Consider the following 274,242-nt stretch of genomic DNA (forward strand, 5'->3'; position numbering starts at 1 on the left):
GCTTCACCTTCTGCAAGCTCCACACTGACAAATGGCATGCAGCAATAAATAGCACAATGGGATAGTGTGACCTCTTGCCCCTTGATCTGGCTGCTTGGCAAGCAAACCTTGGTCAATGGGCACTGGTGACACTGTTCCCAGCTATGCCAGGATGAGCTGAGCTGCAAAGAAATACCTGGCAAGTGTTATCCCAGACAAAATGCTTGAGAAATATCCTCCCTACACCCTTCTCTTCCTACACAAACCTGCATCCTGCAAAATCCATTATGAGAGTCCAGATCAACATATCCAACCATCCATGTGACACTGAAGCTTTTAATAAATTCAATGTTTAAATAAACAACAATACACCACAGACATACCAAGAGCCTTCCCAAGACATGACCACTCTCACACACTTCCATGACTAAACCCCAGCAAAGAAACACCCAGAACCTTGTTGTAGTGCATGCAGCATGTTTTTGATTGTGAAGAAATAATTTTATTGAAACCTCTCAGTGTCTGGTCTATCATTTTCTCTGTTTTTAGCAGAAGTTGCTCTCGATCTTGAGCACGTTCTCCACTCACCAGGAGAGGTCACCACACACCTCGGTAACCAAACGAGGAGCCCAGATGGGATCTCACAGCAGGGACCTGGGGAAATGTCCCAGCTCCAAGCAGCTGGGGATGTGTGGTGTCCATGCTGCCCACAAAGGGTTCTCTTCCTCTCTCCTGTGAGAAGTCAGGAAGGGCAGACAATGCCACAACTTTCCTGCCTGCAGCTGCTCCCACTGCAAGTCCAGCCTTGCTCCAGTGAGGCAATACCATGCAAAAATCAGTCCAAACACCAAAGATGTCTCATAAAACACAGAGAATTAAAAACTTGGACTCTGAGCAGTTTGGTGCAAGATCAACCAATGAATTTCTGAGATCCAACTTAAAGATCATGGGGAAGCAAGAATGTCCAGATCAACATATCTAGTGTTGAACTCAACCATCTGTGTGACACTGAAACTTTTAATAAATTTAATGTTCAAATAAACACCCATTGATGGTGCTGATGGTGTGCACTGAGCCTGCTCAGCCCAGCTCCAGCCCACTCAGGGGAGGGGAGGCAGGGGGACACCAGGAAAATGCTTGGAGGTTCCAGCTAAATGTCAATGTCTCAGTGAGGAGCCCCTGGTGTCAGCATCCATCACAGACTCAGTGATCCCTCTGTGATGAAAGTGCTGCAGAAACATCACTGCCCTTTCAGCCAGCCAGGGAGGGTTGGCCTGAGCAGCTGGGAGGGAGAGGGAGGCTAAAGGGGTCAGTGAGCTTGGAAGGAGGAAGATGAGTTACTGCAGCAGTGCTGCAATGATCCCTGACCAAGCCTAATTTATCTGCTATCAACGTCAGTGCTCAGCTCCCTCATGGGATGAGGCAGGGAAATCCCCAGGGTGTGCAAACCCAGGGCTCTGGGAATATTTCTGTGTCTGCTCTGGGGTGCCCTGATCCCCAGGGCAGCACTGACTCTGACCCTCATTCATGGAGAAAGTTTCCCAGACTTCAAGATAGACTGGAACCCACAAAAGTGTGAAATAGATTCTAGAGAGCAGTGCAGGTGTGTCACTGGGTGAGAAATTGAGGGTTTGGGATTTTTAGTGTGTTGTGGATGGCAGCAAGATGGAGGGCACAGGGTGTTGTCCTGGGTTTCTTCTCCATGGGTTTGGGTGGCATTTTGTAATTGGGCAGAAAAGTCTGCACTGGGGCTCTTTGGGATCAGTTATTGGGTTATAAAAGGGGAAATAATCCAGGTGTCAGCTCTTAACTGGACAGTTTAGCCTGAAAAGCCCTTGTACCAAGAGATTGTGGCCATTTTGTGCCTTCTCATGAAAAGCTGCAGAACTCACAGCAGTGAGACTGTTTCACTGATAAGAAATAATAAACACCTGAGTGTGAACATGAACTCCTGTCTCAGTGCCTTCAATCCAGACCCTCAGAAACCCACAACTGATACCACTACACCAGAGGAATAGTTTGCCCTAATCTTGCTCTTTAATCAGATTTCTGATGATACAGGAGAAATATCTCATGAAGCTGGTAAACAACTTGTTGGAGATGAGCAACACACACCAACCTTTCAAGAAAAGCTTGAAAGGTTTTCCAACCTTTCAAGAAAAGCTTGAAAGGTTTTCCAACCTGCTTCCTTCCACCCTATTTGAAAGACTTGCCATACAAAGGAACACTACAAAAAGGGACACAAAGCCATTTCCTAACTCCAAAATATTTTCTGCTGTTCCCCAGGGGTTCCTCCCTTCTTGTAGACTGATGTCTGTGCTGAAGACTCCATCCTAGCTGCACCACCTCAATGATAAATCTCTGTGAATATTCAGAGCCTGAGTTTGATGCTCATCTGAGCCCTGAGAAAATCTGGAATGTAAAGCAGAGACATTTGCTGGGTGGCTTTCTGTTTCCAACCACTTGCCACTGCACCAAATCTGATCTGAACCCAGCTGGGGGTTACCTGAAGCTGCCCTTGCTGTGTGGGTTATGCAGCACTCTCTGAAATACAATCCCATGGGATGTCATTGTCTGGGGAGGTGGAACATCCTTTAGCTGTGCTTATGGACAGCATCCAGCTGAAGGCATTAGGATGAGAGGCAATGACACAAATGGCAATGGGAAAAATTCCGAGTAGATTTTAGTAAATCATTGTTTCTTGAAGGTTTTAAAATTCACCTTGACAAGGCATTGAGAAATTTCATCTAAGCTGGCTCTGCTTTAGCACAAGATTGCACCACAGACTTCTAGAAATCCTGTCCAGCCTTAATCATTCTTTTACCAACACAGGCATGGATGAGGACTGTGCTAGTGCATGAATGTCCAACAGTAACCAGAGAGACAATTCAGCAGAACCCCAACACAACTTCAGAGATCCCAAGGTCCAGAAGATTTTTTTTATCCACTTTATGGAGACCTGTGAGAAACCAACCAAAGCAACAAGACAATCCTGGAGAAAAGATGAACCTGAAACTGCCCTGACCTTTTCTTACTGTGTTGTTCCATTGAGAAGCACACACCTCAAAGCTCTGGGATGATGATTTCATTTACTAATAAGATTCATATCAAATGTGGTTTTCACCAACATTGACAAGAAAAAAAACCCCAACAATAAAATAAGATGAGATTTGTGTCACAGAGGGATGTTTCTAAGCTGTCTCCTTACAACACCCCCTTCGAGAGACACTTAAAATGATACCTCAAACTGATCTGCACATGAAAAAGCATTGAAAACATTAAACCTGCTGCCACATCACAGAATTATTTTTTCCAAACTGCCAGGACCAACAAGTTGATACTGAAAACTGGTTTGCAAGCTTTCAGTAACTCAAATATCAGATGAAAAATGCCAGATGGTCTTTAATTTCCATTTCCTCTGTGTAGATCCAGCTTGATGGCCTTTAACTCTGTACATCACATGTGTGCAAAAATGCCATGAAAGGGCAAGAAGCATTATTGCATTTCAATGTTTCAGTGAAGCCAAATTTCAAGCCTGTTCTTCCTTTCAGACTGAGTGCAGATTTAATAGAAATTGTGTACAATAGACAAAGATCACATAAAGGAACTATTTTAAGCTGGATCCAGGGAAAGAGGAATTTCTTCCTCAACTTAAGCCTTGTAGAAGTTGTCTGTGCATGTCAGCTTGGTTTTGGCCACACTGATTATCATTCAGGCCAATAATCACTGCAACTTGTATTTGTAATATTTGGTTTTCCCCTTCTTCTCCAAATCACACTCTTTCATCTCTTAAGTCAATAATATCATATTAGTAACTTATATTATTGTGTTATGATAGCATTATTATGTAATAACTCTCAGTTCTTAGCATGTTTTCTTAGCCCATCCCTCTGGTATGGAGTTCACAGTGACAAAGGAGCCAGGTGGATGTGTTGGGGACACCATTCACTTCCTTTCTCACTTCAGAGCTCTCTCACAGCTCTTTTCCTTTGCATGAAAAGGAAAGGGTTAGCAGTCAGCCCAAGGAAGCCTGAGCTGTGCTCACTCATGTACATCAGTGGCACCAAAACTCCAGATTGATGCAGCATTGCCTGAGTGGAAATTGCTCCTTTAATTCATCACCAGAAAAGAGAATTATTTCTTTCCTCCTCCTTGTCTTCCTCCTCCTCCTCCTGGGTGGATGAAAACAGATCAAAACCTCAAACCAATCCTTGCACTAGCAGGAACTCAAAAGGTAGATTTGGGAGGGGTTGGAGGAAGATATAAATGCTGATAGCTGGAGACACAGAGCAACACTGAACTGGAGAGACTTAAGGGAAGAGGAACCAGACACCAAACATGAATCTGAAACTTCTTTTTTGCCCTGGATTCCTCCTGCTGCTTATTGTCAGTCAAAACCAGGCAGAGGCCAGATCCATTTCCAGCTTCCAGGTAAGTGACTGAATAGAGCTGAAAGAAGCTGATGCTTCTTTAGGAATTGGACATGCCAGATGAGCTCTGTTTCTTCCAGCCCCATCTTAAAGAGATAACATGACAGCAGGAATGCTGAGATGGGCAGATTCAAAGTGATTAAACAGAGGAAATTAAAGTCATTGATCGCTGGATTTAAATTTCTAATCACATGAGGTGATTGAAAGGAAAATGTTTGGATTTTTTGTTTGTTTTTTTCCTGTGGATTCAGTTAGGGGATTGTACATTTAGGGTCATCTTGTGACTCAGTGTAGCAATAAGCTTTTGGAGTAAAGAGATTCTTCTGGAAGGACTGTGATCTAAAGCCCTGAGCAGTCACCTGCATGCACCCCCCTGAATCCCCTGGTTTTAGCTGAAAAAGGAATTAAGGGGTTGTGGCTGCAGGATCTCCTCCTCAGCTCAGTTGTGCAGCAATGCAGCCCCTGCTTGTGACTACCAGGTGTAGAATATAAGAAAAAAGTGTGTATGCACATGGCAACAAATACCTGTTCAGTGCCTTTTCACAGTTGCTGTTGCTTTGTTAATAAAGTTAACTTAAACAGATTAACTAGCAAACCACATAAGACCTAACCAAAAATTGTACCTCTGTGTATTTGTTTGTGCAGGAGCTCCAAGTGATCAAGAAAAACATTTCAGCCACTGCATTAGGGAGCTGGCATTGCCATACATGAAGTAACCTCTCACTGTGCAAAGAAATGTATAACATAATCCTTCAGAACCAATTTCAGCATGTCTCCTGCCATTGCATTAATTCTCTTGGATAGAAACTATTTTTTTCTTTTTCCTTATTCACACTTTATCAGGCCTTTTAAAAATTTTTCATAATTTATCCATGTGCCCAGTTCTAGGAAACACTTGGCAGTCTGGCAGCTCAGAAATACATCCTCAAACTTAGCACTGAGTATGGAAATAATGAGAGTTTCCCAAACCCCTCCTTCTCATCTCTTCCCTTCCCACCTTCTACCCTTCCCTTTTTCCAGAGTCTGCCCAAATTGTTGGATGAGGACCTGGAGCATCCCCTGGTGTCAGAAGAGTGGGACCATGAGCAGGATGACCTGATGGCAGGAGGTGCCTTTGATCAGCCAGACCCTGAACCCCAGTGGATGCAAAGCCCCAAGAACATTTCCATGGCTGATGCTGCTGCCATCCAGAGATTCCTCAGCCACCTCCTGAGCTCGCCCCGCAGATACCAAGGCAGAAGAAAAAAGGGCCTCTCCAAAGCAAACAGGGGCTGTTTTGGTGTCAGACTAGACAGAATTGGATCACTGAGTGGGTTAGGATGCTGACTCTGCTGTGCTGAGAGAAAGGCAGAGGTTGCTGGTGTGTGTATTCATGTGTAACTTGCAGAAATATGCAAAAGAGCAGAGTTAATTCAGCTTTAAGGAAATGGTGCCTTAAAGTAAGTTTCTCCCTCCTATCACAAACACAGCTGATTATTTTACCTTCCTCAGAATTCACTGTCATCAGATGTAGACTTAAAACCTGTGAATGCCACTCCTGTGTTTTACTTGCTTCCCCTCCTTCCTCTGAGCCAGCTGTAAGCATTTCATCTTGTCTTAGAAGATCAGAGAGGTTTTCCACCAGCTCCCCAGGGATAATTGTTTCAATCCAAACAAACTCTTAGCAGAACAGCGGAGCTAAATCTGCCACTAGAACAGTAAAACAGTAACATTTCCATGTTGTGTGAAATCCTCTACACTTCTCTTTCTATTTCTTATTCATCTTCTTTATTGGCAGGACTGACTTTGGGGTTTCAAAGCACCCCTTGCCTACTACAGGTCTGTACTGAGCAAACACACCCAGCTCTCCCCTGATATACCTGGCCAGCAGAGTGCACCTTTGCTGTACTGCCTGTTTGTAGCAGAGTATTTATTTGTCAACATCTATCTGGAAATCAATTACAGAAAACTACATTTGTACTCTTTGTTTACTGAATGTATAAATAAACAAGTCTCATTATGTCACAGGTAATAAACTGTTTTCCATAATGTAATGAATTTGCTTCAGGGTTTGCTGTGTGATTTGTTCATATTTCATTCATGAAACAGAGCCCTAGTTTGCAGTTAGACACTGGAGTTCAGGAGCATTTCAGAGTGTTGTCTCTGGTAAACAGAAACCAGGACACAAAGCCCCAAGTCTCTGACCCACAATTTGAACAAAGGGCAGCTCTCTTAGCAGACATCACTAGAAAGCACTGACTCTGCATTTGGATCTGCCACTGATGGAGGAAAACAAATTTTTCTTAGTATTTGTTTTATTAAAAAAAAAAGAAAAGAAAAAAGAAACAAAAAAACCCCATTTATTAAAAAAAAAAGTTTTATTAAAAAGGAAAAAAGAAACAAAACCCCCCTAAACAAACAAACCAAAAAACTAAACAAATAAAACAACCCAAAACAATACTACCCTTCTTTGAAGGAAATTCAAAGGCACCCCACTCTTCCATAGGCAAATCCAGGTATTTCAAACTACTGAGAAGAAAATTGAAAAACATATCCTGAAGGCTTCTCTGTTTAACATTTTTGGTTAGGTCTTATGTTGTTTGCTAGTTAATCTGTTTAAGTTAACTTTATTAACAAAGCAACAGCAACTGTGAAAAGGCACTGAACAGGTATTTGTTGCCATGTGCATACAGAGCCCTGAGTACAAGCTCTCCAATGATGGATTAGTTCATAATGAATTTATTACACTCTGAATTGCCATTCCTAAGGAAAAAAAATCACAAGAAAATTAAGATTTCTACCAATCAAAAAAGGAATTAAAGTCCAGAATGAAAACTGTGTTATTCTTTCATCTTCCAGCACAATTCCATACCAATAGCCAGTCTATACATGGCTTAAAATCAGCTATTTAGGCTAAGAAGAAGCAGATCAGATGCAGCTTTCTTAGAGTCCCTGTTCAGGTGTGCTAGCCCAGGGCTGGCCCAGGTGCAGGTGGAAAGGTTCATCCACAGAGCCCATGGACATCAGGGTGCCAAACAATGTAAATCAGCATCTTATGACACCTGGAGCTAATGGGAAGTTTGCAGCCTCCTTTCTAATAATCCTGAGTCTAAAGCTTGTTCCTAGCTCCCAGTAACTCTAGAGCAGGGATGTTGTCACAGACATGAAGGCTTCTTGATGTTGAAATTTCACTGAAAAGCCAGTGGAGGACAAGCACTACTGAAGTTTATTTGCAGAAAAATAACAGAGGTCAGAGTAGGTTGAAGTCTGAGCTGTGAACACTTGTGAACAGAATCCTACAGAAGATGAATAAGAAACAGATAAGAGTTGCAATTACAGAGGTCAGGCTGGTAATGTGCCATCCCATCACCTGGCATTTTGTGGGAACATTTTAAAAGGCACTTTTCTCAAAGCCAGAACAATTTATTTCACATAAAAGGCTCTATAATTAGATCCCCAAGACTGAAGCCAGGTGTGTTTGTACTTTAGGTAATTTCCTGGGTTCTATTAGCATTTCAATAATCAAAGCTAAGCTTTGAAGTGAGGATGCCAGACAGATGAGGGAAGTTCCTCTCTAGCTGTGCCATTTCCATCTTTGCTAAGAAGCAGTGCATTAATTTACAGAAGTTGCTGAGGACAAAAGCCTCCAAGAGAAACATACAGGTACCTTTCTCATATTGGTGTGCATTTGGTGTACCTGATTTGAAGTGATGTCAGGCAGCAATTGAGATTTGGTCTCATCCAAGACTCACTTCTGGCTAGCTTGTTACCAGAAGGCCAGTGGTATTTACTCCCCTTGATCATCACACAGATCCTGGCCAGCCTCAGGTGCCTTCAGTGCACACCAGTTCTGGAAGGCTTTGGCTGGAGGGTGGCAGCAGCAGCAGGGAGGATGGAGGCTGCATCCTCCCAGGACAGTGTCAGACCCTCCACACGGTACTGGGGTGGCACTACCAGGCACCACTGCCAGATCTGGGAGTGTGGCCGGGATCCAGCTCGACTTTCCTGATGGTTTCAGTGCTGCCGCCAGGGAATCCTGCCCGGAGGTGGGCACGGGGCTGGGGGTTCATTCCTACACCCACCCCTGTGCCATGGGCTGAGCCGCTGCTGTCAGTGCCAGGCTTGGCACGGCAGACCGGCATGGGGGGACTTCTTAGGACAAAGGGCTTTAAAAATCGCTTTAAAAATCCACCGGGTGGCGGCTGCAGCTGCAGGCAAAGGGCTGCGAGGGCTTCAGCACCTGGGACAGACGCCAATCGCCCCGCCGGGCTGCCCTCGCCTGCCCGGGGCTCGCTGCCTTCAGCCGGCGCTGAGCCTGCAGGGCACAGCACTCAGATAATGTACCACGATCAGCGGGAGAAACAATCCGTGTTTAGGATGAAATGAAACTTCCCCCTCTGTAAAATGTGAGGCGCCACTTATTTGAAGGATGGCCACTTCAGACATTTTTATATTTCTGCTTTGATTTTTGTCTAAAGGCCTCACCGATTAATTTCCTTCTCAATCTAACCATCATGCAGGGAAAGAGAGCCTGGGTGGGGTGTGGTGGCGCAGACATCTTTTATGGAAAATCCTTTCCTTAGGATTTTTCCTCCTGAGGAGCTGAGAGGCCTCAGGAACAAAATGTAACCAATGGTTATCTGCTGCTGTGGAATGCAACAGGTGCATCTGGGATTGGTCTCATGTGGTTGTTTCTAATTAATGGCCAATCACAGTCCAGCTGGCTCAGACTCTCTGTCCAAGCCACAAGCCTTTGTTATTCATTCTTTCTTTTTCTATTCTTAGCTAGCCTTCTGATGAAATCTTTCTTCTATTCTTTTAGTATAGTTTTAATACAATATATATCATAAAATAATAAATCAAGCCTTCTGAAACATGGAGTCAGATCCTGGTCTCTTCCCTCATCCTCAGACCCCTGTGAACAGGGTCACAGTGTGACACAGTTTTGTCAAAGGTTTTGTCACTGGGAGGTGAAAGGAATCCAAACTCAGCCTCTTCCTCAGAACAGGAGGCTCTGTACAAACAGCTCACACTGCCCAGCCCAGAGTGGCAGTAGGAGAATGGACACAGAGGCAGGATGTGCAGCAGGTCAGGGTAGCACTTAGGGCAGGTCTGTCCATCAGCAGATGGAACCCAGATGGTGCCAACCCCCAGGGTTACAGTCCTTACCCTTACAGGGCTGAAAAACCAGGAGACAGAATCATCTTGCTGCGAAAGGGGCAATGCCACCTCAGCTGAGCTGTGTCCATCCTCCTCATCACAGGATCCACACACAGGCTGCCAGCAGCATCTCTCTGATCTGAACAACCAGAGCTGCTCTGACAGAGCCTCCTGGCACCACACCTCCCATCCCACACCCTGGCAAGCAGGGGAAATGTGCCAGGTTCCCTAAAAGCAGTTACAGAAAGCTTTTCAGAAGAACCTGCTGCCCTGTTAAGGCAGACATTTTACTGGGGAAATGCCCAGCTGAGCATGGGCAATGCCTAGACCTTGACTTTACTGCTAGGCTATAAAGCCTAAAGTCTATATTAATTTACCAAGGTGATAAGACTGAGATAAACAAGTGACTTTTATAGCTTAACAATGATGAGCTGAGTTCTGACATTTCACACTCTGTTTGCTTTGGCAGAACTGCAAGATGGATAATTGAGGGCAGAATTTGGCTGTGAAAATACAACTGCTACTGTGACAGGCAGCCATTTCATCCCATCTCTACACTGTACATGGAATAGAGCACAAAAGTTTCCTGTCCTTAGAAAAGGATTGTCAAAGCTGAAGTCATGCTGCTGCATCTTACTTATCAGCCACGGAACACAGAAGATGAAAAAGAATGAACCAGTAAAGAAAGGACTATCTTGGGTCTGACTTAATGATTAAAATCCCGGACAATTAGATTGTTTCACAGGGACAGGTCACTCAAAGCAAAATATTTCACATCTGAGATTAATATTGTGTTCCTTAATTTCTTGCTGCTGGGTTTGCGCCCCAGGGGCTGCTGTACAAAATAAAAATAAAACCAAAACCAAAACAAACCAAATTAAAAAAAAGACACAAAGGAAATCTCAGAGCAAGCTACAAAATACTTTTGTCCAGAGAGCACTAGAGAATACTTAGTGTGTGTGTGTGGGGGGTGTGAAAGGAAAGAAACAAGAAATACAACAATAACTGATTCTAATTATCTTAAATTGGACACTCAAAATGAACAAATAATTCTGGTTTATCTTCTCCCACTTTTGCAGTTTACAAAACAAAGTAACACCTTGGCACAAACAAACATACACAAAAGAGCAGCAGGAAGAGAATACTTGTAACTAATTAATGAATTATAGAGACACTGCAGTATAGAATGTTAATTATAAAAAATAAGCTATAAGGATCTTAATTCTTTTTTAAAAGCACAAAATAAGAAAGTGTTGGAGTACAGAACAATACAAAAAAATAGCATTGTCTTTATGTTCTGAAAAAAATAAAGCATTGAGGAAAACCAGAGAGAGCTCTTTTAATAAAGGGCTTCATCAGAGCACACACAGAGTTGGGCTGACTTCGGGCTATATTAGGAAGAAGTAGCATTTGAGCATGACTTCACAACCTTGAGAATGTCCTTTCTAGTATAATTTTGGTAGCTGATCATGTGAGCAGTGTGTGCACATGTTTGTACATAAACACCATGTTAAGACATTTAAGACATGGGCAATAGTTTATCATTCTATTATTATTTTCAAAGCGTACTCAGGAGATTCTTTCAAGATCTTTTCGTATGAAAAGTCAACAAATTATTACTAGATTGACATTCAGCTTACTCCTACATTTGTTGTTGTTTCAATTTAAAATAACAAGAAACATTAGGAAAATGCAAAAAGAAAAAAAAAAGCCATTGCTTCATGATTTAGAACTCTCTTGCATTTCTGTAAAAAGATTAAGTTTTAGTTATACTATATGTACAAAGACAAAAATGGAAGAGAAATTAGAAGCATTTCTGTACTTTTGTAATTTCTCATCTAAGCATAGGCAGTTTCTAGCTAATTTTAAGACATTCAGCACTTAAACAAATAAATACTTTTAGTTTTTAATGTATTATATTTAAGATTTTGTTTTAACTCCTCACAAAACTCACATATAATCCAATTCATCCATTCTTTCTTCAGGACAGATTCTGAATAATACCAGCTATCTATATAAGTTCTCATTGAACAAATTTCTTGTATGACGGCAAAATAAGATTATTGCTGAAGCTGGCTGCCTGTTCTTTAAATTTTATTGATGCAGGGTCAAGCCTTACCATCAGTGTTTAAAGAAATCCCATTATTTAAGCATTTGGCCGTTCATAAACTCTAGTGTTTGTCAGTGGTGCCGGAGCCGGTTGTCGCGCAGGGCTGGAGGTGCTCGCTCTCCCCACTGTCAGCTCTGCACTGAGGTGCAGATCGAGGTGCTGCTCTTGTTGGTAACACACAAACACAAAGTTTCAGTGGTGATATCACCTCATAGCAATGGGAAAAGTGGCCCAAATCTGGGATTTTCAGCACACTTTCTGGTAGGCGGTGGCCGCGCATATTCCATATAAGAAGGAAAGTGTGCACAATGCTTTAGGTGTCCTGAAAGACAATTTATCTTCATTCTTGACTCTTCACCAAACATTGATCTGAAAGCCTGTTCTTTCCCCTTTAAAAGGCATTTTCCTTATGGAAATCTTCTAACTGAGCAAAGTTTAGAGAAGTTTTGGGATTGTTTCCCATCTCTGTAAATCTGACCATAGGGGTCTCTTGAAAGAGAATTGCTAAGAATTTCCAACTGGACTATGTAATCACAGCTCTTGGTATCAAGAGGAGGGGGAGTGACATGAAATCACTGACTTGTGACATACATTCCTCAGCAACAGCAGCTGCTGCCTAATGACAGCTAATAAAGGGAATCTTCCCTTGACAGAGCTGCATGCCTGCAGTGGGACTGGAATGTGCCCAAGATAAACCCACTGATAACCTAGGAAGCAGGGATCACCCAAAGAGTATAAAAGACGAGCTTCAGAAGAGACACACCACCACAAGGAAGAAAGAGACTTGAAGGGACATCTCAGAAGAAACAGCTTGAACTTCCCTACTCCCAACGAGGTCAGCGCCATGGACACTAAAGGCTCATTTTTCTATGGCTTCCTTTTGCTCCTGCTCATCCAGCTCCAGCCCAGCAGAGCCAACCCTATCTACAGCCTCAGCCCTGCCAAAGAACTGGCCAGCATGGAGGTGAGGACTCTCATTTTGCAAGGGTAAACTTTTGGGGTGCTTAGCAGGGTGTGAAGTGGTGCTTTGCCTTCCTTTTGCATGACTGGATTGCAATAACTACATCAGCCATCTCATGCTGGGGGACAAAGCTTTTCAAAGGAGTTCAGAGAAGCTCTGTAGCTCCTGGGCAGTAGTGGGAACCAAATTGTGATGTTGTAGGATGTCTGCTTTGGTGTTTTGGTCCTTTTTCTTTTAAAGATACATCTTCCTGAGAACAAAGTTCCAGGGAAGGAAAAAATCATCAGAGCAGCTCTGTAAGAACAAATAGAAAACTCTGATGTAGGGGTCCTGTCTACGTGCTTACCCCTGCTCCACAGGGCAGCCATATGGCTCTAGCTTTGTAAATTTGAGAGATCTGCTTGTGTATGGATGAGAGATGAGGAGGTAGAGTGGAGCACCTAAAGACAAACTTTTAGAAATGTTACTAGAGGAATTAACACAATCATTTAGTGTGGCTCATCCAGAAAAGCTTCCAGAGCTATAAAATTACTGCTAAGCATTCTAACAAATAGAGAAAATCTGTTGTTACAGCACAGTACAAGCTTGAGACTCTGATGGGATCTGAAAGCTCAAACTTTCCTTGGGCTGGTTGGTACCAGTAACCAGCTTCCCAAAGCTGTTCTCAGGCCCTAAGAACAAACTCCCTGAGCTGATAAGGACAATTGAAGCTAAAGCTGCCCCTGGGCTGTTTCCAGCAGCCAGGAAGAGTGGCTTCCAAATGCACTCACTGTCAGGCAAGCCATAAGGCTCATTCCTCTATATTCACATTCTAGAGCTGGGCAATTAGATTCCTCTAATTGGTTGAGCTGCCCTTGAGGAGGTTATCTGAGCCCAGTTACACAAAGCTTTACAAATTACAAAGAATGGTACCCAGGAAGCAATCACACAGCAGGCATGAATTTACCACACAGGTATTTTCAGTCACTTTCAGGAGTGGCAATCCTGTAATGCCTGGGGCAGAGATTAGTGAAAACACCTAGAGCTTCTCCAAGTGATGTCCATTGAAACAGCCAGGGGTGACAAAGCAGCAATGTGAGAATGTGGGGGTGGGCTGTGTGGCTAGAGGTTCTCTCAGACTGTGTACCACTGGTGGGCTGAGTAGACCCTGTTCAACCCAGATCTTGCATTTTCTTCTCTGCCAACATGTGTTCCAAATCTGCCAGTAAGATACACATGATGGCAAGCAGCTTCACTCAGTTCACAAGGTGAAGCTATGCCTTCCCATAGATGGAATTAGTGTGAACAGGGAAATAATGCAGAGGACAGAACCCAAAGACCACCAGTAAGGCTGGGACCCAACCCGTCAGCGTCCCCAGGGTGGGCTATGGGACCATCAATGGATACAGAACAGAATGACTGGAGGAGTTAGCAAATGACCACAAAACAAGGAATTTCATTAATTTAATCCTTCTCTTACAGGCTCTGCTGGAAAGACTGGAGGATAAGTTTGCAATGATGGAAGCCCTGGAGTCCAATCCTGACCTGCAAGAAGCCAAAACCCAGGAGGAGATGCTGCCGGAACTCGCCGACGACAGTGACAACCAGAAGGCTGAACCCAGGCTGGCACCCAACACCCCTCTGTCCTACAGGGACCCCTTCCTCAAGAGACTGAGGGGGCTGCAGATGCCCAGGATGATGAGGGATTCTGGCTGTTTTGGCAGGAGGATTGACAGGATCGGCTCCCTCAGTGGGATGGGCTGCAATGGTGAGTCCTGGCTAAGCCATTTCACTGAATAGCACAGACCGCGGCCGTGCCGTGGCACAGGGGAGGAGCAGCTCCTCATTTAAATCTTTAAGACAATTCCATTCTGAAACTAATTTGAGCCTAGTATTTAAGCTAGTATTGGTTTTGCAAAAGCATTGCTGACAATGGTGACACGTACCAAGGCAAAAGCAGATTCTAGTAACATTTATTTCATGTTTGGTTTACAGGTTACCGGAGAAATTAGGATCAACCTCCCTAGAACCTGCTCTGAAGAATGCTTTACAGTACCCCTTCCTCCCAAGATGGAAGCCAGATGCTTTCCAAGCTCCTCAACAGAAAGTTATTCCTATTTTTATTTATTTATTTATTTATTTATTTGATGTTTTTTAAAGAACATTTCTTATGTTAGCACTGACTGACCATCTTTAAATAAAACTAACACATTAGACATCTGTGCTGGACCTCTCTCCTGTCTGTTGCATTAAATTTTCTTGTATTTGCCTAAAGTCAAAATCTTAAGTTTTATTGATATTCTGGTACCCACAAGCCTGGATCTTACTTACATGAGACAGAGAAAACTTAGTAAAAATGAAAATGAGTTTTTGACCAGAGGCTTTTCCTCTGCAGTAAGAAATGCTAACAGGTTAGCAGGAAAAAAAAACCTAAACCTGCTTAACATGGAAAGATCATCATGAGTCCTCCTATAGACAGGGTTTCAGTGATAAGAGAGTCCTTTTGCTGGTTTAAATTATTCAGTCATGGGAACTGCCACAAATGCCTGGAGTAAGCAAAAGCTACATGAAAAGAAATAAATAAAAATCATAACACTGCACAAGTTTCAAGATAACCAGAGGGAGGAAAGGGAATTCATTGTATATGCTTTCTAGCAGTGACCCAATAAAGGTTCCGAGCATCAACAGAAAGATACATCAATAACTGTGTCTTGTCTCACTCTGCACCTGGCTGAGATGCTGATTCCCAGAATTTCTTCTTGAAGGATCCTCAAAGGTTTGGATATTATCATGAGAGGGTAGGTGGGATCACTGAACTACACAGCAGCTTGCTGCAAAAAGCATTTATCACTTTCTGGGAATGGCCCCTTGCAAAGTTGTTCTAACATGGCCAATGGGAACACTGGAAGTCTCATTAAGGTTTATTTAACCTTGCTAAATTTCACACCTAGGAGATGAATTTGACCCAAAACATATTCTAGCACCCCACCAAAGAAGGAAATATTGCCAGAAACACATTTAGTCAGCATCCCAAGGAACAAAGAGCTTGGATCCCCATGGGAGCCCCAGCAATGGCATCAAGCCCAGCTCAACACAGCTGTCCTGTGGTTGACTGCATGTACTGCTAGGAACTGTGTTATTTTGAGCACCTCATGAGTCTCATTCCCAGAATCTCAGTGCATTCCCATGGTCCTGAGTACCCTGAGAAGCTTGTTCAGGGCTTAAGAAGGCAGCACCAGGACAGACTCAGCTGGAACAATCCAATTCTGACTTTGCTTATGCAGAGGTGACAGGAACAGTACCTGGTGAGGATAAGGAATTGGATTGCAGGTGTTCCAGAGCTGCTGACAACAGCTCTCAGGGGCCACAGCTCCAGGGAAAGGGTAAATTCAAGCACACACCCCTCCTTGCACAAGGCCAGTCACAGCTAAGGCTGCTGCAACACTTTGATAAGGCTCATGTCACACATCACATTTGTGATAAGCCACCCTCCCAGTCACTCCCTGCAGTGCTGACATGGCCTCCAAGAGGGGTCTGTGTGCTCCTCTCCACACTGGGCCTTGTGATTCTTTCCTAGGGAAGAAGGGCAGAAGTCCAATCTGAGGGACTAATTTTGGAACACTCCAACAGGAAACCACAGTGTGATACAAATCCTCTCCTTCCAGCAGCACCAGCTACAGATAAAATATTTTGTGGAATGGTGTTCACACAGGTTTCCCTGACAGAAGAATAAATTCTCAGGCTGAGATTCCCAGCAGCATCCATGGGACATCTCTGCAGTGTAAAATACAGTGACTTTGCAATTTCTCAATTTCACAGATCATGGGGGTGTGAAGTCACCCTTTGGGGAGCCCTTGAGGGGACAATGGGGCTTTGTCTTCTTCAAAGGCTTTCCAAACACACCCACTGCAGCACGATGGGAACATGCAGGTGGATCCTCCACACCAGCAATGAGCAACAGCCTGCCTTCCCCTGTGCTGCTGAAAGGAAGAACAATTCATGTACTCTAACAATAGCTGGAGCTGAACTTTACCCAGTCAAGCATAGCTTGCACAGACACTGTAAATTGTCCCTCCCTGTCAGTCCCTCAAGGCACAAAACACTGATTAGTTCAGTGGAATGTGCTAAAAATGGCAAGAAGAGGCAATGCTTCCTGACCTAAAGCCAGGTGGGTCCAGTATTAGCAGCAAGCCAGTTCCTGGTGGAACAAGTCTGTATTAGCTTGCAGACAGTGAGTTAATAGACCCTGCAGTCTGGGAGAACCTAATGGAGGGTAAGCAATCGAGGAAAAAAGCATCTCTGACTGGATTTTTACTGCTACCCCCATACACACCCTGAGCTGTAAAGCACCCTCAGGGAAATCCTGCAGCCAGCTCAGAATAGTGCTGCACTCAGGAGTAAGCACTGGGAAAAGCTGAATGGGAGAAACTCAACACTGATCAGCTCCACAGGCAGAGACCATCACCCCCAAGGATGGAAAAAAGGCTGCTGGCAGAGCTGGATCAGAGAGAGCAGGGAGCAATCTCGTGAACAGCCATCTTGTAAATGAAGAAATATCCCAGTGGGAGCAGAGAAGGACCAGGCTAACACCCTGCACACAGCTCTAATGACATTTGCCACCTCCTGCCTTGCCAGACTTCATTGTAACTTCTGAACAGTGTTTGGCAGCACCCATTGTTGGCCATGCACGATTCAGCAGCTTGCTTTCCTTTGGACTCTGAAACCCAGTAATTCCATTAGTGTGCTCCATGCACTCTGAAAGGCAAGAGCCTTGTTTGGAATAGGGGTCTGCTTGGCACAGCAAGCATATTTGCAAATTAGATTTGATGGTTTCTCTGCCCCTCAGACACTGCACTATCCCTACCCAGCTTCCCACTAAACAAAATGCTTCCACTGAAATCCAAGTTGGCAGGCAAGAATGCCAAGAGGAGCTGTCAGCACTGCTTGGCTCCTCCAAGAAATCAGAAGTGAAGGCCAGGGCACACACCCACCCTCCACTGCTGCAGGGAGACGTGGAGCTGTGCCAGTTCACATCCCAGTCTGGCCACAACCAGCTTGCTTGATTTACTTCTCCTGAATCTTGGCCCCCAAGGGCCTTTGCTGATTGATATCTGCTTGATAAGTGTGTCCCACACTTCTATGTGGGAAGGAAGGAAGATTTGTAAGACTTTCCCCCTCTATTACCATCTCCTGACTGCTCTCTCAGAAAACCAGCATCTCCTCCCAAGAGGGATTGTGAAGTTTAAGCCAACAGAAGGTGGTGGGAAGGCAACTAGAGTCAGGCCTGCTGTGCTGGGAATTGGAATACAAGAAAAGAAGAATAAAACTGGTGTGTTAATCCAGCCATCCCAGAGAGATATTCTCTAGTATAGGCATCAAAGAGCTGCTGGGGGAGTCAAAAGGCTCAAGGTTGTCATGTCTGAGATGTTAGACATGAGTTTTAACACAGTATTGTTTTCTACTGAAACTGGTATATATGGGTTGCAGGCTCTACTTTAAAATGCTTAAAGTATCAGTAAGATGTGTGTTAAAGCATACACAGCCCATACAGCAATTGAAACAGCCTGGAGAAAGGGACATCCTACTCACTTTTAAACTGTTATCTTGTTGAGTTTGTGAGGGGTTCCAGGATGAGGTGAGAGATGAGAATCTGACTTTATGTTCTCAGAAGGCTGATATATTATATTATATTATATTATATTATATTATATTATATTATATTATATTATATTATATTATATTATATTATATTATATTATATTATATTATATTATATTATATTATATTATATTATATTATATTATATTATATTATATGAATACTATACTAAAACTATACTAAAGAAAGAGAAGGATACAGACAGAAGGTGTAACAAGAATCATAATGAAAAACTCATGACTGACTCCTCAGAGTCATTGGTCATTAAATAAAACCAATTCACCTGAAACCAATCAAACATTGACCAGTTGGTAAACAATATCTAGACCACACTCCAAAGCAGCAAAACAGGGAGAAGCAGATAATTATTGTTTTCCTTCTTTTCTGAGGCTTCTCAGCTTCCCAGGAGAAGAAATCCTGGCGAAGGGATTTTTCAGAAAATATGACAGTGACATTATCTCAACACCCAAACCTCACTGACTCCCCTGCCTTCCCAGACATCTCATCCCAGCTCCCAGTGAGCCTTTTCAGACACTGCATTTGAACAGTGGGTGCAGAGCAGACTGAGTGTATGCCCCTGCTGCTGAAAAGCCCTTCAGCACCCTGGACAACAAGAGCAGCTTCACCCTCTTCTCACAGCCCTGCAACAGCCAAGGCTCCAGGCAGCCACCCTCTGTTCCTCCCAGTGCCTGCTGCACGATTCACAACTGGGAATGCCCACACACTGAAGAGGCAGCTTGTATCCTGCTAACAAAGCAAAAATTAAAAAAATAATAATAATCTCACTGAACACCACTGATTTTTTTCTGCTAGAGCCCCAGTGTGTCATTACAGGGACAATGATGCATGGTTTCAATGAGTCTATAAACCTCTCCCATTCCCTCCTGTGTTGCTGCATTTACAATCAAAGGCAGCACAAGGTGAAGCAGAGTTCCCCCAGTCCCTTCTCCTGATGACTCCTTCCCACCCCTGCCAGGGTATCCTTCCTATTCCTTGCTTAGTTAAGCCCTCTGTGGCACTTCTTGAGCTCCTCAAATCACATTTTCTGCCATTCCCTCCCAAGAGATGCTTTTACCCATCTCAGGCTTTCCCTGGCATTACACACCCACCAAGGGAGAGCCAGAGGGCAGAGCCAGACAAGCTGCTGGCCAACTCTGGGTTAGAGTGCCTCAGAGTGTGTGCATCTGTACAGCAGCTGTATATTGTGCACAGCAGCTGTACATTGTGTGTAGCAGCTGCATATGGTGTGCAGCAGCTGTATATTGTGTGCAGCAGCTGTACATTGTGTGCAGCAGCTGTATATTGTGTACAGCATCTGTATATTGTGTGCAGCAGCTGTACATTGTGCGCAGCATCTGTATATTCTGTACAGCTGCTGTATATTGTGTACAGCAGCTGTATATTGTGTGCAGCAGCTGTATATTGTGTGCAGCAGCTGTATATTGTGTACAACATCTGTATATTGTGTACAACATCTGTATATTATGTACAACATCTGTATATTATGTACAACATCTGTATATTCTGTACAACATCTGTACATTCTGTGCAGCAGCTGTATATTCTGTACAATATATGTACATTCTGTACAACATCTGTATATTCTGTACAGGTGCTGCATATTCTGTACAGCAGCTGTTCGTTCTGTACAGCAGCTGTTCGTTCTGTACATCTGTATATTCTGTACAACATCTGTATATTCTGTACAGCATCTGTATATGCTGTACAGCAGCTGTATATTCTGTACAGCAGCTGTACATTCTGTACAGCAGCTGTACATTCTGTACAACATCTGTACATTCTGTACAGCAGCTGTACTATGTGCATCCTGTAGAACCCAGCCCCTGAGGCACAGAAACATGGAAAGGCAGTGAGCTTTTGGGTTAGGTATTTCTACAGAGCTCCAAGACTGTACTTACATTTTTGGCTTGTAAGCCAAAATGAGATGAAAGCTCAAAAATTGTCACTAATTCTTTTCTGTAAGGAGACAGCAGGACAAAGATAGGCACAAACGAAATAAATATTCAAGATGAAATTAAGATCCTTCATACCCTGGAGAAGCCAAGTGTAAAACAAGAGGTGACACACTGTAGCTTTAACCTCTTTCATTAACTTACTGGTGAGTTCCAGGTAAGAGAAGCAGCACAATGTGCACAATTTAGCTCCTTGTCAAACATGGCAATTCCCTCCTTTGAAACAGCTGTGGTGAGAGTGTGGAACTGCAGTGGTCACAAGCTAAGGGATCACAGCCATTCCTCTCTGCCCAGTCTAAGAGCACCTTCTGTACAAACTGTGAGATCCAGACAGCTCATAAATAGCAACGACTCAACTACCTCAAATCATGCTCTTGGATGTTGCCATGTTCTACTCGTTTTATTATCATAAAGGGCAAAAATAAAACAATGCTAGAAACATCAAAAGGCCTTGAAAGTGCTGAAGGAGACACACAAACATTTTACTCTCAGACACGTTACAGCTACATGAATACTTCCCAAGTGCCATTGTTCAAATAAAAATATATTCATACAAATTATAAAAAAAATACAGTTTATATACACACACCATGGAATTAGCTTACATCATTTCATAACAAAAAACAGTGCAAAAAAAACCAAATGGAAAGGTAAGTTGATACCATTGGAATGGTTCACAGTAATTAATAATTCAAAACTGCATAATTAACACTGCACAGGAAGCCACAAGGCAAGGAGGAAGGCCCCAGACTGACCCCCTAACCTTGCCATCAGAACTAACCCAGTTCTGGGTTATTTTTCCCTTAGTGTTGCTCTGTTAAAATGTTCCTGGCACCTATGTTAGAATAAGTTTCTTAGTAAATCACTTAGCAACTAGAGCCAGGGTAGAAGCAGTAAGTGTGTTGTAAGAAAGGATTTAAGTAACTGAAGTGTGAGAAGACTGATTCAACACAAACACCTTGGCATCAGTCCTCATCAGAAGGGAAATACTGCATCTCCAAATGTCAGGTGAACTTATAATTCCTTTTCTGCAGGCTACAGAACAATAATTGCACACTGAGAATTCCCTTTAAAGCAGCTGACAGGGTCATCCACCATCCTCATTGAAAATGTCATTACTGAGAGAATGAAAGGGTGTTTTTCAGCTGAAACATTTGAATAAGATGCCCAGGCAGAGCAGACAGTGCTGCCAACAGGTTGAAGGCAAAGTGCCTTCTCATGGGGAAGCACCTGGTGCCCAGAAAAACCTTGGGAAGATTCTCCAGCCTGATTTGTCTGGATTGCCCAACTCCAGTCTCAGCAGCAATGACAAAGACATCCTGCAGCAAAACACCCTGGCACTTGTGCACAGGAATAAAACAGGACCAGCTCAAGGCAAACAACCTAAGGAGAGCCTTACTCATGTGCAGGAAGAGAAGGAACCTTCCCTTCCACACACACTCACTCCACATGATCAAGAGGAGAAACATTTGTCATGGGGAGACACAGAACATTCTTGATAGGTGTTCTAACAGTACAGGATTGCCAGTTCCACCTAAGTGATCTGAAATCTCACAAAACCAGGATTCCTGTGATTTATAATTACCCAGGAGCACAAATCCTTTGAATGAAAGGTAGCCTAACATAAGCATATTTCAAACCTACAGCCCAGCTTCAGGGAGTGCAAATGGGTGCTGGAAGTTTGCTGGGACAGCTCAGTGTAAGACCAGAGCTCAGGGAACACTTCAGACAACACCTGCAGAGACTATCCAGACAGAACAAACATCCTCACTCTACTTACAGGGAAAGAATCACAAATCAAGGGTAGTACCTGATGCCAACTCCTATGCTCTAAGGAAATACAGAAAATCAACAGAGTCTGCCTTCTGTCCCAATTCCCAGCTTATGGCAGACAACAGGTTAAGTGCAGAGCTCAGAGGCTGTGTAGGAGCTTTTCTGGAATACATTCCCCATGTATCCTGGCTGAGAGAATGCTCTGTGCTTTATCAAGCCAATCAGCTCTGCAGTCCCTGAGGCACAGCACTGGCTTCCCACTGAGGGTTATCTGCACAGGGAACTCAGCAGGGCAGGTGCCTGCTGGAACAGTACAGGTGCTGGCCAGGATGGTACCTGCTAAAGCACTGAACTGGCTGCAACTGGCTCCTGAGGGCTGGTTTTACCCTTACAGATTGTTGCAAACATTATCCCAAGCATTTTCAGAGCACAGACAGCCCCACTTATCACCTGCAAGAGATCCTGCCTTAGTCACCAGCACCAATTAGCCCTCCCTATGGCAGCCTGGAACTACAGCAACTCCTCTCATGACACAGAGATAATTCAACCAAGCCCAGAGACAGCTTTTCTCAATTCTATTTGCTTCCACAAAGCAACACTTCTCCATGCTCTCAGGATGTGGAGTTCCCTGGTCTCTGACTCCAGCTGGAAAGGTGCCCCAGGCTCTCACTGTTTGAGCAGTGCAGGGACAAAGTGCCTACAAATGCCAAGAAATGCAGGAATGTCAAAGTGAAGTGGCACCAAGCATCATAGAAGAGCCTCTTACAGGGAGATAACAGCAACAGCTAACAGGGAAGAGATCTCCTTTTTCTGAGATGTTCGTAAATGTATTAAATATTTATAAACCCAAACAGTAACTGAAGTGTAACCATTTTGAGCTGCTCTCAAAAGTCATCTGCTATCAAAAACATCACAGCAGAAACATTTCCCCATGAAAGAAGGAGAGAAATTAAGAACAAATGAAGCCAGAGTGAAAAAATATGGGCAAAGGGGAACATTTGCAAAGACAGGTACATTTCCAAAACGCTGGATTTTTTAAAACTGCTTTTGCAAGAAACCATCCTCTAGAGCAGCTGATATCTGCAAACTTCAGTATCTCCTCTCAGTGGTGACAGTAACTCCCTTCTCACACAAATAAGGCAACAGTTGCAGGAACAAGGGAGGAAGAAGAAAAGGGAGTCACACAGGAGGAAGGGAAGGACACTGCAGTTCTTTGCCCAGGACACAGTGGAGGGAAATGGCTCTTTTTTCCAACTCTTCAAAAAACCCCAAAATAAAATGTCAGAACACACAGTGTCAGGACAACATCTGATGGAAAGAGATAACTGGGGGGCAGGGGAAGGAAACACCTGGATCAAGAGTTGTCAAACCAAGTGCCTGAGGCCAATCTACAGCTCTGGGCTCAGGCAGCTCCTCTAATTCTCTGGCTAGCAAAATGTTTTCCAGTTCCCCAGGCTTGATATGCACGTGAGAAGCCAAACGGGAGGTCTTGGGCCTCGTGTGGTCCAAGCAGGATGCGAGCATGTGTGCCAGCTTGGAGAGGGAGGAACCACACTGACAGAGGGGCAGGGCATCAAATGGTCTGATAGTGCTGCCTCAGTCTTGCCTGCAGGAATTCGTGGGTCAGGTTGTGCCGAGTGATTATCCCAACAACCTTAGACAGGAAGGAAAGAAGAAGAAAAGATACAAGTTTGTATCACAGACGTGCCACTGAAAGACATCCATAATAAAGTGGTCATTCTTTTCAACAACCCAAAAAGAGGAAACCTGAGAGCAGTTCTTGACCAATGCTGAGTTAGAGCAGGTTCAAGTTGAAATTCACAGAGACAACGTTCCTCCCTCTACCAACACTTACTCTTCAGGCAAGAATGCTGATTTAACTACACCCAACCAAACAACAACACCCAAACAAACAGCTCAACCATTGCTGTGGTGCCTGGCACCAGTAGGACCCTCTGCCTAGGAAGGGAAATCCTTTCCATGTCAGACAGCATAAGGATGTAAAATCCTTCAGGAAGTAAAAACTGCAATTGGAAAGAACAAAGCTGTCCTTTAGGGCCTCATTCAAGACATTTCTGGTGCTCCACATGGCATGACTTCAGATAGCTCTTGTCACATACATTCAAGGAAGCTCTAGAGACCAAAACAGAGGAATGGTCAAGACTAGCTAAGGTACAGTGGCAGGACACAAGAGGGACCCTCTCCCAGCCTGCTGTGGATAAAGTCAAACCATGCATTTCAGCTGGTGAAACACCTCTCTGTTTTACACATGGAAACAGTTCAGAACCAGGCTGTTCTCTAGTACCACAAGAGCATCTTGGACTAAAATGGAGTAAGTTAACATCTCATTTGCAACTCACAGGCCCTGCAGAGTAACTATGGGAACCCTGAGGCAGAAAAAGCAGTGCTGCCCCACACAGACCAGGTCAGGCTTAGGGGAAACAGTTTCTCATAGTGGTTACAGGAGGCTGCTGACATCTACTGACTGTTTCTGAGCACTGTAGATGGCAAAGGGACAATGAGTCAAGCACAGACCATTTAAACTCTCCTTTGCTTTGCTGCTCCTGTGAGCAGAAATAGAATACAACAGAAAAACCTCTTGCCCCGACAGACAGGAAATTTTGCTCTTAGCCTTGAATAAAGCTGTGAAAGGAAAGGCAAATTAGTGGCCTCTGATGAGCTCAGGGCCTCTCAACAGATAGAAAAGTGGGACAGCTTCTACAGGATGCACACCTGAGACAGGAGAGATGCATGTCCTGCTCTTTGCAGGTGAAGGGGAAACAGGTAGGACACAAAAGATGCCAACAAAGTCACAGTAATCAAGCATTCAGAGCCCTAAAAAAATCCTGTTCTGATCTCTTTAAAACCTTTCTGTTTGATGTTAAAAGAGATCTTAACTGTCCCAAAGATGGAAAATGTTGCACAAACACTGTGGCTTCCTTGCTCAGCTAAGCCAAGACAAGGACTCACCTCTCCAACTGCATTCACAACTGGTAAATGCCTGAGTCCCATTGTCCTGAACAGGTTGAAGACTTGTGACACATGAGTATTTGGAGAGACAGTAAAGGGTGATGGGTTCATGTATGGGGTGACATCCTAAGAAAGAAAAGCAATCATGTTATTTACAAGAGGCATTTTCAATGTCTCTGGGAATTACTAACATGCAACTCCTGCAAGTCCTCCATGGCACTGATGCCTGGACAGAGTATTTGACTGTGGTCATCTTCTATTTCTGCACAAATATGACATTCTTTTGGTTTGGTTTGTTGAGAAGTTAAACTGGACAGGCAACACCTTATCCTAGAAGTAAAGCACCAATGGACACCTCATAGCAGGGGATTTCCACATGCAGAGAAGGCTGAGTGCTTGAGGAGCACAGGATGTTTGGTCACTGCACCAAAGAGTGTATTAAAACATGCCCTCAATGTTTTTTAAAAGCTTTGGAGAGTTGTGAATATATCTGAGGAGGGACTGTCACACTGCAGTGCATCTCTTACCACTATCATGCGAGGGTTCAGCAATGTGAGGTCCAGATCATGGATATCTGGGTAGTGGGGATAATCCTCCAACATCTCTGCGTGGGACAGACGAGGCTGACTTGCACTCTGCAATCCAAAGAAATCCCACTGAACCCGTGTCACCATTCCAGACAGCACAGGGGCTGTGCAGCACAGCAAACCATGCCTCCTAATGGCTCCCCAGATCTCCTCCCACACCCACCTTCTGCAGAGGTGCTGTTACCCAAATCTATGCAGGCCTTTAGCTGAGAGAGCCTCTGACAAATCTACACTCAGCATTGAGGGCAGCAGGAAACCAGCCTTGGGGGAGCTGGGCCTGATCTCAGTGACACAGCTGACATCTTTCTGCTAGGACCTCAACCCACAGCAGTAAAATAGAAAGTATGTACTGCTGGATGCTCTGTTTGCATTTACTGTCTGCCCTCTGTTCTCCAGTTCTGCAGATCTTTATGTCATATATTCATATCATATATTCTCCATAGCTCTATGCAACAAACAGGTCTGTTGGATTACTTTTTTAACAGTGGCTATCCTTTTCCTGGGGATATTTTCAACTTCCTTTACTCTAAGTGCTGCAAGGGAGAATTCACATTACCCGTCTGCAACTTTAAAAACACACATGCATTCCTTAAAGTGTAAAAATAGATATATTCTTTTTGGCAGCCTGTGAACATTGTTCCCAAGCTCCTGAGAAGGCAGGGATGTGTCAGGGATGTGTCAGACTCACCGACTGGCTCTCAGAGTAGCAAACCCCCCGGTCAAGGAGGGTGACCAGCTGCGAGCGCAAGATCAAGCCATGAAGGTCAAGGGTCTGAAGCGTTCCTCCATGGTCCACTCCTCACTGGGAGACTGGTCAGGGTACAGATTGGGGTAAGGAGTGTATCTGTGATGGATTTAACACCATGGGTTACAAGGTTCACACGCCCCAGCTCCCAAAAGAGCAGCTGTTTCAGCTCTTTGCAACCTTCTCCTGAGTATTTCAGGGACTCTTGCTAGGGACAAGCAAGACTTCACAAAAAGAAAATACAGGGGAGAGAGGTCAAGAGCCATTATGTGGTCAGAGCAGCAGAATGGGACAGTCTCCCAACTCAATTACAAATCACTTGCTTTAAAGCAATTTTCAGTGCCAAATTACTCAGATTCTAATAAAAGCTGAAGCATCTGGCAAAATATTAGGGTCAGGATGCCATTCATGAAAGTCACAATCACTGATGTAGAAAATTATTCACTAGACTGGGCTTCTACTTGGAAGTAACAGCAACACAAGCCTGGTGACTCAGTCCAGTTACCAGAAAGGTGGGATCAGGATCATGGCACCAGCTGGGATAAGTGAGCTTTCCAGAGCTCTCACATCTTTGCAGATAAGAGGACATTGATTTCTACAGAAATCTTCCCAGGTACTTCATCCTCTCAAGGAAATATGTCTGTATAAGTGTTGAAGTAAATGCAAGAAGCTGGACATAACCCTCTTGCCTGGGACTTGGTCACAGGTGTGAGACACAGCACTGGCTCCTCAGACCTGACAAATAACTTCTAAAACATGGATACCAGCACTGCTCCCACTGACATACGAAACATTCTTTACAACACATCTCAACATATGGAAAACCCCTGCTTTCCTACACTGGTGCCTACCAGGACTCACCTTCTCTCCAGCATCTGTTGCAGCAGATCCTCTTTCTCAGGAGGCTCCTCTGTTGCTATGTGCTCGTCACACATGTTACGCAGCTCACTCGAAGGGTAGGACTTCATGGACTGGCTACGCTTGCGCTGCTCCCCAGCTCGGGTGAGGATGCTGGATTTCTGGATACGACAAACAATTTTGAGATACTCACTAAGCAAGTCAACAGTTATCCAAGAGTGACTATGAACTACTAGTCATAGCTTTGTGCCACCACATAACGTGTTCATTAGCCACTGCTGCTGCAGGACTTGCAAGAATAGGACTGTGCAATTCAGTAACAAATCCAAATGTTTCCATGTCTATGCTAAACAGATTCGTTTTTCTTCTTAATTTTTCCCTCTGGGAATGCAGCCCACTCTTTCATCTCTACCATCACCCACACAATGGAATGAAATGACATTCTTAAAAATGTTCTACTGCAGTAGGTGCTTATCTCTGACCCAAATTCTGCCCAAAAGCTTAAATAGCTAAAGCAAGACCATTCTGAATGTGAAACAAAGCTCTCTACTCTTCAACCTGTCAAACAAGCAAGCTTTTACCTTGAATTTGATGTTGTTACTTATCAGTTGATTTCCCTTCATGAACTCCCTCTCGTTGCCCCGGTTCTCTGTCACCACAGGGAAGGCATGGTGCACAGTGGTGCGCAGGATGCTGACAAGGGACTGGATCCGGGTGTGTGGGTACACGTACGTCAGGTTGGGCTCCATGATGTCACTGGCTTGTAGCCTGAAATTCAAGATTGCTGCATGAATAACACCAGTGACAGAAGGCTGGTGATGAACAAACTAGGCCCTGAACGAGATCCTGAAGGAGTCTGCAGCAGTTAAGTTCTGCTAGCTCCTTTTACCTGTGTGCTCACTTCCACTGTGGTATCAGCAGTGATGGTACACCTGATTTTTTAATTTTTTTTTTTATAACATAACATTGTATCAGTGATGCACTAGAGTAAAGGCAGAATGTTCTAACTTACAATGAAGTTTCTAAACACTACTAGGAAGAGACAACAGGTGGGAAGATGACATTCCACAAGAAGCAAAGTCCAATGGAATGTTTTCACAAAGCTCTTGCTGAACTTCCCAAATCCACCCTGCAGATTTCCACCCATCCACCCCCTCAGAAAGGGCTTCAGTGTCTCTTTCCTGCTGCAGGCCCTGGTGCACAACTCCTTTCACAGCAGCCCTCACAGCTGCTCCTCAGAGCAACCAGGTTGGTTGAAGATGAGGCATCATTCCCCTGCATTAATGCATTTCTGAGCAAGAATCCCCACCACAAACTGCCACCCACAGCCTGGCCAAGAGGAGCAGCCTTACTTATCCATTTCCATGCCGGTTTCCCACTCCAGAAGAGGCACTCCTCGCAAGTTGACGTGGATGTCATAGATGCCTTTGTTGAAAAAGTCTCCTGTCCACTTGGCTACCTGCATAGCAAACACGAGGTCTACTGAGCTGCTGTTCCAAGTGCAAGGCCCCTTGGCTTATGAGAGCCCTGAAAGTAACAAAGATTCATGGCCAGCACACGTTCAAGCAGTCTGCAAAAAGCCAGAGCTAGGGTGCTGCACTCACCATGAGGGTGATCATGATGGGGAGCCCATAGGTGATCTCATTGGTGGACTCAATGAGGATGACAGTCAGGCTGATGGTCATGCGGACCACTCCTCCCAGGAATGCTGCTGCCCCAATCAGTGCAAAGGTTCCTGAGTAGATGTGATCCAGACCAATGTAACTAGAGCAAAGCACAGAGCCCTCAGATTAGAAAAACCTGCCTGAGAGCTCATGGTGCACCTGCAGCATGTCCCTCACACGCACACTTGATGCACCTTTTGAGGAGGTTGGCGACCAGGCGTCCGAAGGCAGCCCCACAAAGCAGTGATGGTACAAACAGACCACTGGGCACAGAGATCCCATATGTCCAGCAGGAGAGTAAGAAATAGAGAAGGAAGAACAGGGATAGGGTGACTGGGCTGAAAGTACCTGCAACACAAGAAGAATCATGACTAAAGAAAGGGGCACATGTCTGTCCAAGATAGTCTTGCATCATCCACCCCATAGCTCACAGCAGGCTCATCTCACAACAGCTACTGAGTCTCCCAGTCCAAACACACGTGCAGACAATGAGTAAGTGAAAAGAGAGGAAAAACAGGTTTTTCTTCCCATCAAAGAGACTTTCACCAGTTTTACTAGCAGTCCACCAGAGCCATGAAGGCCTGAAGATGCTGCTAGCCTTGTGGTGCTGTTCCAGCTAAGATGAAGCTAAAGCATGGGACGAGGCAGTCTTGTAACTACTTACCATCCTGGTGGAAGAGCTGCAGGATAGCTGACTCCTGAGGGTTGAAGAAGAGCGTGGCCATGTCATTGTACGTTTCATTTGGGCAGAAAAAAGTTTTGATGCTTGAATTTACATCCTCTGATATATCCTAATGCAGAACACAAAAGACACAAAGGATTAAAATTCACTGTCTCCTACATTAGCCTTTGGAGAGAATGGAAATAACACTTCTGTTACTGTTAGCCATTGTCTTCACCCCAGGACAGCCATGCTTTGGAAGTTCAAACCAAACATCAATAGCAGAGATGGGGCCAACAACATCAATGGGCTCCTTGACTCAGAGCCTGAGTTGTTTGTACAAAAGCACAATGTAGGTTTCATTATTACCCTAAGCTCCTGCAACCCTCCATGGGCTCTCACTGCAGTTCTGTTATGCACTGCCTGCTGTCAAAAGCTCACTGCATGCCTGTGCTTCTCTGCAGGGTGAAAAACATGACAGGGAATATAATATTCACATATTCACCCTCACCTGCAGGCTCAGGGTGTCATTGCCACCGTGCCTGCTGGAAGATATCTGCCGGCATTCCCCCAGAACCATGGAGGCCACAAAGACCATGACAGTGGTGGTCAACGACACAAGCAAGCTCTCCAAGACTCTGAAAGACACAACACAAACCATGCACTGAAGCCACACTCAGCACTGTAACCTAGTCCCAGCTCTGCAGATGACTTTGATAAGGCTCCAAGAAGCAGCAGTCACCGTAGCTTAGCATCAGAACAAGAGACACTGGAAATCAAGCTGAATTTTGACTTGGTTCCCAGAGATTGCCTGAGCTCCCCTTTTTAACTGGTTGCCCCAAAAAGAAGGTATTTCTGCCCAGAGAACACACAGCAGTCACACATGAAAAGCCCCAGGGTTCAGTAATGAGGCTGTTCACATGGAAACAATGTTCTGTACATCCTTACAGGATAAAAGGATAGATAGGACTGGGCAGGGTGATGCACAGTCTCTCAATCTCTTTTCTAACTGCTGAAATACACTTATTTTTCCCTTTAAACCTGGGCTTTGTGTTTAGGAGCTGTCCAGAGCAAACCAACAGCTACTTTCAGAATAACACAGAAGTTCCCTCTCTAAACAACACACATATTGTGAATTTAATTAACCAATATGATGTCAAAAAGTGAGATAGGCTACTTCATCCACATCAGTCTGGACAAGGCCACAAAAAAATCCTGCATGGAGACAAAGCTCTGGTTTGTTCAGCTTTTATGATAAAGAGCTCCCTCCACTGCCCTTATAAGAGGGATTGCAATTCTCTCTGTACCACTAAAGTCATCAAAAAATTACAGGGACTGTAACATTTGCTTTCTGGTGTTCACTTTTAAGTTCTATGCAGGATTCATTAAGTGATTTTTAAAACAACCAGTCTGAGATTTGCTCCAATCCTACTCAAAGGGTGTTCTAGAGTGATGCTTTTGCTTTGGGAGCAGAGATCCCTGTACAAACTGGAGAGAGCACACATACCTGACCAGCTTTGGCTTGGGGTGCACGTTGCGCATGCGGTACTTGGCAAGCCTCTTGTTCAGGCAGTTAAAGGTGGCTCCAAGGAGGCCTCCTACAATCCCCATCAGAATGAAGAAGCCCAGGTCCACAGCTGTCCAGAGGTGGCATTTCTTATCAGACTCAGAGCACTGTGCAGGAGAGTGTACAAAAAAGCATTACAGTAGTTGCTGCAATTTCCTACCAACAGTTCTGTCTCTACACCTCTTGATTTTGAGTAGCTAAAATCAAAGGGTGACAATTCTGTCTGAGGGTATCAACTCCAAACTAACAGATAGAAGCACAGGACTAACAAGAGACTGGAGAGTGGGGAAATAACAGTAAATCTCTTACCTTAAACTCCCCAAAGTTCAGGAGCCCAGGGAGCTGGAAAGACCCCCAGCTTCCAAACTGAATCCCAGAGCGGAAAAAATTCAAGGTGAAAGTGGCAGCCATGGAACAGAAAAGCTGTGGAATAAAAAAAAAAAAAAAAAAAAAGGAGTGGGGGGGAGGGAAGCAAAGTTTCCCAGGATTAAGACTGGCACAGTCAGCTCTTCCTTGAGACCTATGCCTGGGCAAAGGAACTGACTGTGGAAGGGATCAGACTGCAGAGAGCCCAGGCACAAAATCCCACTCTCCCAGGTACACTAAATCTGCTGCCTAGAGCTGTCCCACAGTTCCAGATAATACCAAATCAGGTATCAGGGCTCATCTCTGCCCTTGGTCTGTAGTAGTTCTGGAACATTGATAGAGCAAGCAACCTCCCTCCTGCCAAGACAGCTCAGGAAGAGGCAGGATAATCAGAATGCCCTCGTGGACAAGCTCTACCAAGGGGAGCCCTCTTTCCAAGGAAGAGACACACAGAAAGAGTCAGAATCACCACTCACCACTTTCCATGTAAGTCCCTGGTTCCAGAAGGAGGAACCTTCTTCCAAACTAAAAAGAGTGCCTCCAATTGGGGCTCCAAAAGCAGCTGCAACCCCTGCAGCTGCTCCAGCAGATACAAAATCTCTTTTATCCCTGAAATGAAGAGAAAAACAACCTCAGTTTAGCAAATTAGAGCTCTGGAGATGCATAGGTTCTGATCTCTTGATCATCCCCATTTATGGAATATCCCAGGGATACAGGAATGAGAGGTAGGAGCAAAGCTGGCCATGGCAGACACCACCATTTGTTCATGAAGCTGCAGCATTGTGCTCTTTCTGTAGAGCACAAACACAGAATTCTGGTACTACACAACTGCCCAGTATGTGAGGAACCATCCCAAACCATGGACTCCAGCATCACTTGAAAGAATTACAGAAGCAAAAGGGCAAGAACTTGTTCACATTCAGGAGAAGTAGCCTTCTCTGTAGTATATCCTAATCATAAGGGGTGAGCCTTCAACCACCCACATTAAAGATTTGAAATGGGTAGAGATGTGCTGAGCAGCACAAGAGAACATCTATGAACAGGAAGACCAGAGCAGCTTGGAAGAGTGACACCCTGGTGCTGCCTTGCTGCAGAATGAAACTGCAGGACTCTGATAAAACAACTGACTGGTTCACCCCAGCCCACCACCCTTCTCCCAAGGAAGTCAGCTCAGTCATCCTCCTCTCCCCTCCTCCACATCCTGGGTACAGTACCTGTCACTGCAGAAATAGGGAAAGTTAAATTGGATCTTCCTCAAAGAGATGCTCTGGAACTACAAACAAAGTAAAGATTTAGAAACACGGGAGATGGGAACTTACTCTTACAAAACAGTGGCGTGACCAGGACCGTGGCTCAGGCCAGCACTAACCTGTGGCAAGCCAGCACCCACAACAGCACCACTGTGAATCATGGGACCCTCCTTCCCGACAAAAAGACCTGGAAAAACAGAGCTTCTTGAGGGAATGCACTTTCCCCACTGCCACCCTCCCTTGCTGACAAAGCCAGAAGAGATCAGCTCAGCACTCCCATGCCATGGCACATCTCTCTGTGCCAAGCCTGCAGCTCCTCACAGGGAGGTGCTGACCTCCTGCTCACTCAACAACCCCAATGTTTGCAAAGATTCCACAAATTCTGCACTCCAAGTGGGTGAAATAACTGAAAAACAACTGTTACAAGGACTCTGAACTCTCCAGGTTATTCTGCTCTTCTACCCTCAGGCTGCTCCTGACAATGTGTCCTGGAACATTCTCAGGTCTCTCTCTTGGATTCTGCCCCAAAGAGTCACATGTGACTAGCCCACTGAGAAAATCACTTGTTTCCCTGATAGTCCTGATCCTTCTGTTTATTCTCTACTCTCTAAATGCACTCAGAGCTCATGACTCTGCTCCAAATCACCAAAATGATTTTACTGGAAAGGCAGGGCCTTCTGTGCCCTATATCAACAGAGAAAACATTTTTTTCCCCTTCAGTGACTCCTTCACCCAACAAGTTCAACACAGCAGAGCCCTCCTTACCTCCTGCCACACTGAAGAGCACTCCTGTAGCTTTGCACACCACTGTCCGCAGACGCACAACCCCGGGAACCTTCACTCCATTGAGGTAGCACTTGATTTCAGGAATTCCTGACCCAGCTGCTACAGGCTGCAGGAAAGAAACTCTGACACTATGGTGCACTGACTTCATACCTGACCAACAACTTCTCATCAGAGAGCAAGGGACCAAGAGATCCTGCTTAGCTAAATCACCTAGCACTGTGAAGGTAATTTGATGCTTTGGGGCAGAAAGTGTTTCTAGCAAGGATATTTCATATCAAGGAGCTGTGTGAGAGGAAAGCAAGGTTGTGTAAGGAGCAGCAATGGACTGAAGGCTTACTTGGATCAGGACCAGAAGACTGGCAAGAAAAACAAAGGTCAGGTTGAACCCCAGCAGCTCCAACAAGGACAGTGCAAGGCAGCCTTTCTCAGTGCACTCCTCCACCGCTGCAGGGATGGTCAAGGAAAACAACATTCCCCACACCAACACACAATCACTTGGTACTACCCGAGCCTCCCACTGCCTCAAGAGCCAAGTCTGTGCTTCCTAATCCAGCCAGAGCAGCTAACACAACCTGTCAGGAAGCCAGGCTTCCTTTTCAAAGCTCAACACTGAATTAGGAAGAAGGGAAACCACTCATTCTTTCAGTCTCTGCTTATGTACCTGACACTGGAAACATTTCTTGGTTTCAAGGGCTGAATTACATAAGCAAGTTGAAAACTTGCTTAATTATGAACAGCAAGCCCAATGGCAAAATTGTGAAAGTCAGCTGTTCTGAGCAAAACATGGGAACAGAAAAGAAAAGGTCACTTGAGTCTAGCAAGGTCCAAGGTAAAAGATACAGCTTTGTACCACCTGAAACTTGAGCTGGGTAAAGAGCCTCACGAAGAAATCTACAAACAGGCCCACCTGGGAAAAAGAAGACAGAATTGCCATCAGTAATTTCTACATACAAATGAAGACTACCCTGTAGTTAGTCCTACCAGATATATGTACACAGGGGAGAACAGAAAATGAAGAAGACAAAGGCATCATTTAGAGTAAAGTGGCTTTAAAAGTCAGATTTCTTCCTCTCTCTCACTGGGACAGATGCATTCTAGCATTATTCCTGAAGAGATGCACTTCTGCACCTGATTAGTACCCATTACAGTACTAATCTGGCACCATTTTTCACACCCTCAAACATACTTAAGGGTACAGAAGAAAACTGGTATTTAATTGAGCTATACAATCAGCTGAGCTGATTTTCACAGTTCAGCCATAAACTGTCATCCTTTTTTACTAAGTTGTTTGCTTTGGACAAGTTTTCCTGTAGGCAAAATTAAAGGATTTGCCAGACTACTTAACAAAGAAAACCCAGCAAGTTCTGAAAGAAAAAAAAGGCTTCCTGAAAAGTAGTCCATAACAACATGCTGTAATTCCCAAAAGACAACTCCATCTACTAAGCTCTATCACCATGAAAGAGAATGGTTCCTCTCAACTTTACTCCTCAGCCATTGGCTTCTAAATGATTCCTGCTTAGTCTCCTGAATTTCCATCACTCCCCAAGCAGCATGATCCTTACCAGTCCTGTACAGACTCCAATAGCAAAAACCAGCACCCACTTCACTGCTTCGTACCTCTGGGCTTTCTGTTTGGAAAGAGGATGAAAAAAAGAAAAGTAAATAAAAGCAACAAGTAAAATAAAAGCAACACAGAAACAGGGATTTTCTGGAAGGTGGGTTTAGGCTCCACAGCCAGAAGGATAAATCAACAGAAGACTGTGTTGTGACAACAGCAAATTGAAACCAGGAAACTGAAAGACTCAACATCTTGCTCACTTTAAACCTGAGGATCACAAGAGATGCTGGCAGCTATAATCTGCCACTATTTTTTTTTTTTTTGCTAATAGAGAAACCAGGAGAACATGTAGAATTTCAGTCATAAATAAGAAAAAGATTTCCATAAAATTTCCTGCAGTGCACAGAATCACAGAATGATCTGGGTTGGAAGGGACCTTAAAGCTCATCTCATTCCACCCCCCAGCCACACCTTCTCCTTCCAGGCTGGTCAAAGCCACATACAAAAAGGTTTTGAACACTTCCAATCCACAGTTTCTCTGGACAATTTCCACAGTTTTAGTTTATAAAAGAACAAGGTCTTACCTTGTTGTCCATGCTTTCCAAAATTTCCAAGTACGGGTCATTGATACAGCGATCATAATCCAAGCTCTGAAATGCAAAAAGGTCAATTTAGGAGAATCAGCTGCAACAGGTTGTGAAAAAAATTACGTCTGGAAGATCTTGTTAAAGACTACAGAAGTCATTTCTACCCCCACAGCAGATTCTGCAAAGAACAGTAGGAGAAAATACTCCTGGAAACAATTTAAATATTTAGATCAGTCAGACCTTTAAGATCACAAAGTGAAAGAACAATTTCACTGCTCAAGCTGAGAGAGACAGTGGAACAAACAGAAGCACAACTGATTTATACATCTTTATATATTAGAGAAGTCACATTGTACAGTGACTTCTAAAGTTTTAGACTTTATGTGTCTCCACTTTGACAGTGCAGGGGATAACACTGGATCTTTATATTCATCCTCTCACTGGAACAGGAACATTAGCTAGGAACTCCTGTGCAGATGAACCATATCAATTCTTCAGTTTGTCACAGCAAGGAGTTAACAGCAAGAGTTTCCCACTCACATTACTCCACTAGTTCTATCCACATCTTCACCTTTTCAAGCCAAGCTGTAACAGGCTGGGCTGGTGACACCCATACTGACAGCAACTGTCCTAAAAACTTCAGGGCCACCAGACAGTGATGCAAAAAGCAAAAGCCTCCTGTAAGCAGCAGAATCTGATATATGGGAAGATCTGCTGTGAGCCATCATGACAACACAGACAGCAGAAAGGCAACTGTGACCATGTATCTTCAGATACTTTCTATAGTCACCAGAAGAAACAAGGCCACCAGAGCCTATAAATCTCACACTGAAGAAGTGGGAAAATGCACCAGCCTCTGAAAATGAATTTTCTCATCAAGAGTCTGACTTGAGAGGAAACATTCAACCTACTCACAGAGCTTTATCCCAGAAACATACAAAGATGAGGAACAGTTCTTTGCAAGCACAGCAACTCTCGGTATTTCTGCTGATGTCAACGCAACCAAATGATCCACACTGAGTATCTGCCCCATTATAAACTCAAACAGATCAAAACCCATCTGCAGTTCTTATCACATTAATATCAGATTAGTTAATTCCCCACCTCATAGTCTTTTCGTGGAAGGATCTCATCCTCCTCTTCATGAGTTTCTCCTAGGATCGTCTGCAAAACAAATGCAGGAAAGGAAAACCATGAAGGGAACGAACGTATCTACAGCTGTTCATGAACACTGGTAGCAAAGCCAAAATTGCAGAAGCCCTATACCATTGTTGCTTATAAATTGAGAGCGTGGATTACCAGATCACCACTTACTTTGTGGTAACGCTAAAGGGTCTTACCTTACAGCTTGTCCCTCAGCCAGAACACACATCGTTTCTATACAGGAGCTCCGGAGAGCAAACTCCTAAACCCACATCCCTTCACAGCAACGGGGTACAGGGGAGCACAGGACAACAATTCTGCAGAGAGCACTCTGCAGTGCTAGAGCCAGAGAGAGCCGCTGCCAGGACCACTCCCCCTTAGAGCTGCGAGGGGCAGCGGCTCCAGGCGCTGGGATGCGAGGCCCAGACAAAGAATGCGGGCCGGGGTAGGGACAGCGGACAGCGCGGGGCTCCGGCACTGGCGGGGAAGCACCAGGCCCGGCAGCAAAGCGGGCGGGAACGGGCTGTGCCGCCGGGACGAGCATCGGATCACAGACTGGGCCAGGAGCAGCACCCTGAGGTGGCGACAGCGGGCCCTGAGGCGCGGGGCCCACACTCCAGCACCGCTGCCCGCCCGCCCCACCCTCAGGCGCTGCCCAGAGCCGGGTGGGGCCGGGCCGGGAGCAGGGGTGAAGGGGCTCCGCCAGCACGCACGAGTCCCGGGGGGTGGTGAGGGGGCGGCTGGGGGAGGGCAGGGCAGGGCGGGGCGGCGGCCGTACCAGCTCCTCGGGAGTGCGGCTCTCCCGCTCGCCGCAGCAGCAGCAGCAGCACAGCCCGGCCCCGCACCCGCACCGCGCCATCTTCCGCCGCCGACCGCGCCCCGCCCGCCCCGCGCGTCACTGCGCGCGCCGGCCCCGCCCGCTCAGCATGGCCGCTCCCCTTCAGCCCCCTCAGTCCCGATCGGCCTCGCCTGCGCACGGCCGCGCTCCCACTGCCGGCCTGGCCGCGCCCCGTCCCTTGCCGACAGCGTTCCCTCCCGTAGCCCCGCCGGTCCCGCCTCCTCGGCCCGCTCTGGCCGCACCCCCAGGCCCCGTCCGGCCCTCAGCCCCGCCCCGGCCCGCGGCGCCATGTCGGGTGAGGGCAGCCGCGGGCCCACACGTGACGCGCCCGGCCGCGGCCGCCTTTAAAGCGCGGCGGGCGAGCGGCGCAGGCGGCGCCCGACAGCGGCCGCAGGTGAGCGGGGCCCGGGAGCGGGGGTTCTATCGCTGCCCCACCGCCCGGGGCTCTTCCCGGCCCGTCTGCCCGCCGGCTGCTCCGGCCGGGCCGTGCTGTGCTGCTGCTGAGGTGAAGGGGCGATCGGGCTGCAGTGACCTGCCTGGCTCCGACCCCCTCCCCGGCACTCGGGATCGCAGGTGCCGCTCCTCACCTTCTTCCCCGGCTGCCGGGCTCCTTCCGGCCCTTCCCCCTCGGCTGTCCTGTGGCCCCTCAGGTGTTCGGGTGGTGGATGCAGCCCCGGTCCCTTGGGGTGCCCGCCTGGCCTCAGGCTGATGCCGTGGCCCTGGAGCAGCGTGTGCACCCTGTGAGAAAAATGCATCTGCTGCAGCCGAGTTTAGTCTGGAAGGTAAAACTGAGCTTAGGGGAATGCAGGCTCCACGCTCTCTGTGTTGGTGTCAGCTCAGGGCTGGAAGGAGTTGGGATACAGATTCCACGCTCTGTGTGTCGGTGTCAGCTCAGGGCTGGAAGGAGTTGGAATACCAACATCATAAAAACCACAGCAGGTGCATCCATGGTGAGCATCAGAGGTGTGCTGAGCCACGGATCTTTCAGCCCTGCAGCGTGACAAAGACAGGAGTAGGAGTGTCGACAGGTGTTAAAAGTTGTCTTACTTTGCTGCTGTTCTTGTTGTTTAGGCTTATCTTTTTTCTCTTTGCAATAGCTAGAAGTATCTGACAGCAAATCTGTGATGCATATCACGGTAAGGAAATTGTTCCAAATGCTGCCCGTAGATGAAAATCTAAGTGTGTCGTTTTCATGTCTTCATGATTTGATATTGCTAGTAAGATAAGGAGCTTAGCTCAACAGCCAGTCTCATTTTATAGAGACATAGAGACCTGAACCCTTTTTCCATGTGATGGGTGTTAAAATCTCAAATCAGAAAACAAAGCTCCTTTGATTTGCCTGCAGGGCTGTGCCATGCTTGCTAGGAATGCAATGCTGGGAGCTGACAGCATGTGATTGTGAAGCCCTAGCTTGATCACCAACGTGTGCTTGGGGATAATTCTCCCAGATTAATGCATGTGGATGTCAGGCAGAGTCCCCTGAGCCTGGTCAGGGCTGTGACTGTGCACCCAGTTGGCTTTGCTTCACCTGTCAGTTGGTCTGTGCTGCTGATTTTTACTGCAGCTGCTATGTTGGTACACAGGAGAGCTTGGAACAGAAAGCCTGCGCTTCTTTCTCACATCTCCTGCCAGCTGGACAGGTTCCTCAGGTGATAAAAGTAGACTTTCTCTCAAAAGGGTTTTGCTTGATTGGCAGCTCAAGTGTAAACAGTAGAAGATGAGTTCAAAGTCTTCTTGGCTGAACTAAACCCACAGACCTGATGATAAGGACTGAGAGTGTGATGGTTCACGCAACTGCTTCCTCCAAAACAGCTCCAAAGTTATGTAATGCTTGGACATGCTGCTTGCCAGTGAGAATTTTAAGTTTTGGCAGGTACTAAAGCAAATAACACAGATCCAAATATTGTGGTAGCTCTTCCATAACTGTCTGAGGTAATCCCTACCTCGTTTTAAAGTCACAGGATGGGACATTTTGCAGAGCTAAGTGGAGTTGGGTATCCTAAACCTACTTGTACCACTGACTTGCAGTGATGTTTTGCTTTCTGTAATGCCAAGCAAGCACAGCTGGTCTCGTTGCAAGACAGGGAGATGAGGATGGTCCCTGCAGGCCTTGTTTCCAAGCAGCCACAGTTGTTGACAAAGAGAACAGCGTGTCTGGTAAAGAGTTGAGTGTGTGCAATGGGGCTGGCATAGGGGACAGTTGTCTGTGGAGAAGGCTAAGGGTTAAAAATGCAGGTGTGAAGCCAGCAAAGAAAACAAAGGACAGTTTGTGGGGATGGCCTGGTCAGAGGGGATTCTGTGCTTTGTTTCTGACATAGCAATAGTTTGTGCATTCTGGAGTACCTGCCCCATTAGCACTGACTCTCCTACCTGCACTGTAAGCAGTGCTGCCTTTTGGGAACAAACAGGATGGAAACAGTACAAGAAGCAGCTGCAGTAGACAATAAAAAGTATCTGCTGGCATGCCTGAAATAGGGGTCTCCTCAAGCCAGGTCTCATAAGCTCTTGGAGATCTATTTCACACCCAAGATAGCTCAACTACCTTAGAAGGCATAAAATCAGCAGGGTGGATTCTGTGGTAGTGTTGGAAACAAAAAGGTTTTAATAAAAGGCAAAATAACAAAACTCTTTACAGAGAAAAACTGAGCCAGGTGCAAGAGGTTCTTGCTCCTGGTAAAACACCTCACAAAAGCCATTGGTTTCTTTCTCTTCTTTTTCTAGTAAATTGCTCAGGTGGAACTTTTTGGCTCCTGTCCAATTAGCTATCCTTAAGTTTGAGGTGAAGTCCCCCAGGTCCTATGAGGAGTCTTCTTTGCTAATTGAGGAGAGAAACTTCTGGGCTTATTTCCTCTTTAATGGGACAAAGGAGAGTTTTGTCACTCCATCAACAGGGGCCACATTCCTATGCATGCCCAGCCCAAGGCTGCAGTCACTATCAGCACTATCTAAACGTGCTTTTTCCTGTGTTTTCTCCAGATTTCCCACTACAGCTTACAGTGAAAGCTGGCAAAAGGTGATGGTGATGAATGCTGGGCCTTGGCGTAGGCTTCTTCAACCATCTGCCGCTCACCTCAGCAGTCCCTGCTCCATGCACACACCCACGTACCGACCATCCTCTTTGTGCTCCCCTCTGCAGAGCTCTCACCATGGTTAATGAGACCCAGCATTCCTGCAGTGCCAGCTCCAGCTCCAGGTCCGATGGCGGCAGCAGCAGCGGCAGCGAGAGCTCCAAGGACAACTCGCGCTGCTCCACCCCCGTGCTCGATGCCGACCGGCACGAGCGGCTGCGGGAGAAGATGCGCCGCCGGCAGGACGCTGGGGACAAGTGGTTCTCCCTGGAGTTCTTCCCTCCACGCACAGCCAACGCTGCTGTCAATCTCATCTCCAGGCGAGTGCTGCAGGGTAGGAGAGGGGAGGTATCTGTGGTGGAGGGCAGGGAAATAGCTGACTAACAGAGGCAGGCTCTGCTCCATGCTCTGTCTCCCCTTCCAGGTGACAAAGCAGGTAGTGGGGCTGTGCTTTCCTGCTGAGGAGGGTAATGGACACCAAGTAACTTGTCTTCCTTGGAGGCCCTGAAGAGTTAAGTGTCACGGTGGGATTACTGAGGGGCCAGGTTGTTTCCCCACTCCCATGCCCTGGGAAGATGGAGTAACCCCAATGTCATGTTCTGGGTCTGAAGCACAATGCTGGGGCAGAAAAGTACCTAGTAAAAGCAGAAAATATTCCTTGATGGACAGTGTGCCAAAATCTCTGCAACAGATTCCCATTTCCTTTCAATATTCATCCAGCCACTATGGTTTGTGCCTCTGTACTACAGTTTTAGCCTCTGACACAGGTATCCACATCTATGTGCTAAATGAAAGCTGATAGGTCACAGCAGAGCTAGGAGTTACTCTGGAGCCCCAGGAGCCACCATGGACATGCCTGGAGGAGGAAAGAGTATTTCATAATTCTTTTTATAATTGATATAAGCCAATGGCATATGTTGAACAGAAGGGCCTGTTCCACCTTGGAGCAGGAGAGAGACAAGTTAGGGAAGCCCTGTGGCCTCTACAGTTCAAGGTGGCAACAGAGGCTGCAGCATAGTCTCCTATCCCAAAAGGAAAGGGACTTGCATTGCTGTCTGTCAGAAGCTGTGTCAGTCTGTCAGAGCGTAGCAGGGAGAGTCTGTTGTACACAGAACACCTCCATTGCTGCCTCTTCTATGAAATTGTAAACTGTTCCCCATACAGCCTTCAAGGATGGCTTTCCTTATTTACATCTTGCTAATTTACTTGCTAAACTCTTAGTGCAACGCTTTAGTGATCTGTCCTGTCGCTGTCATCCAAGCTCTCTCTGCCTGCTGCTGGCATTCTAGCAGTGAGCAGGATACTCAAGGCACAGGGAGGGGATTTGGCTCTCTGCTGTAGGCTAACACAGCTTTAAACCCCACAGGTTTGACCACATGGGAGCAGGTGGTCCCCTCTTCATTGACGTGACATGGCACCCTGCAGGGGACCCAGGATCTGACAAGGAAACCTCTTCCATGATTATTGCTTACACTGCAGTGAACTACTGTGGCCTGGAGACCATCCTGCACATGACCTGCTGCAACCAGAGCAAGGATGACATCACAGGGTACCTGCAGAAGGCCAAGAGGCTCGGGCTGAAGAACATCATGGCACTGCGTGGAGGTGAATCCTTCTGTCCTGTGATGTTAGTGCAGAGTGCTGCTGCTGTGTCCAATTCCAGAGTAAAACCAGAGAAGATTTAGGGGCTCCTTCTGCAGGAATTAATTACTGAGACTGTGTTTCACCTGAGCCCTTTGTTAGCAGTGCCTTCAGCTCAAGGGCAGACAAAGCCAGTCCATAGGTAAAACTGCAGATTTGGGAGTTCAGCTGTCTTCCTTTTGATACCAGGTTTTTACAGAACTACTGGATCTGAGTTCAGCAAACAGTTGGAGAGAGCTGTGGATTTGTTCTCTTTTCAGATCCTGCTGGTGAGGAATGGGAGGAAGAAGTAGATGGTTTCAACTACGCCATTGATCTGGTTAAGCACATTCGCAATGAATTTGATGATTACTTCGACATCTGTGTGGCAGGTAAATGCCTTCTATTGCAGAGTGTGCAGGGTCTGAGACAGGGAAATCAGCTCAACAGTCCCTCCCTGGACCTAGGCTGTGACAGTACAATCAGATTGGATGCTTCCTAATTTCTGCATGTTGTCCTGACCACCATTTTTCATTTTTTTTCCCCCTTCTCCCCAAAGGCTACCCCAAGGGTCATCCTGAAGCAGAGAGCTATGAGGCAGACCTGAGGCACCTGAAGGAGAAAGTCTATGCTGGAGCAGACTTCATCATTACACAGCTTTTCTTCCGACCAGAAACCTTTCTCAAGTTCATGAAGGATTGTCAAGCCATTGGCATTACCTGCCCCATTATTCCTGGCATCTTCCCTATACAGGTGAAATCCAGTAATTTGGATTTAGGGAGGGAATAAGGATCTAGGATGTTAGGTATTTGTGGGTCAGGGCCTGAGAGAGGTCTGTAAATATCCTCCACAAAATTTCAGGGAAGAAAGACTGCTGAATGTAATAGATCTGTCAGTGGTATGCCAAATTAAACTCTTAGCCAGGTAATAACAAGCTGAAAAGGTTTCTTGTGCCCATATGGCAGAAAGGGATATAAAGGACAATGGCCTGCAAGTCCTGAGGTCACTGAATATGCTGGGCTTAGGCAAGGATGTGGGGAGAAACGACCTAAAGTGGCATGACCTGTGTTACCATCCTAGAAATGAGGCCTGGGAGCTGATTCCAGGAGCCCCAGTTCTAAATCTCGTGGCACAAAAATCACGATAAAGTACCTGTGTTAGTGGGATGGCAAAAAAGGGTCTGGGAAAAAATGATAATCTGCATCCTCATCCAGGGCTACCACTCCCTGCGCCAGCTGGTGAAGCTCTCCAAGCTGGAAGTGCCCCAGGAAATCAAAGATGTGATTGAGCCCATCAAGGACAACGATGCAGCCATCCGGAACTACGGCGTGGAGCTGGCGGTGTCCATGTGCCGGGAGCTGCTGGACAGCGGCGTGGTGCACGGGCTGCACTTCTACACCCTCAACCGGGAGGTGGCCACCACCGAGGTCCTGAAGCGCCTGGGCATATGGAATGAGGACCCAAGGTGAGCACAATGCCTTGGCTTCTGTTAGTTCCCCTTTTCTGTCCATCTGTCCATCCATCCCCTCTACTGAGGGTACAAATAATGGATGGGTGTCACCATGATGTTTTCTTGAAAATCCCTTTGCCAGGATTTTTCTCCTGAGAAGCTTCATGAAAGAAATGTAAGCAATAATTATCTGATTGCTTGGAATGTGGTTTGGGGGTTGCTTACCAACAGGTGCATCTTTGATTGGTGTAGTGTGAATTGTTTTTAATTAATGGCCAATCACAGCCAGCTGTGTCAGACTGAGTCTGTCATGGGTTTTTATTATCACTCTTGTTGAGCCTTCTGAGGTCTCCTTTCTCTTTTTTAGTATAGTTTTAGTATATATTTTTCTATTGATATGGTATTGATATGGTATTGATATGGTATTGATATGGTATTGATATGGTATTGATATGGTATTGATATGGTATATTATAGAATATAATATATCAGCCTTCTGAGAACTTGCAGTCAATTCTCATCTCTCACCTCATCCTGGGGACCCTCACAACACCACAACAGATGGGTCAATACCTCTACTCTCCTTTTCTCCTTTTCTTTTTTCTTTTGTCACCTTTTGCATTCAGTAGTTCACCCTTCCCACAGATCTCCAACAAAAGCTGGGAGGAATAGAGGAGATAGCCAAAGGAGGAGTTTGTTTGTTTTAGTCAAGTAGCTTTAAAGCAGGCATTGTGGGACTCTAAAAATCCAGAGCTTAGAGCTGCCACTTGGAAGAAACACGTTTTTGATGACCATCACAAGCCCTTACAGGCCAGGGTTATGCTCCCACTGTGGATTTCTAGGGGTTTCTGCAGCTGAGAAGGGGAATGTGGACTTCTCCCTGAATCCACAGGCTTCAACACAGACAAGAAACAGCAAAGGAAAATTGACAGCTGTTTTTTATTTTTCCTTGAAGTAGCTCCCATGGTGCTTTGCCCTTACCTTTTCCAATTTCAGGTGTCAGTCCTGTACCTTAACATTAAATAGACCCTACCGAGCATCCTGTGAGGAACTGAGTAGGAAATATTTCCCATAAAGGAAGAAGAGTTTCCTGTTTAACTTCTTGACAACCAGAACTCTTCTCAGCCCCTGTTACTGCTCCCCAGGGGCAAACTGCACCACAGGAAGGCTTCCAGCCTTTACTGGAAAGTCAGCAGAGGAACTGTGTTAACATCTGCTTATCCCCTGCAGGCGGCCTCTGCCCTGGGCAGTCAGTGCCCACCCCAAGAGGAGAGTGGAGGATGTGAGGCCAATCTTCTGGGCCTCCAGGCCAAAGAGTTACATCTACAGAACCCAGGAGTGGGATGACTTCCCCAATGGCCGATGGTAAGCGGGTACCTGCTGTGGGGATCCAGTTGTGGGTTCCTCTGGGTCTGGAGTGAAGGCACTGAGACAGGAGTTCATGTTCACACTCAGGTGTTTATTATTTTTATTATTTCTTATCAGTGAAACAGTCTCACTGCTGTGAGTTCTGCAGCTTTTCATGAGAAGGCACAAAATGGCAACAATCTCTTGGTACAAGGGCTTTTCAGACTAAACTGTCCAGTTAAGAGCTGACACCTGGATTATTTCCCCTTTTATAACCCAGTAACTGATCCCAAAGAGCCTGCAGTGCAGACTTTTCTGCCCAATTACAAAATGCCACCCAAACCCATGAAGAAGCAGCCCAGGACAACACCCTGTGCCCTCCATCTTGCTGCCATCCACAACACACTAAAAATCCCAAAAACTCAATTTCTCACTGAGTGACACACCTGCACTGCTCTCTAGAATCTATTTCACACTTTTGTGGATTCCAGTCTATCTTGAAGTCTGGGAAACTTTCTCCATGAATGAGGGTCAGAGTCAGTGCTGCCCTGGGGGTCAGGGTACCCCAGAGCAGACACAGAATTATTCCCAGTGCCCTGGGTTTCCACAATGTGCAGGAAGGCAGCAGTGGTGGGAAAGCCTGGGCACACCTGAAGTATCTTTAACAAAGTGGTCCCCTGTTGCTTGGATTTGAGTGAGGTGAGATGAATAGCACCAAGATGTTGAGACTTTTGGTGTCAAGGTGGGTTTTGTTGGGTACTTCTCTTGCTGCTTGGCTCTTCCTGCATCACCAGATCAGCTCATTTTCCTCAGTAATTTCAGGTCTGTGTCTTCTTCCCTTACAGGGGTAACTCCTCCTCTCCAGCTTTTGGGGAACTGAAGGATTATTACCTCTTCTATCTGAAGAGCAAATCTCCCCGTGAGGAGCTTCTGAAGATGTGGGGAGAAGAACTGACCAGTGAGGAAAGTGTCTTTGAGGTGTTCACATGTTACATCACTGGAGAGCCCAACAGGAATGGGTACAAGGTGAGAGGCCAGGAAGGGGTGGTCAGTGTGCCACAAACAATAGTGCCCATTTTCCTCTTGTTCCTGCTACCACATTGTTTTTCTAAAGAAGAATTAGCACTTCTCTATCCAAAGGGATTTCCTGGCACACTGGTTGAAGGGGGTCCAACAGCCAGAGCTGAGGCTCAGCATAAAAGAGCATACAGGACCAGTATTGATTGACTTCAGCACTCTTAGAGTTGTGCATATGCTAACCCTTGACCAAACCTGGGAATTCTCTCCTGAAGCAGGAGTGTTTGAGACTGTTAAGGCACTGCTGAGTTACTTCAACACCCAGACGGAAATCCAAGGGTTGTTACACCATTGTGAGCCATCCTTTCTCCTCATGGTAGGTCACCTGTATGCCTTGGAATGATGACCCTCTTGCTACTGAAACCAACCTCCTGAAGGACCAGCTGGAGAAGGTCAACAGACGAGGAATCCTGACCATCAACTCCCAGCCAAACATCAATGGCAAACCATCCACAGACCCCATTGTGGGCTGGGGCCCCAGTGGAGGTTATGTTTTCCAAAAGGTACTGTATTTCTCTGGGCTGGGCAGCCAAGAGTTTGACCTGCTTTGCTCTCTGTCAGGCTGGGAGCTCCCAGGCTTACATCCACATAATCTTTCTGTCCACACCTTATCTTACTGCATTCTTGGTGAGATAAGGCAAAGCTCCTTTGGTGTCTTAAGAGCCATAATGCCATCTCTATGGCTGTTCCCCCCCACTTCAAAACATCTACTGAACATCTGTAGAGTTTCATGGTTTTATTCTCAGCAAGTAATTATTGGTAACTTATTTCTATTATATATACACGTGTGCCTGCCCCCTGCACCTGATTCAGTGATGCACAAAGCACCCAGGTTTTTCACACAATGAGAATCAATGGGATAGTATCTCTACCACCCAGCATCTCATGGTGATAAATAGATATTTTAAAATTTCCTCTGTCCTTCTGTATGTCAGAGTTCTCCACGGTTGCCCCCAGCCCTGTGCACTGTGCTGTTTAGACAATGATCATATTCCTTCCCTGGCCTGCAAACAGTCATGCCTGCCATGCCTGTCTCCCCCTGTCAGGCATTTCAGGCCCTAGAATGGCTGTGATAGGAATATCCCATCAAGGTAAATGCCAGGCAAGTAGCTCCTACTGGGAAACAAAGCATCCTTGTTCAAAAGGGATCCAAACCTGGTAAAGCCAGAGACCAGCAGATGGCAAATGCATTTATGTTTTCAAAGGAAGAAATTCCCCTGAGGTGAGGGAAATCCATCATCTCACGCAATTGCCAGGAAATGGGGGGAGGGAAGCAGTTGTTGGGAGCAGCCAAGCACAGAATTTGGTTATATAAGCACACAGGGAGAATTGTGAACAAAAGATGAGGACAGGGAGTGGTGCTTGGGAGGGGCCAGCTGAGACCCCAGAGTTCTGCTCTCACCAGGCTGGGCTGCCTTGGCAGGACACTGCTGTAAAATGAAGATTAAGCTCAGGCTTCTTCCAGGCATTCTGGCAGATTGCTTCCTTGAGCAGCAGTTGTGGTAACACTGGAGTTTGTTCCTGCTCATGGACTTAGCTGATGCAAAGCAGGCAGCCTGTAGCTTTCTTCAGTGCACTGCTCCTGGGCTGTTCCTCTGCTCTCCCCAGTTATTTTTTCCCCTAGCTCACTTACTGCAGAGGCTCGAGCAAGAGTAAATTAGTATGTGTTTCTGGGAATGAACATACAACCCCAGACTCTACAAATGTCATTGTTTACCTGTATTTGTCCAGTTCTGCTGTGATTTAAGGCTCTGATTCTCTTCCCCCTTCTCCATCCCTCCCTGCAGGCATACCTGGAGTTCTTCACCTCCAATGAAATTGTCAGGGCACTGCTCAAAGTGCTGAGGAGGTACGAGTTGAGAGTGAACTACCATATTGTCAATGTCAAGGTAAGGCCATTATTCACAGGACACTTTCCTTTCATTCCTTTCACCACCTTGGGAGAGACACAAATACCAAATATTCAGACATGAGGGCTGATGAAGGGAAGGGAAAGTAAAGCACTTCAGCTGTGGTGTGCAGAATGTCTGGTCCCTAAACAAGGAGAGGGTAAATAAACTCTTTCCAACTAACTCAGTCCCTCCTCCAGCAGTTGCTTCAGAAAGGTTTTCCTTCCTTTGTCAGGGTGAGAATATCACCAATGCTCCAGATCTGCAACCCAATGCTGTCACCTGGGGCATCTTCCCAGGAAGGGAGATCATCCAGCCCACTGTAGTGGATCCTGTGAGCTTCCTCTCCTGGAAGGTGAGTCCTGCCTTCTGTTGGATACATTGCTGTGATTCCTTGGAAATTCAGAGTGTCTGGTTTAGTTTATATCTCTTAAACCCCTCAGAATTGAGGGCTGTTGCTATATTGGCTTGCAGAGGTCTTGTTCCTCCTGCTCCCTCAGCTCCAGCAGAGCTGTTGCCAGACAGAAAGCACCCAGTAATGAGGACTGAGAGCTGCTACTGTTACTGTACCAGGCCTCAGAAGAACAGGAGATTCTGATAATTTTCCCCTCTGTAATTTTCCTGTGCCAGAAATGCTGGCAGGGGAACAGAAACACTCCTGTCAGCTGTACCTGTGCAAGGGGATTTTATCAGCAGTTACCAAACTGGAAAAGAGGGTGGACAGTGGCTCTTCCTCCCCTCTTACACATACAGGGGCAGCATTGAGCCATGCATTGCACTGCAATGTGTCTCCTTTCAGCTCTGAGCACTTTGTGCTGACTGGATAGCATAAGGCTCCTTGCTCAACTGTGAGCATTTTTACTGTGAAGAAACAAGGCACACTCTGGCCAGTCATGTGTAACACGTGTACCTAAATCAAGTAAGGTCAAGATGTCTCACAACTGCCAATTGTTGTTGTTGCTGTGGCAGGATGAGGCCTTTGCACTGTGGATCGAGCAGTGGGCCAAGCTCTATGAAGAGGAGTCGCCCTCCCGCATGATCATCCAGTACATCCATGACAACTATTACTTGGTCAACCTGGTGGACAATGACTTCCCGCTAGAAAACTGCCTCTGGCAGGTCGTGGAGGATACTTTTGAGCTGTTGAACTCTCCACCTCAGCAGTGAAAATTCTTTTTCTAATCTCTTACTTCCTCCTCCCATCCACTGACCTCGGGGAATGCAGCAGCTCCTGTGTTGACAATGAACACACTCCCACACGGTGACCAGGGTGGTGCTCTGATCTGCCCTCACTTTGTGCTCCTCTGTCCCCACACAAAAGCTGCCTGAGCCATTCTCACTGAGCATTAGCCAGAACTACCTGAACCTCTGAGCCGAGGCTCCAGACTAAGCCCAAAGGCCAGGGTCTGCAGGATGAAGAGCTGCTAATCATGGTTAAGCTAATTACAGTAACAGAAGAACACTAGATTCTGGTAACTCTCCCCTCTGGTAACTTTGCTGTGCCAGAAATGCTGGCAGGGGAACAGAAACACTCCTGTCAGCTGTACCTATGCAAGGGGATTATATCAGCAGTTACCAAACTGGAAATGAAGGTCAAATTGCTTTTATATTGCACTCTTAAAATAGATTTCACAGTTCATCATCAGGCACTTTTGCACTCACTCCAGAAGAAGGTTCAAATTTTCTTCCTAACTTTTCTCCTTGTATTGTATTTCCTGTTTTCTTTTTTAATAGGACTATGGGAATTTCCATTTGGAAAAACTAAGTAGGAATCATAGTATTTCCTAGATTACATACAATAAAATACATGCATACAAATGTCTCTTTTATTAGGCCATGCTCTAGCAGAGACTCATGTTGTTTGCTAATTAATCACCTGGCACAAGGGAAAACTTTAAGAAAATCAATTGTTTCTGGGGCACCCCCTGCCTTCACTTTCAATGCATGTCCTGAGTATGATAGAGTGGAGAAAGTGTAAATTCTAGAATTTACCAAAAGTAGCCAGCTACACTATTGAGCTCAATTCTGCAAGGTCAGGTACTCTTTTCCAACGCCTGTAGGGAAAGATAGGTTATCTTTGCTGAGCTAAGCTTATCTTTCCTGACCTAATACCTCTTAACAGCCTCAGGCCCCAAGGCATTGGAATAAGGGGTTGGGGAAGCTACTGAGGCTGCTTTGTGTACTTAACAATCCTGCAAAGCTGCCACAGGCTAGGAAAACTACCTTGGAGCAGTTCCCAGTGGGATTTCAAGATCCCTGCCATGCTGTGAGCATCTCTTTCAAACAAGGAAGGAAGAAAAGCCTTTTCCAGATTGTACAGAGCCTCTCGTTACAGCTGCCTGAGAGCGGGCTCATATATCCAGGGTAATTACAAGGCATCAATCATAGAGGCAAGTAATGGGAAGGCTGGGGATCAGACACGCCTGTCTAGCCTCAGCAAAGCTTTTGGTGCTCAGCTGTTCCCAGCAGGTTTCTTCATACCTTGCCCATTCAGCACAGAAATGAAGCAGCAGGAAGCAGTCAGGAGGTTGGCCACCCACTGAAAGGCTTAATGAAGAGCTGATGGACCTAGACAGGGGGAGGAGGTGGGAGCCATGTGGAAGCCTGCCCCCCCTCCAGGGGAAAAGCCAAATCTAAAAATAAAGAGCTGTGTTTGTACCTACCCAAGCCAGACTTTGAAATCAAAAGGATCCAGCACTCACAAACTCCTGCTCATCTCTAAGACTCTGTTTGCATACTCCCCCTTGACACCAAGCTCCTGGCCAGGGAAAAAACAAAGGAAAGCCTGTAAAGCTTTTCTGCCCTTTAATCAGAACTCCAGCAAAAGCATGGTCCAGACAAGAAGAGAATGCAACCTCACAACTGTAAGTAACTTCTCTGTTTGTGTTGCTAAGGAGGTAAGACACAAGTCCTTTAAAGAGGACCTTTCACTAGGTACAATCTCTTCCTGGTTGTTCTTTGGCTGTCATCCTTCTGACTGGCAGCACAGCTTTTATTGTAGGAGCAGAGTGTTCTTTCTTGACAGCACAGGACCACCTCTTTGTTGTGACAGGAGCTGGATCCTCCACGTGTCCTGAATTGAGCAGCAGCTGCAGGCAGGCCCCTCCATTCAGCAGGATCCTTTGTCCTTACACTGGAATGCTGTGAGCTGCCACCACCTTCCAAAGGCCTGAAAGAGCAAAGTGCACAAATCAAACACTTGGGTTACCCTTGAGGGGCTGCTGCCATTCTTACAGAACCCCTAAACGTGGCTTTCCTAGCAATGGCTCTGCCAGCTGCCTTAGCCTTCACTCAAAACCCTTCCCTGTCTCTCCTGGAGCCAATATGGGGCGTGCAGAGTACAAATCAGTGTCAGAGAAGAAAGACCGATGCCCTCTAATTTCAGTACCTGCTCCTGTCTCCTTAAAGGAGGCCCTAATCCTGCATGAATCTTTGGGAGGCAGGCAGAGGAGCAACTGGATATGAGTTCTAAGGCTTCGCCTGCTCACTCAAATTCATAAATTCATAGTGATTTGCTTGCCCCTGGGTGCAAGTCAGCACAGTCCTCCTGCACCAATGTGGAGCCTGTTTCTTCCCTGAGTGGGGTCTCAAGAGGCAGGGGATTAGAGGATTAACACCACTAATAGCAGCAGGGAAGGGGGCACATGTCAGGGAAATTGACTCCTGACACAAAGCTTTGAAAAACACCCATAGATGAACCCGTGTAAAGCTGGAAGCTTTTTTCCTTTTTTTACTGGCAAGTCCAATTCCTTGATGCATTCAACTTCTCCCTAAGCAAGTGCATTGTGCAGGCAGAGAGATACAGGGAACACCAGTTGTCTCTTTGGGGTGCTTTTTGTATCACTGAGGTCCACTGAATTGAAGAAGGCACAAATGCTTACCTGAGACAGGAGGCTCCTGGCTTCCTCCTGCAAAAGATTCTGCACCACACAGCTTTGCAAGTATCTTTGTCTCCACACCCTCCAGGCCTTTGCTATCAGCCGCTGCTGGTCCTGAAGGAAAAGAGGCAGCACACAGATTAACTGGGCTCTGGCAGCAAAGTTTCCTCACTTCCCTCCAGGCCCACCTTGTTCCAGTTGCTTCATGAGTGCCTCTTAAAGAATTTGCCCTGGTAACAACACAGGACTAATAACAGAGCTCTTGCTGAGCTACTCTCTGCAGCACAGTGTGGCTAAGTCCCAGTGCCCTGGGGAGAGGACAATGCCCCACTGTGCCCCAGCACAGCTCCTCACTGACTAGGGACATGCTCACACTCTGCAGGCATCATCTTGTTACCTGGGCAGGCCAGAGCACAGCTCACACAGCTAATGCCCAGGAACCTGGCAGGACATGCCTATGAACAGAAGGGGAAGCCAAATGACAGCTCATGGTAAACTGTGGACACCAGTGGGATGTAGCAGGAGCACAGATGAGGACAAGGATTGTAATAACTGCTGTGAACTTTTGCACAGTCTATAGACAATCTAGACAAAGCCTGTTTCAGCTTCCCATCTGTAAGGGCTAAGCACAACTAAATCTGTGGATATGCCAGTCTGCCAAGCTGACATTCCAAGAAGAACAATGGAAAAACCAGCCACAGCAGTAAATCAAGATTTTTGGTGCCTACTGGTGTTTGTTAAACCCCCAGGTCTCATCTCCCAGGATGTATGGGAGGCTACAGGCAGAGCAGGCTTGCCCAGTAACACCCATCACTGCCATCCCAGTGGCACCAGACACTCACCAGCACCTGAGCCAGTATCACCCCCCTGCTGGCTTCCCTCCACTGATGCCATCCCCTTGCCAGACAGAGCAGTTTCCTGTTGTGCTGGTGCAGTACCACTGTGTGATGCCACCTCTTCAGATATCTCCTCCTGCAGGCAAAAGAAGCAAATAAGCTTTACCAGCCATACAAGGGAGCCCTTCCCTGATGGTATTGATTTATTAAAAATATGGATATTGATCTAGTACCAATAACCAACTGTGACAGACAAAGACTCTCTAACAGTTTAAAGTTAGAAAGTGAATGTTTATTTATGTTTATTGTGGGATAGCTCCCAAACACACACTGCAATTTACAGGTGATCACAGAGTCCTTTTGTCTATACGAGTATTGAACTCCCAAAATACAAATGCATATTCATAACTTTGGTACATCCCATTCCCCACTTCATATGGTAGTTAGTTAAGCATGAGTAGTTTGTTCCTCAAAATGGGTCAGTGGTCCCTTTTTTGGGGAGGGGTCCCAAAATGAGGAAGTAAATGAAGTCTTCCTCGTTCTGACCTTTCTACCTTTTCAATGCAAATATGAGAAATGAACCCTTGGTAGAACTCCCGTTCCTGTCTTCAATTGATTCCAGAACAGAGGAGGCCTACAATTGTCTTATGCTCCTAGAAACAATTGTCTTATGTTCCTAAAAGCTATTTATCAGTTTCTATAATGAAAAAATCATTATAAACCCAGCTAAGCAAACATTATGTTGACAAGCAATCAATTATTAGTTAACTACTAACTCTTAACTTCATCAAGGCCTACCCATTTATTTTGATTAATTCCAATGAAGCTTATTTCTAACTAAAACCTCAGCTCCTCTAAAATCCCTAAATTCCTGAAAAGTTTATGTCTCAGTATCAGTAAGAGGAAGTCCAGAGCCCTGCACTCCACTTACCCAAGCCACTTCTTAGCCCACTCCTCCAGGTCCACCCCTGCTGCGTTCTCCTGGATCCTTGCATGCCCACAAGAGGGTCCTACCACATCAGGTCTCTCCAGAAACCTCTCAGCCCTGTTTTGGCTCCTGTAGATCACCAGCCAGCGCTGAATGGCACTGGGAAAATGCTCAGTTGGTGCTGAATCTTCTTCTCTGCCTCTTCTGCTTTCTAAGAAACAAAAGAGGAATCACACAGGAGCTAACCTTGGAGCTAGAGAGGGAGACATCAGAGCTGCCATGAGCCCTTAGTCCTTCAACTCCTGAACACAGAAGAAATCAACTGAGTTTGATTGCCATGAGCTCCTACTCCATAGAGGAATCCCAGTCACTGAGCTGGTAAACACCAATCCCCTTTCCCTCACACTCCCCACATGGGTCTGTGAAAGGAAGAGAGGAGGGAGAATCTTCTTACTCGTGGGCCAAGAGAGAGCCATCTTTCTGCTCTTCCTGACACCTATGAGGGTACTGCGCTGCCGTAAGCACTGGGAAAAGGCAGCTGCTCTGGTCCAGTAGTTGCAGGCCTGCAAACAGAAATAACACAGCTGCAGCCAAGAGTAAACACAATGCACACAGCACTCACACAGCCCAGAGAGACAGGCTCACAGCTCTGCAGGTAGCTTAATGTGCTAGACCCCAGCCTGGAAACTGCACAGATGAGATCCCAGCAGGACTGACTCAGCCCTTCCAAATCAATGGAGCTCTTTGTAGTTTGCTAGCTGTGAGTCTTTTGAAAAAAGCTGTATCTCTGGCAGCTTACTCTGCTCTGCAGGGCCAGCGATTATCCCATCTTATCTTTGAGCAGAGAGGAAGGAGTGCTCTCATCTCTCTGGTCAAAATGTCCCCTTCCTTATTGCTGTGCTCCATATGGTTGCTGCAATCAGTGCCAGATTATGGTGATGAAGTTGTGTGCACAGTCGGTGAAGAATTTCACAGCAGGGACTAAGCAGTCACCACAAATCAAACCAGGTTTTTATACAAGCCTTGTCACACTATCTCAGTGCCTCATGACTCACTGAGTTAATAATAGCTGTCTCATAGAGACCTTTATCTTCTCATACTTAGGGAGCTTTATCTTCTCTTACTTGTTTGACAGTGGCCACAGATCCCAGGCGCAGGGCTTGCTGTCCTCTTGCAGCCACTCGCCAGCGGTGGCAGGCTTTACCTGGAGAGGGCTCCTGCCACTTGTGGCTTCTCCCTCCTGGCACTTGCTCAGCTCTCCAGAGTTTGTCCCTCCACTTAACAAAGCTCCCAACCAGGAGACGGTGCTCTCTGACTCTTTTAAAATGAGAGAGGGCTTCACGCTGCCTTAGTTGCCATGCAGTGACCTGGGCCCAGGTGACAAGGCACCTGAAAAACAGTTCCAAGCACAGAAAAGAAGCAGATGCCTAAAGTAACAACTCCATGTCAGACCAAATTTCACCCTCTCACCTGCCCTGCAGTATCCCACATAAATGGCCAAAGCAAAACAAAGAGCATTCAACAAGAAAAAAGTCTGTTCCTATTACTGCTGCAATCGAGATTTATGCATTGACCTCTGTGCTTTGTGTTTTTCCAGTGCCTCATCTCTGGGAGGTGCAAGTTCAGATTCTTCAAATATCTTTCTGCTGAAAACCTGCCCTCATTTTACTTCAAGTTCCCAGCAGTTACCTGTCACCTACTCAAGAGACTCTGCTTCCCTCTGCCATTCTAGCATTTCCTCCTATTCAAAGGCCTCTGCAAACTGAATCCAATCTTATATTACATTTTTCTTTTGCCTACAAAACAAATTCTTTTCCTAGGCTGCCTTGCCAGTACACATACTTGGTCCCCCTACACCAAAAAAAAAAATTACTTAGCCAGTCTTCAGTCTATCTCTGTGCTACCAGCTGACCAGAAAGATGGTGCTTGATGAAGGCTTTTTCATTTTTCCATTGTGGGATGAAAGTAAAACTGTTAAAATCTCCTTCAGCATGGAACCCAGCAGATTCCTGAAATCTGCTTGCAGCATTTATGACAGCCACTTGCTGTCAAGATTCAGATTTTGTTTCTTGGCTGTCACAAACTAAGACCCTGTGTATGTGGGATGTACAACTAGAATCTTTGCAAAGACAATTTTATTCCAAAAAATCAACAACTTCAGGAGTTACTATAATCAGCACTATAAATCTGTACCCACAATAATCTTCCTGTATCTCACAAGCTGATGCACAGGAGGCCAGTCTTCCTCTGCAAGCAGAGAATGCAATCTGCTTTTAATTGTAGCTTATCCTTTGGTTCCTTGTTCCATTTGGACCTTCATTATGCAAATCACCCCACTGCACCCCTAGGGCAGAGGTGTGAATATTCTGTGCCTGGCAGGCTTTCTGGAAGATCAAGAGAAGCTGTTCCAGGTTATCCCAGCACAAAAAAATGCCCCCCTCAAAAGAGAGAGCTCATCCAAGTGAGAAATTAGAAGCACTCTCATCAAAGGAGACTCAGAAGGAAGATTAATGGTGGAGACATACTCAACAGGAAGGAGCAATATTAAGGGCTTATCCTAAATACAATTCCCATGAGGGAGCCACACAGATAGATTTGCAGAGGAAACTGCAATTGGGTGGGGTAAGTGCAGAGTCTAAACATCACAGCCACCCAAGTTTTACTGGGTTTTTAGTTGCTCTTTCCTCTGCAGATCTTTGTGTCCTCTTAGTCTGAACCTGCAATTCAAAAGAAAACCTGATAGGGCCAAACCTGCACTTCTCATACCTTAAATGAACCCTTGGCATAAATAATCTTATCCATTCTTATCCTCCTGAATTATTTTAGAGAAACACTTCAACAATCCTGGTTCACTACAGCTGGACACTTCTTTGCACTTCAGGCAGGCCTCATACAACATAAACTACAAACAAAATTGTTTCCAATAAGAAGACCACTGAACACAGTTAAGAGAGAAAAAAAATAAATTCTTGTGGTTTTGGGATCTGTCAACATAACATAAGACTCAAAGGCAGATTACAGCTTCACCTATATTGTAGTAACACCAAGATGAGTTGAATATCATGGTTCTCCCTTCATAAGCTTTATACTGCTTTGCTGCAGGAACAAATCAATTTTTCACATTAAATTAAAATCAACACACTGTGTACAGAATCCTAAAAGACTAACTCTGTAAACATCAGATCCCTGCAAGCTCTCTGCCCACCATTCCTTTCAGCAAATACTGAAGTACAAATAAGGCTTTCAAAGTTTAAACTGCACAAATTTGTTTGTATCTCTCCCTTGCTTAGTGCACAAATACCACCCTGCGTAACTAAGACTGAATACAAGTTCTGGAAGGAAAAGAATTTTTGTATGGGAAAAAAATGAGGTGGGGTGTGAGGCTTTAGGTAAGAGGCCTCTTCATAGAGACATCCTCAGAGAAGTGTTGCTACAGAAGCTCCATTTATACATGAGCTATCCACACTTTCAAATCCAGGATAATACAGTGGATACCACTACATAAATTGCTCTTCATGCAGAGCTTCCCTTGGAAATGCTTTGAGAGCAAGAAACAAACCTGTGCAGGACAAAACGTTCCCAGAATAAAACAGCATATTTCTGTTTCCTTGTTTGGTAATACCATGTGTGCAGGACCAGCCTCTTCTTCTCTTGGCAGCTGTGCCAGGCCCATTGCTGCTGCAGCTCTCCCAGAGCACGCTTCCCTGTGAGAGAGCACAGCTTCCTGAGTCAGCCCAGGGACTGCTTCTCCATTGCAGAGTCCACACAAGAGCAAAGAATACATTTCCTGCAAGCACCAAATGGGACCAAACTTGCTAAGATTTCCTGTCCTCTCTTTAGCAGCTAAAGAGACTTTTCAATTCACTTTGTAGTTTTTTGTCTGCAAGGCAGTCAGACCTTCTTTCAAATTTTCCCTGCAAGAGATCACAGATTACTTCCACTCTTATCTGCAAGGCAGTTTTCCATTAAAAACTGGGAGTTTTTCTTCCCTGGCACAGTGCAAGTACTTAGAGCATATGGAACTCCTTGAGGGATCAGGATTGTTAAGCCACCCCAAAAGATACACCCTGTTCTCAACCTGACTGCTTGGTCTGAGGAGACATGTTCAAACTTGGAATGCTGCATGGAAGTCCATGTAACTCCTCAGCTGCTAAAATACACTGCTTGAACACTCTTTTGTGCAGGTAGAAGTGTCAAAGGAGCATCTTCCCTAATATAAAGCACAACAGAACAGTAGGTCACATGTCCAACTGATGGCCAGAAGAATGCAGTGACACATGCACTCACTGACTCCTGGAGTAGAATGTGCCTTTCCAGAGGAGCAGTGCACAGAATTCCAGCCAAAAGTGTGACTTTCTCCACCCCAACTATTCCCAGAGCTGCTCTCTCCTAGAGGGACAAGTGATGCAGTGGGATGGGGTAACTCACTCTGCCAGCAGTAATGCCAATGCCACAGAGCATCAGCAGTCATCTGGTGAACATGGCACCTGAATCTCCGGTCAGCTTCCACTTTCTGGGCCAGTCTCCTTTTCCACAGGCTGAAAGCCATCTGGACACAATGAACTCCATGTTTTAGGGCTGCTGCTGCTTCTTGGTTCTTATTTTCCATGACCCAGTGGTGCCAGCTGAGGAAGGCTCTGAGAAGGACAAAGGTTGCTGCGCTGATTGTAGGAACAACTCACAAAGATACACACCTTTGTAATGGAAAATTTAACAACAAACACACACACACAAGGGAGTTTTGGAAACGCATCTGATCTGTTAACATCCTTTCCCCATTAAATGTCAGGGGAAATGATGGACAGGACAAGCTGTTCAGAGGAAGGTTTTCTGTCCTGGCTGTGCCGAGCCTGTTGTGCTCTTCAGCTTTGGAATCAGTAGAGAGCAAGGCCAGTTCAGTGGATAGGAAGTTACCAGGACTTGTTATCAGCAGAGCTGGGCTTGCTCTAATTTGTGAGGCATTCCATCAAACCAGAAATTACCGTGTTCCTACGTAGTAATTTTTAAGCTGGAAAAACCCCAAAATAATGGGCTGCAAAACTCCCACTGAAGACAAAGTAAAATAGCTAGAGGAAGAATTTTTTTTTCCTTTTTTTTAAATTAAAGCAAGTGTAAAGCTTTCAAAACAGAGAGCTTTAGGAAACTTCTGGAAATGATGATCCCTACCGAGACAGCCGAGTGCGCCTGCAGTGCTGCTGGGCCTTTACATGGTGCTGAGTTTGAGCTGACCAGACAATGAAGCACCTCTGCAGGCAGTGCTGCTCTGCTTGCTGCCAAGAACTCCTCACTGAGTTGTCAGAGGTGTAATCCTGTAATCCAGAAAGGCAAAAAAGGGCCCTGAACTGCTGTTTTATCAGTTACTCCACACAGCTCAGCTGTGTCTCCTTGCCACTGTCACTTCTGTGATTGCCCAGCTCCATCCCATCCACCCCACTTGAACAGCCAGACATGAGGGTCTAACACATCCTTTCTAATTCCCTGACATGGCCCACTTGAACAGCCAGACATGAGGGTCTAACACATCCTTTCTAAATCCCTGACATGGCCCACATGAACAGCCAGACATGAGGGTCTAACACATCCTTTCTAATTCCCTGACATGGCCCACATGAACAGCCAGATATGAGGGTCTAACACATCCTTTTTAAATCCCTGACATGGCCCACATGAACAGCCAGACATGAGGGTCTAACACATCCTTTCTAAATCCTTGACATGGCCCACATGAACAGCCAGACATGAGGGTCTAACACATCCTTTTTAAATCCCTGACATGGCTCACATGAACAGCCAGACATGAGGGTCTAACACATCCTTTCTAAATCCCTGATACCTGCCCTACTTCCACTCAGCTGGTAGGGAAGAGTTACCCTGAGAAAAGTCTCAATCTCTCAAATCTTCTGTTTGAGAGAGAATAAAATAGCAGTGAGACCTTCCATATGCTGATATTGAAACCCAAAGGCTCTTTGCTAAATTTGAATATTCAGGAAACACTTGTATATTTACAACACTTTCTAGCCTCACCTTTTCCCATGCAGAGTAACTGGTGAGAGGCTGGGAATTATTATCTGGACTCTGCAGCACTGAAGACTGGAACTGATTTCCCACAAACCAATTTCCTCTGCAAGACAAAAGTGTTGGGTGAGGAAGGAAAGAAAGAAGAAGATAAAGTCCCCTGGAAGGATGGTGTGACATGACATGAGGGATGATCCAGAAGGAAGGAATTCAGCCAGTTCAAACAAGGGGTCACTCCTACCAGCATCCCAAAAAACCACAGTGTCCAACTCACCCAGATCCAGGGAAGGAGGTGTGCAAGCACAGCTCAGCTGGCAGCTCTGTGCACTGGTGGAGTTGAAGGAAAGAGCTGTGACACGACACATGTGTGACATCCTCAGCAGCCAGAGGGCACGAGAAGCCATGCTGGCTGCTGTCACTAAGACTGCATTCCTGCAGGTATGAAGGGAGGAACATGCTGTGAATGCCCTCACAGTGGAAGAACCCTGCTGACAGCTCTGACCATGCCATTTACTCCTTTTTTTATCAAGGATTCAGGCAAATCCAAAATGCATCCAAAGGAATTGCAGGCTAGCCATGACACCTCTGGAGAGTAAACATGTAAGTGGTGGGAAAGTTATTTCTGTACTAATAATTTCCATACTGAATCCAGAAAGACATGTATTTCTATATTGAGAAAAGGGGAAATGAGCATATGCACTGTCTCAGTGAGGAAGCTCTTTATATCTCATCTCTTCCACCTTGCAGCCACAAACAGAAGGAACTGTACAAGGGAAACTCACTAGCTCAGCTTCCCACATCTCTAATTGATGACCCAGAAAAGGCACAGAGAGCATTGACTTTACACCTTTAGATTTCATTTCAGCTTGAAGACCCCACAGATTCAGCACTAAATTTTAGGCACAGTTTGCTGATGACAATACCATGTTGAAGCAGAAATTTTCCCCTGAAAAATCCCAGCAATTTAATACCTCAGAGCAGTCTAGGTGTGCCAAGACCTTCTCACCTTTTCCAGTGAGCTCTGCGAGGTCAGAGTAGCTGGTGCACTGCTGTCAAAGCCAGATGATGTTGAGAGATCCTCAGAAAACAGCATGGCAAGAGGTTCCTCACAGACAGCTCCATGCAAGTGCTTAGAACTTTGTTCAATTGTCTTCAGCATGAGATACTTTTGGTGCCATAATTTCAGAGTTTTTCTGAGTTTACACTGCTCCAAAGTCTGAGAGAAAGAGCTGAGACAGAAGATACTGAGACAGTAAAGTGAAAGAACACCAGAGGGGGTGACTAGCACAGACATGATGGACAACACACAGGGTAAAAGGGGCTCTAGCAAAAGGTACAGAAAATCAGGTGGACACTACTAATGGGGGCAGGGCTCCAGGGACTGGCTCTTCTGCACTCACTCAGCCTTGTGATGCTCACACAGCCTTGTTTTCCACAGCAGATATACTCTCTGCAGCTTCAGTTTATGGCAGAAGTCATCAAAAGAACAGACTGTTTTCTCCAGAAACTGTTTCTCTCCAGTCCATGATGTCTGACCTTCATGGCTCTTTGTCACAGTCTTGCCAGCTGCTGAGCTCATAACTGCTCCTTAACCAGTTACATAAAGGAACAAGAGATTTTCTCAAGGCATTCCAACTCAGCCCAGCCCAACCCTCAAATTGCTTCTTTTCAGCAAGGTTTAAGAGTTTCTGTTTGGTTTATGATGCAGAGTGACAAACCTCCCTGCAGCTTCACTGACACACCCAGACCCAGTCCTCTGCCCACTCTGCTTTGTTCATACCCTGCATCATCTGAGCCCCTCTGTTTTCAGGCTGTTTTCAGTGTACAAGAGGAGGAAGGAGCCAAACACCTCTAAAGTTTGGATTCTGTACAGACCCCAAGCTGCTCACCATAATGCTGCCTCCATTGTAGGAGGAAGAGGTTCACCACTGCCTGCTTGTCACCTCCTCTGACCTGCAGCATCCCAACCCACTGCTGGAAGTGCTTCCTCAGTGATACTGCTCTGAGATGGGCCAGCTTGCACCTGCCAAGTGCCTTCTGCTCAACAGTCTCCTTCCATGTACTGAAGCACCTGAGAATACCAAAGGAAAATGTTGAAAAACACTTGTGCAAGCTTATGTGTCTTCCTGAGACTGGGTTTAGTTCAGGAAAGACAGACACAAGCTGTCTCCTGAGCTTCTGCTTGTTTATTTCAGTCAAAAGCCACTGTCATACTTAGAGCACAGCAGCACAGTGGCTGCTCTTGGGTTTGGCCTTTCAGAACATCAAAAGTCAGGACAAAAAAAGTTGTGGCAGTGCACAGGAAGCAAGTCATAACATCTCTGGCCACAGCAGTTCCTTTTCATGTTTCTATCCCTACCCTCATCTTTATTAACTCCTGAAACAAAAGGATAGATGGCTTTAAGATGGAACAATTATTACTGTCTGGGTTGGCTCTGTTATTCCATGGACTTTCACAGAGATTTTTCACATGAAAACCAGATCTCACCAACTCACCGGGAGACCAAGTTTCTTTGGATTTGAGTTGTCAGTGTTAGAATCTTTTTCATTTCCAAGCTTTGGGAATGCCACATCCAGAAAATGTTTTGTAGCTTCTTCTTTTCCAGCAGAGCACGGGCTTCCAAAAGCCTGGCTTCCTCTTTGCTCAGCAGCTCCTTCTGCAGGCGCCACAGTCTGAAAGCTGCTGTGTCACAGGGCAGGAAGAGATTGACAGGAAGAGAAATAGCAGAAGAACTTCAAACAACGTCATGTCACACAGCAAACATTCCCTGGCTTAAATCCAAGCTGCCAGAGGAAGGACACTTAAGGAAGGCAGCTCACATTGCTGCAGCAATACATGCTGCAGCTGAATTCATACAAGGAATGAGGCAAAACTTGTGTGACATGGTGAGTGGCCATCCTCCAGCATCACACACACTGGTCCAGCTACTTGTGTCACCATTACATTTCTGAAAAATCCCCTTGCCCAGGATTCTTCTCCTGGGAAGGTGAGAAGCCTCAGAGAAAAATGAAAACAATAATTATCTGATTTGCTTCTCCTGTGTTTTGCTGCTTTGGAATGTGTTTGGAGATTGTTTATCCACAGGTGATTGTTTCATTGGTTTCTGCTGTGAATTATTTTGACTTAATGGCCAATCATGGCCAAGCTGTGTCAGGACTCTGGAAGGAGTCACGAGTTTTCATTATTATCTTTTAACCTTCTGTCTGTATCCTTTCTGTATTCTTTAGTATAGTACAGTATTCTTTCATATAATATAGTATCATAAAATAATAAATTAGCCTTCTAAGAACATGGAGTCAGAGTCATCATTCCTTCCATCATCTGGAAACCCCACAAATGCAACATACTTGCAGAATCACATTCTGAAAGAGCTCAAAGCAACAACTAGACCCAAAGCACAAAAGCTGGTGAAACAGTGAAGATCTCCAAGCTTTCCAAGGCTATGGAATGTGTGCTTACCAGCCAGCCGCCTCATGTCCCTGATTGCTTCAACCCCCCAGCAGAACTCATCTCCTCTCTGCCCGTGCCGAAGCTGTGTCCACAGCTCTCCCTCCATCCTGAAAGAGCCACAAACATCCTTAACATCCAGCTGTCCAAAGAGGCACTCACAGAACAGACTCCAGGGCTTTCCTCTCTCTTTTTGTCTCAACTTGTTCTTCTGCCTTCAGAATTAGAACCTCAACAAAAGGCTTTTCTTTTGACACCTCTACTGCTAGAGACTGTAGTATTGCTTCACTCCAACCTCATTTACCCCTGTACCACATATGCAGATGATAGCTGAAGCAAAGAATTAGTACAGGAGTATTTCTGTCAGACACTCAGACTGCAAACACTGGTGCACAGAAGCTCTGAAATAGGATTGTTTAGTTCTTAACATTAAACTGCTAATTCTTGCAGTGTTTATCCACAGCAATTCATCCCAAGGACATGGAAACAAGTCTGCCATCATTTGAGAAAAAAATTTCCCTGTGTTTGTAACCCTTCCTTTGTCCAAGATAACAGAAAGAGAATACTCTCTGCTTACCTATGAGCCTGCTCCACTTCCTTTGAGTATCCTGTTGGAAGCTGATGCTGAGCTGAGGTTGTCATAGTGGCCAATCTTCCTCCTCCAAAAATCCCTGCTGATGAACTTTGGGTGTAGGAGTAAGGCTCAGGCTGCAGAGCTTCCTTCTTGCTCTGTTTTGCCATAGCTTCCTTCCACTGAAGAAGAAACCACATGATCAGAACAAACTGCAGACAGAGTATTGGCACCAGGGTCTCCATCACAGAATTTCACACAGGATACCCCTTCCTCCTCCCTGTCCAAAGAGGATTTGTGCCTTCTCTGACTGCACAGCAGGAAGTTCATGGCACCACTGTCCCCAGCCAGTGCTCACCCTCTGGAAGCTGGCAGCTAGCAGACTTGAAGCATGTCTCTGCTGGGCCACCTCCAATTGTGTCCTCCTTTGGTGCTCAAGGCACTGCAGAGCACCAAAGCCCTTCTGAAGCAGCTGGTGTCTGTAAAGCTGTGTGGCTGCCCTCTTCCAAAGGATATATCTCCTCCAGGCTTGGAAACACCTTGCTAGGATTTGTTTGTCACACAAGTGCCAGAAACTTAAAAATGAAAAACAGAGGTGAGTTCCTGTTAACAGAAAGGAAAGTTAAACCAGCCAGGAGGTGGCAATCAGAGTTCAGCCATCAAGTTGTAAAGAGGTTATTTCAAATCATTCTCTCTAAAGAATGGAAAACATGCAATCTCACACCAAATTAAGGAATCACTGTTGCTAAATGGGTAGCAACCTCATTCACATCTTATCCACAAATTGGAGTTTCATCTCATGGATAAGTCTAGCTCCTGATCTTCTCTACTGTGCAGTGAGCACATCAGAATTTGCTGCATTGAAGAGTAGCACTGATGATACCAACACTTCATTTCTAGCAACAACCAAAGCTGAATTTAGAAGATAGCATTGAAAAGATACAGAAATTATATTTCAGGTCATGCTCCATTCTAAATTACAACCCTTTGAAAAGAAGTGGATGCAGCCCTCAGCCAACCACAGCAGAATCATGCAGGCTAAGTCCTAAACCCAAATGTTCCTAGGGACATGGCTCCTTAGCCACTTGCCAGAAGTGCTCCTTGGTTAACCACTAGCACACTCATACTCAAACACAGAGTCTTTTTACCTTTGCTCATTCACCTTCAATGACCAGAAGCTGTTCTCTGAGATCTGCAAACAGACAAGAGACAGTAATTCACAATTATTCATGCTGCTCCACTCTATTGAAGAATTTGTCTTTGTGGCACATATCATTTTGGATGGAGACCAGAGCAGGACTGCCTCAAGATCATGTATTATGTGGGATGCCTTGGACACTGCTCCTACACCATTGCTCTGTGAATATTCTGATATACTTCAGACATCAAAAGGCACAAGAAGCCTGAAATCTCAGGGCCCTGCAACAATGCACAGAGTAAAATCCAGTTTAATGCTTTCCCTCAGCATGCAGATCAGTGAATATAACCAGGTGTTTACATTGCCAAAACAACCAAGCTGACAAGCTGGTCTTTAGGAAGAAACATGTGAGATGGAAAGATGCATATGTTGGGATGAAGAATGACTGTAAGAGATGAGATTCTGGCTATTCAGTACCAAGCAAAAACGATAGGACAAGCATCCCCATCACTTGTACCTCAACTCTGCACCTCTAGCAAGTGGCAGAAACAAGCACAAGTAACGGCTGTGAACAGAGATGCTTCACAGTGACCACACCCTCACCTCTCTGGGCACAGTTTTCTGTGTCTGGTTCCCTTCTTCACAGCACCGCGGTTCTTTGGCATTCCTTTCTACAGAACATTCTTCAGACTGCTCAAGATTGCCATCAGCTTCCAAATTCCACCGGCTGCTTTGGCAGGAGTATTTGTTTCTCCTTCCTTCTCTGCTCATGCTCATACAATCTACATCAGAATGTTCATTAAAGCCTTCTTCAAGCGGTGCACCCAAAGGATTGCACTGGCTGCTGCCCACTGCAGCTGTTCTTCTGCCTGCTGGTGATCTGGAGTGAGACACTTCTGACTCTTTGCTGCACTTAACATCAGAGCTGTTGACTACAGATTTAACACTAAGCTGCTGGCCTGGTCTAAACTCTTTATCTCCAGGATGAGAAGCAATGCTCACACACACTTCTGTAGGAGTCCCACACATGGCTACACGAACATTCCTCTGGGCACCCCCCAAATCTGTCTCCAGAAACACCTGCAGACCCTCTGGATCCAGACTGGCTGAAAGGTCTTTCTTCCAAGACTCAGCACATGGAGACCCCCCATTAGATGTCTGTTCTCCTTTAACAACCCTTCCAGGAGAATGACTTTTTCTGTGAACATAAAGACTACCAGTTTCCAGAGATGGCTTCATCAGGGACTGGCATCTGAAGAAAGGGGAGCAACTGAAGGAGGAATCTGCTTCTGTACCCACTAGCCTGCCAGAGCCCACTCCAGAAGCAAGGGTTTGTGGTTGGATGCCACCTGAAATTTTGGTTCTCCATGTGTTGGAGCCAATGTATCTGGATCTGTAAGAGCCAGAGAGAGGCTCAGCAGGACTGAAGTCTCTTGTCACTGCACTAAGGCTCCAGTCTTTAGCAAATGGGACGCTCCATTTCAATCTTGCCTGAGCAGCACTGGTTCTTACTGCAGCTAGCTGTTCTCCCATGGTCAGGATACTGGGACTTAAATCATCAGGAGCAAAGTATGAATGGCCAAAGACTGGAGAAGACTCAGACTCCAGAGGGAGGGAACCCCGTATCCCCATCAAAGCACTTTCTTGCTTAAGCCTCTGGACTGAACAGTACAAGCTAGCAGAAATCTGTGAGGATTGCAAAAGAGACTGAAAAGACTCCAGATTAGATGGATCAAGATTCCCCAGGGCCAGGGCTGAACTGTGACAAGTGTTCACACTTTCACCTGAGCTCCTTAAAGAAGGACCCACCCCTAATTCACGCCTAAGAGGGGAATCTGCAGCATGAGATGACAAAGGTGCATTGACCACTTATGGGCTCACAGGATTCATATAAGAAGCAGCAGAAGGCTGATGCTGTTGGCTTTCCACCAACATTGTTGGCTTTTCACCAACATTGTGACCACAGTCACAATTCTTGTTCCTTCTTTCTGAACAGTGATGGTGAACAGTGGGTATGGAGCAGCTACCAGCTGCCTTGGCTCCCAGATGGTGTTGTGGAGGAAAGTCAATGCTCCCACTCCTTCTCCCTTCCAAAACACAAGGCTCAAGGTGAAAGTGCCTCTGGAGGAGATACACAGCAGGGAGGACTGACCAAGCAAGATGGGGACTCTATGAACTACACTCTTAGAGCTGTGCTGCTGCAGCCTAGAGCACAGACTATTCTGCTGCAGCAGGCAGGAGCTGGAGACCTGGCTGGCAGTGTCCAGGAAGGGCTGAGAAGGGCAGGAGAGATGAGTCTGTCTTCAGACTGGGATCTCTTCCCATCTGACTCAGGCCAGGGATGAGAAATGTCTACTTGACTTCTAGTGCCCAAATACAGATTGAAATTCACGCTCTTCTGAATGTTTCTTTGCTCTGAAGAAAAACAAGAAGAAATATAAGCAAAGGACTGTGAGTATTTCCTATCTCATCTTGCCTAGTTTGCCAAAGGCTTTGGGTACTTTCCTTGTGAATTTCTTGTCTCTGATCCACCAGCCTCAGTCCTGAAAGTGTTATGGACACTACTCTCTTCCTGTTTTTCAGCAGACAATCGTATCTGGCAGAGCAGGAATGAGTGAAAAGGACAGATTCAGTTCTCCACAAAAAACCTGGAAAACAAAGACTTCCAGCATTATACACCAGCAGCCTCAGAAGGAGTCTGTTGCTAGCAAGGCTGAATTATCCCAAGCTCAAGACTACACAGAGTGATTTCTTTTTGTCTGCACTAAAGGATGAAACCATGTTTACATATTCATAAAATCCACACTGTCCCCTAATCTGGAAGATTTACAGCATAGCTGGGAGACCTAATGTGCAGTCTAGCCACTAAGTCTGATGGTTATACATATAACAATCATGCTGAAAATGGATTCTTAAGTTGCTGCTAACAGGCAAGTGCAATTTGAGAGGACTGGGGTTCCATTCCCTCAGATTTTAAAAGCAAGTTGTCAATCACTGTCATTCTAACCACCATTCTTTTCCTCCTCTCTTTTAAAAAATGAAAATGGTATTCCATAAAGACACACACATCTCTATCATCTTAAAGCTCCCCTAGTCAATCTGAGAAGAGACAGCAACGAAATCAATGCCCATTGTCTTTTTCAAACACGCTCTAATCCCAGAAAGCCTCCTGCCAAATTGCACTGTTTCGAAGCTGTGTTTATCTCATTCTCTTCTAAGGGAACATTGGAGGCTCAGTTGTCCCTGTTTGTAACAGCTCATTTTTCCCTCTCACATGCAAACTCCTCCAGTAATCACCACAATCTGGGGAGCAAACACAGTTTCTAAAGCAGCAGGAGACAGTCAGGCGGTGCTGCAATTATCCCTGGGAACTGCTGTTACTGCCTTTCATACATCACCGAGGGTGCCACCGACCGAAAGATCCCATTATTTCTTCCAGACCAGTTGAAGTTGGCAACTACAGAGTGAACAGACAAAGCACAGCTGCCTTCCTTAGGGTGCCTATCACTGCATGAAGTATAACCACAAAATGCACTGGACTGGTGTTCCATGGAAGCACTCCTTGCATCCCAGAAACACCCAATCAACAAGCAATGTATCACAAAAGGGTGTTACAAAGGATTTAAATTGCAAAAGGACATAAACCCACCACGTTTTTCAGTGATATTTTGTTCTGTGAACACCCAAAACCTGGCTCTGGACTACCTTATGCTCAAGAATCTGGACATAATCTATTTCCTTGATAAAAATCTATTTTCTTGATAATATTTTCTTGATAACTTGTGATTTTTTTAGCTCTCCATTTCAATTATTTGTGCTAGGTACCAGGTTCTCACCACATCACCATGGTTATTTCAGGTGGTGTTCTTCACCTCACTCATTCCTAATTTCAGCCTCATTGAGATCTGGAAGAAATAGTATTCTTTCAAAATCACATTTGTCTGCCTTCTGAAATTGCTACTCAGATCTTTAACATAACAGCTTTTAAGCAGTAGGATTAATCTCAGTCACAACAAGATCTTAGGAAGATCTTTTTTAAAACTTCTTCTGAGGCCAAAAGATTCTCAAGGCAAACTGCACATTTTATGAACTGCAAAATCCATGACCAATGGATTTTATGTTAGTTTTTATGATTCCAACTAAAACATTTAATGCATGTTTACTATATACACACTAACACATTAAAACCTAAAACAAATTCAATTAAGCAAATAAAAATTAAGATGATCAAGTTATTTCTGTTGCTATAAGCAAAAGGAAATAAACAGCACAGTTAATGAAAAGTGAATCAAACTCTTTCAAGCAAATACCATTTCAGCAATACAGTAACAACACCAGACCCATAATAAATACATTTACACTGCACACACAGTGCTTATTCCCCATCCCTGCAGGTCAAGACTGATCCATTTCATATTCCAAGTAGGGGCCAGTGATTACTCCAAGCTCACATTTCAGCTGCCTTAGAAAGCAGGTTTTTTTTTCCAAAACACTGCTCAGCATTACAAACCAAACCAACCATCACTGCCGTGATGCCTGTGAAATCAACAAGTATTGGAATATTACCAGTATAGCCTGACAGGACGTGCCTGAGCTGTCTGGTTCTTGCTGCTGAACCAAAAAGTGGCAACTGTGGTGTTTTCACCTCAGAGACACTTTTGGCTGGCTGGATGCTGCAGCTGGGTGCTTGGAGGCAGGTCCCCGCGTGCAGGAGCTCCAATGGCTGCAGGAGGGAGCTTCCCCCCATAACAGGGTCTGCTCCTCAGGTTCACCTTTGGTAGAGAAGCTTTAAGGCGATGGTGAAGGAAAGAATTGGTTCTGATGCAGGGTTTGGATCCAGAGCTTTATTCTGGCCCACAGGCCTCTGAACGCAGCAACAGCTCCAACAGAACTCCCTGAACCGCACAGCTGCTGGCTCTTTTAACCCCGGGGAGAGGGGCAGGGAAGGGGTAGGGATCCCACCAAGCAGGTACATAGAAGGAGGTCTGAAGGGACAAAGGACACCCGGATAGCTTAAGGTCTCCCTAGGGGTAGAGGGCATCTTTTGAATTCTGCCAATCACTCAATGCCCTTCTGCAATTCCAGGACTGACAGACAGTGCTGGGCAGGGGGCGAGGGAGGGGGAAGGAGAGCGACTGACACACCTGGGGAAGGAATCTTCAGGGAGAAAGCCGGGGTATCTGAGGCAAACCATGACATCACACCGCAACAAACAATCACACACAGGTAGTTCTCCCTCTGCAGCGCGGCCATCCAAGCACCCAGGAGGCAGTAGTGGGAGTGAGAAACTCCTCACCCACGGAAACTCCACTTACCCCACTCCGAGAGGCACCGGCGGCACTACCGGGCCCCGGGGACCGACCACACTGAGCGTCGGAGCCGGCACCTCCTTCGCGGCCACAGCCACCCTCGGCCCCCTCAGCGCCCGCTCCAGCTGCGGCTCCATAAGCAGCTTATCCCCCCGATTAGGTCGGTCACCGGGGCTACAGATGGCCGGGGAAAGCCGCTCTGGGCCATGGCTAATTAAAGCCGGGGCCCGGCCGGGGAGAGGGGGGTTCATGCCGGGCGGGAGCCGTGTCTGTCCCGGGCAGTGCCTCAGGACAGCTGCCACGGCTTCCTCTCCAAGCAGAACCCGAACCCGTCAGCGCTGAGGGAGGCACCTGCGGGAGCCGTGCCTGTCCCGGGCACCCGAACCCACCAGCGCTGAGGGAGGCACCTACGGGAGCCGTGTCTGTCCCGGGCAGTGCCTCAGGACAGCCGCCATGGCTTCCTCTCCAAGCAGAACCCGAACCCACCAGCGCTGAGGGAGGCACCTGCGAGAGCCGTGCCTGTCCCGGGCAGTGCCTCAGGACAGCCGCCATGGCTTCCTCTCCAAGCAGAACCCGAACCCACCAGCGCTGAGGGAGGCACCTGCGGGAGCCGTGCCTGTCCCGGGCAGTGCCTCAGGACAGCCGCCATGGCTTCCTCTCCAAGCAGAACCCGAACCCGTCAGCGCTGAGGGAGGCACCTGCGGGAGCCGTGCCTGTCCCGGGCACCCGAACCCACCAGCGCTGAGGGAGGCACCTGCGGGAGCCGTGTCTGTCCCGGGCAGTGCCTCAGGACAGCCGCCATGGCTTCCTCTCCAAGCAGAACCCGAACCCACCAGCGCTGAGGGAGGCACCTGCGGGAGCCGTGCCTGTCCCGGGCACCCGAACCCACCAGCGCTGAGGGAGGCACCTGCGAGAGCCGTGCCTGTCCCGGGCAGTGCCTCAGGACAGCCGCCATGGCTTCCTCTCCGCCCTCCTTCCCAACCCGAACCCGCCAGCGCTCAGGGAGGCACCTGCCCTGGGCGGGCTGGGCTTAATGCTGGGAGCTGCCTGCTCACCGCCAAAACGCCGGACACAGCAGGAGCCGAGGGTTTAAAAAAACAAAGCAAAACCAGCCGAATGGAGCATCGCAGCTCTCTGGGTGAGGAGATCGCACTGACCCCCCCTGAGAGGCAGCAAGGCCGTGCTCTGGCACAGCAGCTCCGTGAATCCCCTCACACCCTCCTGAGCCAGATACAAACACTCTTCTTCCTCCTCAGCCAGGAGAAGGGTCTGTTTTTATCATCACCTCTGATTTACTGCCAAAGTAGGTTTCCTTGAGGCACGGTAAGATCAATGTTACTCGTGAGGGGTTTGTTTTTATCATCACCTCTGATCTACTGCCCAAAATAGGTTTCCTTGAGGCACGGTAAGATCAGTGTTACTTGTGCTTCTTGGAGCTCCCAAATGTACCAAATTTCCCACAGAAAAACCCATGGCAGGTCAGCTAGATGGGTATTTCCAATGTGTAACATCTGGGAAGGCCTCCCTAAATATAACTGACTGTGCCAACACCCAAACCCCACAGCATTAAATGCGTGATTTTCAGTCTTTGGTCCATGGATCGAGGTGAAAAAAGCATTTAAATGTCTTATTCAGGGCTCTGTGCTGTCACTGTACAGTTCTGAAGAGCTGAAAAAACCCATTCACATAAAGACTCTGGAACTCCACAAGCCCCAGCAATTTCTGCCTACTCTTTCCTTCTTTGCCATCTAATCACATGAACAGACAATTCCTAGTCTTGTGCCCTATTATATGTAAAGCCTGAAAAAAGAATGTATAACATTTTTATGGCATTTACCATGTGTTTGGTTCAGTAGATCAAAAAGTCAATGTCGTGCTTGTGCAGCAGAGTAGAGGAAGCATCTGCTTACATTTGAAGTGATGGAAGTTGGGAGAAATCTGCTTGGTTTTAAAAATACAAATGGCACGTTTCTGGAGGTTACAGCAAAGTCAACAGAGGTCTTGGTTACTAAAGAATCAACACAGCAGAAGGTCTTGTCAGGGGAAATGCAGTCGTAAAATAACAGATATAAACTTTGCCAATGAACTTGCTTCAGAAAAATACCTATCTTCCTAGCACTAGAATTCTCCCAAAGTTAACATACTCATTTTCTTCTGTAAATGAATCCCGTTGAGATGTGGTTGTTTGTGTGCTTCTGGGGTTTTGTTTGCTTGGTTTTCTTTTTTTAGAATCTTACCTGAAAGCCACAGCAGGACAGATTTATTGTGCATAACAACAGAGCCTATAGTTTGTCACACCCAATGGAACTCACATCTACAGTGTAAATAAGTCCATCTTTCCCCAGTCATTTTACTAGCCCATCTTCCCACCCACAATTATATGCAGTATTTTCTATTTCTCAGAGTAAAGCTTAGGCTAAAAGCCATGAGAGCCCTGTAGACCTTCCCCCATAATGACCCTCCCAGATTGCCTGGCTACAGTCCCAAGCCCTCAGGAAAAGCCACATTTTCAAATGAGACATAAGTGACCAGTGTAACTTTTTCTAACACAGAAAATCTGTGTTCATTTTATAGTTTTCTTAGAAAAATGTAACATTTCAAGTTCTGTTAAGACAAGCAGCTAAAGGCAAAAGGATATTTCAAGGCACAAAGGATTTGTAATCTACATTCAACAGTCATTTTAAGTATCCTGAAGGACATTCAACTTGCATAAAAGCATCAGTTAATAAAACCCAATACCAGATACTGGGAGCACAAGAAGTTAAATAATGCCATCAAAAAAAGCTCTTGGGAACTCCCAGGTGTTTCCTGGAAATACATCTGCATAAAATCAGGCTACACTGTATTGTTTTAGGCAGTCCATAAGCCTTTTAAAGATTGCTTGTCCAGGAGAACTTTGAGTGGTTCTCTTATAAAGAAGAGGAAGCACAATGGAAGATGCAGAAGGTGCATGCAGTCACATGTACAGGGGAGGGATTTAGGGGGAGGGAAGAAAGGAGAGAACTGGGATTGCACAGTGCTGAACATGACACCTCCAAGATCTCCTGGACTTACTGCAGCACCCATCTGCCTAACCTTTAGGTAGGCAACAGAAACCTCAGATCTTCTCTTATTTTCCCAGTAGCAGGTGCTGCTCAGTGGGAAGAGGAAGGCTTGGCTGGGCAAGGGCAGTGTCTCTGCTGGCTGCAGGGTGCCTCAGTAGGGTGGCTGGGCTGCCTTGCTTGAGGAAGGCCACTGTGGAGGAGCCTCTGGCTGATCAATGGGCTCGTAGCTGCTGCTGTCCCGGCCTGCACTGGTGACACCTGAATGGAGATGGAAGAGAACAAGCTTGGCACCAAGGCAAAAGCACAAGAACTGAATGCTCTAGAAGAAACTAAAGCTCAGGAGCACACATTTTACCAGCTCCCCCAGCACCTGTGGTCTGTGATCCTCACTAAACAGGAGGTAAGGAAAGTCATCCTTCCAACATGCCTGTTCTTTCCTTGAGAACCAATCTCTCAGCAGCTACATGGCTGTGTGGAAAGCAAGACCCACAATACCCCATAGCAGCACAACAGGTTCCTGTAGCTGTATTTCAGCAAGATAAAGTGCATGAGAACTCAGGGAAAAATGAACAGACAGAGCCAGAAGCTGCAGGAACTGTGGCTAGCTGACAGCATAGATTTAAAGGAATGATACATCCATGAACCCCTCTTCCCAACAATGCAGCTAAGCCTCAAGTGTGGTACCAAATTTGAGTCCAGCAGTGCTCCTAACTGCACCATGAACAATTTGTCTGTGCAAAATCATGTTACTGTCCAGGGGATGAGCAGGGAAAGAGGAGGCAGAGAATATCCATGGACAGCTCTTTGCCTATGGGCATTTGCCATGGGGAGAAGGCAACTTGAATCACAGATAGCCACCAGACTATGAGGGATTTGTTCTAAGCAGCAAGGATGCTCCCAGGCAACAAAGAGGGACTTAGTGTAGAAGGAAAACAAGACAGAAAAGGCCAGGAAAATTTCAACACTGGTGGGTTCAAAAGAAAATGCCAGATAGCAGGAAAATAAGAGGAAATTTGTCAAGCACATTCATCACAAAGCAACACACAGTACTGAAAATCTTGTAAGAAAGACAGTTCAGGAGAGGATATGAAACTACAAAGTGTCTTAATTCCCACCTGTGCCTGAGAGGAGACTCTCAGTTTGGCATAGTGTGGTTGAAAAGAAGTGCAAGAGATGAACTCCTCAATGATACCAATACTTTCTATACACATATTGAATCCCAATGACAAGCACAGTGAGCAGCTAATAAAAACTGACACAAAAAAGGCACTGCAGGTGACTCACATGCCTCCTGACCCAGGAGACATACGACACATCCATCTGGATTTCCACAAGTAGCTGGCAGAGATGACATCCACACTCCACTAGCAGAGAGGTGCAAATACCACACAGTGCCCTAAGCCATGGTTTCTTTCCATGGCTTCTCCTCCCCTGCAGGTTTCCACCTCTTTTCACAGGAGTGTGAGCTTTGCTACCACCAAAGCTTCCAGACACTGTAATGCAGGTACACCATCTTTTTTCCTGCACAGCCTTCTCAGGATGACAAACAGAACTGTGACAGGCTGCAGGTTTTGCCAGCATGAATTCAAACAACAATCCCTGGCAAACAATCAATCCCTGGCAGCTGCCCAGGCATGAATTACTACCAGGAATGCTTGGCAAAGCTGACCAAAACCCAGAACATCTAGCCACAGCCCATCCTCTCTGACAAATCTTCCACATTATCCTTTTCAAATACAACCAGGGGAAAATTAAATGTCTCTAAGCTAACTCCCATCAGGTAAACATTAGTCCCAATTTCTATATGAGGAACAAAGTCCAAAGCAATCAAGGTAAATAGGACATGTGAGGCCCACATGGAGTTAGAAATCCAGATTTATTTCCCTCTTGTTCATAATCCAGCCAGAGGAAATACTGCCTCTACTCTCCCCCTGAAGGAAAAAACAAAGGGTTGACAAAGAAAGGACACCCAAGAGTTCCCAACAAACACACAAATGCAGGAGGAGGAAGAGAGGAAAAGCCTCTCAACACCATTGTGGGCAAAATGGTGTTGAGATGTCAAAATGTCAAAATCTTCAGTTCTGCAAGGGGAGAGAGGAAGAATATAAATTTAAGGCCAAAGACACACCAGGATGACAAAATGGGATAACAAACATGAGCAAGACAGAGCGAGCACCCTGTCTGCCTGGAATGAAGGGCAGAACCCAGTGCACAGAGCTCAGCTGAAGGGTCCAAAGTGCAAGGCAGTCCTGAGGGGGTGGCCCACACTGACATGGAAGCAGAGGAAGCTCCTACCTATGTTCAAGGAGTACTCTCCTCCACGCTCCCGATACATCCGATACACCAAGTAGCAGGACACGGGCTTGAGGAGGAGGCTGAAGATGGCCATGCCCACACTGAAACGCTTGGCATCACTGAGGTAGTCATTGGAAGGGTAGAAGATAGAGATGTGAATGATGTCTGTGAGGACTGTGAGCAGCAGGCCAGTCAAGAACTGGAAACAAGGACAGAGAATGGGACATGAACAGAACAAGGGTTTAACCACCGACAGTAACAGTCAGTATCTGTTTCCTGCAAGATCTGTGTTGCACAATCATCCTTCACCCCAGTATCACACAGCACTCTTGGCACTGCCCCAGGCAGACAGATGCTCCTAGATAAATGATCTTGTTTTCATGCCTTTTCCTGTCAGATATCTTCTCATAATATATTCTAGGATTGTTTATTTTTTTTTTTTTTGCTAATCTATTCAATGTTCAGAAAAGGGTTTTACAGAGCCCCTCCAACTGAAGCATATGAAACACTTTGAGTCCTCATCTGGCATTACAATTCACAACAGCAGGTTGTGAAAAAAAGGAAGAATCAAGTATGTCTCATCCCTGAGAAGAAAAATAATTGACAGTGAATGCTTTTCACCATGGTTTACAGAGTTCATAGATTTATGAACTCTTTAAAAAAAAAAAAACAAAAAAAACAAACCCACCCAAACCGGGAGCTTCTGTATTGGGAGCAGCTGAAAATCATCACTGGCTCAAAGACTCTGCCCTCCACCCTCTTCCTGAGCAGCCTGGGGGAGACCAGCACTCTTACACTCACCATGGTTATGGCATCAAGGGAATCTCGCTGCACAATGGCCCAGATCCCCACTGCAAGGACACTGAAATTTCCCCAGGCATAGGAGAGTGGCAACATGTAATTCATGCATCCCCTGCCAAATGAGACAAAAAAAAAAAAACCAGTTCACATTCACAATAAGCCTGCAACAGTTTGGTTTCATCCCTGTTCCCATACAAACACCTCACTCTTTTCTTGCAAACAGGCACAAACAGGGAGTGCTGATTCCTAGGGAACATCCCATTCCTAGTTTGAAGGAATACCCTCTTCTCCCCCAGGCCAGACACTAATCACTCACCACACTGTGAGCAGCCAATGTACCAGAATGATGGCCTATGGAAAAAAAACAACAAACAGGAAGACAGGTTAGCATGTTGGGAGAACTCTGGGAGGATCAATGGCACCATCCTGTTCCCAAGGGATGGGTGGAAGAGTGGCTTGGACCCATGAACCAGTGCAGAAAGATGGTGAAGCAATTGGGACAGTGAAGACAAAGCCATTTTTCTCCACATCTGTTGCTGAGTATGTCCTGTGGTGCTACACTGTAGTCATTCACCCTTCTTGTCATCTCTGTCAACATCTGATTCAGGGACCACTCAGCCTTTTTTAAGTGAGTTATTAATTTTAATAATAATTTCTTATTAACACTGTGCTAGCACAGTTTATACATGACCAATCTGGCATCCCATCACCAAAAAGCCCATAGACAGCCATGCCTGCAGCTCCCAGAATTTCCCTCCAGTCCTCAGCAAATCACTCTTTTGCCTCCTTCCAGTCTGTTCAGAGCAGTGGTCCAATCTCACTGCAGTATTAACAGACCTGAAGGCTTCTTCCAGGACTCTGGGAACCTGATCCTGCCAGAGCACACAGCTTTTCACTCCCAGTGAAGCCACTAGGTCCAACTGCCAGCATGCCCTGAGTAGCAGGAAGATAATGCTGTCACAAATTCTGTACTTTGCAGGTGTCCTTAGTGATCCTGGTCCTTGTGCTTAATAGGACAAATCCATGAAAAAAGGATTATACTGTAATAAGTGATACAAGGATTCTCTTCACCACCACTTGCCATTTTTGTAACCAAGGAAACATACCCTACATGTTTATTCAGAGAGCAAATGGGAACAAAAATATATCACTTCAGGCTTTTTCTACATCTACAGCCTGCTGGTCACTCCAGCAAAGGGAGATCACTCATATTTACTCTCTAAACATTTGTGAAAGCAAGAATTTGGAAGACAGGCTCTACTAACAGCCTCACTAAAGAAAGCTGAAGCCTGGACATATCAGAGGATCCATGGGATACAGGTGCACTTTCATTTTTTCCTAGCTGTGAGAAAGGCTCCAAATTGGCATTTCTGCTGACTTTGGTATTAAAGAAACCAAACCTACATTACCAAAACCCCTCTGAAGCACACTCCCCCATTCCAAAGGAAAAAAAAACAAAGAAAACTGGGAAATGAGTACACAGCAAAAGCCTAAGTTACTGAGTGGACACAGGAAAGCTGGATGCAGATAGGAGCATTAAGACACTAAAAAAAAAAAATTAAGATCTACTGACACCCTGCTAAATTCCTTGACTTAAAACATCTCTCTATGCTCTAACTGAAAACAAAACTAGTTGCTGGAGGAGAGAGTGAAGCTGTGACATAAGTGAGGCACAGTCAGGAAAGCACAGGGCTGGCCCAGCTGCTGGGCTCACACTGCTCTGCCAGGACACCACAATGCAAATGATTTTCCTGCTCTTCCTTCACTGCACTGCCCCATCACAGCTGCTGAGCACTCACCACACTTTGCTGTAACTTCCAACACTGCTCAGACAGATTTTTACTAATTAATTTTTTAAATTGTTCATGAAAGATTACAAAATGCTTCACCAACCCTCATGCTTCTCCTTCTCCCAAATTGTACCACAGACACACTTGAAAAACTGCTAATCAGTAAAATACAAGATATTCCTGGATATGAGAATGGAGACATGCAAATAGCGTTTACTCAAGAGACTATCACAACATCAGGAAAATTCTTAATTAGGTAGTATTTAATTGCATGTTCCATACCCTCTAGACCCCTCAAAGCTCACCAGTTAACATAATTAGGCAGGGTGGGGTTTTTTTAAAGCTGTCTAGATCAATATTGCAGTTACTAAATTATGAAGTGTGTTTAGAAGTCAGGTAAGCTAGGGCTGATACTATGAATGACTGCTGAAATAAAACCAAGATATTCCCTTATTAGTTATTAGTCCAATTTATCTGACAGTTCTTCAGTGCAATATGGAATTGGCTGGTGGTGTTGGTATGCTTCAACATAGAAATATAGTGTTAATAAAAACCTACAAGTTACTATGTGAGATTAGTTAATTTGCAGGCAGTCTCCTGATAAAACAGCAGAAGAATTTAAAATGTTTCCATCTATCCAAGGACTTAAGTCTGTAGCTAAGACAGACATACATTTCTTCTTCTGAGAAAACAACTCCAAAGTTATTGATGAACTAGTGGTGAGAGCAGAAAATAAGAAAGGTGGGTCCTTTGTCTCCATCTCTTCTGGGAAAAAGGATGGCCATGTAATTAAAAGCACCCCATTGGAAACTGGGGAGAGCTGAGGAGAATTCCTGCCTCCTTTGCAAATCCCAGCATGTGATGGAACTAATTGCCAAGCTTAAAAAGAGCCTAGGTCTGCCAGGGTCTCATTAGATGGGAAACTCTGTGGAATAGGAACTCCTTTAAACATGCTTCAGCACAGAGCTTAGCACAAGATTGAATTTTGACCAAGTTAAAAATGAAACAGTTCCAAATTACAATTATTTTCTTGTTGTATCTAAATTTCGATTTTCCAGCGAGCTCACCTACTCTATGAGTGACATTCACCTGAGAACACACACAACCAAAATATGAATCTGACTGGCCACCTGTGAGGATGCTCCTCATTATTTTAACAGAGTGACAATAATGAGAGTGTTTAAGCAGTGGGACAGGCTATCCAATGGGGCTGACAAGGCTCTGTTCTTATTTTAAAACTCAGCTGAATTTTGAGTGGAGCTATTTGATCTAACTTTGCAGTTTGCCTTGCTTTTGAGTAGGAGGTTTAATCACATGGCATACAGACATCTCTATTATTCCTTGATTCTGTGACTTAGCATTTAAAAATGCCTAAGCACAAAATGTGTGTTTCCAGGCACATGAATTGTAGGGCATTGTCCAGGCTTGATCAAAGTCAAACGTTGTATTTCGAGGCTCTGCATGATTATTTCAGTAATCACAGGTGTCAAGCTGTCATGGCACAAGCATGGCTGTGCTGCTTCCCCCGTGTTTTGCTGAGCAGGGCTGTTAGAACCGAGCCAGTAGATCCTGTTCAATGAGCACGTTCCCCACCCACTCCAGGCCAAAGCCTGCTACCTTCATTTTACAGCTCTGCAAGCAGCTTAAAGAGCTACCCCAAGGCTAAGACACTGCTACATTCTGGCACAAACACAGCTCAGTCATGCAGCTTTCTTGGAACCACTTCTATCACAAGGCTCATCTTTAGAATCTCACAGAACCAGTAAGCAGATCCTGCCAATGAATCCCAGCAGTGTGTGTTATTTCCAGGCCCCTTCTGAGTAAGAATCTTCCCCACTTTTGTGGTATTTTATAGGGAATCAGGCCCTAACTCAGGAACAGAATAAAGTGTAGGTAGAACCATTCACTCCCAATTCCTGTCTTTGCAGCTCAGAGCAGAAGTAGCAGACTTGACAACAAGGAATTTCTTAATGCTGAAAACAGTTTGCCCAGGACAAACTCAAACTTATCTGCAAGAGAATTGGGGAATGGTTGCCTGAAACAAGGAAGAAAGGCAACATTTTAGTTTTGTTGTCTTCGTGACTCATTCATTGAAAAGTCAGTGTTTTTCAGCTGCCCTATCTCTATTTCCCACAGTAGAACATGTATTTTGTGTTGGCAAACTTTTTAATTAAGTGTCCTTAGTTTTTACTGTTGTTTTAGCATGGGAAAAAATAATCAAACCAAGTTAAAAAACAAAGCAGAAGGCAAGATCTTTTCATCTTCCTAGTGCCCTGGGAATCACACAGTAGTCCAAACTTGTCAGAGCAAAGCATCAGCTAGTTTCCAGAATGTAATATAATGCACAAGCTGGGCCTTGAAAAATCCATTTGCTTACTTGCCTCTAATGAGGGAAGTTGCTTTTCTTGGTGAACTAGTAAGAGAGGTATTCATCATTATAGGAACACCAATCTTTCTTAATACAGCCACATGAAAGCTGCCCTGTACAAAGCTGAATTAATAATGGTAGTGAGATAATACTATTCTCCCATCCAACCCATAGGCAGCCTGGTCCAAGGCCACTGCTCACAGCTTAACAAATCAGCAAAAAAAGCCCTGATGTGATCTGTGATGCTTTCAGTCTCTGGACAAAGCTTTAACCAAAGATAGCACCTGAACCATGCTGTATTAAATAAAATCACAAAGTAGTGAAGCTGGGAAAGGACACGAACACCTGAAATCTCAGGGCTCTCAAAATGTGAAAGACAAAACAAAATAGTGTCACGTATCAGGTAGCAAAGAAGACATCAGAATCAAGCATCAACATCAAAAGCAAACAAAGTATGATTTTAACATCTACTGGCCAGAAGCAAGGAAGCGCTTCTTCCAAAAGTGAAAAATGCTATGTTACTGGTTAAGTCTCTTATATTTCCTTTCTGTGGTTATCAGGTATTCACTGAAATTTCCAAAGTGCCCACAAGTGGAGCCTGCCCTATCCAGCAGAGAAGCAATTGCAGTTATGTATCAGATGATAAGCCTCAAGTAAGTGGGTTTATTTTTCTAAGACACTTTGCCTGACAAGCAAAAGCTTTGTCTCCTCAGGATCTTGTGCAGTGTTTATCTTGGCTTAGCTCTGGTCAGCTGATCTAGGAACCTCCATGGACACTAGTTAATAGCCAGCTGTTCCCAGTCCTTGGCCACTTCAGCAATATCCCTGAAGTAGGGGCAGACTTTGGAGTCATCACCTGGTGGTTTTAACCAAGAATCATAGAATACACTGAGTTGGAAGGGACCCATCAGGATCACCAACTCCTGGCCCTGCACAGGACACCCCAAGAATTCCATCCTGTGCTTGAGAGCGTTGTCCTAATGCTCCTTGAACTCACACAGGCTCGGCGCTGTGACCACTGCCCTGGGGAGCCTGCTCAAAAACATTTTCCTGACAGCCAACCTAAACCTCCCCCCGACTCGCATTCACGGACTTCAGAACTTCTGCAGCCTTTGCCCACGTGATAAAAAAAAAAAAAAAAAAAAGAGCAGAAACTTCAGTTTTTCCTCCTCGGAGGGCTCCGTTTTTCCTCCTCAGAGGGCTCGGGTTTCCTCCTCAGAGGGCTCCGTTTTTCCTCCTCGGAGGGCTCCGTTTTTCCTCCTCAGGGGGCTCCGTTTTTCCTCCTCGGAGGGCTCCGTTTTCCCTCCTCAGGGGGCTCCGTTTTTCCTCCTCGGAGGGCTCCGTTTTTCCTCTTCGGAGGGCTCCGTTTTCCCTCCTCAGAGGGCTCCGCAGCTCCAGCAGGGCCTCAGCCAGGATCTGTACCGGGCATGCGGCCGGAGAACATGCGAGAGGAGCAGGGTCCAGGGAGGGCCGGGCCCATCCGATCCGATCCGAGCGCCCGGGGGGCTCAGGCCGCCGCAGCCGCCCCCAGCCGCCCTCCCGCTCCCCCGGCCCCGCTCCCGAGCCCCGGGGCAGGGGAAGCCCCTACCTTGAGGCTGACGGCCGGCAGCTCCATGGCAGCAGCCCCGGGACAGCCGGCAAGGGCCGGGCTCGGGGACGGAGAGGGGCGGGAGGAGCCGGGACACCGCCCCCGGCCCCGCCCGGGCCCGGCCCGGACACGGCGGGCGGTGCGCGGCGGCTCTGGGGCGCACCAGGTACGGAATTTGCATGGAACCCCCGAGGAGGGGAGAGAATGATGCATCTGACTCCAGCTTATCAGAAGGCTAATTAATTACTTTATTATACAGTATTATTTTATATTATATTACGTTACATCTAAACTGAATCTGCCAAGCACTCCACTGCACTCAATCTCGTGACTGTCAGCCGACAGTCCTGACACACACACACCCTGATAGACCAAGGAAACAAAACACCATCACTTTGGGTGAACAATCTCCATATTGCATTCTATTTTTGCACAAACACAGGCACAGCAAGTGATAAGAATTGTTTTTCCTTTCTCTGAGGTTCAGAGAATGTGAAAGCCAGAAATATTCTTGGGAAGAATTGTGCCTTGCTTTTCTCTGTGAAGAAAAATACAGAGGGGAGCTATGTTGGAGTTTGCTGAGTGGCAGCTGGTTAGAGGTGTTCCAGCCGAGGAGGCAGCCTGGCTGCTCTGCCTGCCTGACGTGAACTGCTCTGCTTCTGATCTCGTCAATGCCTCAAAGGAGGGTGCCACGAGCATGGTGCCAGACTCTTCTCTGTGGTACCCAGTCACAGGACGGTGGGCATGAACTAAAACACCAGAAGTTCCAGCTAAACATGAGAAAGAACTTCTTTACGGTGAGGGTGGCACAGCACTGGGACAGGCTGCCCTAGAAGGGCATGGAGTCTCTCTGGAGACGTTCCAAACCCAACTGGGCACATTCCTGTGTCACCTGCTCCAGGTCACCCTGCCTTGGCAGGGGGATGGGGTGGCAGGGAGCTGGACTAGATGATCTCCAGAGGCCCCTTCCAACCCTAACAATTCTGTAATTTTGTTTCAAAAGCCACCATTAAGTTAAAAATATGCACATATCAGTTTCTTGGCTGCAAACACCCAGCCAAATATCAGTTTGTTGGCTCCAAAAACCCAGCCAAACTCTTCCATCTGCTTGCACATGCAATGTAGTGAGACAGGGTTGGACATTATACTTTGATTGTAATCAGTGTCTGGGAAAGCAAATGTGTGCAAAGGACTTAGCAGCTTTCTGCAGGAAGAGAGTTTTTGTGCATCTATCAGTGGTGTGAGCAAAGAATAAGGAGTGACAAAGAAACTGTTGATAGACACCAATAAAAAGGTTATTTTAAGGTGCCAACTGTGCTCAGCTATGTCACCTAGGAGCTAAGTCAGGTTAAGGTCAGTCTTAGGGGTTGAACCAGGTAGCTAGGGTGGCTGGCAGGTACTCAGTTGCTTCCTTTGGCCCTGGATTTTTCCCTAGAACTAGATGACTGAACTGTTTGCCTAAAAACCTGGTACAAACAACAAGTTCTTCATTTCTTATTCCGAAAGAAATCTGGTTTCATTTTAGAGCTAGGGAAGTTGGTAAGTGACCAATTCAACCCCACACAGTTCAGCTATAACCATTTCCTGTCCAGTTCATACCAGCAGCCTTCTCCCCAGGTCTAGCAAATGAAATAACAAAACCCAGAGGTCAGGATGACATTTCTCAAACCCTCCCATCCTTGCCTAATGTATGCTGTCTGCAGTGTAAGGCTGCAATGTCCTACTAGGTTAGTTCCTTTCTTGTCATTATTCCTTCTCAAAGAAAAGATGGGGCCTCTAAGAAGGTAGCTGGGTCAGAGGTTCATTGCAGAAGTTGGATGTGGAAATGCATGAGTCATCCTTCAGTCTCATTTCCAGTTCAAGCAGTGAGAATTGTGCAGTGCTGAAGTTACTGTCAGACATTCTCAAACAAGCCACAAAAGCAGTGCAATCCAGCCTGTCCTTGACCGTGTCCTGAGTGCTATTGACTGCTTACAGCAGCACACTTCAAGATTTCCCAAGGCAAAGCATTAAATGCCAAAATGAAATTACCTAGAAAATGCTAGGAAGCATCAAAATAAAACTGACTGGCTGCATAGCTCAGAACAACAGTAAAAAACCCAAAAAGGCTGTGAAAGTCCCCTCAGGAGTCTCTGAATATGTCACTTTCAAATGAAAGATTGAAATGTAACTCATCTATTGCCACATGACACATGAGCTGTGCCTTCACCTCTGTTATTGTGTCTTGCCTGGACACATTACTGTGTCTTGCAGGGAAGTTCTGTCTCTATCTACAGAAGTAGGGGTATCAAATGAGATCAATGCTTGTGGTTCCAGTAATGTCAAGTGTCACTGTCATATTTTCTGAAAAATCCCCTTGTCCAGGATTCTTCTCCTGGGAAGCTGAGAATCCTCAGAGAAAAATGAAAATAATAATTATCTGATTCCTTCTCCTGTGTTTTGCTGCTTTGGAATGTGTTTGGAGATTGTTTATCCACAGGTGGTTGTTTCATTGGTTTCATGTGAATTGTTTTAACTTAATGACCAATCACAGTCCAGCTGTGTTGGGAGTCTGGAAGGAGTCAGGAATTTTCATTACCATTCTTTGTAGCCTTCTGTAAGTATCCTTTCTCTATTCTTTAGTATAGCTTTAGTATAATATTCTTTAATATAATATAAGATAATAAAATAACAAATTAGCCTTCTAAAAACATGGAGTCAGATTCTCAATTCCTCCTTCATCCTGGGGACCCAGAAAATACCACAGTCAAGGAATGGCTGGATTTCAGTGTAAATGACAAAAATCTAGGACACTTGGGATGGGGGAAAGACAGAGAGACTGAATAGCCATATTGCTGGCTCAGTGCTGAGTGTGAAGTGCACTAGGATGCCCTTCTGCCAAGACAGGTATCCATCAAAGGAGAACTGTTTGTCCTGAAGATAAATTCCACTACCCCAGGTGAACGATAAGCACTGTTAGGATGCAGCATCATGTGGGTGTCACCGTGATTTTTTTAAGTTTTTCTAAGCCTTCTGATGTTTATATTCTTGTAAGGAACTTTCTCACAGCACTTCATGTAAATAGCTTATTGGTTTGCATTCTTTTCTGGAGGAGGAGAAATTTGATGGACTGTTGGTTTGTCCAGTGTCATTGGAGAGGTGACACTGTCATCCCCCAATGCACTGTCACTTTTGGAAATCTATAAATGTTGGAGTCAGAAATTAAACTTCTCTCTTTTTTACCTTGGAGAGTTGCATGTCTGCATTGTTTTATTTCATTTCCTATAGTGACAATGTGGGTGTCTTTGGTCCCTTCAGCATTCTCACTCAGCCTGAGACAGTCTCATTATCATTTATGCAGCGTGAACCATAATTTGTATTGATGTGTCCTCTGTTTAATGCAAAGCATTTCCCCTTGTACAATAAAAGCATTTGATTTCATTTTGTTCATCAATGTATCATGCAGCTAATTCATCCCTGCTTATTATATCCTGGGCTTGCATGTCATGGACTCAAGGGACTTAGGAATTATCTCATGGATATGAAAACAATGAGAGCTATGACTGACATGATGCATTTGTATGTCTCTCACACCTGTGTGATCTGGGGGTTGCTTGTTTTTTATTTCTACTTTGTGTTGGTGTACCTTGTTAAATTGCCTCTCTCTGTAACCCACTGTCTCTCTTCCCTTCCCCAGGTTTGATAAAGCAACACAACACGGTGAGGAAGATAAGCAGCAAGTTAAAGAAGGCCTGCAGGGAGAAGCAGGTTACCCAGGAGACTGGATACAGAGACTTTTGTGACTAGAAGACTGCTCCAAGTGAGTTCAGCTCACTGCAACCAATACCAAGCAATTAGCTGCTTTATGCAAAATCAGTTGTTTTTAAAAATCTATTGGTTTGCCTTGTGCAGACTGAGTAAAAGCCCAGTACACAGCTGCATCCCTTCCTGATAGCATAAAAGTGAGGCTAATAAGGCAGAAATGCTTTCCTTTGCATTTTCAGGACGCTGTACCTTTGGTGTGTACGATGATAGCAATTCCATAGGGTTAATTCCATAGAGTTAATACAACTGCTCCTGCTGGCCCTTGGAGGTGGAGACAAGCTCACTCCTCATAGTTCTGCCCTCCTTCCCCTCTCTAGGGGTTTAGTCTGAAGACAACTAAAGGCTGCAGCTGACACCAGTATCTCTGAGTTTTGCCCCTGGCTATGGAGCTGAGAGCAGTGGAGGCACCACCTCAGCACAAATTTATATCTATTAGCCACAGAGCCTTTCTAAATAAGTAGTGAGGAAGGGCATATAGAAGTTGCCTGGCTCTACAAACTCCCTTTTAAATCCCAGTAGGAAATCAGCAAACAGAATCATTATCTGGATTGGAGGGAAAACTGAAGGCATTTTGTAATGCTGATGGAAAGCCTCCTCCTGCAATTTCACTGCAATTTCACTGGCAAGGTGATCTGGGAGTGGAGAGGGTCACATTAATGTGGTGTCCTGACAAATGCACTTGGAAGTCCTTCCCATCTCAGCAGCAATGAGCTGCTCCTCTGATTTTCTAAAATCTAACTAAAGCTTTGAGATATCATTAAGAGACCACTATTCAAGGTTCACTGGCACTCCAGAAAATGAACTGACACACCAGAAGTGGTTTTAGGGAGTACATATGCTCATTCAGAACATTCCAAGACAACAACAGCCCTTGGGGTTTTTTTTGATAAAAAATATGAAAGCAATGTTTTTTCCAGGCTTCGTGTAGCAGAGAATGACTGGCATGGATGTGAACAATTTGGTACAGCATGGGTTTCAAATTGAAGCACTTTCACACACTGTGGATTTACAACGGGGTAATTACTGGGGGAGGGAGGGAAGAGACAGAGTTTCAATAAAACACCTCCAAGCGAAAATGAATGCAGACTATTACAGACCTGAGACAGAATGATTCCCAAGTGTTTTAATTTGTGCTTCCACTCCTTGCCTGTCTTGCAGTCATAATTTTGGCAACTACCAGCAACATCCCTGAGATTCGACAGCATTTGCAGAGCAGGCAGCTGCTGAAATGATTATGTCAAATCAGCATGCTGTTTTCTCTTTTCCATGTTTAATGATTCTCACCCTTGGAGAGCAGTTTAAGGTGATGCAGAACCCTTGGACTCTCAGAGGCTACTAACAGCAGTAGCTGTAGAACAGGACTTTGGGTGGGACTTTGTCACTCACCTTTCTTGCATGCATGCTCTGTGATTAACTTTAGAATTATTGCACAGAGTCCTGCTATGGCTGGTTTGGGCTTGGTCCAAAGTCCTTTCAAGACAATAGACAATCTTGCAAGAGCTCTGACTTAAATTCTCTGGGGGCAGCAGAGAAGCTGAGCTTGTGTGAATTCTTAATTTGAGTTTCTTAAACAATCAGTTGAGAAGAACATATAAATCAAGTCTTGCTTGACATTTGTGTCTCTCTCCTTCAGACCTAATGCCCCCAAAGGCAAAACTGCACAGTGGCTATGAGATACTGGAGAGAAAGGGGAAAGCTGTAAGAGTAACCCATGATGGTGATGCTCTGCAGCTGCTGTCACGCCTGTGAGACAGCACAGAGTGGCACTAAGAAGCTTTGCTGTGCTCACAAGTGGCTTGGGCTTGGACAAATGTTGCCCTGGGGTTTTATATCACAGGCTGCTCTTGCATTCCACACCTTTGCACGTTATTTACTCAACAGCTTTCCTTTGCACTGCAATTGTGAAGTCAGGAGTTGATCTGGCTGACCCATATTTCAGGCTGATAGTTTTCATGCTGCTGTGGCTGTGCAGCATGTGCCTGTACCACTGCTCACCCTTCCTGCTCCACTTCTGCCACACCACAGCTTGGCTAGCAGGAATGACACTTGGTCACAGGCTCTTTCTGAAACTCCAATGTGAGCAATCAATCCAGTAATCTGTAAATTGTGTCAGTAAACTTGACTGATCATAGTTAACTGAATTTTCACTGACCTTAACTAATCCCACCAATTAAGAATAATGTTTTTTTTATATTCAGAGTTAATAGCAGACTGAAGGCTGAAAAAGCAAGAACTGAAGGAGTAAGTCTCCTTTTAGAGTCTAAAAGCTCTGACAAAATTCAGGCTTGCTTGTATTTCATGATATGCAACAGTCTTGCCCAAAACACTGTCCATGATCCTACAAGGATCCCATTTGTAGTGTAAGAGGCAAGGAATACCTGCATCACCAAGGATAAAGATCCCTGCAAAATTTCCTTCTTGCTTTCAGTTGCACTGTTCCCCCCAGACCTTGGCTCCTACACTGAAAATCAGTGTGATATCAAACCTGGTTTTGATAGTGCTTGTGCATGTGGTTCTCATCAGTGTCACACAGACCAGAGGCTGAGAGCTCTGCAATTGAATGTGATCAATTAGGAGCCTTTTTTCCCTTTATGCTTCCACTGACAATGGCTCTGGCAGCACCACCCACTATTCACATCTGGGCTGAAGGAGGGGCTGCATTGCTCTCCCTGGGTTAATAAACTGAATCCTTGCTGCTGTGGCATCGAGCTGGAGGCAAACCACCTTTCTTTACTTCTGTCTTTTGTGCTAAGCCTGTCATGCTGTAAACAGAAATCTAAACAGCTGCATCCAGCTCTGTGGTAGGTTTTGCCTAAGTGCTCCCATAAAAATTCCTCCTTTAGCAGGTGTGCACAGGTCAGAAGTGACAGTGTGACATTCACAGCGTTTCTCTGTGGCCATGAGTGGGCACTCAAATTAGAGATGTAAAGTGTAACTCTCACAGTTTTTGAGTGAATACACAATGCAAAGGGGCACTGTAGCATAAACAAGATTGCAAGTTGGAGTTTTGACTAACTAAATGGAACATAGGGGGTTTAGGGAAGCTGTGTAAAGAGGATTCTGCCCAAGTACCATGATTAATACTTCTGTTCCTAAAGAAAGTGCTATACATCTCCAGGCTCTGGGATATAAAAGTTTCATAGCTGCAGAAGTCAGGGTATTGGGGTGTTAGCAGTAGCAAAAAACATCTTCACCAGCTACCACGACTCCAGGTTAACACACAAAGCCTTTGTTGCTCCAATATATCACTGAAGCCAGTAATAAAGGTACTAATATAAAAATGTTTAAAACATCTGGCTGGCTACACTAGGTAGAAACAGTTATTTCCAATTTGAGTGAGAATACAGGCAACCTTGGGCAAAGAAATTTTTCAACCAGTGGCACAATTGTTCTGTGTGATTACCTCAAGTCACCAGTGTTACCTGCTGACCAACTTCCTCATAGGCTTTTCTGGCTCCTCCACATCCTTGGGTGCAGTCAAAAAGCAGAAGAGTTGCACAAACGATATCCATCATATCTTTATTTACATATCACAGAAACACACATGCAACATGTCACAGGTTTTACTACAATGGAACAGCCTGTCCCTATCTCCTGTTACCAAAAACTTTATTTTTGGCTCACTAGGAAAACTATCACTTCCCCAGAAAGCTCCTAAAAATAGTAATTAAAAATAACAGACCTGGCAGGATAGAAAAATGAGTGAGAGCTACAGGCTGGGATGTCTTGCCATATCCTTGCAGAAACCAGGTGGTTCTCTGAAAGCAAGAAAGGAAGGAAGGATGGAGTGGAATTGGATGGTCCCAAAGATGACAGGTCCCAAGATGCAGTGGTAGTGTGTAACAGCTAAGGAATATATCTGAAGCAGTGAAAAAGGGAGAGAGCAAGAGGTGTGCCAGAGGGTCCCCTCTCACCTGGGCAGGCAGCTGATCCATTGCCCATCTTTGATTCCACCTGGATGCTACCAATTTCCTCTCCTCTAGGAACTTCCAGTCCTTAAGGAGGATCTGTCTACCTTTATTCTCAAGCAATAATTAAGGGGTAAAGTTTAAGCTCATATCCCCTTGGCCCCGAAGGATCTTCCACATCTTGCCTCTCTTGAGAGAAGATGAAACTGCAGAGCCTTTTCCTGCCAGGACCATCAGAATGGGAGTCATGATCATTGCTTACTAACTAGGAGAGGGGGACTCAATTCAGTGGCACGAGTGTGCTGAAGGAAGGGACAGGGAGTGCAGTCCTGCTATGGAAAAGGCTGATGCCACTGTATTTATAATGAACACGAATTTCAGTGTAGCTGGGACCTGGCATGTTCAGAGCCTGCAGCTTCCATCATTTGCTCAGCTTTTTCCTCTAATTCTCACTGCTAGGTAGAAACAGTTTGACCCCAGCTCCTGACCATCCAGGCAGGAGTCCCACCCTCCTAAACATTAATGAAAGATCCCTGCTCTCCATTGGCTGAGTCAGGCTCCACACAGCGCCCCTTCCTCCGGGTCACTCTCCGGTTCCGGTGGAATTTGGCGTAACAGCGCAGCCCTATGGAAAAGACGTTGTGAAAAATGCAGATTTTATGATTGGCTTTTTGCAAATATTAAAATGAATATGATATGTGTTATGTTAGAAAGTAATGCTGTATTAATTTTCTTAAGTAGTGTGTTAAATATAGTTTTGTGTTATAACAGAATGTTAAAATAGAAACTATGCTATGTAAGATACTTTTTTAAAGAGAGGAATGAGGTACTCCCACTGAGATAGCAGCCACAGGACACCTAAATCTTTCAGAGAAAGAATTTATTGCTCCCTTATCAGAAGAAACAAACTTCTTCCTGCCTCACTCAGCCCTGAAGACACTGTCAGGATTCAGAGGAAGAAGCTGACACTGCCCAGACAGAATCCTGTGTTTGGATGGAATTTATGCATCATGTATGAGATGTATGAATATGCAACAGGCTGTTGCTTTTAAGGGTTAATCCTCTGTTAATGTGTGTCCTTTTTCAGGCTTATTTTGCCCAGAAAGAGGTACCCAGACTGTCCATAACTCTTTGTTGCTATTGTCTCATATTGTCCTAATCCCAATTATTCAAATTTTTATTACTCTAATTATATTGCTATTTTTATAACCATTTCATTACTATTAAACTTTTAAAATTCTAAAAACAAGTGATTGGCATTTTTCACAATGTGCAGAAGTGAGCAGGGACCAGGGCTCACTACTGCAGTAACACCAACTATTTCTCTACCTCACTGCATCTGCTGCACTGGGGACAGTCCTGGTGCTGTGTCAAATAGGGTGAGAGAGAAATGCCTCACATTCAAGGCATATTGCTCTCTGGGCACTGCCATTCTGTTTGCCTCACTGTTCTGGTTTGGGATTCATTGTTCAGTCAGGTTCCCCTAGATTCTTGAAATACCAATGAATTATTCCAATTGTTTCCAGTGATTTTATGGAAGCCCTGCTTGGTTTCCTCCTATTACTTCCCATTACTGTCTAAGTAATCTCTCCACTGGGAAATTACTGCAGACTTAATGTGCAGCAGCAATGACTAGGGACCTCCCCTTGCTATTTACTTCTCTGAAGCTTCAAGAGAGAAGGGAAGAGACTTTGAAGTGTTATTACTGGGGGGTCTGATCCAAAGCCCACTGCTCATCTCCTTTAATTTCTCTTTTTTAGATGCTCAATGTGCACGGTCTGAAGGAAGCTAGCTAATATAGCATGGGTGAGTATGAAGGGGAGAAAAGGCATTTTATTTGTAAAAACCATGGCAGTGGAAGGTAATGGGAGCCTCTGGTCATGGTAATTACTTGGTTTCTGGCTCCAAGAGGTTGATTTTATGCTGTTTCTTGTCTGACTTTGTTACACCAGAATGTGTAGCTAGTTGGGCCAAACAGGGTATAGCCTGTGGGTAAATAATTCTCATGAAAACCCTGCTTTTCAGTAGTGCAGGATCTTGTCATTGGGCATGGCAGGAGCTGATTTGATCATTCTAGAAACTGCAGCTCTTTTCACTTCTAGAGCAGGCAGCAGAGGATGTATAGCTTTTGTAATAAGACAGCTCAAAACTTTCCTTGGTTGTACACTGGAGATCCAGATGATGTCACATAGCAGGCCTTGGGAATTATGTCCCTGGGCTACATTGAGACCAGCTACCTTAAAAAGCTGGGTTTGTGCCCCTCATTAGCAATCACCCCAGGGCAAACTGGCCTCCTAAAAGGAGAGCATGCAAGATCAAAGCTCTACTCCAATCTAAGCCTCTTGTCTATCTTACCTGGATCTTCCCTCTCTGGGGATTTTTATACTACACAGGACACACAGCAGCCTCATTAAGGATTGCAGAAACACAGTTCTTGTTTCTAGGCTAATCTATCAGAAGGTCATCTCTGATTAGGACCTTGTGGTGTTACACAACACGCCCAGGGTGAAGATTATCATTTAACATTGCAACTCCAGGAAAGCTGCCCATTGAACTGGGTAAAAAGTAGGCAAAGAGCCAGGTCAAATCACTGGGTACCTAATGCAGGTCACAAAGCTTGGCAAACAGAGTTTTTTCTGGCAGGCAAGACTCAGTGCCTGGAGCTGATCCTGAGCATGTTTAGACTAGAAGATTGCCTTTTAACACTTTCATAATGCACCTGCCTAGTAAAGGCTGCTGTGGATTCTTCAGAAATAGTTTTAAGAAACAAAAGCCTGAGTCCTTCCCACACCTACTAAATTGCTACAAGCTCAGTTGAAATCAACTTGGGAAAGTCATGTTAGGCACAACATGTTAGGCACAAGGGTATCCCCAGCTGGCCATCGCTGCTCCAGATAGCGCAGCCTTGTGTCACAGGTAGATTTGATGAAAAATCCTTTCATTAGGATCTTTTCTCCTGAGAAGCTGAGAGGCCACAGAAACGAAATGTAACCAATGGTTAACTGCTGCTGTGGAATGCAACAGGTGCATCTGGGATTGGTCTCATGTGGTTGTTTTTAATTAATGGCCAATCACAGTCAGCTGGCTCAGACTCTCTGGTCAGCCACAAGATTTTATTATCATTCCATTCCTTTCTATTCCTTGCTAGCCTTCTGATGAATCCTTTCTCTATTCTTCTTCTCTATAGTTTTAATATATCATTTTCTTTTAATATAATATAGATCATAAAATAATAAATCAGCCTTCTGAAACATGGAGTCAAGATTCTCATCTCTTCCCTCGTCCTGGGAGCCCTGTGAACACCACCACAGTCCTGTCCAGCACAGCTTCCCTGGGCTCCCAGGCAGTTCCCAGCTGCAGGCTACCTTAGCAAGCTCAGCTCTTAGTGATTATCAGCTCATTTTGTGATTTCAGTTCTTTAGCTTGCTAAGGGCCTTAGGCAGACACAGGGGGAGAGAGGAGAAGGCTGTGTGAGGTTCCACAGGGATGTATTTATTTGCAGCCTCTGCAAAAGTCTCGGGGACCACTCTTCTCCCAAGCTGGGCAAAAGTAGCTCTTTATATAGGATACAAGAGTTTTACAAATTGTCCAATAGTAAGGGTCAAAAGGAAAGTAACCTATAGACTTACAGAGAGTTAAGCAAGGGTCTGAAGGCAGAAAAAGGGGCTTAGGTCCAGTCATCATGACTCTGCATTTCCTATCTTAGGCTGCTGAACTCCATGGAGGCCTTGCAGGCCCTGTGCCTGCTACAACTATAGATAGATAGATAGATAGATAGATAGATAGATAGATAGATAGATAGATAGATAGATAGTAAAGAACTGTTATTCCTTTCCTCATATATTTGCCTGAAAGCCCCGTTATTTCAAAGCTATAATAATTTGGAGGGAAGGGGTTCATGTTTTCCATTCCAAGGGAGGTTCCTGCCTTCCTTGGCAGACACCTGCCTTTTAAAGCAAGGCAGGGAGCAAAGAGCTGCACTCACCTTCAGTGCACATACAGTCATCATAACACTTGTTGTTAAGGCCTCGGTTGTGTGGTTTGCAGAGGTGTTCACGTAGGTCACAGCAAGAGCCTGCAACACAGGACCAGGGGTCAGCACAGCTCAGCTGTCCCCTTACTCTCAGGGCTGTAGACACCCATGACAGCTCCCTTGTACAGACACCATCAGGTCCCACAGCACACCTAGAGAGCCTCTGCCCTTCCCTTGCATGCCACTTCCTATCACTAGTAGAAACTGGAATGCACATCTTAAAACCTGGGCTGGATTTCAAACATGCCGTGTTTGGAGAAATGACTCTGCCAGGCTGCTGCTGACCTGGGAGGCAGTCGAGGTGGTGATCACATGGCTCTCCTTCAGCTGTTGTGGTTTCATTTCCACTGTTGGGGCTCTTACTGCGGCGTTTTTCTGTGTAAAAAACAAAAGATGCTGATAGAACATTTCACGCTAAGTGTTTTCATTTTGGAGAATATATTTTTCCAGGGTAAAACCAGCCTCAAATTTCAAGAGTTTGAACTCTAAACCTTTGTAGTCAGATCTCCTCCCTATTTATCCACTCTCCATTTATCATTTTTACTCTGCCCTCCAAATATGCATCCAAAATGAGAAACATTCTGAAACTGAGCACAAAACTCAATCAGCATTATGCTGCTTCTCTCTTCCCCCACCACTATGATCTCCTGTCCTTCAGCCCATCTATGAATACTAACCATAGACAAGCCTTACAGGATGACTTTTGGGAAAGAGGAAGGGAGGTTTAGCACCTTTCTTTTTAGCAGATGGCCACATTTCTGGTTTGAGATCCTCATAATCAGTCCAGTCAAAGAGTGCCATATCCAAGGTGGGCATCACATCCCCATCTTGCCTGAGGCGAGCCTGCAAACCACAAAAAAACCAGACAACAGATTACACTCCTGTAGAGACACTGAAGTCTTTGCAAATTTTCATGTTGCTTTTACATTAAAAAGGCTTTATGATTGCCTCTCCCCTCCTCCACTCCTGTCTTATCCATTGGGGATTCCTGGCATCTCATTTTCAAAAGCAAAGACCTTTCCCTTGTTGAGGCTGAGCCAAGAGGGAAGTTTCCACTGCTTCTGTGTGAGAGCAAAAGGTGAGCAGCAAGCATTGGGACATGCTGGCACTTCAGTCAAGTGCTCCTGCTGTCTCTGTGGCCCTTGAAACTCAGTGAAGTCGGGCAGCTGAGGGGGAGGCCAGGCTTGGAGGTACAGAGCTGTCTCTTTACCTGTGACCGTGGTGAGGTGGCTGGAAGAACAGGAGGCTCTTCTGTGGAAACAGCTGTGTCCAGTGCAGCAATGAGGAGTGTGCTGGGAGTCAGACTTGTAGCTTCCTCTGCTTGAAGATTTTGAAATTGTTCTTCAGAGCTTTTGGGTTTCTTGTACAGGGAGCTTGGCCCAGCACCAGGAGTCTTCCCTGCAGAGGGCAACAGGTACAGTGGCATTACCTTTCTCATCCCTTTTCTCCATCTGACAGATTTGAGTCAAAGGAATTCATGTTTCATCCAGTTGCCAACCTCTCTTCCATGGTCCTGAGCTGCTGTTTTAGACCACTGTATAATAGAGTAATGAGCTATTACAGTGATAAACCAGGTCCAGAGTATATGCAGCTGGATTTTTGCATGCTTAAGACATACAAAATCACACCTCCCTGAAGATCTATCTCTTGTTTAAGAAGCAAAACATGTTTTTTTGTGGTCTCAAAAGTACAAAATGTATCTATATAACCATTTTTAAACCAATGGATTAAGCTATTGCAAATACCTGTAAATACATTCTTATTTGATTTTAGTAGTGAGTTATTTCAGTTTAGCTCAAGTCAGAACTTACCTAACTTGAAATTATCTTCACAGATATGCCCCTCTTCTTCATAAGTCTTAATTTAAATATAGACCTTAAGTTAACCTCAAGAAATAAACCCTGTTTGTAGTCTGCAAATATTGCTTCAAACCAGTTTTGTTGCGTGTTCTTTCATATTGCTAACACAAGCTGTTTAGTCAGTCCTCTGAAAAAACAATAAAGCTCTTCTTACTGAGGCAGGGAGGAGTGAAAGATGGAACTCAAGGACGTGCCACCCAGCTTGTCACATAGTGTAGATTGACACAAATTGCCTCTCTTTAACAGAACTCAAGGTTTACCACACTGAGCTCATACCACAGAAACACCCACCCACAACTTGACCTGCAAAGGAAAGCAGTCCCAGTCAAAATCAAGCAACATTTTAAAGTTATCACTGCAATTTCACATATGCAAAATCTGAATTTTTTTTGTTGTTGTTCAGCATAAATATAGAAGAGTACAAGCTCTGGTGAGAAGAAACTGGTCTTCAAAGCAAAATAAGAGGGGTTTGTTTTTTCTAATTCTCATTATTTTTTGAAGTCAGTGGACAGATTGAGCATGGCTCAGACATACTTGTTCCTAAATTGGGCCATTTGCTAAAAAGGAAAATAAAAACAACAAAACAGACCACCCTAAAACAGCCCCTCAAGTCTTAGGGTCTCTCAGAGCTCCCCCTGTGACACAAACTAGGTCATTTTCACAAAATTGCAGCCAGCACTCAAATTTTGATTCTGCAGTTCCCCTTTTTTCTTGTGCCTCTTTTGTTTGGCACATTTCTCCCCAGAGCAGGCACACACTCCACACCCTCCACACGCACATGTGGCTCCCCCACAGCTGCCTCTTCTTGCCCTCACACAAGAGATGCTCATTCCCAGTGCCACAACAGCCCCAGCTCCCCTTGGAGCTCCAATACCTTGGTGATGTTTGAGCCTGTCCCTGCGGCTGTGCCGACGATGCTCTCGGTTCTGCTTCTTTCCTTTCTCAGAGCCTGGGGACTGGTTTTCCCTCTCAGGATACGATTCAAACCCCAGGAACACGTCCTTATTCTGTTTCAGGGCTGCTGGCTGTCCCTCTGCCACCAGCTCTTCCACTGCTGAAGCTCCACTGCCCATCTTGAGAGTCTCTTCCCCAGCCAGCTGCCCTCTGGAAGGCATGGAGTGGATCCTCTCCTTCTTGGCCAAGCCTTGCCTGTGATGGCGCCCAGTTCTGGGCTGCTGCAGCCACATCTCTTGATTTTGAAGGTGGTGGTTGTTCTCTGGGGCATTTTTGAGCTTTGTGCCAGGGTTCAGGGAGATTGCAAGGCTGATGTCTGAAAGAACCAGCACGCACAGGAAAAGGAAAGAAGAGAAGGTGGAAGAAGTTTCCATAATCATGGGTGCTCTGTCTCACCTGCAATTAAAAAAGGGGGGGAAAAAAAAGCAACCAACCAACACTTAGGAACTGTAAAGGCCGTCAAGATTCAGTCCTAAGACACTTAGATAAAAACCATTATGGTCCTGAGGTGGAAGCAAGTTATTCCCTCTTTGCTTATCTCCTCTTCTCCCAGCCCTGGTTACAGCAGCTGAGACACATGTGCAGGGCCTGCAGGGCTGAGAGGTCCTAGTTTCATGTGCAAATGAGGTCATCAATCAGCAGGACACTTCCCTTTGATTCCCAGCTAGCCCCCCTACCCTCCTATTCACAGCCCACCATCTGAGGGGCTGGGGGGGCTGGCTCCTGCCCACAGCTCTTAAGCCTGGCACAACACCAGCTGCCAGGCTGGCATCCTGGGCTAGGGGCACCGGCCCCTCCTCACAGCTGGTTTTCTTGCAATGAAGATGTCAAAATGAACAGAACTGGAGGCAGATGGTGGCCACACAGGACCGGTAACAGCCCTGAGCAGCTCAAGACAAGAGACTTCCACACGTGCTTGCATACTGCTCCAGGGTGGTGGAAATTGGTCAAAGAAAGAAAAAACACTGGAGATTTTGTGCTGATACCCCATGGCATAGCAGGGAAATAAAAAGGCTGTCAGCAGAGCAGGGGATGCTGGTCTCAAGGACCAAGGGGCAGAGGCAGGCTGAGGTTTCCTGAGCTTGTCCCACTTTCCCTCCTTGATCCTGCACAGGTCACCAGGCAAGGCTGTCACTGGGAGGGTAATTTAAGCCCCAAGAACATCGAGACCAAGTTTCATTGAGTCCACCAGCACAGTGGCTGCAGACTGTTCTCATTCATTCTGCTTCACTGTTATATTTTTGAGGGTCTTCTTCCATCCTTTTGTTTGTGTTACAAGACATGGCTTTGGGACGTTGTGGCTTCGTGCTCTGTACAAGTCAGAACATTCTCTAATTAAGTTATTCAGTCATTCTCCCCTGTCCTTTCCCACAAAATGGGGGAAGGAGTTTGCAGCATTCCTAGTGCAGCTTTTGCAGACTGTCCCTCTCTCTCTGGGCAGCATGAAGACATGCTTAAAAACAGAGTTCCCTGGGATACTGACTGCCACAAAACCAGGCCTATGCTAATGCTTGAGAAACACTGTCAGAGTTACAGCCACAGCTTTTCACTCAACCCCATCTCAGTCTTCCCTGCACCTCAGCACTTGGCTGCACCTGATTTCCATCTGTTCACCAGGAGAGCCACTTTGCTGCTTAATCACAGGGGCTCATACTCCCTCCTCCAGGTGATTTTCTGCTTGGCCAGTGCGTTGATTTGGCACAGCCTGGTAGTGGGGGCCACAGGGGTAAGAAACTAGAAACTTCCTGGGTTCTTGCTAGAAACTTCCACCATGTCCGACAGAGCCAAAGGGAAGGGAAGGAGGTGTGAGAGGAACAGTGGATTTGTCTTTGTGGATCTGCTGGTAGATAAAACCAGCACTGGGAGATAAAAGAAACAATGGGAAGGATTCCACTGATTGATGAATGGAAAAAGAGATTTGCTTTTACAAATAAACTTTAGGTTTGCTGATAAACGAAATTAGACATTGAAAGATGAAAGAAACAATGGAGAAGAAAAACCCCTAAATTCAGTAAGAATTAAAAATGAAAAGGGAGGGTTATACATTAGAGGGCAATCTTTGGTATCAGGTGTTCTGGGAAGTCTGAACCTCTCAAGTACCTCAGCCAATGGGGAAAGAGAGAAGGGAAACGTGGCTGGAAATTGGGATAAAAAGGAGGCTGCATCCTCCAAAAACTGGAGAGATTGAGGGGAATGCCCCATGGCCTCTGCCTTTATTGGAATAAAGCCAAAAAAGGACTCCTCTGTCTCCTTTCTGGACATAAACCTCTGGTGTTTGTGGATTAATTTTCCTAACAGGTGCTCCAAGCATCGGAGCAGAGATTCCTCTGCAAGCTGTGGTGAGGACCCTGCTAAAACAAACTGTGCCCTTGTGATGCATGAAGTCCATGGGGCATGCAGGGATCCACTCACAGCCTCTGGGAAAAGTGCTCATGGTGGAGTGGGTGGATGGCAGAGAAAACTGGGATCCAGCAGGAGACCTGAACAGAGAGAGGGTCCTGCTCCCAAACCAGAGCAGCCTGTCCTTAGAGGACTGCACCCTGTGGATGAGTGACCCACACCACAGCAGTTTTGGGATGGCTGTTGCCTGTGGGAGGGAAGCCATGGCAGAGCAGAGGAGATTCCTTTCCCTGAGTGAACAGAACAAGACCTTGAGTGATAAACTGACCAAAACCCCTCTGCCCTGTCTCCCTGAACCGTTGGGACAAAGAGGGAAGAGCTGGGGAGGGGAAAAGGTGTTTTAAAGGCTTCTTTTACTTCTCATTATCCTCTTCTGACTCTGTGAATAATAAATTTACCTTATACTTTTAAATTTGAACCTGTTTTGCTCTTAGAGTATTTTCCTCCCAGCCCTTATCTCAATCTCAATTAAATTTGTTAATTTTTTTTCCCCTCTCCTCTGCCCAACTATAGCATAAGAGGGTGAGCAAACAACTTTCATGGGGGCCTGGTGTTTGGCCAGTATCAAACCATGACAGCAGCCATTGCAGCCTGTGAAGGGCAGCAGGTAACAGCCTTTCAGCCAATTCTGACTCCAGTTTCTGTGGAGTTGACAGAAAATACACTAGGAGTGGCTTGGGGTCTTCCTTTGCCCTTTTTCTTTCAGCCTGAGAGATAGATATGGAGAATTTTGAGTCAGTGAAAACTTTGCCATCACACCAGCCCAGCATCCTGGAGTTGAGAGAGATGCCTTCATCTTGTTAATTGTAAAAACCCTGCTCATGCACTCACCAGCCAATCCTGCCTTTCCAGGATTCCTTTCTGTTGCTGCTCATAGCCTGGGAACACATTTTCTGTTCAGCCATTCCCTGGAAAGAGGCAGGCAGCACAGGGGCCTTCTTTTCATACAGTTTTCAAAAAGCAGGTATTTCTACTGGCCATAAAAGACAATAAACTGTTCCTTGAGGACTGATTTAGGAGGCACTGGGAAGCTCACTTGCAAAGGCATAACACTAGAAATGCTATTTTATTGGCAGCTACCTGGAACAAAGGAAAACCAAACTGACAGCTAAGTCTATAAAAAAAATTTAAGATCTTCTTCCAAACTACTAGAACAAATATCAACACACAGCTCTGCATGGGGTCATTTGCTTTTTCCCCAGACTATGGGGTCTTTGCTTTTTTTTCCCTAGGATTTTCTCTTTAAGAACCAGATGGATTAAGACATCACTCAGAACAACTCAAAGAGCTATAAAGAGCATCTTACCTTTTCATCTGTAGGCAAAATACCAAGAGGAGAGAACAAGTGCAAAGAGAATGCAAGGGTGTCTCCAATCTCACTCTCACAGACGTGTCCCTTTGATGGGGAATCTGCCAGACACATTCTGATTTTCAGTGGGAGCTGGGAGGCAGCTAAATGCTGCAGGGCAGTTAAACAGAAGGTCTGCTTCAAAGCATAGGGGGTGTTTATTTAAGCAGCCCAGCTGTCTTGTTGGCACAAACCAGGGTGAAAACGCAGGTAGGAACACAGATTGCCTCATCTCTGCACTGGCAGGTTAACGTCACCACGTTGCTGTCACTGGGGATCTTGCATTAATTATGTGGATTACCTGCATTACCTGACAACCTACACTGCTACACTGCTGTCAGGGGAGATCTGAGCTGTTTGCTAAACCAAACCAGTGCATGGACAAGTTGGGGTTAATGCAACACTGCTGTGCTAGAGGCAAAGCAGTCCCAGCCTTCTCCTAACCACTTGTTTCCATGTCCTGATCTACCTTTAATTCCAGAAAATTCCATACCTCCTTCATTTTTCTTACCCCATAGAATTCACACTTACAAAAGACAGGTAGATAACAACAGCATCCCTAGCTCTCAGTGCTCAGGTTTTTTGTATTTGCTGGGAATGTCCAGACAAAGGCAGGAATGATGAATTTCACTCCATGTTCTCAGAAGGCCAATATTTGTTTTATGATACTATATTATATTAAAGAATACAGTATCTATATTCTTTAGTATACTATACTAAAGAATACAGAAAGGACACTTACAGAAGGCTAAAAAGATAATAATGAAAACTTGTGACTCTTCCCAGAGTCCACACACAGCTTGGCCCTGATTGGCCATTGAGTCAAAACAACTCCCAGCAGAATGCAATGGAACAATCACCTGTGGGTGAACAATCTCCAACCACATTCCACATGGGAGCACCACACAGGAGAAGCAAATGAGATAAGAATTGTTTTCCTTTTCTCTGAGGGTTCTCAGCTTCCCAGGAGAAAAATCCTGGGTGAAGGGATTATTTCAGAGAATGTAAATGCTACACAAGTTCCTCAATAGCTGAGCACCAAAATAAACTTCACCCTCTTTTCTGGCAGGACCACAGTCCACAAAAGAATCCCATGCTAGCCCTGGGCTGCTGATGCAGCCTGCAAAGGATGAAATTCTGCCCAAGACACACACCAGGCAGAAAGTCTGACCTTGTAAGGAGTTGCCTTTCCACTTAAAATGCCTTTAAATTGCTTTAAAGAAACACACATGTTACAACAAACCCCAGAATTCATCATCTTCTTAGGGTTCATACATTAGTAAAGGAAATAGAGGGAGTATTTGCCATGTTAAGCTGCCCCTGTGGTTCTTCACAACACCAGACCTACATCCTTATTGCTCCACCCTCTTCCTGCACTGCCTTACAGACCCTCAGGATTACAAGGCCCCTGATGTAGCAAATCTGCCTCTCACATGAACACAAGCACAGCAAAGAGCTGCCCGCAGTATGGACTCAGGGCTGGGAAGTGAGTTGCAGTGCTGTTTTCCAGCCACAATTTCTGATCCATTTTGGGTTAAGACATCAGTGGATGTTTACAACCCCCTAAGTGAAATTGAGGGGGGGTGGGGGGGGTGCATCTTGGATAATTTTCCCTGTGGGAAGTCTTCTCTGGACTCACTAATATCATTGCTATTTTTCTGCTCTCTGCTTGCAATCCTGCAAGGCAGCCATGGACTGAGCAGGTACATGGAAATTCTCTCATGTTTTTCTGCTATAAATACAGTTGTGTCACCTTGGCTCTGAAATAGACTCTGAAAATGTTCCTGGTGTATTTGGTTTGGATTTGACAAAACAGGAACATTAGATCATCCTCTTCCATTCACGTGTCTTGCTTAAAACATGATATCTGACAGTCCTAGCTTTAACTTTTCACATTTCTTCATGTCACAGCCAAGAGGAACAAAACCCTTGAACTGAGAGATTGTCAAGATCTTTGATGCATTTATTATGCTCAAGGACTGAACCAAGCTGGACCCAAGCACGTGTGCTGGGCTAGATTTGTTTTTGGCTCTGATAAGCTCAGACTTTGGCAGACATGTGTAAAGATTTCCTGGACTCCAGACAACCCCAATCTGCAGCAATACACAAAATGTATGGGCATCTGCATGGGTGTTGTGTGTATGTGCCTGTGTGGCAGGGATGGCAGACAATAAACCCAGCTCTGTGTGCCAGGCTCCCTGTAAATAAGGAGCCATGGGGTGATGGATGGGCTTGAGAAGGCCTGGAGCAGAATGGATGGGGTGGGCTCTATGGTGGCTGACATGCAGAGAGCTGGCTGGAGCCATGAGGGTGGCATTGTGCAGATAAATGAGATTTCACTTCCCTGCTGGGTCTCTTTCCATCTGTTTTTCTGTTTCTGGAGGCAAATGCTGGGAAGGTTCACAAACAATCTGCCAAGAGACTTTCCCATTTCTAAAAGCTCAATCCCAGCTTTGTGGGGTCTCCCAAAGCAGGCAGGTAATATTTGGCCTTCTCTTTTCATTTCCAGAACAAAAGTACTAACATTTTTATTCTTTCCAACCTTTCCTGCACACTAGATTTGTAAAGCATTTCAGTTGTTTTTGCAGTTGTTCCAGCCATCCTTGGGATGACAGAACACTCCCTCCTCACAGATCTTCAGTCCTTTTGTGTTCCTTTTCAGAGCTGCCCTGCTTTTTAGGTTTCCTGCTTCCATCATCACCATTCCTCCCTATCTTGCCTTTCATACTTACTGGACTCCAAAGTTTCTTTGTCCCTCCTGACTGTGATACGAGACATTTCCTCTCTGCAGATATTCAGGCTACCTGAACACCCCCTCCACTTTGCCCTTTGAAACACCTGGTTCCTTTAGCTGTGCTGTTTTCTCTCACTTTTGCCATCCCCAGACAGCACTCCACAATAGAAAGGGCCAAATTCAGTAACATAACCAATTGCATTAGTGGCAGGAGAGACAGGACATAAGGATTCAGGTTTCCAAGGCATTAAGCAGTAGTTGCTGCTACCCCTGTGCCTTCACAAAGCCTCTCCCTGGGGCAGTTTGTATCCAGTGACCGCTTGAAACTCGATTCACTCAACATTAGTTGTAGGGCTGGAGCTGGGACTCCCCTCACCCACCAGCTCCACTGACAGCCTGTGCTCTGCTCTCCTGATGAGGACAGAAGTCATCTGTTCACACAGCACAGCCCAGGGAGCTCCCTCTGCTGCAGCCCAGGCTTGTGAGCTGCCTGAGTCCCTGCTGAGCTCCAGCACCCGGTTTTGGTCGACACTGGACACCTTCGAGTAAATAAATGCCCCTAGGCACAGCTGAGCCACTCTTTCTCCTGCCCTGAGAGCTTCCCCACACAACATCTGCCAGGGACAGGTCAGCCCAGCAAGCCACTGCCTTGAAGGGCAAGAGGGGCCCATGAATGAATATGCAGAACCCTCTGCTCTGCTTCCCTCTGGGACTTCACAGCCATCACAGGCGACCTGCCATCAAACAGAGTCTGCTCTACCCAATAAAGAGACGAAAACAGCAACGAGCCTGAGATTCACACCCAAGATACAGTTGCTTGCTGTCAGCATGGCAGAGAAGACTCTGCAGTTTCATGCCCAGTGCCAGGTGACAAATGGGACACAATCAATAGGAGAGGTCATTGCTCACCCAGCTGGAAAGTACTCGCCAGTGTTACAGGGAAGAATGGGGCAGATTTGCCCTGATCTTTGCTGGGAGGGAGACAGGGATGTGTCTCGACTGGCAAAACAGCTTAGGCTGTGCTTTCAACATTCTTCCTTGCATGACACTCTCACTTTGAACCATATATATAGAATTAATGCCTCCTTCTTTAAGTGAGAGGACATGGGAATACAAAACCACTTCCATTAAATCCTCCAGCAGACAGAAAACTTCAGGTATGAATCGGATAAGCGCCACTTAAATTCTGTGTGATTAATTACTAGTTGCAATAAGCCATTAACTGATGCCAAGTTGATTTAATTCAGAAACGAGACCTCACTTTTATCAACAGAGGAAGAACAGACAGCAAGCCGCGGGTACGCAGGGGCAGCGCACGGCTCTGTAAACACAATGACTCGGTGAGAAAAGCTCCCGTCGCCCCTCGGCATCGCTGCCTCGGAGCCGGGACGTTCCCCTGGGGTGTGCGAGGGGCTCAAGCCCTAAGAGAGGGACGGTGCCTCTGTCCGGGGCGACTTTGCTTCGCAGAGCGGTGTGGGGAGGAATCTGGCAGGAGTGACCCACAGCGGGGCGGTGGGACGTGAGTCCCAGAGCCCGAACCGCGCATCCCTGCGAGGCACCGGGCACGGAGGCGACCCGTGCGGCAGAGTCCTGAGCCCGCTCCCCAGCACGGCTGACAATAGGTCCGGCCGAAGGCACCGCGCCCCGGCACCGGCGCTGTCCGAGCTCCCTGCCCGCCCGCACCGCGGAGCGATGCCGCCGTAACCGGAGCTCCGCGGCGGGACCGGGCATCCCCGTCAGTCCGTGCCTTTGTCTGCTCCGGGGCGCACGGAAAGTGGGAAGGTGCTCCCCACTCCTGCCCAGTCCCCGCGACAGCAGAGGGGAATCAGCTCGGCGGAGCATCCACCGGGGCGGGAGAGCACGGCGCGGGCAGCGCTGCTTACCTGTCCGAAGGTGCCGGTCCGGCGAGCCTGGCGGGCAGGGCAGGGCAGGGCAGAGCTGTGCGAGCGGCGGAGGGGAGGCAGGTCTGCGGGGGGCAGGGGGTGTTCAAACCCGAAAGGAGAGGAGGAGGAGGGAGAGGAAGAGGAGGAGGAGACAGGGGGAAGGCAGTGGGGGAATGTGGAGAGGAATCGGGGACATGGGGAATCCCGCGGGACTGGGGTGCATGGTGCCGGAGGAGGTGGGGCTGGGAGGGGCGCAGGGGCTCTGGGCGTGCGGGGGTCACAGGAGGAGTGCGGGGCCATGCCAGGGCAGCGTGCTGCGGAGGAGCTGCGTGCGAGAGCGCAGGGTGCTGGTGGCAGCAGCGCTCCCTGCCCCGGGCACGGACGGGACAAAGACCGGAGACAAAGGCGTGGCAGCCCGGGGAGGCGGGGAGCGGGTGAGCCCCGCTCACCTGCGCGGTGCGGCGGGCTCCGCTCTCCCGAGGGCTTCCCCCGCGTTAAGGTCCCGGGGAGGGAGAGCCGCTGTAGGCTGATCTGCCCCGCTCTCTGCACCGAGCCCCGGCCCCGCCGTGCCGGGGGAGCCGCGGCCGTGCCGGGACCCCGCGGGGCAGCGGGACCGGCCCGCGCCCGCTCCTCCCGCCCGCCGGGGGGCGCTGCCGCCCCCGCCATGGCGTCATCCGCAGGCGCTGCCGCCGCTTCCCGCGCTGGGCGGTGTGAGGGGCGGCGGGCCCGGTACGGAGCGGGGAGCGCCGGGGCGAGAGGGAACACCGGGAGGGGCACAGCGGGGCGGGGAGCAGCACCGGGCGGACACGGGGGCAGGTGGCCGTGCTGAGGCGGGGCCGTGCGAGGAGCCCCGTTCCGGTAGGGAGCACCGGCAGGCGGGCGGTTGCCAGGCTCGGTTCCCAGGCTGAGGAGAAGCGGTGCCGTGCGGTGGGTGCGACGGGGCGCTCGAGGGCTCTGTCCCCGTCCGCTCTCCCTTCTGCTCGCGTGGGTGAGACGAGGAGTGGGTGAGGGAGCGGCGGTGAGGGGAGCCCGGGTGAGGGATCGCCGGTAACGGGAGCCCCGGAGCGGGCACGGCACGTCCGGGCTGCTGGAGCGACCTGTGCGGGCTGCTCTGGGCTGGTGCAGAGCTGCCGTGATAGGCACGGGGAGGGCGCTGGGTTCTACTGACATGATATGCCCCGTACCCGGAATGTCCAAGGTTGGATGGAGTTGGTACCAGCTTGGGATAGTGGAGGGGGTGGCCCTGGCTCTGGCAGGGTGTGAAAAACGCCAATGACTTGGTTTTAAAATTTTGAAAGTTTAATAGTAATAAAATGGTTAGAAAAATAGTAAGATAATTAGAGTAATAAAAATTTGGACAATTAGGATATAGGACAATACGAGACAATAAGAACAAAGTGTTGTGGACAGTCCAGGTACTTTTCAAAATAAGCACGAAAAAGTACCCACGTTAACAGAGGATTAACCCTTAAAAGCAACAGCCTGTTGCATATTCATACACCTCATGCATGATGCATAAATTCCATCCAAACACAGGATTCTGTCTGGGCAGTGTCAGCTTCTTCCTCTGAATCCTGACGGTGTCTTCAGGACTGAGCGAGGCAGGAAGAAGTTTGTTTCTTCTGATAATGGAGCAATAAATTCTTGTGTTATAGTAAGAGATGGGGCTTAGAAAAGGCAAGTACTATGAAGCTTTAAAAAAACAGTGTTTCTTGTGTTACTAAAAAGTATTTGTATACTTGTATATGGGAACTTTCCTGTATCCCAGAAAGGGAGAGAGACTGAAAACCCCAGGAATTAAATGATGAATAATCTCTCATCCTGAGGTGTGGCACTGGTTTGTGCACTGCTGCTAATGCCTGAGGACGTGCTGGGTTTATGGGGGTGCTCACACCTCTCCCTGTGGGCTCACAGGGTCTTCTGGTGTACAGCTCCATGATGTGACTAGATGAACAATACAGGAGCCAGAGGATAACCATTCCTTTTGTGCTTACTTCCAGGGTCTGGGGAAGATGACCACTCTCACACGGCAGGACCTTAACTTTGGGCAAGGTAATGTGTTGTACCAAGTGTACAACTGGTGTCCCTGTGACACTCCTCTTGGGTACTGAGCTTGGGGGAGTGTTGGAGGGTTGCTCTGTCCCTAAATTTTCTGCAGCTAAGAGGAGGCAGGTGAAATTTATGCAGAAAAAAAAATAACCTGTAAAAAAAGGTCCCCTGAGCATCTGGTATTTCTCTACTTTCCCACACCCTATTCCAGCATCCTTTACTTGTGTTTTTCAGTTGTTGCAGATGTTCTTTCAGAATTCCTGGAAGTGGCTGTTCACCTCATCTTGTATGTCAGAGAAGTTTACCCTATTGGGATCTTTCAGAAGAGGAAAAAATACAATGTACCTGTCCAGGTAGGAGATTTTCCTGGGAGCTGACAGCCACATGGACAAGCAAAATAGCAAGGATCAATCAACACTCACCAGAAAAAACTTACACTCTGCAAAGTGATTGTTTAATGTACAGACTTATTTTTGAGGAGAGCTTAGTTCTTGTCATAGGAGAGGATACAAAAAGTGCTCATGGGACAAGCAGGTCATGGGTAACAGCAGTAGAAGGCTGCCCCAGCTCTGTGCAGTGGGGTAACAGGAATGATGTTTACTAGGAAGTAGGGATGGTTGGAATATGCTATTCCCAATGTGCTGTTCTGGGTATACATTCCAGATCCACAACAACTGCATGGGTGCAGTGATCTGCCTCAGCTGGCTAACCCTGCCCTGAACAATTGCTGATTTGAGTGGGCAACTCAGCATTTTCCAGCACTATTTGAAGCATGACTTGAATGCCTTGTAAACACTGGTGCTTCTGTTTAAATCTTCCCTTTTAGCATTGTCCTGGCTCATGTCCAACACAGCTCTGACTCTTCCTGTGTTTGCTGCAGATGTCCTGCCACCCAGAGCTGAACCAGTACATCCAGGACACGCTGCACTGTGTGAAGCCTCTGCTGGAGAAGGTGAGCTCAGACTGGGGACCTGGTAAAAGTACTGCAAGTGGATTCAATAGAAAGTAAGAGAACATAAATATCATCTTAACTGCAACATTTGTTTAAAAAAATTACCATACACAATATACTAGCTGATAAAGGTTCCTAACAAAACTAAAAACATCATAACCTTTCCTGGCAGTTAAGACCCTGCCTTGCTTGTCTCATATAGCACACAAGGACACGTGTCTGTACATTTCCAGTTACATCATCCTACCAGAGTTTAAGCACCTGTTGTGGCAGAACAGTTTGAATGCTTTGCTGAGAACCAGGAAGCAAAGGTAGACCTGGACTCCAGGTTTTTTGAGAAAAGAGTGTGACCAATGAAACATTTCAGGAGGCTGTTGGCAGGTTTTGTATGCCTTGCTCTTTACAGACAATTTTAATGCACATGTAGAAAATGGAATTAGGTCTGTTCTAAATTGGGGTTGTACAAAGCTGCTCTGTTTGGACAAGGCTCTGAATGGATCTTAACTTCATCAGTGTCCACCGCAGGGAGATGGCTGTGCCTTTCCTCCTTTGTTCCAAAACAGGATCTGGAGGAACATACAGTTTAGCACACTTCATCTCCTTCAGCCTTAGCCACAAGCTGGCAGCTTAACTCCCAGCAAGAAATGGCTTTGCAAAAACATTTTTCTTCTGATTGCTAAGAATAATCTGAAGTCAGGTTTTGGATAAGGGCTTGTGCTGTGAGCCCAAACAACTGAGTGTACTCCACTGCATCAAAGAATGCGAAGCACACTGTGGGCAGCTCATATGAAGGAAGGGATTTTTCTGTCTTGGTTCCTGCAGAACGATGTGGAGAAAGTTGTGGTTGTAATTCTGGATAAAGAGCACCACCCCGTGGAGAGATTTGTCTTTGAGATCACCCAGCCACCTCTTCTTTCCATTAGGTGAGGTTTCCACTCCTGTTTGCCCCTGGCATCCAACACCCAGCCCTGGGAGACATTCTGGGAGCAACTTCAGGCCTTTGCTGCATGCCAGTAACAAGTGCTGTCTCCTCCACAGTTCTGAGTCCCTGCTGTCCCACGTGGAGCAGTTACTGCGTGCCTTCATCCTGAAAATCAGCGTGTGTGATGCTGTGCTGGACAACAACCCCCCAGGTAAATGTCACCTGGATCCAAACAGTCTCATGCCTGGCCTTGCTTGGCTTGGCTGATCCTCTGGGAGCTGTGCCCTGAGCTGGAACCTGACACTTCTCTTAGGTTGCACCTTCACAGTTCTGGTTCACACACGGGAGGCTGCCACGCGCAACATGGAAAAGATCCAGGTGATAAAGGTGAGTGATATCCTTGGGCACTTGACTGTGTGTGAGAAGCTGCAGAGCATCTTTAAGGTTAAGGCTGAGAGATATTTTCAACATGTAGATTGGTGTCACATGAGGCACATCATAACTGTACTTGAAACGTGGTGAAATGGTAAATGCTGGTGAGCTGACAGCACATTTGCCACACACAGCCACCACTGCAGACAACTTCAATTGGAATAGATTGTAACAATACAACTTCAATTGAAATAGATTGTAACAACACAACTCCAATTGAAATGGATTGTAACAACACAACTTCAATTGAAATAGATTGTAACAACACAACTTCAAGTCTTGAAATAGATTGTAACAATACTTCCTGTCCAATGCTTGCTCAGACATTTAGAAATACTCAGGCATGTAGAATAGGTCCTTGAATTTAATCAAGCAAAAAAGCAGCCCTCACCCACCATCCACTTTTGTATAAAAAGCAAGAAAGACTAAGATTAAAGTAATGAGTAGGTTTGGGGGCACAAATAGATTGTATCTTACAGGAAACTGTGTGCAGAACACTTTCTAAAGGAAGATTATTTTTAAAGAATACTTGCTTAGATACAGAGAAACTTTTTTCCTGAGTCAAGTTATTTTAGGTGTCCTAAGGCACAACAAGTAAAGCTAGCAAAGTATAAAATTGTTTCAAAATCAAAGTCTGTTCTGCACTGCTTAGTAATGGAAACTTGTGGTGTAGCAGACCCATCTTTATTCTTGCAGGGCAGGATGGAAACCCATGCCCTAAGCATTCTGGAGTTGCAGTTAAATCTTGGTGTAATGAACTGGGCATGGTAGCTCAGGACAGCAGAGAGTGCATCTTTTAAAGAAGTGAGATGTCACCTTTGCAGTGAGTGCAGTGGGTTCACCTCACAGTTGGAAGCTGTAACTGAAGACAGTTATGCTGAGCGTCAGGGACAAGCGTGTAAGCGTTAACTTTTGTTGTTGGGGAAGGTTTGAATTACCTGTTCCTTCCCTCAGCCACTCTGTCTCTCTTTCAACTTTACACAAAACAAGTGCTGAGGAGGAGCTCACTTTACAGCACTGCTGGGTTCTGCCAGTAACACCTCCTTGTGTTCCTGCCCCCAGGATTTCCCTTGGATCCTCGCTGATGAGCAAGACGTGCACATGCACGACCCCCGGCTCATTCCCCTGAAAACCATGACATCTGACATCCTAAAGGTGAGCAGGGCATTCTGACCAAGAGGTGCTGAACCTGCTGTGGTTCTGAACTGTCAATGCTCTGACATCAGCTCTGCAGTTTTCTGTGGTGTAACAGCTTTAAAACATGCTGCTGAGCTGTGGGTTAGTCCTGCAGATGTCTGTGCCAGCAATCAAAGCAGGGCAAGACTCCTCATAGTAAAATAGGAAACCTGGTTATGGGGGAAGGTGTAAGCACTTCCTATTCAGCCTGTTGCAGGCTTTTTTTTTTCCATTCACCTACCTGTATACCAACAGGACTGTTGCTTGTTTCTCTCTCCAGATGCAGCTCTACGTAGAAGAGCGAGCTCACAAAGGCACCTGATTTCAAATCTTCCTTGCCTTCAAGCTTCATCTGATCTTCCAGTGGAGTAAGATCTGTCACAAACTGTATCTTGGTAACCATCTCTTCAGCTGGCCTTCTGGGTGAATGTAGAGCAGCTGCTGCCTCTTTATTTCAAGTGCTCTTACCACTGTATAAAAGAACTGACTTGGAATGGGGAGCCAGAGCCTGTTCCCATCTTGACTTGTGTGAGAGCACAGGTGTTGATACAGTGCATCCCTGGGGAGTCAGTGCTTTATTACCAGTCCAGTTCTCACCTGGAAAGGGCAGCTCCATTGCACACAGGCAGTGACAGACAGCCAGGAGCTGTCACACAATCCACAAGAGCAACACTTGTGCTAAGGGGGAGTGAGGCCTTATGTAGTGTCTGTCCACTGTGACCATCCCAAGCAGTCTTCAATAAATACCAAGTTTTACCCCAGTTGAACTGGGCTGAGTTCTGTCAAAACCAGGCTCCCTTCTTCAGCAAAGAAGTATTTTTATTTTCTTTTCTGGCCTGTATGTGGACTCTGTCAGTTCCTATGAAAGGCTGTACAACCTTGGTCTCTCTCCTTTCACTCAGAGGTGGCATTAGCAATGTGGAATTTGTCTGTCCAGCAAGGACACCTGCCAAGTATCCTATTCCTAACTGAGAATAAGCAAGGAAAGCACTAATAATCCTAAACCTATCAGAGGAGATGGAACATGGCTTTAACGTTAGTTCTGGGTATATAAGGGTGGGAGACACAGTTCAAACAAGCTGAGCTTGTTTGTCTGAGAATTTGGTACACTAGCCTGTCCAGCACCTCCTGCTTCCTCCAAGTAACAAGTGTAGGAACATTATAGATCAACTCTGGGCACTGCTTTAACATTTTATATTGGGTTACACTGCTCAGTATAAACCAAAAGTGATGTGAGAAAAGCCCAGCACAATCAAAAGGCACTTGTGTTGTTAGGCAGCTGCTTGAAGGGACTTCTTACCTCCTCTGTCTCTACCTGTTTATTCAAACACCAAGGGACTGTTTTGGATCATTTTGATCATACACACTTAGAGAAAGGTAAGGAATTCACTACCAGTGACACAGCACTTAGGAACAAGGAGTGACAGTTTCCTGATGCTATGAAAGGTCTGATGCAGATCATAAATCTTAACACTGAAACAGGAAAGAAAATACCATACAAGACAAGCTGTGGCAGAGTCCTTGTAGATACCATTTATAATCTGAAATTAAGCATTTTAGCCTTATCTTTCCTATGTTCCATAAACATGAAAGTGTCTTTAAGACTGTGTGTGTTAGCATAATAATGTATTAACTAGAAAAGATAGATCTCATTTAATTGTCCCAGTTTTTCTCTGGAAGGGCAGCAGTAACTGGAGTAGCATCCATGGTAGAAGAGAATGGAAGATGAAGACAGAACACCCCTCTAAAGGGCTGGGCCTGCTGAAATTCTACTGTGAAAAAGAGCTGCAAGACAAAGCTAGCACACACCCAGACAGAACAGGCAAATAGTGCACCTGAGGCCACTTGGTTCCAGTCCTGAGGTAAAAGCAAAGCCTTGCACAGTGCCTCACAGTGAGCTTGGGGGCCCAATGGTGATGCTGCTGTTTGTCACACGGACCCCGTACCAGCCTGCCCAGTACTGGGTGTCCTGGCCTCCGTGCTGGAACCAGATGTAACGAACTCCTGCTGGGTAATTCTGGAAGGTGTGAGAAATCTGCACAGAAAAGAGAATTCCTTTTAGTTTGCCTAAATAAATCAGTGTTCACCTAGAAGCTTAGAAAACTACAGTGTGTGAGTCTTAGAATGAGCTCTTCCTGAGCCTAAATAGCTTTCATTGAAAATGCACCATTCCCTGGTTTTTGGGGGGAAGAGGGGGTGGCAGGGGGAGGAAAGAAGCCTTTCTCACTCAGCCTTCTCCCCAAAACCCTATCTGCGTTAAGCTAACATTAAGCTTGATTTTAAGTGCATGCATAAGTAACATCTAATGCAGAATGTACAGCAAATCAAACCAGGTAAACACCTGTAACAGTTTAAGAAAAGTTAAGTCTGCAAACATCTAATTTGCAGAATGCAAATCAAACCAGTTAAACACCTGTAACAGTTTAAGACAAGTTAAGTCTGCAATACTTGGCTATCCATGCAGTAGTTTTTTAAAACAGTTTTTTTGATGAAAAAAAGCCCTGAAATCTGCTTGTTATTTAATTATTTAGACAGAATCTTACATAAAACCAAGAAACAATTAAAAAGACGGCATTGAAAAACATGGAAGCCCACAGGATACTCTACAGAAAATTCTGGGCACCTAAAAATAGTATCTGTCTCATTCAGGACACTACTGCTTCTTCAGCATCATCAACAGCAAGGACTGGCTCACTTTCTCTATAGAGCAGAGGAGGCTGAAGAGCAGAGAAAGTCCCCTGGCACTTTTGGCCAAGTAAGACTTGCAACACACCAGTGTCACAACACTGCTGTAAAGCTCCTGCCTCCCTGGCTGCTGCTCACCTCTCTCCACTTGGCATCACTCCACTGCTCAATGACCACTGGCTCAGGATGGAATTCCTCCAGGCAGATCCAGTCTCTGGAGAGCAGCCTCACGGTGAGCTCGTAGCGGCACCCGCAGTCAAACCTGGCAGCGTACCTGGAGAGGCAGGAGGAATCAAGGAGCAGGGCTGTATACACAGCATTCAGTGGTCTTTATTTTTCAAAAGCAGTCTCCAAGGGGATCCCTGTCTGCAGCGGAAAAGGAGTAAAGGAGTGTCATCCCCATAGCTATAGAGAAGTTGTGGAACTTACAGCTATCCCACCCTTCACAGGATTGCCACCATGCAGTCCATTGAGTAAGAATAAAGAACTGATTTTATGGCATGAAAAGCTCCAGAAGCCTAGCTTACCTCTAGACCAATGCTAGAAATTCTAATTTTCAGTGCTTCCACTCACCAGTCCTTGACTGTAATTTCAGGCCGTATCTCATCCATCAGCTGATTCCAATAGCCTTCTTTATCCAGGGTAATGAGTTGAGACTTTAAGCATGGCCTGAAACAGACATGGGAATACTCACAGTTCTACAGAACACTTCTCTCTTGCTGTCCTTTCCCTGACAGCTTTAATACCCACCCAGATCCTGAAGGCCCACAAAGCTGACCTGGCTAAACCCTGCCTTAGCCATAGCCAGAACCTGACAAGAAAATGAACTGAATTAGCTTCACCCCAAGATAAAAAGAATAGTTACCTACAAGCTGGATTAAGAGGGGTCTCTGTATTGATGTATTAGTAACAGGAAACCAGTGCCTAGTGCTTGTAAAAGCTGTTGATCCTCCTTTGGTGACAGCTTTTTTTACAAGTTGTTTGTGTGACACACCCACCACTCCTGAAGGTTACAGAGCTTTCACCTTGTCATGTAAGTACAGTTGCTTGAGTTTCTCAATCAACCTTTCTCTACCACCTTTGGGAGAAGAGAAGCAGGGATCCCATGTGGATTATCCTAACTATAAAAATTACAGGAAGTTCCTGGTAGGCAGAGAAATTTGTGATCAATTCTCTCAGCAGTACCCATCTCTTTAGGTTAACTGGCATAAAGGGTTAATGAAGATCCTTCCTTTTCCCACAGGTGATCTAAGGTTCAGGACCTGCCACCAGCCTTCTAACCATGGTGCCTTTTCAGACAGGTGGGAGGAAGCAGGTTTCCCAGTTCCAGATTATTGGAATCCAGTCCTTACCCATATGAAGTGACAAAGTATTTGTGTACTCTGGGGTCTGACATATGACTTCCATGAGCTCCAGGCAGATCCTCAATTTTCCACTTATCTCCTTCATTGGCATCAAGTGTCCAGTGCTGGAAGTTCTCTAAAAACACAGGTGTCCAAGGTGAGGGTTAGCACCTCATTTCAGCTACCAGCAGGATCTCAGCTTTTGTTAGAATCAGCAGTAGGAGAATGCTAGGAAGCTACCTGATGTTTTCAGATGCACTGTATTTTTCCTACAGCTGTAAGTGACTCCTGTCATTATGCTGCCATTACCTTTTTTGTGGCTGTCAGCATCTAGGACAGCAGGTAGCAGATTTCTGATCTCATCAGAAAATCAGCAGCAGCAATAAAGTAGGATTACTGGAGTTATATTAGTCAAGTCTTTGGTAACAAAAGTTCCCCAGCTGCCCAAATGTTTAATCCCAATCCCTGATCGTTTCACTACCACATTGTACTTGCAGTGCAAATTAATTGTCACTGCCTGCTGTACTGGGGCCTTATGACTCCAGATTTTTCTGGCTAAAACCACAAAGTATTGCAGGAACTGAGCTATAAATCTGACGTAGCAGAGCTACACGCAATAGCTGGACAGTCCCACAGCACAAGCAGTAGTTGAGGCATGACTCATTCAGACTGCTCGGAAACTCTTAGTCCTTTATTATAAATAACGATACCAACCTTCAGCACGAGGGTTTTTGAGTAAGTTTTTCTTCATGTGGCAGAGCATATAGAAGCTCTTCCAGTCAGAGATGCTCCTGTCGTAGCTCTGACGATAAAACCCGTCGCGCTGGCACTTGCGCTTCCACAGGGTGTTCAGGTCCACCACGTAGCGCCACTGCGAGCACACCAGCCGGCAGGTGCGGAGCAGCTCCCGGGCGGGCAGCAGCGACAGCAGCTCCACCAGCACGTCCTCGGGGAGGTCCCCGATGCTGGTCATGGCAGGCCGCGGCCCGCGGGAGGGCGAGGGGAGATCCGCGGCACGACGGCCCGAGCTGCCAGAAGAGAAGGCAGTTTCCTCTCGTGACTAACAGAACCGCGGAGAGCCCGCCCGGCCGGCCCCAGGCCCGCTCCCGCCGCAACCCCCGGTGCTCGGCCCCACCTGGCTCCGCCCATCTGCGCCTCCGGACATGGATGTGAGGGGCCGCCGGGGCGGAGCCGCTTTGGGGCGGGGCTGCTTTGGGGCGGGGCCTAGGGCGGGGCCGCCGGCCTGGGGCGGGGCCTCGGGGGCCGCGTTTGGGCGGAACAGGGCGGGGCCGCGGGGCGGGTCCCGGTTCTCTCTGACAGGCGCCCCAGCCCCGTGTGCCGTTCTCAGTGCAGCCCAGCTCGGAGCGGCCCCTGCGGCTCAGGTAAGAGCGCTCGGTGCCCCCCCTGAGCCTCCGCAGGTTTCCCGCGGTGTCTCCTGGGGAAAGAGGAGGGACACGCAGTGCCCCGAACGCGTCAAGGGATGCGCGCTGCCCGGAGCGTGTCCGTGATGTAAAGCCTGGTCGGTTTGGGTGCTTAGCTGGGGTGGTAAAGGCAAGGAGAAAGGGAAAGGCAAGGAGAAAGGGAAAGGCAAGGAGAAAGGGAAGGTGCCTCCGTCCCTCTCCCGAGTGCGTGAGAAAGCCTGGCTAACAGCGCTCTATCAGCATGCAGGGAGCAGGAGAGGCTTCTGAAATTCCTGTAGGAGATGAAACCAGCAGGATCCCTCCCGCCGGCTTTTAAAAAATTATGTTTTGGCCTTCAGGACTGTGGTTGAGGGTTGGAAGTGTGGGGAGGATAAGAAATCATTAATTCTGTCTGGGAATTTTAAATTACAGTTTGCCCCTGCTGGGTGCAGTGCAGATAGACACATCTGAAAATGTTTAGATTTAGGATGCTGCTACAGCAGTGACTCCCAGTTTCTTCCCTTCCTTGCCAGGTTTGGCATTGCTGTATTTTGTTCAGTTGCATGCCAGGGTATTTCAGCTCTGTTCTTAGTGCTCTCCCAGGCTCACTGAGTCATTCCTGAGGAGTTTGGCTGCATCCATGCAGTTTGCTGCAACCTCAGCAGCTTCCCAGCACCAGGACTCAGCTGACATCAAAGCAGTGGCACAGTGCATCCCTCACAGATGCCACGGGCTCTGAATCTGCACACTCATCTTTCCACAGTCCTGCAGCACCTGCACCTGGGCCTCAGGGCAGCAGAGAGCTGCTTGGAGTTCAGAATTAGCACATGAAGTTAGAGCAAACACTTCTGACTTAATTTCTCCAGTTATGAGGCCGTAGACATTAGAATATTAGAGAATATCAGCTGAGTTATTTTCAGTTATGCTCAGACCTTTACTTTATACAGGCTCCTGATGAAGTGCCAGCACTCTGAGGGAAAGGCTGTCAGATATAGAATGAACCACTGCAAAGGTGGCTGGCAAGAAGCTTAACGCTGATATTTGAGTGCTGCTTTGCAGCATTTGTTACCAGGGATGTTCTTAAAGGCAGAACAAGCACCCATGTGCCTTCCTCTGCAGAGGAAATCATTACTAGGAAGCAGATTTTTGCAGCAGCAGAGATTCTGGAAGGACTGATTCCAGCCTGGAAAATGAACAAACTCAGTGGTCAAATACACACATTTTGTGGGCAGATTTAATTCAGGGCTTTTACTTAGAATATAAAAATAGTAATCTGCTTCAGGCTATTAATGTAATGAGGAACAGGAGACCTTGAGGCTAGGAATCAAAAATCCTACCTTCAGATAACTGTGGTGGTGTTCACAGGGGTCCCAGGATGAGGGAAGAGATGAGAATATTGACTCTATGTTTCAGAAGGCTGATTTATTATTTTATGATCTATATTATATTAAAAGAAAATGATATACTAAAGAATAGAAGAAAGGATTTCATCAGAAGGCTAGCAAGGAATAGAAAAGAATGAATAACAAAAGCTGGTGACTCTCAGAGAGTCTGAGCCAGCTGACTGTGATTGGCCATTAATTAGAAACAACCAACATGGACCAATCAAAGATGCACCTTTTGCATTCCACAGCAGCAGATAATTATTGTTTTTCTTTTCCTCCGAGGCTTCTCAGGAGAAAAATCCTAAGGAAAGGCTTTTTCATAAAATATGTCTGTGACAGATAACATATTCATTTTCCCTTTTTTTCTACTGCATCAGTGTCTGGCATTGCTGAGGGTGGGAAAGCCTCAGCATTGCTTTCCAGCCTGTCTCTCAGACAGCTGTGCCCACCTGGCCCAGGGATGGAGTCCCTCCCTGAAGCAGTCCTGGTCCGGATCCTGGCCTCCATTCCTGCGGTGGAGCTGGTGCTGGTGTGCCGCCTGGTCTGCTGCCAGTGGAAGAACCTGGTTGATGGAGCTGCACTTTGGATCCTGAAGTGTCAGCAGGAAGGCCTCAGCAGAGCAGAGTCAGATGTGGAGAACTGGCAAAGCTTCTACTTCCTGAGTAAGAAAAGGAGGAATCTCATCAAGAACCCATGTGGTGAAGGTGAGAGATGTCACAACAAGCTCCAAGGTGCCCAGTCACTGAGAATTGTGTATGTCTGGTCTTTGAAAATAGATCTTGGTTGCTGTCAGGTTGCAGAATTTTCTCCCTGCCCAAGAGTCCAGTCACTCAATCCGTGCAGCCAAATCATTTAATGAGCACAAAGGCCCTTGATAATCAGCCCTTGAGAGACATCACAACAAGCTTCAGGGTGACAGAGAGATGACCAGGCACTGAGAATTGTGTATGTCTGGTCTTTGAAAATACATCTTAGTTGCTGTCAGGTTGCAGAATTTTCCCCCTGCCCAAGAGTCAAGTTAATCAATCCATGCAGCCAAATCATTTAATGAGCACAAAGGCCCTTGATAATCAGCCTTTGCAAAGGGCTTTACATAACATTCACTTTATCTAACCTCTGCAAGGATCTAAATCATGTTTGAGGCACAAAGATGTCCGTTGTAGAAACCATCCAACACAGTAATGGCTGTGGTATTTGTTTCTGTATTGCTTCTTGCCAAGCCATGACAGGAGAGATGAAGCCTTGCCCAGCTCAGGGGTGAGTCTGCCCTCAGCTCACCAAACCCTTCAGGCTTCTCTCCTTGGAGCAGCTCAGGCCAATCCTGTTCTTACTCTCCTCACCCCAGCCCATGTTAGAGCCTGGGCACACACCCCATGTGCCATCATTCTGAATCTGTGACCTTCACTTGCCAGAGCTATAAGCTGCTTACCAATAAGCAGCAGTAACCAAGCCTCACAACCCAAGCAGCAACAATTTCACCCATCATAGACCAAAGCAGTATCAACACAGCTTCCCCATTTTGTTTACAAGTGACTTTCTGCAAGCTTTTCCAACATCCAGGTTTGCCTTTTGAAAACCCTGATGTTTAAGGTCTTCTGCTTCAGAAAATACCACTTAGTGCTTTAAAATACTTAGAAACAAAGCAATCAGTATCTGTCCCCAGAGTGTTTGTGTGCTGTGACACTGAAAAGGGTGACACTTCAGAATACCTAAATTCTTTCCCTGGAGTACTTTCTTAGACCCACACATACACAGCCACTTTGCTGGGGAATATTAAAGTTTGGTGTGATTGGGCTCAGTCAGGCTAAAGGTTTTTGCCTGACCTCTACTTAACAAACATATCCATAGTCTACATATAAAATCAGTGCTGTGTCTAATATCAAACTTTCCCAAGCCAGAGGAATGTTCCAGTGGGAGATGGTCAAGTTCCCCACGTCCACAGGACTCATCCAAGTCTCTTTTCTGCCATTTGCAGAAGGCTTGGAGCACTGGGGAGAGGTAGAGAATGGAGGTGATGGCTGGAAAATTGAAGAGCTCCCAGGGGACTTTGGAAAAGAATTTCCTAGTGAAGAAGTCCATAAATACTTTGTCACATCTTATGAGTAAGGCTGCTTTCTTCTCTTCCTCAGGAAAGGGGGCATTTTTGGTTCTCTCAGGAGGAACTGTGACCCCAATTAGCCTCTTGTGTTTCAGGTGGTGTCGAAAGGCTCAGGTCATTGATCTTAGGGCTGAGGGCTACTGGGAGGAGCTGATGGATACAACCCAGCCTAAAATCATGGTAAGAGACTGGTAAGTATTAAGGAAGGCTTTGAGGACAGGCAGAGGGTTAAGAAAGATAAGGAAGAGAGGAGGGCATAGACCTTATATATATATATATAAAAAAATATATATAAAAAATATATATATAAAAATATAAAAAAATATTAAAAATATAAAAATATTTTAAAATATAAAAATAAATATTTTATATATAAATATATACAATAGATATAAAACTGTTTATAAAATATATATAAAACTATATATAAAAATATATAAAACTATATATAAAATAGATATAAAAATATAAAGATATAAATACACATAAATATATAAAATATATCAATATATATACTATATTTAAATTATATATAGAAATTTTATATATAAATATTAAAATTATGTATATAAATTTTTATATATATATATATATATATATATATATATATATATATATATATATATATATATATATATATATATATATATATATAAAATATAAAGATTATATATAAAAAAAATATTTTTTGGGCCTTAAAACCTCAGCTGCCAGGATCCTGGATGTGGGACAGGGCTCACAGGCAGCTCCCACAGGCTTTTGGAGCCCATGAACTCCAAAGCCCAGGTTCCTGTGGTCAGTGAGGGGAGGTGGTGGGCTGGGCTAAGAACCATTGCAGGTTTCCATCTCAAAGCAAGGCTGCAGTAACTTGGTGAGCATGAGCACCTGGGCTCTCCTTGTAGGTATGCAGGACGTGGTGATGCTGGTTGTCTCTATGAGCTGTGTGTGAAGCTGCTCTCTGAGAATGAGGATGTGCTGGCTGAGTACAAAAGTGACACTGTCACCATCCCACAGGGAAATGATGGCAGCTGGACTGAGGTGAGTTACAGGTATGGGCTCAGCAGGTGACACCCGACCTACATGAATCAGGAATATTTTTGAAGCAGGAGAATCATCCAGGTGGAGGAGGAGGCTCTGTCATGTGTTCTCTGGAGCCGTGATCCTATGATTGGAAAAGGAAAAGGGAGGCTGCTTTACAGGAACCTTGCTGAGACACCACCAGCAGGTATAAGGTGCAGGAGTTGTCACAGAATCACCAGGTTGGAAGAGACCTTCAGGATCATTGAGTCCAACCTGTTCCCTGACACCTCAACTAAACCCTGGCACTGAGTGCCACATCCAGGCTTTGTGAAACACACCCAGGGATGGTGACTCCACCACCTCCCTGGGCAGAACATTCCAGAACTTTATCACCCTTTCTGCAAAAAACTTTTTCCTAATATCCAACCTGCATTTCCCTTGAAGCAGCTTGAGGCTGTGTGCTCTGGTTCTGTCTCTGTCTGGAGAAAGAGCCCAGCCCCAGCTGAGCACAGGCACCTTTCAGGAGCTGCAGAGAGTGATGAGGTCACCCCTGAGTCTCCTTTTCTCCAGGCTGAGCACCCCCAGCTCCCTCAGTGGTTCCTCACAGGGTTTGTGTTCCCAGCCCCTCTCCAGCCTCGTTGCCTCCTCTGGATGTGCTCAAGCATCTCAATGTCCTTCCCAAACTGAGGGGTCACAACTGGGCACACAATGTCCAACCTGGAGTGATTCAGTGCCCTCGGAACAATGGGATCAAAGCTTCTCCCACTGTAAATTCCCCCAGCCTGGCAGGTCTGACTGTGCCCAGCGGGGCTGAGGGCTCTGTGCACTGAACAATGGTCGGTTTGTGGTGGTCTGACACTTACTAACAACTGCTTTGTCTCTTGTCCCACAGATCTCTCACACCTTCTCCAGCTACGGGCCCGGGGTGCGCTTTGTGCGCTTTGAGCACGGCGGGCAGGACACGCTGTTCTGGCAGGGCTGGTACGGCGCGCGCGTCACCGGCAGCAGCGTGACACTGGAGCCATAGCTCTGCTCAGCAGGACCTGCATGCTGCAGTTCACTTCCCTCAGGGCATCCATCCCCCAGCCTTTGGATGGTTTCTGCATGGTGCTGCTGCTGGCTGTGGAGCATTCGGCCTTCCTGCATAGGAACGTGTGTGCAAGGTGCCAGGAGCCACCGCCCGTCCCTCCTCAAGAGGACTGTGCAAAGAATGTGAATGAATTTGGGAATGCACCTCACCACTTGCACTGGTGTTCTCTGTCAGACAGGAGATCACCTAAAAATCCTGCAGAGCTCCTCTGTTAGTCTGTAATGCCTAGCACCCAGCCTGAGTCAGCTGTCTCCCCTGCCTGCTCTCCTGACTTGGGCACTCCTTAACTTGAAGGGATGCTTTAAGTATATTTTCTGGAAGTTAGAGTGGGAAAAGAATAAAGAAAACCACTGACCCCGTGTCTCAAAACATACCAGGGAAACCCAGAGCCCTGTCCCCAACTGTTTCCATGACCTGCAGTGAGAACTTTGGTTTCTTCCATTTATAAAAAGATAACATTGTTTACGACAGAGGGGCTCTAGCTTGACTGTCAATACTATTAGTTTAATTTTTAGTGATAATGCAAAGCAAGAGAGGTTGACTCCTTTCCTCTTACACTGTTCCCAGCATCCATTTATCAAGGGAAGTGTTGGGAAGAGAAACATGTCTGGTGTCCAGCCCTGGGGCTTCGTTTGGCTCCCTCAGAGAGATGGCATCTCCATGCTAGTGGAGACAGAAAGATGACAGCAACTTAGGGAACTGGGTTAGAAAAAATTTGGGATGGGGTCCAGAAACAAATGAAAACAAACTCATTTACCCCTTCCTGGCCTCTGCATGCTTCAGGCAGCAAGCATCCTGGTGATCCAGTGTGACTCTGCTGGCAGGACACCGCTCCACCTCTGCTGACCATGTCTGCAAGAAGTACATGTCTGTCTCTGCCCTGTGCTTGCTGACAACACAGCACTCCAGTCTCCCACTTGAGCTTCTTGATACCACTCAGGGCTGTGTGCCCCATCCTGAACAGACCCCTAAGCTTTGCTGAACTCAGACTGTCCCTGCTAGTGTTGCTATAGGACACGAAATAAAACTATGTGCACACTGGAATCTCCAGGGTAAAAAGAAGGGTGTTTAATTTCTGACTCCAACATTTATAGATTTTTCAAAGGTGACAGTGGATTGGAGGGTGACAGTGCCACCTCTCCAATGACACTGGGCAAACCAACAGTCCATCAAATTTCTCCTCCTCCAGAAAAGAATGCAAACCAATAATTATTTACAGAAAAGCGCATGAGAAAGTTCATTACAAGAATGCAAACATCAGAAGGCTTAGAAGAACAGGGCAACACTGCTAGTAATTCCACTCAGAAGAGCATCCCCTAACAGAGCTGGTGTTGCCTAAAGAAAGTATATTTTTGTGTCCATGTGTCTGCCTTCCTTCCCTGGGCTGCCATTTAAGTGCCCCTTTCCACATGTAGTGACTGCTGCTGCCTGCAGCCAAAGGAAGGAAGGAGCTTCCACCTGGGCACAGTGCATGCTGCTCCCTCAGGCTTTCTGCACAGCTGCACCTGGGTGCCACACACACACCACAGGCCAGGCAAACATAATAAAGTGACACAATTGTGTGTGGATTTCCTCTTTTGTACTGGGTATGTGTCCCCTGTGCTCAAGCATCTGTTTTCTGTTATGTGGGGCATGTCAGCCAGTTCTCTCCAAAAGCAGGAGTCACTGTGCTGTGTGTAATTCCATGGGTGTCCCTGAAAGAAGAACATGCTCTGTTCCCCAGCACCCTGCACCCATGGGAAACACTTAATGTGCAGTGTAATAGCAAGCAGAAGTGCATTCAAACATGGTGAGAATTCATTCAAGGCACAGAGAAGGTACAGGAAGGCTTCTACAGAGCCCAGCCCTGCTGCACACCTTCCAGGTCATTTGTCACTGGCTCTGCTGTGAATTCAGCATTAGTTCTGACCCAGGAGGCACCAGAATCAGTTCAGAATGGAATTGTTTCCCTTCCCTTACCCCTGCACACACTGTCATGCAGTGCTGCTTTACCCACCCTTAGCCTTTGGTGCAGCTTTTACAGAATACAGAAAGGATACAGACAGAAGGCTAAAAAGACAATAATGAAAACTTGTGACTCTTTCCAGATCCCTGACACAGCTTGGCCCTGATTGGCCAAAGAGTGAAAACAACTCCCAGCAGAATCCAATGGAACAATCACCTGTGGGTAAACAATCTCCAACCACATTCCACATGAGCACAACACAGGAGAAGCAAATGAGATAAGAATTGTTTTCCTTTTCTCTGAGGCTTCTCAGCTTCCCAGGAGAAAAATCCTGGGTGAAGGGATTTTTCCAGAGAATGTGAATGCCACACTGGGGACACACTTTGGCATTGCAGAGAGAACAGCTACAGTGAGTTCAGCTGGGAGGTCTCACAGAACCTGGCGAGCACAAGGATTGCTCGGAGAGCTGAGCTCCTCACACAGCAGCCTGTGTGTGAAGCAAAGGCTCACAGACAACCACAGCAACGTCCTCATGGTCAAGACTGACCCCTGAGGAAGAGATGTCACAGGTACAGAGAAGCCACACGCAGCCAGGCAGGCACAGCTGGGGGCTGTGTCACTCTCCTGAGACAGAGTAAAAATTTTCCAGACTAGAAATCCATTTTGATTTAGGTGAAATGTACATCTTTGAATTAAGTCTGTAGCTTGCAAACAGCTGTTTGGTGTGATTGTCTGTTCTTGCAAAAAACCTATGCTGGAAGAAACTGCTTCAGCCAAAGGACAGAGATAAGGGAGTGTCACCCTGATTTTTTAAGATTTTCTAAGTTTTCTGATGTTTACATTCTTGTAACGAACTTTCTCACACATTTTATGTAAATAACTTATTGTTTTGCACTCTCTTATAGAGGAGGAGAAATCTGATGGACTGTTGGTTTGTCCAGTGTCATTGGGAGAGGTGGCACTGTCACCCTCCAATCCACTGTAACTTTTGGAAATCTATAAATGTTGGAGTCAGAAATTAAAAAGTCCTTTTTTGCCATGAGAAGAGCAGCATTGTGTTATTTCGTGACCTATAGTGACAAGGGAGGGCCCCTTGAACTCTGAAAAAGACACAGAGAGGCTGCAGGAGACAGGGCAGGATGACCCAGGAGTTCTTTCTGATAAAAAAAATGTCAGGCAAAATCAGTAAAATGAATATGTATGAACCTATTGTGAAATTGCATGCATATGGATTAGAGAGGGAGATAAAAAAGGATCTGGAGTTCCCAGAGGCATGCAATGCCATTTAAGAGAAACGATCCTTTAAATGCTCGCTGTAATAAACACACGCTTTACAACTTTCACAGAAGTTGTGGAGTTTGCTTCTGCAAATCGCTCCTCAAGCTGGGAGTGACAGCAGAGGGCACTCGGGCTGCAGCAGGAGCTGCTGCCTCTCTCCATGCCAAGGCACACACAGGAGATGTAATGAATCGCACTGCTCTGGATGCTGTGGTTTGGATCTGCTCCTGAGCCCTGCACCTTGTTTTTTCCTGGCTGCAGCTTAGTGTGAATGTTTTCTTCTCATTCTCTTGCAGTGCCTGCTGGCGTGGTTTGCAGTGCACACACCCTAATGCTTATCCCTGCCATCCAGGACACCTATACACATTTTGGAAGGATTGCTGCCTCTTGGGCAGCAGACACAACACACCTCTGTTGGATGCAAGAAGCCTTTTAAATTGCAATGAGTAATCAGAGCAGTGAAAGCTGCCTGGACATGGACCAAGGCCTTTCAAGTTCAAGTGGAAGCAGCACAATTTGCTCAACACTATCTTAGAGCATTGAAGTATCACTCAAATTAGTAACATGTCTTTCCTTGCAGAGTATTTTCTAACCTTAATGCAGCCCACAAGACTCAGAAGAGTCTTGTCACATTCATATTTTCTGGAAAAATCCCTTCACCCAGGATTTTTCTCCTGGGAAGCTGAGAAGCCTCAGAGAAAAGGAAAACAATTCTTATCTCATTTGCTTCTCCTGTGTTGTGCTCCCATGTGGAATGTGTTTGGAGATTGTTTACCCACAGGTGATTGTTTCATTGGATTCTGCTGTGAGTTGTTTTCACTCTTTGGCCAATCAGGGCCAAGCTGTGTCAGGACTCCAGAAAGAGTCACAAGTTTTCATTATTATCTTTTTAGCCTTCTCTAAGTGTCCTTTCTGTATTCTTTAATATAGTTTTAGTACAGTATTCTTTAATATAACATAGTAACATAAAATAATAAATTAGCTTTTGAGAACATGGAGTCAGATTCATCATTCCTCTCTTCATTGGGGCACCACACAAATACAACAGAGTCTCACCCAGAGCAGCAGGGCTGTCTGTGTCTCACAGTGACACATCCCCTCTGCCCTCCTCCTCTGCATACAGAGCTCTGCAGCCCTCCCCAGGCAGGCAGGAGTCCCAGATACATCACCCATGCCCTTGGCTCACCTCCCTGCAGGCTCTCAGAGCAACTCATCTGGAGCTGGATCTGTGCAGAGCCATTAAGCACAGTGCAATCAGTGCTCCCAGAGAGGCTGCAATAAAGCCATAAGAGCTCTCTGTGGGCTGATGGATGGTGGGGAAACACATCTCACTGCAGCAGGAGCAGGGGCTTGTTGCAATAGGACATGAAATAAAAATGACACACACACCTCCAAGGTAAAAAAGAAGGGAAGTTTATTTCTCAACCTTGATATGTATAGAATTCCAAAAGTGACCTTGGATTGGAGGATGAAATTGCCTGTTTTGTTGTTGGGGTCCCCAGGACGAGGTGAGAGAGGCGAATCTGACTCTACGTTCTCAGAAGGCTGATATATTATTATATTATATTATATTATATTATATTACATTACATTACATTACATCATATCATATCATATCATAACTATACTAAACTATATAGAAAGGATACAGACAGAAGTCTAGAAAAGAATGAATAATAAAAACCTGTGACTGACCAGAGAGTCTGACACAGCTGGACTGGGATTGGTCATTAAGTAAAAACAATTCACACTCGGGGATAAACAATTCTCCAAATCACATTCCAAAGTAGCAAAACAGGGAGAAGCTGAAGCTTCCCAGGAGAAAAAATCCTGGCGAAGGGATTTTTCATAAAATATCATGGTGAAAATTGCCACCTCTCCAATGACCCTGGTCAAACCAACAGTCCATCAAATTTCTTCTTCTCCAGAAAAGAATGCAAAACCAATCATTATTTCCATAAAATTGTGTGAGAACTCCATTACAAAAATGAGAAGGAAACATGAGAAGGCTTAGAAGAACTTAGAAGAACAGGGTGACATTGGCTGGGCACTGAGAGGGAGGGCAGGAAGCTTTGGCAGTGACATGCCTCCCACAGAGCACACTGCAGATGTGCCATGCTCAGAAACACTGAAATGCAGTGGGATATCTATATCATCTATATCTATATCTATATATCTAAATATATCTATATAATCAATATAATCTATATCAATAAAATCTGTATCTATATCTATCTAATCTATATCTATCTATATCTATCTATATCTATATCTATCTATATCTGTATCTATGTAATCTGTATCTATATTTATATAATCTATATAATCTATCTATCTATATATCTATTTATATCTATATCTGTATCTATCTATATCTATATCCTCATCTACATCAATATAATCTATATCTATATAATCTATATCTATATAATCTACATCTATATAATCTACATCTATATCTATCTATATCTATATAATCTATCTATATCTATATCTATATCTATATCTATATCTATATCTATCCTCATCTATATCAATATAATCTATATTTGTATAATCTATATAATCTATATATCTATATATCTATATCTATATCTATCTATCTATATCTGTATCTATATATCTATATCTATATATCTATATCTATATCTATATATCTAATCTATATCTATATCTCTCCAAGCTTCCCTGAGCATGAAGATTCTTTTTTGAAGAGCTGAGAGTAGAGAAAGGACGGTATTGGAGCTCTGCTCTTTGCAATCCTTGCAGAAGGTCCTGAAGTCAAGCAGTGATATTTCTACCTCACCACACATAATGCAGCTCCTCTCATTAATATTGACACACCAAGCACTGCAAAATGAAGCAGATAAAATCCTGATCCAGATATGAGTAATGACTTTGCATTTTGTTTGAAAATTAAACCTAATCTTGTGTTGACTGTGCTATACAAGGAGAAATAATGAAACAGATTAAGATGAGATCTTGTTCACTCTTGCTGAACAAAAGCCAATTAATTGTCAGCAGGATTATCATGAAGTCTTTCTTCTCTCAGACAAATACAATCAGACAGAGTGTGTGTGCCGGTGCAGGAGATTGGTTTATTGGTAACTCTGCCTGGACAGATGAAAACACCACAAAGACTCAGTTACCCACACAGACACTTGTTGGGATCTCTCGCTGCTCAGAGCGACCCTGAGAAAAGTTCCAAAGTCTCTTTTCCCAGCCCCACGCTTGAAGAAGGAGTCAGGGCTCTTCATTTCTCGGTCTCAAGGTTGTTTATTGTATCTTATCTGTAAAATTCTTTCTCCTGCCCTGCTGAGGTCCATCCAGCAGGACAGTTCCAGGCACTCTGCCTGCCCCTGGGGGACTGTTATGTGTTTAAACTAAAAACTACATGTACAATGTTTACAATTACTGTCCAATACCCATCACCTATGTTAGACAGTGAGCTTCTACTCTAAACCAATCCCAAAGTGCCACCATCACAGCAGAAGATGGAGGCCAAGAAGAAGAAGGAGAAAGGCTGGACACACCCAGTTCCTTCCATCTTGCCTTCTGAACCCCCATACCAGAAACCCTAAAATCTACTTTTCCACCCCATGATAACTTCACTATTATTCTACCTAAACTGTTGTGGCTTGCAGATCTTCATCTCAGGTTGGTAACTTGCTCCGTGGGTCACAATCAAACCCACAGGTGTTCTGGGCTCTGTGCCAGGGCTTCTGAGCCCCCTGGCAGGGCTCTTGGCCATCCTGGACAGCCAGAGGGATGTTCTGGGTTCTCACAGACACCCCCACCTTGCTTTTCTCTCCTGCTGACTTGCACATAGGAGAGAGATGCTTTGGAACCAACACAAACTTCCAACTACGCAACCCAAGCCTGCCTGCTCCAAGTCCCCTTCTCCCGTCTAACTCAGATCCTTCCCATCTGAATATCTCTCCTGATACAGATTTGTCCAGTCCTTTTTCAAAGCTTTCTGGCTGGAAAGGCTTTACCCTTGCAAATCCTTTGTCACAGTCCTCCAGCATGCTGAGATGTTTCCTCTCTCACCCAAAATCCCTGTTGCAGCCCTTCTGCTATTTGCCTGGTCCATAGCAGAACCTTCTTCTACCTGTCTGCCATGATGACAGGCAGAGAAATAACTCCTGCCTCTTCTCATCTGCCATTTTTCCAATATAAAACAGGAGTCTGTTTATATCATTTTTCCAATATAAAACAGGAATCTGTGAAAAGGCAAGGACTGTGGGAAAAGTTTCTAATGTCACTGCTCTCCCAGAAAAAAGAGGGAAGACTCAGCACAAGGACTGACTATGAGACCTGATGAAAGGCTTCAGCACTGCGAGGGACATCACTTGGGAGTCATTAATGTACATTCCCCACTGCATGGCAGCCCTAAGCCATCACTGGGGTGTTGGAATACACAAGGAAAGGTGCAGCAGATGTTGTGGCACTGAAGGGTGGTGGTACTTCACAGAAATAGTTGGCATGGAAAAGCAAATCCTGGTTTTAGCTGAGAAGCTTCAAGGTAGGAAGAGAAACCAACACCAGAACACCTGGCAAAAGGAGAACACCTGTGCTGAAGCCCCACTCCTATGGCAGAGTGAAGATAAAACACTGAAAATCCCCCTTTTTCTGACAGTACTGAGAGCTCCATACAGCTCAGTGGGGAAGGAGCCTGCAACAGCAAGAAATGAAAGGCATTGAGAGGATTTGTGAACAATTTACTTGGAGAAAACACTTCCTACTTTCACACCAGGTTAAAATAAAAAAGTAAAATTAAACCCCACCAAAGCCTGCAGCACCAGCATTGACAGACAAAGATGACTTAACAGAAAAAACATGGGCAGGGAAAGTGATTTTCTTTGCCTGCATTGCCAGGGGAATTAAATCTTGTTTTTTTCCCTGTCACCAGCAAGTGGAATAATCCAATATATTAAAGTTAATGTGCTTCTTGTATTTATTGCTGTGTATTTGACCTAACAGAATTTTATTCCTACATCAAGAATAAAACCATTCCGGAAGGCAAACTGCAAAGCTCTAGATCAATTACTCGCTTCTCCAACAGCTGAAAAGTGAGTTATTTCTTGTTAGAGAGGAAAAAAAGGTAGGAAATAATAATAAAAACAAAAACTCTTTTTCCCTGTGCAGCAAGTTCTGCACTGCAGACCTGTTGAAGTTCAGCAATATTGAGTTTGGTTTTGTTAGGAAAATTAACCCACAAACACCAGAGGTTTATGCCCAAAAAGGAGACAGAGGAGTCCTTTGACTTTATTCCAATAAAGGCAGAGGCCATGGGGCATTCCCCTCAATCTCTCCAATTTTTGGAGGATGCAGCCTCCTTTTTATCCCAATTTCCAGCCACATTTCCCTTCTCTCTTTCCCCATTTCTGAGGTACTTGAGAGGTTCAGACTTCCCAAAATGCCTGATACCAAAGATTTCCCAAAGATTTCCCAAAGATTTCACTCTAATGTATAACCCTCCCTTTTAATTTTTCATTCTTACAGAATTTAGGGGGTTTTTCTTTCCCATTGTTTCTTTCATCTCTCAATGTCATTATTTACATTTATCAGCAAACCTAAAGTTTATTTGTAAAAGCAAATCTCTTTTTCCATTCATCAATCAGTGGAATCCTTCCCATTGTTTCTTTTACGTCCCAGCAGACCCACAGCTGGTTTGGAAAGACAAATCCACTGTTCCTCTCAAGAGGGGTTATTCCAGGGGCAGCAGGCACTGCCACAGAGATATCAAGTGTGGTTTATGCCCTTTCCAGCTTCATTTGTGAACAGTGGAGCTGCACCTCAACTTGCAGCTGCCTCTATTTGGGAAAGAAGCTCTTCAAAGGCACTGTCCCAGTGCATCCTGCATGGGCCCAGTGCCAGGCTCAGGGCTCAGGGCACTCCCATCTCACCCTGGCTGGAGCCAGACCTGTAAGGGCCTGCACAGCCCAGATCTGAGAGTGCTGAATGATCCCCCCCATTGGTGCAGCTGCTTTGTAACATAAAATAAAAATAAACCATTTTCTATATGTGAAAGCCTGCAAGGTAATTAATATCCTAGCCATTAAATTCCACTGCAGTATACTCAGTGTTAAAAAGCTAGCAAAGAGCTCTGCTCTAAATTAATAAGTTGCAAATGACCTAAGGGCCACTGCTTCATGCTTGCTTTTTTTCCCCCATGTTCCCCCCCAGAATTACAGAATTTAAGCAGAGAGACAATTTTCATTTATGAGTTAGCATAATTATTCATAACTGGAGAGTTTTAAGGAATAAAAAGCCTTTCTGGTTAATTAGAAACTTCAGCATCTCAGGGAAATCAGGAAGGGAATAAAATCTGGGTTTGACTGAGGTGCACAAATATAAAGCACAAATCAAATGGAAGGGTAATGTAGTTTCTGCAGAAATTTTTAAATGCATGATCCTCAGGGTCTGGGTGTGTGTGCAGGGAGCATGAAGTGCACCAGAGGCACAGCTGCCCCATGTCCAGAGTATTTCCCCAACTCCTGGCTGCTCTCAGGTGAGGAAGACAGAAGGGAAGGCTCCAAGGAGGAAAGGGATCAGTCTGGTCAGCTGCTGATCTGAAAGATCAAGTCCCTTTTGCTCATCCAGCCTTGCAGCTCTGGAGCCCTCCTGGCACTGCTTGGTCTGCATTTCACTGAGATGTGAGGAACGGGAGAAGAGCTGGGCAACTGCCCTTGGAGTCACAAAGCTGGGATGACTGGGCCAAAATCTCCTCTCCCCTTCAAAAAGGGGGTCCTGGTGGGAGAAACTTGGAGTATTTTTAGGTACAACTGGGTTTTTTTCTTTCTCACATGATGGTCAGTCTGCTGTGACCTACCAGCAGCAGAATCTCTAATAAAAACAAATTAGGACAAGAAGACCTAGAAGTATAGCAAATTTCTGCTAATTATGTGGCTTGTTCAGCCACACGAGAGCTGGGCTGTGGTTTTGTTCCTGTCTTTTCTAAGAGAAGGTGGCATTGCTCAGAGATGCTGAGGAAAGGGAGTTGGAAACTCAGATTATTTGTACCCCTTGTGTGTGTGTGGATTGCCTCTGTGCCAAGTTATCAGCCTCATTCCCATTTTCCTGTACTTTGGCTGTTCTTTCCACACTCCCTGAAAGCTGGGTGCTTCTGCTGAGCTGCTGAGTTCTGAAGCATCACTAATGTGTACAATCTCCCTGGAGCTGCAGCTGCTCATCTTTTCTTCCATCCGTAGCCTATCCCTTAGAGGCAATTAGGGAAGAGCTTGTAAATTCAACAGTGTGGACCTTCCCAAGCCTAGATTAGTTCCTCCAGTCTATCAGATGAATACATATTTATAAGTGTGCTTAAAAATGCACCATCCTTCCCTCAATGAGGTGTAATGAATCCATCATGTAAATACATGCTCAGGTGCAGAATGGAAAAATCCTCTGGGTATTTTTTTAGGATTAATAGAAGGATGTTCTTTGAGTTGCTTGGCTTCTTTCAAAAGTGATTTAACTATATACAATGCACAGTAGTAAGTTAAAAGAGCTTAAGGAATAACTCACCTTTCTACTTGCACCATTTGCTGACTTGTTTGCCTGTGCTCTCTTCCTGCTTGGTAAAAACATCTTTTTGTTTGAGGTGGGTTTATCCTTTGCTCTAAGCCATAAAAACCCCTTCTAACTCACACACCCTTTGTCTCCTTGGTTACCCAGTGAGACTGGCTCAGCAATTCTTTTCTTCTATATCAAAACTTGCTTCCATCTCTATTCCTTCATCAGGTTCTACATTCAAAAATCTTTCTGCCAAGATAGCACAGGCAAACAAGCCTGCTGATGTGGCAAGTAGAAAAAAGGTCTCAGAATTTCCCACTGCAAGAAAACTGAAAATCAACTTCTAGCTTAAACTGCAATGCACTGACTGTGAGTGATTGGAGAACAGTAACATGAATATGGTAATTATAGTAGTTATGATGGGCTATAGATGAAAGTTAAGGTATAGATTGGTTCTACTGTATTAAGATGCTCAGCAAAGAAAAGAATATAATGCATTGTAACCAAAAGAAAAGTCTAGAATGCATTGTAACCAAAAAGAAAAGTCTAGAATGCATTTGTAACCTAAACCAAAGGGTCTCCAGGCCTGCAGCTGGAGCTGACAGCTGTAGGCACAGCTCTGTCACCCATGACCCTGGGCTGCTGTAACCTCTTGGATACAATAAACTGCATTTTGGAGAGCCCCTGGAGTCCCACATCCCTAATTTTGGCTCTTACAACCTACAGGTACTCTCTGCCTCTTGCTGCACTGAGCTGTGACAGAACTTTTGAGGGCTAACAAAGAAGGGGAAATCTGTACAGCCCATCTAATCAGTGACCAGTTTATTTCCAGTCTCAGGGAGCTGATTTAAAGGCAGTTCATAGCATAGTGTAAAGACAAGACAAATTTTCTGAGCTACATCAGTTAACCACAAGGCCTTTGCTCTCCTGGCAGTGCCAAGGAGCACAAACAGACCATAAGCATTGATTTTAACATAATTCATAAGGCACCTAAATGGGCCTTTCAGCCATGCTTGGAGGAGACACCTGTCTCTGTCCCCCTTGCCACCAGTTAATTAAGTTCTAATCCCATGGTTGTTCCTGCAGAGTGCAGGTCAGTCAATTGGCTGTAAATGGAAGAAAATAAAATGCAGCAGCACTTTACAGTCACTGCTCAGTGCTCTGCAGCAATAGCAAAGCCATGATGTGACTTTTCTTGGCATTTTCTCTGGAGGAAGGATTCTACCTGCTTTAGGATTCAATACAAGAACAGTAATTTGCATCTCTGTTAAAACAGCCTGACCCCTTGCAAACCCTGAAATTGCCAATGGCCACTTCCATGGCTGCATGTACTACAAAAGCTACTCACCCTCCTACACCGTCACTACAAGAACCAAACAAAACCAGAATTCCCCAACGAATCTTGATGGAGAAAACTGGACTATAAATCATATGAACAATCAAACCACTGAAGAAAATGTAGTCTCACTGCTAGAGCAGCCACCATTATCACAAGTTCATAGATGACCTCAAACCTAAGCCCAGTTGTCCCTCTTCACCCATCAAAAGCCATAGCTATTTGCTTGGGACTGCACAAAACATCTGTTAAAGGATGCAGAGACAGACATAATCCCAAATACCTTTATCTGACACACAACCTGGGGCTTTCAGCAAAGGAAAGGAACAGAGAGGACAGTTACAGGTTAAAATTATGATTTTCCTCCCCTCTCTTTCTTGTATTTTTAACCTTGGTAATTTCCTTCCCCCTGCCTCCTTAAAATAAGTTTCTCAAAGTTAAAGGATCTGGCACTTTCTCTCCCCTTTTTTCCTTCTTCAGATGCATCTCCTGAATATGGAAGAGCACTCCTTTTACATTCCCAGCTCAAAAGGATCAAAACAAGGATCTGGGGACTGGTGTCTGCATTGTTACTAGGACAGAAACTCAAATGCATTGATGCTAATATATATATATATATATATATATATATATACACACATATATATACATATATACATATATATATACACACATATACATACACATACATATATATATACACACATATATATACACATACATATATATATATACATACACACATATATATATACATACATATATATATATACACACATATATATATATACACACATATATATACACATACATATATATATATACATACACACACATATATATATACATACATATATGTATATATACATACATATATATATATATACATATGTAACAATAATTATCTGCTGCTGTGGAATGCAACAGGTGCATCTGGGATTGCTCTCATGTGGTTGTTTCTAATTAATGGCCAATCACAGCCCAGCTGGCTCAGACAGAGAGTTTGAGCCACAAACCTTTATCATTCTTTCCTATTCTATTCTTATCCAGCCTTCAGATGAAACCTTTTCTTCTATTCTTTTAGTATAGTTTTAATGTAAAATATATCATAAAATAATAAATCAAGCCTTCTGAAACATGGAGTCAGATCCTCATCTCTTCCCTGATCCAAGAACCCCTGTGAACACCGTCACAAGTAAGGATTTTATTTTTACAAAACACAAATTTGTTAGAGGTGAGGATAGGGATGGACATCAAAGTTGTTCCAGTGGAAAGGTCGTGTTCTGATTGCCATTGCTCCAAAGTTTCTCATCCCAGTGTCCCTGACTAAATGTGGATCTCTGCAAGCTCCTTCTCCCCAGCTCTGCTGGAGCTCTCCCCTGTCAGGCTCTGGGTCACACCATCCTTTGTCTGAGCAGCTCACATTTGTATTCAGGGAGGTGGGGACAGGTCAGGGGCCCAAGGGAAAGCCCCATGAGGCAGCAATCCCACAGTGCTGCCCTCACCCTCCTCCCCCAGCTGCCTGGGAAGGAGGTGACAATTATCCTGATCTAATGAAGGTTCATTAATTCCTCTAGGCAGATGTTCCCCAGCAATGACAGCCCAAAGGTCAAAGTACTTTTTGCACTGAAATCAAAGCAAGATCATGTGGCTGAGTGTTGTCCGGTTTTAATGGCTGCTCACAGGGCATTTCAGGGGTCTCTCATTTTGTGACAGCTGGAGTTATGGTCAGGCCTGCTAAAAGGGCCTTTTTATAGTGCAGATAGATGCACTAATCTGTTTTAATGGCTTTTCCAGCAAAGCCTTTGACACATTTTCATTATGGTAATGCTTTAATGCAGAAAGCATCCATACAATTAGGATAAAGTCTCCAAGATCTCCTCCTTATTAAGGTTTCTTTTAATTTCAATACTTTTTCAACTCACACAGAAGGACCAGCTTTAAAAAGCTGCTTTGTACAGCCCAAACTGGACCAATTCCATCTTTTAACAACAAAAAACATCCCCCACTAAACAAACCCCCTACTTCCTAGTTACTAGGTCAGCAGCACAACTGGGGTACAAGCATGCATCACCCTCCTTCACAATCTTGGCCATGTCAGAGTAGAGTGTTTTACAGCCAAGCAGTGCCATCTCAGGATATTATCCAGTTCCCATAGTGTCTTGGAAGATGCTTTCTTCTCACTGCCACAGCACGCTGAAAATAGTCCTCAGGAATAAGTTATTTTAAATAAACTCAAAGATTCAGAAGTTTCTCTCAAAAGAACCCTACATTCCAATCCCAAACTCATCACAGTGCAGAGGAGATGGATGAGAAGTGTTTTACTGTCCTGCAGCTTGTCCCATGCAGGGGCTGCTCTGTCAGATCTCACACTGCCAGCCCCCTCAGCGAATGCACAAATTATTCTGACCCACAGCCCTCAGACCCCTGAGTTAAATCAGCAGAATAACTTCCTTCACTAAAACAACCACAAAAATTCTTTCTGAAGTCTCAGCTAGTCTCAGCATTATGTCCTGGCACCATCTGCCTGCCCCAGCCAAACAAAACTCCCAGGGGCAGCACACACCTGTGATTTGCTCTGATGTATTTCAGGGGCAAGTTGCACAGGATAACTTGGCCTTTGACCCAAGAAGTGTGGTAGGGAGGAAAGAGAAAAAGTATTTCCTTTTTGTCACAGTTAAATCACCACCAGCAGCTGTGGGCTTACAAAGCCTGGCTCCCCTCCCTCCCTGGATATAGGGTCAGGTCCCTTGGTCCTGTAGGCAAACAGTTGAGCCATGGACCTGACAATTAATATGCAAGACAAGGGAGAACCAGGGTTCATTTTCAACTTGTCAGGGCTCACAAAATAAATTACAGAATAAAATCCCAGAATGACAAAATAATGAGCAATTCATTTGAAATGTAAAATAAATAGGTAAATCTCTAGCGAGCTGGCAGAATAAATGGGATTCAGCTGACATTTGGTGATTAAATTAAAGAGTAATGACCTCATGAATAATGGGCTACAGGATTGAATTTGGAGGGCAATATTTTCTTAAGTGGGGCCAGAGGAACAGCACATCCAGTAAGAGCCAAGCTACACTTTTTGCTTTATTTTCAGGGCTCTGCACAAACTCCCTGTCAGGACCCAGAACGTCCCTCTGGCTGTCCTGAGCAGTCCAGACCCCTGCCAGGAGGCTGAGAGACCCTGGCACAGAGCCCAAAACACCTGTGGGTTTGATTATGACCCATGGACCAAACCACCAACCTTAGATGAAGATCAGCAAGCCATGACAAATTAAGTACAATGATAGTGCAGTTATCACGGGGTGGAAAAGACGATTTTAGGGTTTCTGGTATGGGGGTTCAGGGGGCAAGATGGAGGGAACTGGGCGTGTCCAGCCTTTCTCCTTCTTCTTCTTGGCCTCCATCTTCTGCTGTGATGGTGGCACTTTGGGATTGGTCTAGAGTAGAAGCTCACTGTCTAACATAGGTGATGGGTATTGGACAGTAATTGTAAACATTGTACACATTGTAGTTTTTAGTATAAAGACATAACCCTGCCCTGGGGGCAGGCAGAGTGCCTGGGCTGGATGGACCTCAGCAGGGCAGGAGAAAATTTTTTATAGATAAGATACAATAAACAACCTTGAGACCGAGAAATGAAGAGCCCTGACTCCTTCTTCAAGCACGGGGCTGGGAAAAGAGACTTTGGAACTTTTCTCGGGGTCACTGTGAGCAGATAAAGTCCCAACATCTCCCCACTCCTGAAAAGCTGCAATGCCTGAGGACACAGCCCCCTCATCCCAAGGTCTTCAAGTGTGGAATCCCCAGCTTCCAGGGGGATTCCTCCTCTCCCAGCAGGCACCTGCAGCGTTAGTTCAGGGCACGAGCAGGAGCACAAATCCCACTGCTGCCTCTGGAGTGGGGGAAAAGTTAAACCCAGCAGAAATTAAGAAATCATTGAGGTGTGCATCCTTCCTAGCAAAGCCACCTGCTGTGCTCAGAGACCTTCACGTTTCCTGTGCCCCAGCCCCCTGGCACACACTGTCCTCTCTCTTCTCAATGCACTCCAAATGCAAATCCAGGTTTCCAAGCTCCCCCCTTCCCTCAGCTGCTGGTATTATGTTGGAATTATTAGAGGATTATGTTATCAGGGCTTCCATGGTAATGTCAGCTGCTGCTTCTTGACTGGCAGTTCTGAGCTTGGTCTTTTGAGCTGTCACTGACCCCAGCTGTTATTCTGAGCAAAATTCATTGGTGAGCCAAGATTCCTTCCCCAACCTGCTGCTGGCCACCCTCTTCCCTAAAAACCCCAGGATTCCCCCAAGGATACAGGGCCAGTCTCTCCTTTCTCAGCCAAAACCTTGCAGCCTGGGGAAGGACTTGATTCAGAGCTCATTTCTTTGTTTTCTTGTGAAAAATGTCTGTTTTATGATTGGCTTTTCACAAATATTAAAATGAATATTATATGTGCTATGTTAGAAAGTTATGCTGTGTTAATTTTCTTAAGTGGTGTGTTAAATATAGTTTTAGGTTATAACAGAATGTTAAAATAGAAACTATGCTATGTAGGATACTTTTTTTAAAAGAGAGGAATGAGGTACTCCCACTGAGACAGCAGCCACAGGACACCTGAATCTTTCAGAGAAAATGAATTTATTGCTCCCTTATCAGAAGAAAACGAACTTCTTCCTGCCTCACTCAGCCAATTGACCAAGAAACAGGTGAAAAGTGAAATTTCCTCTTGGTTCAAGTCCAGAAAATCCTGGTTTGAATCAAACAGAACAAAAATAAAGACTTTGTTTTAAAACATACTTAAACATTTCAGAAAAACCCAAAGTCTGAACCTTCAAATATTTATCTTTCTGTCTCACCTCACCTTCCTGTCATCAACTTTGGCTCAAAACTTCATTTTGCAGGTATGCTTGAAAAAGGTCTTTGTTCCTCAGATATGCAACATTGAGGGACAGAGGTCATCCCAAGAGGGGAAAGGAGAAAAATTAACTCATCAAGACAATGTCAGTGCATCCAGTGTGGTAAGTACTGCCATAGTTTTGCTTAACCTACATCACAAAACACAGACAATTTGGTTAAGGACAGTTCCCTTTACTAATACAGAACAAACTTTCTGGTCTAATAATTTCCCCCCCTACAAATCAAAGCTAAGGAGAAGTGTTGCCACAGGGCAATAGATTAAGAGCAGAGACATAAATCAAGACCTACAGCTAATAATTCTATCAAGACCAAGTTAAGACAATTAAATACTGGTGAGACATCAAAAAGCTAAGTAGCCTAAAGAAGTTGATTTTATAAATTACCCATTCATTTAAATCTATGCCCTCATAAATTGAATTTAATTCTTGCTACACATCTCAAGCTCCAAACCTTTCCCACTGAAAGTCACAGAGTCCCGTGCATGGAGAGGCACTGGGGAGAAGTGCTGCTCTCAATTTCCCTTCACCTTGGATCAGCAAGGACTCAGAATGGCTGAGGAGCCTCAAAAGATGTTTTCCCACATACCAACACAGCCCAGAGCCTCTGGACCTGCCAGGCACTGCAGATCAGCTCTCCCAGTTCAGATCCAGAGCTCTACCACTGCTGTTGGCACGCTGGTATTTTTATACTGTGCATGATAATGCACAATAATTAATGCATTAATGGTGGGAGTTGTTTTCTCTCATTGGCCAATCAAGGCCAAGCTGTGTGGGGACTCTGGAAAGAGTCACAAGTTTTCATTATTATCTTTTTAGCATTCAGTAAGTATCCTTTCTGTATTCTTTTGTATAGTATAGTATAGTATAGTATTCTTTAATATAATATAGCATCATAAAGTAATGAATCAGCCTTCTGAGAACATGGAGCCAGATGCATCATTCCTCCCTGCCACAGGGGCACCCAGCAAACACAAAACTTTCTCTCCTTCAGGTCACTCTGACTGACTGCCAAGAGCCAGCATCACAATTCCCACCCTAACACATGCTCCAGCCTGGCAGCCACAGCAGGGCACCAGGTGAAGCCTTTGCCTCCCTCCCTCTGTGACAGAGCAGCCCTGGGCTCAGCAGCAGGACTGAGGAGCTCCAGGTCAGCTCCTCCCGGAGGGAATCAGGCCCCGGGTGCTCCAGCAGCAGAGCCAGGCCCACATTCAGAAAGCTCTGTGTGCTCCACTGCTGCTCTCACCCCTCTCTGCTCCTGCTTCTCCTGAAGCTGGATCAGGCTCCAGCACTGCCCCTCCTGGGGAGACCTCCCCACCAGCAGCTGGTGAAAAACGCCAATCACTCGGTTTTAAAAATTTAAAAGTTTAATAGTAATAAAATGATTATAAAAATAATAATATAATTAGAGTAATCAAAATTTGGACAATTTGGATTAGGACAATAGGAGACAGTAAAAACAAAGAGTTAGGGACAGTCTGGGTACCTCTTTCTGGGCAAAATAAGCCTGAAAAAGGAGTCACGTTAACAGAGGATTAACCCTTAAAAGCAACAGCCTGTTGCATATTCATACACCTCATCCATGATGCACAAATTCCATTCAAACACAGGATTCTGTCTGGGCAGGGTCAGCTTCTTCCTCTGAATCCTGACAGTGTCTTCAGGGCTGAGTGAGGCAGGAAGAACTCGATAATGGATAATGGAAAGCAATAAATTCCCTTTCTCTGAAAGATTCAGGTGTCCTGTGGCTGCTGTCTCACTGCAAGACCTTCCTTTAAAAAAAGTATCTTACACAGCATCATTTCTATTTTAACATTTTGTTATAACCTTAAGCCATATTTAACACACTACTTAAGAAAATTAACACAGCATAACTTTCTAACCTAGCGCATATAATATTCATTTTAATATTCACAAAAATCCAATCGTAAAATTCGCATTTTTCACAAGCTCTTCCAGGGCTGCCAGCCGAGCGGGCACTCCAAACAAGCCTCCCCACACTGAAGGGAAAAGAGACGTTGTTTACATGAAAGCCTGGCTCAACCCCTGCATTTCAAATGCTTGTGCTCACTTCTCCCCTTCAAACGAGTGGTGCTACAATAGGAACCCCCTGGTGACAGAGCCTGATAAAGCAGATTATGTGCTTAAATTCTGATTCCCACTTGGCGTGGTATCAGATCTTAGAGCAGCTGTACAGCAACACTCACTGCAGCACCAGGCATATGCCAGCCTTGGCAGGTACACCAAAGCTCCTCACAGCATCCAAGTCCTTTTCTGGAGCTGGATTTGGGCAGAGGATTGCATTTTCAGCACAGCTCCCAGTGCTGCCTGCGTGCACTGGAAGGGAAAACTTCCCTGTCCTCACATGCTTCACTTCAGCACTACAAGGAAGGGACAAAAGCATTTTGATTATAAAGAGCATTTGCAAAGCTCAAAGCACAGTTATTACTTGGAATTGCAGTGCCCCAGTGCAGGGTAAGGGCATCCTTTTAAGTACCAGTGAAAGTGCTGTTTTTAGAGATATCTCTTACCTTACCAAATAGGGACCTTTAAAAAGCTGTTATTTGCTGAACTCTGCATTAGCACATCATCTCCCAAAGTCTCCTTGCAGCCTCCTGGAGCAAAGCAAAGCCCAGTCCAAACAGTGTATGTATCTAGATGTACCACAAACAACATTTCCACCTATTATATTGCAGGTTTACACTCTGCAAATTCAGCAGAAACTGTGTTTGCTGTAAAGCCTATTTATTAAAACACACATAAATTGTCTCCTTAGAGCCCCAAGATCTACAGCCTTGGCAATTTACATGCACTCATCCCTGCTACACCCACACCTTGCTGTTGCTACCCCAAATTTTAGTGAAAAGCTTTCCAGGTTTGGCCTGGTGCAACAAAGATCAGCCCCTGGGTGTGAAGGGAGATGGAACAGATGCAGGGTTTTTATTTATAAAGCCTCCCACTCTCTGCCTCCTGGCAAATTGTATATCTTGCCAAGCCAGTACACACTGAAACCAAAATTAAAGTACAGTAAACTATCATAAGGAAAAAGGGCTGAAAACTCACATTTCCACAGATGAAGACAGTTGAGTATAGAAGATCCAATTAGGAATAGAGAGAAGGGCTCAGCAATTGGCCTTTTGGCCTTTTAAAAGACTAAATTTGCATGCAGAGCTGGCACTGGCAGGACAGGGGAGCAGTGTCATCCTGTTCTTCTAAAGTTCTTCTAAGCCTTCTGATGTTTCCATTTTTGTAATGGAGTTCCTCACACACCTTTCATGTAAACCATGATTGTTTTGCATTCCTTTCTGGAGGAGGAGAGAACCAGAGAGCTGACGGGCTGTTGGTTTGACCAGCGTGGCTGGAGAGGTGGCAATTTCATCCTCCAATCCATGGTCACTTTTGGAATTCTATAAATATCAAGGTCCAGAAATGAATGTGTTTTCTTTGCCTTGGACATCTCGGTGTGTGAGTGTCGTTCATTTTGTGTTGCACTGTGGCAGAGCAGTGTCTGACAGTGGGACTGTCCCCACAAGAACTGGCAGGTTTTGGCTGACCCACAAGTGTTAGGGTCTGCATGTAAGGAGCTGAAACCTGACTTGGGTCATCCCAACAGTGGAAACAACTGCCAAGCAAAAGGGGGAGCTGCTTCACCACTGATTTGCTCATGTGCAGGATGAGGCCACTGAAGATCGGGGCTCTGGGCCAAGTCTCCAGAGCAGCTCATTTCTGGCTCTCCATCAATCTTCAGGACAGGCTCATGATAGATGAAGTGCAGAAACCTTCTCATGGCACCTCCTAATGGTGACAAATGCCACCCAGCAGTATCTTGGTAAACAAAGCAGAGCCTGCCCAGCATCTCAGTTCCCCTGTGTAAGAGCCCAAATGAGAGATGTGGGACTCCAGGGGCTCTCCAAAATGCAGTTTATTGTATCCAAAATGCAGTTTATTGTATCCAAGAGGTTACAGCAGCCCAGGGTCGTGGGTGACAGAGCCTGTGCCTACAGCTCTCAGCTCCAGCTGCAGGCAGGCCTGGAGACCCTTTGGTTTTGGTTACAATGCATTCTAGACTTTTCTTTTGGTTGCAATGCATTATATTCTTTTCTTTGCTGAGCATCTTAATACAGTAGAACCAATCTATGCCTTAACTTTCATCTATAGCCCATCATAACTACTGTAATTACCATATTCATGTTACTGTTCTCCAATCACTCAAAGTTAGTGCGTTACAGTTTAAGCTAGAAGTTGTTTTTCAGTTTTCTTGCAGTAGAAAATTCTGAGACCTTTTTTCTACTTGCCACATTTGCTGACTTGTTTGCCTGTGCTCTCTTCCTGCTTGGTAAAAACATCTTCTTGTTTGGGGTGGGTTTATCCTTTGCTCTAAGCCATAAAAACCCCTTCTAACTCACACACCCTTTGCCTCCTTGGTTATCCAGTAAGACTGGCTCAGCAATTGTTTTCTTCTCTATCAAAACTTGCTTCCATCTCTACTTCCTACATCAGCCTCTACATTTAAAGATCTTTCTGGCAAGCACACATATCTGTGAGACTTTCTTGTCAAACTTTCATCCTTCCCAACACCCCTGCAGAATGATCTGGGTACCTCTGTCCCTTGCCAGTCACATCCACTTTGAGTGCAATCCTTCAAAGCAGCTGCACCCTTCCCCTTCACAAGGGCAGTGGGTGGCACAGGGGAGCCCTGATCTCAGCCAGGCCAGATGAGCCTCCAGAAAAAGCAATCACACTGTAATCACAAGGCACATTACTCTATCAGCAGGTGAAATCCCACATTAAAAAAAAAACAAACCCATTTGCAGATCACACTTGCCCAGAAGCACATCAGGGGAATGTGAGTGCCCTTGAAAAGTCTGATCCATCTGACATTGCTCTGGAAGGCCATTCCTCACCCAAGATAAACAGCCCTCTGCTCAGCAGGGCATCAGAGTGTTTACAGATTTTTTTTTCCCCCCAAAAGAATATCTACTCCATAAAACAACAATTAGCTGCACTCTGAATTTATGAGTATAATTTGCAATGCTGTTAAAGCATGGGCAGCAGTGGTTTCCATGCAATGGTAATTGCATTGCTGTGAAGGAGCCTGAAAAAGGCACACTGCTGGCTTTGGGGATTGCTGGAAAAATGAGAGGCCCTTGTTCTTCATGGAAGAGAACTACCACCACCCTCACAGTGATACAGGGCACACAATGGTACCACTATCACCTGCAATGAGCTTGTCCTGTTGGTGAGTGGGGAATTCTAGTGTGGTGTAACACACCCTAGAGCTGTGGGAATCATTTCACAATTAGTGAAATACACTGTTATTATGATATTTTATGAAAAATCCCTTCGCCAGGATTTTTCTCCTGAGAAGCTGAAAAGCCTCAGGAAAGAAATGAAAACAATAATTATGTGATTACTTGAAATGTGTTTAGAAGTTGCTTACCAACAGGTGCATCTTTGATTGGTTCCATGTGAGTTGTTTTTACTTAATGACCAATCCCAGTCCAGCTGTGTCAGGACTCTGGTCAGTCACAGGTTTTTTATTATCATCCTTGTTCCAGCCTTCTGATGTCTCCTTTCTCTTTCTTTAGTATAGTCTTAGTATATCATTTTTACGAGATGGAGATGGAGATGATATCAGCCTTCTAAAAACTTAAAGTCAATTCTCATCTCTCACCTTGTCCTGGGGACCCACAACACCACAACAATTGGTAACCAAAGTATACAACCTCTTTGAAAGTACTATTTACCTTTTTGTCACAAACAAACCAATTCAAAACTATTAAAAGAAAAATCCCATGTCTCAGTCAGGTTTTACAGGTCCACATACATCTTTGTATGTGATTAAAAATGACACATCCTTATGCTTGTAATGTCTTTAAAATATTTGATTGTTGAGATCCTTGAGTAAAGCCATAAGTGAACTGTCCTGTCCAAAGGCTTCTTCATTTGGTCATGATCTTATTATTTGAAGGACAGATGCAATGTTAACAATTTTGTAGAATCTGTTTGTATAGTTATAGCAACAAAAGCATAATGCAAAATAGGATATATTTATAGCTATAAATATAGATAGTGTTGGAAAATAAATCCACAAACACCAGAGGTTTATACCCAAAAAGGTGACAGAGGAGTCCTTTGACTTTATTCCAATAAAGGCAGAGGCCATGGGGCATTCCCCTGGGGTCTCTCCAATTTTTGGAGGATGCAGCCTCCTTTGTATCCCAATTTCCAGCCACATTTCCCTTCTCTCTTTCCCCATTGGCTGAGGCACTTGAGAGGTTCAGACTTCCCAGAATGCCTGATCCCAAAGATTGCCCTTTAATGTATAACCCTCCCTTTTAATTTTTAATTCTTACTGAATTTAGGAGTTTTTCTTTCCCATTGTTTCTTTCATCTTTCAATGTCTAATTTGGTTTATCAGCAAACCTAAAATGTATTTGTAAAAGCAAATCTCTTTTTCCATTCATCAATCAGTGGAATCCTTCCCATTGTTTCTTTTATCTCCCAGTGCTGGTTTTATCTCCCAGCAGACCCACAGCTGGTTTGTAAAGACAAATTTGCTATTCCTCTCAATTTCCAGCACTACATCTCAGAGTCATCAAAACTGGATCATTTTGTTATCTAAGGCCACCTATGAAGTGGTTTCTTGGGGTTGGAGGGGATTAAGTCACTCACTTGCACAGCCATTACACTGAGTCATCGACTGGAAGAGATGATACACTGCAGGTTGTCCAGAAGCCAGAGGAATTGATGTTAATTTAGCACAATCCTTGTGATTTGTAGAGTCGGTGAACACAATGCTGGCTTAATTAAATGTGCACATCAATATCTGCTTCCAGGCCAGCTGTCCCAGCACAGGGCGGCCCCGCGCGGTTTCACCTCCTCCTCCCCTGCGTGCCCAGTGTGGGCTTCACACTTTGCATTGCCTCACCTGGTGGGGCCTGTCCTCGCCTCTGTTCACGTCAGTGCTGCAAACACTCCATTTGGAGGAGACACAGCACGTTTGAACTGCTAATAAATGGGACAGCAGGCTACAGGTGCACAAGAGGGTAGCAGCTGGTCATCACCAGCCTTCCCCAGCCAGGCTCCTGGAGCAACTCCCAGCCAGTGCTGCAACCACTGGTGCCCCTCAAACGCAGTACAGGGAGTGTGGCTCTGCCTGCCAAGCCATACTAAGCAGCTGCCACCCTGTGTCATCCCTCCTCCAAGCCCCTTCCCCCGTCCCAAACCCTTCCTCAGGGCCAGTTTTCTGAAGAGCTGTGGAAGCCCTGTCCATCTCTGGCCATGCCTGCAGTTGTCCTACCCTGTTCCTGTGCCCTCATTCTCACGTTCGGCAGCCCTGGGCACTCCCCACTGCCAGGTGGTCCCACAGTCCACAGTCCAGAAGGGCAGCCTGGGTCTCCTCAGTGGTCCACAGCTCTCAGCCTGTGTCAGGGAGTGCCTGTCACACCTGCTCTTGGGGTAAGGGACTGAATTTGTAACCAAAACCAACCCATTTCCAGCCCTGGCAATTTCCCAGCAGCAAAGTCAAGCATAAACCCTCCCTTGCCTGCAATCCCCAAGTCCTCATTAAAGGCAACACATTCCTCCTTCCTGTGGATGCTGCATTTTTTGTAGGTGTCAGGCTGTGACCCAGAGCCTTCCTGGTGCTTAATAACACCAGGTTTCACCAGAAATTTTGGCCTCATCATAGAAATGAGGTCTGGAGAGCACAGGAGGTTCTTGCAGTGATGTGCTGTCAGTGCTGCCCTTCCCAGCAGTGCTGTAGCTGGGTGCAGTGGGAGCACTCCCAGATCAGGGACTGAGGGGGGTTTTCCTCCTGCCCCACTCTGCATCAGCTCAGTGGGGTCCTGGAGGTGCAGGACAAGCCCTTGGTGCTGCAGCACAGGACAGAGGGACAAAACCTCCACCAGAGATTCATGGCAGACACTGTGTGTTACGGGAACTGCGGTGCTGCAGGTGAGCCCCATCCTCATGGAGCCAGCCCAGGGCAATCTTCATACACTGGAAGAAGCACAGCATGGAATGGAGGAGTGAAAAGCTTCCACAAACCATGGCTAAAGCTCTTGTTCTAGTCAGTCCTCTTGCAGACCTGTGTGGGCTCCTGCACTGCCTTTCCCAAGCTCTCCTGGGTGTGATAATTTGGCTTCAAGAGGCCCAGCTTCAGCAGCAGGAGCAGACAATCCCGTGCACTTCAGGAGCTGGTTCTGTGGCCTCATCCCCTCTGCATTCCTTGCACAACACAGGTCCTGTCAGTGCACTCTGGTTGTCAGCTTGTGTACATGGGCAGTAATGTGGTGATGAGTGAGGGATCCAAACGTGCGAATGTCAAAATCTTTTTATTTACAACAGTCTCCAAAAAATCAAGGAACACTGAAAATAGTGAGGGTAGGAGACAACTTACAAAAGTGACACGCATACATCAGGAATTGTGCTACATCACTCTGAGAACTGACACTCTAAGGTCTGCACACAACGTGGTGGAATGGCAGTGCCCTCCCTCCCACTGTCCATGGGGTGCTCACACCTCTTCCCCCCTGTACTTTGAACCATCCTCTCTGCCATTTGTTCTGCCTCTGCCTCCAAACCTTTATTTTCCTCCAGATCTGCTTGTTGCTCTGCCCCCAGCCGTGGTCACTGTCCCCCACCTCCCTTCAGCAACTGCCCAAAGGAGGAGCAGAGAAGAGAAAGCCAAAACCCTCTGCCCTCAGGATGGAGACAGGCATTGAAAGATGTCCAGCTCTGGGACCCTGGGTACTAACCCAGGGCAGAGTAGTTAGCAGAAGCCTCTGAAATATCTGTAAACTATGGCTTACACACTGTCAGGGCTGAGGAGTGATTTTGGAAGTAACCAAGACACTGAATTTGTCCTGCCTGGCTGCAAATCAGTCTGCACAGCTTCCCTGGTGACAATATGGGAGGATGTATTTGTGTCATGGGGTTAAACAAAAAGCCTTTTACAACCTTCCAGAAGGGCAGGCTGCTCTGCTACAGAAATTCAGTGCAGGACAAGCTCAGAGACCTGGACACTGCAGCATCCCAGTTTGCTCAGTGGAGGCAAAGCCAGGGTCTCTGGAGACCTTTGCCCCCAGACTATATCAATGGTCCCAGGAGCTCTCCAAGTGTCAACATGTCCTTCTCCTAGGGGATATTTCTCAGGCCACCTTTGCTTTGGCATATTTTCAGATCCAGCAGGAATTGAGAAGCACAGTCCAGCCCAGCCACTGACTCCTTTCAGAACGTGCAGCCTTGGCAATGGCTGAGGTCAGCAGCCAAAGGTGATGCCCCAGTTGCCCAAACCCAGCACCTCAAGAGGCATCACAAGATAAAGAAACAAACAGAGCAAGGAATCGTGGATCTTTTCCTTCCTCTGATGCTGATCTCTGCACAGCACATCAACTCTGTTCTGTCACAGACATCTTTTATGAAAAATCCTTCCCTTAGGATTTGTCCTCCTGAGGAGCTGAGAGGCCTCAGGAACAGAATGCAAACAATGGTTATCTGCTGCTGTGGAATGCAACAGGTGCATCTGGGATTGGGCTCATGTGGTTGTTTCTAATCAATGGCCAATCACAGTCAGCTGGCTCAGACTCTCTGTCTGAGACACAAACCTTTGTTATCATTCCTTCTTTTTCTATCCTTAGCCAGCCTTCTGATGAAATCCTTTCTTCTATTCTTTTAGTATAGTTTTAATGTAAAATATATCATAAAATAATAAATCAAGCCTTCTGAAACATGGAGTCAGATCCTGGTCTCTTCCCTCAACCTGAGACCCCTGTGAGCATGGTCACACTGTTCCTCCTGACCTAAGCTGATGTGGACAGGGCTGTTGTGAGCAGGGGCTCTTTCTCTGAGTGTCCACAGTGATGGGGAGCCCTGGACTCACTCAGCAGCTCCACTGAAGGCAAAGAGCAGTGACAGCAGCTCTGTGCATGAATCTCAGAGCTGCAGCACCAAGGAGCAGTGTCCTGCTGCTGCTGCCCTGCACTGGAGGGACAGAGCTTCTGGGCAGGACAAGACCCACTCTGTTTGCTAGGAGATGGCACAGCTCCAGAATGACCCCCTCCTGAAACACCAACCTAACTTCTCAGAGGTTAAGCCTCAAACCAGGATTTACTAGAAATAAAGGAGTGGGCAGTTAATAGGCACATTCCTTGGCCATGAAAATTCCTGTATGCTTTTTAATTGCACAAAGATCATTTTGAAATGGAGAATCAGAGCATTTTCTTCCACGTAAGACTGATCTTTCTGTTTAGAAACAACAAAACTGAAAGCTTTGTGTGAAGCTGTTCAACTCCCTGGCTTCCCCTGCGTAAGGAAACTCTCAAGACTTTTCCAGCCACTTTCAGTCCAGGCTCTGTGAGCACCTTAGGCATGAACACCTACCCTGGTGAAGGCTGAACCTTGTTTAGCAAGACAATGGGGCTCAGGAGATGGTCTGTGAAACAGAGGAGTCATCAGGGAGAGAAGATGATAGGCAAAGATGTGGGAGGAATCTTTTAAGGTGAACATCTGCTCCTGAAATAGGTGAAGCCTTGCTTTTTATTGCTGTGAGCATCTGCCTTGGAGCACCAATTCCCAGCAGGGCTGTCAGCTACACCTCCACATTGCTCAGATAAAGCCATCCCTTTTCTTACCTCTATAATTTATGAGCATTCTGCAATCACAAGGATGACACTGCCTACGTGGACATGTCTACATCTGCCACTCATTTGCTGTCTCCACGGGTGCCTGGGGAGATCAGGATGTTTGAAGTGTTTTGCAGAAGGCTGGGCTCCAGTTTTAAGTCTCTGTCACTCCACTGCAGGTGGAGAAAGCACCCTGAGCACAGAGCTGAGCAGGGTGAAGCAGTGATGGGGCAAATGTCTACTTAGACCTTAAGTGTCATGGCTGTGTTTAATCAGGGCCTCAGGTTACAACATTCAGCGAGTCCCTGCACCACAAATCACCTGGGATCCTCTACTGGCTCTTCTGCCATCCTGCTACATCTAGTGTAAGTTCCTCCTCCTCTCCTCGCCTCAGTTTCCCTCCTGGAGGGGCACAATCTCCCCAGCATGCCTTTGTGAATAATTTGCACTTATCTTGGTCTCCCCTGTTCCCTCTGAATTATTCTAGCCACTGCTTTCTCAGTATCATTTTGGGCAACAAAAGCCAAGGTGATGCCCTGTTCCTGCTAGAGCCCACCACCAGAGACAACAGAGTCTCTCCTTTGTCCTTGTCTCTCTCTTGTCCTTTTCCCCACCTGCTTCAGACAACAGGATAGATCCTGTCAGCTGCCAAGAACTCTTGTTATTTTTGCCTGCAGATCAGAGACACTGCCAGATCAGACCCAAGAAACATGCAAGGTGTCCCTCTACTTTAAAATGAATCTTTGCTTCCCCACAGTGGCTGAATGGATGTTCCCAGCATGGCATGTCCAGAATTACATTGCAGGTGGGACATTTATGGAGCCTCTTCATAGTGAGCACAGACAAAGGATACCAGGGGCTTACACAGGCTTTCAACTTCACAGGATTCAAAGCAGATCTGTGCTTTTTCTTAAAGGCCTTGAAAGGTTTCTTCATACTTATAGAAGGAGGAACTTCCTCTAAGGGTGCCCTCAGCACCTTACTCTCTTGTCTGCTGACCTGCAAATACCCATCAGCTTTAATCACCCAGAAGAGGTTTCAGGTGTTTGCTAAGTTCAAGTCAAGCTACAAGCCAGAGAATCCTTGGCCACAGTGCTGGGGACACCTTGCCATCCCCTGCAGCACCTGCACAGCCACACAGCTCCATGGGGCTGTGTGGATATCATAAATACTCTTGCCCTCTCCAGTCACTGCCACTTAGGAGAGCTCAGGGCACCACCAGGAGAAAAATCTGGAGTACAGACATAGGGAACAGCATGGCTTCCAGATCAAGGGTGGGGCTAAACTGTGCACAGCAGCCATCAGAGCAGCACAGCTTGGGGATAGTCAAAAATCCTTTCCAGAACTGTGGCATTCACATTCTCTGAAAAAATCCCTTTGCCCAGGATTTTCTCCTGGGAAGCTGAGAGGCCTCAGAGAAAAGGAAAACAATTCTTATCTCATTTGCTTCTCCTGTGTTGTGCTCACATGTGGAATGTGTTTGGAGATTGTTCACCCACAGGTGATTGTTCCATTGCATTCTGCTGTGAGTTGTTTTCACTCTTTGGCCAATCAGGGCCAAGCTGTGTCGGGACTCTGGAAAGCAGAGTCACAAGTTTTCATTATAATCTTTTTAGCCTTCAGTAAGTATCCTTTCTGTATTCTTTAGTATAGTTTAGTATTCTTTAATATAATATAGCATCATAAAGTAATAAATCAGCCTTCTGAGAACACGGAGTCAGATTCAGCATTCCTGCCTTTGTTGGGGCATTCCCAGCAAATACAATACAGAACCATTTATTCATGGGCACAGGGTTCATTATGAAGGAGCTGGTGCAGATTAGAGGTAGGTGCCAAGAAAACACTTCACACTTTGCAGAAAGGGGTAACTCAGAAGCTCCGTGGGGTATCAAGGAGGAACCAGGCCACTCACGGTCTGCTCTACTCACATTCTCACCACCCTCACTGCCTGTAGCAGGATTACTCTGCAGTCTGCCTGTAAACAATAAGAGCTCCTCTTTCCAGCTTGGGGAGCCTTGGGAACACTTTGGGGAACCTACTTTAGAAACAAGTATTTGATCCAGTTTCACAGGGATGACAATGTGAAGGTGCAAGACTGGCAGGGATCAAAGCAGGGATGCACTGAGCCAAGCAGAAGCAGCTCAGGCTCTCAGCAGTGCAGGCCCCACAAACTGGCTGGCAATGGGGTTGGACTTCCTGGAAGTTTCATCTTAAAAAGAGGGGTTGATCCAGACAGAGAATACAAAGCCACCAGGACATGAAATCTGCAAAGAAATTGAGTCAGGCTGCCTCCTGGCCACATTATTCTGTTGGCACCCTTGTAAATAATGGCTAATGCATCTCCCAGTGGGCCTGACCCTCCCCTTCTGCCAAGGATCAGATGTGCTGTGCATTAATGCACACTTAGCTATTTCAATTTTAAAACTACGAGAGAACCAGTGATGCTTAAAATGTACTTGTTAATGGCACCAGTTTGTGATTTCATTTTACTTTAATATCAACCATCTGCTCAGAGCAGACAGCAGCTGCAGCTCTGGTGCCTGTGGGTCTCCGCTGAGGAGGGTGTCTGTGAGCTGCCACAGAGGATGCTGTGCACACCACCAGGAATGGGCTCCACCTTGTCCTCAGGCCAAGAGCTGACTGCTGTGACCAAAGAGCTCTGCAGGAGTCCCTGGCCTCTCTTTTCTCTCCACCAGGAAGAGCAGATCACTGACTGGTGAGGTGACATGGAGGGACTGGGCGTTGAAACTGCCTTGACCTCACTACTGAGATGAGGGAGAGGAGGGCAGGCTGCTGAGGGCACCATCTGCTTCCTGATGGCTGCTGGCAGACACATGAGATCCCAGTACAAAGTCCCCCCAGCAGGAAGAAGAATGCTTTGTGTCCCAACACCCTCTCTGAACCATGAAAGCAGGGCCACTGCAGGTGGTGCCACCCAACAGCTCTGGTTTGGATCCCAAAGTGACACTCAAAAGTGCAGCAAGTTCACTGCTGGTCTGGCATGGGTACAGGGCCTGGTAAAGGGATCCAGACAATGCTGTTCCCAGGCCTGTCCAACAGCTCACTGCTGTTCTTGGAAGCTCAAATAAGGAGGCACAGGCTTGGTGTGAGAGCAGGACATCACCCAAGAGTCATCCTTGCAATGCTGACCCTGGACAACGGAGGGGAAGGACAGAGGGAAGGGTTTTTGAAAGGATCAGATGACCTTCCCAAGTTCTCTCATTTTAGCCTTGTGGGTCCAGAAAGCCCTGTTTGATAAAAATAAATTAAAAGAAAAGAAAAAAAGAAAGCAGAAAGAAAACTGAGAGAAGGAAACCTCCTCTCCTATTCACGGGCTGAGGTATTCCCTGGGCAGCCCTCACCTTCCATCACCCATCCATCACTACCTAAAATAAATACAAGTTTAGAGCAAAACTCATTAGAAAATAAAGTGCATCTGCAATTGAAAAACTTCATGAAAAAGGGACTTTTTTTTTCCTCTTTTTTTTCCTTACAAAAAATATTCTTTCAAAAGAAAAGAAAAAACGAAAGGAGCAACGCGGCTCTCTCGGCCTGGCGTGTAGAGGGCTGTCCCGTTGGGTCTTACAGGGCTGTCCCATTGGGGAGGGGGATCTTAAATCCACTCTTGAGCAGGGCAAGGCAGATGCAGAGAGCCAGCAGGCCAGCCAGGAGCACGGCCAGCAGAGCCTTGAGGCAGGAGGTGCTGCTGCGGGTGAAGGTGCCGGGCGCCATGGTGCTCAGCAGGGCTGTGCTCACAGTCAGCGTGTACAGGATGGACACGCCCGTGTTGAGGGCCACGATCTTCCCAAACTTGGCAAAGGGGGCAATGATGCAGAAGAAGAGCGGGACGGTGGCAATCAGGGTGGTGGTGGCGCTGGAGACGATGGCCACCCCCACGTGCCGCACGGCCTCCAGCGTCCTCCACTGCCGGCACGCCGTGGGGTCCTGGGGAGGGACAGCACGGTTAGTGTGACACGCACAGGGGCTTGGTTCATTGATGTTTTAGGGTTTGAGAGGGTGGCCTAGCTGATAGGATCCCAGTCCAGGACAAAGAGGCTGCTTGAGTGCAGCTCAGACATTTAGTGCAGTGCTATGCAAAGGGCCATAGGGTTACAATCACAGAATCACAGAATCACAGAATAATGAGGTTGGAAGAGACCTCCGAGATCATCAAGTCCAACCTATGCCCTAACACCTCAACTAGATTATAGCACCAAGTGCCACATCCAGTCTTTTTTTTATCCAACCTGTACCTTCCCTGACGTAGCTGGAGTCTGTGTCCTCTGGTTCTGTCAGTGCTGCCTGGTGGGAGAGACCAACCCCACCTGTCTGCAACCTCCCTTCAGGAAGTTGTAGAGAGCAATGAGGTCACCTCTGAGCCTCCTCCTCTCCAAGCTAAACACCCTCAGCTCCCTCAGTTGTTCCTCACAGGGTTTGTGTTCCCAGCCCCTCACCAGCCTCATTGCCTCCTCTGGATGTGCTCGAGCACCTCAACATCCTTCCCAAACTGAGGGGCCAGAGCTGGACACAGCACTCCAGGTGTGCCCTCACCAGTGCCGAGTACAGGGTTGGAATGAGCTCCCTGCTCCTGCTGGCCACACCATTCCTGACCCAGGCCAGGAGCCATTGGCCTTCTTGGCCACAAGGGCACTCTGCTGGCTCATGTTCAGCCAGCTGTCAACCAGCACCCCCAGGTCCCTTTCTGCCTGAGCACTGTCCAGCCACACCGTCCCCAGCTTGTGACGTTGTAGGGGATTTTTGTGGCCAACTCAGCAGAGACAAAGGCTGCTGGATTTTGTGCCTCCTTTCCACCACATCAGACCGACTGCTGGGCCTACACCACACAGGAACTACACCTGGCATCAGAGATCCCAGGCTTTTGTGGTCTCCATCTTCCCAATGAGACAAAAGATGTTAACAAGGCCAGAGGTGAGCTGGCAGAGCAATTTTCAGAGGTTACAGAATTAGTGTAGAGCTGTTTCAGCACAGACTGTCTCCACTTGGACATGAAATGAAAACAGGTTGCTTTGGACACAGCTGTGGCCAGCAAGAAAGGGACAACTATGTGGCTTGGGAACCCTCATCTGAGTGTACTCAGGTACACAAGCTCACAGTGTGGAGCAGTCAGCTGGACAAGCAGCAAATCCCATACCCCAGGGGTGCTCTGAGGGTGCCAGGATCTCACAGACATATTTTCTGAAAAAATCCTTTTGCTAGGATCTGTTCTCCTGAGAAGCTGGGAAGCGTCAGCTTCCCCATCTCTTGCCACTTTGCAATGTGATTTGGAGAATTGTTTACCCAGCTTATGTGAATTGGTTTTACTTGATGACCAATGACAGCCAGCTGTGTTGAGGCTGTGAGCAGTCACAAGATTTTATTATCATTCCTTTCTTTTCTGGCCTTCTGATGTCTCCTCTCTCTTTCTTTGGTATAGTTTTAGTATAGCATTTTTAATATAATATCCATCATAAAATACTAATATATATTATTTTAATATAATATATATGATAAAACAATAATCATATTACTATCTTATTGCATATTATATTAAATATATATTTTATATATAATATAATATAATATAATATAATATAATATAATATAATATAATATAATATAATATAATATATAAATATATTAATATAATATATAAATAATATATAATAAAATAGTAATATATTTTATTATATATTATATATATTTAATGTAATATAATATAATATAATATAATGTAATGTAATATAATATATATACTATATATATTTAATGTAACATAATATATAATATATATGTAATATAATATAATATATTAATATAATATATAAAGATATATTATATTAATATAATATATAAAATAATAGATATTATAAAATAATAATATATATTATTTTAATATAATATATATCGTAAAATAATAATAACAGTAATAAAATATTTATTATCATAAAATAATAAGCTTTCTGAAACATGGAGTCAAGATTCTCATCTCTTCCCGTGTTGGGGCTGCCCTCAAATTCCACACCAGGACACATCCCCCCTTGCCTATCATGTGTCCTGCATCACAGCTAAGTGGCAGGGAGGCACAGGAGGAAGGGATGCCAGGCTGCAGGAAGAACAGAGCTCACCTCTGCCTGCTGGAGAGGCAGGTTCTCCCCTGCCAGCAGGTATCCCTCCACCAGGTGCACACAGTAATCAACAGAGGAGCCCACCAGGATGGAGAGGGAAATTGCTTCCACAGCTCCCATCTCCCAGCCACACCAGTACATGATGGTCACCACCAGGCAGACAACCCCTGTGGGAGAAAGGTGCTGTTAGGCAAATGTAAAGGTGTCACAGACATCTTTTATGAAAAATCCTTTCCTTAGGATTTTTCCTCCTGAGAAGGTGAGAGGCCTCAGGAACAAAATGTAACCAATGGTTATCTGCTGCTGTGGAATGCAACAGGTGGGTCTGTGATTAGTCCCATGTTGGTTGCTTCTAATTAATGGCCAATCACAGTCAGCTGGCTTGGACAGAGAGTCCGAGTCATAAGCCTTTGTTATCATTCTTTCTTTTTCTATTCTTAGCCAGCCTTCTGATGAAACCTTTTCTTCTATTCTTTTAATATAGTTTTAATATAATATATATCATAAAATAATTAATCAAGCCTTCTGAAACATGGAGTCAGATCCTCATATTTCCCTCATCCTCAGACCCCTGTGAACAGTGTCACATAAAGGACTCTGGGGCTGCTGCACAAGCCCACTGATACAAGTGAATCCCTGGGGAGTTTGGGGTCATATCCCACAGGTCTGTGTCTGGTACACAGTCCCTCTGCCACAAACACTTCCCTCACCTTCCCTTGGCACAGGGAGCATTTCCTAAGGTGACCAGACCTGCTGGGCCTAGTGGAACACCCAGCTAAATATCAGACAAGCTGACAGGCTGATGCCAATGCAGACTAACTCTTGCTAAATGAATCCAAGCCCAGAGAAGTGTCCATGTGTGCACACAGGGTCCTTATGTTAGCTCCTTACAAAAGGAGAAAATACAGGGTATGCAGTAGTTGATGGGAAAAACATGCAAACTATGGAAAAAGGCAAATTAACTTAAAGTAGTAAGCTCAAACTTGTGAATTATATACTTTAAAAAGAGCACTAGACTATTTAACACAAAATAAAGAATTATATATACTGATTCAAGGTATGCTGTTAGAGCAGTACATACCTTTAAAAACTTTGGAAAGGAAGAAAATTACTTAATTCAAGAGGAGAAGGATTAGTACATGAGGAACCTATTTTAGAGGCATTAAAATTACCTAAAAAGAGATAGCTATAGTACATATGAAGGGCCACCAAATGGTGTCACATAAGTCAGGCTGTTGTTTTGCTTGCTGCAGCTACACAGAGGCCGAGCACACTTTTTGAAGGCAAAGAGTACTGTTAGTTTGTGGGTCACATGTGGGAGACTAAGTGGTTTCAAAAAGTTAGATTTGATTTTTAAACTAAGAGGTTTAGCAACACATTTAGACCACAATATTATCAAATCACCAGCCCGGGAGAGGAAACTATTTACAATTTTGCTTCAAATACTAAAACATTGCTAAAATATTCAGGTTTTAACATTTTCCACTGCTTGGAAACAGCAGCCATGGTGCAGGTCCTTGGAAAGTAGTGCAATTGTTATTCAGAGCTTGTGGGACTTAATCACATTATTATACATAGCAGGTAGGGATGGCATTTGTGTAGCTAAAACCCTTATTTAAACAAATGGAAGGGATTGTGTAGATAAAACACACTGGGAATTAGACACACAAATCTACTTTCCCAATGAGGTTCCCGTGCATTTGTTGAGAGTTTCTTCTGTTCACTTAGCCAGTCTGTTCTCTAGGACTGGCCCCTGGAAAGCCAAAAGGGTTTACACAGAATACAAGCAATTCACTTCAAATCACCAGAGAATCAGCAGTGCCACAATCCATCCATTTCAGGACAAGTGAAAGCCTTGTAAGAGCCCAAATGAGAGATGTGGGACTCCAGGCAGCCCTTCCAAATGCAGTTTATTGTATCCAAGAGTTACAGCAGCCAGCCCAGGGTTGTGGGTGACAGAGCTGTGCCCACAGCTCTCAGCTCCAGCTGCAGGCAGGTCTGGAGACCCTTTGGTTTAGGTTACAAATGCATTCTATACTTTTGGTTACATTGCATTATATTCTTTTCTTTGCTGAGCATCTTAATACAGTAGGACCAATCTATACCTTAACTATTATCTATAGCCCATCATAACTACTATAATTACCATATTCATGTTACTGTTCTCCAATCACTAAAAGTTAGCACATTACAGTTTAAGCTAGAAGTTGTTTTTCAGTTTTCTTGCAGTGGGAAATTCTGAGACCTTTTTTTCTACTTGTCACATTTGCTGACTTGTTTGCCTGTGCTCTCTTTCTGCTTGGTAAAAACATCTTCTTGTTTGGGGTGGGTTTATCCTTTGCTCTAAGCCATAAAAACCCCTTCTAACTAACACACCCTTTGCCTCCTTGGTTATCCAGTGAGACTGGCTCAGCAATTCTTTTCTTCTCTATCAACACTTGCTTCCATCTCTATTCCTTCTTCAGACTCTACGTTTAAAAATCTTTCTGGCAAGCACACACATATCTGTGAGACTTTCTTGTCAAACTTTCATCCTTCCCAACAAAGCCTGACACATTGGAATTGTTGTTTTTACCTAAGATGCTGAGCAGCACTGGCAGCAGGAGGAGGATGTGTGTGGTGAACACTGCCACAGCAGCCACACAGATGACCAGCGAGAGGACAAGGCCATACAGGGCACTCTGCACTCCTGGAAGGAAACAGCCAGCTGATATGAATCCTGGAAGGTGACAGCTGCCATGGGAAAGGCACCATGTTCCTGCTGGCAACAAGGCAGGCAGGGACTCACACTGGGGAAGACAGGAGGGGGAGAATGAAAGTGGAAAGAAGGTGATTTGTCAGAACCCAGGACATCCCTCTGGCTGCCCTGCATGGCTCGAGCCCCTGGCAGGGGCTCAGAGACCTTGGCACAGAGCCCAAGACACCTGTGACTTTGATTTTAACCTATGGAAACAATTCCCAACTTTGTGTGAGGAGTTACAAGCCACAGGGGTCTGAGTAGAATGATAGTGAATTTATCACCAGGTGAAAATGTAGAATTTTGGGGTTTTTAGAATGGGGGTTCAGGAGGCAAGATGGAGGAATCTGGGCATGTCCAGCCTTTCTCCTTCTTCTTCTCGGCCTCCATCTTCTGCTGTGATGGTGGCACTTTTGGATTGGTTTAGAGTAGAGACAGACTGTCTAACACAGGTGATAGGTATTGGAAAATTATTGTAAATAAAGTACACGTAGTTCTTAGCATAAAAAGCTGACACCACCCCTGGGATTGTGCCACAAACCGACCTGCTGGACAGATCTCAGCAGGTCAGAAAAAGAATGGAATAGATAAGCAAAAAATAAACAACCTTGAAAACCAGGACAGAAGAATCCTGAGTCCTTTGGCTGCTGGGCTGGGAAAAGAGACTCTCTAACACATCTCAGGGTCATCCTGACCACAGGGACTCTGAGAGTGATTGGTTTCTTGAATCTCACATCAGCAGGGCTGAGTCCCTTCCCTTACCTATTTCCTTGGGCTTTGCCTAATTTTGACAATACACATTCAGGCTTTAGGAGTTTGCACAGCAATGGCAAAGGACTGCAGATATAACCCATGCCCACCATATGGGATGGAGTGTGCTGTGGAGATGTGTCAGAGAGCATGGGTTCCCCAGGGAGAGACACGGCAGTCACTTGCCTATAATCTCCATGAAAATCTGCTTCCAGTGCTCACAGGTCTGGAAGCCGTGCCGGAGAGCAGAGCCCTCTGGGAAGAGCTGGAGCTGCTGCTGCAGGAATGTCTCCCATTTCAGATAGTCAGCATATGTCTGGAAGGATGATTTCCCCTTGTAGGTTGTCTGTAACAAGATAAACACATCCCTCATGTCCTGCTCTTTGGGCAGGGTGTGCATGGCAAGGGCAAGGGCAGAACAACCAGCTCAAGTGGCAGCACCAGGCAGGACTGGCAGTGGCACTTGGGCAAATCTGCCACCAGCTTTTTGCCTGAGCTAATTGTGGTGTGAGCAGCCACTTCTACCAACTTGTGAGTGAGTGCAGGCATCTGTCTGCAACAAATGCTAATAAACACCAAATTATGTCTGCAAATGGAAGTGGCCAGTGCAGAAAGAGCAGAGCTAAAGCCCCAGAAGTCACAAGATGAAACTGTCACCAGAATGACAATGTTCCCATGTGCTCACCGACTCAAAGGCCATGGAGATCCACTGCACCTTGCCATCCTTCACCCCCACTGCCCCATGAGAGAGCTGCCCTGGCAGCAGGTTTGGCTCAGGGATATTCTTGCACTCCGGGTGCAACATCTGCAGAAAGGAGGAGATGCTGTAACCTGGAGAGAAAGAAAGAGCAAGAGATGGAGGGCAGAACAGGGGAAGGAAGCACATTGGAGCAAAGAGATGAAAAAAACCCCAACCAACAACACAAAATGAGAGCCCCAAGAGAATCACAGGACCCATTTGTCCACAGCTGCTTCCCTTTGCCACTCTGGTTTGCCAAAACCCTGGAGGTCTCGGCATCACAGCTCCCAGCTGCTATAGCTTGAAAGGACACTGTCATCAGCATGGGACAGGACAGTGCCACTGCTCTTTGTCCCCAGCTGTGAGGAAGCAGCACAAAGAGCAAGTGCTGAGGGGCTGTCTGCCTGGCCTGGCAGGGATTTGCTCCAGGCATGAAACTGGCTTTTAGCCTGAAGGCAATATACACTTCCTAGGCTCAGCTCCACAAGCTTGTGACCTCTGAAGTTGGGAGAGATGGTCACTGGTCAGGTGTGCAAAGCTACAGAGACAGCGAGGAGGCTCACTGCAATGAGATCAGGTGTGAGATCATTGCTATTCAGGAGCTACTAAGAGGATATTTACTGAACCAACAGATTGTATCTCAAGCAATACCCATGACTAGAAAAACAAATGCAATCCTGTTCTTATCTTTCTGGATTAACTCCCAAAAAATATACCCAGTGTCTCTGGCATTAAAGAGACCATCTTTCTTTCTTTCTGTCCCAAAAAGCACAACCAATGACACGTTCTAGAAGGGTCAAGCTGCCTTGGGAAGAAAAGGAGACTATGACTAGAAAGAACATGACTACAAAGAACAAATGCAATTCTTTTCTTATCTTTCTGGATTAAATCCCAAAGAATAAACCCAGTGTCTTTGGCATTAAAGAGACCATCTTTCTTTCTTTCTTTCTTTCTTTCTTTCTTTCTTTCTTTCTTTCTTTCTTTCTTTCTTTCTTTCTTTCTTTCTTTCTTTCTTTCTTTCTTTCTTTCTTTCTTTCTTTCTTTCTTTCTTTCTTTCTTTCTTTCTTTCTTTCTTTCTTTCTTTCTTTCTTTCTTTCTTTCTTTCTTTCTTTCTTTCTTTCTTTCTTTCTTTCTTTCTTTCTTTCTTTCTTTCTTTCTTTCTTTCTTTCTTTCTTTCTTTCTTTCTTTCTTTCTTTCTTTCTTTCTTTCTTTCTTTCTTTCTTTCTTTCTTTCTTTCTTTCTTTCTTTCTTTCTTTCTTTCTTTCTTTCTTTCTTTCTTTCTTTCTTTCTTTCTTTCTTTCTTTCTTTCTTTCTTTCTTTCTTTCTTTCTTTCTTTCTTTCTTTCTTTCTTTCTTTCTTTCTTTCTTTCTTTCTTTCTTTCTTTCTTTCTTTCTTTCTTTCTTTCTTTCTTTCTTTCTTTCTTTCTTTCTTTCTTTCTTTCTTTCTTTCTTTCTTTCTTTCTTTCTTTCTTTCTTTCTTTCTTTCTTTCTTTCTTTCTTTCTTTCTTTCTTTCTTTCTTTCTTTCTTTCTTTCTTTCTTTCTTTCTTTCTTTCTTTCTTTCTTTCTTTCTTTCTTTCTTTCTTTCTTTCTTTCTTTCTTTCTTTCTTTCTTTCTTTCTTTCTTTCTTTCTTTCTTTCTTTCTTTCTTTCTTTCTTTCTTTCTTTCTTTCTTTCTTTCTTTCTGTCCCAAAAAGCACAACCAATGACACATTCTAGAAGGGTCAAGCTGCCTTGGGAAGAAAAGGAGACAGCAAGAAGCAGTCACCCTTTCTGGTTTGCTGCTGAGGACCCCAAGCAAGCACAGGTAGGGCTGCAGAGGAGTTGTCTAACCTACCCGAGGGCAGGCACTGAGCCCCTCCGGGCTTCACCAGCTCAGAGTTGCTGGCAATGGCTTTGCAGAGGCGGCACAGGTTGCCAATCTCTTTGAAGAGGTCAAAGCTGTCATCGTAGATAACACTGCCCTTTCACAAGGAGACACAATGACAAGAGCACCACACGTGAGACATACACACAGCAACTGGCACTGCAGCTTCCTGCCTGCTCCTCTGCCTGCATTTCTCACTGCCCCTGCAGAGGAAACAGGCAAAGGCTGATTCTGCACAGAACCCCCAAATCACAGAGCAGGAAGAACAGCAGAAAGCTGAAGTGCAGCAGCCAAGCTAAGCATAATTTTCCTAGCGAATGACTGTCATGTGTCAAGGTATGAGACCTCACAGATAAGCTGTTTCTAGAAAAGTCCCATTTAGTGATTTTCCCTAGAGTAACTGATTTTTTGTTAATACTTCATAACAAGATGTATATTATAGAAAAATATCACTTCCCTCAGTCTTGATTGTGTAGTGAGATTTTATACCACACTCAAGATGGGTTTGTTTCAAAAATCCTCAAAAAAGCCAGGTTTAGACTCAAAATTAGAAGGCTATATATTGCACTCAGAGGGATTTTCTGAAAAGTCTGAAATGTTTTTTCAATAAGGACTTCCTGATCTCCATTATTTTGTCAATTTGCCAAAACAGTGTTTTACTGGCTCATCACAATGCTACAAGCCCTGCCCTTCCATCTGTCCAGACTGCTGGACCACCCTGGGCTGTGGGTATTAACTAAACACCATCCAGGGAGAGCCTGCCCCTTGCTTGCCAGCCCCAACCAGCATGGCCTGCCCAGCTTGCCAGACCATGAGCGTGGCATTCACATTCTCTGGAAAAATCTCAGCTTCCCAGGAGAAAACTCCTGGGTGAAGGGAAGCCTCAGAGAAAAGGAAAACAATTCTTATCTCATTTGCTTCTCCTGTGTTGTGCTCATGTGGAATGTGGTTGGAGATTGTTCACCCACAGGTGATTGTTCCATTGCATTCTGCTGTGAGTTGTTTTCACTCTTTGGCCAATCAGGGCCAAGCTGTGTGGGGACTCTGGAAAGAGTCACAAATTTTCATTATAATCTTTTTAGCCTTCTGTAAGTATCCTTTCTGTATTCTTTAGTATATTATAGTATTCTTTAATATAACATAGTAACATAAAATAACAAATTAGCTTTTGAGAACATGGAGTCAGATTCATCATTCCTGCCTTCATGTATTTTGGGTGTATTTTGGGGCACCCCACAAACACACCACGAGTACCATGTCTCCGAGGACGTGGTTGTCCTGGCGCCTGGTGCGGTTCACGCCTCTGATCCCAAACACCACAAACACCATGGCTCCAGTGTCCACCAGTGGCCTCACAGCTGGCTTCCCACAGCCTGTGTTCATGCATGGGTTAAATCCAGATGTGGCTGACGGCTTTGCTTTGGGTGCTGTTGTCAAATAGAGAGTAAAGGTGGGTTAGTTGTTATAGTAACTTCTTCGAGCTAGGTCTAATGAGCTCCAGGAGCCTATAACACACCTAAGATAGCTCAGCTACCTTTGGAGGCACAATAATCAGCAGGATGGCTGCTGTTGCAGTGTTGGAAACAAAAAGGTTTAATAAAAGGCAAAATAACAAACAGAAAAACTGAGCCAGGTACCAGCCAGTTCTTGCTCCTGGTAAAAAACTTTACAAAAGCCATTTGTTTCTTTGTTTACTCCTCTTTCTAGTTATTGCCCAAGTGAGACTTTTTAGCTTCTGTCTAATTACCCTCCTTAAGTTTGAGGTGAAGTCTCCTGAGTCCTATGAGGTGTCTTTTCATTTAATCGAAGAGAGAAACTTTTAGACTTCTTTCCTTTTAAGGAGACAAAAGGTAGTTTTGTCACTTCATCAACAGAGAGCACTAACTACAGTTAGTGTCCTGGTTTGATAAGGAAGGGTTGATAATCTGAAGGGTGGTGATGAACTGAGAGTCCATTATCTGAGGGGTGGTAACTTGATTGAGAATCCAAGGTTTTGTCTCTGTGTTGTGTTGGAAATTGGGGGGAGGAGGAGGGATGTTTTTGGAAGGTTTTCATTCTGAGTTCTGTGTGTTCCTTTTTTTTTTCATATTGTAAGTTAATAAAGTTTTTTCCTTTATTCCTAAGCTGGATCCTGCTTTGCTCTATTTCTGGTCCCATCTCACAGCAGACACTAGGGAGAATATATTTTCATGAGGGCACTGGCATTGTGCCAGCATCAAACCATGACAGTTATATTAGGTGGCAAGAAAAGCTCTGATTCTCTGGATCTTGGCATGTTTGAGCAGGGCCTCAGCAGCTTACCTTTTTCACTGGGGACATAGAGGATGCCTTTGGTGGGTCCATCTGGGCTAGAGCTGAGCAGACAGCCCGGAGGTGCCACACACACTCGGCCGTGGTAAGGGGGCTTGTGAGACTGGGCAAAATACAGTTTCCTGTGCAGCAAAGAAAGTTTGTTATGGGGGAACAGAGGGAGGGAAGATGAAGCATCCAACATGGAAACAGACATTCTCAGGGACAGAAGCAATGGGAGACGTGAACATCTATAGACCTGTATCCCTAACCATTGCATATTCTCTGCTGCCCATTCAGCCCAAGAGTTCAGGTGGGTAAGGGCAAGAACCAGATCAGCAACATCTTTTTGCCACTCAGAGAAGCTCACTCACAGTCTCTCAAGCCTTTTGTTAATGATCTCAAGCATCATGTTAATGATGCTATGGGCCTGCAAAGTGACTGCAGAGATGGGGCATATATGCAGCAAAGCAAATTCTAGAGCCATGGATGTCAGTGACTGAGAGCAGGACTAGCACTGGCCATCAGGCATCTCACACCAGGCTCAGCTGTGCTGTTTCTGTTGCCTTGTCCCGAGGGGGGTTTGCAAGGTTACCGTGTGCGCTGCTGCTCCTTGGAGGCCACGTAGAAACTGAAATCGAACTTCCAGCCCCTCTTGGTGTCACAGGACAAGGTGGTCATCATCCACTTCCTGGGGCTCATCTGCTTAAGCAGCCCTACTGTGGACACACAAGCTGTCAGCTTCCTGGTGAAGTTACCGAAAGGCACTCTATACACCTAAGCAATGGATTAATGAAAACAGACACTTAACTCCACAGGGTTGCAGCCTGTTGCACATTAGCATCACACTCTCCCTTCCTCCCTGAGCACTGGCACAGCCACACAGAATGAGCACTGCAGGCACAGTCAGCCCCCAGCCTGCCCCTTCCCAGCGATGGCCAGTGTGTGACGGGCCCCTTAATACCCTCATTCCCAGTGGCCTAGGCTGAATGGTGGCTGCTCTGCCCAGGGTGAGGGACATCTGCCCTACTGACACCCACAGTTTGGCTCCTGTCACTGACAGTCACCTCTCAACAGCAACAGGTGAAGCCTTGTGGCACTCCAAGGTATCATCTTGGATGATGCCAAGCACAATGCCTTCTGTGTTAACTACCCTACTGCAGTGCTCTGGAAATGTCACCCAGAGCTACATAGGACCCCATGGAGAGACAGGAGGAGGCTCTTGTGCTCACCTGCTGAGTGCTGCCCTCTTGCTAGAAGGGCCCAGCATCCTGGAGTGACTTACCTGGAATGAAGGCACCTCCCCGTCCCCCGGTGACACCATCTGCCAGGGCGCGGGGACACTGGCATTGAGTGAGAATCTGTAGATAGCTGGTCTTCCCTTGCTCCTGGACTTGGAGATATACACAGTGCCCTGGAGCTCTGAGGAAAACAGAGGGCACGAGGTTTGGTGCTACTTCTCAACCAACAAATCATGCAGCCAGAGCAAAGGAGGGCTCTCTTATGGTTTACTGTCTGCTCAGCCTCTGCCTTCTCCCAGCACAGTACATCTTTCAAAGGCTATCACAAATACATCCTGAGCTGCAGTAATTCCTGATGGCTTATTGATTCATGTCATCCTGGGACCTGGCCCAATAACTGTTTTACCCTCAAAATCCCCTGCAAACTGAATTTACTCTCCTCGTGACCTGCCAACAAGGTTGTGAACAGGACTGGGATGTGAAAGCTTGGAGTTCCTAGCCCTGTTCTCAGATCAGAGGGATATGAACCTAGATGAAGATAGTGCCACCTGGGTTACAGGACCATGTCCTAGAGAGCAGCAGGTATTCACGGAAAGGGGGATTCTAAAAATGCCCCAAACTGTCACAGGCATCTTTTATGAAAAAGTCTTTCCTTAGGATTTGTCCTCCTGAGAAGCTGAGAGGCCTCAGGAACAAAATGTAACCAATGGTTATCTGCTGCTGTGGAATGCAACACGTGCAGCTGGGATTGGGCCCATGTTGGTTGTTTCTAATTAATGGCCAATCACAGTCAGCTGGCTCAGACAGAGAGTCCGAGACACAAGCCTTTGTTATTCATTCTTTCTTTTTCTATCCTTAGCCAGCCTTCTGATGAAATCCTTTCTTCTATTCTTTTAGTATAGTTTTAATATAATATATATCAAAAAATAATAAATCAAGCCTTCTGAAACATGGAGTCAGATCCTCATCTCTTCCCTCATCCTTGGACCCCTGTGAACACGGTCACACCATACATCCAGCACCAGCCTAGGGCTCAGTGGGACAGGCTCTGAAGAGAATTATTCCCCATCAGCTATTCGGAGAGCACGTGGTTTAGTTTGTACCCCAGTGGATCCTTGGGCCCTGGCTGCAAATATGGCCAGAGTCATCCTGCTCCACTCACCTTGCTGCCCTGCATCACTCATGCTGCCTTTGCTTCCCCAAGGTGAACCTGAGCCCCTCTTCTTTTTTTCCAAGGAAGTTCGGATGTTGTTCTGCAAACTGTGGGGCTTTTCCTGAAACAAACCTGTCCCACAAGGTTAGTCAGGGAGGAAGGAGTGAATGGCATGAGAAAAGAGGTGCCAGGCCTGTGCACACCACAGACTCAGCTGCTGAGTACCAAACCCTGGGCAGGCAACACAGTGCCACAGTCTCTGGGCTGGGCACTGACATGAGACCAGCACTTATGAGTAAAAACAGTCAGTTTTCATGGTCTGTGAAGGCATTGCTCCAGAAGAAATACTCAGGCAGTTCATGGCTAAAGCAGGAAATACTTTATATTTATATCTAAATACTAATTTAATATCTAAATCTATATAATATCTAATATCTAAATACTACTCTAAATATATCTAAATACTCCACTCCTACAGGCAACTCAACCATCCTTTTCCCAACCTGTACCTCCTTTTCACGGGGCCCATCCAATGTCCAGTGAGATATTTGAACATTGTAGGTGTCTGCCTCACAATTCAGCTCCTCCAGCCCAGGGCTTAGGCCAGGCTGGACTGCACCCACCATGGTTTGGGAACCAGTGTTCTCACCTGAGCAGGTGATGCAGGAGATCCCTTCAGCACTCAGGTTGTATTTCAGGTCCAGTAGTACCTGGATGTTTGTGTCTGGCCGGAACAGGACTGGGGCACGGCTGGCTGGATGGAGGCGGCTGGCAAAGAATATGGACAGGAGCAAAACGAGCAGAAAGAGCCCTGCAAAGAAAAGCCTGGGTCAGCATGGGACCCTACATGCACTTCAGACATGCTCAGAGAGCAGCAATGTGGTAAAAAGATGGTGTTTTCAGCTGGGAAAAGAACAGCCACTAAAGCACACTGGCAGCTGGGCTTTCTTGCAATAAGCCCCATGCCTGGAAAAAACTCCATCAGGAATTGCCACTTTAGATCTGAGTGAGAAGAAAGGGATGGTAAAGTCCCTTAGGGACTGACTGTTCAGGGAGCACTCTCCCACTGTGTTAGAAAACAGTTACCACGTCCCTTTTCCCAGCTCTTGTAACTAATAATCAAGGCTTGGAGACTGATTGAAATGTCAAACCCTCTAAAATCCATGCAGATGCAGCTCCCCTCCTTGCTTACCCACAATCACCCATCTGCTTTTCACTGCAGACCACAGCACCCAGTGTTCCAGCAGCTCCTGCAGATGAGTTATCAAGTGACCCTGGCTGCTCTTCCCTGCAGAGAGCTGCAGATTTTCTGGCATCACAGACACCAAGGGGACATCCCCCATTTCCAGGGAGACTAGAATAGAGAGAAATCAAAAGCAGTCTCAGTGGCATGAGTGTCTCTCAGAGCTCTCTGCTCTCCTTTATCAAATCTTGTACAAGGTGCTGTACAGCTCAGTCAAGCTACAGAGATGGAGTAAGACCCCAGCAGAGGCAGTGACTCCAGGATGTTTTAAGAAGCATCTTTGCCAAGTCACTGCCATGCAACCGCTACACATGTAAGTCCATAGCTCAGTCCAAATCTATGCTTCAGGCTATTCCTTGCTCTACCAAACCCCACAAACACTGTCCTTAAGGTCACAGGGACACTGCATGCTTCTTGGGCCAAGCAGACTTTGTCCCTGTCCCACTAAATGTGCCTTACTGCTAATTACACACAGCTGACCTCTTCCTGACGCAGCCTGGCTCCTCCCTGATTCTCTTATCTCCAGATCAGGGACGCCAAGGGAAATGCCCCCTTCTCTATGAGAAGAGGGCACTTGCTGTGTGTTGGGGAAGATGAAACAGGAAAGCCTTATAAATATGATTTTCTGGCAAAAGATTTTGAGAATATAGAAACTATAAGCGAGATTGGAATGAAAGCAAGCTTTGAGATCCCTCAGTTACTGAACAACGTCGGCCACAACACAACAACAACGGTGTGGCCACTGAAGGTGATCCCCTTTTGATGGAACAATTCCCTCTACTTGCAGGCAGCTCCAAGGGTCAGAGCAGACCCTGCCAGCTTGGCAGAAGGGCCCCAAAGAGGAGTTTTTAGGGTTTAAAATGTAACACAGGATGGTAATGTAATGATTCTTATAGGCTGTATGGAAATGCTGTAGGATTTGTATCTTGTACTAGATTGGTTAGTGAGAATCAGAATATTCAACACAGAAGAAGATTTATTGTATTGTAATGGGAACTTTGCTCTCTTACCCCTTTTACTCTCTTATGCTTTTGCTCTCTTGCCTCTTTTACTTTTTTACCCTCTCAATCATCCTCTCTCCCCCTCTCTTCTCTCAGCCCTGCTCTGAGCTGTGGCTGGCAGCTCCCAGCAGGGCCCTGCACCCAGGCCCTTTGCAATAAACCACAAATTCCAAGCCCTGGCTCCAGAGATATCTCATTTCCATCCATTCTGACCATCCTACCCCCTGATGCTCCCACACTGTGGGGGGATGAAGCATGCCTGGCACACTCACAGCCAGCCCACAAACCATGCTTGGTCAGTGACTGGAACAAGCTGCTTTGCTTCTTCACAGCTCCCTCATGCCCAGGGACCCTGGAGGAAAACATTCTGCTGTTTGCAGGGAACAGAGGGATTATTTCCATAAATCACCATTGCATGTGGCTCTGGCACACCAAGGAGAACTCTTGCAGCACAGAGCCACAGCCAGAGCTTCTGTGCCTGCCTGTCCAAGGCATCTCAGAGCCCACTCTGCAGCAAGGGCTCTGCACATGCCATGGAATTGATTCAGTTATGTCCAGCTCCAGTTTGCTTCTAGGCCTGAAAGATACTCACTGCCCTGACCACTGCTGTTGGGGGGTTTAAAAGGAAGAGATTCCAGCGAGTTTTAAAAGCCAAGTACAAGAGAGCACGACCCTGTAAGCACCTTTTTCTTGTGCTGGAAGGATTATCTCCTGCTAACAACAGATAGGGAATTTCTGGGTTTTTTTTTCTAGATTGCTTATGTGATCTCAGGCAAGTCACTGCCCTCTTCATACCACGATGAAGGAGCTGCCCTAGGGGGCTGATGCTGGAGAACAACAGGGCTCTTTCTCCTGCTTCCCAAACACAGTGCTCCAAATTGCAGGGAAGAGGGGAAAACATTGCTCCATAGTGAGCTGTCCTGGTGTTATGGCTTAGATGTTTCATGGCTACTTCCACATGACAATCAGTGATTCCAGACAGAAAGCACACCACAGTGGACCCAAGAGAATCAGCAAACTAGTTAAGAAAGCATGCATTGACACCCACTGAAGATCTCAAAGCAAACTTACAAAGAATGTTGAGTCCTGACTCCTACACCTTCCCATGATGACACCATCTCCAGCTTACAGTTCAGGGAACTGAGGCAAGGCCGAGTGTCAGGGACAGGGAGAACTGCAGGATGAAGAGGGCAGTGTGATCCCCTAAAGGCACAAACAGAAAACACTTACCAGGCTCCTCCTCCACGCTGAGCAGTGGGATGTCATCATCAAGGTAGGGAAGGGTCTCTCTGCCTGCTCTGGAGGGGGCTGCTGAGGCAATGAAGAGATCTTCAGCCAGGTGCAAGGCACTCTTTTTGGTGCACTTCTGACTGCAGCTGGATTGAAGCAGGAAAGGAGACAAAGGCAAGAGTTTAAAGCCACACACCCTGTGAGGAGTTACCAGTGGGCTCCTTCAGTGGCAAGGAGCACAGGAACAACCTGCTCCAATTGCTTGGGAAGACAACAGGGGCTGCCAGGAGCAAATTCCATTGCTAAGTGCTGAGAGGGCAGGGGCTGGGCTGGATGCACAGAGCAGGGCTGAGCCTGGACCCTGGGTGCTGAGTGATGGGAGTTTCAGCAGTTCATGTCCCTGCTAATCAATAAAATCATTCCAGGTCACCTGCAGTGCTGAAGAGCAGGGGAAAAGGAAATGTGCTGACTTTCAAACACAAATCTCCATGTCCTGCTGGTGCTCACTGGCAGGAGCAGTGGGGACCTGTCTGCCTTGCAGGGCTTGCATCTCCACCACTTGAAGGTTTAGCTGTCAAATGGTCAAATGGAAACAAATGGTCCAATACTCACTCCATAGCATTCAACCAAGAGAACTGACTGAGAGAGAATGAGACTGGGACTTGACCCTTCCATTTTGCTCGAATCTGGAATGGCAGAACTTAAATTTCCCTTCTGTCAGAGCCAAAGCCAAGCTGCCTGAGGGGAATGAGGATAAACTGAGATGATAGGGAAGGAATTTGCAAACCTCCTTGACTGTGAATTCCACAGCTTCCCACCCACAGGCTCCAGGGCTCACCTGGCTTGGCAGGAGCTCTCTAATGGGGACACATAGAGGGTCCATATTCCAAGAGCAGCTGGCATGGTGAAAAGCACAGCTACCCAGCAGCAGGACACAATCAGGGACATGAAGAGTCCAAAGTCATGCACAGCTGGGATCTACATGGAAGAAAGAGAACATGGGATTGGGATCTGTAAAGGTTATAGCTGGTCTATAGCTGCACAAATAATTTGGCCATGACAGACACTTACTCAACCAGCCTAGCTTGCTAGAGAAGTGAAGCAAACAAGTCCCTGGACACAATACTGATAGGCTAAATTCAAGTTCAAACAAGGGGACCCCATCCAGTCCCTTTGAATCAGGAATGCACCCATATCATTGGCCAGTTAGCTGGGCAGAGTTAAGACCTTTGTCCAATCCTCTCTGTAAGCACGGGATATTCAAAGCCCCTATAAAAGAGGGTGTGCTTCAACAAAGGTTGGCTGTTGCCACATGAACTTCAGTGTGTGTACGTCACATTCCTGTCTCCACCATCAGTGACAGGGATCAACTGGGGCAGGATTGCTGAAGAGACAGCAGGCAAGGAAGAGATGTCTGGAGGAGCCTGAGAATAACACACACTGACCTCAGCCAGGAAAATCAGCAAACCTGATAGGTAAAGCACTGAAACAGAGCCTGTTTGACCCCACTGTTACGTGGGGCCGTTGGCTGGAGACAGAGACAACACAAACTCTGAGATCCATGTGACAACAGCAATGGTTTATTATGGAAGCTTCCTTACATAAGGGGTTTAAAACTCCCAGGGTTAGACAACCCTGATTGGTCTGGGTCTTAACACTGTCCCAGCTCCTTGACCAGTGGTAAGTCTGCATTCTAGAAGGAGCGTGATTGGATGAGATCTCTGTCACCACATTTCTCTTCACAGAGAAAAGCAAGGCGCAATTCTTCCCAGGAATTATTTCTGGGTTTCACATTGTCTGAACGGCAGAGAAAAGAAAAACAATTCTTATCTCATTTGCTGTGCCTGTGTTTGTGCCAAAGTAGAATGCAATATGGAGATTGTTTACTCAAAGTGATGGGGTTTTGTTTCCTTGGCCTATCAGGGCCAGGTGTGAATGTGTGTGTGTGTGTGTGCGTGTGTGTGTTGGGACTGTCACTGACAGTCACGAGATTCTGGGCAGTGGAGTTCAGTTGAGTGCTTGGCAGATTCAGTTTAGATGTAATGTAATAATATATAGAATAATATAGTATAATAAAGTAATTAATTAGCCTTCTGATAAGATGGAGTCCTCCCCATCATTCCTCCCTGCCACGGGGGTTGACCTGTTTCAACAGATCTCTGTTTGAGTTCAAATCTAACCAATGATTGCTCATTCAAGGACTTGTTTTATTTCTTTTCTAGAATGAACCAGGCTGACCAAATTGGATTTCTGTTATGGCCAAATTTACCTTGTCCAGCTACAGACCAGCTGTACTGTGACAGCACAGAAGTATTTCCTTGGATAATCCACTACCTTACAGCAAGCAAGAGACAGCCCTGTGAGAAGCAGCTCTGGCAGCCCACTGTGCTCAAGGAGAGGACAGATGGTGTTGTCAGCTTCCTGATCAATTAGGCCCTTTGGCAGACATTGAAACCCCAAATTCCAAAGGTACAGGGTACCTGAGAGAAGATGTTGGCAGCATATGCTGCAGCTGTGGTCAGGGAGGTGAAGAAGGTGGCTTTCCCTGCTGTCTGGATCGTGTGGATCATGCGCAGTCGCAGGTCCTTGAGGTGCGTGGCTTGGCGGTAGGTGTTGATGAAAACAAAGACATCATCAACTCCTGGAAAAAGACAGCAGAGATATTGGTACTCTGCTCACAGAGGTGACACCTGCTGAAAATCTGATTTCCCCCTTGTGAAAAATGCATGCATTCTATGATTGCCTTTTCGCAAATGTTAAAATGAATATGATATGTGTTGTGTTAGAAAGTAATGCTGTATTAATTCTCTTAAGTACTGTGTTAAATATAGTTTTAGGTTTTAACAAAATGTTAAAATAGAAACTATGCTATGTAGGATATTTTTTTTGAAGAAAGGACTTGCACAGAGATAGCAGCCACAGGACACCTGAATCTTTCAGAGAAAAAGAATTTATTGCTCCATTATCAGAAGAAACAAACTTCTTCCTGCCTTCATGTCGCTGTCAGGATTTGGAGGAAGAAGCTGACACTGCCCAGACAGAATCCTGTGTCTGAGTGGAGTTTATGCATCATGGATGAGGTGTATGAATATGCAACAGGCTGTTGCTTTTAAGGGTTAATCCTCTGTTAATGTGAGTCCTTTCTCGGGCTCGTGCTGCCCAGAAAGAGGTACCCAGACTGTCTGTAACTCTTTGTATTTATTGTCCCATATTGTCCTCATTCAATTTGTCCAAAATGTTATTACTCTAATTGTATTACTATTTTTCCAACAATTTTATTACTATGAAGCTTTTAAAATTTTAAAAACAAGTGATTGGCGTTTTTCACACCCCTTGATATTTGAACTGCAAATATTAAATTTATAGGTAACAGAAAAGGGCCTGAAAATTCAATCTGCATTTGCCACCATCACCTTCTTCTCTCCTGCAGACAGAAGGCAGGGCAAGGCAGCACAGGTGAAGCCCAGGCTTTGAGTAAAGATGAGCTTACCAATCCCCACGATGACAAAGGCAGCCACACCATTGAGTATACCCAGATACTGGATCCCAAACACCACATGGTAGAGGAACAGAGCCACCAGGCAGCTCAGCCCAATGCTGGCAATGCCAAAGAATGACAGAAACACTACAGCAGAAAAGAAACACGGAAGAAAAATAATATCTCTGGCCACCCCTAGCATTACAAACACCTCCCATCTGCCCCTTTGGGATACTGGTTCCCATGAGTGTGTTGGAGACAGAGAACAGTTCAGGGCTGCAGGAGTACTGCTTGCAGACTCCTTCCCACGAGGCTCATGCAAAAAATTACATCAAATTTATGCCAGTGTTACCAAGACTGGCATTTGCATCTTATTCCTGACCTCCTGTGAGTCTTTCCCTCACCCTGCCCATAAATCTCTGCTCTGGAGAATCAGACTTGCCCTTCTGCATGCTGCAGTGCCACACTGGTGCCAGGGCATCAGCCTCTCCTCAGCCTCGACACAGAGAGCCAGGGCACATTTGGATTTGTGTTAGAACAGGTGACTCCAGCATACCTGAGCAGGAGGTGAGGATGTAGACCAGGACAGCTATGCAGCTACTGCTGATGAAGGCCAGCAACATGTCATTGTTGAAAGTCCTCCTCACTTCATAGTCAAACAGATCTGTCCCTCCATACAGCACCTGGACTTTGCTGGGGTGGGGAGATATGAAAGAAGAGGAATAGTTGAGCACAAAAGGAGCAGAGCCAGGTGGTTTGAAGCACAGTAGCTCCTCCAGAGCCAAAGGAGGTCACTGCTCTAATAACCTGGCAGTTCTCTGAGAAAACAGAGCACTGAGAGCAGGCTGAACAAAGTTGCTGCTGGAGGTGAAATTCATACAGGGAAGGAAAAAAAATAAAGAGGAGGTCTAATATTTTTAAAACTCCTCCACTGCATGGTGGGTCTTTGGTACTAATAGACAGTTCCTGGAGCCTTCAAAGCCAATTCCATCTGGAATCCTAATCATTGCTTATTGTATTAGCACTGTGGATGCAGGCAGAGGGAGAGATTAATCAGAAATTATATGATTTACCAGGTTCTGCCTCTGGAAGCAGGCTCAGAGCAAAAATAATCCAACATAATTTAACCAGGACTACAATAATGCTGCACCATAGGAAGCTATCAGGGATCTGAGCTTTGGAACTGAGCCTTGGCCTCAATTCCTTTTTGGCTTGTCAGAATCACAATCTGCTTTCCCAGCCCATTGCTGAGAATGCTCTGTGGCTGCCTGCACTCCAACCTGCTTTTGAAGATCAGCATCCCTTCACTCTGGGAAGCACCAGGACTCAGGGCAGCAGGAAGCTGGAGTCTAAGAAGGCACGGAGACTGGGACACACCACCTTCTGTCACCTGCCTGAGTGCTGGGATGCTCTTCTAGGCCTTTTAGCTCTATTTTATTATCTCTCTCTCTCACAAGCACTGAGCAAAGCTCTGTTCAACCAAGAACCTGGCAGTGAAAAAAGCCTGCACTTCCTGAAACTTATCCTGCCCTGAGACTCCCTTCCCCACCTCTCTGTACAAAAAGCAGAATTTGATCCACAGGTTGAGCAGCCTTGAGTAAAGACTTTCATCCCCTGCATCACACCAGTAGTGGCCAAATTCAGAGCAGGAAGAAAGTTCTGTTTGAGCTAGTGGAAGTGGATTTGTAAGACAGAAGCAAAAAGATCCTATGCCAGACAAGCTCTCAGTGGAAAGACAGGCAGTAGATTCAAACTTTGTCCCCTTTTCATTGTCTCTGTTGGTGTCTCTGGCGTGTGGAAGTGGCAGTAAAGGGAAGCACATGAGTAGTTTTCTGCCATATACTCCCCACCATCATTCACAGCTCTGTGGCTGAGCCCAGTTTCAATGGAGATGCTTTTTCATCTGGAGCATTATGCCATGGCCACTGTTCAAGCCTGACCAGCAGTCCAAGCTAGCATGTCAAGCCTTCTGTGCCTGGTGCCTTCCCAGTGAAGCCAAATGGAACATGGCTATCAGAGAATAGAATAGGATAGAACAGAACAGACTAGACTAGACTAGACTAGACTAGAATAGGCCCTTCTGCCCTGGTGTGAACTTTAAGGCAGAGCTGTCACATTCATATTTTCTGGAAAAATCCCCTTGCCCAAGATGTTGCTCCTGGGAAGCTGAGAAGCCTCAGAGAAAAATGAAAACAATAATTATCTGATTTGCTTCTCCTGTGTTTTGCTGCTTTGGAATGTGTTTGGACATTGTTTACCCAGAGGTGATTGTTTCATTGGTTTCATGTGAATTGTTTTGACTTAATGGCCAATCAGGGCCAAGCTGTGTTGAGGCTCTGGAAAGAGTCACGAGTTTTCATTATTATCTTTTTAGCCTTCTGTAAGTGTCCTTTCTGTATTCTTTAGTATAGTTTAGTATAGGAGTGTGCCTCTTGTTGATAGAGTGACAAAACTGTCTTTTGTCTCTTCAAAAATAAAAAAAGCCCAAAAATGTCTCTTCTCAATTAAGTGAAAAAGCTACTTCATAAGTCTAAGAGACCTCACCTCAAACTTAAGGATAGCTAATTAAACAGAAGCCAGAAAGTCCCACCTCTGCAATTTACTAAAAAAAGAAGTGAACAAAGAAACTAATCACTTTTGTAAGGTGTTTTACCAGGAACAAGAACCTCTGGTGCCTGGCTTGGCTTTTCTCTGTTTGTTATTTTGCCTTTCATTAAACCTTTTTGTTTCTAACACTGCAACAAAAACCATCCTGCTGATTTTATGCCTGCAAGGGTAGCTGAGCTATCTTGGGTGTGTTATAGACCCCCAAAAGCTTATTAGACCTAGCTTGAGGAGACTACTATAACAGTTTAGTATAATATAGTATCATAAAATAATAAATTATCCTTCTAAGAACATGGAGTCAGATGCATCGTTCCCCCCTTCATCTGGGAGCCCCACAAACACAAGACAGAGCTTTTACCCTGAAAGGTCTGTTCCATCCTGAGCCCTTCCCTGCTCTTGTGCACTCCCACCTGCCCTGCCCACACCCTCCCCTCACCTCGTGGACTGCTTGGCCAGCATGGCCACGTAGGTGATGACGAAGTTCTGGAACTTGCGGCGCTGCTCCTCCCAGCGATCCTCCACCGAGTAGTAGTTGGGCAGTGGGGCCCCGAAGAGGATCTCACTCCTCAGCAGGGAGCTCTTCTTGTTCTCAGCAGACAAGCCCTCATCCACATACCAGTAGAATTCGGGGTGGGTCATGGCCAGCTCCAGGGATCCTGCAGGAGAAAGCAGTGCCACTTTTGTTAGGTGCTGCTTGATTGTCTCGGCAAGGCACGGGATCCAGTGTGCCACGGGGAAACTGGGGGTCATCCTGTCCTTCCTCAGAGCAGTGCTGACTGCTGCTGCCTTCCAGAGAGCAAGGAGGGCCAGGGAAACCTGGATTGCAAAGACTCACATCCCACTTCTGTTCTGTGGCTGCTTGTGTTACTGCCCCATCAGGGACACATCTTCCACGTGACTGACCTGAACTACAGCACCCCCAGCCAACACCATCCTGATCAATACCCCACTGCTGGACGCTCTTCCTTCTCTTACACTGGGACAATATTTTCTCCATTACACCTGGAAGCACAAGAACTAAGCAATGCCCATGGAAAAGGAGTCCTGGCTCTGCTGTGACCTGTAGCTCTGCTATCTGATGGTGTGAGGGTTGCAGAGATGGAGGCACTCAGCTAGTTCTAAGAGACACTGCCTATCTATTCCCAAAATCCAGTTCCCTAGAGTTTGGACCAGAAAGACCAGGAACTGTGCTCTTTCCTATTTTGGTAGCAAAACTGTTACTGGAGCAGATGGACTTAATCCTTTGCTTGTTCCCTGCATGGCTCCTGGACAGCGACCCTCTGCAGCCTGGCTCGGGAGACAGATGGAAGGTACATCCCACAGCCACAGCACACCCACAGACTCCCCATGAGTCACCTCTTTGTCACCACCCAGAGCCTCTGTTCTACTAGAGGTGCACAGCACAAGGTACAGAGCTGGGAGGAGGAGGCAGGGCCTTTTTCCTCCTCTCCTTATAGCAACCTTTCCAGCTGGTGACTCACAAGCTGCCAGAACAGCCCACAGACCTCTTTAATCTGCTCCGTCGTGTAGGGAAACTCATCCCTATCTGTTTTTTCAAGCCCCTGGTATTGCTCTAGTGAACCACAGTCATCTATAGGGGACAAGGGTCAGTAGAATACATCTGTACCATGCAGGACACCCCCTCACTTATCCCTCTCACTTGCCTGTGGGGGTCTGTGTGACCTGTGACTGGAGTTGCAGAGTTGAAAAAGGGGCCCTGGAGCAGAAAAGACAATTCCTCAAGGCACAGCCCAGCAGCATCTTCCTCTCCATACAAGGCAGCCACTCCTCTTAGCTGCACACCACTGACTGCCTGAACCTTGTTGAGATCTTTAGCTGCTCAGAGTGACCCCAAGAAAAGTTGGAAAGTCTCTTTTCCCAGCCTGGTGCTTGAAGAAGGAGTCAGGGCTCTTCATTTCTCAGTCTCAAGGTTGTTTATTGTATCTTATCTGTAAAATTCTTTCTCCTGCCCTGCTGAGTTCCACTCAGCAGGACAGTTCCAGGCACTCTGCCTGCCCCTGGGGTGGTCTCGTGGTTATGTCTTTATACTAAAAACTACATGTACAATGTTTACAATTACTGTCCAATACCTATCACCTATGTCAGACAGTGAGCTTCTACTCTAAACCAATCTGTAAGTGCCACCATCACAGCAGAAGATGGAGGCCAAGAAGAAGAAGGAGAAAGGCTGGACATGCCCAGTTCCCTCCATCTTGCCCTCCTGGATCCCCATTCTAAAAACCTCAAAATCTACTTTTTCACCTTGTGATAAATTCACTATCATTCTACTTAATTTGTCATGGCTTGCAGGTTTTCATCTGAGGTTGGTAACTTGCTCCACGGGTCATAATCAAAACCACAGGGGCATCTTGGGCTCTGTGCCAGGGTCTCTGAGCCCCCTGGCAGGGGTCTTGGCCATCCTGGACAGCCAGGGGGATGTCCTGGGTCCTGACAGAACCTGAGGAGAGGCATTCCTTGAGCATACCAGCCCTTGCCTGTGGCCCTCAGCTCACCTTGGATGTCAGCAAGGTCTTGTCCCATGCCATCGTAGTAAATCTTCCCTCCTCTCTCAGTGGGGAAGAAGTAGGTCATGAGGGAGCTGGGAGGGGAGCAGTAGGAGTAAGAACCCAGGGGCAGGTCCTTCAGGACCTCATGGGGCTTCCAGCAGAATTCACGGAAGCGAGGGTGGTCCATGATCTTGCGCTCCACCTCGTGGATGGTGACCAGGCGCTCCGTGGTGAAGATGTTGTTCTCAGAGTCGCCCCGAGCCAGGAAAATGAGCTCAATGCGCCAGTGAGCGTGAGTCTGTGTGTTAGCACTGATGTAGGTGCTGGAGTAGTCCCAGCGTGGGGCTCCCCTCCCAACTCTGGAGCTCTGGTTTGCTGTGCTGGGGTGGGGCTGGGGCTGCAGGGAGCTCCCCCTGCCCTCTGCGGGGCTGCGCCTCACCCGCGCGCTCACCCCGAGGTGGGAGGCGTTGAGGTGGAGCTGCTGGAGCTGCTCAAAGATGAGCCTCTGCAGGGTTTCTGAGGTAAAGTCAGCCAGATCCCGGCGGTTCCTCCCCCAGGAGCCAAACTGGGATTTGAGGGCCAAGGCGAGGGCGTCGAAGCGCTGCGAGGACTCGTGGTTGCGGATCTCGAAAGCGTTGTAGGAGATGTCAATGTCCAGGGCGGGGTAGTGGAGGAACATGACAACAGCAAGCACAGCAGGGATGGCACAGCCCAGGAAAAGGATGAAGCCAGCACAGTATGGGTTGGTAAACACCCAGCCAACAATATTCCAGAAGCCAGACATAGGCAGCGTGACACACAGGGGCCTGACTCTGCACGGGCTTTTCCCACACAACAGAGCACCCTCGCGCCTCTTCCGGGAGCTGAAGGCCACATCTTCATCTTCCTCCTCTAGCCAGGCATCCTGTAACAATGGGTCATCCTCTGTGTCCATGTCCAGCACCTGCACACAGATAGAGCAGTCAGCAAGACCCAGCAGTGGTGTCACAGGCACAGCTGTGAATCCACAGACCCGCAGCAGCAGAGCCAGGACGCTCCAGTTCCCTCAGGAGGAAAGCATCACTCCTTCCAAACCCCACAGATCTGCTGCAGCCACTGAAACAACAACCTTGTCATGGGGCATCCCACATTCTGCCTGGCAGAGGAACCAGAGAGGGAGAGGTTCAAGTGACAGTGCCAGGGCCCAGTGCTGTGGCAGAGGAAGGCTCTGCATGGCTCCAGGAGCACCAGGCAAGGAGACTGCAGGGATTCACAGTATGTTGCTCACCCTGCAGCAGCATGAACACTTAATTAGCTAACCTAAATTAGCTAACACTAAATTAGCTAACTGGTTCTCACATCCAGGAGTGGTTCATGCTACCAGATACAAAATGCAAAGGAGTGCTATCTTCCTCTCCTTAGAACTGACAATAGACTTCCCCCAGCTATTTATGGCTTTGTTCCTAACCAGACCCCCAAACACAGCACCTTGTCAGCCCCAGCTCACAGTGCTCACCTTTGCCAGGCATCCAGTGAGTTTTCAGAGGGGTTGATGTGTGCAAGTGTGGGTGCAGGTGTGAGGGTGTGTGTGTGCTTCTGGCTCAGTGTGTTGCAGACATCTTTTATGAAAAATCCTTTCCTTAGGATTTTTCCTCCTGAGAAGCTGAGAGGCCTCAGGAACAAAATGTAACCAATGGTTATCTGCTGCTGTGGAATGCAACAGGTGGGTCTGGGATTGGCCCACATTGATTGTTTCTAATTAATGGCCAATCACAGCCCAGCTGGCTCAGACTCTCTGTCCGAGCCACAAGCCTTTATTATCATTCTTTCCTATTCTATTCTTAGCCAGCCTTCTGATGAAATCCTTTCTTCTATTCTTTTAGTATAGTTTTAATGTAATATATATCATAAAATAATAAATCAATCCTTCTGAAACATGGAGTCAGATCCTTGTCTCTTCCCTCATCCTGGGACCCCTGTGAACACCATCACAGTGTGCACAAACATGAACATTTTGTGGGGAAGATGAATACTGCTATAAATAGCTGGGGGAAATCTACTGTCAGGTCTAAGGAGAGGAAGATAGGGCTCCTATAGCTGGTGTGGGACCCCCATCCACCACTCAGCTGCCAGGGACTGTTCCCTTCAGCCTGTAAGGGACAGCCAAGCTAGAACTCCACGTTAGTGTAGACTGATGCTGCAGGAGCTCAGGTGTAACCTCACTTGGGCAGGTTGGTGTGTACCTGCAGTTACCTCCCCTCTACCCCTGACTTTTCTCCCACTGGCCGGGGGAATGGAATTACTGTGAGATCTGAAAAAGGATATGTGTTCTCTCTTTAGAAAGAGAGGTAAAGAGCCACAATTATTTCATTACTGTAGATTGATGCTGCAGGAGCTCAGGTGTAACCTCACTTGGGCAGGTTGGTGTGTACCTGCAGTTACCTCCCCTCTACCCCTGACTTTTCTCCCACTGGCCGGGGGAATGGAATTACTGTGAGATCTGAAAAAGGATATGTGCTCTCTCTTTAGAAAGAGAGGTAAAGAGCCATAATAATTTCCCATTTTATTGAGTTACTGAAGAGAAGGAGGGAAAAGATTCTTATCCTGAGACAGAAGAGCTTGCGTGTGACAAGAAAGGGAAATGAGAGAGAGCAACATAATAATAAGGCAGCAGAAAAGGGAATTACAGCATCTTCTTTCTTAACCAAGAGCTAAATCCTCAACTCAAGGATGGGATCAGTTCTAAGGTATCTCCCTCTGATTTGCCCATCAGTTGTCATGGTCTGGACTGCAAACCCCAATTTGTAACACATGGGCACCTATAATATCTGGTGACCAACATGTGTTACACTCTAGCTGCAGACTGGCACAAATTCTGGTACTGATGTGAACTCCAGCACGGAAATTTCTGGAGAAGCCCCTGTACACACTCACATGGGAACTGAGGGAAGGATCAAGGATTTGGTCTGGGACAGAGGCATGGGCAGGGTGGGTGGCACCTGCACTGTCCCCAGCAGTGCCAGCCTCCCTCTGCACACAGGGTGCACATATTGCCTGCATCCACAGCTCTGAACCCCCTCCAGGAGAGCTGATTCAGCTCCAAAGCCAGACATGGCACACTTAGCACTGCCCTTGGCACTCATCTGGCATTGCCACCTTCCTCAGACCCTGCCTGGATCAGGATGACAGCCTATCCAACCCAAAACATGGCAAATTGAACTGGTGGGGAAGATAAACCCTCAAATCATCCAGAAGGGGATTGAAATGCATTTTTTTCTGCTTGAATTTTACTTGAGGGCTGGCCTGTTTTCCCTCCATCACTTCTCATGCTATCCAGAGACTCTCAGCACTGAATCATGGCCCAATTACTTTTTCAGCTCCAGGATACACACAGAGAACTTAATCCTGCAGCCTTCATTAAAGCTCTGCCTCACTTCTGAGCAAGCTTAGCCTGCGCCAGGTTGAAAGAGGCAGAGGATTAGAGCACTCCTTGGAGCCCTGGGTCTGCTTCTTTAGAGAAGAGGCACTGATTCAGCTGGTTTGGGTAGGCATATAGATTTGTTGGGCTTCCCTCTGCTATTTCCAAAGCAAACAGGCTTCCTGCAAGCGAGATCCAGCTCAAGCCCCAACAGCCCCACAGGGATTGTCATTCACTTGCACCTCAACCAGGGAAAACACCCATGCAGCTCCCACAAGACAGCTCTTTTCCAGGGACATCTAGAAGAAAGAAAGTCATTGGCAAGTTGGAGAGAAGCAGTGACAGATGAGGAAGCTAACTACACCTGACCTGAGTAATTAATGCTGACTTTCACATTAAAAAATCCTCACTAGTGTTCCATTTCAATTACCCAGTTGTTCCTTCCTACAGGAAAAAGGAAGCCTTGTGCAGCACCAAGCTAGAAAGAAAAAAGGAAAGGAAGCTCAAGACTAGAAGGGAGGGAAAGACAATTTCTGTAATACAGGAGATTCTCATTGACAAAATAATCAAACTTCATACTGGTTTCTCCCATGTGCAGAGCATTCACAGCAGGGCTGGCAGTTTTGTGCTCCTGAAATCTTCTGGAGTTTCTACTAAAGACAGCTTTAAGCCCCTTTGATAGCTGCATGAAGTTCCTGTAAGGGGGAGAAAAATAGCCTTCATGCTTCCAAATTATCCTAAGAGCATCTGGGTCCTGGCAAAAGCCACATCTCTGTGACACAGAGCTGCATACAGAACAACTGGAGGGCAGCATTAATGTTCCACACTAAAGCAGAGCTCCACAGGGACACCAGGACACAGCAGCTCTACACTTGAATCACTGAGACTAATCCAGAAGCCTAATTTTAAAACACAACCAAGAAGGGCTTTCTCAGGCCCCTGTTCTGTGGCATTCACATTCTCTGAAAAAACCCCTTCACCCAGGATTTTTCTCCTGGGAAGCTGAGAAGGCTCAGAGAAAAGGAAAACAATTCTTCTCTCATTTGCTTCTCCTGTGTTGTGCTCACATGTGGAATGTGTTTGGAGATTGTTCACCCACAGGTGATTGTTCCATTGGATTCTGCTGTGAGTTCCTTTCCTCATTGGCCAGCTGGGGCCAAGCTGTGTGGGGACTCTGGAAAGAGTCACCAGTTTTCATTATTATCTTTTTAGCATTGAGTAAGTATCCATTCTGTATTATTTAGTATAGTATAGTATTCTTTAATATAATATAGCATCATAAAATAATAAATCAGCCTTCTGAGAATGTGGAGTCAGATGCATCATTCCTGCCTTCGTTTGGGGCAATGCAAATACAATACCATTCTCCCTTATCAACACAGCTATCACTGAGAGCATGGAGTCCCTTTCCCAGTGCAGACTACTGTTCATGAATTGTTAAACAAAACAAGAGGGAGAGTTAGATATGGTTTTTTTTCCAGTTGGAAGTCTGACTTTCAGAAGTCTTGCACTCCTGGAAAAGTCAGGCAGGCCATGGACACTTCACCCTGAATCTCCTATAAAACTTCTCAAAACATTGACTTAATTCAGCCACAGACCAGAAGCTGTGCCTGAGGATACATCACAGAGAGAAGCTGTTTCAGTGGGATACGAGCCCAGAGATGCACATGCTGCTCAAAAGCACTGGTTTGATCTGCTGGCAGAGCTGGCTCACCATTATTAGTTAAGCAGGTTCACTTGCCCAGTTGCAAGCACAGCACAACAACAAGGCTTTAATCTATTTTCTTTCTGTGTGCTTTGCTTTTCCCTTTCCACTTGCTTTAAATCCTTTAGTAAGATGCAGAAAAACACTGCCAGACCCCAGGCACTTTGCAGATCAGAATGATATCAGAATGCTCCAGCAGCACAGAGCTGTTGGAATTACAGTGTAATAATATAAATATGTGTTTGCTGGGAAGAAAGTTCAACAAAATTATTTAAAAAAAATTTAAAAAATATATATAAAAAAAAGCTCTACAGTTTATAATTCCATTTGCCCACAAAAAGCAAGACAGTAGGCAGGGCAGTATATAGGAAAGAGGATTATCTGATCTCAAGCTTTTATGAAATCAAGCACAGGCACATGCAGCCTCATCTCTTACTGAGGTGTTCCCTTCCACTGCTGACTCTTCCACCCCTCTTCCACCTTACAGAGACTTTTACGCCCTTGCTAAGATAAGAGCAGCTGGAAACAGAAGGATCAATGATTTTAAGTGATTAGGTTCAACGATCTTTTCCAACCTAAATGATTCTACCATCTCTCAGCCAGCTTTCAGACTGGACAAAGGCTGCTTAGAGCACTCTCAGCCTACTGTGCTGAGGATCTTCTGCATGCACCCACCTGCTATTCCAGGCTCTGACAAACACTGATTAGACCTACTCATAATTGCATGCCAAAAACAGTGTGGAAAGATTAGCTGCAAAGTCAAGCACTCACCAGTCAGGAAATGCCAAATTCAGGCTCAATACAGCGTCCTTAATTTGTCCCCTCTTTTGTAAATGCTCTGCAGTGTAGTTTTGCTTCCAGGCTCAGTGTCCAAGGCAAGGACTCAGGCTCCCACCAGAGCATGCAATGGATGATGCTCCCCAAACCCAGCAGGTATTCAGTACCCTGTTCTCTCCTCATCATTCAGCGTGTGGTCTCATGCCTCATTTCCTGCATGCTGCTCATGCCTGCCTCACAGGCAGAATTATTAATTTCCTCGTGAGCTTTTTAACACTGCCTGTCATGACAGAGTCTGAGGGCTGAAGAAACAGGGCTGAACTGAATCTTCTCCAGCATCTCAGAGGAGGAGGGGGTGGTGTAGTCTGCATCTGACAGATGCAGGAGCTCAGGAGATGAAGGAAGAAGCAGACATTTATTTTGGGTGCCTGGTTTGACACACAAGGTACCAAATCTTTCTGAGGGCAAAAATGGGGGCTGTGTGCAACAAACCACAAACTCTGCTGTGTTCTGCAAGTATAATTTGAGCTGTATCATCAAACATAACCATCACTGTGCAATGTAACCTTTGTGCTGGTGTGGGATATCCAACCTCCACAAGGAGAGCCAAATTCACACCATACACATTATGAAAAATGTGTATTTTATGATTGGCTTTTCGCAAATATTAAAATGAATATTATACGTGTTATGTTCAAAAGTTATGCTGTGTTAATTTTCTTAAATAGTGTGTTAAATATAGTTTTAGGTTATAACATAATGTTAAAATAGAAATTATGCTATGTAAGTTACTTTTTTTTAAAGAAAGGATTCACACCAAGGTAGCAGCCACAGGATTCCTGAATCTTTCAGAGAAAGAGAATTTATTGCTCCATTATCTGAAGAAACAAACTTCTTCCTGCCTTGCTCAGGCATGAAGACACCATTAGGATTCAGAGGAAGAAGCTGACACTGCCCAGACAGAATCCTGTGTTTGAATGGAATTTATGCATCATGGATGAGGTGTATGAATATGCAACAGGCTGTTGTTCTAAGGGTTAATCCTCTGTTAACGTGGGTCCTTTTTCAGGCTTATTTTGCCCAGAAAAAGGTACCTGGACTGTCCCTAACTCTTTGTTTTTCTTGTCTCGTATTGTCCTAATCCAAATTGTCCAAAATTATTATTACTCTAATTATATTACTATTCTATAACCATTTTATTACTATTAAACTTTTAAAATTTAAATGTGTGTGGCGTTTTTCACACACATTACCAAAAGGAACCTAGTAAACTGCCCCAAAACACATGCTTTAAAGTGCTGGAACTGTCACTTCTCAAAAACAAAGGTCACCAAGATTTGCTGACATCAAACCATGCACGTTTAGTGCCCTGACTTCCTGGGATTGCTGCAGAGGTATTCCTGCATGAGCACTTTGCTAACACGCTTGTCGCTGCCAAAGCAAATTAATTTCCTGATAAAATAATTTGCTCCTGGTTATTGTAACTAATGATTGTAGGTGTCAGAAGCAGCGTCTCGATTATAATCTCACAAAGCATGCCTCGCAGCCCTGTGCCATGTTTACTGCTTAAGTTACTTGTGCTGGTGATAAGCTCTGCTGTCACTCAGCTATGTGGCACTTCCAGGTTTCTGCAAACAGGTACAAGCAAGCTGAGGCTCTGATATGATTCAGAAATGACTTACCTAACCACTACAAAAACTACTTACCTTACCACTACAAAAATTACTGTCTGAACGCCAGCAAGTTGCTGCTGCCAAGTGAAGGGATCACTCCTGGCTCAGCCAGGTGCCTTTGGGTGCCTTGACAGATTTCAAAAGCACCCTGGATCCCACCTGCTGGGGCCCAAAGGAGCGAGCTTGTCAAAGGTACGTGGATTCCCACACTCCAGCACCTACCCCTAAGCACCTGTGCTCAGAGCAAAGCCTTTGCAGATCATTAAATGCACGTGGCTGCCACAAACCAGAGCCTTGCATTAATATCCCATTTCCTGTTTCTTTTAACACTTGTGGGTGTAATGCTGATGTCCTAAAGCAGTTGTTTTTCTGTTATCTGTACTGTAAAATGGAGTTTATAAAAGGTACAGTTTGAAGTTAATATCTGAATTTTCTTAATGCATGTTTTTACTGAGCTGTTAACCCTGGTCATGTGCCATGGATTCTTGAGGTTGCTTTCTTAGGTAAAATGTTTAATGCTTAAAATTCTGGCAAAATAAAGTTCTCTGATTCGAAGTATCACTCTAGGAAGGAATGTCAGATCAGAGAAGGCAATCATCAATTCCCAAGCCAATGCAATAAACTGCCAACCCCAAAGCTTGTGTGCTGCTGTTTTACAGATACACTCCAGCTTTACACACCACAGTCACCCTGGAAAGGAAAGCCAGATCCTGGTGGCAGCGACTACCAGTCATTTATTATTGTACTCAGTGCTCAGCCTCCCCAGTTTACATTAACCACCAGGACTGACACCATTCTCTGCTCAGCTGCAGGATTCCCATGCAGACTCTGAGCCCTCTCCCCAAACCCACCCCTTGCAGTGGGAGGAGGGACACAGGGACAAGGGACAAGGCTTGGCTGTGCAGCCTCATCCATGTGCAGATCCCAGCAATACTATGCAGCTACCTGCTCTCCTCTCATGAAAACCCAGAGCTTGTGGAATTACATCAATTTGCACTGCTATTTCACCTTCCAAGAATCAGTGAGAAATCTGGAGCAGATGTGCAATATCCAGAGGCTGGAGAGCCTCTAGTGCCACACAGCTCACTGGTCCAGAGCAGGACCCAGGCAAGCACAAGGGTTTTCAGAAGATGTGAAGACAAGACAAGATGCCTCAGTGCCTGAGCAGCAGGTCAGCAGATCCCCTGCCAGTACAAGGAGTCAAAGCTCACTGCCAGCTGCACCAGCCATGCAGAAACTCACATTAAATATTACAACAGCCCAATAAGCACAGCCCTGCAGACCATTAGAAGAGGAGGGGGCAGGGATTCAGAATAAGCAAACAGGATTTAATGACGCGTTCATCTCAGATGGGAAAAACGCCAATCACTTGTTTTTAAAATTTTAAAAGTTCAATACTAAAAAAATGATTATAAAAAATAGTAATATAATTAGAGTAATAATAATTTTGGACAATTTGGATTAGGACAATAGGAGACAAGAAAAACAAAGAGTTATGGACAGTCTGGGTACCTCTTTCTGGGCAAAATAAGCCTGAAAAAAGACCCACATTAACAGAGGATTAACCCTTAGAACAACAGCCTGTTGCATATTCATACACCTCATCCATGATGCATAAATTCCATTCAAACACAGGATTCTGTCTGGGCAGTGTCAGCTTCTTCCTCTGAATCCTAACCAGCGTGTTCATGCCTGAGCAAGGCAGGAAGAAGTTTGTTTCTTCTGATAATGGAGCAATAAATTCTCTTTCTCTGAAAGATTTAGGTGTCCTGTGGTTGCTACCTTGGCGTGAGTCCTTTCTTCAAAAAAAAGCATCTTACATAACAGAGTTTCTATTTTAACATTTTGTTATAACCTAAAACTATATTTAACGCACTACTTAAGAAAATTAATACAGCATAACTTTGAACATAACACATATAATATTCATTTTAATATTTGCAAAAAGCCAATCATAAAATACGCATTTTTCACATCAGAGAAAGTCCAGGATGCTTCCTAATACAAACAAGAGACACCAGGAGCTGGTTCCCATTAGTCACTGTGCAAGGGAGGGAAATGTTGCTTGCAACAGCTCCCAGAAGCTGCCACGTCTCTAGGATACAGATTTAGGCCACCAGAACTGAGCTGAGACAGCAGGAATGTCCCTCCTCTCTGCTCTCTTCTCCTCCCTGCCAGCACAGACCTGGGAGTCCGTGATCTGAAGCAGTTCAGAAAGAGGCAAACATCACCACTGTCCTTATTCCCCTTCTGCCACCAAAGATGCAGAGATCCAGAGCCACAGGAGCTGCTGTGAGTGGCAAGCAGCCAACCCAAAGGGACAATTTCACCTGGAAGGATCAAAGCATTCCAGCCAATTGTTCCCAGCTTCTTACTGCATCCCAACCTTTCAGACAGATGCTCACAGGCTGAGATGCTACATGTGCTATCTCTAAGGACTAAGTCCTGCAGTTAAAACACAAAAATGAAAGAAATATTTGTGGCTCTACTGTTAGTTTTTCCAGCTTTCCTGAGGCAAAGCACATAATCTGCTCTGAATTGCTCTCATATTTTGGAGTTTGAGACTTCTATCCTTTCACAACCCGCCTTGTTCTAAAGACTCCTGGGATTCCCCTTCACAAGGAAACACAGACTATTTTTGAAAAGACATTTGTAAATTGATTTTCAAAAGGACACACTCTGCAGCCCTGTGTGGATGTGGAACTGTGTCTGGCCCTCTGAAAACCAGGCTGCTAGCTGAGTACAAGAGGAAAGTAACTGAAGGCACTTCCTGAATCAGCCAAAGAAATGGAAATGCAAACAGTACCAGGATCTGCAACATAACCAAATAAATGAGCATGTAGGCAGGGTGGTGTACATGCAGGAACTAATTTAGCTGCATAGAAGCTAAGATCTGGGTCCAGAAGGAATTATCTCCCTCACAACACCTCAGAATTACAAGGTACTGCAAGAGGTCTGTAAAGGAAATGTCACAAAAAACTTATTTGTCTGCTACTTACAGTAGAGCTCTCTGTTATTGGAATCTAAACAAGGCCAGATGCTTTCCTGTGCCACTTACACACAAACCCATGCTATGAACTCTGCAGTCACTGTGAGGAAACGTGCATCAAGGAATTGGTTCCAGACAGCAGATTTACAGGAATGAAGCTTTGCTTCTTTGGCGTAAGCACTGCCACAGGGGATGAAACATTTACCTGCTGATATATCTTGTTTCCAGTTGTCATAGACTGGGGTTTTATAGCTCCCTATGATGCTGCAGCTTTTCTATCAGGCTCTGTGCTCAAGCACACTGATACCAGAGACAAGCATGCAATGGACCAAAACCACCCCAGACCACAGCTCAGCTGCCCATCTCACTGTCATATTTTCTGGAAAAATCCCTTTGCCAGGATTTCTTCTCCTGGGAAGCTGAGAAGCCTCAGAGAAAAATGAAAACAACAATTATCTGATTGCTTCTCCTGTGTTTTGCTGCTTTGGATGGAATGTGGTTTGGAGATTGTTTATCCAACATGTGAACTGTTTTTACTTAATGACCAATCGCAGTCCAGCTGTGTCAGGACTCTGGAGAGTCATGAGTTTTTCATTATTATCTTGTTAAGCCTTCTGTAAGTATCCTTTCTCTATTCTTTAGTATAGTTTAAGTAAAGTAGAGTCGAGTAGAGTAGAGTAGAATAGAATAGAATAGAATAATAGATAAATAGAATAGGATAGGATAGGATAGAATAGAATAGAATAGAATAGAATAGAATAGAATAGAATAGAATAGAATAGAATAGAATAATAAATTAGCCTTCTAAGATCATGGAGTCAGATTCATCATTTCTTTCCTGCCACGGGGGACCCTGAAAATATCACACCCATCTCTGAGCCCTGTGTGAAGAGCTGAGAAGCAAGGGTTAGGATGGGGAGAAAAAGAAGGGATGGGCTTGGAAATACAATTCAGTTTGGATGTGGGAAGAAATGGCTTGCAGCATATACATCAGACTGTGAGACACTCCACTGAGAAACAGATCCAGAGTGGACACTCCAAATGTCTGGATGGCAGGTCCAAGGTGGCTCCTGAAGAAGCCCAGCCTGCCATGCCCAGAGGATGGAAATTGCAGGTGCAGAGAGAGCATCCTCTGGTTCCCACCAGCAGAACTGCTCTGCCATCCTCACATCAGATCTTCCAGGGGCAGCTGCGGTCCCTGGGGGTTCAATTCACCCCGGGAAGGTGGATCACAGTCAGCTGTGGGCAGCTCAGGACTCCTGAGCTGTGAAAGGCAGAGTGTCCAGTTGTGGGGGGATCCCTATCACACTCAACTGCCTTGTTCTTGCAGGAGGAGGGACCTTCCTGGCTCTAAGCAACCAAAATTAAACCTTTGAAGCTTGTTTCTCCAACTTTTTTGTGTCTGTCTTTTCTTCTGTTAATGGTGTACTGCTCCAGTTATTAATCTTTTCTGGTTTTCAGTGCTGTAAAAGCATGACTCAATAGCCGTGCTCAGAGGTCAGAAAGCTTCCCTTGGGTTCTCCAGAGGACGGTCAATGACAGCATAACAGACGAGAGAGTCATAAATAACTTTCAGCTGGGTGCTAATGCAGGCAGTTGTTGTAGCCCACGCCTGAAGCACACTGCTACCAATGGGAAAATTTACAAACTCACACGTAGTTAAGCTTTGCTGAAACATATCCTGGACGGGGGTCAATGGAAAGTCTTTTGCTGACTTCACTTAGAGCTGGATTAAGCGCTTAGGCTGTCTCCTCCATACTCCTGAATTATTCATGATGGGCCAGACACTGCAATCCATACTCACACTGCACTTAATCTGTCCTTTAAATTGATTTGCATTAGTCTGAGTCACAGGCACCACAGCCTTCCTCTTTAACAGTCTCACTGAAGGCAGCAGAGCTATTCACGATCTGAAAGAGGAGAGAGGCAGAATCCGGCCCTTAGCAAAGGCAAGGACAGAACTGAGAGGAAATTCACCCTGGTGAAGGTACAACAAGATGAATGAACTCAGGTAAATCTGTGTTAAATCAATCATTTGAAGAGATAGCCTGTTCTGCAGTATCACGGGTGTGAAAAATGTTTTTGTGATTCATGTCAACTGGCAATGAAATCAGCAAATGCTTGTATCTGCTGTGTCAAAAGTGGATCCCAGTTCCCTGGGATAACTACAAAGAACAGTTTTAAAGTTTCTGACTGAATAGGCAAATAAAGCATTGAAATAGAAGAAATACAGTAGAATAAAGAGATGAGATAGCAAGACGACTGATGCTTAGAATAAAATGGAGGAAGTTGTGGTAAAGCTAAAGGGATATTGCAACAAATGCTTAAGTATAATAAAAAGCTTGATGCACTTGACAAAAATCATGTGGCAGACACCAGTGTTAAGGCCTCCCTCCAGACGGCCACAAGAAGGACAGGAAGCCAACAACCACCTGGAAAGATTGCTGATCCCAGCCTATTGATAGCTGCTGATTTGGACTAACACAAGCACACTGGAAAATGCTTTGTAGGCTTAAAAACAGTATATATATACTCTGGTGAAGTTGTTGTGGTGTGTGCCGTGAGTGCAGCATTGACTCTTCGGCCACCCAGTGCTGCTTGCTTGCTTTCTTTAAAATAAAAGATATGGAATTAAAATTCAGTTTGGCTATCAAAATTTTATATGAATGGGGGGAGATTGAGTTCTAACAACTAATATTTCATTGCTCAACTTCATCACAAGGTCTGAAAACACATTCACAGAGCCAAAGAAAGTTTTCACACATGCCTTGTGAGGACTGCTTACCTCTCTAAAGAGAGAGAAACAGCCAGGTGTGTGGAAAGGAAGAAGGCAGAGGACATTGTTAAAAATAGGTTAGAAACTGTAGTAAAATAGTTGATAGATCGTTAAGCATGTACTGTTATATTGTAAAAGGGGTTAAAAGCGTAGGTATAAGAAATACCGTACTCCATGTATCACAGAGGACACAGACTCAAGCTACGTCAGGGAAGGTATAGGTTGGATATTAGGAAAAAATTTTTCACCAAAAGAATAATAAAGTACTGGAATGCTCTTCCCAGGGAGGTGGCAGAATCACCATCTCTGGATGTGTTTAAAAAAAGCCTGGACATGGCACTTGGTGCTATAGCCTGGTTGAGGTGTTCGGGCATAGGTTGGGCTCGATGATTTTAGAGGGCTCTTCCAACCTCACCATTCTGTGATTCTGTGATAACACACCTCAGCAAAGTGCACCACGAGCCAGCCTGGAGAGAACCGCAATGGCCAATCAAGGCCTAAAACCTTCATGCAAATGAAGGATCCAAGCAGAAACCAATCCAAGGGACAAAAAACAGGATAAAAAGGGGCTCCTGACCCAGGGAAGCTGAGCCGTTCCCCTGGGACATCGGGGCCATCGCTGCTGAAGGAGCCCCAGGCCCGCTCCTGCCCGGCCCGGGCCCCCTTGCTTTAGGCCTTTCTTTTATTAGAATAAATCCTCAAATCACTTCAGTACCGGGAGCCTGCTCTCATTTTTATCGTACATCTTCTGCTCTTCCTGACTGGCACAAAAGCAATAAAAAGTGCACAAGACTGCCAAAGAAGTGAGGAGCACTCCCCCCTCCCAATAACCAGGCCCTCAGGCCACACTCCTTCCTCTGATCCTGAAATCCCCTCCAGCTGCTCAAATCACAGATAAACTCTCACCACGGGAGAGCCGATTACCTGTAAGTTTCACCACTAAACCCAAATTTATAGTCTGATACCTCTAAACAAACAATGGATTAAAAAAATAAGCCAATCGCGTAAGTAAAAGGAGAAATATTTTGCACTACACTGAGAAATATAATGGGGTTTGATTTTTTTAGAATGAATGTATTTGCTCAGTTCTCATTTATGTTAGTTAATCTTGATAAGATTAGAGGATTAAACCAATTGTATGCTAAATACTTTGTGCTGAAGAGAGTTTCTGACAGGATTTACTGCATGTTGGCATGCACAGAAACCACAGCAGCATTACCCAGAGACCCTGCGACTCACAGGGGGACCTGTTCAAACTTCAGAAATAAAAATCACATTTTATCCAGATTTTCCACATGCACCAGTGTATGAACTTCTATCCCACTCCAGTTTCACTCGGGCGTATTTATTAAGTACTCATACCCAACAGGCAAGTCTTTGTATAAGCAGCACTTATCTTGGAGCACTGGCATCACAAGAGGATTACAGATGTGCTGTGGCTTTTTTGGATGTAAAATGTTAACATCTTGTGCATACCCTCTCCCTGTGCCAAACTGAAATGCACCCATCCTATCGCTCTCATGTGATTTGATAACATACACACACATCACAGCCACCCCATAAACTCCTGCAAAATACAGCTTGTCAGCAACACTTCATTTGCAGTTCAGAAATTACAGATACAGAAGAGGTCAGAGTTTTCCTGTAACCTAACTGCTTAATCTGTTGGTGTGACAAAGGCATTTGTGATGTTTAATTCATTAATGCTGAAAAAAACACAAGATCTTGGGAGGCACAGCCAAGGACACACTAGATATTGAAAGAATTTTTAGCACCTAGCAAACACATTTCCCCCAAACATCTAAAAACTAACAGCAATTTTAACAGTGTGAAATCCCTCATTTATGTGCCCCCAAATTACAAAGAGCCAGGTCAGATATTGCCACCTTGACTCCCTGTAAGTGCCCTATTCTATGGTAAGGAACCATATGCACAACAAGGGAGTTTGTCAATATAGCTAAAACCACCACGCTATAGCCAGTGAGGGAGATCTGGACAGAGTATGAGTGACTTCAGCTTGTGTTTAGGGTTGCGTGTTGGGGGTTTTTCTCTACCCCTGAGGATGAATTTTCCCTGTACATTGCAGAGACTGAATCACAGTCATCACCACTGTGGGCATTTGGAGATTGGATGATGCTGATGCTTCTTCCCCAATGCCAGCCCAGTTCTCACATATTACACTGTTCCACACTGCTCTGGGCCATTGCTCCCTCAGCTTTCCCCTTGTGCCTCTAGATGAAAGGGACACAAATGCTGATGGGTAGTTTCCCCTTAAATAATTTTCCTATTAGATAAGCATTCTCTCTCCGTAGAGGAACATCTTCCCCATGGGAATACTGCAGGTATGCACAGGGGCAGCAGGAAGAAAGGAAGAATGGATCTTTTATCATATTAAGCATTTCCATTCCAGCTTTGTTGTCTTTTTCACCAGCTCAGTTCTGTTTTATTCCAGGCTTAGAGAATCAAGCTATAAGGCTCCAAGGGGTAAAGAGACTAGTTTGATGAGTCTAACCTCTAAAGATGCATCCAGGGTGATAAAAGAAGTGAAATATCTTCCTTCAATACAGTTGTTGTGTTGCTAGGTTTCCATCTAGATACACAGTCTAAAAGAGCAATTAAAGGAAGCTGGTGCTGTGGATTCTATCTTTATCAACACTTCACAAGGTTACTGGTGAGAAAGAAACAAAAATATTGTCCCCAGGCAGAGTTGTTCTGATGAGGACAGCTAGTTTCAAAAGCTTACACAAATTTTCATGGGGAAATTGTTCTTAAAAGCCTGAGTTTCTAAGGTAGCAAATTTTATGCGTATCAGGATGTGGCTTTGTGAGCAAAAGGTCTGTGTGTTTATTTGTCATTTGAATTGCTCTTCCAAAGCACAAGTCCTCATCCCACTCAACCAGTCTGTCTTGCTGCAGCAGACGAGGACATCAGCCTGGTTTTAAAGGAACTTATTTGTTTGTGTATTACATTAAACACCAGCAGACTCTGCACAGCTGTCAAAATACTATTCTAATCATTGCATAAATGAAGGTTGTTAACCAGCATGCTGCTACGCCTGTGCACAAAACAAAGGTGCAAGTGACACAGGATGCATCAACAGGGCAGCTGCAAAGTCCCACACAAGCCTGAGGGACTGGCTACTTCCAGCTTTGTCTGGCCTGGAATTTTTCAGTTTCGCTCAGCTCCCAGTCTCTCAAGTGCTCTTAAATTCTTGGGCAGTAGCAACCACCCCTGCTCGTTTGGCTTGGTCATCGCATCACCAAGGAAGAATCAGAAGAGATTCTTTCCCTTCAGGACAGCGGCTGCTTTACTGGTACATCTTTGGAGACCACCTGAATGGCAAGAGCCATAAGGACCAAGCTAAGTTGGGACTGTTGCTAAGCAATGAAATGTCCTTATTAAGTGGTGCAGTGTTTTTAGACAGGAAAAGTCCATTTCTACACAAGCTGGTATAAAACAGGAAGGTTCTAGTTACGTGATGCTCTTTATATCTTTTGGGCACACAGCAGATGAGGATCCTGCCTGGCTGGACCTGCTAACACCCCTGAGTATGGCCAATACCCCACTGACTCTGCTCCTCCTCAGGGAGGCTGGCCAAGCCTCCGCGAAGCCAGGGACACAAAGCTCCTCAGTTCTGGCTCCCAACTTTTCCCTCAGGAGAGCAGCCCTGCTGCAGGCGCCGCTCAATCAGCTCGTTATAGAGGCAGCCTCCCGGGAAACGATCTCCCTGTGCATATTCATGAACTATCCCCAGCTCCCAGCGAGAGTTGGCTAAACACACAGCTGAGGGGGTTTAGCTGCTGAATTCCCAGGGGGAAGAAAAAAGGGAAAGGGGAAGGGGAGAGGGGGGGAGTTAAAATAAAACAAAAAAAAATCCCCAAAAAAACCCCAAAAAAACCAAACAAAAAAACCAACCAACCAACCAACCAACCAACAAAAAAAACAAAACAAAACAAAAAAAAAACCAAAAAAAACCCAACCCCCCCAAAAAAACCAAAAAAAAAAAAAAAAAGGAAAAAGAAAAAAAAGGCACAATTGCAAGCGGGTGTCTCTAAGCGTTGCGGGAGCGGGGAGCCCGACCGATACCCCAGTCAACCCCCCGAGCAGAACCGAACGCTGAGGACAGAGCATCACGGCAGACGGGCTGTGCTCACAGACTCCCAAAACCTCGCAGACCCCCGGGGCCGCGGAACCGCGGAACGCATCGCTCACCTCGGCCCCGCCGGGCGGCAGCAGCAGCAGCACAGCGGGCTCGCGGCGATGCCGGGCTCCGCTCCGCCGGTGATCGCTGCAGCGCCGGTGCCGGTCCCGTAGCCCCGACCCGGCCCCGCCGCCGTTCCTTGGGATGCCGCTCCTTGGGATGCCGCTCCTTGGGATGCCGCTCCACCGAGCGGAAGGGCGGGCGGGCGGAAGGGCGGCCGGCAGCGGCCGCCGCTGTGCCGGGGAGCCGAGCCGAGCCGAGCCGAGCCGAGCCGTGCGGTGCGGTGCGGAGCTGCGGGGCTGCCGCCGCCCCGCCGGGCTGCGGGCGGCGCTGTGGCCGCACTAGAAACGGCGGATACAAACCATATAACCCATAAAATCCATATAATCCATATAACCCATATCAACCATATAATCCGTATAACCCATATCAACCATATAATCCGTATAACCCATATCAACCATATCAACCGTGCCCCGTGCGCGGCCCGCGGTGCGGCGGTGCCGGACGGACAGGCAGCCCTGGAGCGGAAAGCAGCCGCACCGCAGGGCCCGGTAGCGCCGAGCAGGGCGGACACGGCGCTCAGGAACGTGTCCCGGTGCCAGCCCGTCCCGCGGAACTCCTCAGAGGAGAGGGCAGGTAACGGAGCGGCTGCGGTCCCTGTGTCCCCTCCGGGATGCGGGACTATCCGGGACTGCCCCGCCCGCCCACAGAGGGAGCCCTTGGTTTGCAGGCTGCCCTTTGGAGAGGGATGCTGATGCCTCCTGTGACTGCAGAATGGGGATGGGAGTCCGGCTCTGCCACCACCCCGAGACAGGGGCCGTCTTGGGACGGAAACTACCAGAAACTTTTGCAGCACCTAGCCTGTTAAAAATAGGTTAGAAGCTGTTGTAAAATAGTTGATAGATCGTTAAGTGTGTACTGTTAGTTTGGTTGTTACATTGTAAAAGGGGTTAAAATGGTAGTTATCAGAAATCCGGTACTCAGCATACATAACACACCTCAGCAAAGTGCACCACGAGCCGGCCTGGAGAGAACCGCAATGGCCAATCAAGGCCTAAAACCTTCATGCAAATGAAGGATCCAAACAGAAACCAATCCAAGGGACAAAAAACAGGATAAAAAGGGGCTCCTGACCCAGGGAAGCTGAGCCGTTCCCCTGGGACATCGGGGCCATCGCTGCTGAAGGAGCCCCAGGCCCGCTCCTGCCCTGCCCCGCCCCCTTGCTTTAGGCCTTTCTTTTATTAGAATAAATCCTGAAATCACTTCAGTACCCCTTGCTTTAGGCCTTTCTTTTACTAGAATAAATCCTCAAATCACTTCAGTACCCCTTGCTTTAGGCCTTTCTTTTACTAGAATAAATCCTCAAATCACTTCAGTACCCCTTGCTTTAGGCCTCTCTTTTTATTATAATAAATGCTGAAATCACTTCAGTACCAGGAGCCTGCTCTCGTTTTCATCAGGCCGGTGCTGCAGGTCCAGCCCGTCTTAGAGCCAGGGCTTTGGGAAGGACTCATCATGAGTACACACTGGTGCCCTCACTGCTAGATAAATGCTCTATACAGGAGATAGCTATGTGTGTTAAGTGGCAGAAATATGCAGCAACAATCCCTGAATTAAGTAGAAGTCGTTAAATGTGAGCCAGCAAGGCTTATTAATTAAGGTGCTAGAGAAAATCTTTTATACATTCATACTTGGCTCTCATGGAGCCAGGCATTCTGCACAGCTGGTCATCTGGCTTGCTCTGCCCTTGCCTTGGCTTTCAGGAGATGGACTCCCATGGTGATAGATGAGTAATGCCATGATTGACTCTCACAATTAACAGACAAATATCATGTATATAGGTTAAGAAAAGTGTTGTAGATTTATGGTTGTGTTTTACCCCCTCGTGTTGTTATCAAGAGACAGCCAGGGTTGGGACATCTGGGAGGGCTGGCTTGTCACTATGGAACACCTGACCTCCAGTCAGGATTTGAGGAAGAGGTCACCACCATTAGACAGCAAAGAAGGGGTCAGAACAGAACTTTGGACAGAACTTTGGGAGGGTTAAAGGGTTAAAAGGCAAAACCTCGATTGTGTGGGTGAGCACATGGTGGGGAAAATCCTTTGCTTCTGGGCTGTAACCTTTTCTCTATTCAGTCTTTTGTTGTATTTTTGATAAGGTTTAATCAACCTTTCTAAAGTTATAAAAAGTGAGTAACTATTTCTCACACCATCTCTGGTAAAGACATCTCTGAGTACAGGGGCTTTGCATAGTGTTGACAGATGGTCTCTAACTACTGTGCTGGATACAGTGGTTTTGCATTTATTTATTTTGTGCTCTCCTGGCTTTGGAGGCAGAGAGAACAGTGGTCCCCACATCCTTGGCCTGTTTACTGGAGTGTTACTGTAACGTGGACTCCTGCAAGAGCAGGATTGTGTTAGTAAATTGCTGAACAACTACCCAATAGTAATGGCCCTTAATCAGACCACATTACAGAGGTAATGTAGCCTAAGCTTGTTTTGCCCTATATTCTCACTTATTTGAGTGTTGATGGTGCTTAGGGAAAATATCTATTTTCAGACAGATTTGTTAGGTCAATAAGAAATAGAAAGCAGCACAATATAAAACAAACCCATCACCTGAGGCTGTCTCCAAGTGGGCTGTGTCAAAAGCTCTTTCTGATGCATCACCCGAAGTGAACAGTGTCCATAAAACTAATAAAGCCATATTACTATATATTTCTATGTGTTGTGTATTTTTATAAACCTCAGCCCTGACCTGACCAAGCAAAATATCTTCTAGCTACCACTGATTCAGGCCTGAATTCTAATTTCCACCCTATTATTTCTTACTCAAGCAACATTAGTACTCAAAGATTCTGCTAAACATTTCCCAGATGCAGGAACAATCACTTCCCCCAGAAAAGCAGAGGTGAAGGCACACAGCCAGCCAGCCCCCTCTTTTATTGGATAACATTTCTCATCTATTTCCTGAGAGCCAGATGGCACCATGTGAACATCAGTGAGCTCAGGAGCCTCCAGCCACATCAGGAGAAGGCAAACATGTCCCAGCCCTGCCAGCAGCTGCAGCCCACGCTGCTGTGGGAAGCTGCCTCTGCTTGGGCATGCATGACAGCAGGGCTCTTTTGCATAAATTTACATGTGGAAACCTAAATCACCACTGCTGACAGGTAAAACACTGTCACAGGCATCTTTTATGAAAAATCCTTTCCTTAGGATTTTTTCCTCCTGAGAAGCTGAGAGGCCTCAGGAACAAAATGTAACCAATGGTTATCTGCTGCTGTGGAATGCAACAGGGGCATCTGGGATTGGGCTCATGTGGTTGTTTCTAATTAATGGCCAATCACAGTCAGCTGGCTCAGACAGAGAGTCCAAGCCACAAGCCTTTGTTATCATTCTTTCTTTTTCTATTCTTAGCTAGCCTTCTGATGAAATCCTTTCTTCTATTCTTTTAGTATAGTTTTAATATAATATATATCATAAAATAATAAATCAAGCCTTCTGAAGCATGGAGTCAGATCCTCATCTCTTCCCTCATCCTCAGACCCCTGTGAACAGGGTCACAAAGCACTACAATTTTGAAGGTGGGAAGAGTATCCCCAGTCCTGGAGCTTGCTGGGAAAGAGATCCTTCTGCAGATTGCCATAGGGGAAGAAACAGATATAACAGTGTGTCCTAAACCCCTGCTGTGTGTGGAGCTTTTTCCTTGCAATTAAGAGAAGCTAATGGTTTGATGGAAGTTATTTGCTGAAAAGGCCTTCAGTGCACTATTTAATGGTGTTTCACCAGCGTTCCCCAAAGGCTTCCAGGCTCACACCCTTGCCAAACAACCCTCAGCCTTCTTCTGCCTCTGCCCTGTGTCTGTGGAGTGTAGGAGGATGGGGACAGCAGTGCCTCCTGTGCTCTTGAGTCTTGAAGCCCCAGCATGTAATGAATATTCACAACACAAACACTAGCAATAAGTATTGTGCTATTAGGACAAAAAATATATTTCAGGCAAAAAAATCTGGGAGAGAAAAACTGAGAGATAATCTTCATTCCTGGGCTCCCAGAGCTACTGAATAGCATTTTCCTGAGCTGTAACTGGTGGTTTTCTAAAATGCAAATCAGTCTTGGGTTTTTGAGAGACATTGTGAAAAACCCCAAAAAACCAAGCCCATGGAGCAAAGCTTGATTGTATTGTAATCAGTGTGAGATTTGCAGAGCTGCCTCTACATGCCACAGATGTACAGTGGATGCAGGCCAGGGACTTGGGAAGCCCTTGTCCCCAGCTGGCTTCTGCCACTGACTCATTGGGTGACCTTGAACAAGACACCCCTTCCTCTGGGGCAGTGTGGTCATAGAGGACAGAGGGGAAGGGGGAGAGATGGGGCATTTCTGTGCCTCCTGGTGAGGTTATGCACTGCAGGCCACTCTCAGGTTGAAGACAGCAGAACTAATAGAGCAGCTGCTTTCCTGCAGGGCTCAACAGGGTGGTGTTGCCTTGTTCTTAATGCTCTTCCTCTGGCAGACAGTGCTCATCCTTTCCTATTCTTTTTCCTATCCCTATTCCATAGTTTATCTTTGGATTGTGTCTCCCTTGTGTCTTTCTACAGAGCTGGTCCCCTCCTGGAGCCCCAGCATCTGTAGAAACCCCTCTCTAATCAACTGTTCAGCTGTTCTTCATGTCCACCTGTAGAGCATCTAATTCCATTTTCCCTGCTCTCCAGTTAAAGAACTGTCCCTAAACAGACTTTACCAAACAGATCACAGTAGAGCTGAACATAGAAGGGGAGACATAATTGAAGTTTTGGTATAGATAGATTTCCTTCAAACTATTAATGGTATAAACATAAATAATAACTATCTATAGAGGGGGGACAGTCTGAGGCACATCCTAGTCTGGTATACACCTCTGTTCTTTTGTTCCTGGACCTCCAGGATCCACTTTGGGTTCTTGATTAAGTTTCTCTGGTTATCTCCACCTTGGCTTTCCTCTACCCTTCTTCCTTCTGTACAGCTGGCTGGTGGGTGGCATTTGAGGAGCCATTTATTTGTTCACTGTTGCCTCTTCTTATCATCTGCCTTTACCACACTGAGCCCCCAGTGTTAGTGTGCTCAGAAAGGTTAATTGGTGATTTCTAAACCTGATCCTTCAGAGAGATGTGTTCTGCCACCCGCAGCCTGCACATCCCTCCTCCCAATCCAGCCACACTGGCTCCCAAGTACTGCACTGAAGGAAGGCTGCTGAATCTGGCATTTAGAAACTAAGTTCCCTCCATAAGGTCACATCAAGGAGGCCAAAAATCACAGTCAGCCAGAACTAACCTCCACTTACTGCTCAGCAGAGAGAATACTAACTGGTAAAGCAGAGGCAAAGAGTGCCAAATCCCATTACCTGAGCCCCCCATCAACACCGTGGAGTGAGAGCTGTTACCTGAGCTCCTGGACTGGATTTTCATGAGCAGAAATGCCCCAGCAGCCACCAACCTTCATGTAGCAGAAGTTTCAGGTCCCCTCAGCTGATGTGTGTGTCACAGATACAAAATCACTCAGAGTCTTCTGATACATTTCAGAAATTATTTCTGTGATGAATACAAGGTGCTAAAGGGGGAGCACATCTTGAAGCAGTCACACTGGGGAAAAGTCAGGGCAGTCCAATAATAAAAACCCAAAAACTTCAAATCCAGAAGCCAAAAGGTAGGTTTTAAACTCAATATTTAAACCTCTACTATCAACCTGAAGCTCCCATTACATGTAACATAATTTGTGAGTACTCAAGGCTTTTAAAAAACTTGGTCATTTATTTCCAGATATGAAAATATTCCTATTTACATAAAAACTTCTCAGAAAATGTTCTACATTACCAGCAGAACATTTCAGCTCTTCACTGGAAACACACATTTTTAAGAAGCACTGACTGGAACAAAAATGTATTAGTTTAAACTGAAATATTTAGAGTTTAGATATTCCTTTTTGAAGCAATTAAAATGTACTTAAGCAAAGCATAATTTTCGACTCCTTCTCCACCAGACATGCAGTGCAGACAATCAGAAGATTTTGCATATTGGTAGCAGCACTAAAAAAGTACTTCTGAAAATCAGGTGGGAGAAAAGCCTGCTCCAGGAAGGCAGAACAGAATAAGGAGAATAAGGAGGAGGAGGAGGAGAGGAACTCAAATTAACCTATTCATACACTGAAGGGTGAGCACATACCCACTGCCACTTTGGAAATGTTACCAACCTCTTTTACAACCCCTTTTACAATATAATAACCAAACCTTTCAACAGTATATGCTTAACAATTATGAACTATTTTACAACAGTTTCTAACCTATTTTTGACAGAAATTTTAGAAATATCTTTTGCAGTTGGTTTTGGTGGTGTGCCCTTATTTACCAGCACAGTGTTATTAGAATAAATGTAAAGTGAGAAGTATAAGCAGGGAAGCAGACAGACAATACACAGCCAGGAAAAAGCTAAACAGTACATAAAGCTAGACTGGCAGATTGATAAAATATTCTTAGGTAAGAAACAGTCTGAAAGACAGGAAGATGGAGAGAGAGATTAAGAGTTGAACTTAATACTTCTGTGATTTATTTGCATTAAGCTCAAGCAGTGTGTGGCTGGGGTTTTGCTTGTTTGTTTTGCTTCCCTGACTGCCTCAGGTGCTGGCAGAGAATTGTTTTGATGAAGCTGCAGTCCATGAATGTTTTGGAAATTCATTGTCCCTGGGAAAAAAATAAGGACCATTTCACAAAATTCTGGAAAACTTCTTCAAGTTCTGAAACTCCAAAGAAAATGAGATACATGGGAAGTGGTCTGGCCTCTTCCCTGCAGTGAAAGTCCAGGTTTGTCTCCTCAAAGCCTCAAATAAGATGAGAAACTACCAGCAGCTTTCCCACTGTGCTTCACAGGAGGACATCGTGCAAATTATGGAAATTTTGTTCATCCAGCCATCCTGCAACAGATGGCAAAGCAGTGAGAACGGCCAGAGCTGGTGGGTGGCATGGATGTGTTTACTCCAATATGCCCTGAGATTAAAGTGCCCATCAGCAGTCTGCTACATTCATTTATTTATAATGATTTCCTATTTTTTCCTGCAGTTATATTTCAGAATTGCTGTTATTTAGATATCTGTAAGAATCCAATATAGCTCACATGACCCGACCCAAAGTAGGGCATTGAAGATCCCTTGCAGGATTCCCCTTGTAATCCAAGCCCAGGCATCAGGCTCTGGGATACTGAGCCCCTTGCTGCCACAGACAGCACTTGGCTATTGCAGAACCTCCTCTGCCATGATCAGGCTGCCTAAAAGAACAGGTAGGAAAGTGAGAAAGCAAGGAAATATGTGGGTATAGGAGAGAGAATACTCAGAAGAGAGAAAAAGTGTGAAGGAGACAGGTGGGGGAATTAAAAATAGTACAACAGAAGTGTCTGTCACTGTCTTATTTTCTGAAAAATCCCCTTGCCCAGGATTTCTTCTCCTGGGAAGCTGAGAAGCCTCAGAGAAAACTGAAAACAATAATTATCTGATTGCTTCTCCTGTGTTTTGCTGCTTTGGATGGAATGTGGTTGGAGATTGTTTATCCAACATGTGAATTGTTTTAACTTAATGACCAATTACAGTCCAGCTGTGTCAGGACTCTGGACAGTCACAAGTTTTCATTATTATTATTATCTTTTAACCTTCTGTAAGTATCCTTTCTCTATTCTTTAGTATAGTTTTAGTTTAGCATTCTTTAATATAATATAATACCATAAAATAATAAATTAGCCTTCTAAGAACAGGGAGTCAGATTCATCCTTTCCTTCCTGCCATGGGGGACCCCGAAAATACCACAAGTGTCATAAACAGGAACACATTCCCAGTACTAAAGTGATTTTAGCTTTTATTATAAGGCCTAGGGCATAGGGGGTCCATGGGCAGAGCAGGAGCACTCCTGAGGGGCAAGGATGTTGCAGAGCTAGTGCTGGATCTTCTTCCTTTTGAGCAGGGATGTTCCCCATGTTTTAGGTCCAGCAGCATGTTCTCACTGACTTGGATGCCCCCTTTTGTACCATTTTTTGTTCCTTTGGATTGGTTTTTGTTGGGATCCTTCATTTTCACGGAGGTTAAGTTGCTGATTGGCTCTTACAGTTCCATCCAGGCTGGCTTGTTCCTGCTTGGGGTGTGCACTTAATACAGTAAGTTAAATACTATATTTCTTATAACTACCCTTTTAATCCCTTTTAAACCCTCTAAGCATCAACCTGAAACTCCCATTACATGTAACATAATTTGTGAGTACTCAGGGCTTTTTAAAACTTGCTCATTTATTTCCAGACGTGGTTTGTTAGGCTTTCCTAAACCCACAGACTCATTACCCAGCTCCTGTTTCCAGGGAGGAGCAAGTGGGTGAGAGCTCTCCCTGATGTGAGTCCAGATCTCAGCCAAAGGCTGACAGACTGTCCCTGTCCCCTGCTGTGCTGTTTGAGCCAACACTGCCAGCCCAGTTGGGACCTTCTCTGCCCCTCAGCCTGGATCCCCCAATGCTCCCTATCTCCAAGCAGCTTTAGCAGAGAATTTCACTCTCTGGTCCTGTAATGAGCTGCCCAGCTCGATATGGAATTAGTAGAATCTGAGTTATTAATTGTCTACAACAATTAGCCGGGACACCTGGGGCTTCTGGCAGCTTGGTTACTCTGTGGGAGCCAATTACAGCCTCGTACATATTCATGCCATTTCACCCACAAGCCATAAAAGCTGCTTTCCCAGCTCTCTTCCCATCTCCTTTGCTCTGATGCACATCCAGTCTACTCTGAGACAGGGAGAAGTAGTTTCCTTTCTTTTCACGTTTCCCTGAAATCAAACATTTGCAGTTTACATAATTGATGTAATGGAAATAGCAGAACTAGCACATTTGACAGGGGAGAACAGAAAAGGCCATTCCAAAGCTCCCTCATGCCTTAAAAGAAAAGATGCAGAGATCTTGCTGGACTTCTTGCCCTGCAGCCACTTGCTCAGTCTACAGAGCCCATCATGGAGAGCTGAATGAGAGATGTTTCTCATGGTCCACAACCTCCCCAGCTCCATCTGAGAGCAGCTCTCATGGTGTGGATCAGTCACTCTAGTGGCAGTGAAGCTGATGGGTTTAGACCAGTTTATCCCCACTGAGGACCTTGACAGTAAGTGCAGAGTGAGACACTGGGCTGCACCAGTGTCAGGAAAAATAATCCACAAACACCAGAGGTTTATGCCCAAAAAGGAGACAGAGGAGTCCTTTGACTTTATTCCAATAATGGCAGAGGCCATGGGGCATTCCCCTGGGGCCTCTCCAATTTTTGGAGGACACAGCCTCCTTTTTATCCCAATTTCCCAGCCACATTTCCCTTCTCTCTTTCCCCATTGGCTGAGGTACTTGAGAGGTTCAGACTTCCCAAAACACCTGATACCAAAGATTTCCCTCTAATGTATAACCCTCCCTTTTAATTTTTAATTCTTTTGGAATTTGGGGGTTTTTCTTCTCCATTGTTTCTTTCATCTTTCAATGTCTAATTTCATTGATCAGCAAACCTAAAGTTTATTTGTAAAAGCAAATCTCTTTTTCCATTCATCAATCAGTGGAATCCTTCTCATTGTTTCCTTTATCTCTCAGTGCTGGTTTTATCTACCAGCAGACCCACAGCTGGTTTGTAAAGACAAATCTGCTATTCCTCTCCCCAGGTATGTCACTTAATGCCCATGTGTGTGGTGATCCTTCACTGCCTCCCAAGGTTTTGCTGAGGTTACACCTACCAATATCCATGTGCTGTGCTCCTAGAAAATAGCAGCCCTGTGAATTCATCACTCAAACCATGCTCCTGTCCCAACAGGAGCTGGTGCTGGGATGAGTGCAGGGAGCTGCATGAAGTGCTCTGAGTGCCTTCAGCACAGCAGCTCAGAGCCCAGCCAAGCAGGGACCTGCGTTTCTCAGGAATCCACTGATGCACCAGAGTTAACATCTCTCCCACAGCAGCCATCTGGGGTCTAAACGTGGTCTTTTTGGGGTCCCCAGGACGAAGGGGGAATGATTGAATCAGACTCCATGCTCTTAGAAGGCGAATTTATTGTATTATGATATTATATTATACTATATTAAAGAATACTTAACTAAACGGCACTAAAGAATAGAGAAAGGATACAGAGAGAAAGCTACAAAGATAATAAAGAATTCCTGACTCTCTCCTCAGAGAGTCCAACACAGCTGGCCCACAACTGGCCAATAAATAAAAACAATTCACATGCAACCAATGAAACAATCACATTCCAAAGCAGCAAAACACAGGAGAAGCAAATCAGATCATTATTCTTTACATTTTTCTCTGAGGCTTCTCAGCTTCCCAGGAGAGAAATCCTGGCAAAGAATTTTTCCAGAAAATATGATAGTGATATCTAAAATGTTAAATCCATAACCTGCTCTCTAGATTTATTGAACCGAAGACCATTAAGACTTTTGTGAACTTTGGAATGCAAAACAATGTTAGAAACTCACATTATTTATCTGACCCACTAGAGTGGCTCCTCCTCAACCACTGCTGAGGAAATAAACCCCTGTTCTGTGTTCAGGAAACCAAGCTATTTCTGTCACACAGAAGACCATCTGAAGCTTTTGAAATAATCTGGTTTTAGTATTACTAATCTTTGCTTTTTGTTTTTGTACATCAATCAGGCCCCTTCACAAACAACTTTCTGAAGGGGCCTGATTGATTTTTCCTTTCCAGTCATTTTTAATGATCATCTTTGCAGGCTGGTAAGAAGCTGGTCACAATTTTCATTAGTGATTTGTGATTTGGGTCGCTCCATTTCTGTTATGAACGCCACCTCAGTAAAAATCAATAACAAATTAAATCACAGTATGTGGTGTGACCAGTGAAGAGTGGCCCTATGCTGTGAGAAGGAAAAGGGTTTGTATTTTTTTAAATTAGAGATAAATTGAAAAGAGATAACTTTGTGGCTACATCAGAAGTAGCCATGCTAGAAAGGTAGGCACAGACTGTACTTTAGATCCTACATCATATTAACCTTCATGACTAGAACGAGGTATTGGCCACTGCCGGGAGGTGTTTCCCTGTGTAGGGTACTACACAGCCTGGTTCTCCCCCATTACTCCTGATTTATTCCATCTAACACCATTAACTTGAAGCAGGTTCCTTCCGACTTAATGAAACCAAAAGCAGATTCCTCATTCTGAGACACTGAAAAGGAGAGTGTAATGCAGTCTTCTACTCCAGCCTCCCACAGACATTTTCCAATTCTCCTGAGTTCTTGTGAAGAATGAACCTTTCTGCTTTAAATTCACAAACCTCCAGGCTCTCCCAGGGCAGTGGGAGGGACACCATGAACACCATAAACTGTGGCATTCACATTCTCTGGAAAAATCCCTTCACCCAGGATTTTTCTCCTGGGAAGCTGAGAAGCCGCAGAGAAAAGGAAAACAATTCTTCTCTCATTTGCTTCTCCTGTGTTGTGCTCACATGGGGAATGTGTTTGGAGATTGTTCACCCACAGGTGATTGTTTCATTGGATTCTACTGTGAGTTGTTTTGACTCTTTGGCCAATCAGGGCCAAGCTGTGTCAGGACTCTGGAGAGAGTCACGAGTTTTCATTATTATCTTTTTAGCATTCTGTAAGTATCCTTTCTGTATTCTTTAGTATAGTATAGTATTCTTTAATATAATATAGTATAATAAAGTAATAAATCAGCCTTCTGAGAACATGGAATGAGATGCATCATTCCTGCCTTCATCGGGGCATCCCTGTGAATACAAAAATAAACAGATTATAGGTCTCCCCCATGTGCTTTGCAGTGGCTATTTTGTTTTTCTGTATCACCACAACTGCCCTGAAAAGCAGCTCTGTGACTGGAATTTCTCACTCTAAGTCACAGACTTGCCAGTCTCAGTATCTCAAGTTACTGCCCAGTTTTACACCAAGGTTCCTGGCATTTCCAGGCATCCCACCTGGGTCCGGTAAGTGCAAACATTTCCTCTCTGAACAACTTCATTTAACATCTCAGTTATCTGTTGCTTCTTTTTTCTCTTGTGTCTGCTTCATAGTTTGTATTTTTTCTTCATAGTGGGGATTTTGCCTGTTAGAAGAACATTACAGAAGGGAAAAGAAACAGAGCAGTATTTCATGTTATGCTTTCTATTTAGAAGTTTCTCTTTCTTCTCCCGTTATATTAATATTACCATGTTGGTCCATAAGCAAAATAAAGTATAAAAATATACTCTTTTTTTCATTTTGAATAATAAAACTTGAAGTTATAGTTCCCATAGCAACTCAACCTTAATATGCACATAAATTAGAGGCAGGGAAATTAACACCCAACACAGCAATATAATATGTGTGAGGGAATTATGCTACTGGTTGAAATCCCATAGATGTGAAACATTTCATGTCTGTTTGTGACAAGATGTCACCAAAAAAAGAAACTATCTCAAAGATCTTGATATTTCTGGACATAAATGGAATTCAACCTTGCAATATGCAGAGTCACTTTACTGAGGTGGTGTTACCTTTATTGTTGAACTCCACTGACTTTAAAGATGTCAAGGCTCAAGAAAGTGCCCTGAGCACACGTGTGTGAGCTTCTCTGCTGTGCAGAGCACTTGGGGTGACCCAGAACCACACAGGGAAGGGTCTGACGTGTCCCCCAGACCAGGGTATGCACCATGTACCACACCACCAAGCTGGAAGAATCGTTAGAGGATCTGCTGCATTCATAAATTGTCATCCATCCATACGTCATCCTTCTCACCTCTTCCAGGCCTGTATGTCACTCCTGTTTTTAGCTGATCTCTGGGAGAGACACAGTTCTGAAACACAGGAAAGGATTAGAGGGTTTGGATTAGAAAGGATTGGAGTCCACAGGGACAGAGATGAAAGGCTGGAAGTGTCCACAGGCAAGAGGCCTCAGCCCCTCCAGCTCTTCTCTACTGGCTGCCAGTCACTGCAGGAAAGCATTTCTAACACAAACTGCATCCCAGGGGACTTTGGCTAAGTTATTCTAATTATTTGTACAATTAGATGAAAGAGTAATATGTTCCCATTTCATAAAGGCTTCAGCAAATAGAGTCTACCAGGTGCTGATGCTCCTTTGTGAGGCCTGAGAGCTGAGAACTAATTAGTCTCAAATTATACCCCTGACAAAGATACAGCAAGGAAGCAGGAAAGACATTCATATGCCAAACCACTACAATGCACTTTCAAATGGTAGAACAAAGAGGTATCACCACTTCAGAGAGCCAAGGATATCTCCACAACCTGTGTGTGTTTACCTTAAACAGCAAGGAGAAAGGCAGAGGAGGAGAGGAAAAGGGAAACTACTTGTACTTGTAGGTGCCCGTGGCAGGAAGGAATGATGAATCTGACTCCACGTTCTCAGAAGGCTAATTTATTATTTTATGATACTATATTATATTAAAGGATACTAAACTAAACTAAAGAATACAGAAAGGATACTTGCACAGTGCTTAAAAGACATTAATGAAAACTGGTGACTCTTTCCAGAGTCCCAACACAGCTTGGCACCAATTGGCCAAAGAGTCAAAACAACTCACAGTAGAATCCAATGGAACAATCACCTGTGGGTAAAAAATCTCCAAACACATTCCACATGTGAGCACAACACAGGAGAAGCAAATGGGATAAGAATTGCTTCCTTTTTCTCTGCGGCTTCTCAGCCTCCCAGGAGAAAAATCCTGGGCAAAGGGATTTTTCCAGAGAATATGAATGTGACAGGAAACTAAAGGGCTGGCAAACCTGGCTCTCCTGAATCTTCTCCATGCTGTTCCTATAGCAAAGGGGTTTCCCTTAAAATTAGACCTTTGGGATCTGCACAATTGTTTTCAGCATATTTGCTGTCATTTTCCACTGGATGATTTTTAAACAAGTTTCACAGACAGCTCTTTTAAATAAATATGAAGGCAGTAACTCATGAGAATACTGCTGGAGTTTGAAGACGTGCTGTTTGTTGTGTTACATCATGCAAGAAGTTCTGTGGGATCCTACAATTAAAGGCTCATCACAGTCGAGCCCAGAACGGTTAACACAACTTTTCCTTTCATGTTTCCTGCCTGTGCAAGATAGGCTGTGCAAGAGTGAAAGGAGCACCCAGCACTTTCTTAAATCTCTCACCAGTATTGCAAAGAGAAGACTCTCACCTCTTTCCAAACCTTAGAAATTAAATAACCCTACCAATAACCTGCTGCAGGGCAGAAATGTATCTGTGCCTCCTTATCAGCCAGTGAGTGGCATGCACAGAGACAATGTCAGTCAAGGGAATGCCTGAGAGGAGACACAGGCATTAGTCAAAGCAATTTCACACTGAGAGTGTTCTGCAAACAGTCCTCAGCACTCTACTTCCAGGTCTTCCTATGATAAATGCTGCGTAGTGTACACAGTTTGTTTGCCATTGAAGAACATATCCTTGTCCTCTTCTGGTGGAACCATCCTGGACTAGACAAACCATCACCCTGTTCCATCCTGGTACTCCCACAGCTCATCTCAGACACCCCAGTGCACGTTCAATCCAGCTCCTCTGCTTGGACTGGAGTGGTTCTAATTCAGCAGTGACAGGCACAATGCCACCTTCAGCTCACAAAGTCCCAAAGCTTATCCTTAGAGCATAAGGCCTCAAAATGAACACAATGAACCCTTATTCCATTAATTCCACTCTGAAAAAAGGCATTTCAGAAGGGAGATCAAAAGCTGTGTTAGAGCTTGGCCTTTGGCTCCCCTTTGGCCTGGGGAATCCCACAGAAATCCCTGGGGAGCACCCAGCTGCCAAGGGGAAACAGAGTTGAGGCCAGGAATCAGCCAAATACCCAATATGCTCCTTCACACCAACTCCTCTCTCCTTTCCTCCTGTTTTCCTTTTCTCATGCCTCTGATTCATTAATTATGGCACATTGGCAGCAGCTCTCTGGCCACAGAGAGCAACAGACAACTTTCCCAGGCCTTCTGGGAAAAGTCTGTGAGAAGAGCAGAGAAAAGAATGAGAAACAATTCTTATCTAAACTTGCTGCATCTGGTATTGTGAATATGTGGAATGTGTTATGGAAATTTGTTTACCAAAGGGTGGTTTCTTAATTGACCGATGGCGATGGGTTTTAATCAAAGGACCAATCAAGTCCATCTGTATCAAAACTATCTATAAAAACAATAATTAATAGTTTCTTAATAATAATATAATAAATATATTAATCAACCTTCTGTGAATGATAGCCAATACTAATTATTACCTGGCTGGGGGCCTGTTACAATGGTATGGCATGATCTGCTGATCACATCTGGACCATTCTCTGCTAAGAGGGAAGTTTTAAGTGCCAGGGTATCATTAATAACATCCAGAACTCTGTTCACCCTTGTCTTGGTTTGGAAAGATGGCTGTCTGCTAAGGAAGGCAAGAGCCTCTCCTAAAATGGAAAATATAAACCCCCTCTGAATTGCTATAAATTTTAAATTAAGGGGCTCTCAGGCAAAAAATATGGGAGCAGAAAATAACAGTTCTTTACTAGGGAAGAAAATAAAAGGATAAAATAAACAATGCAGTAAAACAAAACAACACTGACAGAGTCAGAACCCAACCTGACACCCTGTGGGTCAGGCTGTTGGCACAGTCCCATTGGAATTGTGGCTCAGCCCTCCTGCAGTGCCAGGGCTGGTTCTGCTGGAGCAGGGATCCTGGAGAAAGGTGCAGTCTCTGCCTCTGAAGATCCAGGGCAAGAGGCAGCTGCTGTTCCTCTGGGCAATCCAGTGCAGAAGCCGTGCTGGTGTTCCAGAATCTCCAGATTCTATCCAGGCAGGAATGCTTGGCTCCTCCCTCTGGGCTCACATCTGCCAATGGGATGCTGTAGTTCTTATCAGCCATGCAGGGACATTCCATAGCTGTTATCAGCAGATGTCTCCCTGGAGGGAGGAGTGGGTGTGGAAGAGATAAGGAAAACTGCCCAACTAACAGAAGACAGCTGCCATCCAGATGGCAAATAGAATACAATTTGCTTGGCAATCCAGGACAACCCTCCCAAAGCTGCCTGAGGGAATGTACATTCTGTGTTTTTGACCTGGGAGCAATAATGTGGTGCTCAGTGCCAACAGATGTGTGGTACAAGCACTCAGGCAGCACAACAGGCTCCTGCATTCACCTGCCAGAACTAAAACACATGCCAGAGTTACTGGGGGCTGTTGGCCCCTAAGGATGCAGGCACTCAGGCAGGAAGACCCCAAAAGCATCCAAAGGGCTCAGTGGCGATTCCTGTTCACAGTCAAACACCCAAACTGCTTGGGTGCTTTGAACTTCTTGCTGGATGTGTTTCTCTCTCTACAGATACCTCCATACCTTTGAACATTTGCTCCAAAGCAGACCTAGTCAGGAATGCTACAGACTTTCTCACTGGAGGGTAGTTATGAAGTTAATAATTTATTAATAACCTGTGAGATGTAAGATTGGAACAAGCCCAGCACCTTTACTGGCCCTTCCCTTTGAGATTTAACTCACTCATCTTGACACTGCTCTGTTCTCCTTCCTGACCAGCACCTCATCCCTGGGGAAAAACAGGTCAAACACAAGTTGCTAAATCCCCTTGCCCTTAGCCATTCCCCTGTTGTGAAGCAAAGCTTCAAAGCCTGAATGCCCTTGTGCCATGAATCATGTTTACCCTAATACAAAACAAAGAAAGAAGAGAACAAAGGAAAACGGAAAGAGAAGAGAAAACAACAAAGGAAAACACAAACAGGAGAGTGAAAGGGAGGGATATAGATAGACCCATTAATTTCCCTCTGTTTGTTCTGGGGTTTAAACAACAAGCCTCTGTGTCTCTGGTTTATCTTGGTTCCTCAGCTGTGAAACATGCTGTGCTCCAGTGTTTTCCGAGCTTTAGAGATTTGCTGGGGAGCTGGGAATGAGGCAAGAGGCTCAGCAAACAGAGATAGCAGAGGCAGCCTCATACATCACACTCAGAGGAAATTCATTCCTTTCAGCACTGCCCATGGGTGAAATTACATTATATTCTGTTTGGATAATTGGATGTCATACACCACCCAACCTGTTATGGGATGGCATTTCCTTCCACAACAATGCTGTTAGCTGCATCCCAGGACAGAGAGCACAAGCATGGGCTCCATGAAGTGTAGAGGAAAAAGTAAGGATGCAGAGGAGCTGGATCCAAGAAGTTCTTGTTCCAAACTGGACCTCTCAGGGTCAGGTTAGTCATGGAGAGAGTGAAAGACAGAGCATATGGAATGAGATGAAGAAATGAAAGGGAAAGAAGCAAATCTAAGAGGAGAGAAAAGGAGGAAAAGAGGGGAAAACTGCTTAATTTGGGGATTTTTTTTTTGAATGCGATGAAGAACTGAAAGGGAAAGAAGCAAATCTAAGAGGAGAGAAAAAGAGGAGAAGAAGGGAAAATTGCTTAATTTGGGGATTTTTTTTTCCAGCAAACAAAGCATTTTCTTCTTAAACAGTGAGATGGGCTGCACAGGTCTTTCAGCTAGAAATTCACTGTGGGGACAAGCCTGTCCCACTGGGCAGGGGCAGGTCACATAACATCTGCCTGGGAATCCTGCAAGAATACAGCAATTTTCTTTGATCTCAGTCATTGAGGTACTCCAAGACTCCCACCCATGCCTTGCTACCTTTTACATTCACCATTTATTTACATTTTAGGATGTCTAAAACACCCTCAAGTCCCCCTCATTGTGTCCTTTCTTGTCCATCACCTCACTCCAGCTTATTGAGGGCTTTTAAATAGCACAGTTAGAGCTGTCACAGAAGTCAGAGGACAATTTCATGTGTCATATTGTCTCAGTGCACCCTGGGAACTCCATCTGGCTCAAGCAAACTTATTTTATTGAAATAATCTCTCCTCCCTGCTAGTTATTGAATTGTGTTGGCTCAATGGCCTCGCTCGATATCAATTTTTCATGCTTAATAATTAGTGCAAAGAATAGAGTTTCATTGAATAAGTGTTTAATGTCACACATGATTAGGAGACACAAAGATGACCTAACTAGGAATTCAATTTGGGGCTTACAAAAAGATATTAGCCTTTATTTTTTCCAGCTGAGGTGTGCTGCTCCCCTCTGCAATGAACTTCCTCAGAAATCTCTGCTACTGTTAGTTGATTGCAACATTTGCTGCAATTCTCCTCTTGAGAAGAGTTGTCAAGTTTGGAAGGAAGCACAAACAGACAAATGCTCAGTTTCATTGCTGCCTTTAAATGTCAGTGTGATGGTGTCTTGGTCACAAACCACAGGCTCATTTCCCAAAGAGAGCAAAAATCAAGAAATGACTTGGCACAGTGAGTCTCAGATAAGCTATAGAAGCAAAGCAGGCAGCACAGAGTCATTTGTTAGCCTGGCTGCTTGTCTCTATTCATCTTCCCACCTAGTTAATACTACCTCCTCACCTCTTTGTGCACCCAGTGCTGTCAGCCCTTCCTATCAGGATGTTTGGTGGATGCCTGATAGATTTAGTCTCCAAAGGCTCTCTGCTAGTACCCCCTTTTAAATGTATGGCAAATGAAATTTATATCAAAAACTCAAGCCAACAAATATATTTAGGAATGAAGATGAGAGACAGCACCTAACTATCCTGGAGGTCTTCTAAGAGATTTTTCCATGGCATGTCAAATTGAGTGCTTCCAGTTCCGGGATTACCATCCTGACCAACTTTCCTTCCTCTGCATATTTCACTGGTTACAAATGCTCTGCAAATGGTTGTGCTCTTCATGCTCACATTGTCTGAAATCTTGTCTTAAAATATTTCCTACAAAAGTGATTCTTCCCACTTAAAATTCACTAACACACCAATCTATGGCATCTTCATAAATATCACACACTGCTCTGAGGAGTGATAATAAGAAAATTTGCTCCATGAAACCTACTTTCCTCCCTTTCTCTGATTCCATCATCCCTCTTCTCACAGAGCATTTCTCAGAAAACTCTTCCTTTAATAGGATTTGGAGAACATTTAATAGCAGCTGTCAGCCCCTTACACCTGCACACAGCCCACACTCTGCTCTTCCCCATGAACGTGCACACTGATCTGTCCTCTGCAAGATGTATTTAATATTCTGGGAACTTCTGAGCAGCCAGCTTGTCCCAGAAGAAAAAGTGACTAGGTGAGAAATGTGTTTCCTGTTCATAGTGATATTTTATGTGCAAGAAATTGATTTTCTATGATAGCCACTCTCTTGGTTTGGAAAGACAGGTGTGTGCTAAGGAAGGCAGGAGCCTCCCCTGAAATGGAAAATGTAAACCCACTCTGAATTGCTATAATTTTTAAATTAAGGAGCTCTCAGGCAAAAAGTATGGGAGCAGGAAATAACAGTTCTTTTTTAGGGAAGAAAATAAAAGGATAAAATAAACAATGCAGTAAAACAAAACAACACTGACAGAGTCAGAACCCAACCTGACACCCTGTGGGTCAGGGTGTGGGCAGCAGTCCCATTGGAATTGTGTCTCAGCCCTCCTGCAGTGTCAGGGCTGGTTCTGCTGGAGCAGGGATCCTGCAGAAAGGTGCAGTCTCTTCCTCTGAAGATCCAGGGCAAGAGGCAGCTGCTGTTCCTCTGGGCAATCCAGTGCAGAAGCTGTGCTGGTATTCCAGAATCTCCAGATTATATCCAGGTAGGAATGCTTGGCTCCTCCCTCTGGGCTCACATCTCCCAGTGGGATGCTGTAGTTCTTATCAGCCATGCAGGGACATTCCATAGCTGTTATCAGCAGATGTCTCCCTGGAGGGAGGAGTGGGTGTGGAAGAGATAAAGAAAAACTGCCCAATGAACAGAAGACAGCTGCCATCCAGATGGCAAATAGAATACAATTTGCTTGGCAATCCAGGACAGCCACCAACTTCCATATCTGGAAACCTGGCAGAGCCTTGAACAGCCTCATACACCTATCCAAAAGATGCCTGCAAATACAGGCACTATTTACACTGTTCTTCAGCCTGGGGAATAAAGCAGCAGAAACCTCAGCTCACCCCTGTGCCCGTTAGTTGTCTATGTGGGTGTTTCTGTCAGCAAGCTAGAAAAGATCTAGACACTCAGCACCTTCCTCCAGGCCACAAATACTTAATTTTTAATGAAACAACTGGGAGCCTTTTTATTTTGACAATTTCTTCTCGACCCCTATGCTGCTGCAGCAGCAGGAGGGAAGTAAGGGGTAGCAGAACACATCAGGGCTAGCCCAGATTATCAAAGTGAGATTCAGCTTCAGAAGAAACCCAGGCAGTAGAGACCTCTCTAGGAAAAAAGAAATCTTGATTTCTCAGCTGCTTTAGGGTCCCTGGCCAGAACTTCAGCTAATAACAGTCTGCATCCTGAACAGGATCATTTCAGAAGACTTTTGTCAGCTGTTTCTTCTCCACTTCCTTTCTGTACTCTGTATTATTCCTGCTGGGATATCTACAGGACAGCAAGATGGCTTCTTCCTTTCTAACCTGAGAGAGTAACTATGCATGCAGGCACTAAAAAGAAAAATCACTTGGATGAATTAGGGACTTTATTTCCTTATTTATTTGTGGGAGTGACAAACTTACTGCAAATGTATTGCCCATGGTAATGAAACACAATTACCTATTATTCTCCATCTCAGATGAGAACAAAGAAGCCTGAAAGTCTTTGGGAGGTGAATTAAAATCAGATTCAAATAAAAAGGAGAAAAAGAGCTTTGAAAGGAGTGGAGGGACTGTAAGCTTATTTTTGCTTTTGATTTCTCTATTAAAACCAGACATTATTTCAGAGGCTTCCAGCCCTAGCAGATAATTAATGAAATTAAGGTGAGGACTTGCTGCTCAATATTTGCTCATGCTACAAGGGAAAGAAGCAGTGCCAAAACCACCTGGAATTTTATGGGCAAATAAATCAGGAAAGAGAGGTGTCTCAATTACTCAGACTACAGAGGGGAAATGTACCTCCCTTTACAACAGAGGCTTCTCAGTAAAGGTAAAAATTCATTGGTTTTCAAAGCCAGCCACTTCCAGTGCCCAGCTTTGCAGTGGTTAAAGTACTGGGAAAGTCTTTAAAGCACTCTGGGACTGCAGATAATTTTATCAGGGTATAGCCAAAAGGCTGACATTTTCAAAGCTGCAAGAGGATATGTATGCTGCAGATGGGAAGGCAATGGCAACCTTAAACAACCCCTCTCCAAATCTCACAAGGCATGAGAGCCAGATGAAGGATTGTGGCAATGGATTGCAGGCAGGATTTTCTCAGCCTCTCACTCATGCTCTGACCAGGGGTGTGCAAGGCATGGAGCTCCCACACCCTGCTGAGCTCCTGGGCAATCCACTTCTCTGATAATCAGATTAATTTCAACTTTTACAAAAGACACAGATTTTCCAGTTTTAACGGTTTCTAAAACCAAAATTAATAAATCAGTCCAAGCTGAGGAGAAAGGCCTGGCTTAGAGTCTTGACCTTGGGTAAGGCAGAAGGCCAGAGTGGGTGATCAAAATGGTGCTTCCAGCTTTAATGTTCATATCTGTGTGCTCCACTGTGCTACTGGGGTCAGTAATCACTGAAGCAAAGCTGTGCAGAGCCATAAATGTGTACCAGCTTTGGCCACCAAGGCAGACACCCACAAAACTGCTGACACCAACAACTTTGGGTCCACAGAATACTTACAAGGAACCTTAGCCTTTAAAAAGGACTTGAATCCAATACTATAGGAGGGTTGAGTTTAGCCCTTTTTATAATGCTGTTAAGCCCAGAGTTATTTTAGAGAGAGTCAGGCCAGGCTTTAGGTGCTTTGACACTTCAGTCCAGCTGGGAAATGCCAGCCCTTCAGCCCCAAGCTGTTTGCACAGTGACCAGCTCTAAAACCTCCTTCTGCCCTGGGCAACCACTCGCCTGACAGAGACTGTCCCAGCTGGAAATGGAAGTGCCAGGGATGGCAAGAGCAGTTAAACCAATCATCAGCAGGGGTCTGGGAGGATCTGCATCCTTCAGGCCACCCTTTACCATGCCACAGGATTTCCAGCACAGGCATGGTGTTGTATTCACATTTTCCAAAAAAATTCTTCTACTCAGGATTTTTCTCCTAAGAAGCTGAGAAGCTTCAGAGAAAAGGAAAACAATTCTTGTTTTATTTGTTTTTCTTGTGTTGTGCTTACATGTAAAATGTGTTCAGAAATTGTGTACTCAAAGGTGATTGCTTCATTGGTTTCTGCTGTGAGTTGTTTTGACCCTTGGCCAGTTAGAGCCGAGCTGTCTCGAGACCCTGGAGAGAATCCCAAGTTTTCATTATTATCTTTTTAGCATTAAGTATTCTTTCTGTATTCTTTAGTATAGTCTAGTATTATATTATATTATATTATATTATATTATATTATATTATATTATATTATATTATATTATATTATATTATATTATATTATATTATATTATATTATTACTATATAATATAGTATTATAAAGTAATAAATTAACCCTCTAAAATAATAAAATCAAATTCATCACTCCTGCCTTTGTCGGGGCAGTTCCCAACAATGCAATAGCATGGTGCATTGTTGCAGTGTGATGCCATTTCCTGTTTCACCTATCCCAAGCCCCCAGGTGTGCCAACCTCTCCTTTCCCCTTTGCCCTCCTGCTGAGAGCTGTCCATCAATCTTAACATTCCAGCAGGGTCGTGGTGTGGTTGGCAGGAGTTCCAAAGATGCCCCTCAGGTCCGGGCTCATTGGCCTGTCCCAGTGTCTTTATCCCTTGAGCCTTCCCCTCCTCACACCTGGTTGGTGGCTCACCTGTGCCTTCCCCTCCCCCTGTCCCTGGGTTTAAAAGGAGACGGGACCATGCGGTCTGGATTCTGTTGGGAGCTGGTACAAGATTCAGAGTCTGTCATCCTGGAATAAACTCTGGATTAAAACTCTACAGCAGAATCCTCTCCTTTATCTCTTCACCATCTCCTGAACCTTTTCCACCAGAGGTAAACTGAGTTTCTGCCATGCCTGGATTTGTTCTGAGTGCCAGCTGCAGCACCCAGCTGGCCAAAGGTGTCTCTGAGGTGAAACCACAGCTGCTGCCTTTGGCCCAGCAGCAAGGACCAGACAATGCCAGGCACATCCCACCTGGAAATATTGGGATTAATATTCCATAGTTCATCTTTTGTGATGCTCACAGGCTGTGACAGGGCAAGAAGACAAAATAGGATTCCAGCCTAGTCTTCCATGGCAATCCCCAGCTATGTGGGGGTGAAGAACATTCAGTAATAGCAGGTCATTACACTGCACTGACAGTGATAAAATGGGGGGTCAGCAGAGAATCCAGAGGTTTTCCAGGGATCTTGCACTCAGCAAGCAATGGCAGGCTAGTGTGTGATGGACTGAGAGGCCACCTTGAGGAGACAGTTAATAAAAGCAGGACTAGAGGAATCAATGTATTCTGACACACCAGTGACAGATTGGAGAGAGGGACAGATTTAATATCCCAGAGTTATCCTTTCCCAGCCTAAGGGCCCTGCAATTGATTGAATAAATTAAAGCATTGCTGTGGATGACACTCGAGTTAAGGTCATATCAGAACTTCCATCTTAGCTCCCTATTTCCTTCCATCTGAGGTTTTCTTTTTTCATGTCTTTGCACAGAAAGCTTGCTGCTGGGCTACAATTTGGCCAAAAAGATCTCAGCTGCCATTCAATTTTGTTATCACAATTTTCAAGAAGAGGGGAAAAAAAACAAGAAAAGGAGGGAATTACAGGAGGATGAGATGGATCTATCTGGTGTGCTTTTGAAATTAAAGGATAAACAGGCCATTTCAGGCTACTTGTAAAACTACCATGCTTATTCTATGTCATGGTCAATGTCTCTTTGCAAATAGTGAGCAGAAAAATAGACTTTGAAAAGAAAAATATACAGGGAACTGGCAAAAAAATATAGTTGTAGGTCAAATTGATCTCTGTGTAGCTTCACTGGCATGCAAAATTTATTCTTTTGTTACTAAAAGCATCTAATGTAATTGCATATGAATGCTCTTCCACTTTTATTCTTTATTATCTCGAAAAAATGTATCTCAGAATCATCAATAGGATTTTATGTCACAACAAATCTAAGTATCAAAAATATCAAATCATAGTATCTGTTCAAATAGAGTCAGATGCTATGACAGAACTGGGACCTTTGTTGAGCTGGTCTGATCATCAGGACACCCCTCACCCACATACAGAAATAAGTGCTGGAAAATGCTCAATATTTTCTTTAAAGCACTAGGCACCCTCATCTGAGGGGAAAAACCTAACCTCTCCCCCTCAGAAATGTGCCATGTGTGTTACAAATCAAGCTTTAAAACCTTTCTGAATAATTTTCATTTTTATAGGCTGTGTCATTGTTGAGACTCCTGCACCAGCCACCATTGAGTCAGTACCATCCCAAATATTACCAAAATGCTACCCAGACATCTGCTGACATGCAGTTGGTTAGCAAATATTGGGCCAGTAGACCATGCTCAGAGAGTTGTGTACCACAGATAATAAAGATTGTGCAGGGCAAGTTGCCTCTGCTGTGTGGTTCTTTGCATTAATTCTTGGTATCACCCTCTGCAACCACACCAGCTCCAGCAACAACAACAATAGAACCTCACTTTCTCTCACTTTTTATTTTCATTCCACTCACTATGCATAAAGCTCCACTGTGACCGTGTTCACAGGGGTCTGAGGATGAGGGAAGAGACCAGGATCTGACTCCATGTTTCAGAAGGCTTGATTTATTATTTTATGACATATATTGTATTAAAACTATGCCAAAAGAATAGAAGAAAGGATTTCATCAGAAGGCTGGCTAAGAATACAAAAAGAAAGAATGAATAACAAAGGCTTGTGGCTTGAACTCTCTGTCTGAGCCAGCTGGGCTGTGATTGGCCATTAATTAGAAACAACCACATGACCCAATCCCAGATGCACCTGTTGCATTTCACAGCAGCAGATAACCATTGGTTACATTTTGTTCCTGAGGCCCCTCATCTTCTCAGGAGGAAAAATCCTAAGGAAAGGATTTTCCATAAAAGATGTCTGTGACACTCCACCACTAAAAAGTATGAGCACTTAGTGTATTTCTCATTTTAGCAACTACCCATCTGACCCCAGCTCCTTCCTTATCTTTTTGGCAGCACTGATAGGGCACCAGGGAGCAGGTTCAAGCTTCTCCCTGTATGAAGAAGCAGTTGGCATCCACTGCTGGGTGGTATCTGCAGGGATTCCTGTCAATGTAGGGACACACAGAGGATTCCTCCTCACTGTTCTCTCTCCCAGGATGCAGCTGTTGCCCTCAGAGAGGAGGGTGATTGAACAGACTGAGGATCAAAACCCGTGGTGTTCAGTTAAACTCCCTTCACAGCTCAGTTTCTTGATGCTTCTGGAGTTACACCAGCAGAAAAGCTGACTTTATTATTAGTGTTTCTGTAACAGATTTTTCTATCGTGGTGCACACAACAAAGTGTGCTTCAGAATGCCACAAAACATCTGAAATGCCTGGCTAGCTCTTCATATCCTGGAAGCATCACTGCACTTGCACAAATTGATTGTGTGATCTTCTGTTCTTTCTCATAAAAGGCCTATGAGGAGGTTAGTTTGGAGAAACAGCCTGAGGAATATTTAAGCAACAGGCTTGAAGCATCAGACAGTTGCTATTTCCACCATCTCAGACTAAGGAGCCCAGGTAAGGACAGCTCAGTTTTGCAAAGTCATTCTTTGGCTGAGCTAACTGAATGCTGAGATGTCTGTAGAATTGTAATTGCAAATAAATCTCAGTGGCTATTTAAAATTAGAATCTAAAAACTCAGTGGATTTTAGTAGCAGTATTAGTGTTACCACTATGGGCAAGGCCCTTTGCATAGTCTGTGCCCAAATCCTGTAGCTCTAATAATCAAGGGAATGTTTAGTCTTTGAGCTGTAATATTTCTTGCCTTTTAGGATTCATCTCTGACAATAATTAAGTCTCATAAGGATGAAACTTAAATGAGCAGTAGCCTTTGGGGATGGTATTAGTGTGCTAACTGTTTGTGGTTTAAATATTAATGTCAAAGTGTAATTGCCATCCGCTAAGTTTCAGGCTTGTGTTTGAAAACACTTTGAGCTAAGCAGGAAGAATGAGTTGTACCAGTTGGAAGCTTTTAGAGCCAGAACAAGTCTCAACCAGCAAAGAGCAGAGGGAGACACTTGGTGGGTATTCTTTCTGCAATCCCAGTGTGTGGTGGCTTCCCACTGCTGGCTGAGCCCCTACTTCCTTCACCAGCAGAAGCCTCAACAGCAGCAACTCTCTAATATCTCCTCTTAGGGGAGGTCAGGGATGCTGTGTGTCTACTTGACCACTGCAATGCAAGCTACAGCTGCATCCCAGGGGAAAAACCCTCATCAAATTGAATGCCACTGTCCTTTTCTCTTTGTAGCCTATTTGCCACAGAATTTGGTACAAAGGGCCAGGTCACTCCTCATGGCCTGTGCCCACTTCACCTCACCTTAAAGGACTTTTTAAGATTCACCTAACAAATGTGTTGCTTGTTAAAAGCCCTAACATCTCTTTAAGTAAAGATTTCTTAGATAAGCTGCTTAAATTATCAACAAACATTAACTTTCTTAATATATTAAAAAGATTTATCAGCAACAGAAAATATATTAACATGCCCTAGTGTGACCGTGTTCACAGGGGTCTCAGGTTGAGGGAAGAGACGAGGATCTGACTCCATGTTTCAGAGGGCTTGATTATTATTTTATGATATATATTACATTAAAACTATACTAAAAGAATAGAAGAAAGGATTTCATCAGAAGGCTGGCTAAGAATAGAAAAAGAAGGAATGATAACAAAGGCTTGTGGCTCGGACTCTGTCTGAGCCAGCTGGGCTGTGATTGGCCATTAATTAGAAATAACCAACATGGGCCAATCCCACATGCACCTGTTGCATTCCACAGCAGCAGATAACCATTGGTTACATTTTGTTCCTGAGGCCTCTCAGCTTCTCAGGAAGAAAAATCCTAAGGAAAGGATTTTTCATAAAAGATGCCTGTGACAGAAGCACATAACTGTTAGTTCACTTATCACATTTGAGCTCCCTGTGTGAAATCTTGTACGATGCTGGAATTCCCAGGGAACATTCAACACCTGGCAGATTGGAGTTTGTAGAAGAAGAGTGTACAAAGCATAGGGATAGTGAGAGCAGGAAAGCTGGGTGGTGGTGAATGCCTGTTAGGTTTGGAATGGAAGAGAAGGATTCTGGATGCTTGCACAACTTGAAAGGGAAATGCTCCACTGCAGTGGAGCCAGAAATTGTGAACAAAACACAATAATACTCTATTCACCCTCTAGGTCCTGGGCTTGAAACAGAAAGAGGCTGCAAGTCACATCCACTTAACATGTCTACATTTCAGTCAAACAGAACAAAAATGTAAAGGCACAGAAAATGAAAAGAAGGCATGAAACAGAGCTCAGTTCAAGGCTGTTTTTAGTGCCTGGGGTTAGGGTTATGACTAGGGCTTGTGGTATTCAAAACCCTAACCCTAGGCAGGAAAAGCAGCCTCGGGCTAAGGCTGGTTTCAAGGAAAAAGCAGAGGAGGAGGCCATGTTGTGGCAGTTTTCTGTTCCCCTTGGGATTCCTTTTGCAGCTGCAGTGTGCCTGGAGCTCTGGGCTTTGTGGTTTTCAAAACCCCAACCTTAGGCTGGTTTAGCCTGGGCACTTGTTATAAGTGTCAATAACATATAAGCTATTCCCACTACTCCCAAAGTGTCGCAGACATCTTTTATGGAAAATCCTTTCCTTAGGATTTTTCCTCCTGAGAAGCTGGGAGGCCTCAGGAACAAAATGTAACCAATGGTTATCTGCTGCTGTGGAATGCAACAGGTGCAGCTGGGATTGGCCCATGTTGGTTATTTCTAATTAATGACCAATCACAGCCCAGCTGGCTCAGACCCTCTGTCCAAGCCACAAGCCTTTATTATCATTCTTTCTTTTTCTATCCTTAGCCAGCCTTCTGATGAAATCCTTTCTTCTATTCTTTCAGTATAGTTTTAATAGAATATATATCATAAAATAATAAACCAAGCCTTCTGAAACATGGAGTCAGATCCTCATCTCTTCCCTCAACCCCGCTGTGAACACCATCACACAAACTTTTGTGTGATGTCCAAGGTGTGGAGAAAAAACCAAAGTAATGCAAACAAATCTTGCCGAGTGTTATCCAGACTTAATTCCTTTTTCCTATACACAGCTACCCTGATCCTCTATGGAAGACTTCCATCCAAAAAAGGCTGTCCCTGTTCAAGAGCTCCTTTCATTAGGAATTATCCTTGTGCCATGGGTAGGATCAGGTGATCCCTATACCTTCTCAGACCTCTGCACAATTGACGACAGATTAGAGATGATTCCCCTGATGCTGCCCTTTGCCTCTGGGGTGAGCAGAGCTCTGAATGGCCATGGAGGCCTGGGGGCCACAGATAAATCTTTCATTCAATGTAAATCCCAACATAAATCTTTCATTCTGTTGTAAATCCCAAGGAATCTAAAGGGATTTGGCAATTTACTCTAACCAAGGCTTAGATGATCAAAAGAATTTCCTCAAGTCAGCAGCACTTAAGATGAAAACTAACCAAAATCTCTAAATACAGTCCCTATAGCAAGATGAAGCCATTATTCTTTCTTTTTGAGTTTATATGTCTTCGTTTTTATAATTTCTCTGAGAAAAGGGAGAGGACAGAAAGAAAAGTTTAAGAGCATTGGCTGAGTTTTGCCTTGCTCAGTTTCTGCCCTGAGACACAGCCATCCCCAGCCTCCTAGTGACATCAGCCTTCAGAGACTGAACAATTGCTGGAAAAGACTCATTGCCAGTGCCCTAACAACCAAAAACCTGCCAGGGAAACTGCAAAATCAACTCTGGTTCTAAATAACTAAGGATTAGGTGAATATTTTCTTCCATGAACTATTTCAGCTGGCACTCCAGCTGCAGGTTTCTCTCTGCCTTCAATGGAGGGATCATACCTTCAGCTGCTTTGGGGTGGGACACTGCACCCATGTTCAGGCAATTTGGTCTCCTGGGTTCCATTTCTGGCTTTTTTCTGGCAGCATTTAGGATCTCACAGAAACCCGGTGCATTTTTTTAGGAGGAAACACATTATTCCAAAATGGATAGCCTCATCTGGAATACCAAGTCTTCCTCTCTCCCTGTCTCTCTTTCCACTTCCATAAAATGGCTTTCTGCTCTTTGGAGATATGAAGGGACTTTTGCTGATGTTTGGTAAGAGGTCATGGAACAGGACTGATAAATATTGATAAATCTATTGATAAATAGAATTCCCATCTGTCTGCAGATCCTGACTCTTCAGAGACCTTGACCCTTACACCAACAGTCAGATCCAGCAGGGTAATGAGCATTCCCAGCCTCCATCCAAGTTCTGTCTGTAACTGTGGAGTGAAAATAATAATTTGTGTCTTTCCATGAGAGTGACAAAACTCCAGGAATGACAAATGCATCAGAGAAAATGCTGCTGAAGTTGATGAGCCTGTGTATCATTTTGGTGCTCCCAGAACACAGTGGCCTATGACTGTGACAGAATCACTGGTCTTACTGGGGGCTCTGGAGAGAGTCCAGAATTGTCTTTGCACTGGAGAACATTCCAGATTCTGGCTGAGATAAATGTATTGGCTGCATTCTGCAGGCACTTTCTGTATAAATCACAGAGTAAAATCCAGCATCCAAAGCCTTTCAGTCCAAAAATACAGCATCTGCAGCTAGTGCTGAAGGAAACTTCCTTGAGACACTGCCATAGTAATTCCTTAATCTTGCCTAATTTGGTAGGAACAGATGGATGAAGTGTAGACAACATACATATTGCTTTTCAGGTTTCTGCTTGTGACTCCTGAGCATCCCTATTGCTTTAGCAGATGTATCACAGGGAAGACCAAGATTTTCCTAATCACCATTTTCTCCTGTCTTGGATGATTTGACACTCCTGCCTACTCTGTAGGATTCCCTGAGAGAATCTTCTAAGTGCAAACAGCTACAGCTACAATGTTAATTGGTATTTATGCTGCAAATACTGCCTCACTACATGGTCATTTGCAAATTCCCTTACCTCAGTCATTAATGATATTTAACATGGTCAAGTAACTACATCAAATTCAGAGTGTCCGGGTCCCCTGATGAAAAAGTAACCCAGAAAACTGAAATAGTCCTGCCTATGCCTTGACATTATTTCCACTGGATGTGATCATTGCAGGATTCCACGTTCCCTTATCTTATAAAAGTTAGTACTAGCAACTGATTTGTCCCATTACCTTCACCTGCCATGCAGCTGGAGTGTGAGTACCTCAGCCAGCTTCAAACAACCTCAGCATCACAACAGAAGCCCAGATTTTAGTCTGGGCTGCAGGAGCTTCCCAGGACTGTCCATAACTCTTTGTTTTTGTTGTCTCGTGTTGTCCTAATCCCAATTGTTCCAAATTTTGATTACTCTAATTATATTACTATTTTTATAACCATTTTATGACTATTAAACTTTTAAAATTCTAAAAACAAGTGACTGGCGTTTTTCACACCCGGGGATATGGGAAAAGCAAAACTGTGTTAGGACTCAGCAGAATGTGTTTTCTGTTGTTGCTTCTGACTCCACTGCATTTCTGAATTAGGAAAATGCATTGAGGGAGTCTTTTATCCGTTTTTCAGGCCTGCAGTGAGTTTGTACAGTCCCACTGGAGACTCCCATGCCATTGTCAGTAACCAAGAGACACAGCTTAGTACATCAGAGATCTCAGTGCAGCACATGGAACCACTCTGGCTGTTGGCCACACTTCTGAAAGAATAATAAAGGAAAAAAAATGTGCTTGCTGCAGGACTGGAGACCTAAGGGAATCAAAATTCTATAGATCTCAGCCCATCTTGTTCTCATTACAATCTGCTCTGCTACTAGCACCAGGAGTTTTGACAAGATCCATTGTTCTTAGTGGGGTAAATACATCTTTAGGTGGCATAAATCAGCACCACTTGCTATGCCAATTTATAGCAACTGCAAATATAGCCCACTCTGATCTGTGTTATGTGCAGAGAAATGGTATTCAGGGTCCATATGGAAAGCTCCAGGATGGCTGAGGCTTGAAGAGCATTTGTTTAACTAATCAGCTACACTTTGCAATCAGTGTCTATTTTTCCTCTCATAAATAGGCATGCATGAGGGAAAAAAATGATTGTTAAATACTCATACAGCAGGTTTTTAACAACTGCAGATTTGAGACCAAAAAAAACACCCAAGCGCAAATAAAGCTTCCCAGCTGCTTTTTTTTTTTTTTTTTTTCCTTCTAGTTGAATAAATAATTGCCTTTGGCTCATAGAATAAATATAAAACTCCTCAGAAATGCCTACTCAACAAAGGACCAAAGAAGCCTGGCATTTTCAGAAGGAATTCCTCAAGAAACAGCATGTGTAGGAGACAATGAATCATATATTTTTCTCATTCCCTCTGTGTGAGAGACAACTAAAAATCTGGAATAGCAAAGTGAAGAAAGAAATATTTAATTAATAAACCGAATGAAGAGACCAGAGCATGGCAAAGGAAATAGCAGATTCTTCACTATGGAATCCTGAATAAGAGATAAAATACAGGAAAACGTTACCCAGTCGTCTCCACTGTAGTTCAACTTCTAAAACAGGTCTGCATGCTGCAGCTTTACTAAGTGCATTGAATAAAATACCACAAACACTTGAGAGAAGGGATTACCATGAGAGAAGGAAGTAAAAATCAAAATGACAGTGTCACAAGGAAAATGAAAACACAGACACTGCATGGTTTGAAGCTGAGCTGGTGCAAGAGTTGGTGCCAACTTCACCATGAAACCACAGGGCCTTCTCCTTCTAGCCCTGAAACCTGTGCTCCTCAGGAACACCCAGCTTTAAACCATTGCCAGACTGGGAGCTGAGCTTATGACTCAAAGAAAGGATATGAATGTATAATCCTTTTCAACCCATCTTCTTGTAACGTGGTTCCTATTCATTTAACATCCCTTCGTGGTCTTTATTAGCAAACAAAGTGTGAAGTGCTTCAAGTGATCTGTGAGAGTTTTTATGAAGGAGGAGAGGAGCATCATAAGATGGATGTGTCAGCTGGGAGGTCTGGGAGATTGGCTGTGAGAGTTTTAAGGAGATAACTTAAAGAAAACAGTAAACAAGGGAAGTTGAAAGAGTGGAGGAATGTCACAAAAAGAAACAAGCTGCTTTTCTCAGCTGAAGGAACTGGGGTGATTGGATTCTCTGAGTCCCAGACTGGCTGCACTGATTATAAACTTTATTCTATAAGCTCCCACGAAGCTGCATTTTTAGAGATTATTACTTACTCCAGATTAAGTAGTCCCATAAATCCTGCCAGCTGGAAAATGCATCCAAAAGAGGAGGCCAAGGACACCATGCACATAAGTACTGGCTATACTTGCTCCTGTTTTCCTGCTCCCCCATTTCCAGAGCTCCAGATTTAACAGATTTTTAACAGCTCCAGATTTTAATTTTTTAGAAAAAATACATACAGGATGTAAAGCATTAAAGTACAGCTGCAGAAGTTAAACCTGTCAAAATTATGATGTGAAACAGTGCTGCCATTACACAGAGAAAAGGATTTATAGAAAAACAGCAAGTCTTCCCTTTTAACCAAAACCAAGCCTGACTTCCAGACAATTAATTTGAAAACAGATGGGGATTGTAGCAAAATGAGGCTTCTCCTTTAAGGCAGGCAAAACTCTGCTGTTTGGAAATGTAGAACATGAGGCTTTTATTTTGCCTCATGACATGGAAATTAATAGTAGATGAGGATTGCTGAGCACAAATTCCTCAAGGGGGAAGAATCACTTATCTCCAGGAACATGTTCCACTCTGCATCCCCTGGCAGCAGAGATCTTTGGAGCAATGCCAGGTAAATGGGGCAAACATCAAGGAAGGGAAAGCCCTTCTCTTTCAGGTCACAGCTCTAGCTGGCCAACAGCAATCACTGCCCCAAGGTTTGCTGGTGGCCTGAGGGCAGAGAAATTGGTGGTCTTGGTCCTGTCCCATTCTCATTCCAGGAATCACAGAAACAAGCACGTGGTGATGTCTCCCTGTTCTTCCAAAGTTCTTCTAAGCCTTCTGATGTTTACATTTTTGTAATGGAGTTTCTCACACACTTTTCATGGAAATAATGATTGTTTTGCATTTCTTTCTGGAGGAGGAGAAATTTGATGGACTGTTGGTTTGACAAGTGTGGCTGGAGAGGTGGCAATTTCATCCTCCAAACCATGGTCACTTTTGAAAGTCTATAAACATTGGAGCCAGAAATAAACTGTGCTTTTTTACCTTGGAGGTTTCAGCGTGTGCGTGTTGTTCATTTCTTGTCCTATTGTGACATGGCAGCAATTCTAGGGCTGTCCCTTCCAAAACACTTCTGGAGTTTTGGCTCAAAAGAAAGGTAATAGAGATGTGTGGTACTCCAGGAGCACTGGTGTCACTCTCTCAGTGCAGGTAGTTGCAGTGGTACCTGATCAAAGGCTACACACACACACACACACACACACAGAATCTGGCAATCAAACTGAGTCAGCAGTTGCTGACTTAACCAAATTAATATTGTGAGGTTGAATTAGCCACATGCTGGCACTGTAATTCTAATTGTTTTCAAATACACATTGTAATAAAAGTCTAATTAGCACACATCTCCAAATGGAGCTGATGGTACCTAGGATGGTTTTGCATTGGTGACAAGTAATGAAGGATTTTACACATTTGCCTGCTACCTCTGGGATACTTTTCATCTTGGTTTTTTTTTGAGGGGGGGGGGTGGTTTGTGGTAGAGGTTTTAAATAAACACAGGAAAACAAGAAGGAAAGATCAGGCTGACAAACTGCACGAGATAAAATATCTAGATCAGAACCTCAGGAATGCTGCTCAGCAGAGAACATTTAAGTAACACGACTATAGAGATCTGCATCTATAGGTACTGAGCAGTGTGGCTGAATGACCAGCTGGCAAGAACATGCACACAGGTCCATATGCAAACACATATAAATGCACACACTCAATGAATGTGAACCCACACACAGCCCCAAAGTCCTGCAGGCAGTGACCCAACAGCACACACAGCCCCAAAGCTGTGATGGTGTTCACAGGGGTCTGAGGATGAGGGAGGAGATGAGGATCTGACTCCATGTTTCAGAAGGCTTGGTTTATTATTTTATGATATATATTCTATTAAAACTATACTAAAAGAATAGAAGAAAGGATTTCATCAGAAGGCTGGCTAACAATAGAAAAAGAAGAAATGATAACAAAGGCTTGTGTCTCAGACAGAGAGTCTGAACCAGCTGACTGTGATTGGCCATTAATTAGAAACAACCACATGAGCCCAATCCCAGATGCACCTGTTGCATTCCACAGCAGCAGATAACCATTGGGTACATTTTGTTCCTGAGGCCTCTCAGCTTCTCAGGAGGAAAAATCCTAAGGAAAGGATTTTTCATAAAAGATGTCTGTGACGAAAGCCCAGCACACACCTTCAACCAAAGACACATTTGCTGTGCCACTGCACCAGGTGTCATGTCCACGCTGCAGCTGCACGAGGCAGTGGTGAGGAGGAGTGTGAAAGGCACCACTGAACATCTCTGGGAAGGGAGTTGTTGGAAAGGATGAAAGTTTGACAAGAAAGTCTCACAGATATGTGTGCCTAGCAGAAAAATTTTTGAATGTAGAATTTGAGAATGAAGTAGAGATGAAAGCAAGTGTTGATAGAGAAGAAAAGAATTGCTGAGCCAGTCTCACTGGATAACCAAGGAGGCAAAGGGTGTATTAGTTAGAAGGGGTTTTTATGGCTTAGAGCAAAGGATAAAATAAACCCACCTCAAACAAGAAGATGTTTTTACCAACCAGAAAGAGAGCACAGGCAAACAAATCTGCCAATGTGGCAAGTAGAAAAAAGGTCTCAGAATTTTCCACTGTGAGAAAACTGAAAAAACAACTTCTAGCTTAAACTGTAATGTACTGACTGTGAGTGATTGGAGAACAGTAACATGAATATGGTAATTACAGTAGTTATGATGGGCTATAGATAATAGTTAAGGTATGGATTGGTTCTGCTGTATTAAGATGCTCAGCAAAGAAAAGTCTATAATGCATTGTAACCAAAAGAAAAGTCTAGAATGCATTGTAACCACAATTAAAGGGTCTCCAGGCCTGCCTGCAGCTGGAGCTGATTGCTGTAGGCACAGCTCTGTCACCCACGACCCTGGGCTGCTGTAACCTCTTGGACACAATAAACCGCATTTTGCAGAGCTGCTTGGAGTCCCACATCCCTCATTCAGGCTCCTACAGGGTGTGGTGGCTTGCAGGGAACACCAGCCTTCTCCCAGCACAGGAAATGCTGCCTGATGGGAGGCAGAACAGCAGCATGGTGAGGGAGGCCTGGATATGGATATGCTGCTTTTCCTTCCAGTCCTACTCAGTGCAAGGCACAACAAGCCCTGAACTATTGAGCTTGTGGGATGAGCTGTACAGTCTGCAGCAGCCCCTGCATGCATTAATAATGGCACAGTCTGTGCCAAGAACTGACCCTGCTCCCAGCCAGGGCCAAGGTCCATTGACTGTGTGCTCTGAAATAGTCCAAACTGTATGAACACAGAAACAGAATAGTGTCACAGACATCTTTTGTGAAAAATCCTTTCCTTGGGATTTTTTTCTCCTGAGAAGCTGAGAGGCCTCAGGAACAAAATGTAACCAATGGTTATCTGCTGCTGTGGAATGCAACAGGTGCATCTGGGATTGGGCTCATGTGGTTGTTTCTAATTAATGGCCAATCACAGCCCAGCTGGCTCAGACTCTCTGTCTGAGCCACAAACCTTTGTTATCATTCCTTCTTATTCTATTCTTAGCCAGCCTTCTGATGAAATCCTTTCTTCTATTCTTTTAGTATAGTTTTAATACAATATATGTCATAAAATAATAAATCAAGGCTTCTGAAACATGGAGTCAGATCCTTCTCTTCCCTCATCCTCAGACCCCTGTGAACACCATCACAGAATAGCTTGCCATTGGGCCAGTGGTCAGAAAATGGAATAACATATTGAAAGTGTACAAATATACACAGAAACAAACATGTTTTTGTGTTCATACAAACTGTATGAACACCATCACAGAATAGCTTGCCATTGGGCCAGTGGTCAGAAGATGGAGTAACTTATTGAAACACAAGCATACAGCCCCCTGACCCTGCATAGCACATTAATTAATGGTGAGGCTCTTGCCAGCACAGCTGTCTCCATCTCACCTGGCAGGTGACTCATGATCCTGAAGGCAAACAGCAGAAGCACAGGCTATGAGAGGCAGTGTAGTCCCTTCCCAAACCTACCTGCCATTCCATTGCCACATTTTTCTGAGACAGCCAGACCTAGGTAAACAGAAGGGAGCCAATTAGGTGCTGATCTGAGTGGTTCCATGGAAAGGTATTACTTAAAAGCTAATTAAAATAATTAGGGGGCATTTTAATTAAAACATCAACTTAAAATGAATGCAGTAGATATCAAGCCCAGCAGGATACACAGCTAGCAGATTCCCCTTGGAGGCTGCTAATTAGTGTTTGAAGTGACTGCTAACAATAAATAAAATAATAATATTCCTTTAGGCCTTAGAAATTTTAAGACTCTGGTTCCTTTTTGTCCAGTGCATGCTCAAGGCTCTATCCCCACTGCATGCCCAAATAGTTTGAAGCAGTATTTCAGGATATTAGAAGATTAGAAAGCTGTAGTAACTTAGACTAAATCCTTTTAATGTGATTGTATTCCTTTAATCTAACAGTCCTTTGCAGCAGAGAGAAAACCACTGGAGTCCCCAGGAACCCCACCAGCCACTGGGCCACATTGCAGGGCTGCTGGTTTATGTGGCTCATCTGCTCCCATATCAGGACCTCTTCCTTGAGCAGGTTGTTTATGATCAGAAATTGAAAGAAAACCTTATTTTTCTTTACTCTGATACCAGAAGTGTTATAGCCTGGAAAAAGTTGTTCCTGGGTTGCACATCTGGAGAGTCTTGATGGTCCACTGAAAAATACAGAAACCCACACAGAGCTCAAGCCCATCTCTGATACTGTGCCTCTCCAAAGAGAGATGCACCAGCCTTTGTTAGCTTTGAAGGTTCTGCAAAGCATTTGCTGTGACACTGCAGAGGACCTGATTCTGATCTCAGTGGCACTGGTGGTGATCTGAAGCCTCTCTTGTTCTCTCACTCTGCACAGGCAACACACTGAGTGTGACAGTGCTGGGCAAAAGGTACGGGAGCTGCAGGGTTTGAGGGGTGATTCATCCATTTAAACAGCTCAAACTAGAATTCTCCAACAACTACAGAAGGAAATGCTCCATTTCACACAGAAGTTAATTGCCAGGGATGCCAACACGAGACAGGAAGGTCTCTGCAGTGGAAGAGATGATGCTCCCAGTAGTATGTACAGTGCCATGAGGAATACAAATATCTGTTTTCTCAGCTGAACAGAGCTGAGCTGTGATATTTAATTCCTGAGCTATAGATTGTAAGTTGCCCAAGAGGAGGGGAATGTATTAATTACTTAAGAATCAATTGATCTGCTGCTATTTCAGGTGCTTTGTAATCGAGATGATTCCCAAAGAGCAGCTCCTTGTGACACCAGCTATCCCTTACCCCTGCCCTCAGAAGAGCAGGGTGGGACCCTGCAGGACAGGCAACTTGCAGGATGAACAGCAAAGCTGTACCACACACTGCTCTGTGAGCTCTTCACCTTTCTACACCCCAGTTTGTAGCAGTGCAAAGCAGGTGTGAACTGTCACCACTGGTTTTGGTTACAATGCATTCTAGACTTTTCTTTTGGTTACAATGCATTATAGACTTTTCTTTGCTGAGCATCTTAATACAGCAGAACAAACCTATACCTTAACTATTATCTATAGCCCATCATAACTACTATAATTACCATGTTCATGTTACTGTTCTCCAATCACTCAAAGTCAGTGCATTACAGTTTAAGCCAGAAGTTGTTTTTCAGTTTTCTTGCAGTGGAAAATTCTGAGACCTTTTTTCTACTTGCAACATTTGCTGACTTGTTTGCCTGTGCTCTCTTTCTGCTTGGTAAAAACATCTTCATGTTTGGGGTGGGTTTATCCTTTGCTCTAAGCCATAAAAACCCCTTCTAACTCACACACCCTTTGCCTCCTTGGTTATCCAGTGAGACTGGCTCAGCAATTCTTTTCTTCTCTATCAAAACTTGCTTCCATCTCTATTCTTTCATCAGCCTCTACATCTAAAAATCTTTCTGTTAAGCACACATATCTGTGAGACTTTCTTGTCAAACTTTCATCCTTCCCAACATCTAATCTCTGTTATCTAATCCAATATCCTATTCCACAGTGCAACTGAACAGGACAATAACATTTTCTGACTGCTGGCAAAGCCAGTTGCTGGCATTTCTAGTTCACTTCCTTCCATCCATCCATCCATCCATCCATCCATCCATCCATCCATCCAGGGACAGCTGCAGTGAAGGACAGGGCACTGACAGGACACAGTTACACAGATCATCTGTGCCTTTAGTCCAGGGAGGTGAAGCAGCAACACCAACCCAGTGTGAAGACAGCCTGGGACAAAGGCTGGGAATGGCTTTGGGCAAAGACAGAAGACACAGTGTTGTTGGCAAGAAGTGAATAGAAAGGGCTGACCTTGATCTCTGTGCTCTCTGAAGTGCTCCTGTAGGAAAGCTCCAGGATTAGAGGGCAATAAAAGCCCTTGTGCCTTTTGGCCACCAGCTGCTGCCTGAATTGATCCAGCTCTGCCCATGGTGACTGCCCATGGCTCCAGGCACACATGAAACATGGGTTCAACACTACCCTGGAGGGCAGCACCAATAATATAATCAATAATTGTACCCAGGGAGAGCCACTGCAATGGCTGCAATAACTCATTGCTGCAGATCTAAACAAATCTGGATTGCATTTGCATTTCATTCCCATTTAATAAGATAGTTATTGTTTGTTAAGTATGTGCCAATTGATCACTGCAGCAACATATTTATTAAAGAGGAATAATTCAGCTGAAGATGCACATTCTATTCATCTAAATTGAATCAAGCAGATTGAAAGCAATGAAGTGTCATTGAGCACCCATCCCCAGTTTACATGCACTTGGGAAAAATTTCTACAATCTGGAAGACAAGCTGCTCTGCTCCACAGCAACCTGTGACAAGGAGGAAGTATCACCCATGAAGGACTGGAGTGTAGGATGCTGGAAGCCAATTATAGCCTGCAGACCCTTGAAAGACACAAAACCTTGCTCTGCCAGGAGCCCTTGTGGTGCTGAGCAGCAGCTTCTGCCAAGAAGAGCTGTAAACACAAAGAGTAAACACAGAAATAAATGAAAAGAGACAAAAAACTCACTCCCAAAACTGAAAGCAGAAATCACAAGAGCCATTGCTCCCATCCATCTTTCCAGTAAAAAGCAAGTTCTTGTTTCCACTAAACTCCACAGAGAGCTGAAAAATCAGGAGGTTGGCAAAGATCACTCCTACAAAAGGTTAAGAAAAGGCAGAGTTCAGAGCTTCTGCCAGTTCTGGGAAGGAGATGTGAGGTGTGTGGGGATGGGGGTGGGAAATTAAATCCCATTTGATGAATATGAAAAACTAATGATCCTCTTCATGGTGGTCTCTGCACACAAGCAGCTGCAAATTAGAAGACTGCTCCAGCCTGGAAATGTCAATTGTATGGAAATGTCATCTTCATTGCAGAGCTCTCCTGGGGCTGCTGGAAACTGCAACTCAGCTGCATTGATTTCCATCCCTCTTTCTCTGTCTCATTTTCTTTTATTTTTCAATCTTTTAACCTTTATTAAATTTTTTTTGAAACAACCGCCTCTTCTGCATTCAGTAAAAATTTGTATCTATAACTGTGCAGAAAGGTTAAAGATTTCAATTAGAAAGGTCACTGCAGGATGAGCGTGCAGCTGGATTCATATGCTGCCTGCTCTTTGGAAAGTTTGATAGCACTGAGTTGCTTCCTGTGCCAGGGCTGTCATCTCCAGCCTTTTTAGTCCCAACAAAAATAAACTTTCAGACCTTACTCTTCAAACAGTGCAAAGGTTCACAGATCTCAGGAGGCTTCCAACAGGGAAAACTGTAATTTGACTTCAGATTGAAGACCAGATTGAGAGGAAAACAAGATGTATACAGTCAGATGATTCCCATTGCGGGAGCCACTACACACTCAGAGGTGTCTCTGGCTGAGGACACTGGAGCTCTTGACATCCCCAAAGCACCCTCAGCATGAGACAAAGCTCACTGGTAGGCTTATCTAAAACATTGCTGTCTCAGCTCCCACTTTCCATATTCCACAATTCCCTGTCTTGGTTTGGTTTGGTAAGACAGGAGTCTGCTAAGGAAGGAAGGAGCCTCCCCTGAAATGGAGAATGTAAACCCTCCCCACCCCTCTGAATTGCTATACATTTTAAATTAAGGGGCTCTCAGGCAAAAATGTGGCAGCAGGAAATAACAGTTCTTTAATAGGGAAAGGAAAAAAAATGATAAAATAAACAATGCAGTGCACTAGAACAACACTGCCAGAGTAAGAACACAACCTGACACCCTGTGGGTCAGGCTGTTGGTGGCAGTCCCATTGGAATTGTGGCTCAGCCCTCCTGCAGTGTCAGGAGTGGTTCTGCTGGAGCAAGGGGGTCCTGTAGAGAAGGATGGATTCTTCCTCTGAAGATCCAGTGGAAGAAGAGGCAGCTGCTGTTCCTCTGGGGAATCCCGTGGAGAAGCCGTGCTGGTGTCTCAAAAACCTCTGGAGGTTATATCTGGGTAGGAATGCTTGGCTCCTCCCTCTGGGCTCACCTCTCCCAATGGGATGCTGTAGTTCTTATCAGCCATGCAGTGACATTCAATAGCTGTTATCAGCAGTGTCCCCTCCCAGGGAGGTGTGAATGTGGTCACTCAAAGAGAGAGAGATAAGGCAAACTGCCCACTTGACAAAGATAATCTGCCATACAGATGGGAATTGAAAACATCTTGCATTGCAATCTTCAACATTCCCCGACCCTAAACTATACCTTGTTTCATAGAAAAATAGATGAATGTATTCCCCGGTGTTGAAATAAGGGAGAAACAGCAAAGTGCACAGGAGTGATGAGCATATGGCTGGTCAGGAGAGAGGCATTAGGTGAATTACAATTGATTTCCCACTGTTAATAAACCATGGAGTGCTTGTGATTGCATCTTGAGGAGATTTATAATTATTCATTGAATCTCAGAAGATAATTAAACTTCATTAAACACGGACATGACAAGTTTGCACAGTAAAGAATAAACCCCAGAGCAGGTTCCTTATCAGAGAGGGCGATACCATGTGAGAAAACCAGGGGAAATAAAAGGATTTTACACTGAAATCAAGAAACTACTGCCCTCAATGTGGCCTTTTCACCTCTTTTCTTTTGGTTTTTGCTTTGTCTTTCACACTCTGCCTTTGACTGGCAGTGAATGCTTTATGTGAATGCCACTTCCCTATTCTGCAGCAGTTGCTGTATTCAAATGTTAATGTTAAATGTTAAGTTTTAGAGCCAGTGGGGACTGGTCCTGTTGCACGTTTAGCAAAGAGTCTGAGATCTCCAAAAGTGAGGAAAGCAGGGCAGAAGGAAGGGGCCACTGTAGAGGGGAGATGCCATTCCTCCCCACATGGATCAGAATTCCCACATAAATAGCAGCATTTGTGGTATCAGGGGAGTGCAGATCTCTTTCCCTCCCATTCAGCTGAATGAATTTAAAATCAGTTTCAGAAAATCTTTGCAAAGCTTGTAAAGGGATTTCCAGTTCCTTCAGAGAAGAGAAAGGCAGAAGGGACACTCTTTACACCCAAGGCCCTTTCTCTCTTATTTTGCAATGACTCACACATCCCAGCTTTGCAATGAAGATTTCTAAAGGCAGCATTTACTCTGTCTCTCACCCCCCTGCTGTAGCACCATGTGTTTTACAGCATTGTCAAACATAATGATTCTTATCCTGGAAAGAAATTGGGTCTCATTTTACATTTTACTACCTAAGAACAGAGATTTTTTACTTTCTACAGTCCACAGTTGGCAGCAACAGCCCCGTAAATCTTGTCAAATGCTTTTTGTTGAAATATTGTCCAGCAAGATATCTGTGAGGGTGGGACCTGCATAGAGTAAACAAGTTAAAGGCTTCCTGATCCATGTCTGAGAAGGAAGGGCAGCAGGGATAAGGAGTGCTGCAGTCATTGCAGGCAGAGTCCAGCAGCTCTGGGTGAGCTGAGAGACCTCTGGGAGTTTGTATCTCATGTTTCATCCAGAATAACAGGCAAACTGAAAAGCTTCCTGGCTCCCAAGAAAGGAGTCTTGTTCAAGAAATGTCACCTGGCCCTGGTGTCAGCACACTCTGCCAATACTGTGTGTGACCGTGTTCACAGGGTCTGAGGATGAGGGAAGAGAATGATCTGACTCCATGTTTCAGAAGGATTGATTTATTATTTTATGATATATATTACATTAAAACTATACTAAAAGAATAGAAGAAAGGATTTCATCAGAAGGCTGGCTAAGAATAGAATAAGAAAGAATGAATAACAAAGGCTTGTGTCTCGGACAGAGAGTCTGAGCCAGCTGGGCTGTGATTGGCCATTAATTAGAAACAACCACATGAGCCCAATCCCAGATGCACCTGTTGCATTCCACAGCAGCAGATAACCATTGGTTACATTTTGTTCCTGAGGCCTCTCAGCTTCTCAGGAGGAACAATCCTAAGGGAAGGATTTTTCATAAAAGATGTCTGTGACAGGAAGGAAAGATGGTTGTTCTTGCACTGTGGGAGCATCCAAGATGTGCATTGCATTTGTGCTAGTTGGTGCAGGGGTATGTCCTTTTTGGGTGCTGACAGAGCCTCTTCTAAGAGAAAGAGATGTTCAGCTTGATTCCTTTGGGCAGTTAATGAGCCATTTCCCTCCTCTCTGTCTTTCTCCCGTGCTCCTCCCCACCCTAGAACAGCACTTTGGGGGTAATGAAGAGATAATGCCATAATGACTCTGTGTGTTCTGCTCACCCTGTTGTAATGCCTTGGGACAAGTAACTGCCACTGTGAGAGCCCTGTCAGCTCAGCTGGTCCCCATCTGCCTCTCTGGGCTCAGGATGTTTCACTGAACCTTCATCCTGCAAAACCAAACAACACCTTGCAAGTCCAGATGTCCCCAGCTTTACTGCCCCACACTTCTGCTGCAGCCATGCAGCAGGAATGCAGCCCTACACACAAACCTGGACCAGTTCCTGAGGGTTGGCTGTGATTTCTTGTGAGCTGGAAATTCTCCTGATGCCTCAAGAATAAAAATACTGCTAATCTTGGCTGGAAGCATAAGGAACAGGAAGGAAGACTGATTGCTAGGTAATTAAGTGAGAGCTTTGATAGCCTCATAAGCTGTAAAAGGCAAACTGGAGTCATGTGGGATTACAGTGGCATGGAGTCCCTCCCTGCATCCTGCCACCCTCTCCTTTTAGGATTCTGAGCACACAGCTGTCCTGCTTCAGGCTTTATAGGCTACAAGTCATTTTAAGGGGAAATGGAAGAAATGAGCTTCCCACAGATGAGTGTGATAGGAGACTCAGGGGCTGACTGCAGTGGGAAGGAGCAGGAGCTGGCAAGCTGCCCCCAGCCTGTGCCTCACCTCCCCCTCTCTGCCTCACCTGATCATGAGGTGTCTCTCCACATTAAACACAGCATTGCATTCATTTATAGTCTGTGAACCATGGCTCATACACAGGCCAGGAAGGCAGGGGGAGAGGAGACAGAAAAAGGAGGGAATAATGACCCACCAAGGACTTGAATCCAATGAGATTTACACCCTTCCTCAGCCATAAACATCTCTGTGAGCTCTATATGAACACACTTGCTCAGCAGAAGCAAATGCTGCCTGCCAGCCTCCAGCTGCTCAGCCTCCCTGCATTCACCAAGGAAAACCCAATTATCCAAGGGGATGCAGCTTCCTCCACCCCACTCCTCTCCCATTTGCACACAGCAGTGGTATCCCTATTGGATATCTCATTCACAGTTATGTCTGGTGTCCCAAGAAGGACAAAGACAGTTTTTCCTCTTAGTTGAGGCTAATTGTCACAGACAGCTTTTATGAACAATCCTTTCCTTAGGATTTCTTCTCCTGAGAAGCTGAGAGGCCTCAGGAACAAAATGTAACCAATGGTTATCTGCTGCTGTGGAATGCAACAGGTGCATCTGGGATTGGGCTCATGTGGTTGTTTCTAATTAATGGCCAATCACAGCCCAGCTGGCTCAGACTCTGTCTGAGCCACAAGCCTTTGTTATGATTCTTTCTTATTCTATTCTTAGCCAGCCTTCTGATGAAATCCTTCTATTCTTTTAGTATAGTTTTAATAGAATATATATAATAAAATAATAAATCAAGCCTTCTGAAACATGGAGTCAGATCCTCATATTTCCCTCATCCTCAGAGCCCTGTGAATACTGTCACAGCTCATGCTCTGCCTGCCAACCTTTCTTTCTGCAGCACAGCCACACCAGTGTATTCCCACACAATGGCAAAATCATCACAGCATCCCTTGCCCTCAGCTCCTCCTCCCAGTCCAGCTTGCCACACGTGGTGCTTGTGCTGGAGTGGCTTCTGTGACAACAGAAGGACAGGCTGCTCGTATATACCACAACAGACATTTCCATGTAGCTCTGGCAAGGGTCAGGGCTCCTTTTCTGCACATTAACACACTGCTACAGGAAGGGGTCTGGAGTCTCGAAGCTGGAGATTCAAACCCCCATGCAATTCTCAGAGGAGGTGAATCTGTGCCCAGGTGCTTTGCAGGCAGGGCACAATGTCCCCCTTCCCTCAAGGAGTGACCCAGCTCACACTCTGGGCTGGGCACCACCAAGGGCTCTGCAGCCTCTCCTGGCACTGCAGATAAACCCCACACGAGCAGCTTCTCTGTCCTGACCTTCCTGCTAATATCCCAAACTCCAATCCAAACACCTGCACCTCAATGAAATTGAGTCAAGATTGCCATGAACTCATCTCCAGCCTCATTTTCCTTTTCCTCTGCCTGATTGTGAGCCTTGCCCGTGTGACAGCTTCATTACAAGTGACCTTCAGCGCTGGCTTTTGTGGGGAAGTGATTTAGAACCAAATTACTGATATATTTCTTTCATCTCCTCCCTCTTACTGAAAGTAGCAATAGCAGCCCTGGAGAGACTGCCTGAAACAGCATTTTTTTAACACATTACAGAAGGGGAGAAAGAGAGCAGAAAGCCATCCCCCATCACAGGGCAACATGAAGGGGTTGGAGAAGACCATAAACTGGTCTTGGAGAAGTGCTGAAACAATTGTACAGTTTATCCCAAGGGTACAGAAGAGTTTGGTTTAGACCAGCCAGGAGACAACTCCTGAGGAGTTGGGGACTCTACTGAGGGCAGAGGCAGCTGGAAAAAACAGGGGCCAGGTGGCTGCTTGGAAAACAGGATCCCTGTGGTGTGGGGTTTGTGAGGGGCCCCAGGATGAGGTGAGAGATGAGAATTTGACTCCATGTTCTCAGAAGGCTGATATATTATATTATATTATATTATATTATATTATATTATATTATATTATATTATATTATATTATATTATATTATATTATATTATATTATATTATATTATATTATATTATATTATATTATATTATAGCTATACTACAACTATATTAAAGAAAGAGAAAGGATACATCAGAAGGCTCAACAAGAATGAATAATAAAAAGACTCCTCAGAGCCTCAACACAGCGGGATCATGATTGGGCATTAAATTAAAACAATTCACATGGAACCAATCAAACATTCACCTGTTGGCAAACAATGTCCAAGCCACATTCCAAAGCAGCAAACACAGGAGCAGAAATTGGACAATTCTTGTTTTCATTCCTCTCTGAGGCTTCTCAGCTTCCCAGGAGAGAATCCTGGGCAAAGAGGATTTCTCAGAAAATATCATGGTGACACTGTGGCACATGGGCAAAGCAGGAGGGAGATGGCATTATGGGCCTCATTGTTATGGGCTGGTTTAAATCTCATTGGAAGCAGTGAGAAGAGCTGCTGTCTGAGCCAGGCTAAATCAAGGAACACTTAAAAGTGTCTTTGTTTGGTACAAACAAAGCAATGTTGGCTGCTCAAATGACAAAGAAAAGGGTTGGTTTGAACTGAGCTATGATACAGCTTTGCTGTAAGGGCAATGCCTGTGGGCCTGTGAAAGAGAAGAGGTGGAAGAAGAAAATGAGGAAAAAAATAACCAGAGCTAGAGCAGATTATCAAGAACAGTCAAATTAAGCAGGGGACACTTGAAAAAATGTCAGACAGGTGGTAATGAAAAATAGAGTCTTTAAAGAGACCTCTGCCTCCTAGAGGGCACTAACAGCCAGGGGAACTTAAAAGCAGGGGATGTGGGGAGGCAGGAGTGGGGAGGCAGTCCCTGCTCTCACTGACTGAAGTGTTTTCCACCATTAGAGCCTGACATGTGACAGAATGCACCAGCAGCACATCCTTAGGTGAGTGTCCAGATCAAAGACATGAAAACCTTGATCACCCATGAGGCTCTCGTTCTTCTTTCCAGCAGCAGCATCCCCAGTGAGCCAACAGCTCCTGAGCAAGACTGCTGTGTGATGAACCACATAAAAGAGAACCTCTGTGGTTCTTCACCCATGTGGGCTCAGGGCAGAGGGCAGAGACGCTGAACCATTCACAGAACAAAACCAGGAGCACACTGTTTCAGCACAGCCATTTCAGTAGAGTGACTTACCAGATGAGAAGAGCTTAATTCACGAAGAGAAAACATAAAAAGAAAGTCCAGACTGCGAGCAAAGCAACAACAGAACAGGCAGTGATGAGAGGCTCACACAAGAGGAGATTGGCTGATGTGTGTGGTAAAGAGCAGCACACAGGGACATGGCAGGAGGAGATTAACTGCTAACACTGAAGTGCTATTTCCAGCTGACATTTATCTCTGCCTTGAAACTCCCAGTTGGAGAAGTGAATACAAACAGGAGAAATTTACACTGGCCCCTCTACGCAAATCCAACCTTTCTGCACCTGCCAGGTAGGGAGCATTTATTTACATTCTGGCTGCCTGGCTGCACTGGCAGAGGGAATGAATCCAAACAGAACACTGGGAAGACAAAAAGAATATGGCCCATGGCTGCAATTTCAGGACTTGTTATACAGGCATTACAATTTTAATGTGGCAGTGGAGAGATATACACCCCAGGCAAATGGACTGGCAGGAGACCTGTGCATGTGCCAGTGTATTGCTCCACATGAGAATTTCATTGCTCCCTGCCCTGACAGCAGACTCTGAGATGTTAATCAATGACACAGTCTGTACCTGTGCCTTGCTCATAAAGGACCTCAGCAAATTCCTGCAGCATTATGGATGAGGAGAGATGAATTCTACACCAGATGGATCTGAGTCAAATCCCCTTTTCCACAATGATTTTTTAAGATGAAAATATGTTGAGCAGTAACTGTGAGATGTCTGGGGGTGAATTTGTCATATTTTAAAACAGAAAGAGAGAATTCATATACACTATCAAATTAACAAGTTCATATTGTACTCTTAACAAGTGAAAATAAATTACCATCACCCCAGACATAAGACTGCCTTCTTTTTGGCATGTCAAATATCTCTTTGCAAAATAAAGTCATTTTAAGCTTTTTACATTAAAAAGTCTCTTTTTGTCCATGTAAACACAATGCAGCTGTCTCTTCAGCAGAAAATAGCACAAGAACCCTTTGTACAAAAGACCAGGAAAAAAAGTAAATGTCATAATACAGGCAGACAAAGACACCTGTTTCCTGGTGCACCATGCCAAACCTTTATTGCACACAGTTATGGGGTTATCAGAAGGCACTGTGTTTAATTCCAATTGGTCAGCAACTTATTGTAATTCATTCAGTTCATTGGTTGGTCATGACTAGTGTATGAAATAGGGGTCTCCTCAAGCCAGGTCTCATAAGCTCTTGGAGATCTATTTCACACCCAAGATAGCTCAGCTACCTTAGAAGGCATAAAATCAGCAGGGTGGATTCTGTGGTAGTGTTGGAAACAAAAAGGTTTGAATAAAAGGCAAAATAACAAAACTCTTTACAGAGAAAAACTGAGCCAGGTGCAAGAGGTTCTTGCTCCTGGTAAAACACCTCACAAAAGCCATTGGTTTCTTTCTCTTCTGTTTCTAGTAAATTGCTCAGGTGGAACTTTTTGGCTCCTGTCCAATTAGCTATCCTTAAGTTTGAGGTGAAGTCCCCCAGGTCCTATGAGATGCTTTTTTCACCTAATTGAGGAGAGAAACTTCTGGGCTTATTTCCTTTTTGAGGGGGCAAAGGAGAGTTTTGTCACTCCATCAACAGGGGGCACATTCCTATAGGTGCACAGGTCCATCAAAACTTTTCTCTCTAATGATGCTTACGTATTTGTCTCCTTGGTAAAAAACAATTTCTCGTGGGTAAGAGTCTTTCTCCTCACAGGAGCATTCAGTTCCCACAGGAATGGATTGATATGCAAGCTGATTCTCACTGTTCCAATTCTTTTCTCACAGGAACTTATCAGGCTAGCTATACTTAGCCAAAGCAACAAGGCCTGAACCATCATTTTACAAGGCCTTTCTTTTATAAGGTTTTACCCACATGTGACAAGTAAAGACCCACATATTCAGCTAAAAGGAGAAGACTTCAGAAGGACTGCTAGTGCTTTCACACCATATTGAACTATGGTTACAACACAAGAAATGAAAAACAGTGCCCTAAAAGTAAAAATGCCCTGAGATGCCTTTCTTTTATAAGGTTTTACCTATATCTGACAAGTAAAGACCCACATATTCAGCTAAAAGGAGAAGATTTCAGAAGGACAGCTAGTGCCTTTGCAGCATGTTGAACTATGGTTACCACACAAGAAATGAAAAACAGTGCTCTAAAAGCAAAAATGCCCTGAGATGTTTGCCCTGCCAGGTCAATGAGGTTGCACAGCCCTGCTAGGTGTGCTCCAGCTGCAAATTCCAGGAGGCTGCCAGGGCACTGCTTCAGTCAGGCCCAACTGGTTATAACACATTTTCAACTGAATATACCACTACATTTTCCAGCTCATGAAGCATCCTCCAAAATACTACTGGCACTAGCACTTGTATAGCCAATAGAAACCCTGATTTTTCAAACATGTTCAGCAGTTCAGGACCCTACTGACAAATGCCTTTGAGGGATTCATTTCTAGAAAGTTCTCAGATCTCCCTGTCTCTTTGTGGTATCAGCATCTGGGCACCAAGGTCACTCAATACATACAGGCACAGGGATTGTTGACTGTCACTGACATATTTTCTGAAAAATGTCTTCCCCAGGATTTCTTCTCCTGGGAAGCTTCAGCTTCTCCATGTTTTGCTCTTCTGGAATGTGATTTGGAGAATTGTTTACCCAGCATGTGAATTGATTTTAATTAATGGCCAATCACAGCCAGCTGTGTCGGACCCTCTGAGTCTGTCACGAGATTTTATTATTCATTCCTTTCTAGCATTCTGATGTCTCCTTTCTCTTTCTTTAGCACAGTTTTAGTTTTAGTATAGCATATATAATATGATATGATATAATATTATAATGGTATGGTATGATATAATATCATAAAATAATAACTCAGCCTTCTGAAACATGGAGTCAAGATTCTCATCTCCTCCCTCACCCTGAGGACCCTCAGACATCCCCACAGTTGACAGCCAAGGTTTGTTTAGAACTGCTTGAAGTCCCTTGAATTCAAATCTAAGTCAAACACTTTGTAACTCATGAAATTGGCTTCGAAAACAAGAAACATTTTAAAGCATTCCTGGGTGAAATGTTCAGGCTTTTCACTGCAGCTGTGAGACTGGAATTGATTTCTCAGCACAACAAAATATCTCCTGGCATGTTGCTCCTCTAGGGTGTCCAGAAGATGAAATAATGCCAAGTTTGCAGTAAATGCTATAGAAATGGGCAACCTTTGAGCAAAATCAAGTAAAGATTATAGAAAATACTTTATAGTATTTACCATGGTAAATACCATAGAAATGGGCAACCTTTGAGCAAAATCACTGGTTCCTCAACTGATCTCCCATACCTCATGCCAACACTGGGACCAAGCTTGGTGTCACACTTAAGAGCCTTGTGCACAAAAAGCTCACAGGTTTCCAACATTTTCCCCTATAAAATCAGGTTTCTTTCAGCATCTACCATCCAGCCCAATTTTGCTTAGTACACAAGAACTGACAACAGCTTTTGGTGATGGGGCTGCAGGACACTGAACCAGGCACAGCCTCACCTTGCCCTGCCCTGCATCTCTGCCTGCCTGGTTTTGTGCCAGAAGGGGGAAAAAAGGATTTATGAAGGGTCAGAGAGAAAAGGCAGAGAAAGAGACCTCCCATAGAATAAAGGAGATGAGAAATTCAAGGTAGTTTTAAAGCAGTTAGTGAAGTCAAGAGACCAAGCTGACCTGAAGTCAGGGCAGTGAGACAGTAATTGGACATTTAAAGGCTTAGACTGAGGTTTTCAAAGCTTTTTTAACAACTTGAATGTTCTTTTTTCATTTTACTGGATTGTAGCCAAGAAAATCCTGTGGGCTGCTCTGATACTGGAGGTCTGAATTTGGAAAAAAAGAAGCTACACTTTGCTTTATTTTTCATCTTTACATATAGAGAGATCATTATAAAGAATCAGCAAAACAAGCCAATAATTTCCTCATCAGAGCACCTGAAGGAAGGGTCAGGAATTGCAGGCTACAGACTTCTCCCATTCCAGTTCAAGACATTAGAAAAAGCCCACCCATATGAGCCACTGGGCTGTTTGTCTTTCCAGCAGGAAACAGCAGTAGTGGAAATTACTTTTTTCTGTTTTCCAGCTCTCATGAACTCCAGGTTGAGAAGACTTGGGGTTTGAGTGCTGTCAGAAGATCAACTGCCCAGCAGGTAAAGAAAGCAGTAAGCAAAAAGTAACTGAGAGCAGCAGATATCTCAAATAAGTTTCTGAATCAATACCATTTATAGCAGAGACAACTCCAAACACTGAAGTAGAGAAACCCACCTTAATATGTTTACAATATTTCTCACTTTGCTTTGCTCATTTTCCCTTCCCTACTTCTTTCAGCCATGGTTTTTTGAGAACTAATTTCTCCATGGATGTAAAAAGTACATGTTTCATTCACCATTTCCTTACAAACTCTTCATAAATTGAATTCCTGTGTGGCAAAGGGGAACTGCCCTAGTTCTGCAGGCTCCTGAGTGGAACTCAGACATGTGGCCTTTCTCTTAGCAGAAATAAATTTTTTTTCCTATGATTGGATTTAAAGTGAGGATAAATGAGTGGAAAGCAGATAACAAAATAGCCACTCCCCAAAAAGAATGAACAGCACAAGCCAAACCATGATGAAATCCCAGAAACATCTGTGCTGTATCTCCTACCTGAAAGCCACTGGAATATTTGCAGATTCCTTTTCTCTTTCTGATCCAAGTAATAATGATACAGAAACTTTCTCCTTCCCAGAAACTTCTGGTTCCCAGTATAATTCCTCTGGAAAAAGATGCATATCAAATCAGTTACACGGAGAACATGGATACAGAGGATTTCTCTCCTATAGGGAGCATTTTTCTTCTTCCTTGCTAGCTGAGAAGGTAAAATGAAAAAAACTAATCTACAGTTCTTTCAAAACTTTGCACACAATCACAATCAATATTTTTCAATACACAAACAAGCAAAACCATGTTTTACCCTGACAAGTTGTGTCTTGGTAATTATAAAAAGCTGGTTATTACTCTAAACAACCATGTTTTGATTTTCTTCTTAAGTCTGTTATCACAGAGGCATTCCCATCAGCTCTAATTGGCCCAGCCTTGGCCAGCAGCCTGTCCCTCTTCATTGCCATCAGGGACTGGCTCTGCTGGACATGGTGGAAGCTTCCAGAAGCTTCTCACAGAAGCCACCTCTGTGGGCCTCCACTCCCAAAGAACAGGCCATGCAAAACCAAAACAGGCTACCTCAGAAAAGCTCACCCTGCTCTTTTTCCTCAGAGAACCATGGCCCTCTTGAGCTGCTGTAGGAGGTTTCCTTTGTGGAGGGGACAAATTTCATGGGACAGGTCTTCCCATGGGGATAATCAACAAGGAGCCTAAAGAGGAGATAAAATTCTGCCATGTGCAAAGATCCAGACCAGATGCACTCCAAGCCCTCAGGAAGAGAAACATTTAAATCTGTTCCCAAACCTCAAGCAGGGGGATTCATCTTTGTCCCTGGGAACAGTGGAGAAGTGCAGTGTCAGCCATGAGAGAGCTGCAGAAGGTCCTGGGACCTGGTGGGGAGCTCTCCACACCCCATGCCTGTTGTATTTGCTGGGAATGTCCCAACAAAGGCAGGAATGATGAATCTGACTCCGTGTTCTCAGAAGGCTGATTTATTATTTTATTATACTATATTATATTAAAGAATACTATACTAAACTATACTAAAGAATACAGAAAGGATACTTACAGAAGGCTAAAAAGATAATAATGAAAACTCGTGACTCTTTCCGGAGTCCTGACACAGCTTGGCCCCAATTGGCCAAAGAGCCAAAACAGCTCCCAGCAGAATGCAATGGAACAATCACCTGTGGGTAAACAATCTCCAAACACATTCCACATGTGAGCAAAACACAGAAAAGCAAATGAGATAAGAATTGTTTTCCTTTTCTCTGAGGCTTCTCAGCTTCCCAGGAGAAAATTTCTGGGCAAAGGGATTTTTTCAGAGAATGTGAATGCCACACCATGCCAAGCATCACTCCTTAACCAAAGCCCAACTGCAGCAAAGCCAGGAAGAGATACTGTGAGAGGGAGATGGTTTCCCTTTCTTTTAAGGACATTTTAAGGGAATGAATAATTCATCCTGAATTACTTTGAGCTGAGGAAACGCTCCATGTTACCACCTGATTATATGTCCCATAAAAAGAGATGACAGGAATTTATCTCTTTTCTTTTGCTGGGTGGGCTGGTGGGGGGATAAATATGCTGCCACCAAATGAGAGTGATGAATCATCCCTCAGTGATTTGGCAGTTCATCCTTCCTAGTGGGAGCAACAGGAAGAAAGACTTCAGCATAAACCTTCAGGAAAGGAGAGAAGATCATGGGGAATGGAGGGCTCAGTTCTTTTCATTCCCATAGGACTGGGGAGTACCCAGTAAAGAACCTTTCTTCTGAGAGCAGTGGAGTCTGCAAAGATCAGGTGCTCATGTTGCTGCCTGGTGATAAGGAAATTATTGTTATTCTGCTTTATTGTTATTCTGCTTTATTGTTGACTGGACAGTGGGGTTGGGCTGGAGAAGAGGAGCTCTGTAGGAGCGTCGGGGGTAGCACGGTCGGGATGGACGGACACCAGAGATCTCTGCAGCCAGGGCTGGGAACTTGGGGTTTATTGCAAAGGGCCTGGGTGCAGGGCCCTGCTGGGAGCTGCCAGCCACAGCTCAGAGCAGGATTGAGAGGAGAGAGGGGGAGAGAGGATGAGAGGGTAAGAGAGTAAGGGAGTAAAAGGGTAAGAGAGCGAAGTTCCCCTTCCAATACAATAAATCTTCTTCTGTGTTGAATATTCTGATTCTCACTAACCAATCTAGTACAAGATACAAATCCTATAGCATTTACACACAGCCTATAAGAATCATTACATTACCATCCTGTGCTACATTTTAAACCCTAAAAACTCCTCTTTGGGCCCCTTCTGCCAAGCTGTAGGGTCTGCTCTGACCCTTGGAGCTGTCTGCAAGCAGAGGGTGTTGTTCCATCAAAAGGGGATCACCTTCAGCCAGCCACACCGTTGTTTTCCAGTTGTTCAGTAACTGAGGGATCTCAAAGCTTGCTTTCATTTCAATCTCGCTTATAGTTTCCATATTCTCAAAGTCTTTTGCCAGAAAATCATAATTATAAGGCTTTCCTGTTTCATCTTCCCCAACAGAGCCCCATTATACATTACCCAGAATCATGCTTCTTTCTGGTATAACAAGCTGTGAGCACATGCCCATTGTTCATCTGGAAAATGGGAGGGAGAGATTTATCCTGGGAATTAAAGCACAGCTTTACTTAGATGAGAAAAGCATACAGGTGCTGCTCTGGCTAGAGGGATGCCCTGTCCTTTATCCATCCCCACTTAGGACAACAGAAATCTTTCCCAAGAGATCATTAGCTCTGCCAACATGAAGCTTTTGGGATGATTTGAAACCATGGAGCATGGATCAATTAGGGCCTAGTCTAAGAAATGAGGGCTTCTTCTCCCTAAACCCCTTGATATCCTGCTAGTGCTGGCAATCCAGTTTGGAGATACTCTCAGAGAGCAGACAGCTACAGAAGCTGAGCTGTGTCAGAACTCAGGACATCCCTCTGGCTGTCCTGGTTGGCTCAAGCCCCCTAGCACAGAGCCCAAGACCCCTGTGCCTTTGATTATGACCCATGAAAAAAATTACCAACCTTATATGAGGATCTGCAAGCCACAAAAGTCTAAGTAGAATGATAGTGAATTTGTCACGGGGTGAAAAATAGATTTTTGGGGTTTTAGAATGGGGGCTCAGGGTCCCAAGATGGAGAAATTCGAGCGTACCCTGTCCTTCTTCTTTCTTCTTCCTAGCCTCCATCTTCTGGGTGATGGTGGCACTTTTGGATTGGTTTAAGGTAGAAACTCACTGTCTAACATAGGTGATAAGTATTGGAAAATAACTGTAAATAAAGTACACATAGTTTGTAGTATAAAATGTTGACACCAGCCCAAGGGTGGTCAGTGTGCCTCTCTCTGACCTGCTGAACAGACCTCAGCAGGCCACAGAAAGAACGTTACAGATAAGAAATAATAAACAACCTTGAGAATGAGATAAGAAGAATCCTGACTGCTTCTTCGACTGCCAGGCTGGGAAAAGAGACTTTCTAACACATCTCAGGGCCATCCTGACCAGCAGAGATTCCTAGAGTGCCACAGAACTTTTGGCCCTGGTGCAGTGAAAGCTGAGGGAAAGAGGAACTCAAGGCAAGGACAGAAGTGAGGACAGAAGTGAGGACAGAAGTGAGGACAGAAGTGAGGACATCATGTCTGGTCCCTCTGGCCCTCTGACACTGATTGCTCTGACAAGAGCAGATGCAACAAGGACTTTACTGACCAAAGAGATAACAAAGGACATTACTAGCATAAGAATAATCAGAAGATTGTGTTTCTAAGGGGACTGGGACAAAGGGGTTGGAGTGGAAAATTCTGTACAAACATAGTGACAAATACAGGTAAACTGTGTGATAAACTGGCTTTGCTTTGCTGGCATAAGCAGAGTCCATATCAGTCAGTCCTCACAGATATCCCACATGTTTATGGCCATGCAGGCAGCTGCAATCAAGCTACACAAAGCCAAAGCAGCCATATGCTGGATCTGCTTCCCTACAAGCAGCATGTCCTGGATGAAAGTTTTCTCAGTTTTCTCCCTCTGCACATGCTCCCACCTATGCCCTCAAAACCAGTTATGTTTAATGCTATACCATAAATTCTCTGCAGCCAGGGGCACCCACAAGCACTGGGGCAAAGGAAACATTTCCTTGTACACACGGACACCTCCTCACCTGCACACTTTGTTCTGCTGCCTCTGTCCTCCCAGCTGTGCCCAGCCTGCAAGGGGCTGGGAGAGCATGTAAATCTGCTAAATCACACCTCCCTCCCACCCCCATGCTGGATATGGGGGACATAAAACACAGTGCAGACTGCTGCTGCTCTATTATTTATGAAGCTTTGGCTATTTCATATATAAATAATCCAACACTGCAAAATGTTGCTGGCGCTGTAATTGAATATTCATGAGGTGGGTTTTGTTGACAATTTCCACCATCATTTCAAATCCAGCCATAAAAATAAAAATTTCAGCTGTCATTTCACAGTTTCAAGTCCTGAGAAACGAAATCTCCTTCCTGCCCTGAGGGCTTGGTGTGCAGGGTGGAACAAAGTAGGGTTAATGTGGAAGGCAAGCTCAGGCTGCATTGGAAAGAAGTGGGAACATCCTTCACTGCAGCTCTGTCTGCTGCCTTCCAACGTTGCCAGGAAGCTTCATCTGGGGATGGACGCTGCCTGCATGGAGTGTGTGCAAATTCCTTCCCTCCCTTCTAGAAACATTTCGCTTTTCAGGTTTAAAACCAGCCAGCACCTTGACAGAGAAGCACCCAAGTGGGATCCCTCAGCATGGAAATTGAAAGCATGTTGCTGCCACCCCGTGGAAAATGGTGGCCCAGAATTGCTGGGGACCACTCCAGATGTTCCCAAGACCTCAAGTGGTTAAAGAGGTACATGGGGCCTTCATTAGCCTGATGAGACCCAGAGGGGGAGAAACCAGGGAATTTCCATTAAATAATTTCAGGATTTGCAAGAAAGCTGTTTGGATGCTTTACAGGAACGATTGGTGGTATCTGTGCCACCCCCATGGTGTACCAGGGGGATTAAGTACCTGTGCTGCAGGTGCTTTCAAGGACATCCTGGAAAGCAAATTCCTGACATGGGCAGTGATTGAGCATCTCCTGCATTCTGGGGTAGTCAAATGTGCAGCTTCACCTGCTTGGATTCCCTTGTTCTTTCCCACAAGGGTCTTTCTTCTTATGCTTTGCAGCTCCTTCTATTCCACAGACAAAAAAAAACCCAACAAACAAACAAAAATAAACCACAAAAAAACCACCCCCCTACAAAAAGAAACAAACAAACAAACAAACAAACAAACAAAAAAAAAAAAACAAAAAAGAAAAACCCAAAAAAAACCCAACCAAACCCAAAATAAAGGAGGACAGGAGGACTAAGCAAAAGGTAGCAGCACTATTCAAACTCTTCCCTTTCCTTGTTTTCTATCCACATCTTCTGTGAAAAGGTCCCACAGCTGCCTGCATGACACATAAGCCACTGGCCCAGTTCTCCTCTGCAATTCCTTCAGATCACAGCTCCTTCTTTTTCAATTCTATACACAGAAAGGAAACAGCAGAAGGAGAAACAGCAAGTTCCCAACCCTTCTAACCCAGCTGTCTCAAAAATTGGGGCATATGAGAGCCCGGCAGCCAGATCTGAGATCCCCTGCCCATGTGCAAGTGGTGCATGTGAGTCTGTGCCACCTGAGCATATCCCAAATGGGGCCAGAGCTCTGGGAGCACCTTTCCTTCCAGGAATGATTGATGGACCCTGTCAACTGGAGCATGCTGCAAAGAGCACAGCAATCCATCAGCACCAGCTGGGAATCACTCAGGAATCCATCAGGAGCTTCATCACGGTGACATCCTTGCAGAGGCAGAAGGAGAAACAAAGGAAAAAGAGACAGTGAGCAGGAAGCGGACAATCCATGCAGGATTTCTCAGCATTTCAAAGCCATGGAAGTAAAGCAAGAGGACAGAAATTTTTTGGGTCTTTAGTGATTGAGGTGGTCCTGTTTCAAAGCCACAAATTGCAATGCTTCACACAGCTGAGCAGTGCCCTGAGAATGCCCCTGCATGGCTGACAAAATTACATCATCCATTGGGAGATGCTCCACCCCAGAGGAGGAGCCAAGCATTCCTGCCTGGATATAATCTGGGATTTGGAACACCACAGTCAGGGTTCCCAGAGCAGTAGGTTTCTCTTCTGATGGATTCCCAGAAGAGGACCAGGCCCATCTACATGACCCCTGGACCTTCAGAGGAAAACTCCACCCTTCTACAGGATCACAGCTTTAACAGAGCCACATTTGCCACTCCAGCAGGGCTGTAGCCACCATTTCATCAGACTGCTACCAACAGGGTGTCAGGTTGTATTCCTACTCTGCCAGTGTTGTTTTGTATTTCTGCATTTTTATATTTTCTTTTAATTGTTTTTCTTAATAAAGAACTGTTATTCCTACTCCCATATCTTTTCCTGAGAGCCCCTTAATTTCAAATTATAACAATTCAGAGGGAGGGGGTTTGCATTTTCTGTTTCAAGGGAGGCTCCTGCTTTCCTCAGCACACACCTGTCTTTGCAAACCAAGACACCAGAGTACCAGGAACTGTTTTCACAGCACAGGACAGGCTGAGCTGTGTCCAGTCACTGCCAGCACATCCTCTGGTGCCATCTGAGTCACACAGACTATCTGGAGCCATTTCAGTTTATGATCCTTTTATCTGTCCAGCCAAGGGATCATACACTGCCTGTCCCAAGAAGAATAATGAAGCCTCATACATTACACATCCCCCCCCAAGGGGTTTAATTTCCCTTAACCTAAGGGGAGGATTTGCCTTCAGTCTCCAGCCACTTTATTATCCATTTGTTGCTCCATCTACAGCACAGATCACAAAGGAATTTTTGAAGTCAATCTTTGCTTGGGCATCATTAAGGCTTTACACAGAGTCTCATACTGCTCACAGCTTAGAGAAAGAGAATGAGACAGAGGCACTGAAGGCTGTAGGGCCCTGTTCTGCCTCTTATCAGGGCACTGCAAGGACAAGGGGATGTCTGGCTCACAACCAGAAAGATTAAATGATGGGTCAAGAGAAATGAAGCACTGACACTTACCTTTCCCGCAGACCCAAGTTTGCTCTGAAATAGGCTGCTCAGACAAACAATAATAGCTCTGGCTTGGTGAAATACTGCTATTCACTGCTGTATCACCTCAGGTTTTGTACAGAAAAAAAGTTGTCTGTATCCAAGCTTAATTCTCAGTATTTTGTGTGTTCAAATCCTATAAAAACAGATGATTCTGAGGAGACATGACAGTAGCCTGGTGCAATTTAAGAACATGTGTTCCAAGACACCCTCTGTGTTTATCTTTGTTTGGCTGTAGAGCCAGATGGAAGGAACAAATACCTTGTATGTTAGAAGACTGAAGTGAATTAATAGAGGAAGGAAGGAAGGAAGGAAGGAAGGAAGGAAGGAAGGAAGGAAGGAAGGAAGGAAGGAAGGAAGGAAGGAAGGAAGGAAGGAAGGAAGGAAGGAAGGAAGGAACTTTGACTTTTCTTAAGTATACAGGGAGCAGCAGCAGCATTAACCAGTGAGCCAAGAATCCTCAGGGCTACACAAGGTGCAAAGATACACCAAGATGTATCTCTGCCCCATCACAGAGAACATATCCAGTGTTCTCAGCTGTTTTAAACATGCACATGCAGGTGAGCTGGGGCTACTGAATTCTGCTCCTGGCTCTTCCAGTAATCCACAACCTCTTCATTTTTCATATTTGAGGATATTTCTTCAACTGTCTTTCCTTCTCTTCCCTTGTCTGCAAACTGGAGTCTTACAGTTGAATAAAATAGATTATTTTAAAGAGTCTGTCTTGGTTTGGAAAGACAGGAGTCTGCTAAGGAAGGCAGGAGCCTCCCCTGAAATGGAGAATGTGAATCCTCCCCACCCCTCTGAATTGCTATAAATTTTAAATTAAGGTATTCTCAGGGAAAAATAAGGCAGCAGGAAATAACAGTTCTTGATAGGGAAATGAAAAAAAATAAAAGGATAAAATAAACAATGCAGTACAAAAACAACACTGCCAGAGCCAGAACACAACCTGACACCCTGTGGGTCAGGCTGTTGGTGGCAGTCCCATTGGAATTGTGGCTGCAGCCCTCCTGCAGTGTCAGGGGTGGTTCTGTTGGAGCAAGGGGGTCCTGTAGAGAAGGATGGATTCTTCCTCTGAAGATCCAGTGGGAGAAGAGGCAGCTGCTGTTCCTCTGGGGAATCCCGTGGAGAAGCCATGCTGGTGTCTCAAAAACCTCTGGAGGTTATATCTGGGTAGCAATGCTTGGCTCCTCCCTCTGGGCTCACATCTCCCAATGGGATGCTGCAGTTCTTATCAGCCATGCAGTGACATTCAATAGCTGTTATCAGCAGTGTCCCCTCCCAGGGAGGTGTGAATGTGGTCACTCAAAGAGAGAGATAAGGCAAACTGCCCACTTGACGAAGATAATCTGCCATACAGATGGGAATTGAAAACATCTTGCATTGCAATCTTCAACAGAGTCTGGATGTCAGATTGGTACAACTCAGCATGTAAGAGAGGCTCTACAAGGTTAAACAAGGCACCCTGTTCCCTGCTTTGACAGCTTTCTGTTCTGGCTCACTCTAGTGATGGCTGCCTGGGGCTGCTGAGCACCCTCCCACACACAGCACCCCAATTTACCTGCCAGTCTGCAGCATGGCCTACTGAAAACAAACAGCTCTCCTACACACAAAATTTAAACACAAGGAAGCAATAAAAAAAAAGTGGCCTTACTGTGCATTATAAAATAATGAAACTGGGGTTTTTTTCAATTTGTTTCTACCCCAGATAGTGGCAGTGATCAGCACTTTACAAAATATGCTTCTTCCACATCCTGGCATGTGTTATTACTGTTATTAATAGCCAGCTATTCCCGAGGGCAGCACTATGTGCAAGTACATTTATTTCCTTCCCAGCCCTGTCATGCCCTTGCTGGTGCTCCAGCTCCCCAGAGCACATCCTGCTATGCGGCAAGGGAGGCAAATGGAAAGTTTGGCACCATTCTGCCACACTCCAGACACAGTTGAGCCTCATTCTGTCACTCAGGATGTGCTGCTTATTAGTTTTATATCATCATAATGGCATTACCTGTGCCTCATACTACTGTTGTTTCCTGCTCCTTCCTCCTAAATCAAAACTGGCCCCTTGTCTTGGTTTGGAAGGACAGGTGTGTGCTAAGGAAGGCAGGAGCCTCCCCTGAAATGGAAAATATAAACCCCCTCCCTCCAAATTGTAATAAATTTTAAATTAAGGGGGCTCTCAGGCAAAAAAAATATGGGAGCAGGAATAACAGTCCTTTTTTAGGGAAGAAAATAAAAGGATAAAATAAACAATGCAGTAAAACAAAACAACACTGACAGAGTCAGAACCCAACCTGACACCCTGTGGGTCAGGCTGTTGGCAGCAGTGCCATTGGAATTGTGGCTCAGCCCTCCTGCAGTGCCAGGGCTGGTTCTGCTGGAGCAGGGATCCTGGAGAAAGGTGCAGTCTCTGCCTCTGAAGATCCAGGGCAAGAGGCAGCTGCTGTTCCTCTGGGAAATCCAGTGCAGAAGCCGTGCTGGTGTTCCAGAATCTCCAGATTATATCCAGGCAGGAATGCTTGGCTCCTCCCTCTGGGCTCACATCTCCCAATGGGATGCTGTAGTTCTTATCAGCCATGCAGGGACATTCCATAGCTGTTATCAGCAGGTGTTTCCCCAAGGCAGGATTGGTTTGTGGAAGAGATAACAAAAACTGCCCAACTAACAGAAGATAACCACCACACCTCTAACAGATGGCAAATAGAGTACACACTGCCTTGCAATCTAGGACACCACAGAAGAGGGAAATACTTGAACACTGCCTCATTCCCTCAGAGCCAGGAATGGGAGTCATCAAAAATCCTGCTACTCAGTAATGAGGCCAACTCTGGTAATTTTTCTGTTTCCAAGTGCTGATTCACACCTTTTGCCCTCTGAGCAGGATCTGACCTGTCCCTTTCATGGCTAGTTCTTCTCAGGAGGGCTGCAATAATCAGGTATGTGCTTGGGTGTTACTGTGAGCACCTCATCAGCCTCAGGTTCCCAGTCACTGCCTCACAGCACACCCTGGCATTCAGACATGTCATGAATTACAGCTTAGGAATATAATGTGCAACGGCTGGGCTGGAATAACCATCCTCCAGCCACCCAAGGTGAGATAAAATGGACAAACAAGTTGGTGTACAGCTTTGTTTCTCCACTTCTCTGTGGATGTGACAGCCTGATAAGAGAGAGAGGAAGCCAAATAAGTTTTCTAGTATTGGCCTGGGAAGCTTGAAGGGAGCTGGAGATAAACAATGATAGCCAATTATTAAAAACAACCTGCAGGTGTTGTTTTTCTGATATCTGTTTTCCCGTTATTCTCGTAAGATTGTTTACAAATGGGTAATGTTGTTTTGTTAATTAGCTAATCAGGTGAAATGTATTGATTAAATGACCAATCAGGTCCACCTGTATCAGAGCAGTGGAAGAAAGAAGCAGTTTCAGTAAAGTTGAGGCACTTATGCCACTGAGCCTTCTGGCCAACTCTGTGTCATTTCTGCCTCAATAGTAGCACCCCTCCACTGCCCATCTTCCCTACCTGAGCCACACACTCTGGGAAGCAAGTCCTTAGTGTCCAACAGGGCAGGAGCCTGGCCTGAGCAAGGGGAGCAGCTCCAGAGAAATTCACCACCTTAGGGAGTTCTCAGGCTGGATTCAAAACACACAGAATACATGTGAAAAATGCATGCATTCTATGATTGCCTTTTTGCAAATATTAAAATGAATATTATATGTGTTGTGTTAGAAAGTAATGCTGTATTAATTCTCTTAAGTACTGTGTTAAATATAGTTTTAGGTTATAACATAATGTTAAAATAGAAACTGTGCTATGTAAGATACTTTTTTTTAAAGAAAGGACTCGCAGTGAGATAGCAGCCACAGGACACCTGAATCTTTCAGAGAAAAAGAATTTATTGCTCCATTGTCAGGAGAAATGAACTTCTTCCTGCCTCAAAGGCGCTGCTAGGATTTGGAGGAAGAAGTTGATGATGACCAGACAGAATCCTGTGTTTGAATGGAGTTTATGCATCATGTGTGAGGTGTATGAATATGCAACAGGCTGTTGCTTTTAAGGGTTAATCCTCTGTTAACGTGGGTCCTTTTTTGGGCTCATGCTGCCCAGAATAAGGTACCTGGACTGTCCATAACACTTAGTTCTTATTGCCTCATATTGTCCTAATTCCATTTTGTCCAAATTATTATTACTCTAATTGTATTACTATTTTTAGCACCATTTTATTACTGTTAAACTTTTAAAATTTTAGAAACAAGTGATTGGCGTTTTTCACAATTTATTATCTCCGAGGCAGGTGTGGTGAGCTCCTTCCTTTGCCTAGTTAGCAGCAACCTTTGTAGTCACATTTGCCTTCCCTGGGTGGGGTGAGGCTCTGGGCAGTCACTAAACCAACGCCCTGTCGGCAATGCAATGCAGATTTGTGAGCAGAGAAGGAATCAATACCACTGGGAAGCTTAGCTCCTCTCTGTCCACTGACCATGTTCATCACCAGCCCAAGGTAACAATCTAGAGCCATTTAATAACACAGCTCATTAGGCTTCTGACAGCAGGAGATGATGGAACTAAGGCCTCAAGCATACAGACTCATGATTTTATTTGCATTAGCAGTTTTGGGCTGGGTATGCTATACTTCCCAGCATGTGAGGAACACAGGTCTGGCCTAAGATTCAGAGGGAAATTTCCTATGAAAATCATGTAGGAATCCCCCTGAGGGAGCGATACAGAATGCTCAGAAAATTGGAAAAGAGTTTCCATTAAGCAGATAGAGATAACCCAGGCTAGACAGTTTCTTCAGCTTCCCAATGTCAGGAAAGCATACAGAGCTCACTTTTGTCAGAGAAACTTCAAAAGAAAAACTTCTGTGTTGGGGTTAGTTGGAAAGATGGAGAAGAATTTGGTTTAAGACCATGGGAAAACCCTCTCTAGTTAGGGTGAGCAGGAGCTCCCACCCATGACCCTCTTGTTTGGTTATGCAAATTGTTACTAGAAAGTTCTGAGTTCTCTGTGTTGGATATTTTTTGCTGCAAAAAATTGTAATATTCCTAATTGCTCTTTTTTATTGGATCCTTCCCTCAGACCTCACCTATATAGAAATGTATAAATATCCCTGCTAGACCCTGGGCCCTGGCTTTTTTCTGGTTCACTTTCTGTCCTGTGCAGGCTGTATTCGTTGTTTTGCTATTCCATTTAAGTTGTTTTTCTGGACAACCAGATCAAAGCAATCTCTCTCATAAAAGTCACCAGGGATGGTTCTTGGAGAAACCACTGGTCAAGCATCCAGGTGAGGACCAGGAGGTTTCACTTCCGCATATTCTATTCTAGATTATAACTTTTCTTTTCTCTTTCACCCTAGGATTTTGACCCAAAGCTTCTCTGCTATTTCTAATAGAAATGTTCATAGAGAAACAGAAATATAATGGATAACCAGAGTGCAGTTAGGGACACGCTGCAGTGGCATGGGAAGAGTCTCACTAGCTGCAAGCTTAGGCATGGTTTTCACAGAGGTGAAGATCAGTCCTTGCCCAGCCAGCAGAAGAGTGCAAGGACATCAAGGCACAGCCCTCCTGTCAGGACCGTCATGCCATGGACAAAGGCTGGAGAACCAAATCCACCAATAAAACCAGGAGTAAAATCCTGATCCCTTTGGTGCTGAAGACCAACCCAGCACTGATTTTAAGGACGTTGTGGGGTTACCCAGAGTCCCTCTGTAACACCCTGCATAATGCCAGAGGAATGTAGAGGTGATGTGGGAAAAAAAGCAAGGCTTCCTGTCACTGACGCATTTTCTGAAAATCCCTTTGCCAGGATTTTTTCTCCTGAGAAGCTGAGAGGCCTCAGGAACAAAATGTAACCAATGGTTATCTGCTGCTGTGGAATGCAACAGGTGCATCTGGGATTGGGCTCATGTGGTTGTTTTTAATTAATGGCCAATCACAGTCAGCTGGCTCGGACTCTCTGGTCAGTCACAAGATTTTATCATCATTCCTTTCTATCCCTTGCTAGCCTTCTGATGAATCCTTTCTCTATTCTCTTAGTACAGTTTTAATATATCATTTTTTTTTAATATAATATAGATCATAAAATAATAAATCAGCCTTCTGAAACATGGAGTCAAATTTTCGTCTCTTCCCTCGTCCTGGGAGCCCTGTGAACACCACCACAGCTCCCAGCCACTGCAGCCAAAAGGCCACCACATTCCTTCAGCAAGCCAGGCCAGCTAAGGGATCATCCACCTTTTGGCAGAACCCCCAGCCTGATTCAAAGACTCCTCATAAGACACAACCCACCACAATCTGAGGCAAATTGCTCCAGTACCTCATTGTCTCCTTGTTTACATTTTATTCCCAGCATGAGTCAGACAACACACACTTCCAGCAATTCAGTTTCCAGGCACTGGATCTCACTGTGGCCCATTGTCTGCTAGATTAATGAGTTTTCTATTATCAGAAATCTTTTTCTTGTACTTACAGACTGTGATCAAGTCACCTCTTTAGCTCCCTTTGTATAAACCAGATGCAATTCCTTGGCACTGCCACATTTCACAGAGTTGTATAAGAATAAATATACACAAGTTGTGATCCTACCATGATGGAAAAGAGAGTTTCCAGAAATAGAGTCATTATTCAGAGCTGTTTACTGAATTTATCTGTACTGGACATAAAATTTTGATAAAAATTCACAGGCTTGAGAAGTTATTACTTTGCTGTTGGCCACATAAGTCACAAGAACAGTTTCAATTGAAGGGCACAGAAGTGTGTAGCTGTTCATGCTGACTCCTCTGAGTGCTTGTGCATGAAGCTTCAAATTACTTCAAGAAACCTCTGTGCCAGCAAAATGCATCTACTTAAATATTTGCAAAAAGAAGTGTTGGGGCAAACTGAGAGTCAGGTTTTCTCTAACATTCTTCTGCTTCTAACAGGAGGGGAAGCGTGATTTTGGCAGAACATGCAAACAGACTCAGTGCCCTCAAAAGGCTTCAGATTCTGATCACAGCTCAGCCCTTGGGTGAATCCAGGCTGTTCTTTGGGAAGCAAGTTAGCTGAAATCATGCAGTTCAATCACAGTGGTTTGTTCATAATATGCAGCTGCTATTCTAGCTTGTTATTCTGGCTTGCTATTCTCCTCATTCCAGCTCTTTGGCTGTGGTTCAGCTTTTATTCCATTCTTCTCGTTATGTCCCCCAGCATCCTTTAGGAAAGTTGAGTCTTATTTCTCTTCCCCCTCCACCACATGAGAGCTCATAAAGCAGTGCAATGGGCAAAAGATCTGAAATACTTTAACAAACAAAGCAATGTAGCTGAACCAGAGAAATCAGAATTAACTCAGTTCGCTTCTTACCTGGTCAGTCCTGGCTTTTTTATTCTCTCAACAAATATGCTTCCTTCAGCTTGAAATTAGCATTCCTTTTAAATGTTTTCACACTCTGAAATTGTTTCTAAATGTGCAAATTAAGTGGTGAAAGAACTTAGTTAATCTACGCAAGGGAACATTTCATCTCAGCAAAAGCCTATTATACTTTATATGCCTTTGCCTTCATTTCTCAGGATCATAATACCCAGAAACACTAATGAAACCCTCATACTGGCTCTTCACCTGGAACTAGAGAGGTTAGGGTGCCAAGACCAGAAAAAAAAAAACATTTTAGTTTTAGAGTCGCATTCATACAAGAGACATTTGTGCAAGTTTAGCAAGGATGGAGAGATACAGCTTCCATACAGCTTTCCACACCAATGTTTGGAGGGAGAAGTGTGAAAAAAAACATTTGCTTGATCTGAAAAAGCAAGATGAAAAAAAAAAAAGGCGGTTTAGGGAAAGTTTTTAATGTAACAGCACCCCAAAAAGGCCACGGCTGTTATTCTCTTGCCTCACTTGAGGATCAGTCTGAGATTCTGGAGTTTAATAGGACAACACCTTGTGTGTCCAGGACACTTCTGACGGTGACAGAGCAGGTCACTGTCCACGTGCAAGGAAGAAAACAGTGCTCCAATCTTTGCCAAGGCTCTTGGAAGGCACAGAGCTTCTCTGACAATCAGGAGGAATTCAGTGCTGCTACAGTTAAACCATCTGCAAAAGCCACACAAGCTGCACTAGCAAATGACCTTTCTGCAGGTGTCAGTAGTGTCTGTACAAAAGAAAATTACAGGATTTGTCTGTGATTTTTCCCACCTCTTGGCTGGTAAGGCTATCTGGTAGACGCTTAAGATCTGGGGCAGAATACAAAGTGACTTTCAACTGCACATCTGTCAAGGATACAGAACTATGATAGGCAGGAATTTGAAAGCACTCAGCTGCAAAATGAGAATGGAGGTGATTCTTGGCATTGGTTTAATCCATATCTGAGGCAGAATTGGGTCACACTCCTGGGAAGATGCACATAAAGCATTGGCCAGGGAGGAGAGAGACAGTAGCCCTTGTCTTGCCCATTTACCAACATATTTACAACAGTGAAAGGTCCTGCTCAAGCTATGAAATGTGTGAAGTCCCATCAGGAGATTTCTGGCAGATTTAAATAGGTTCTTGCATTGTTCCTGGATTGCAACTTTTAAGCAAGGAATAAAGAGATTTTGGCAATTTACTTTGGGCAGAGAAGGGAGAGGGCAAATTTCAAAAGTGTTTGGACAGCTGAGAGGTGTGTAGGTGTGCTTGGGACAATTTTGGGATGCTGCAGATTGGGTTGGGGAATGTTCCAGTGTGGTGTTTGTGAGGGTCCCCAGGATGAGGTGAGACATGAGAATCCGACTCCTTGTTCTTAGAAGGCTGATTTATTGTTATATTATATTATATTATATTATATTATATTATATTATATTATATTATATTATATTATATTATATTATATTATATTATATTATATTATATTATATTATATTATATTATATTATATTATATTGCATTACATTGTGTTACATTACATTATATTATATCATATCTTATTGCATTACATTATATTACATTACATTATATTATATCATATCTTATTGCATTACATTATATTACATTATAGAATGCTATACTAAAGCTACACTAAAAGAAAGAGAAAGGATACATCAGAAGGCTTAACAAGAATGATGAATAAAAACTCGTGACTGACTCAGAGAGTCTGACACAGCTGGCTGGGATTGGCCATTAAGAAAAAACAATTCACATGGAACCAATCAAACATTCCCTGTTGGTAAACAATGTCCAAGCCACATTCCAAAAAACACAGGAGCAGCAATCAGATCATTATTGGTTTCATTCCTCTCTGAGGCTTCTCAGCTTCCCAGGAGAGAATCCTGGGCAAAGAGGATTTTTCAGAAAATATCATGGTGACATTCCAGGCTGCATGTGCACCTGTTTGGGACTGGCAGGTGCTGCTGGGATGCTGCCTTTGTGGGGACAATGGGCCAGTCTGCATAGTGAGGAGCCCAGCTGGCAGAGCCCTGCACAAGATGCTCCCTGTGGGACACACAGCTCTAGAGCTCTGTGGATCCTACTCAGATCATTGCTGCCACCCCAGAGGAGAGAAGTGTTTTGGGGAAAGCTTCAATCCATGCTTCTGCAGAGCAGGAAATTTGCAAAGCCCAGCATCTGGCAGAAGGGGAAGGGAAGAATGTGTCTGGCATCACTCCAGTCCCCTCCAGTTTCCCCAAAACCACAGCTCAGAAATCCAGCCTAGCTCCCAAGTCTCTCCCTTCTTCCTCTCCTCTTTCTACCTATGTTTTTTTCTAGTGATGGTGTAACAGGTGCAGAGAATAAATCAAGTGCAATATCAGAGTGTTCTAGCCCTGACTGTGTAAAGAGCTGCTGTTGTGACTTCCTGATATGATTTACCATACATGCCAACATTTAATGTCCACCAGTGTTATAATCTACTTAATCTTAACACAATCTTCCCCTGCTGAACCCTCCAGAGTCTTAACTTCTATTTTCATGGCGTTTTTTTTTTATTTTTATGACTTGATACTGTGATTACTGTCGCACTCCTGCTCTTTGTGGAAAGAGAAATTAATAAGTTTTTTTCTTAAGCTCTTTGCACCAGAACAGAATACCAATTAGCCTTCAAGCTGCCCCTTCTGGATTCATTTATGAACCTTTGCTCTAAGTTTCCCAGACACAGCACTTTTCAAATAACAGCAAGTCAGCACATAAGGCCTTGTTCCCCTTCCCATAGGCTTTCATTGTGGGAAGAAAAGGAGCCACTGAGGGGGGGAATATATGACTTTTCATAGTTATTTCCACAGATGTGTTCCTGTATCAGGGCATCAGCCTCATCACACCTTGGAGAGGAGGGTTAAATCACAGGAGGGTTAAATCACTGCCATTTATATGAATTATTCTCTTCCTTTGCCTTCCTTGCCATCCTGGTTTTTTCAGGATGATCAAACCCTCATCATCTCCCAAATAGCTGAGTGCTAAGGCAGCAGGATAAACTGGCTGCATGAGCAGCCGGGCTTGGAGCCAGCCTGCAGAGACAGTGCCAGTATTGATTAGGAAACCTGTAAAAAATAAACAAACTCCCTGTAATTACTCAGCCTGATGGATGCCAGTAGGTTTGTTTGCTTCCTGCAAAGGTGCCAATAGCCTAACAGAGCAAATATCACTGTTATGTAATAAAACAATGCCAGTAATTAAAAACATCCTGGCAGGACTATAAACATGAGCAGGATCCATTAATTCTTTCAATGGGGCATGAGGGAAAGGATGAAGATTCTGCTTCATTCAAGGGGAGACAGATTTAATGGATACTTGAATAAGAGCTGAGCCAGCAGGTACTCACATGGAGTTCAACATTGCCCTCTTTTCTGCCATGAAACATCCCCTTGAATATTACAGCATTCTTAAATATCTGAAATTAAACCAGGGCCTCGCTGTACTGTGTTTCTTCTGTATCAAAACCTTAAAGAATTTACCTTAAAAAAAGGAGAAAATGTGGAGGTGCCTTCCAGAGGACATCAGGCACCTGACACACAGCATTTACCTCAACAAGCCTCTGGTACTGGGCTGTCAACAGCCAGGAAGCAGGGAGAAATGAAACCTGTTTAATTTAAAGCAGGGAGAAATGTAACCTATTTAATTTAAAGCAGGGAGAAATGTAACCTATTTAAATGCATTAAGCACCTCACTGTGGGATCTCGTCCTCCTGGGATTCCTAACCTCATGTGAAAAACGCCAATCACTTGTTTTTAAAATGTTAAAAGTTTAATAGTAATAAAATGGTTAGGAAAATAGTGATATAATTAGAGTAATAAAAAATTGGACAATTAGGATTTAGGGCAATATGAGACAATAAAAACAAAGAGTAACAGAGAGTCCAGGTACCTCTTTCTGGGCAAAATAAGCTTGAAAAAGGACCCACATTAACAGAGGATTAACCCTTAAAAAAATAGCCTGTTGCATATCCATACACCTCATGCATGATGCATAAATTCCATCCAAACACAGGATTCTGTCTGGGCAGTGTCAGCTTCTTCCTCTGAATCCTGACAGTGTCTTCAGGGCTGAGTGAGGCAGGAAGAAGTTCGTTTCTTCTGATAATGGAGCAATAAATTCTCTTTCTCTGAAAGATTCAGGTGTCCTGTGGCTGCTACTTCACTGTGAGTCCTTTCTTTAAAAAATCATCCTACATAGCACAGTTTCTATTTTAACATTATGTTATAACCTAAAACTATATTTAACACACTACTTAAGAAAATTAACACAGCATAACTTTCTAACATAACACATATCATATTCATTTTAATATTTGCAAAAAGGCAATAATAAAATATGCATTTTTCACACTCAGATGCTTTTACAGAAGGTTTTGATCTCAAACCATGGCAGGCAGAGCACTGAGGGGAGGGGACACTGCCACAGTGGGAACCATGGGGTCAGGAGAGTCAGTAGTGTGCTTATAGAACCTTCCTGTATTTGGCCAAGTTTCCAGTTTCCCTTCACCATTGGTCAAGACCTTTTTCTTATAAGGTCATGGGCCAACATGGCCAACATATATTAAACTAATAAAAAACAACTTTATAAGGTCATAACCTGAGTTCACCTTTTGGACATTGTGCCCCTATACCTCGCTGTGCTGGCCCTGCCCAAATGCTCTTTGGTTATAAAATCATAATTAGAGAAAATTTTAAGCACAGTAAAGAAAAAGTAAGGGAGGACTTTCCTAAAAAAATTTTAATGGCAAAACAGACTTATCAGTGGAAAGGAAAATTCACAAGGTAGCTTATTTTCTAAAACATATGGGAAATAACACCTCTGAATGACTTTTGACTAACACAAAAGGGTTTGTAACAACAGTACTGACAGGATCTGAAGCTGGAAGTCCAGATTTTCAGCTTTCACAACGGAATTACTGCACATTATTCTTTCTAAGTAAATTAAACCCATTAATCATCATAATTAGTAACACTCCATGTCAGTGATATGGTAACAGAGCTAGTGATTATATTCTGCTAAAGAAACTAAAGAATGATACTACAGCCACTACATGCTGCTTGCTGTCACTGTCTGGCTGTGCAGGGGGATGGTAATGCCCAAGGCTTAAGAAAGATGCCAACTTCAAAGAGATATGAGGGAAGCAAGAGATACCATCTCTCCCATGTTGGCTTTAAAGCTCCAGGAATGCTGAGAGTTAGCAGAAAATAACAAATTCATCCTTAGTACGATTCTGCTTGAGTCATTTCAAGCATGACAAAAATGATTTTGGTCCATGAGGTTTCCATCTTGATTTACACCTAGCAAAGACATTATTATTCAAATGTGAAGCGAACTCCAGGCACATATCCCCAGGCATGGGCTAGGTTTTGTACAGAGTCCATCAGGATGCTGAGCTTTGGCACAATTGTCCTGATGCTGCTCACATCAACATTTCATCACCCTTTATATTGGAAGTGCATTAATAATGTGATTATCAAGCATGAAAGATCTATCCATTAATGAGTGAGTGGGAGATTTTGCTAAACTTTTATCATGGTGCAAGTGCCTTATACCAAGCCCTAATATCTAATAATGAGACTCTATTCATGTTAAGATATTTGTGCAATACCATAATCTGGCTGTAGTTGTTTTTATTTGTTTAAATGTATTTTTATTTTATGTTTTTATTTTACTATGTTTTTATTTTATTTATTTGAATGCATTTTTATTTTATGGTTTTAAATTTTATTGTGTTTTTATTTTATTTGTTTGAATGTATTTTTATTTTATGATGTTTTTATTTTATTTGTTTGAATGTATTTTTATTTTATGTTTTTATTTTATTATGTTTTTATTTTATTTGTTTGAATGTATTTTTATTTTATGGTGGTTTTCTTTTATTTGTTTGAATGTATTTTTATTTTATGTTGTTTTATTTTATGATGGTTTTATTTGTTTGAATGTATTTTTATGCATACTCCTAATGTCAGAGGGTAGTCCATGTGCTCGATGCAATGCAACCATAGAAAATGAGGCCCCCAATGATCCCTGCCACAAAGAGCTTACTGGCCACCCAAATAACAACAAATAACTTTCAGTAAGTTTCTCTTCCTTCTTTTGCAAAATGTCTCTGGAGAGAGGGAGATTTTTAACAGATTCTAACAGGTTTGTTCCTTCCCCTGGGGAAGGTGTAGTGAAGCTGAGAGGCTGTAGGCAAGTCCTTATCGTCCAGTGGAGAGAATCAGAACCAGGCAAACCATGTATTACACCTGTATTTATACTGGCATTTAAGAGAGATTCTCCTGGATGTTTTGATAGCTGGAAGAAATTAATCTTACATTTCTTGCCAGGCATGACATAATCACACCCCAGAAATCCTGTTTTACACTATATAAGGAGAAGAGCACTCAGAACCTGGGAGCAGGTTCTGCCACCTGGCCCTTCTGGCACTCAGGCATAGGCAGGGTTGTCCCTGTACTGCCCTGTCACAGGCATCTTTCATGGAAAATCCTTTCCTTAGGATTTTTCCTCCTGAGAAGCTGAGAGGCCTCAGGAACAAACTGTAACCAATGGTTATCTGTTGCTGTGGGATGCAACAGGTGCATCTGGGATTGGCCCATGTTGGTTGTTTCTAATTAATGGCCAATCACAGTCAGCTGGCTCAGACTCTCTGTCTGAGCCACAAACCTTTGTTATCATTCCTTCTTTTTCTATTCTTAGCCAGCCTTCTGATGAAATCCTTTCTTCTATTCTTTTAGTATAGTTTTAATATAATATATATCATAAAATAATAAATCAAGCCTTCTGAAACATGGAGTCAGATCCTCGTCTCTTCCCTCATCCCAGAACCCCTGTGAACACGGTCACACTGTCCTGTGCTGGCAGTGTTGGAGCTGGCAGCCCTCTTAACCACAAAATTTTCCTTTAAATCCTTTTCCTGCTTCCTGCTCAGTAGTGGATGTTAAACTGTGGTGGATATAAGCCTCTGTAGTGAAATAAGCCATAACACACTTTGAAAGAGCAATAATTCTTGGGAAAAAATGGGACTTGGAAAAAGATGTATGGAAGGAATGGCCAATTGTTGTGGTGCTTTGGTGACAGACAGGTATTACCTTCCTTCAGACTGCTCTGATAACCCTGGGAAAAGGCACATGTGACAGGGACACCAGAGGCAGGTGAGAAAAAAGAAATCTGAAACCTAAATAATAGTGACCTGGGGAAAGCAAAGTTCACAAGTGTCACTATACCATTTTTTTCTCTTCTGTTTTTTATAAGGGTAGGGGATGCAGAAATTACCCCTGGACTATTTTTGATCCTGAGATCTTCAGGTCTAGGCAATTCCATGTGTTTTAAGCACACAGATCTCACTCATCTACACTTGCTGAATTTTAAGGGCAGATACTTGTTAGCTGGATGGCAACTAATTCAGCCAAACAGGACTAAGCACCCAGACCTTCAAAACTATATCAGGAGAAGAGCACTCAATAAAAGTTGGCTGTTCTCTCTTGAATCTTGGTGAGTTCTGTGGCGTGCCTGTCTCCAACATCAGTGACCCAGTCTGCTGAAATGCTAAGCTCATCAGGCCTCACCTAGAGAAACAATGCCCTGGAAAGAAACTTCAGTTCTCTTCCTCTGGGACAAAGGTGAACAAACCTGGCTAAAGTGATATAAAAAAATTTTTAAAGTTGTATGTTTTCCAACAGGACCTCGAGGCTATAGAGGCAGCTATATAGAAGCAGTCCAGGCAGCTGAGAAATCTGCAGAGTTCAGCTCTGGGGGCATTTGAGGTGTGGCCTATTCCTCTGACTTTAAACCTTGTAGTTGTCCACCTGTCAGAAAGGGCAACTTTGAAACATTCTCCTCCAAAACTTTCCATCACAACTAAAACCTAGACATGTTGAGATGGAAAGAAAAGAACCTGCACCAAATCTTTAGAGAGAAAACACTAAACAAATTTAGTGTCACTCTCTATACAACATCTCCATGTGTTCCATTTTTGACAGCCCTGGATGCTTCTGGGATTTTAAGCACTCAGCATACTTCAGTGTAGGTTGGAGAATGGGAGGGCATATGAGGTACACCAGCAAGGACAGGGAGGTTGACAAGAAAAGCAAAGAGGCATGCAGGTGCTCTGAGTACACAAGGTTTATGGATGACTTCTCCAGCAGTACACCATCAATCACACTGCTGCTGTCCCAGCTGGATGAACTCCTGGCAGACAGGAGGCAGCTGTGGAGATGGATTTGCTTTTCTGTCATGATCAAGGGATGTCATGATCAGTCATGACCAAGACCAGCACTCCCCCCTCATCCAAGAAGGTACATGTGTGCTCAGTTCTGCAGAGGAGTTACTGAGAGCATCACAAATTGCTCCAGAGGTCCATTGGCCATCTGCTGCTTCCCTTCCTGGCTTGTTTGGAAGGTCAGTGCAGGGAAGCTGGCACCACTGGCTCACCCTCTGTGCCATAACACTGTTGCCAGTCTGGCACAAACTCCATGCTCAGTGGGCATCATGGCCAGCCCTTCCTGGGCTCAGAGGAAGATGGGGACTAAAATCTTTCAAGTATTTTCAACAGCTTTCTAGAAAACACTGCACTGTAAGCAGCTTCCCTGCTGCCTACAGAGTGCTGGAGGGAAGGATTCCCATAGGACACAGTGTTTATCAGCAGCACAGCACCACTCACAATATGAATCATCACACCCCAAAGCTACAGCCCCTACAATGTGCTCCTAAATGCACAGTACAAGCAGCAAAATATGATGTCTTCTGTCTTGGTTTGGAAAGACAGGAGTCTGCTAAGGAAAGCAGGAGCCTCCCCTGAAATGGAGAATGTAAACCCTCCCCACCCCTCTGAATTGCTATACATTTTAAATTAAGGGGCTCTCAGGCAAAAATGTGGCAGCAGGAAATAACAATTCTTTAATAGGGAAAAAAAAAAAGATAAAATAAACAATGCAGTGCACTAGAACAACACTGCCAGAGTCAGAACACAACATGACACCCTGTGGGTCAGGCTGTTGGCAGCAGTGCCATTGGAATTGTGGCTCAGCCCTCCTGCAGTGTCAGGGCTGGTTCTGCTGGAGCAAGGGGGTCCTGTAGAGAAGGATGGATTCTTCCTCTGAAGATCCAGGGGAAGGAGAGGCAGCTGCTGTTCCTCTGGGGAATCCCGTGGAGAAGCCGTGCTGGTGTCTCAAAAACCTCTGGAGGTTATATCTGGGTAGGAATGCTTGGCTCCTCCCTCTGGGCTCACCTCTCCCAATGGGATGCTGTAGTTCTTATCAGCCATGCAGTGACATTCAATGGCTGTTATCAGCAGTGTCCCCTCCCGAGGGAGGTGTGAATGTGGTCACTCAAAGAGAGAGATGAGGCAAACTGCCCACTTGACAAAGATAATCTGCTGTACAGATGGGAATTGAAAACATCTTGCATTGCAATCTTCAACATCTTTGTTTTCTCTTCAGTCCTTTCAGGTGGTCTGTCTTCGCTTGGTGGCTGTTTGGGAAAGGAGTTTTTGTGCTTGTAGATTTCTGTTCCTGCCTCTAGATCTACAATAATCCCACAATTGTGATGCCAAGCAGTGCCTGAAGACCATTTCATCACAGTCTGTAAAATGTGCAAATACCATTAAGTTAGAGGAACTTTCTCATTAATTCTCCAATCCAGTGACAAGCCAGAAATTAACACAATTGATTTTCCTTGCTCATTATCAATCATCCAAGAACTTCGTCACATCTCATCTGTCCCACCTGGCTTTCAGCATATATTTGCCAACTTCAGCATATATTAAACTAATAAAAACCAACAGTCATAGCAACATCTGGACTCGAACCCAGACAAAAACAGTGTAAGTTCCTAACTCCTTTGGTGTTAAATTTCCCACTATGTACCAGTACCCCACAGAGAACCAATAGTACCCAGATCAAGGAACAACTTATTACACACTGCCTGTTGTGTTAATATTTTCTGTCTTTTAAACAAAAAAACCCCCACACATCTGTGTTGCTTAAAAAACTTAAAGAAAACAATTCCTAGGGTGTTTGTTTCCTGGAAGAAACAAATTCATGTATCTGAAATGCAGTTAGTCCCACAAGCTCTCTGTGTCACCCTGGAGAGCCTGTAAAAAAGTGTAATAGTTTAAAATGTCAGTTCTCTTCAGCTCATCTGGATCCAGAAAGTTCTCAGAGCAGGCTTAGAGATAGAATTATCACTAGATAATAATAACCTGTATGGAAGCTGTGTAAGGGTAATTCCAGCCTTTTTTATGAGGTGACTTTTGAAATTTCCAGTACAGATTTGGAAAACTAAGCAGTAAGAGGTTAGAAGGGTATTTCAATCTGGAACTGTTTCTCCAGATAATTGGATTCCTAACCCCTGAAAGGTCATGATCTCAGTTTACTGTGCTGAGATAGAAGGTGCCCAATTAGTCTTTTATGACATGATCCAGCACAGGCATTGCCTGCAAGGTAACAACTTTTAAATCATCACAGGGGAAAAAAAAAAAAAGATTTTGATGGTACAAGGAAGTCAGGCTCTGATAGAGCAGCTCTGCCTTGTGTTCCCACTGGAACAATAGAGGGATACACCTTTCTCCCAGATACTGTGAAACAACAGCTCACAACATCCACAAACACAAAGGATAATATAGCCTACAGGAATGTGCCCCCTGTTGACAGTGACAAAACTCTCCTTTGTCCCCTTAAGAAGGAAATAAGCCCAGAAGTTTTTCTCCTCGATTAGGTGAAAAAGAAATCCATCCATTTGTGTGTAACAAGCTTTCAGACTAGCAGACCTGCCCAGTGCTACTCCAGCTTAGGACAAGGCATCTGAAAGGTGCCAACCAGGAGGCAGATGGAGGAGGCAGACCCTGACCTCTTGTTTCTCGAGCTCTCTACATTTTCAAGCTCCCAGAGCAGCATTTGTGATCCAGTGTTTTAGCAAGGTTCACTGCTTTCCTTGCTTCCTGACAAACTGCCTGTGACACATCTCTCAGCCAGCATGTTCATCTTGATCAGCCATCTCCTTAACGAGCAGCTTCTCCTCGTTTTTGTTTCAGGATAGAGTAACTTGATGGTGCCATACATTTTTAATGCTTCAAATCTCTCATGTCCTGGCAAGCCAATGAGTATTCAGCAGAAGACAGTCAGAGGTTATAGTTTTGTTTTGTTTGGATTTGTTCTGCTTTTAAAAAACATTTGGGTCTTCTTCTGGGGAGGTCATGAGCTCTGGTGTGTGAACTTCTCACTCAGGATAGTGCATGCATGAAGCCTGGGAAAGATGCACAAACACAGGTTTCTTTCTGAGGGAATGGACCTGCAGATCAGTGAGATAAATGCTGGAGCAAGTCACACTCTCTCAGCTGACCCCAAAGGAATGCTTAACTAGGTCCTTCCAGTTTTTGTCATTAATACAAATCCATGTGGCCACTGAAATATCTGGATTAGAACACAGGTTCTCCTCAAGATGTAGCAAGAATAAACAGTGACAGCATTAAGAGTTATCATCAGAAGACAGTGTAAAAAAATCCCATGAAAAATTAGTTCATTTTGAGTCACTCTGAGTTCAGAAAAGCGCGAAGACCTTGTTTCAGACAATAAAACATGGACATGATTCTGTCCAGCAATGAGCCTGTTTCCTTTAGACATACAGCTGCAATAATCCAGCCCTGCTGAGCTTCATTGAAACTTACACATTTTTTAGGCAATGCAATTGATTTTACTAAAAACACTATAAAATATTAAGATTTTTCACTGGGGATTCAAGATGTGGTAAAAGTCATTGACTGAACAGAAGTACATCTCATAAAGTGTGCAGACATGGCATTCTTTGCCCCACAAGTATACTGAGCCTCATGCATAGCTTGCCCACTCTTTTGAAAACCCAGTCCTCAGCATCTGACCAGAAAGAGTTTTAAGCCTAATTAAGCTTATTAAGCCATCAGCAAAGGCTTTAAAATTTAAGAGTTGACTGGCTTTCTTCAAATGCCCATTTCTGCCAGTACCTGCCTAGGCCAGGAGCATCTGTCCAGTCATATCCTGCACAATAGAAATTCATCTGCAGCCACTTATCTTTCAAGTTCCCTTACATTAGAGGAGACCCAATGAGATAGAACCCAACACTAAAAAATCCTTTGCAAACACAGCTCACGGGTTCCTGTAGAGAAAAGGCTCTTCAGCAGCAATGGAAGAGCAACACTGCCATCTGCAGACGCTTGGAATTGAAGCGTCCCTGTTTGGAAATTGATGTCATGCAATCCTGCATTTTATCCTTTATAACTATCTCTAAATGCATTTGTGAAGCACACTGTGCCACTGGTCAAGGCAGGAGAATTTCAAGCCATGCTTTTGGCTCATTTATGACACACATGGGGAGGCGTTGTGCTGTCACAGTTGTATGGAGCAGTGACCATAGCATTGGAAAACTGGCAGAATATACTGGTGAGGATGAAAAAATTCATCTTTATTAAAGGTAAAAAAGTTCAGCTGAAACCTCCTTACAAATCCTGAACAGTACATGGCACAGAAAACTGCATCAGAGAAAATTCTGCACATTGATTAATATACCAGAACTATTCTAAGCCTGCCATTAGTAGGAAATGATCACTGCTACAGAACTGTTTGCCTTGTGATAGGGAAGGACAGGACTATGTGATTCAAAAAAGGACTTTTACACCAAAAAA

The 274,242-nt window shown here is 45.0% G+C and overlaps 10 protein-coding genes across 20 annotated transcripts; 4 read left to right on the forward strand and 6 right to left on the reverse strand.

Moving 5' to 3' along the window:
• Positions 1-12,254: 12,254 nt before the first annotated feature.
• LOC118694927 (natriuretic peptides A) lies at positions 12,255-14,690 on the forward strand. The gene is made up of 3 exons (XM_036396257.2): positions 12,255-12,622; positions 14,081-14,366; positions 14,594-14,690. Exons 1-3 carry the CDS (start codon positions 12,503-12,505, stop codon positions 14,608-14,610), a joined length of 423 nt encoding a protein of 140 aa, XP_036252150.1. The 5' UTR covers positions 12,255-12,502; the 3' UTR covers positions 14,611-14,690.
• A 5,905-nt stretch (positions 14,691-20,595) lies between these two features.
• On the reverse strand, positions 20,596-37,606 carry CLCN6 (chloride voltage-gated channel 6). Its single transcript, XM_036396126.1, is given in 24 exon segments — positions 20,596-23,656; positions 24,973-25,098; positions 25,500-25,607; positions 26,248-26,321; positions 26,324-26,403; positions 27,166-27,323; positions 27,744-27,930; positions 28,515-28,621; positions 28,767-28,926; positions 29,021-29,174; positions 29,491-29,617; positions 29,999-30,125; positions 30,995-31,161; positions 31,364-31,477; positions 31,897-32,029; positions 32,635-32,693; positions 32,790-32,857; positions 33,436-33,562; positions 33,794-33,900; positions 34,297-34,363; positions 35,019-35,084; positions 35,599-35,664; positions 36,706-36,765; positions 37,523-37,606. Coding segments are annotated over 24 exon segments (2,604 nt in total). The 5' UTR covers positions 37,604-37,606; the 3' UTR covers positions 20,596-23,575.
• An 84-nt stretch (positions 37,607-37,690) lies between these two features.
• Positions 37,691-49,851, forward strand: MTHFR (methylenetetrahydrofolate reductase). 5 transcript variants are annotated; one of them, XM_054517134.1, is made up of 13 exons: positions 37,691-37,976; positions 38,680-38,718; positions 40,719-40,970; positions 42,017-42,255; positions 42,552-42,662; positions 42,830-43,023; positions 43,485-43,735; positions 44,951-45,085; positions 45,913-46,093; positions 46,465-46,647; positions 47,932-48,033; positions 48,269-48,388; positions 49,003-49,851. In XM_054517134.1, exons 3-13 carry the CDS (start codon positions 40,729-40,731, stop codon positions 49,198-49,200), a joined length of 1,956 nt encoding a protein of 651 aa, XP_054373109.1. In that variant the 5' UTR covers positions 37,691-37,976; positions 38,680-38,718; positions 40,719-40,728; the 3' UTR covers positions 49,201-49,851. The 5 variants fall into 5 exon arrangements, with proteins under 5 accessions (XP_054373109.1, XP_036252021.1, XP_054373108.1 ...); XM_036396128.2 differs by having other exon boundaries at positions 38,684-38,718; XM_054517133.1 differs by lacking the exon at positions 38,680-38,718 and having other exon boundaries at positions 40,559-40,970.
• A 970-nt stretch (positions 49,852-50,821) lies between these two features.
• On the reverse strand, positions 50,822-66,983 carry C23H1orf167 (chromosome 23 C1orf167 homolog). Of its 4 annotated transcripts, none has more exons than XM_036396443.2 (20): positions 65,451-66,983; positions 64,858-64,901; positions 64,068-64,284; positions 63,716-63,891; positions 63,151-63,248; positions 62,187-62,370; positions 61,580-61,761; positions 61,091-61,277; positions 60,697-60,919; positions 59,965-60,122; positions 59,700-59,796; positions 58,842-58,984; positions 58,104-58,312; positions 57,235-57,379; positions 54,800-55,064; positions 54,130-54,238; positions 53,679-53,886; positions 52,754-52,883; positions 51,915-52,025; positions 50,822-51,202 (listed from the first exon to the last, which is right to left on the reverse strand). In XM_036396443.2, the coding sequence occupies exons 1-20, from the start codon at positions 66,477-66,479 to the stop codon at positions 51,143-51,145; spliced, it is 3,975 nt and encodes a 1,324-aa protein (XP_036252336.1). In that variant the 5' UTR covers positions 66,480-66,983; the 3' UTR covers positions 50,822-51,142. The 4 variants fall into 4 exon arrangements, with proteins under 4 accessions (XP_036252336.1, XP_036252335.1, XP_036252337.1 ...); XM_036396442.2 differs by having other exon boundaries at positions 62,187-62,373; XM_036396444.1 differs by lacking the exon at positions 65,451-66,983 and having other exon boundaries at positions 62,187-62,373; positions 64,858-65,040.
• Positions 66,984-72,692: 5,709 nt separating this feature from the next.
• On the reverse strand, positions 72,693-82,110 carry AGTRAP (angiotensin II receptor associated protein). The gene is made up of 5 exons (XM_036396436.2): positions 82,043-82,110; positions 76,613-76,647; positions 76,297-76,408; positions 75,496-75,694; positions 72,693-73,458 (listed from the first exon to the last, which is right to left on the reverse strand). The coding sequence occupies exons 1-5, from the start codon at positions 82,067-82,069 to the stop codon at positions 73,352-73,354; spliced, it is 480 nt and encodes a 159-aa protein (XP_036252329.1). The 5' UTR covers positions 82,070-82,110; the 3' UTR covers positions 72,693-73,351.
• A 7,236-nt stretch (positions 82,111-89,346) lies between these two features.
• Positions 89,347-105,530, reverse strand: DRAXIN (dorsal inhibitory axon guidance protein). Its single transcript, XM_036396140.2, has 7 exons — positions 104,966-105,530; positions 96,521-96,996; positions 94,998-95,185; positions 94,519-94,630; positions 94,073-94,162; positions 93,740-93,829; positions 89,347-90,379 (listed from the first exon to the last, which is right to left on the reverse strand). Exons 2-7 carry the CDS (start codon positions 96,978-96,980, stop codon positions 90,267-90,269), a joined length of 1,053 nt encoding a protein of 350 aa, XP_036252033.1. The 5' UTR covers positions 96,981-96,996; positions 104,966-105,530; the 3' UTR covers positions 89,347-90,266.
• A 91-nt stretch (positions 105,531-105,621) lies between these two features.
• On the forward strand, positions 105,622-111,257 carry MAD2L2 (mitotic arrest deficient 2 like 2). Of its 2 annotated transcripts, none has more exons than XM_036396142.2 (9): positions 105,622-105,694; positions 106,966-107,017; positions 107,249-107,367; positions 107,895-107,966; positions 108,789-108,889; positions 109,005-109,099; positions 109,202-109,275; positions 110,383-110,475; positions 110,777-111,257. In XM_036396142.2, the coding sequence occupies exons 2-9, from the start codon at positions 106,978-106,980 to the stop codon at positions 110,816-110,818; spliced, it is 636 nt and encodes a 211-aa protein (XP_036252035.1). In that variant the 5' UTR covers positions 105,622-105,694; positions 106,966-106,977; the 3' UTR covers positions 110,819-111,257. The 2 variants fall into 2 exon arrangements, with proteins under 2 accessions (XP_036252035.1, XP_036252036.1); XM_036396143.2 differs by lacking the exon at positions 105,622-105,694 and adding an exon at positions 105,802-105,892.
• Positions 111,258-111,802: 545 nt separating this feature from the next.
• Positions 111,803-115,680, reverse strand: LOC118694853 (F-box only protein 44-like). Its single transcript, XM_036396141.2, has 6 exons — positions 115,660-115,680; positions 115,239-115,552; positions 114,534-114,660; positions 113,755-113,850; positions 113,320-113,455; positions 111,803-112,531 (listed from the first exon to the last, which is right to left on the reverse strand). The coding sequence occupies exons 1-6, from the start codon at positions 115,671-115,673 to the stop codon at positions 112,385-112,387; spliced, it is 834 nt and encodes a 277-aa protein (XP_036252034.1). The 5' UTR covers positions 115,674-115,680; the 3' UTR covers positions 111,803-112,384.
• Positions 115,681-115,818: 138 nt separating this feature from the next.
• On the forward strand, positions 115,819-122,561 carry FBXO2 (F-box protein 2). Of its 2 annotated transcripts, none has more exons than XM_036396467.1 (6): positions 115,819-115,906; positions 117,687-118,013; positions 119,285-119,411; positions 119,503-119,598; positions 120,310-120,456; positions 121,320-122,561. In XM_036396467.1, the coding sequence occupies exons 2-6, from the start codon at positions 117,770-117,772 to the stop codon at positions 121,438-121,440; spliced, it is 735 nt and encodes a 244-aa protein (XP_036252360.1). In that variant the 5' UTR covers positions 115,819-115,906; positions 117,687-117,769; the 3' UTR covers positions 121,441-122,561. The 2 variants fall into 2 exon arrangements, with proteins under 2 accessions (XP_036252360.1, XP_036252359.1); XM_036396466.1 differs by having other exon boundaries at positions 120,310-120,445.
• A 24,269-nt stretch (positions 122,562-146,830) lies between these two features.
• DISP3 (dispatched RND transporter family member 3) lies at positions 146,831-195,874 on the reverse strand. Of its 2 annotated transcripts, none has more exons than XM_036396355.2 (21): positions 195,631-195,874; positions 178,108-179,044; positions 176,031-176,250; positions 173,544-173,680; positions 173,000-173,134; positions 171,990-172,150; positions 170,348-170,487; positions 169,510-169,655; positions 167,228-167,389; positions 166,685-166,846; positions 166,045-166,167; positions 164,927-165,063; positions 164,237-164,418; positions 163,654-163,784; positions 162,607-162,779; positions 161,323-161,449; positions 159,436-159,581; positions 158,937-159,096; positions 157,839-157,952; positions 155,264-155,430; positions 146,831-153,083 (listed from the first exon to the last, which is right to left on the reverse strand). In XM_036396355.2, exons 2-21 carry the CDS (start codon positions 179,033-179,035, stop codon positions 152,721-152,723), a joined length of 4,014 nt encoding a protein of 1,337 aa, XP_036252248.1. In that variant the 5' UTR covers positions 179,036-179,044; positions 195,631-195,874; the 3' UTR covers positions 146,831-152,720. The 2 variants fall into 2 exon arrangements, with proteins under 2 accessions (XP_036252248.1, XP_036252247.1); XM_036396354.2 differs by lacking the exon at positions 195,631-195,874 and adding an exon at positions 183,975-184,264.
• Between the last annotated feature and the right edge of the window lie 78,368 nt (positions 195,875-274,242).

This window comes from Molothrus ater, chromosome 23 (assembly GCF_012460135.2).
Source record: "Molothrus ater isolate BHLD 08-10-18 breed brown headed cowbird chromosome 23, BPBGC_Mater_1.1, whole genome shotgun sequence".
Classification (NCBI taxonomy): Eukaryota; Metazoa; Chordata; class Aves; order Passeriformes; family Icteridae; genus Molothrus; species Molothrus ater.

Excerpts from the sequence above, each read along its gene's own strand:
- LOC118694927 (XM_036396257.2), top strand. The coding sequence starts at position 12,503 with ATGGACACTAAAGGCTCATTTTTCTATGGCTTCCTTTTGCTCCTGCTC. Across the intron at positions 12,623-14,080 it reads AAGAACTGGCCAGCATGGAG|GCTCTGCTGGAAAGACTGGA; the intron begins GTGAGGACTCTC and ends CTTCTCTTACAG.
- MTHFR (XM_054517133.1), top strand. The coding sequence starts at position 40,609 with ATGCTGGGCCTTGGCGTAGGCTTCTTCAACCATCTGCCGCTCACCTCA. Across the intron at positions 40,971-42,016 it reads GCTGTCAATCTCATCTCCAG|GTTTGACCACATGGGAGCAG; the intron begins GCGAGTGCTGCA and ends TAAACCCCACAG. Across the intron at positions 46,094-46,464 it reads CCAACAGGAATGGGTACAAG|GTCACCTGTATGCCTTGGAA; the intron begins GTGAGAGGCCAG and ends TCCTCATGGTAG.
- C23H1orf167 (XM_036396442.2), bottom strand. The coding sequence starts at position 66,479 with ATGGGGATACGGGGTTCCCTCCCTCTGGAGTCTGAGTCTTCTCCAGTC. Across the intron at positions 63,249-63,715 it reads GAAGTGGAGCAGGCTCATAG|GATGGAGGGAGAGCTGTGGA; the intron begins GTAAGCAGAGAG and ends TGGCTCTTTCAG. Across the intron at positions 60,123-60,696 it reads CGCAGAGCTCACTGGAAAAG|GAATGCAGTCTTAGTGACAG; the intron begins GTGAGAAGGTCT and ends TCATACCTGCAG.
- AGTRAP (XM_036396436.2), bottom strand. The coding sequence starts at position 82,069 with ATGGAGCTGCCGGCCGTCAGCCTCAAG. Across the intron at positions 76,648-82,042 it reads TGCCGGCCGTCAGCCTCAAG|GCCATCATTCTGGTACATTG; the intron begins GTAGGGGCTTCC and ends TTTTTTCCATAG. Across the intron at positions 73,459-75,495 it reads AGAGTACTCCTTGAACATAG|GTGTCACCAGTGCAGGCCGG; the intron begins GTAGGAGCTTCC and ends ATCTCCATTCAG.
- DRAXIN (XM_036396140.2), bottom strand. The coding sequence starts at position 96,980 with ATGATTATGGAAACTTCTTCCACCTTCTCTTCTTTCCTTTTCCTGTGC. Across the intron at positions 94,631-94,997 it reads CCACCTCACCACGGTCACAG|GCTCGCCTCAGGCAAGATGG; the intron begins GTAAAGAGACAG and ends TGTGGTTTGCAG. Across the intron at positions 90,380-93,739 it reads TGACTGTATGTGCACTGAAG|GGCTGCGCTGTTACGCCAAA; the intron begins GTGAGTGCAGCT and ends TCTTTTCCATAG.
- MAD2L2 (XM_036396142.2), top strand. The coding sequence starts at position 106,978 with ATGACCACTCTCACACGGCAGGACCTTAACTTTGGGCAAG. Across the intron at positions 108,890-109,004 it reads CCACCTCTTCTTTCCATTAG|TTCTGAGTCCCTGCTGTCCC; the intron begins GTGAGGTTTCCA and ends TCTCCTCCACAG. Across the intron at positions 109,100-109,201 it reads GCTGGACAACAACCCCCCAG|GTTGCACCTTCACAGTTCTG; the intron begins GTAAATGTCACC and ends CACTTCTCTTAG.
- LOC118694853 (XM_036396141.2), bottom strand. Across the intron at positions 113,851-114,533 it reads TACTTTGTCACTTCATATGG|GCCATGCTTAAAGTCTCAAC; the intron begins GTAAGGACTGGA and ends TGTCTGTTTCAG. Across the intron at positions 113,456-113,754 it reads GAAATTACAGTCAAGGACTG|GTACGCTGCCAGGTTTGACT; the intron begins GTGAGTGGAAGC and ends CTGCCTCTCCAG.
- FBXO2 (XM_036396466.1), top strand. The coding sequence starts at position 117,770 with ATGGAGTCCCTCCCTGAAGCAGTCCTGGTCCGGATCCTGGCCTCCATT. Across the intron at positions 118,014-119,284 it reads CAAGAACCCATGTGGTGAAG|AAGGCTTGGAGCACTGGGGA; the intron begins GTGAGAGATGTC and ends TGCCATTTGCAG. Across the intron at positions 119,599-120,309 it reads AAAATCATGGTAAGAGACTG|GTATGCAGGACGTGGTGATG; the intron begins GTAAGTATTAAG and ends CTCTCCTTGTAG.
- DISP3 (XM_036396355.2), bottom strand. The coding sequence starts at position 179,035 with ATGGACACAGAGGATGACCCATTGTTACAGGATGCCTGGCTAGAGGAG. Across the intron at positions 173,135-173,543 it reads CATCCTCACCTCCTGCTCAG|TGTTTCTGTCATTCTTTGGC; the intron begins GTATGCTGGAGT and ends TTTCTGCTGTAG. Across the intron at positions 167,390-169,509 it reads CAGCGTGGAGGAGGAGCCTG|TCTCCCTGGAAATGGGGGAT; the intron begins GTAAGTGTTTTC and ends TCTCTATTCTAG.